General features: G+C 37.4%; 1 protein-coding gene and 2 long non-coding RNA genes across 6 annotated transcripts; 2 read left to right on the top strand and 1 right to left on the bottom strand.

Annotated features, from left to right (window-relative positions):
• The first annotated feature begins 45457 nt into the window (after nucleotides 1-45457).
• On the top strand, nucleotides 45458-117477 carry LOC144092129 (uncharacterized). Of its 2 annotated transcripts, none has more exons than XR_013305982.1 (9): nucleotides 45458-45517; nucleotides 45596-45658; nucleotides 48782-48854; nucleotides 85842-85928; nucleotides 86000-86083; nucleotides 104492-104686; nucleotides 107657-107851; nucleotides 113578-113644; nucleotides 117206-117477. It is a non-coding gene; the product is annotated as an uncharacterized LOC144092129 (long non-coding RNA). The 2 variants fall into 2 exon arrangements; XR_013305984.1 differs by lacking the exon at nucleotides 117206-117477 and adding an exon at nucleotides 114576-114687.
• On the bottom strand, nucleotides 65249-275613 carry ntrk3b (neurotrophic tyrosine kinase, receptor, type 3b). Of its 3 annotated transcripts, none has more exons than XM_077624911.1 (17): nucleotides 275354-275613; nucleotides 233978-234052; nucleotides 228764-228835; nucleotides 177487-177555; nucleotides 161411-161565; nucleotides 159871-160013; nucleotides 157746-157887; nucleotides 149982-150287; nucleotides 148518-148532; nucleotides 146892-146947; nucleotides 144437-144539; nucleotides 103005-103193; nucleotides 92311-92441; nucleotides 88685-88857; nucleotides 84898-85141; nucleotides 69150-69308; nucleotides 65249-66280 (listed from the first exon to the last, which is right to left on the bottom strand). In XM_077624911.1, the coding sequence occupies exons 2-17, from the start codon at nucleotides 234004-234006 to the stop codon at nucleotides 66095-66097; spliced, it is 2172 nt and encodes a 723-aa protein (XP_077481037.1). In that variant the 5' UTR covers nucleotides 234007-234052; nucleotides 275354-275613; the 3' UTR covers nucleotides 65249-66094. The 3 variants fall into 3 exon arrangements, with proteins under 3 accessions (XP_077481037.1, XP_077481020.1, XP_077481029.1); XM_077624894.1 differs by lacking the exon at nucleotides 275354-275613 and adding an exon at nucleotides 268784-269377; XM_077624903.1 differs by lacking the exons at nucleotides 148518-148532; nucleotides 275354-275613 and adding an exon at nucleotides 268784-269377.
• LOC144092140 (uncharacterized) lies at nucleotides 159887-165995 on the top strand. The gene is made up of 4 exons (XR_013305985.1): nucleotides 159887-160007; nucleotides 161439-161598; nucleotides 162069-162163; nucleotides 165803-165995. It is a non-coding gene; the product is annotated as an uncharacterized LOC144092140 (long non-coding RNA).
• Nucleotides 275614-288358: the final 12745 nt, after the last annotated feature.

Genomic DNA, 288358 nt, shown 5'->3' with positions numbered 1-288358 from the left:
TTTTTTGCAGAAAAAAAGCCTTACTATACTATGTCGTTTTTTGCAGAAAAAAAGCCTAACTATACTATGTCGTTTTTTTGCAGAAAAAAGCCTTACTATACTATGTCGTTTTTTAAGAAAAAAGCCTTACTATACTATGTCGTTTTTTGCAGAAAAAAAGCCTTACTATACTATGTCGTTTTTTGCAGAAAAAAGCCTTACTATACTATGTAGTTTTTTAAGAAAAAAACCTTACTATACTATGTCGTTTTTTGCAGAAAAAAGCCTTACTAAACTATGTCGTTTTTTGCAGAAAAAAGCCTTACCTTACTATGTCGTTTTTTGCAGAAAAAAAAGCCTTACTATACTATGTCGTTTTTGCAGAAAAAAAGCCTTACTATACTATGTCGTTTTTTGCAGAAAAAAAGCCTTACTATACTATGTCGTTTTTTGCAGAAAAAAAGCTTTACTATACTATGTCGTTTTTAATTTAAAAAAGCCTTACTATACCATGTCGTTTTTTAATAAAAAAGCCTTACTATACTATGTCGTTTTTTGCAGAAAAAAGCCTTACTATACTATGTCGTTTTTTTCTGAAAAAAGCCTTACTATACTATGTCGTTTTTTAAGAAAAAATAGCCTTACTATACTATGTCGTTTTTTTGCAGAAAAAAAGCCTTACTATACTATGTCGTTTTTTGCAGAAAAAAAACTTACCTTACTATGTCGTTTTTTGCAGAAAAAAGCCTCACTATACTTTGTCGTTTTTTGCAGAAAAAAAGCCTTACCATACTATGTCGTTTTTTTTAAGAAAAAAGCCTTACTATACTATGCCGTTTTTAATTTAAAAAAGCCTTACTATACCATGTCGTTTTTTAATAAAAAAGCCTTACTATACTATGTCGTTTTTTTGCAGAAAAAAAGCCTTACTATACTATGTCGTTTTTAATTTAAAAAAGCCTTACTATACCAGGTCGTTTTTTTATAAAAAAGCCTTACTATACTATGTCGTTTTTTGCAGAAAAAAGCCTTACTATACTATGTCGTTTTTTGCAGAAAAAAAGCCTTACTATACTATGTCATTTTATAAGAAAAAAGCCTTGCTATACTATGTGTTTTTTTGCAGAAAAAAAGCCTTACTATACTATGTGTTTTTTTGCAGAAAAAAAGCCTTACTATACTATGTCGTTTTTTAAGAAAAAAAGCCTTACTATACTATGTCGTTTTTTGCAGAAAAAAAGCCTTACTATACTATGTTGTTTTTTGCAGAAAAAAGCCTTACCTTACTATGTCGTTTTTTGCAGAAAAAAAGCCTTACTATACTATGTCGTTTTTTTAAGAAAAAAGCCTTACTATACTATGTCGTTTTTTTAAGAAAAAAGCCTTACTATACTATGTCGTTTTTAATTTAAAAAAGCCTTACTATACCATGTCGTTTTTTAATAAAAAAGCCTTACTATACTATGTCGTTTTTTGCAGAAAAAAAGCCTTACTATACTATGTCGTTTTTAATTTAAAAAAGCCTTACTATACCATGTCGTTTTTTAATAAAAAAGCCTTACTATACTATGTCGTTTTTTGCAGAAAAAAGCCTTACTATACTAAGTCGTTTTTTGCAGAAAAAAAGCTTTACTATACTATGTCGTTTTATAAGAAAAAAGCCTTACTATACTATGTCGTTTTTTGCAGAAAAAAAGCCTTACTATACTATGTCATTTTTTGCAAAAAAAAAGCCTTACTATACTATGTCGTTTTTTAAGAAAAAAGCCTTACTATACTATGTCGTTTTTTAAGAAAAAAGCCTTACTATACTGTGCCATTTTTAATTTAAAAAAGCCTTACTATACCATGTTGTTTTTTAATAAAAAAGCCTTACTATACTATGTCGTTTTTTGCAGAAAAAAAGCCTTACTATACTATGTCGTTTTTTGCAGAAAAAAGCCTTACTATACTATGTCGTTTTTTTAAGAAAAAAGCCTTACTATACTATGTCGTTTTTAATTTAAAAAAGCCTTACTATACCATGTCGTTTTTTAATAAAAAAGCATTACTATACTATGTCGTTTTTTGCAGAAAAAAAGCCTTACTATACTATGTCGTTTTTAATTTAAAAAAGCCTTACTATACCATGTCGTTTTTTAATAAAAAAGCCTTACTATACTATGTCGTTTTTTGCAGAAAAAAGCCTTACTATACTATGTCGTTTTTTTGCAGAAAAAAAGCCTTACTATACTATGTCGTTTTATAAGAAAAAAGCCTTACTATACTATGTGTTTTTTTGCAGAAAAAAAGCCTTACTATACTATGTGTTTTTTTGCAGAAAAAAAGCCTTACTATACTATGTCGTTTTTTGCAGAAAAAAAGCCTTACTATACTATGTCGTTTTTTGCAGAAAAAAGCCTTACCTTACCATGTCGTTTTTTGCAGAAAAAAAGCCTGACTATACTATGTCGTTTTTTTAAGAAAAAAGCCTTACTATACTATGTCGTTTTTAATTTTAAAAAGCCTTACTATACCATGTTGTTTTTTAATAAAAAAGCCTTACTATACTATGTCGTTTTTTGCAGAAAAAAGCCTTACTATACTATGTCGTTTTTTGCAGAAAAAAGCCTTACTATACTATGTCGTTTTATAAGAAAAAAGCCTTACTATACTATGTCGTTTTTTGGAGAAAAAAAGCCTTACTATACTATGTCGTTTTTTGCAGAAAAAAAGCCTTACTATGCTATGCCGTTTTTTAAGAAAAAAGCCTTACTATACTATGTCTTTTTTTAAGAAAAAAGCCTTACTATACTATGTGGTTTTTTGCAGAAAAAAAGCCTTACTATACTATGTGTTTTTTTGCAGAAAAAAAGCCTTACTATACTATGTCGTTTTTTGCAGAAAAAAAGCCTTATTATACTATGTCGTTTTTTGCAGAAAAAAGCCTTACCTTACTATGTCGTTTTTTGCAGAAAAAAAGCCTTACTATACTATGTCGTTTTTTTAAGAAAAAAGCCTTACTATACTATGTCGTTTTTAATTTAAAAAAGCCTTACTATACCATGTTGTTTTTAATAAAAAAGCCTTACTATACTATGTCATTTTTTGCAGAAAAAAGCCTTACTATACTATGTCGTTTTTTGCAGAAAAAAAGCCTTACTATACTAAGTCGTTTTTTGCAGAAAAAAAGCTTTACTATACTATGTCGTTTTATAAGAAAAAAGCCTTACTATACTATGTCGTTTTTTGCAGAAAAAAAGCCTTACTATACTATGTCATTTTTTGCAAAAAAAAAGCCTTACTATACTATGTCGTTTTTTAAGAAAAAAGCCTTACTATACTATGTCGTTTTTTAAGAAAAAAGCCTTACTATACTGTGCCATTTTTAATTTAAAAAAGCCTTACTATACCATGTTGTTTTTTAATAAAAAAGCCTTACTATACTATGTCGTTTTTTGCAGAAAAAAAGCCTTACTATACTATGTCGTTTTTTGCAGAAAAAAGCCTTACTATACTATGTCGTTTTTTTAAGAAAAAAGCCTTACTATACTATGTCGTTTTTAATTTAAAAAAGCCTTACTATACCATGTCGTTTTTTAATAAAAAAACATTACTATACTATGTCGTTTTTTGCAGAAAAAAAGCCTTACTATACTATGTCGTTTTTAATTTAAAAAAGCCTTACTATACCATGTCGTTTTTTAATAAAAAAGCCTTACTATACTATGTCGTTTTTTGCAGAAAAAAGCCTTACTATACTATGTCGTTTTTTGCAGAAAAAAAGCCTTACTATACTATGTCGTTTTATAAGAAAAAAGCCTTACTATACTATGTGTTTTTTTGCAGAAAAAAAGCCTTACTATACTATGTGTTTTTTTGCAGAAAAAAAGCCTTACTATACTATGTCGTTTTTTGCAGAAAAAAAGCCTTACTATACTATGTCGTTTTTTGCAGAAAAAAGCCTTACCTTACCATGTCGTTTTTTGCAGAAAAAAAGCCTGACTATACTATGTCGTTTTTTTAAGAAAAAAGCCTTACTATACTATGTCGTTTTTAATTTTAAAAAGCCTTACTATACCATGTTGTTTTTTAATAAAAAAGCCTTACTATACTATGTCGTTTTTTGCAGAAAAAAAGCCTTACTATACTATGTCGTTTTTTGCAGAAAAAAGCCTTACTATACTATGTCGTTTTATAAGAAAAAAGCCTTACTATACTATGTCGTTTTTTGGAGAAAAAAAGCCTTACTATACTATGTCGTTTTTTGCAGAAAAAAAGCCTTACTATGCTATGCCGTTTTTTAAGAAAAAAGCCTTACTATACTATGTCTTTTTTTAAGAAAAAAGCCTTACTATACTATGTGGTTTTTTGCAGAAAAAAAGCCTTACTATACTATGTGTTTTTTTGCAGAAAAAAAGCCTTACTATACTATGTCGTTTTTTGCAGAAAAAAAGCCTTATTATACTATGTCGTTTTTTGCAGAAAAAAGCCTTACCTTACTATGTCGTTTTTTTTAAGAAAAAAGCCTTACTATACTATGTCGTTTTTAATTTAAAAAAGCCTTACTATACCATGTTGTTTTTAATAAAAAAGCCTTACTATACTATGTCATTTTTTGCAGAAAAAAGCCTTACTATACTATGTCGTTTTTTGCAGAAAAAAAGCCTTACTATACTATGTCGATTTTAATTTTAAAAAGCCTTACTATACCATGTTGTTTTTTAATAAAAAAGCCTTACTATACTATGTCGTTTTTGCAGAAAAAAGCCTTACTATACTATGTCGTTTTTTGCAGAAAAAAAGCCTTACTATACTATGTCGTTTTATAAGAAAAAAGCCTTACTATACTATGTCATTTTTTGCAGAAAAAAAGCCTTACTATACTATGTCGTTTTTTGCAGAAAAAAAGCCTTACTATGCTATGCCGTTTTTTAAGAAAAAAGCCTTACTATACTATGTCGTTTTTTTAAGAAAAAAGCCTTACTATACTATGTGTTTTTTTGCAGAAAAAAAGCCTTACTATACTATGTGTTTTTTTGCAGAAAAAAAGCCTTACTATACTATGTCGTTTTTTGCAGAAAAAAAGCCTTACTATACTATGTCGTTTTTTGCAGAAAAAAGCCTTACCTTACTATGTCGTTTTTTGCAGAAAAAAAGCCTTACTATACTATGTCGTTTTTTTTAAGAAAAAAGCCTTACTATACTATGTCGTTTTTAATTTAAAAAAGCCTTACTATACCATGTTGTTTTTTAATAAAAAAGCCTTACTATACTATGTCGTTTTTTGCAGAAAAAAGCCTTACTATACTATGTCGTTTTTTGCAGAATAAAAGCCTTACTATACTATGTCGTTTTATAAGAAAAAAGCCTTACTATACTATGTCGTTTTTTGCAGAAAAAAAGCCTTACTATACTATGTCGTTTTTTTGCAGAAAAAAAGCCTTACTATACTATGTCGTTTTTAAAGAAAAAAGCTTTACTATACTATGTCGTTTTTTAAGAAAAAAGCCTTACTATACTATGTGTTTTTTTGCAGAAAAAAGCCTTACTATACTATGTTTTTTTGCAGAAAAAAAGCCTTACTATACTATGTCGTTTTTTGCAGAAAAAAGCCTTACTATACTATGTCGTTTTTTAAGAAAAAAAGCCTTACTATACTATGTCGTTTTTTGCAGAAAAAAAGCCTTACTATACTATGTCGTTTTTAATTTAAAAAAGCCTTACTATACCATGTCGTTTTTTAATAAAAAAGCCTTACTATACTATGTCGTTTTTTGCAGAAAAAAGCCTTACTATACTATGTCGTTTTTTTGCAGAAAAAAAGCCTTACTATACTATGTCGTTTTATAAGAAAAAAGCCTTACTATACTATGTGTTTTTTTGCAGAAAAAAAGCCTTACTATACTATGTGTTTTTTTGCAGAAAAAAAGCCTTACTATACTATGTCGTTTTTTGCAGAAAAAAGCCTTACTATACTATGTCGTTTTTTAAGAAAAAAAGCCTTACTATACTATGTCGTTTTTTTGCAGAAAAAAAGCCTTACTATACTATGTCGTTTTTTGCAGAAAAAAGCCTTACTATACTATGTCGTTTTTTTGCAGAAAAAAAGCCTTACTATACTATGTCGTTTTTTTAAGAAAAAAGCCTTACTATACTATGTCGTTTTTAATTTAAAAAAGCCTTACTATACCATGTTGTTTTTTAATAAAAAAGCCTTACTATACTATGTCGTTTTTTGCAGAAAAAAAGCCTTACTATACTATGTCGTTTTTTGCAGAAAAAAAGCCTTACTATACTATGTCGTTTTTTAAGAAAAAAGCCTTACTATACTGTGTCGTTTTTTGCAGAAAAAAAACCTTACTATACTATGTTGTTTTTTGCAGAAAAAAGCCTTACTATACTATGTCGTTTTTTTCAGAAAAAAAGCCTTACTATACTATGTCGTTTTTAATTTAAAAAAGCCTTACTATACCATGTCGTTTTTTAATAAAAAAGCCTTACTATACTATGTCGTTTTTTGCAGAAAAAAGCCTTACTATACTATGTCGTTTTTTGCAGAAAAAAAGCCTTACTATACTATGTCGTTTTTTAATAAAAAAGCCTTACTATACTATGTCGTTTTTTAAGAAAAAAGCCTTACTATACTATGTCGTTTTTTAAGAAAAAAGCCTTACTATACTATGTCGTTTTATGCAGAAAAAAACCTTACCTTACTATGTCGTTTTTTTGCAGAAAAAAAGCCTTACTATACTATGTCGTTTTTTGCAGAAAAAAGCCTTACTATACTATGTCGTTTTTTGCAGAAAAAAAGCCTTATTATACTATGTCGTTTTTTGCAGAAAAAAAAGCCTTACTATACTATGTCGTTTTTAATTTAAAAAAGCCTTACTATACCATGTCGTTTTTTAATAAAAAAGCCTTACTATACTATGTCGTTTTTTGCAGAAAAAAGCCTTACTATACTATGTCGTTTTTTTGCAGAAAAAAAGCCTTACTATACTATGTCGTTTTATAAGAAAAAAGCCTTACTATACTATGTGTTTTTTTGCAGAAAAAAAGCCTTACTATACTATGTGTTTTTTTGCAGAAAAAAAGCCTTACTATATTATGTCGTTTTTTGCAGAAAAAAACCTTACTATACTATGTCGTTTTTTAAGAAAAAAAGCCTTACTATACTATGTCGTTTTTTGCAGAAAAAAAGCCTTACTATACTATGTCGTTTTTTGCAGAAAAAAGCCTTACCTTACTATGTCGTTTTTTGCAGAAAAAAAGCCTTACTATAATATGTCGTTTTTTTAAGAAAAAAGCCTTACTATACTATGTCGTTTTTAATTTAAAAAAGCCTTAATATACCATGTTGTTTTTTAAGAAAAAAGCCTTACTATACTATGTCGTTTTTTGCAGAAAAAAGCCTTACTATACTATGTTGTTTTTTGCAGAAAAAAGCCTTACTATACTATGTCTTTTTTTCAGAAAAAAAGCCTTACTATACTATGTCGTTTTTAATTTAAAAAAGCCTTACTATACCATGTCGTTTTTTAATAAAAAAGCCTTACTATACTATGTCGTTTTTTGCAGAAAAAAGCCTTACTATACTATGTCGTTTTTTAAGAAAAAAAGCCTTACTATACTATGTCGTTTTTTGCAGAAAAAAAGCCTTACTATACTATGTCGTTTTTTGCAGAAAAAAGCCTTACCTTACTATGTCGTTTTTTGCAGAAAAAAAGCCTTACTATACTATGTCGTTTTTTTAAGAAAAAAGCCTTACTATACTATGTCGTTTTTAATTTAAAAAAGCCTTAATATACCATGTTGTTTTTTAATAAAAAAGCCTTACTATACTATGTCGTTTTTTGCAGAAAAAAGCCTTACTATACTATGTCGTTTTTTGCAGAAAAAAAGCCTTACTATACTATGTCGTTTTTTAAGAAAAAAGCCTTACTATACTATGTCGTTTTTTGCAGAAAAAAAACCTTACTATACTATGTTGTTTTTTGCAGAAAAAAGCCTTACTATACTATGTCTTTTTTTCAGAAAAAAAGCCTTACTATACTATGTCGTTTTTAATTTAAAAAAGCCTTACTATACCATGTCGTTTTTTAATAAAAAAGCCTTACTATACTATGTCGTTTTTTGCAGAAAAAAGCCTTACTATACTATGTCGTTTTTTGCAGAAAAAAAGCCTTACTATACTATGTCGTTTTATAAGAAAAAAGCCTTACTATACTATGTCGTTTTTTGCAGAAAAAAAGCCTTACTATACTATGTCGTTTTTTGCAGAAAAAAAGCCTTACTATACTATGTCGTTTTTTAAGAAAAAAGCCTTACTATACTATGTTGTTTTTTAAGAAAAAAGCCTTACTATACTATGTCGTTTTTTAAGAAAAAAGCCTTACTATACTATGTCGTTTTTTGCAGAAAAAAACCTTACCTTACTATGTCGTTTTTTTGCAGAAAAAAAGCCTTACTATACTATGTCGTTTTTTTTGCAGAAAAAAGCCTTACTATACTATGTCGTTTTTTGCAAAAAAAAGCCTTATTATACTATGTCGTTTTTGGCAGAAAAAAAAGCCTTACTATACTATGTCGTTTTTAATTTAAAAAAGCCTTACTATACCATGTCGTTTTTTAATAAAAAAGCCTTACTATACTATGTCGTTTTTTGCAGAAAAAAGCCTTACTATACTAAGTCGTTTTTTGCAGAAAAAAAGCCTTACTATACTATGTCGTTTTATAAGAAAAAAGCCTTACTATACTATGTAGTTTTTTGCAGAAAAAAAGCCTTACTATACTATGTCGTTTTTTGCAGAAAAAAAGCCTTACTATACTATGTCGTTTTTTTGCAGAAAAAAGCCTTACTATACTATGTCGTTTTTGCAGAAAAAAAGCCTTACTATACTATGTCGTTTTTTGCAGAAAAAAGCCTTACCTTACTATGTCGTTTTTTGCAGAAAAAAAGCCTTACTATACTTTGTCGTTTTTTGCAGAAAAAAAGGCTTACTATACTATGTCGTTTTTTTAAGAAAAAAGCCTTACTATACTATGTCGTTTTTAATTTAAAAAAGCCTTACTATACCATGTCGTTTTTTAATAAAAAAGCCTTACTATACTATGTCGTTTTTTGCAGAAAAAAGCCTTACTATACTATGTCGTTTTTTGCAGAAAAAAAGCTTTACTATACTATGTCGTTTTATAAGAAAAAAGCCTTACTATACTATGTCGTTTTTTGCAGAAAAAAAGCCTTACTATACTATGTCGTTTTTTGCAGAAAAAAAGCCTTACTATACTATGTCGTTTTTTAAGAAAAAAGCCTTACTATACTATGTCGTTTTTTAAGAAAAAAGCCTTACTATACTATGTCGTTTTTAATTTAAAAAAGCCTTACTATACCATGTTGTTTTTTAATAAAAAAGCCTTACTATACTATGTCGTTTTTTGCAGAAAAAAGCCTTACTATACTATGTCGTTTTTTGCAGAAAAAAAGCCTTACTATACTATGTCGTTTTTTAAGAAAAAAGCCTTACTATACTATGTCTTTTTTTGCAGAAAAAAACCCTTACTATACTATGTTGTTTTTTGCAGAAAAAAGCCTTACTATACTATGTCGTTTTTTTCAGAAAAAAAGCCTTACTATACTATGTCGTTTTTAATTTAAAAAAGCCTTACTATACCATGTCGTTTTTTAATAAAAAAGCCTTACTATACTATGTCGTTTTTTTGCAGAAAAAAGCCTTACTATATTATGTCGTTTTTTGCAGAAAAAAAGCCTTACTATACTATGTCGTTTTATAAGAAAAAAGCCTTACTATACTATGTCGTTTTTTGCAGAAAAAAAGCCTTACTATACTATGTCGTTTTTTGCAGAAAAAAAGCCTTACTATACTATGTCGTTTTTTAAGAAAAAAGCCTTACTATACTATGTCGTTTTTTAAGAAAAAAGCCTTACTATACTATGTCGTTTTTAATTTAAAAAAGCCTTACTATACCATGTTGTTTTTTAATAAAAAAGCCTTACTATACTATGTCGTTTTTTGCAGAAAAAAGCCTTACTATACTATGTCGTTTTTTGCAGAAAAAAAGCCTTACTATACTATGTCGTTTTTGAAGAAAAAAGCCTTACTATACTATGTCGTTTTTTGCAGAAAAAAACCCTTACTATACTATGTTGTTTTTTGCAGAAAAAAGCCTTACTATACTATGTCGTTTTTTTCAGAAAAAAAGCCTTACTATACTATGTCGTTTTTAATTTTAAAAAGCCTTACTATACCATGTCGTTTTTTAATAAAAAAGCCTTACTATACTATGTCGTTTTTTGCAGAAAAAAGCCTTACTATACTAAGTCGTTTTTTGAAGAAAAAAAGCCTTACTATACTATGTCGTTTTGTAAGAAAAAAGCCTTACTATACTATGTGTTTTTTTGCAGAAAAAAAGCCTTACTATACTATGTCGTTTTTTGCAGAAAAAAAGCCTTACTATACTATGTCGTTTTTTTGCAGAAAAAAGCCTTACTATACTATGTCGTTTTTTAAGAAAAAAAGCCTTACTATACTATGTCGTTTTTGCAGAAAAAAAGCCTTACTATACTATGTCGTTTTTTGCAGAAAAAAGCCTTACCTTACTATGTCGTTTTTTGCAGAAAAAAAGCCTTACTATACTTTGTCGTTTTTTGCAGAAAAAAAGGCTTACTATACTATGTCGTTTTTTAAGAAAAAAGCCTTACTATACTATGTCGTTTTTAATTTAAAAAAGCCTTACTATACCATGTCGTTTTTTAATAAAAAAGCCTTACTATACTATGTCGTTTTTTGCAGAAAAAAGCCTTACTATACTATGTCGTTTTTTTGCAGAAAAAAAGCCTTACTATACTATGTCGTTTTATAAGAAAAAAGCCTTACTATACTATGTCGTTTTTTGCAGAAAAAAAGCCTTACTATACTATGTCGTTTTTTGCAGAAAAAAAGCCTTACTATACTATGTCGTTTTTTAAGAAAAAAGCCTTACTATACTATGTCGTTTTTTAAGAAAAAAGCCTTACTATACTATGTCGTTTTTTGCAGAAAAAAACCTTACCTTACTATGTCGTTTTTTTGCAGAAAAAAAGCCTTACTATACTATGTCGTTTTTTGCAGAAAAAAGCCTTACTATACTATGTCGTTTTTTGCAGAAAAAAAGCCTTACTATACTATGTCGTTTTTTAAGAAAAAAGCCTTACTATACTATGTCGTTTTTTGCAGAAAAAAACCCTTACTATACTATGTTGTTTTTTGCAGAAAAAAGCCTTACTATACTATGTCGTTTTTTTCAGAAAAAAAGCCTTACTATACTATGTCGTTTTTAATTTAAAAAAGCCTTACTATACCATGTCGTTTTTTAATAAAAAAGCCTTACTATACTATGTCGTTTTTTTGCAGAAAAAAGCCTTACTATACTATGTCGTTTTTTGCAGAAAAAAAGCCTTACTATACTATGTCGTTTTATAAGAAAAAAGCCTTACTATACTTTGTCGTTTTTTGCAGAAAAAAAGCCTTACTATACTATGTCGTTTTTTGCAGAAAAAAAGCCTTACTATACTATGTCGTTTTTTAAGAAAAAAGCCTTACTATACTATGTCGTTTTTTAAGAAAAAAGCCTTACTATACTATGTCGTTTTTGAAGAAAAAAGCCTTACTATACTATGTCGTTTTTTTGCAGAAAAAAAGCCTTACTATACTAGGTTGTTTTTTGCAGAAAAAAACATTACTATACTATGTCGTTTTTTGCAAAAAAAAAGCCTTATTATACTATGTCGTTTTTGGCAGAAAAAAAGCCTTACTATACTATGTCGTTTTTAATTTAAAAAAGCCTTACTATACCATGTCGTTTTTTAATAAAAAAGCCTTACTATACTATGTCGTTTTTTGCAGAAAAAAGCCTTACTATACTATGTCGTTTTTTGCAGAAAAAAAGCCTTACTATACTATGTCGTTTTATAAGAAAAAAGCCTTACTATACTATGTGGTTTTTTGCAGAAAAAAGCCTTACTATACTATGTCGTTTTTTGCAGAAAAAAAGCCTTATTATACTATGTCGTTTTTTTGCAGAAAAAAGCCTTACTATACTATGTCGTTTTTTAAGAAAAAAAGCCTTACTATACTATGTCGTTTTTGCAGAAAAAAAGCCTTACTATACTATGTCGTTTTTTGCAGAAAAAAGCCTTACCTTACTATGTCGTTTTTTGCAGAAAAAAAGCCTTACTATACTTTGTCGTTTTTTGCAGAAAAAAAGCCTTACTATACTATGTCGTTTTTTTTAAAAAAAGCCTTACTATACTATGTCGTTTTTAATTTAAAAAAGCCTTACTATACCATGTCGTTTTTTAATAAAAAAGCCTTACTATACTATGTCGTTTTTTGCAGAAAAAAGCCTGACTATACTATGTCGTTTTTTTCAGAAAAAAAGCCTAACTATACTATGTCGTTTTTAATTTAAAAAAGCCTTACTATACCATGTCGTTTTTTAATAAAAAAGCCTTACTATACTATGTCGTTTTTTGCAGAAAAAAGCCTTACTATACTATGTTGTTTTTTGCAGAAAAAAGCCTTACTACACTATGTCGTTTTTTGCGGAAAAAAAGCCTTACTATACTATGTCGTTTTATAAGAAAAAAGCCTTACTATACTATGTCGTTTTTTGCAGAAAAAAAGCCTTACTATACTATGTCGTTTTTGCAGAAAAAAGACTTACTATACTATGTCGTTTTTTAAGAAAAAAAAGCCTTACTATACTATGTCGTTTTTTGCAGAAAAAAAGCCTTACTATACTATGTCGTTTTTTGCAGAAAAAAGCCTTACCTTACTATGTCGTTTTTTTAAGAAAAAAGCCTTACTATACTATGTCGTTTTTAATTTAAAAAAGCCTTACTATACTATGTCGTTTTTTAAGAAAAAAGCCTTACTATACAATGTCGTTTTTTGCAGAAAAAAACCTTACCTTACTATGTCGTTTTTTTGCAGAAAAAAAGCCTTACTATACTATGTCGTTTTTTGCAGAAAAAAGCCTTACTATACTATGTCGTTTTTAATTTAAAAAAGCCTTACTATACCATGTCGTTTTTTAATAAAAAAGCCTTACTATACTATGTCGTTTTTTGCAGAAAAAAGCCTTACTATACTATGTCGTTTTTTTGCAGAAAAAAAGCCTTACTATACTATGTCGTTTTATAAGAAAAAAGCCTTACTATACTATGTGGTTTTTTGCAGAAAAAAAGCCTTATTATACTATGTGTTTTTTGCAGAAAAAAAGCCTTACTATACTATGTCGTTTTTTGCAGAAAAAAGCCTTACTATACTATGTCGTTTTTAAGAAAAAAAGCCTTACTATACTATGTCGTTTTTTGCAGAAAAAAGCCTTACTATACTATGTCGTTTTTTGCAGAAAAAAGCCTTACTATACTAAGTCGTTTTTTTAAGAAAAAAGCCTTACTATACTATGTCGTTTTTAATTTAAAAAAGCCTTACTATACCATGTTGTTTTTTAATAAAAAAGCCTTACTATACTATGTCGTTTTTTGCAGAAAAAAGCCTTACTATACTATGTCGTTTTTTGCAGAAAAAAAGCCTTACTATACTATGTCGTTTTTGAAGAAAAAAGCCTTACTATACTATGTCGTTTTTTTGCAGAAAAAAAGCCTTACTATACTAGGTTGTTTTTTGCAGAAAAAAACCTTACTATACTATGTCGTTTTTTGCAAAAAAAAAGCCTTATTATACTATGTCGTTTTTGGCAGAAAAAAAGCCTTACTATACTATGTCGTTTTTAATTTAAAAAAGCCTTACTATACCATGTCGTTTTTTAATAAAAAAGCCTTACTATACTATGTCGTTTTTTGCAGAAAAAAGCCTTACTATACTATGTCGTTTTTTGCAGAAAAAAAGCCTTACTATACTATGTCGTTTTATAAGAAAAAAGCCTTACTATACTATGTGGTTTTTTGCAGAAAAAAAGCCTTACTATACTATGTCGTTTTTTCCAGAAAAAAAGCCTTATTATACTATGTCGTTTTTTTGCAGAAAAAAGCCTTACTATACTATGTCGTTTTTTAAGAAAAAAAGCCTTACTATACTATGTCGTTTTTGCAGAAAAAAAGCCTTACTATACTATGTCGTTTTTTGCAGAAAAAAGCCTTACCTTACTATGTCGTTTTTTGCAGAAAAAAAGCCTTACTATACTTTGTCGTTTTTTGCAGAAAAAAAGCCTTACTATACTATGTCGTTTTTTAAAAAAAAAAGCCTTACTATACTATGTCGTTTTTAATTTAAAAAAGCCTTACTATACCATGTCGTTTTTTAATAAAAAAGCCTTACTATACTATGTCGTTTTTTGCAGAAAAAAGCCTTACTATACTATGTCGTTTTTTTCAGAAAAAAAGCCTAACTATACTATGTCGTTTTTAATTTAAAAAAGCCTTACTATACCATGTCGTTTTTTAATAAAAAAGCCTTACTATACTATGTCGTTTTTTGCAGAAAAAAGCCTTACTATACTATGTTGTTTTTTGCAGAAAAAAGCCTTACTACACTATGTCGTTTTTTGCGGAAAAAAAGCCTTACTATACTATGTCGTTTTATAAGAAAAAAGCCTTACTATACTATGTGGTTTTTTGCAGAAAAAAAGCCTTACTATACTATGTCGTTTTTGCAGAAAAAAGCCTTACTATACTATGTCGTTTTTTAAGAAAAAAAAGCCTTACTATACTATGTCGTTTTTTGCAGAAAAAAAGCCTTACTATACTATGTCGTTTTTTGCAGAAAAAAGCCTTACCTTACTATGTCGTTTTTTTAAGAAAAAAGCCTTACTATACTATGTCGTTTTTAATTTAAAAAAGCCTTACTATACCATGTCGTTTTTTAATAAAAAAGCCTTACTATACTATGTCGTTTTTTGCAGAAAAAAGCCTTACTATACTATGTCGTTTTTAATTTTAAAAAAGCCTTACTATACCATGTCGTTTTTTAATAAAAAAGCCTTACTATACTATGTTGTTTTTTGCAGAAAAAAGCCTTACTATACTATGTCGTTTTTTGCAGAAAAAAAGCCTTACTATACTATGTCGTTTTTTGCAGAAAAAAGCCTTACTATACTATGTCGTTTTTTAAGAAAAAAAGCCTTACTATACTATGTCGTTTTTTGCAGAAAAAAAGCCTTACTATACTATGTCGTTTTTTGCAGAAAAAAGCCTTACATTACCATGTCGTTTTTTGCAGAAAAAAAGCCTTACTATACTATGTCGTTTTTTTAAGAAAAAAGCCTTACTATACTATGTCGTTTTTTTAAGAAAAAAGCCTTACTATACTATGTCGTTTTTAATTTAAAAAAGCCTTACTAAACCATGTCGTTTTTTAATAAAAAAGCCTTACAATACTATGTCATTTTTTGCGGAAAAAAAGCCTTACTATACTATGTCGTTTTTAATTTAAAAAAGCCTTACTATACCATGTCGTTTTTTAATAAAAAGCCTTACTATACTATGTCGTTTTTTTGCAGAAAAAAGCCTTACTATACTATGTCGTTTTTTGCAGAAAAAATGCCTTACTATACTATGTCGTTTTATAAGAAAAAAGCCTTACTATACTATGTGTTTTTTTGCAGAAAAAAAGCCTTACTATACTATGTGTTTTTTTGCAGAAAAAAAGCCTTACTATACTATGTCGTTTTTGCAGAAAAAAGCCTTACTATACTATGTCGTTTTTTAAGAAAAAAAGCCTTACTGTACTATGTCGTTTTTTTGCAGAAAAAAAGCCTTACTATACTATGTCGTTTTTTGCAGAAAAAAGCCTTACCTTACTATGTCGTTTTTTGCAGAAAAAAAAGCCTTACTATACTATGTCGTTTTTTTAAGAAAAAAGCCTTACTATACTATGTCGTTTTTAATTTAAAAAAGCCTTACTATACCATGTTGTTTTTTAATAAAAAAGCCTTACTATACTATGTCGTTTTTTGCAGAAAAAAGCCTTACTATGCTGTGTCGTTTTTTGCAGAAAAAAAGCCTTACTATACTATGTCGTTTTTTAAGAAAAAAGCCTTACTATACTATGTCGTTTTTTGCAGAAAAAAAACCTTACTATACTATGTTGTTTTTTGCAGAAAAAAAGCCTTACTATACTATGTCGTTTTTTTCAGAAAAAAAGCCTTACTATACCATGTCGTTTTTTAATAAAAAAGCCTTACTATACTATGTCGTTTTTTTGCAGAAAAAAGCCTTATTATACTATGTCGTTTTTTTGCAGAAAAAAGCCTTATTATACTATGTCGTTTTTAATTTTAAAAAGCCTTATTATACTATGTCGTTTTTAATTTTAAAAAGCCTTACTATACCATGTCGTTTTTTAATAAAAAGCCTTACTATACTATGTCGTTTTTTTTGCAGAAAAAAGCCTTACTATACTATGTCGTTTTTTAAGAAAAAAAGCCTTACTATACTATGTCGTTTTTGCAGAAAAAAAGCCTTACTATACTATGTCGTTTTTTGCAGAAAAAAGCCTTACATTACTATGTTGTTTTTTGCAGAAAAAAAAGCCTTACTATACTTTGTCGTTTTTTGCAGAAAAAAAGGCTTACTATACTATGTCGTTTTTTAAGAAAAAAGCCTTACTATACTATGTCGTTTTTAATTTAAAAAAGCCTTACTATACCATGTCGTTTTTTAATAAAAAAGCCTTACTATACTATGTCGTTTTTTGCAGAAAAAAGCCTTACTATACTATGTCGTTTTTTTGCAGAAAAAAAGCCTTACTATACTATGTCGTTTTATAAGAAAAAAGCCTTACTATACTATGTCGTTTTTTGCAGAAAAAAACCCTTACTATACTATGTTGTTTTTTGCAGAAAAAAAGCCTTACTATACTATGTCGTTTTTTAAGAAAAAAGCCTTACTATACTATGTCGTTTTTTTTAGAAAAAAAAGCCTTACTATACTATGTCGTTTTTAATTTAAAAAAGCCTTACTATACCATGTCGTTTTTTAATAAAAAAGCCTTACTATACTATGTCGTTTTTTTGCAGAAAAAAGCCTTACTATACTATGTCGTTTTTTGCAGAAAAAAAGCCTTACTATACTATGTCGTTTTATAAGAAAAAAGCCTTACTATACTTTGTCGTTTTTTGCAGAAAAAAAGCCTTACTATACTATGTCGTTTTTTGCAGAAAAAAAGCCTTACTATACTATGTCGTTTTTTAAGAAAAAAGCCTTACTATACTATGTCGATTTTTAAGAAAAAAGCCTTACTATACTATGTCGTTTTTAATTTAAAAAAGCCTTACTATACCATGTTGTTTTTTAATAAAAAAGCCTTACTATACTATGTCGTTTTTTGCAGAAAAAAGCCTTACCTTACTATGTCGTTTTTTTGCAGAAAAAAAGCCTTACTATACTATGTCGTTTTTTGCAGAAAAAAGCCTTACTATACTATGTCGTTTTTTGCAGAAAAAAAGCCTTATTATACTATGTCGTTTTTTGCAGAAAAAAAAGCCTTACTATACTATGTCGTTTTTAATTTAAAAAAGCCTTACTATACCATGTCGTTTTTTAATAAAAAAGCCTTACTATACTATGTCGTTTTTTGCAGAAAAAAGCCTTACTATACTATGTCGTTTTTTTGCAGAAAAAAAGCCTTACTATACTATGTCGTTTTATAAGAAAAAAGCCTTACTATACTATGTGGTTTTTTGCAGAAAAAAAGCCTTACTATACTATGTGTTTTTTTGCAGAAAAAAAGCCTTACTATACTATGTCGTTTTTTGCAGAAAAAAGCCTTACTATACTATGTCGTTTTTTAAGAAAAAAAGCCTTACTATACTATGTCGTTTTTTGCAGAAAAAATGCCTTACTATACTATGTCGTTTTTTGCAGAAAAAAGCCTTACCTTACTATGTCGTTTTTTGCAGAAAAAAAGCCTTACTATACTATGTCGTTTTTTTAAGAAAAAAGCCTTACTATACTATGTCGTTTTTAATTTTAAAAAGCCTTACTATACCATGTCGTTTTTTAATAAAAAAGCCTTACTATACTATGTCGTTTTTTGCAGAAAAAAAGCCTTACTATACTATGTCGTTTTTTGCAGAAAAAAAGCCTTACTATACTATGTCGTTTTATAAGAAAAAAGCCTTACTATACTATGTCGTTTTTTGCAGAAAAAAAGCCTTACTATACTATGTCGTTTTTTGCAGAAAAAAAGCCTTACTATACTATGTCGTTTTTTAAGAAAAAAGCCTTACTATACTATGTCGTTTTTTAAGAAAAAAGCCTTACTATACTATGTCGTTTTTTCCAGAAAAAAACCTTACCTTACTATGTCGTTTTTTTGCAGAAAAAAAGCCTTACTATACTATGTTGTTTTTTGCAGAAAAAAGCCTTACTATACTATGTCGTTTTTTGCAAAAAAAAGCCTTATTATACTATGTCGTTTTTGGCAGAAAAAAAAGCCTTACTATACTATGTCGTTTTTAATTTAAAAAAGCCTTACTATACCATGTCGTTTTTTAATAAAAAAAGCCTTACTATACTATGTCGTTTTTTGCAGAAAAAAGCCTTACTATACTATGTCGTTTTTTGCAGAAAAAAAGCCTTACTATACTATGTCGTTTTATAAGAAAAAAGCCTTACTATACTATGTGGTTTTTTGCAGAAAAAAAGCCTTACTATACTATGTCGTTTTTTGCAGAAAAAAGCCTTATTATACTATGTCGTTTTTTTGCAGAAAAAAGCCTTACTATACTATGTCGTTTTTAAGAAAAAAAGCCTTACTATACTATGTCGTTTTTGCAGAAAAAAAGCCTTACTATACTATGTCGTTTTTTGCAGAAAAAAGCCTTACCTTACTATGTCGTTTTTTGCAGAAAAAAAGCCTTACTATACTTTGTCGTTTTTTGCAGAAAAAAAGCCTTGCTATACTATGTCGTTTTTTTAAGAAAAAAGCCTTACTATACTATGTCGTTTTTAATTTAAAAAAGCCTTACTATACCATGCCGTTTTTTAATAAAAAAGCCTTACTATACTATGTCGTTTTTTGCAGAAAAAAGCCTTACTATACTATGTCGTTTTTTTCAGAAAAAAAGCCTTACTATACTATGTCGTTTTTAATTTAAAAAAGCCTTACTATACCATGTCTTTTTTTAATAAAAAAGCCTTACTATACTATGTCGTTTTTTGCAGAAAAAAGCCTTACTATACTATGTTGTTTTTTGCAGAAAAAAGCCTTACTATACTATGTCGTTTTTTGCGGAAAAAAAGCCTTACTATACTATGTCGTTTTATAAGAAAAAAGCCTTACTATACTATGTGGTTTTTTGCAGAAAAAAAGCCTTACTATACTATGTCGTTTTTGCAGAAAAAAGCCTTACTATACTATGTCGTTTTTTAAGAAAAAAAAGCCTTACTATACTATGTCGTTTTTTGCAGAAAAAAAGCCTTACTATACTATGTCGTTTTTTGCAGAAAAAAGCCTTACCTTACTATTTCGTTTTTTTACAAAAAAAGCCTTACTATACTATGTCGTTTTTAATTTAAAAAAGCCTTACTATACCATGTCGTTTTTTAATAAAAAAGCCTTACTATACTATGTCGTTTTTTAAGAAAAAAGCCTTACTATACTATGTCGTTTTTTGCAGAAAAAAACCTTACCTTACTATGTCGTTTTTTTGCAGAAAAAAAGCCTTACTATACTATGTCGTTTTTTGCAGAAAAAAGCCTTACTATACTATGTCGTTTTTTGCAGAAAAAAAGCCTTATTATACTATGTCGTTTTTTGCAGAAAAAAAAGCCTTACTATACTATGTCGTTTTTAATTTAAAAAAGCCTTACTATACCATGTCGTTTTTTAATAAAAAAGCCTTACTATACTATGTCGTTTTTTGCAGAAAAAAGCCTTACTATACTATGTCGTTTTTTTGCAGAAAAAAAGCCTTACTATACTATGTCGTTTTATAAGAAAAAAGCCTTACTATACTATGTGTTTTTTTGCAGAAAAAAAGCCTTACTATACTATGTGTTTTTTGCAGAAAAAAGCCTTACTATACTATGTCGTTTTTTGCAGAAAAAAGCCTTACTATACTATGTCGTTTTTTAAGAAAAAAAGCCTTACTATACTATGTCGTTTTTTGCAGAAAAAATGCCTTACTATACTATGTCGTTTTTTGCAGAAAAAAGCCTTACCTTACTATGTCGTTTTTTTGCAGAAAAAAAGCCTTACTATACTATGTTGTTTTTTGCAGAAAAAAGCCTTACTATACTATGTCGTTTTTTGCAAAAAAAAGCCTTATTATACTATGTCGTTTTTGGCAGAAAAAAAAGCCTTACTATACTATGTCGTTTTTAATTTAAGAAAGCCTTACTATACCATGTCGTTTTTTAATAAAAAAGCCTTACTATACTATGTCGTTTTTTGCAGAAAAAAGCCTTACTATACTATGTCGTTTTTTGCAGAAAAAAAGCCTTACTATACTATGTCGTTTTATAAGAAAAAAGCCTTACTATACTATGTGGTTTTTTGCAGAAAAAAAGCCTTACTATACTATGTCGTTTTTTGCAGAAAAAAAGCCTTATTATACTATGTCGTTTTTTTGCAGAAAAAAGCCTTACTATACTATGTCGTTTTTTAAGAAAAAAAGCCTTACTATACTATGTCGTTTTTGCAGAAAAAAAGCCTTACTATACTATGTCGTTTTTTGCAGAAAAAAGCCTTACCTTACTATGTCGTTTTTTGCAGAAAAAAAGCCTTACTATACTTTGTCGTTTTTTGCAGAAAAAAAGCCTTACTATACTATGTCGTTTTTTTAAGAAAAAAGCCTTACTATACTATGTCGTTTTTAATTTAAAAAAGCCTTACTATACCATGCCGTTTTTTAATTAAAAAGCCTTACTATACTATGTCGTTTTTTGCAGAAAAAAGCCTTACTATACTATGTCGTTTTTTTCAGAAAAAAAGCCTTACTATACTATGTCGTTTTTAATTTTAAAAAGCCTTACTATACCATGTCTTTTTTTAATAAAAAAGCCTTACTATACTATGTCGTTTTTTGCAGAAAAAAGCCTTACTATACTATGTTGTTTTTTGCAGAAAAAAGCCTTACTATACTATGTCGTTTTTTGCGGAAAAAAAGCCTTACTATACTATGTCGTTTTATAAGAAAAAAGCCTTACTATACTATGTGGTTTTTTGCAGAAAAAAAGCCTTACTATACTATGTCGTTTTTGCAGAAAAAAGCCTTACTATACTATGTCCTTTTTTAAGAAAAAAAGCCTTACTATACTATGTCGTTTTTTGCAGAAAAAAAGCCTTACTATACTATGTCGTTTTTTGCAGAAAAAAGCCTTACCTTACTATTTTGTTTTTTTAAGAAAAAAGCCTTACTATACTATGTCGTTTTTAATTTAAAAAAGCCTTACTATACCATGTCGTTTTTTAATAAAAAAGCCTTACTATACTATGTCGTTTTTTGCAGAAAAAAAGCCTTACTATACTATGTCGTTTTTAATTTTAAAAAAGCCTTACTATACCATGTCGTTTTTTAATAAAAAAAGCCTTACTATACTATGTTGTTTTTTGCAGAAAAAAGCCTTACTATACTATGTCGTTTTTTGCAGAAAAAAAGCCTTACTATACTATGTCGTTTTTTGCAGAAAAAAAGCCTTACTATACTATGTCGTTTTTTAAGAAAAAAAGCCTTACTATACTATGTCGTTTTTTGCAGAAAAAAAGCCTTACTATACCATGTCGTTTTTTGCAGAAAAAAGCCTTACCTTACTATGTCGTTTTTTGCAGAAAAAAAGCCTTACTATACTATGTCGTTTTTTTAAGAAAAAAGCCTTACTATACTATGTCGTTTTTTTAAGAAAAAAGCCTTACTATACTATGTCGTTTTTAATTTAAAAAAGCCTTACTATACCATGTCGTTTTTTAATAAAAAAGCCTTACAATACTATGTCGTTTTTTGCAGAAAAAAAGCCTTATTATACTATGTCGTTTTTTTGCAGAAAAAAGCCTTACTATACTATGTCGTTTTTTAAGAAAAAAAGCCTTACTATACTATGTCGTTTTTGCAGAAAAAAAGCCTTACTATACTATGTCGTTTTTTGCAGAAAAAAGCCTTACCTTACTATGTCGTTTTTTGCAGAAAAAAAGCCTTACTATACTTTGTCGTTTTTTGCAGAAAAAAAGCCTTACTATACTATGTCGTTTTTTTAAGAAAAAAGCCTTACTATACTATGTCGTTTTTAATTTAAAAAAGCCTTACTATACCATGCCGTTTTTTAATTAAAAAGCCTTACTATACTATGTCGTTTTTTGCAGAAAAAAGCCTTACTATACTATGTCGTTTTTTTCAGAAAAAAAGCCTTACTATACTATGTCGTTTTTAATTTAAAAAAGCCTTACTATACCATGTCTTTTTTTAATAAAAAAGCCTTACTATACTATGTCGTTTTTTGCAGAAAAAAGCCTTACTATACTATGTTGTTTTTTGCAGAAAAAAGCCTTACTATACTATGTCGTTTTTTGCGGAAAAAAAGCCTTACTATACTATGTCGTTTTATAAGAAAAAAGCCTTACTATACTATGTGGTTTTTTGCAGAAAAAAAGCCTTACTATACTATGTCGTTTTTGCAGAAAAAAGCCTTACTATACTATGTCGTTTTTTAAGAAAAAAAGCCTTACTATACTATGTCGTTTTTTGCAGAAAAAAAGCCTTACTATACTATGTCGTTTTTTGCAGAAAAAAGCCTTACCTTACTATTTCGTTTTTTTAAGAAAAAAGCCTTACTATACTATGTCGTTTTTAATTTAAAAAAGCCTTACTATACCATGTCGTTTTTTAATAAAAAAGCCTTACTATACTATGTCGTTTTTTGCAGAAAAAAAGCCTTACTATACTATGTCGTTTTTAATTTTAAAAAAGCCTTACTATACCATGTCGTTTTTTAATAAAAAAAGCCTTACTATACTATGTTGTTTTTTGCAGAAAAAAGCCTTACTATACTATGTCGTTTTTTGCAGAAAAAAAGCCTTACTATACTATGTCGTTTTTTGCAGAAAAAAAGCCTTACTATACTATGTCGTTTTTTAAGAAAAAAAGCCTTACTATACTATGTCGTTTTTTGCAGAAAAAAAGCCTTACTATACCATGTCGTTTTTTGCAGAAAAAAGCCTTACCTTACTATGTCGTTTTTTGCAGAAAAAAAGCCTTACTATACTATGTCGTTTTTTTAAGAAAAAAGCCTTACTATACTATGTCGTTTTTAATTTAAAAAAGCCTTACTATACCATGTCGTTTTTTAATAAAAAAGCCTTACAATACTATGTCGTTTTTTGCAGAAAAAAAGCCTTACTATACTATGTCGTTTTTAATTTTAAAAAGCCTTACTATACCATGTCGTTTTTTTAATAAAAAGCCTTACTATACTATGTCGTTTTTTTGCAGAAAAAAGCCTTACTATACTATGTCGTTTTTTGCAGAAAAAATGCCTTACTATACTATGTCGTTTTATAAGAAAAAAGCCTTACTATACTATGTGTTTTTTTGCAGAAAAAAAGCCTTACTATACTATGTGTTTTTTTGCAGAAAAAAAAGCCTTACTATACAATGTCGTTTTTGCAGAAAAAAGCCTTACTATACTATGTCGTTTTTTAAGAAAAAAAGCCTTACTATACTATGTCGTTTTTTTGCAGAAAAAAAGCCTTACTATACTATGTTGTTTTTTGCAGAAAAAAGCCTTACCTTACTATGTCGTTTTTTGCAGAAAAAAAGCCTTACTATACTATGTCGTTTTTTTAAGAAAAAAGCCTTACTATACTATGTCGTTTTTAATTTTAAAAAGCCTTACTATACCATGTTGTTTTTTAATAAAAAAAGCCTTACTATACTATGTCGTTTTTTGCAGAAAAAAGCCTTACTATGCTATGTCGTTTTTTGCAGAAAAAAAGCCTTACTATACTATGTCGTTTTTTAAGAAAAAAGCCTTACTATACTATGTCGTTTTTTGCAGAAAAAAAAACTTACTATACTATGTTGTTTTTTGCAGAAAAAAAGCCTTACTATACTATGTCGTTTTTTTCAGAAAAAAAGCCTTACTATACTATGTCGTTTTTAATTTAAAAAAGCCTTACTATACCATGTCGTTTTTTAATAAAAAAGCCTTACTATACTATGTCGTTTTTTGCAGAAAAAAGCCTTACTATACTATGTCGTTTTTTGTAGAAAAAAAGCCTTATTATACTATGTCGTTTTATAAGAAAAAAGCCTTACTATACTATGTCGTTTTTTGCAGAAAAAAATCCTTACTATACTATGTCGTTTTTTGCAGAAAAAAAGCCTTACTATACTATGTCGTTTTTTAAGAAAAAAGCCTTACTATACTATGTCGTTTTTTAAGAAAAAAGCCTTACTATACTATGTCGTTTTTAATTTAAAAAAGCCTTACTATACCATGTCGTTTTTTAATAAAAAAGCCTTACTATACTATGTCGTTTTTTGCAGAAAAAAGCCTTACTATACTATGTTGTTTTTTGCAGAAAAAAATCCTTACTATACTATGTCGTTTTATAAGAAAAAAGCCTTACTATACTATGTGGTTTTCTGCAGAAAAAAAGCCTTACTATACTTTGTCGTTTTTTGCAGAAAAAAAGCCTTACTATACTATGTCGTTTTTTGCAGAAAAAAGCCTTACCTTACTATGTCGTTTTTTGCAGAAAAAAAGCCTTACTATACTATGTCGTTTTTTTAAGAAAAAAGCCTTACTATACTATGTCGTTTTTAATTTTAAAAAGCCTTACTATACTATGTCGTTTTATAAGAAAAAAGCCTTACTATACTGTCGTTTTTTTGCAGAAAAAAAGCCTTACTATACTATGTCGTTTTTTAAGAAATAAAGCCTTACTATACTATGTCGTTTTTTACGAAAACAGCCTTACTTTACTATGTTATTTTTGAAGAAAAAAGACTTACTATAATATGTTGTTTTTTGAAGAAAAAAGCCTTACTATACTATGTCGTTTTATACGAAAAAAAGCCTTACTATACTATGTCGTTTTTTACGAAAACAGCCTTACTATGTTGTTTTATGAAGAAAAAAGCCTTACTATACTATGTTGTTTTTTGAAGAAAAAAAGCCTTACTATACTATGTCGTTTTTATGAAAAATAAGCCTTACTATACATGGTCATATTTTTCAAAAAAAGCCTTACTATACATGGTCAGTTTTTTGAAGAAAAAAGCCTTACTATACTATGTCGTTTTTTACGAAAAAAGCCTTACTATGTTGTTTATGAAGAAAAAAGCCTTACTATACTGTGTCGTTTTTTTCGAAAACAGCCTTACTATGTTGTTTTATGAAGAAAAAAGCCTTACTATACTATGTTGTTTTTGAAGAAAAAAAGCCTTACTATACTATGTCGTTTTTTACGAAAAATAAGCCTTACTATACATGGTCATATTTTTCAAAAAAAGCCTTACTATACATGGTCAGTTTTTTGAAGAAAAAAGCCTTACTATACTATGTCGTTTTTTTTACAAAAAAAACCTTACTATACTGTCGTTTTTTAAAGAAAAAAAGCCTCACTATACTATGTCGTTTTTTAAGAAATAAAGCTTTACTATACTATGTCGTTTTTTAAAGAAAAAAAGCCTTACTATACTATGTCGATTTTTGCAGAAAAAAGCCTTACTATACTATGTCGTTTTTGGCAGAAAAAAAGCCTTATTATACTATGTCGTTTTTTGCAGAAAAAAGCCTTACTATACTATGTCGTTTTTAATTTAAAAAAGCCTTACTATACCATGTCGTTTTTTAATAAAAAAGCCTTACTATACTATGTCGTTTTTTGCAGAAAAAAGCCTTACTATACTATGTGGTTTTTTGCAGAAAAAAAGCCTTACTATACTATGTCGTTTTTTGCAGAAAAAAAGCCTTACTATACTATGTCGTTTTTTTGCAGAAAAAAGCCTTACTATACTATGTCGTTTTTTAAGAAAAAAAGCCTTACTATACTATGTCGTTTTTGCAGAAAAAAAGCCTTACTATACTATGTCGTTTTTTGCAGAAAAAAGCCTTACCTTACTATGTCGTTTTTTGCAGAAAAAAAGCCTTACTATACTTTGTCGTTTTTTGCAGAAAAAAAGCCTTACTATACTATGTCGTTTTTTGCAGAAAAAAGCCTTACCTTACTATGTCGTTTTTTGCAGAAAAAAAGCCTTACTATACTATGTCGTTTTTTTAAGAAAAAAGCCTTACTATACTATGTCATATTTAATTTAAAAAAGCCTTACTATACCATGTTGTTTTTTAATAAAAAAGCCTTACTATACTATGTCGATTTTTGCAGAAAAAAGCCTTACTATACTATGTCGTTTTTTGCAGAAAAAAAGCCTTACTATACTATGTCGTTTTTTAAGAAAAAAGCCTTACTATACTATGTCGTTTTTTGCAGAAAAAAAACCTTACTATACTATGTTGTTTTTTGCAGAAAAAAGCCTTACTATACTATGTTGTTTTTTTCAGAAAAAAAGCCTTACTATACTATGTCGTTTTTAATTTAAAAAAGCCTTACTATACCATGTCGTTTTTTAATAAAAAAGCCTTACTATACTATGTCGTTTTTTGCAGAAAAAAGCCTTACTATACTATGTCGATTTTTGCAGAAAAAAAGCCTCACTATACTATGTCGTTTTATAAGAAAAAAGCCTTACTATACTATGTCGTTTTTTTAAGAAAAAAGCCTTACTATACTATGTCGTTTTTTGCAGAAAAAAAACCTTACTATATTATGTTGTTTTTTGCAGAAAAAAGCCTTACTATACTATGTCATTTTTTGCAGAAAAAAAGCCTTACTATACTATGTCGTTTTTTGCAGAAAAAAAGCCTTACTATACTATGTCGTTTTTTAAGAAAAAAGCCTTACTATACTATGTCGTTTTTTAAGAAAAAAGCCTTACTATACTATGTCGTTTTTTTAAGAAAAAAGCCTTACTATACTATGTCGTTTTTAATTTTAAAAAGCCTTACTATACCATGTTGTTTTTTAATAAAAAAGCCTTACTATACTATGTCGTTTTTTGCAGAAAAAAGCCTTACTATACTATGTCGTTTTTTGCAGAAAAAAAGCCTTACTATACTATGTCGTTTTATAAGAAAAAAGCCTTACTATACTGTCGTTTTTTGCAGAAAAAAAGCCTTACTTTACTATGTCGTTTTTTAAGAAATAAAGCCTTACTATACTATGTCGTTTTTTACGAAAACAGCCTTACTTTATTATGTTGTTTTTGAAGAAAAAAGCCTTACTATAATATGTTGTTTTCTGAAGAAAAAAGCCTTACTATACTATGTCGTTTTATACGAAAAAAAGCCTTACTATACTATGTCGTTTTTTACGAAAACAGCCTTACTATGTTGTTTATGAAGAAAAAAGCCTTACTATACTGTGTCGTTTTTTTCGAAAACAGCCTTACTATGTTGTTTTATGAAGAAAAAAGCCTTACTATACTATGTTGTTTTTGAAGAAAAAAGCCTTACTATACTATGTTGTTTTTTGAAGAAAAAAAGCCTTACTATACTATGTCGTTTTTTACGAAAAATAAGCCTTACTATACATGGTCATATTTTTCAAAAAAACCTTACTATACATGGTCATTTTTTTGAAGAAAAAAGCCTTACTATACTATGTCGTTTTTACGAAAAAAAGCCTTACTTTACTATGTCGTTTTTTTTACAAAAAAAACCTTACTATACTATGTCGTTTTTTAAAGAAAAAAAGCCTCACTATACTATGTCGTTTTTTAAGAAATAAAGCTTTACTATACTATGTCGTTTTTTATAGAAAAAAAGCCTTACTATACTATGTCGTTTTTTAAGAAATAAAGTCTTACTATACTATGTCGTTTTTTACGAAAACAGCCTTACTATGTTGTTTTTGAAGAAAAAAGCCTTACTATAATATGTTGTTTTTTGAAGAAAAAAGCCTTACTATACTATGTCGTTTTTTACGAAAAAAACCTTACTATACATGGTCATATTTTTCAAAAAAAGCCTTACTATACATGGTCAGTTTTTTTGAAGAAAAAAGCCTTACTATACTATGTCGTTTTTTACGAAAAAAAAGCCTTACTATACTATGTCGTTTTTTACGAAAAAAAGCCTTACTATACTATGTCGTTTTTTAAGAAATAAAGCCTTACTAAACTATGTCGTTTTTTACGAAAACAGCCTTACTATGTTGTTTTATGAAGAAAAAAGCCTTACTATACTATGTTGTTTTTGAAGAAAAAAGCCTTACTATACTATGTTGTTTTTTGAAGAAAAAAAGCCTTACTATACTATGTCGTTTTTATGAAAAATAAGCCTTACTATACATGGTCATATTTTTCAAAAAAAGCCTTACTATACATGGTCAGTTTTTTGAAGAAAAACGCCTTACTATACTATGTCGTTTTTTTACGAAAATTAGCCTTACTATACTATGTCGTTTTTTACGAAAACAGCCTTACTATGTTGTTTTATGAAGAAAAAAGCCTTACTATACTATGTCGTTTTTTACGAAAAAAAGCCTTACTATACTATGTCGTTTTTTTAAGAAATAAAGCTTTACTATACTATGTCGTTTTTTAAAGAAAAAAAGCCTTACTATACTATGTCGTTTTTTATAAAAAAAAGCCTTACTATACATGGTCATATTTTTCAAAAAAAGCCTTACTATACATGGTCAGTTTTTTGAAGAAAAAAGCCTTACTATACTATGTCGTTTTTTACAAAAAAAGGCCTTACTATACTATGTCGTTTTTTACGAAAACAGCCTTACTATGTTGTTTTATGAAGAAAAAAGCCTTACTATACTATGTCGTTTTTTACGAAAAAAAGCCTTACTATACTATGTCGTTTTTTAAGAAATAAAGCTTTACTATACTATGTCGTTTTTTAAAGAAAAAAAGCCTTACTATACTATGTCGTTTTTTACGAAAACAGCCTTACTTTACTATGTTGTTTTTGAAGAAAAAAGCCTTACTATAATATGTTGTTTTTTGAAGAAAAAAGCCTTACGATGTCGTTTTATACGAAAAAAAGCCTTACTATACATGGTCATATTTTTCAAAAAAAGCCTTACTATACATGGTCAGTTTTTTTGAAGAAAAAAGCCTTACTATACTATGTCGTTTTTTACGAAAAAAAGCCTTACTATACTATGTCGTTTTTTTACGAAAAAAAGCCTTACTATACTATTTCGTTTTTTAAGAAAAAAAGCCTTACTATACTATGTTGTTTTTTGAAGAAAAAAACCTTACTATACTATGTTGTTTTTTACGAAAAATAGCCTTACTATACATGGGCACTTTTTTAAATGAAAAGTCTAAACTATATACCTGGTCTTTTTTTTATCTCTTACAATACAGTTTTATGTTTCTTTTGTGTTTTTTTAAACAAAAAAAGCCTTACAATACATGTTTACTTTTGAACAAATAAAAGCCTAACTATACAAAATAGAACAACTTTTTACACTTTAACGTACCTTTACTCAAACACTGGCAAAAAAACCTCCCAAAAACGAAAGCTGCAACGACTCCAACGCGTTAGCCTATTAGCCGTTAGCCGTGACCTTTGACAAAATTTGAAAAGTGGAACACCCGCTAAAGTATGTTAGCTGGCCAGAGACTTGCACAAACAACAACAGGCCAAATAAAGCTGGACTACTTTTAAATCTGGACACGGCACCCCCGCTTAAAATTCAGTCTTTCTAGGTAAATAGGCCAAACCTTTGGGGTCTTCATTATGGGATGTCGAAAGGTGCTCGTTTTCGAATGCTCAACTTTACGCGATTCGTTCTGGCAATGAACGAGTAAAGGATTCAATTATTCAAGGATTTTGATTGGAACTTTAGCGGTACAAAGGAATATATTTACATCGTATTTTTTAGCCAAAGGAAAACGAGGCATCCAGACATGATTTCAGACATTTTCCTCTTTTTTTCATCCAGATGTACTGCAGACAGACGCGTGGCTTCTTTTTTTTGCTGAAGAGCTTCCCAAAGGATCAGTTTGGCGTCAGATGTGGAGACTTGTGAGTGTACATTTTGTGTTTGCTTCTTTTTTTTTTTGAAAGCTCCAGGAAAGATTTGTTTGGTTGGCTTAGCAAACTTTGGAAAAGTTAGTTGAGATTTCAATGTCAGCGTTCAATCTTTTGCTTTCAAAAAGACTTCATCACATAACAATAGTGTTAAAAAAATACTAAACAAAACAAAAAAAAATCACAATCACATACAAAATCTTAAACACAACAAGGTTAACCCCTTTTCTGTTTTTTATATATATTTTTTTATTTGTAACATACATATTATGATATAACATCATAAAGTCTTTTGTGGTAATATTATGCTATGATACCTAACGTATTGACATAATAAAATTGTATATTATTGCGGAAACTTTTTCCTTGTATTATATTGTAACATTAAAAAAATGTTCATAATCTTACGTAATAACATAAATCTTATAACTACAATGTAAAAACAGTCGTTGGATATCGAAAAGTTATCACTTTTGTAATAAAGACAGTAATCCCTCGAATATTGCGGCTTCACTATATATATATATATATATATATATATATATATATATATATACACATATATATATATATATATAAATTAAATTCTTTTTGCAAGTTCATAAACTAGAACTCAGCACTGAAGTAAAAAAATGGTTAAAAAAACATTTTTTTCATAAAATTCATAAAATCCGCATTGAAACTTGCAAGCGTGAGCCACGCCCCTGTATTCCGCTTGTTATTAGAACTCAGCACTGAAGTTATAAAAAAAAGTTTAAAAAAAATGTACAAAATTTTAAAAAATGTAAAAGAATGTAAAAAAAAGTTTAAAAAATGTTTAAAAAAAACATTAAAAAAAAAATTCATAAATATGTGAAAATCCACGCTGAAACCCGCAAGTGAAAGCCACTCCCCTGTCCTCCGCTTGTTACTACTAAAGTAAAAAACTAAAAAAATGTAAAAAAAATGTTTAAAAAAAAAGTACAAAAATGTAAAAAAATAGTTAAAAAAAGGGAAAAAATGAAAAAAATGTTTAAAAATAGTAAAAAAAATGTAAAAACGTAAACAAATGGTAAAAAAAAAGTTTTGAAAAATGCTTTAAAAAACAAGTTCATAAAAATGTGAAAATCCGCGCTGAAACCCGCAAGCGGAAGCCACTCCCCCGTCCTCTGCTTGTTACTAGAACTCAGCACTGAAATTAAAAAAAAAAAGGGGTAAACTAGGGGTGACCCTACTTTGCGGTTTTTCGTTCATCACGGCCATGTCTGTCCACATTAACCGCGATAATTGAGGGATTACTGTAGAAACCATCACGCGAGGAGACGCCCCCCCAAATTTTTTAAAAATCGGTCAACTCCGGATCATAACATGTGTGTTCGCTTGAACTGCCACTTTTGTTTGGGACGCGTGCCACCGCGAGTCAACTTTGAAGTGAATAAGTGCAGACTTTTGAAATCAAAGGCACCCACCAATGTCGCGAGCATCTGGAAAGAGCAGATGCTCCTGCCACTAATTTGCTGGGCTCCTTAATGCTTTCTGCTCACTGCAAACATCTGGCAGGATTTTGGAACATCTCACCTGCCGTAACCTCGCCAATTAGACCTCCTTGAGTGTCTGATGCTATCCATCGGAAAAAAAGAAGAAAAAAACCATCAGCAACACAGAAAACCATATTTTTCGGAGTATAAGTCGCACTAGCCAAACAATACACAATTAAGAAGAAAACAATATATAAGTGCCTGCACTTCATCACACAATTTAAGAAATTCTGGTTTTGCGGCGCCCTTGTCGAACCTTATGACCTATTCATTTATGTCTAAAATTTATTTTCTTGTGTCTGTATTCTCACCCTCTTGAAACCCTAACCCTGACCCAAACCCTAACCCTAACCCTAACCCCAACCCCTAACCCTAACCCTAACCCCTAACCCCTAACCCCTAACCCCTAACCCTAACCCTAACCCTAACCCAAAGATTTTTTAACTAAAAACATAGAAAAAAATGGGTTAAAAATGACAATGATTGATTTAAAAGAGAGAAAATCAGGAAATTTAATATACATCTATACTCTTCATTTTAATTTGATCCTAAAACAGAAAGTCGGCACTCATTATTTACTTTCTCGGGCCGCACAAAATGATGCGGTGGGCCAGATTTGGCCCCCGGGCCGCCACTTTGACACATGTTCCTTACATCAATTATCACCACGCCATATTTTTCTTTTAATTATACATTTTTAAAATAGTGAGCTTCCTGTGTAGCAGAAGGCAAAGCAATTGTACCCTGAATTATGCAGTTTAACGGCTAGCAATGTAGCGCTATTACACAGACCCTGCGGGGTGATCAGGCCTCTCAGGTTATTGATTACAACCCCTCCCGCGTTCCCCCCACCAAATCTCTCTAAAGCAGATTGCCAACAATCAAGATTTATCACTGGCTATCTACTATTATTATCCGAGCAAGGACGCTACCGGGGAGCCTTTTTGTTGGATTTGTCATGGCCGAGGACATAATAAGCCTCACTCTAGTGCTTAAAATGATTGCGCCGGACAATTTGTGCAGAACACGGATTGATCGTTAACTCAAAACGCGGAGGAGGAGGCCACCGAATTTACAACGCCGGCTTAAAAAGTGGCGTATTAGTTGGGAGAATGCTCTTGATCGGCCCTCAAGTGGAACAACAAGTTGACGGTCGATCACGCGGGGAGTCAGAAGACTTCAAATTTAATAACGGGAATATGGTTTGTAATAGGGGAGAAGGGGATTTTTTTTTTGGGTGCACTCGCTTTAACTCGAACGCGAGAAAAAAATGGGGGGATATTGAAGGGAAAAATGGCTACATTGATTTAGTAAAGTTAGTTAAGTCATTTTGAGGTAAGAGCAATTATGTATTTGTTCATTGGCCCCTCCCACTCAAGAAAGATTGGATGTCCAATGGTAGTCAATGAGTTAAATATACATATTTAGGGTTAAAAAAGAATGGGGAAATGAAGAAAATATAGTGTTATTATAACAAATTGGCAATATTTTGTGTTTTTTTTTATCTTATACTGTGAAGCAAAAAATGGGTTTAAAATAGGAATGTTAATTTTATTATTGTGAAAAAGTTATGACAAGATTTTTTTTTTAAAAACAGACAAATATGAGGGCAAATTTTCCTAACAGATTACTGATATTTTGTGTTTTTTGTTTTATACTGTGAAGCAAAAATGGGATTAAAATAGGAATGTTAATTTTATTATTGTGAAATAGAGTTATTAAAAGATTTTTTTTAAATCAGACAAATATAAGGAAATTTTCCTAACAAATCACCAATATTTTGTTTTTTTTGTGTTACACTGTGGAGCAAAAATGGGATTAAAATAGGAATGTTAATTTTATTATTGTGAACCAACGTTATTACAAGAACTTTTTTTTAAAACTGAAAAATATAAGGCAATTTTCTTAACAAATTACCCATATTTTGTGTTTTTTTGTCTTACACTGTGGAGCAAAAAAATGGTATTAAAATAGGAATATTAATTTTATTATTGTGAAATAAAGTTGTGGTATTACAAGATTTTTTTTTAAACCACACAAATATAAGGCCAATAATTCCTAAGCTATTGAAAATCATAATACATATTAAACAAAAGTGAATAAGCAAAGGGAAAGAACTTATTATGTTGACTACTCATATATTTATTATATATTACTTATTTATTTGTCTATTTATTTGTGCACTTTTTGGTGAAAGCTTTAAATCTCATTCTATAATGACAACAAAAGCATTCAATTCTATTCCATTCAATTCGCAAAACAAAATAAAAGCACACTGCAAAAAATAATTTAAAAAATCTGACCTTCAACTAACACAATAAAACCCATAAAAATTGCTACATTTTAGCAGCTGCCACATCTCAGTCATTTTTTCCCAAAACGTACCCAAGGATTGGTCATCGGCCGGCAGTTGCGTTTACTTCGTGCGTCCTTGGACTCCGCCAAAGACTATTGGACGTTGGGAAAGTATTGTTTACGCTCATTAGTCTGTAACGTGTAATCAAGATGTATTAAGGTCCCCGACATGCAGTAATGATGTTACCCTCCTCCTTGGCGCTTGTAATCCCCTTCTAATGCCGCCAGTATCATTTATTCCCCAAAGACCCTCGGCTGAGGTAATTGCATGTACAAGGTTGATGTGTTGCGTCTACGAGGGCCAATCAAATTTGAGACAAAAATCAAGCTTGCAGGAGAAAAAACGGTTCGGCAAAGTCACGGCAAAAGTCCGTCGCTAGGCTAATGGGTGAAAATAGTGATAATAATAATAACCAAGCATTTGACTCTTTCACTTCTATTGACAGTTATAGACATTAAATCCATTTCAATTGTAAAGGTTGGTATTGAGGATTCATTCATTCATTTTTTGAACTGGGGGTGCTGGAGCCTATCCCAGCTGACTTCAGGCCAGAGGCGGAGGACACCCTGAATTGGTGGCCAGCCAATCGCAGAGCACAACAAGACAAACAACCAATCACTCATAGCTAGGGGTAATTTAGAGTGTCCAATCAGACTACCATGCATGTTTTTGGAATGTGGGAGGAAACTGGAGTACCTGGAGAAAATCCACACGAGCCCGGGGAGAACATCCAAAGTCCACACAGGAGGTCCAACTTGGATTCGAACCCAAGACCCCAGAACTGTGAGGCTGATGCGTTAACCACTCGGGCGCCGGGCCGCCTGAAAAAGACGTCAATCGTTCTAGATAGATAAATAATATCATTTTTAAATCTCATTATATACTTGTATAATGACAATAAAAGCATTCAATTCAATTCAATTCAATTCAACTCTATTCAACTCTATTCAACTCTATTCAACTCTATTCAACTCTATTCAACTCTATTCAATTCTATTCTACTCTATTCTACTCTATTCTACTCTATTCTACTCTATTCTACTCTATTCTACTCTATTCTACTCTATTCTACTCTATTCTACTCTATTCTACTCTATTCTACTCTATTCTACTCTATTCTACTCTATTCTACTCTATTCTACTCTATTCTACTCAATTCAATTCAATTCAATTCAATTCAATTCAATTCAATTCAATTCAATTCAATTCAATTCAATTCAATTCAATACAATTCAATACAATTCATATACATACATAACATACATATACATACATATACATACATATACACACATACATAAATCATACATCCACATACATACTTCAAGCTTCAAGCTTTTTTTGTTTATTACCAAAAATATTCACTTGCCCTAAAAGAGTTTAAGCATTTATTGTTGTTGTTAAGGAGGAAAAATAAAATGTCAAAATAATTACCTTTTCACATGAACTGTTCATTCAAATTTTCTTTTTCAAAATGGCAATTTTTTTAATGGATGTAATTTTTTCGGGTGACAAATTAACATTCTATTTCTGATTTTTAGATCAAATGGTTTAAAAAAAATCAAATACCAATCTTAAATGGCTAAAAAGCACTTTATATATATATCAAACATGTATGGAAATCACATAACTATATTTTAACCATTGAAAAATGTGTTGTTCACAAAAAATGTCAACATTCCCATGCTTTGTTTTCATGCAATTTCCTTTTCCATCTCCCCATACAACACAAAACAAGATTTTACGCATACATTTTTAGCTCTACACCCCCCCACCCATCTTTTTTTCTTTTTTTTAATACAAAAGAAAACACTTGCACTCATGTCCAGGTCCAAGTGAGCGTCTGTCCTCTCATCGTCAACTTGTGAGACACTTTCCTGGAACATCGAACAAAGCTCCCATTGCCTTTGTTCACGTCTATATATATTTAACATCCCCCATTTTAGGACAAGTCTTTCATTTGCTTTGATGAATATTGCATGAAACCTGCCTGGAGAGAGGCTGACCTTCAACAGACGCCTCACATTTGATGCGGCGTCGTTTCGGTCCCGTGGGCGCCACTGAAGATGAACACACACAAAAAAAAAAACCGACGATAGCGCTGATTTTGGAAAAAAGACGAGGCCTACGCCGCCACGGTGGTATTTCACAAGCCACTCGAATTGCCCTTTCTGCTTGTTGCCTTTTGGGGAGCTGTCAGATTTGGACCATCGTACTGGACGCTTGTGATAAAGGTTAATCTGCAAGTGTCAGGTAGTGTAATGAGTGCAATATGCACCCAAACACTCCCTTTTACAGAATGGTTATGATTAATGCTCCTTTTTGCTTGTGGGAGGGACAACGCTAGAACCCAATGACATTTTTGTTTTGTCTTCAGACTGAACTTCATTATATACTATTTACATACATATAGTTACATTCAACCATTCATTTTCTGAACCGCTTTATCCACATTAGGGGGGTGCTGGAGCCTATCCCAGCTGACTTCAGGCCAAAGGCGGGGACACCCTGAATCGGTGGCCAGCCAATCGCAGGGCATGAAGAGACAAACAACCATTCACGCTCACAATCAAACCTAAGGGCAATTTAGAATGTCCAACCAGCCTAGCATCCATGTTTTGGGACATGGGAGGAGTACCCGGAGAAAACCCACGCAGGCCCAGGGAGAACATGCAATTTCCAGGTCACAGGTGGACCGACCTGGATTCAAACCCAGGACCCCAGAGCTGTGAGGCCGATGCACTAACCACTCAATCCCCCGGGCCACCCTACATACATACATACATATACATACATACATATACATATATACATATATATATATATATATATATATATATATATATATATATATATATATATATATATATATATATATATATATATATATATATATATATATATATGTATATATATGTACACAAGAAGACAAAGGAAAACCAATCATAGCTAGGGGCAATTTAAAGTGTTCAACCAGTCTATTCTGCATATTTTAGGGGTGTGGGAGGAAACCGGAGTACCCAGAGAAAACCCATGCAAGCCTGGGGAGAACAATCAAACTCCACACAGTGAGAGCTGACCTGGGATCCAACCCTCAAGTCCAAAACTGTGAGGCAGACGCACCAACCACTCGGTTATCGGGCCGGCCATATATACACAATACGTATAAAGACATATATATACATATATACATATACATATATACATATACATATACATATATACATATACATATACATATATACATGTATACATATACATATATAAATATACATATATACATATACATATATACATATACATATATACATATACATATATATATATATATATATATATATATATACATATATACATATACATATATACATATACATATATACATATACATATATACATATACATATATACATATACACATACACATGTATATATGTATATACATATACACATATACACATGTATATATGTATATACACATTTATATGTATGTACATATATATATATATATATATATATATATATATATATATATATATATATATATATATATATATAGATATATATATATATATATATATATACATATATAGTACACTTATATACAAGTAAGTAATATAACAACTTTTAAGTTGATATTTTATGACTTTTTCTCCCCATATTGTGTTGTTTACATGGTTTTGGTCAAAAGGCACTAAGAAACAAATATAATTTGAAAACATTTCAATCTTGACGGAAAGAAAACAGCAACAACGTCAAAGTTAAACTGGTCATTCCTACCGATGGACGTTCAACCCAGTGCGCTTCAGATCACAATTCGACTTATTTACATCTTCTTCCCACGGGAAAATGGCCGATCACGGCAAGACGAGGCCGTTTTTATTCTTGAAAACACATTTCAAAAAGCATCTTAGGGAAAAATGTACCGCCACGCCATCATACGCACACGTTCAAGTGTTGTTTGTGTGACCGTTAGCGAGATTGCAACTGGCTTGTTGAAGTCATTCAAAGCACAACCATGGCCAATTTCCAAGGGAACGGATAATCAGCATTGGAGCTAAGGCTCTCTATACATTTATCTTGGACATTCCGTGATTGGATTGGATTGGCCGGGCGTGTGGCCGTGCCTACAGATGGGCGTCATCAACATCCCGGCTGACAAAAGTCATCGACTTGCGCTTTGAATTCTAATTAAACAAGACAAACACTATTTGCGGCCTGGCTTTGTGTGGATGGGCTCCAGATGATTGGTTGGAATAAGTGATGTGGAGGATAGCATTCGTGTCTTTTTCACCAATTTAGACTTGGACGTTGGGGGCGGGGCTTAACAGCGTGATGGACAGAGGACACGCCCTCAATATTTCAAGTCTTGACTGCCATTGGTGGCTAATTGGCATAATTGAAAAACCACCATTTAAAAAAAAGACTAGGTACCTACTTATGTTGACTACTTATTTATTTAATAATTGTTGATTATTTACTTATTATTTGACATTATTTATTTATTATTTAACATTATTAATTGACATTATTTATTGATTATTTATTTATGATTTGATATTATTTATTGATTATTTATTTATTCATTATTTACCATAATTATTTACTGATTATTTATTTATGCACTTGAATTGAATGCTTTTATTTTCATTATACAAATATGAGATTTAATCCTTAGTTATGTAATACTTGTTGATTATTTATTTATTATTTTACATGATTATTTATTTATTATTTATTTAACATGATTATTTACTGATTATTTATTTATGCACTTGAATTGAATGCTTTCATTGTCATTATACAAATATGAGATTTCACCACATAGCAACAACAGACAAATTAATAATCAATAAATAGGAAATAAATGAAGCTTTAAATCTCATTATATTTATAATTGAATTCAATATTACAATAAATGCAGGAAAATATTTAAAATGCATTGAAATGTAATGTAATTTTAAACAACTTGTGCAAATAAGCGTATCTGCAAAACAATTATTTTGAAACCAGGGAAACCAGTTTAATCATTTATATTAAATCTGTCTATTTTTATTTATTTTTTAATGAAAAATTGATGCAAACAATAGATTGCCCCCACAATTTGATCCCAACCTGAATGTTTGAATTTCATTTACATAAGAAAAAGACAACACATACTAAATGAAGATATACAGATTATAGCTAAATGCTAATTTCCATCTATAGCCCTTTGGGCAGGTTGAAAAATTTCCATTTTAGTTCATAATCATAAATGTCTTCTATGCAGTCCAAGAAATAATCGGTGAAAAGAAGCATAAAAGAATAGTAAACATGGGCAAAGGTAAAGGTAAGTTGTGTTTTTCCTGCCGTGCCATTAGCGAGCAGTGGCCAAAACGCTCTGTAAACATGGCTTCATCGTAATGGCTGAGTGTTAGATGAATCAAAGTGAAGCGGAGAGCCATTAAATGGGGGCCAGGCAAAGCGCCGCTGAATCAATGTGCTTGTCACATGGCCGGCCCCGGGGGTCCGCAGACTTTTTTAATCTAATTAGCCCGACGTCGCCGCTTTGGCGTCTCCTGTCCGTCAAGCGTTCGGCAAGGTCAAGCTCACCTTCACAGGTCTGAAGGAAACACGGTTGCTGTTCATTGATTGGACCATCTATGTTTTATTTTCTGTGGATGCTAGTTTTTTTCTCTCCTAATTTTTTTAATCAAATACAATACACGATTTTAGATAATAATACAAAATAATATAAGGGGTTGTTTACGTGACAACAAGGTAAAAACGTAAAATGTGAGTCGCAGTTGAAACAGTTGGCGACGCTAAAGTGACTTTTTGGTGTCGTTTGACTTCCGTACTCCGAACCAGTAGGTGGCGATAATGCGACAATAAATGTTTGACTATGCCTATTTAAAATAATGATTAAATACAGTATATTAATAAGGATTTTTTGAAATAAATTCATTGAAAAGACACAGGCGACCCAGTAAAGCAAGTGGTTAGCTCGACGGCCTCGCAGTTTGGAGATCGAGAGTTCAATCCCAGGTTTGGATCTTCCTGTGTGGAGTTTGCATGTTCTCCCCGGGCTTGCATGGGTTTTCTTCAGGTACTCCAGTTTCCTCCCACATCCCAAAACTTGAATACTAGGCTAGTTGTACACTCAAAATTGTCCCTAGCATTACCATGAATGATTCTTTGTCTTCTTGTACCCTGCGATTGGCTAGCCAATAGTTGGCTAGGATAGGCTCCAGCACCCCCTGAGAATAAGTGGCATGAAAAATGAATGAATGAATGAATGAATAAAAACATGTAATGATGGTAGCACTGCTAGGCCGGAAAAAAAATTGCACAAATATAAATGATTTCTGTTTCCCAACCTCTTCATCTGTATTTTTTATTATATGATTATTATTTTTTGCTGCAGGTAGCAGCATTACCGTTCCAGTTGGACGATAGCAACGCGAGTTACTCCCTACAGTAGTGGCAATTTAGCTGTGTTTGGCTGTTTCATGTGGCAGAAAATGGCTCCTCGCGGTCTCCGTTTTATGACGCTGCAGGCAGGCGATACATTATTTTCTACTTGTACTTACCAATTACAGAACACATGTGACTAATGGGATGATAAAATGTTAATGTTGGTAAAAATGAAAAAATAAAAAAATACTAAGAGTTAATTCTGAGGAAGAAATGGGTCAAATCTTTGTGTAATTTATTCATTTATTCCTAAAATATTTTCCATTAACATCAGATATTAAAGCATTTTTACTTTACAGTTGTTGTTTTTTTAAAGATCTATTTTATAGATTTATTTTGTTGATTTTGGGGGATTTTGTATAATAGTGGAGGACCCCCCCCCCATTTTTTATTGCATTAAAATATACACAGATACAAAAAAATGGACAATTTGCACAAGTTACATTTTCTTTTCTTACATTGTATTATTATGCTGGTTTTTAGTAATAATGCTATCATGTTTTCCTTTTTACATTCCACGATTTTTTTGTAAAAATTATTAAAATCGATTTTATTATTACTTTTAGCTATTAATATTTTTTAACACATTTAGTGTGCCTTGAAGCAATTCCTGAAAACATTTTTTTCCTTTATTTGATATTTTTTTCAGTCCAATTCAGTTTGACATGTTCATTTTGTTGTTGTTAAACGGCCATTTTGTTTTTGTTAAAAGGCTATTTTATAGTTGTTAAAGGCCATTTTGTATTTGAAATGAGTTTGGATTTGGTCCAAAATGAGTCAAAAATGAGGGAAAATTGTAAATAAAATAAAATATAATTTTAAAAGGTGCCAGAGAATTCAACAAATCGCAAATGGCTTCACAATGCCAAAGCAATGCCAATGCTAGGCTATTTTATTTTTTTTAAAGGCTATTTTGTATTTGAAATGAGTTTGGATTTTTTTTCTATCCAAAATGAGTCAAAAATGAGTGAAAATTGCAAAACAAAAAAACAAAAAAAGCTTTTAAAAGCTCCCAGAAAATTCGCAAAAGTCGCAAATGCGGAGTTTGGCACCTCTTCTTAAAAATCAATAGGACAGAGCTATTTAATTTTGTTCAAACGCGTCCCCCAATATACCATCATCGCTCACTCTGCGATTAAAAGATCGACATTTACAAAAGCTGCCTGTTGCTTAATTTAAAACATGATTTACATACAATTACAAAATCAATAGAATAGCAAAACCTTCGTCAATAGCCGCCCATAATTTAACTTTTTTGGTCCAAAAATCGGCCCAAATCAGACCAATCTAATTAACACAGTGCAAGAACCAGATGAACAGATGCATTTCTTACTGTTCAAAGCATGAATGGCAGTTAGGAACGAAGAGAACTTAATTCTCTGGGTTCGCAGATCAGGCAGCGACCACCTCCGACCTGAGGGCGGCAATCCAAATTGATTTCGGAGTGGGTGATCAACACTCTCCAAAATCAAGGAAGCCCTCCTGAGCACTTATCTGCTGTACGGGTCGGTGAGCTGTAACCTACTGCCCACCTCGACCAAGTTGCCAAGCCTATTTTTATTAGCCAAGGTCCAGTGTCGCCCCCAGAAATTTTTCTGAGTAGAAATTTTGTGCTATCAAACACAATAAAAGCCAGAATTTCTATTACTAATTCTACTAAAATCGAACGTTATACTGGTGAGTGGGGTGGCCGACAAATATTTATGGGTACCCTGGCAACCCCCTGATTTCCTTAACAGGCAATGATAGAGAACATAAAAACAGATTATTTGCTTTAAAAAGTAGAGTGTTATCTCATCTCATTTTCTGAACTGCTTTATCCTCACTGGAGTCGCTGGGGGTGCTGGAGCCTATCACAGCTGACTTTGGGCCAGAGGCAGGGGATAACCCTGAATTGGTGGCCAGCCAATCACAGGGCATGAGGAAACAAACAACCATTGACGCTCATACTCATATCTAGAGGCAATTTTAGAGTGTCCAATGCATGTCTTTGGAATGTGGGAGGAAACCGGAGTACCCGGAGAAAACCCAGAGGGAGAGCATGCAAACCTGGATTTGAACCTAGGACCCCCACTGTAAGGCCGAGGTGCCAAATCCGTCTAATTTTAGTATACTATTAAACACATTTTAGTACTATTAAATAACTAGTGGTACTTATTTGTTACTTTGTTAATAGATGGCGAATTTGAACAAATAAACATGTTTTTCCAATCCAATATCCTGTTTTTGGTGTTTTTTTCTCAGAGGGTTGGAATGAATTAATTTGTTTTTGGTTCATTTCTATGAGAATCGTTTGTTTGAGTTACGAGAAAATCGACATACGAGCTCAGTCCCGGAACACATTAAGCTCATATCTCAAGGTACCACTGTTATTAAACCAGTTGAAAACCACTCCTAGCTAGTCACATGCTCAATTTCTACACCTCTAATGCTAATCCTTCCACGACTAGGACTCCAAAAACCACAAAAAAAAAAAACCCTACATATTTCTGATTTTAATTTTTAACCTGTATCGTGGCTATCATCGCTAACTTGAAACAGTAGCCACAATACCAAGTACGATGCATGTTGCATAATCCATTTTCCAAAGCCATGTTTGGGGTCCTCATGAAATTGTCATGTCACCCAATCGATATCTCCACCTTCCCATTTCCTGTCCCTTTCTATATGCGTAGCACTTTGCTATCCCGCCATCCCCACCACCTGGTAATAACTGCGTGAAATAAATATGACGGTCTGTGAAATATTGAAAAGCTTTTTAGCTGTCCACTGGACCCACCTGTGAGCTTTAGCGGCTTTGCCGATCCTAGCGGGGTGGCTAATGGCGCTAAAGTAGTCTCCCTAAAATGAACACAGACGCACACGGAATTTTGAGCGAGCACGTGTCGGAATTGACTGGAATCGTACGCTAACTTGGATGGGAAGGATGTGTTCGTGCAGAATTTGCCAGTAATGGTTTACCACAAGAGGCCTTGTCTGTCTGACTTCATCATCCTTCTATTCGCCGATAAAGAAGGTATTTTCTTTTATTTTAAGGCGTCGTAAAATGTTTTTTGTTGTTGTAGTTTTGAGGATTTATTAGACTTCAAGATTCGCAAGAAGGAACTTATTTCAGAGCCATTGGGTCGGATTTTATTGAAGTCTTATTGAGACGTAAAACAATTTTGAAGTGTAATAATGAATGGCGATGAATATTAGGGCCTTAAAACAATCAGAGCATACCTGTCAACAAATTTTATATGTTCTTTGATCATTTCAAATTGTGTACGCCGTATGACAACTTTTGTACGGGGAAAAAATGTTTAAAAAAGTAAGTTTTTTTTGTAAAACCTATCTCGTCTTCTCCATTTCGGCTCTAATCCGGATTGTCTCGGTCACTGGTAGCAGACGAAAACGTCATCGTCGACTATTAATATTGTCATGCTTTTAGCATGATATGCGCTTTTTTACTATATAAATATAGCGCGTCAGCAAGAAATGTATCTAGACAGTCAAATTGTCAGTGTCAAACAGCGACATCTAACGAATCTTGAATTTAGTGCATACACAAGACGCACCAACGTATTGGGCGCTATGTCCACTTTTGGGAACATTTTAGACTTTTAAGTGCGCCCTATGTTTTTTTTTTAAATTGTCTCATAAGGCAAATTGCAATCTTTAATAAGGGGAGCGATAGGCCGAGATTGACAGTTAAGCCAGAGTGTTATTTTCTGAAATTGAAGAACAATTATAATCATTTCTGCAAAAAAAAATTACTTGAGCAGTATATATTTTGAGGTGATGATGAATTGTCTATAAAGCAATAATCAAAACTTTAATATTGTTCGTACTTTTATGTTTCTCGCCATAAATACTGATCACAACGTAAACACAAATTTACATCATACTAAACCAAAAATCTACATAGTCTGCCTGTGCATATTTTCCTGCCCGAATTTAGGTTATTTTACACATAAATCCAAATTTGAACATGATTAACAGACCAGCAACTTTGTGGCTTTTCTCTTTCAGAATTTGCTTCCCAAGAGACCCTCGCCTGAATTTTCTCGGTCATACTTCATACGCCAGATGCCCTTTCTGCATCGCTATTGTAAGAATTCTGCACGGTGGAGTACGTGAACATATTTCGCTCCTCACCGCGGCACCGCCACACCAGACACTAAATCTCAGGCGGCCTGTCAAACAGACGTCGGTGGCTATGTTAGCGGGGTTATAAACAAACATGACATTTTAATCACATTGGCATATTGCTGATTGCTAATGCGACGCCGGGGCGCGGATTTAACACCGCCACGTTCCGCTGGAGCAGTACACAAACCCCAGTGTGACTCTCGCTAGGTTGATAATATGTAAATAAAATGTGCGGGATATTTATAGACCTCCAACTCAAATAAAATGGACGCCCATCGCCGTCCATGGTGGTAAATTAGCCAAATTTGGTGCATATTAAAGCAACAGGACGAACCCAAGAGGAGTTCGTGTTTCAAGTTGCAAGGCACGAACTCGTCAGAACTGGCTGCTAATGATAGACAAGCAAATGGCTGTAGGGAAAACAGATGAAAGACATTTATCTAAGACAATTATTTCCTTTTAAGTTCATTTTTTTCCTCCAACAAACGACGGCCTAATTAATTGTGAGCCCCAACCCGTAATCGTTGTCGGCCCCTTTTTGTCGAGATTGTTTGAAACAGTCCCTGGACAAGCATGGCTTATCATGATGGGGCAGTGGGGGCGCCGGAGCTGAAAATAATTCATTATGATTCCATAAAATGCTGTCTAAAACTTTTGAGTTTTTATATTAATGAACGTTGTGAGTGAAACATCCATATTTTATTAAGTTTTTTGGGAAATAGAAGATTGATTTGACATGTCTGTCTCAATATGAACAAGAGCTGCAATGATTAATTGATTAAATCAAGTAATTTGGTTAGAAAAAAATGCTTCAAATTATTTTTTTTATGCTTTGATTAATTCTTTAATAAGAGTTGCGCTTCAATGGTTTGTTTTGAATTAGCTGTGTTTTGCGTTATTGATTTGGGTGAATACGCTGCCCCCTGCTGGCAACAATTAACATCGCATAACTCATCAACCAAGACTGCATTTTGTGGATGCACCTGCGAGCAACGTGAATGAGCACAGAGACTTTCGGTACGAAATATAACGCAATAATCATATAAAACAACGTTTATCTATTCTATATCAATGTCTCTTTTCGATGTTTTATAGGACAAAGAAGTGCGTCTTTATGTAGAACTGCGATCGTCGAGTTAGTACTTATCAAGAGCTCTGGTAAGCAAAGCATGTTATTAAGTTTCAATGCTATATTGTGTTCTATTGTATTATTTTACTATCTTATAAATTGTGATTAGGAAGTTAGTAGTAACTATGATGTTGGGAATATTTTCGAACGGGTTATACTCTTGATCGTGTGAAAATATCATACTAATTAGCAATTAGCACCAAGCTAGCGCTAGTCTCGAGTGGCTGATCGCTACAATGTAGAACACAGTTAGTTCATGTATTACTTCTACTTCAACGGGTACATTGTGAATGCTAAATGCGAAGCTAGTAAAGAGCATGTGCTAATGACAAGTTGTATAATTCATTCATTTTCTGAATCGATCATCCTCACAACGGTCGCGGGGGGTGCTGGAGCCTATCCCAGCTGACCTCGAGTACTAGGCCAATCGCAGGGCATGAGGTAACGGACAACCATTCATGCTCCTAGTAATAATAGTGACAATATAAAGGACAACTAGCTTAGCATGCATGTTTTTGGGATGTGGGATCGAACCCACGACCCCAGAACTGTGAGGCCGGTACTTGGACGTTTCGTCGAAAGACGTTTGGTCCCCGGTCACCGGGTTGTTACTGTTGAAACCAGCTCTCAAAATTATAATCATGAGAGAGTGAGTTTAATATCTAAATATCTAATATCAAAATATCAACAGTAGACTGTCATAATTTGACAGCGAGCGAACCCGGCGACCAAACGTCCGGTCCACCAAACGTCCGGTCGACCAAACGTCCGGTCGACCAAACGTCCGGTCGACCAAACGTCCGGTCGACCAAACGTCCGGTCGACCAAACGTCCGGTCGACCAAACGTCCGGGGACCAAACGTTGGGTGGCCAAAGGTCTTTCGACGAAACGTCCGGTCACGGTGAGGCCAAGTCACTCGCCCACCGCTGTATAATTAATATTTTGTTTGCATTATAATTTTAATGTGTCAGTGAGCCAATAGGTTAAAAGCACCATACAAATTCAAGTCAATTTGTGTTTAATTCATTTTTTGAGAGGTATGAACTTTTAAATAAATAAGTTTGATTGTTTGCTAACCTATATACACAGTATTTGTGATATAGACATTGTATAGCCTGTATTGGTTGTACTGTACATAAAATGAATGCCCACACAAGATGTTTCTCAGAGCACAAATCTGTCGAGTTTGAAGCTATATATTCAGGTATTTTATTTTGTATCGCCATTTAATGCTCTTTTGAAATTTCTCGGCTCCAATTTTGCATGCAGGTGAGCGTCAATGTTATTGCAGGCATAAACACTTGGTTTAAAATTATTCTACATGTTTTTTAATCCAATAACCTAAGTCATCCAAATGATCAAAAATTAATGTTACGTAAATCAATAAATATGACCTTTCTCCTAAATAAACAAAATATTCTTACTCCCATCCTTTAAATTCAACTGAACCCTTAAAAATGTATTCCTCTTCTTCTCCAGCGAGCTCTCCGGAACGACATCAGCCCTCCGCTCTTCTTCCCACAGCTTATCATTTTTCTTTTCTAATACATTCTTATCTCCAATGCATGGCTTCGCTTTCTCATCGTCCCCCCAAACCCCCCCACCCCATTTTGCCCACATGATCACTCGGAGTCCAGAGAGTCCAAGCGTTGCGTGGCTAAGTAGCTTATTATTACACCCCTTTTCTAAAGTGAACATGAATTGTACTCGGGCTCTGTCGCTTAGACACTTAAGATAAGAGAGAAACGTGTAAAGAACACTCGCATGTGACGTTACCTTACCGTTTAAGTCTTCCATTTTAAATAGGAATCAGAGGACTTTTTTTCCTTTAAACTGGAAAATCACACTCTAAGATGGAGTAATGGTGGAATTGGCTTCAGGCCGATTTTCGCTACGGTAAGTATTAGCAAATGACGGCTTGTGAATGAATGCAACGACGCTCGACTGAACAATGAAAAGAATATGAGGAGCTTAATAATTCACCTTGGAGTAGTAAATTAATTGTACAACAGTTGCTTTTTAAATTAGTTTGTCACTAGTTTACAACTAGTTGATGTCCAATCAATTTGAACTGGGAGGGAGGCATGTTCAACATTCGCTGCCAGTCCTCCCACTTCATATGGTTTGGAGCACAGTCAATGAAAACCAATGAGTTGACAACAGCTTAATGCAAAAATACCCTCAATCACTGAAAATGAAATTTACCCAATTTCTGGTGGAAAAATAAAATTCAGTCTTGGTATTTTTGCAATTTTTGCCGCTGAAACGCGAGAAATTATAAAATTCAACGATTTTGGAGGCAATTTTAAGAGTACGGCCTATACGTATAATATGTGAGAACATACGGTAATTCCAGATATAGTCTAGCCGTCAATCGCAAAGCAAAACATTGTCGTGATGAACTCGAATAAAAACGGATAGATGGATCTGAACACTGAACGTAACCGAAGTGACGATTGAGAGAACGCAGGTGTCGCCTAGTGAGTCTCCTTCCTCTCACTCTTCTCTTCTTCCCCCCCGGTGATGTATTTTTCCAACAGGGAGAAAATAGAGTCAAGCATTCGAAAGAAATAATAAAAAAAAGAAGGATGCGAGGACAGTGAGGCGTCTTGCCACAATTTGAGCTCTCGGGGCAAAAGCGTTGGTTTTCTTGAAGGGTCGTTTGACTCTTCCCCAATGGTTCAGTTTTGCCTTTAAGCACTCTGACAGTGAGAAATCCTCGGCCGACCGTAAAGTCGGCATTAAAAAGATCCATCATCTAGGCGGCATCGCAGACCTCAGGCCGGCACCACTGTCCAATAATACAGTCTGCTTTCTCCAATTTCTCATGACACACAGCCAGATGGCCACCGTAAACAACACACACGCACATGCATACACACACATTGTTTTGTTTTTGTACCGATTGATCATCTGATCCTGCGACAAATGTTCCCAACTTTTCCTCATTTATTCCAGCCATTGTTGTTTTTGCTCCAAGTAAAAACAATCTCAAAATAGACGTTCTCTTTTCTGGTCGTGATAATTAGAGATGGATTTGTACATGGAAACAATCATGCAACGTTTTGGTTTTCGATCTGTTTGACTGATTGTTAAGGGTATATAATAAAACCACATTTTAACTAATTTTTATTTTTTTATTTTTTTTTAGCTCACATTCACTAACGGCTGGATTGTTCCATAATATTTCGGGATAGACCACCACTTCAGTCTGCAAAATACCCGTAAGTACGTCATGAACACCAGCACGCCACATAAATAATAAACCCGGTCCTGGCCTCTGAAGGACCCAGTTTGCGGGCATAAGGGTTGGGTAAGGGGAGAGTATAATACAAACATAAAATGGTGCGTAGAGTTCACACCATCACAAGGAGCCAACAAGGTAAGTGGTGATTAAAGTCCCACCATCAAAATTTGTACACACTAATTAAATGATAGAATCTTGTAAGAGTATTCAAAAACAAACTATCAAGAGTGAAAGTGTACGGAAAAAAAAATCTGTAACTTTGGGGATCAACTTTCTTTAAAAAACGATAACGTAACAGAAGGACAGGATCCAGGGAATGACAACAGTATGCAGACGAGTAGACTCGTTGTGTTTATCACGTCATGTGTTGGAATACAAAATTGAGATTGAAAAACAACATGGAGTAAACCTACCGTATTTTCACGACTATAAAGGCACACATAAAAGTCTTAAATTTTCTCCAAAATAGACGGGGTGCCTTATAATCCAGTGCGCTTTATATATGGACCAATACTAAAATTGTTATCACGATAAAATAAAATAAATCAGTCGACAGGGTACACCATCCTCTACAGCTCTCAGAACTACGGCAAGCAGCCCCCGACTCTACTATTTTCCCCGTAGAAAAAAGTACTGCGCAGTGACTGCTGGGATATATAGTTCTTTTGTCAATATACCCAATGGATTGTGGCCTGGACATCGACATCAACACAGCTTTACGAAGCATGGAAGACAGAGTTGGAATAGTTACGCTAGCTACTAGCTAGCTACTATTTGCGAATGGATTGTGGCCTGGCCATCGACATCAACACAGCTTTATGAAGCATGGAAGACAGCGTTGGAATAGTTACGCTAGCTACTAGCTAGCTACTATTTGCGAATGGATTGTGGCCGCCTGGACGAACGTATAGAACTCAGGGTTTTCGATGACTCATTTGGACAATTGTTCAATTCGGACACAAAAAATGAGGACTTTGATGGATTTGTGGGTGATGATGACATGATTAAATTGTAAAATGGCTAAATAAAGTACAACCGAACTAAGTTTTGATTCCGTTGCCTTTTTAAAAACGTGTTTTTAGTGTGTGGGTGTAGCGTGTATGTTTTGCCATGCCTGGCTGCGTCTATAAAAACGGTGCGTCCTTTGTGTGTGTAAAATACAGAAATAGCATAGCTCGTTACTGACACTGCGGCTAAAAATACGATGCGCCGTATAGTCGTGAAAATACGGTAGGTTTTTTTGGTTCCAATGTCATGGGAATGCTAATCATCTAACACCAAGTTTAAAAGCACAAAAGAACTGTCTTGGATGGTATAGTACTTTTTGCTTTTTGATTCAGTATTACAAGAGTTTACATTAATGCTCAAGCTAATACAAAATGTTTTTTGCTCTGTTACCTAGAAAACACAAGCCTTTGTTTGTTTTACTCCGTGTCCCTGTGTGCCAGTTTCATTTTTACAGCTTGGCTGCCTTGCACACCCCCTCACTTGCACTACTCATAAACCCGAACTAACATGAACAACTAGCTCCATTGCCTAGAAATGCTTCCTTAGTTTTCCCACCAATTGCCTTTCTTATACACGCTCACTAACTCCATGCACGAAGATGTTTTGAATAAACCATTTTCAGATTAGCGCAGCTAGGAAAAAACTTGCGGGACAGACTGCCCCGTTTCACGTCAAACGTTATCGCAGACAGGCAGACCAATGCGGGCCTTCGGTAGTGATGCATCAGCACGCCTGGCAAGGTCAAGCACTTCCTTTCACTCTTTCTCACACAAGCTCTTACTCTCTTTCTCTCTCTTTCTCTGTCGAGCAAATTTGTCTGCAAAAAGCGAGATGAAATGTCAAGTGCAGAGCGACGGCCTGGGAACGACACATTCTAATTAACTTCCTCTGGTGGAGATTTTCCCACTTCCTTTCTGCCTCCTGCTCGCGTGTGAATCTTTCATCTGCAGCTCGGAGGAGCTAGCATGCTCGCAGCAAAGGACAGAGCCATGCCCGTCAAGAGAAATAAAAAGGTCAGAAAATAAAGAGTCTGGCCCCAATTGACGGAGCTCCTTGTGGGGACTTAAAAACAGCGTGAAAGTAGATAGCGGCACTTCAGAATTTTTACCGCAAGAACCATGTTTTGCCATGATGGGATTTTGTGATAAATGGCCGTCGACGATATCTCGATGACCAAATTGTCTCACGCTTAGATGTTTAAGGAGAATTCACAAAAAGCGTCAGTGCCCACTTATCACAAGCTCACGGAAGAGGACAAGTGGGTGAAATAAAAGAGACGAGTTTATTTATAGAAGCGTGTTCCATTCAATCACATCAACATCTGGCGGGATTTGTCCCAGGGACATCTTGGCGTCAGTCACCGTACGCTTTGCTACGACAGGCATGCCTTGAGATACGAGCTTAATGTGTTCCGGGACTAAGCTTGTATGTCGATTTACTCGTATCAAAAATCAATGTTTCCCATAGAAATGAACTAAATACAAATTCATTCGTTCCCACCCTCTGAAAAAAAAACAGGATATTACAATGGAACAAGCATATTTTTATTGGTTCTTACTCAATATCTGCTAACAGAGTAACAAATAACTAGTGGTTATGATGTTCAATAATAAAATGAGACATTCAATACAACGCGGAGTTCACAAATGGGAGAGAGACTTAACAGATGCACTCGTAACGTAACAAACTTTAAATTTAACTTAAATGAACTTAGATTCCTATGTACACACACTTAAAAAAAGTTTTCATCTGATGTTACACTAAATTTAAACCTTCTTGTGCAATCACCAAGGCAAAGAGGTTAATTTATTCCACCTTAGCTTTCAAGGCTAACTTCCTGCTTCTCCATATGTATATACTGGCGAGCCAGCTCAGCCACGCTTACACTACTCATGTTTTTCCATTATTCCGTGCTTAATATCGATTGTCATCATAGGCCTTTTCATCGCACTAACCTTCATTGCACCGGCTTGCTTTGGACCCATTGTATTTCCCTTAATTCTGCACTGACTAACGCAAAAAAAACCACGGAAAAAAATGCAATGCTCCGCCCAGTGCTCGTAGGGATCTTTGTACAAGGGAGATGCGAGGTAAATATTTGTATCGTATCTCAAATTCCTTGTATGTCGGGGCACTCTTATGTCAAGGTATTACTGTGTTTACTCCGTTTCATTCAGCGTCATAAGTGTAGTTCAATATTTTTGTGGACCACAAGTAATTTATTAGACGCTGAAATTGTATAACACTGTCTGCCCATCTGGCAGGTGTGAAGAGAGTACCAAAAATAGTCTACTTAAAATAAAGTTCTGTTACATTGTTCAAATTATTAAATATCTCAAATTACTCATTCAAAATTAGATATTCATTCATTTTCTGAGCCGCTTATACTTACAAAGGTCACGAGGTGAGGTCCTAGTCTAATGCCTGAGGCAACTCATCTGGCTCTACTCCAAGCCCGGAAGACTGGGTTCTGTATCTTGTCACGAATACTTATGCAAGGCCACCAGGGCGGGGAATCAAACACATAACCTGGTGAACGACAACTCTACTCTTCCTTCAAAAGAGGCGAACTTAAGACAAGAAATACGGTGTGAAAATCTGCTCATCGCCATCCTTGGGGTATTTTGACAAAAGTGTTTGACAGACACGATTACTTGAGAATTGTTTAAATCCTGGAGAGGCAAAACAGCAAATTATTACCTGCCAACTTCATAAAAAGCGAAAGGGTGCTATGATGTTGGAACATCAATGAAAAGATTTCATCAGCCACGTCTGCGGGAACCAAAAGGGAATGCTATTTGAGTTTCTCGGGTGGGGTTTTTGCCTCGCCCTTGCATCAAAGATGACAAATTGGGCAGATGCTTGCGCCTCTGCATGATAAGGAGGTTGATAGGAAAATAGTAGTCTCAGTAAATTAACGATTAGGTGTGTGACGGGATGACTTAATAAGGCAGTGTGTCAATGAGTGGTTTGTCTGTGGGTGTCAGTCAGGCACATAGTCAGTAATCTGGAAGGTTGTTGTCGTAGACAAAATGCGATCAAAAGGAAATGTCCAGTGGAGCACTGCAGTGGTAAGATGCATTTGCAGTTAGTGCATGTTTCTTCGTTTTTGCTACTCTGCCTACAGCTATCGCCGCTAGCTATCCCCCTGGAGTGAAAATAGGAGCCGGGTGTGTGAGGTTTCAACCGCTGACTGACTGCACTGCATCTCACAGCAGCAGCGGGAGCCAGAGTCGGATCTTTGTGTGGTAATTTCCTAAGTCCAGCTAAACATGGCCAAAGCCGACGAAGCATTCCAGGGCAGAAAGTAACGGACTGGCGGGGTTCAACAATAGGGCCTGAATCGACGTTACCTTCATTGCCAACATTCCTCATCCCAAAAAATCTAAATCGGTTATAACTCTCTTTGGGTTATCGGCAAGATCTGATAGGCCTCCTGGAAGAATATATTTGCTTGCAGCGGATCTGAGGCACTCCAACAATAGCTTGCTTCTCTAGGTGAAACAAAGTTTCTAAGCGAATGCTCTCGACAAAGAAAGAACAGATGGACTATATGCTCTTTTGAACACTCTCTCTCTACTGCAGCTATGAAGACTGGTTTCGAGGCACCACTGAGAGCAGTACCACATACAGTTAGTTCAAGGCATACTGACAGTATCATTTGCCATGCATCATTCTGATAGAAGCATCAACTATTGGGAGTTCGTGCCAACAGTTTCCCAACACCTAAAAAGACCACCTGAAAACCCTAGAAGTACAAAATCAGACATAAGACCCTGAAAGGCATTGCTGTTGACTGTAAAACCTGTTCTATGCTGTGCTGGAATCAAACCAATTCACTCGAGGAAGAGGGGATGGCCAGGGGACAGGCGAGACAATTCAGGATCAATGCAACGGTGTGCAATCCAGTAGATCAAGGGTGTCAGACTCGGGTTGGTTCGCGGGCCGCGTTAATGTCAACTCGATTTCACGTGGGCCGGACCATTTTAGATATAATATTTAGATTTTTTTAAATAAATGGATTAAATGAACTGGATTAAAGGCCCTGAATATTCAGTTTTTATAGATCTAAAACAATGTTTATTTTAGCTTTTTTATATATTTTTAGATTTTAGAAAATGATTTTTGAACTAAAAACACAGAAAAAAATGGATTAAAAAATTACAATTATTGATTTAAAAGGGGGAAAATCAGGAAATTTGCCATGCATCATTCTGATAGATGTATAATATACATCTATACTTTTCATTTTAATTTGATCCTAAAACAGAAAGTCCGCGCTCATGATTTACTTTCCCCGGGCCACACAAAATGATGCGGCGGGCCAGATTTGGCCCACGGGCCGCCACTTTGACACGTGGAGTAGATGGTTCTTTCGATTCATACAGTATCTCAGAAATACCATGTGCGATGATTTTTGTTAAGATTTTCCCTTCAAAGTAACACATTTGTACTCCCTATTAAAACCAGGAATATGGAGGTGAAAATTGTGAATCACGGGGCGGCTTATACGCGAGAAATTGTAAAATTCACCGATTTTTAAGGCAATTTTTAGGCTATGTTTTATGGATTAGGATTAGAAATGTTTTAGTTTGTGATTACTAATGAGTTAGACCAGAGTTGGTCAACCAATTCTGCAAATGGATTTAATTCCAAACGATCTTGACACAGTTTAACCAATGTGTATTTTTTTGCCAAATAAGCAGCACCTGACTGCAATCAACTGATTACATAAAAAGACAGTCGAGTGATGAAAAGGTGTCCTGCTAATCGATTAGAATTAAATTTGCACCCACTGCGGCCCTTTGTGGAATTGATCTGGCACTTATGAGTGAGACAGTGGGCGGGTGGGTCAATCAGTGAGTTTGTCAGTGATTTAGTTATTCAGAGGGTCTTTGAGTGAGTTTGTCAGTGATTTCGTTATTCAGATGGTCTTTGAGTGAGTGTCAGTCACAGAAAAAAAACTGTCTTTTGCCTAGCCTTGACCTTACATCAAGAGCCACCCTGAAGACAATAATGCAACATAGCGGCTAGCAGGTTATTAGCGTATTTAGCCATGCGGCGGTAATTAGGATACACGTTAGCCTTGTGTGCTAATTAAGTTTTTGTGGTTTAACATCATTGCCCCGCATTTAACACAGGAATGAATGAATGTTAATTGAGTATTCATTATCCTATTCGTCTCATATTAATGTGTAATTCATCCTCTCTTTAGCAAAATGCTAACATAAAACATTCCTCTTTGGCAAAGGCTCTGACTGAAATTGATGCTGCCCTCTTCTCTCACTATATTGATAAAGCCCTTCCTATCTCGCTCATTGAAATAGGTTGCTATCGGTAAAGGTCAAATCACTCCATAAGACCAATTTAAGGGCTGAAACGTAGTCAATCAAAAAGACGGGAAACGTGGTAAGCATGGCGAAAGAAGGCTTGTCAACACAAAATGTTGATGGATGTTTCACATGGACCATTCTGTAAAAATGTACTCAGACACACACTCGATAATATCTAGTTATTCTGCGACCACACGACAGGAAGACTAATTGACCTAGGAAATACAATAAGCTTCACAATTTGACCATTAAGTGACTCAGTAAAACTTGGCGTCAATCAAAAAGTGGGTTCGTCAGAGAGAAGTCAATGGGTTAGTAAAGATGGCATTCTGGCTGTTAGAGAGGTGGCTAGTTTTCGAGTAGCCGATTAGTGGAAATGCACGTTTAATAAGTGGGTCAAATTATGTTATTAGTCTTTAATTGAGTGTGTAGGTGAATGGGTTGGATAGTAGGTTAGTTGGTAGTCAATCCATGATTGTGTAATTGGATGGATGGATAGCGCCAGTGTAATTTTTTTTGTAAATCAGGGCCTTGCTTCAATTTATAGGACTCATGTAAAGCCAGGGTTTGTTTGTATGTGTACTTTTGCGGATCATCTCAGTTATAAGCATTTAAGTAGCTGTTGTTGAAAGTTAGCTGTAGGTGAGGAAGGTGCTTATGCCTGTCGCTGGCTGGCAAAAGTGAGCTCAAAATGTCTTTATCAGCCACACAGGAAATGTTCAAGGATTAGGAGTTGAGAATAGGATTGCTGTAATCGTACGGAAGCCAACTGCATGTCAAATTTTTAAACCGGGAAGCCTACAAATTGAATAGAAAAGAAGCCAAGCCACATGACTGGATGCGGGCGGGCCAATCACGGCACAGCACAGAGGGAGAGGGTGTGATGCGAAAGTGCTCTACAGCAAGCTATGAATAAAAATGACAGTGTGTGTGTGAGTGTGTGCATTTGTTTGTGATCGTTGTGCGTCCAGAGAGAGCCGGGTGACGAGGGTCAAACGGTACTCATGCGTTGTGAGTCTAGGAGATGTCCACTTGATTAAAAGTCGCTCTGATGGCTAACAGAGCAGAACGTCTCTGCTTTGTAGCCGAAGTGCACACGCTGTGGCAAACTCTGCATGGCTGAATGTTCCACTTGGGACTCTGCATTTGAACCTAACACAGACAACATAAGATTCTGACCTTTACTGAAACCAAAACATAACATCATTTTTAAAAGCATAGCTTTGCCATCATAACTAAAGCCTACACTAGAATGCTGACCCAAATCTTACACAACTGTTAACCGAAGTGTAAATTCCAATCCCGGTTTTACTTTTCATTGTTACCAAAGAAAGCCTTGATTTTGCTGTTTTTAAGGAGTTGCTTTGAGATGTTACATATACTCAGCAGTGTCACAAAGTTCAGGAAACTCAAAGATGGGGCATTTATCAAGGCTTCCTCCATTATACGTGCAATAGTTTGAAAATGCCTCCTAAAAAAGCACTAATACAGTACCGCTAGCCAATGTTCCCTCTAATTTTTCATATATCTGCATACAGACAACCTACCTGAGCACACTGCCATCAGCAGGTATGTTTTTACTACCCATAAATGATCTAGCCATAACATTTAATTATTAATATTCATACATAAAACATCTTACTAAATGGCACTCATATTTGCACAAATCCGACTTACCTTATTTTCACGTCTGTCCTTGAGGTAGTCTGGATTTCATTTAGTCCATATTTTTCCATCGGAAAACTTGCATGTTTTTCAGAGCAGATCTTTCTCACTCGAAAAAAAAAGATGTCCCCCAGTTTCAACACTTCTTCTATTTGCACATACAACGAAAATCATTCCAACTTAAAATATGCATAGTTCTTTTTAACGCTGGTTTGGGGAGTCAACTGTGCCAAATCTGGCCCGCCGCATCATTTTGTGTGGCCCGGGAAAGTAAATCATGAGTGCCGACTTTCTGTTTTAGGATCAAATTCAAATGAAGAGTATAGATTTATATTAAATTTCCTGATTTTCCCCCTTTTAAATCAATAATTGTAATTTTTTAATCATTTTTCTGTGATTTTAGCTCAAAAATCATTTCGTAAAATCTAAAAATATGTTTAAAAAAAAGCTAAAATAAACATTGTTTTAGATCTATAAAAAACTGAATATTCAGGGATTTTAATCCAGGTCTTTTAATACATTTATATAAAAAAATCTAAATATTATATCTAAAATGGTCCGGCCCACGTGAAATTAAGTTGACGTTAAAGCGGCCCGCGAACCAACCCGAGTCTGACACCCTTGACTTAACACATTCACGTTAGCTGAGTTAGCTTTAGCCTCATGCGCAAGTACTGTCAATGCCGTGATTGGCTGCCTAGCGTATTTTCAGGGCGTTCACTGGATAGGTTTTCTTATGTGCGGAGTGTGTGAACAGGGCACAATTACGCAGTTGTGCAGCTTAGAGGGAACGTTGCCGCTAGCCCTTCTTCAATTGGTTGCTCGGTCCTAGACCACGACAGAACGTATTGCCATTTGGGTATCTTTACGATACTCCCACCCCTCCTAATTCATTCTCTTAACCCCCCACCACAACCCCCCAACACACACCCTGTATTAAATTAATGGTTATGTCGAAGGCAGACTGTGCAGCCCTCAAGTGACGTAGTAGCTGTGTAATAATGAGCCGTAAAACACTGCAGAAATGAAGTCAATGCTTGTGTGTATGTGCTAAACTTTTTTATTATTTTTCCAAAAATTATTGTCCTTACTTATTCATGCTCTTTTGATGGATGGACTTTTCAATTTCATTGTATTTTACAATGACAGCAAAGGCTATTCTATTCTCTTTTATTTTATGTGTAGTGTGACAAGGTCTATTTACACCTGTCACTAGCTGCTTTCTGATGCCATCCAAGTTCCCGTTGGAAAAACAGTGAAATTGACTGTTTTGCACAATTTGTACTCTCTGTTATTTATAGTGTGACAACATTGTACACCCGTCCACAGTGTCTTTTTCTTCAATTGCTCTATGACTTCATATAAAATAAGAAGTGCAAAACCAGCACAGTAGCCTGTCAAAATAAGCTTGAACGTGACAGCAAAATGTTGAACTATGTAAATAGGCCCCGTAGACAACCAGGCCACAGAGCTGTTACTTTGCCCTCATTGCTTATTCAACAATCTCATTGTCTAGCGCAGTGGTTCTTAACCTTGTTGCAGCTATCGAACCCCACCACTTTCATATGCGCATTTACCAAACCCTACTTTAGTGTAAAGTTTTTTCAAATGTACGATATTTAAATTCCTCTTAGGACTGATTAGCCAAACAATGATGGTCAAGCGGGCATGTTATCATGTATAGACATGACCACTTTAGTTCGATCGAACCGAGGTTAAGCAACACTGGTCTAGCACTTCAGCATTATCAAAAAACAGGGATGTACCAAGTCGTGCCCGCAGGCCAACTTTTTTTAAATTGTCCACAGCAAATTATGAAAATATTGTTGAATATGGCCTATACAACATGCTGTTACACTTTTCAGCTATCTTTGTTGTCATTTTCTTGACATTTCTGCTGGCCCTGGACATTTTTTGTTTTGCCAATTTAGTTTTAGTTATGTAAATATATATGACTATACCTGTGGAATTTAGTTGTTTACAGAGTTTAACTTGTTCACTGTCATTTATAGTCCAAAATCCAATTCAACTAGAATGACTAGTATCAAGTGAGCATGTTTTAACAGCTAATTAGTTAATACTTAAATTGTCCACAATTAGTCAAAAATACGATGATTTTGGAATTAGGAATAATATGCAGTTAGTCATATTTTGGAATTAGGAATAGTATGCAGTTAATGTCATATTTTGGAATTAGGAATAATATGCAGTTAATGTCATATATTGTCTATTCAAAATAATTTAGGATCGACAGTTACTGCGTGGTGGGAGTTATTATTGTTACGCAACCCCTAAAAGCAGTGTGGCCTATCAAAATAAAACACATACCGTATTTTCACGACTATAAGGCGCACTTAAGTCTTAAATTTTCTCCAAAATCGACAGGCCGCCTTATAATCCAGTGTGCCTTATATATGGGAAAAAAGTGTCATTCATTGAGGGTGCGCCTTATAATGTGGTGCGCCTTATAGTCGTGAAAATACGGTAAATACACATACATTGAAAACAAACAAACATTTTTTTGTTTTTTTAATAATTTTTTTACACGATTTCAATCATTTGGCACCTCACTGCCATAGATCAAGAGCCCACCTCTTTTTCAAACGCTAGTTTTTTTAAATTCCAGAATTGAAACATAAAACTGTAACCCCTTCTTAAACCCTTACATAAACTACAGATCCAAATTTGAAAAACAATGGTTTGAAACCCCATTTTTCCTTGACCATTTGCAACTCGGAAGCGTTCATCAACTCTGCAGGCGTTGTTTTGTGTTTTCAACAAGCTAATCATTTGTTGTGTTGACGTGTCCATCGGTTCACACCCATGACGACAAAGTGGACACTTGAGACAAAACCAAAATCCCACCGCACATACGCACGTACACACACAGGCGCAGTAAGTAATTGTGAATCAATAAACAATTCCAGTAGTGTATCATAACACGGTGCTAAGTGACCTCAAATCCCTGGCCACCAAAGCACGTCTCCATTTTCAAGCTAATGGAGACCTCGGTCACACGATCCAGTACTGACAGCCTCGGGAGACTCCACCGAGTCTTCCATGCTGGAATTTATCACCAGGAATATGTGAAGTCATCTACTTTTAGCTCTTTGACGTTTAATAACATTGAATAAAATGCAACGACCCTGATCAAAACATAAAAGCTAAGTAAAAGCATAGTGTAAAAGCCTATTTTGTTCCCCGAGGAAATGCTAACACTAGCAACTCAAACCTTGATTTAAAACCACAGAAAAAACTAAACATTATTCAGAGCGTTACCAATGGCTTGACTAGCTCATTTTAAATGCTAATCCTAAAATGAAACTACATTACTAATGCTAACGTAAAAGCTAGGTTAGCGATTTGAGGCCTAAGGACACATGTTCGACCTTAGCGCATTTGGTATGAGCCTATTTTAAACCAGGAAATGATGAGCGAAGAAGGTAACAAAAAGTCATCCATTGGGAAATTATACTCAATTAGCTAACAGCCAACATGCTTTCATTTTACTATATCTATTTAATTTTATTATATGTGTTGAAGTGCGCTATGTGCTAACCAATTTGCTAGGAACCAGGAATACCTGTTAGATCATAGGTGAAACTCTACTCCAAATTGATTGGGTACATTGTGGAAATCCAAGTTGTATCAAATAATATTGTAAAATCAATGGGGAGCTTGTTAAAATGATGTCGGTTACCTTGAATGTTTCAGCCAGTTTGCAAAATCCGTTTTTTAAGGTCAGTTTCAGAAGTGGACGCCCTTGAAATAAATGATAAAACTGACTAAACATTTCATGAGTTATATATTTTATATTCATTTATTTGCTCACTCACTAATTTAATGCTTTACATTTGGATTCATTGTAAATTGTCCTGTCATTCAAAATTAGGTGGTAATTTCAAGTTAAATTGAAAGGCAATGGGCCTTAAATTTCAAATTAATCCAAGTTAATTTGAATTTAATAACCTAACGAGTAAATTTAGGACATCAATTAAAAATGTGATTATTTTCACTTAATATAAATTATGTACGCACATTTATCTTTGAATGCATCCTTAAAACAAAACATTTAATCATAGCTATTAAAGAGCCTGAGTGGTTAGCGCATCTGCCTCACAGTTATGAGATCAAGGGTTCAATTCCCTGCGGGTTCCGACCTTCCTGTGTGGAGTTTGTATGTTCTCCCAGTGCCTGCGTGGGGTTTCTCCGGGTACGCCGGTTTCCTCCCACATCGCAAAAATAAGCAAGCTAGGCTAATTGTACACTAAACTGCCCCCCAGGTATGTGTTTGAGCGTCTCATTGGGGGTGTCCAAGTTGGCTCCAGCACCCCCGCAATCCTTGTGAGGATAAGCGGTACAGAGTTATTCAAGATGACAATAATTACAAATAGGCTCTGATACCAAAATCAAAAGGCTTTTTATTTTTGTTTTGTTTTGAGCTATACCCTTAAACACAATTATTCAATATATTAAAAAGCAGTTACTACCATTGTGCCTAATTAAATCACTGCTCACATTAAAAACTAAAGCTGCAATGTGTAACTTTTCATTTTCCTCATTTGGACCTAAAAGCCAGTCGCATTTTGTAATGCAAAAAGTCTGTCCTTTGAAGACATGAAGAAATTAAATATATTAATTATTATTGGACAATTGGGACTCAAGTCATTTTTAAAGCAAGTATCATCATTTGAATTCAATAGATGTGGCAGTGTGTGTTCGTGTCATAATTCGAAGTTTTTTTGTTTTTCTCCCCAATCATATTTTAGCATCTTTCGTTTAAAAAAAGTATTTTTTTTAAAACAATGAAAAACCATCATCGTGTAATTGACACGTCTTTAAAACACAGGACAAAATGAGGGGCAAAAGGAGCTCATCTGATTGTTTTTAAGACATTTTCTTAAAGAGAGAGTCACATTAATACAAAGAGCTATGATGGAATACCAGTACCTTAATATACCGCAGCTGTTATACCACATTTTTATATTCTGTAACATGAGTACATGGTCAGAAGAAGCCAACGTTTGCTTTACTTGAGAGGAAAAAAAATAAAATACTGTTCTGTTAGTCCGTTAAAAGAAAAAAAAAATCACAATGGAAGCATTTTACCCTGCAAATGATCACAACCTGTGACAGAATGTCTTTGATGGGCACCACAAGGGAATACACAAAAAGTTTCTGGGGTGTAGATGTCCTCCCGCCTTTACGCTGGACCCCCCAAAAATTTCCCTCGAAAGCCAAAAGTCCAAACATCATGAAATCCCAAAACTTCGTCACTCAGTATGTTAACATGGCATATTCTGAGTTGACTAACATTTCATTAGAGATTAAAATGTAGTGTTGATTGAGGGTGACGCAGTGAATAAAATTGTGAGCAAATTCCATCTAGAGAAATAGTAACTAAGAAAGTTGACATTTTACAAGAATGGGAAAAAAACGATTAATTTTGATAGTCACTTTAAAAACTTGCACTGATATTATGGTAATCCTCAAATATATTAAGTTTAAAAGCAAATTAAATGATTTCTATTTATTTATTAAAAAGTTTGTTCACTAAAAAAGTCACAATTGCTGTTTTTAGAGTTTTCCTTAAGAGTTTTGCTACTTCTAATGGGTCTTAGCCCTTTTCTAATGTTAATAGCTGATGTTCATTGTATAAGAAAAGTTTTTTTTAACGTGAAAGAACTCTTTAAAAATAAATTAATTATAAAGCAGCACCATCCAACAATACACTTTGGGTTGACATTTTGAAAAATACCGTATTTTCTCGCATATACACTACATTTGTCGCTAAAAAAAATGACTGAATCGAGGGTACGGCTTATATGCGCACAAATTAGACTTGACATGCACGAAACTGCAAGCTGACAAAGACGAAACGCCATAACGCAAGACAATGCGGCCGATACGGTCATTGAAAAAAGTATCTTGCCTAAAATGTGAAAAAACTCACTTGTACCTGCCATTGGTCACTCAGGGCGCCGCCATCTTACCTAGGGATGACAAACTAGAACACTACGGACACACTTCCTGGAAATCCAGCAGACGGTCCTTACGATTCATACAGTATCTCAGAAATACCACGTGCAATGATTTTTCATAAGATTTTTCCTTCAAAGTAACACATTTGTACTCCCTATTAAAACCATGAATATGGAGGTGAAAATTCTGAATCAGGGGGCGGCTTATACGAGAGAAATTGTAAAATTCAACGATTTTAAGGCAATTTTAAGAGTACGGCTTATAGACAGAGGCGGCTAATATGTGAGAAAATACGGTAATTAAATGTTTTTACCAATTGGCATATCTTGTCAGGGCTGCTTAAAAGTGGATACATTAACAAATAAAAGAAGATTCTCTTAATATCATCATCTTTTCCAGTTACAAATTTGTAATGAATTTATTTTTTACAGCGGCTCGCTAGACTAAAATGAGCATGTAAACATGCTGAGTGACAAAACACACCGTGATAACTTTCTATCGATTAACTGAGGCAGAAGAAGCTCTTTTCATCAACTTGTCATCACTCCAAAGGCCACGAACGCAACGACAAGTGTAACATGATGATGATGAAAAGAAATAAAGAAAATAAGCAAAGGGCAAGTGGCATTTTTTCCTGGTGAGATCGCAGACATAAAATATTTTCCCGTTGAAGGTTGGCATTTAGGAGAAGGTGTAGCAGGAAAAAGACTTTGTTGGATTGGACGGCGTCACGTAATATTCCCACTTCGGAAACAGGCTAAAGCAACGACCTTGGGAAGAAAAAAAACGGGAACATTTTCCAGCTCGGCCTGAAGTTGACTAATTAAGCGCTTATCTGGTTTGTTCAGTCCCGGTGGAGTTAGTTATCGGTTGCCTCGTGGGGTGGCTAATGTTTGCAAGCGGCTAATTTCCCGGTGACAGACTCGCGCTATTCTAAAAATGAATTTTAGCTTGTAAAGCAAGGGCTGCGGCCCAGTTTTTATTAGCCCGCAGAAATGATTAAAAAATATCATTGAATAGGGCCCGCTAAAAGAAATTTGAATTTCTTAGCTTTAATACTAGATAGGAGTGCCACTATTATTTCCAATCAATGTAGCAAACTATAAAATCAGTCTTTTGTTTTACATATCTAAATTGACATATTCTTCTGCCTGGTCCAGCCATAAGAATAGATAATGAGAGATACCCACGGATATTGGCAAAAAGTTTCTGCATTCAGACCAAAGGTAAATCGTCGCGCAAAATCGCCTCACTTGTTGCCAAATCCAGTTTTGTGTTCACACAGACATTACGTTGCCGACAGTCAAAGTCAAATCATTTCCAGTTCACATCTAAAAAATAATGACATTAACCTCCTAAGACCGATTGCGAGGCATCAATTTTTATTTTCTCTTTGATATTTAGGCTAATTGGGACCTGATGAGTCTAAAAACAGAGAATTATCTTTTTACATGATGTACCGCATTTTGCCGTTTAATATATATATTAAATGATTTTTTTTTGAGCCTCCCGTTTGTGCGCCATTTAATATACCCCTGCCGTTTAATATACCCAGGTATATACCCAGGTATATTAAACGGCAACTCAGCTTTTTTGGCAAGATTTGTATGGCGTTCATGGGGGCATAATTATAGATACTTAAGTTCATTAAAATTCCAAGTCAGACTTTATTTAGCAGTAAGTAGTTTTTACCCAAGCAGTAAGTAGTTTTAGTCTGCAAAACGCTGATGCACCCTGTCACGGCAAAAAGAGTGCGTAGTGGATCGTACCTTCCCGTTTGTGCGCCATTTAATATACCACTGCCGTTTAATATACCAGGGTATACTAAATGGGGGGTATATTAAACAGAAAAATACGGTAGCTTCTGAGAAAAAATATGTCCACATCATAAGTGACCGCCAGGCCTCTTGTCGTCCAAAATTTAACATTGTAGTCTTGTGGCAACCAAAAATGGGATGTCCCCACGTGGACGCTAGGCTATCTTATTTACGTATTTTTTTAATAATAAGTAGTTTGACGTAAATTTGGACCTAAGAGTGACATCCAACTGGGGCGAAAACCCGGATTATGTGGTAATGCAACTCAGGAGAACTCCCTGCACTGACAATCAATGTTTTGAGAATCACTCCACTCCTAAAACTACAATCCCTTTTTCCATAAACGCGCTGTGTTCACGCTTTAGCCTGGTTCCGAGTTATATCGAGCCCGTTTCTTGACAGTGGTGGGTTTTCCTCTCCAACATGATAGCGAGCGCCTCCGCTATCTCCAGGCAAGAAAGCACACAAGCAAAGAAAGAGAACCTTGAATTATTAACGTCTAAAGTTTCTTCTGTGAGTTTCCTTGCGAGGGGGAAAGCATCTGCAACCAAAAATAGCGAAGTTGGTTTAAAAAAAAAAATAGAAGCTGTTTTTCCTGTCTTAAAATGACAGCGCATTTGCGTGTGGGCCACAAGAACGCCGTATTCCAAGCGAGCGGAACGGGGGGGGGAGGCGTTACGCCAGCGTCTTCTTCGCAGCTTTAATGGACACCAATTGTCTCTCTGTTAGCCACGTGGATCACAGTCAGAAAAAAAGGAATGGAAAACAAAAGTTGGCAAAAAATAAGTTAACATAACTTTTTGACACATAGAACTTTACAATATGTACATTCTCTTTTTGTTTTTTCCTTTTTAAATTAAAATAGATTTATCAGTTTTTGTCTGATTGGTCCTCTCCCGTCACTGAGCGTTATCTGAATCACTTTCCAGCCAATCAGAGTGCAAAGTAAGGCTTCCATCCTTTTCAAAAAGTCTCGACAGTTTTGGTCGGCGGCGTCTCTCGGGCAAGGCGGGCCGTGCCCTGTCAGGACCTCGACAAAAAAACAACCCAAAACAAAACCAAAAAAAAAAGAAATAAATACAAAATATATGTAACATATCTAGATATATTCCGAAAACCAAACGCCAAGGTGGATTCTAACTCTTCTTATCAAACTGTTGCCCTTTTTTAGTCATCAATCTCAATGTTTATTTTTTTCGAGGAAAAAAAGAAACGTCTTCGAACCTGTACAGCGAGTAAACAAAATGTAAAAGTGCGTATTTTTTGTTGTTGTTTTTTTTGTGATTTTTAGGTTGTATCCACTATATCCAAAAGTGTTGCAGGCACTTAAGTCCTTCCCGAACATTGTAGTAGGTTTTCCTCGACGGTGACGCAGGGGCCTCGGTTTGGCGAGTCCCGCACTAAGTGGGTCTCTAGCCCAGGATGTCTAGGTAGACGGGCGTGGCCTTCCCCATGGCGAATAGGACCTTCTGGATGTCCTTGATGTTGAGTCGCTGTTGCGGTTCTCGCTGCCAGCAGCCTAGCATGATGTCGTAGACCTCCTTGGGGCAAACGCGAGGCCGGTCCAGAACGCGGCCCTGCGTGATGCAGTCAATGACCTGTAGGGTGGAAAAACCAAATAGGATTTGGACATGTACAAAACATGATGTACTGAAGTAAATTTCCAATGAGGTTCAAATCAGTTGATTTGAATTGAACTGTAATTTGGGGGTAACTTCATCATCATTCGTGGAAATCATTTGGGGTTATAGTACGAAATTAGGACGATGGGGTGGACTACGGAAAATCTTTAGGGTCACTGAAAAAAATATCTGGCTTTGTTCTTGGGATTTTGGTTCATTGGCAGTCATAATTTGGACTTCAATCTCAGAATTCCGAGAAGTTTGATCAATTGAAGTTAATTTAGATTATTCTGAGATTAAATTCAGAATCTTGGCCACCGTTTCTTTTCTTCAATGGGCCAGTGGCCCTAATCTTATTCTGTTGAACACACAACAAATAGTAAGGAATTATATATAGTACCATATTTTCCGCACTATATAAGGCGCACTGGATCATAAGGCGCACCGCCAATGAAAGGCCTATTTTAAAATTTGTTTGTATAAAGGCTTACCGGATTATAAAACACAGTAGTAGTTGTGGATTGTGTTTTATATCCACTAGATGGAATTGTGCTAAAGGGAATTTCATATAATGATTAACCAATAGTGATCCATATAAGGTGCATTGAGTTATAAGGCGATTGATCATAAGGCTTTTGAGAAAATTCTTTTAGCTGTACCGCAAAGTGTGGAAAATACGGCATACTAAGTGTAACGTTTAATGATTAGTATTACAATATAGTTGGAGTAAATTAGAGTGTATGGACTTGTAATTGGGATGTAGGAAATTGTACCAGAGAAGCTTTATTGATTTAATCATTGTAATTATCAAGTAGTTTTTAAATGGTGTTTTTATTACTATGTATTGTGGCATAATTTAAGTGAATCAGATTCTATCTAAAGTAGTTTTAATACAAGTGTATCATATCAGGAAAAGCTTTGTATGAACTATAACTCATTGGGAATTACTATTTGGAATAGCAAGTATGAGTGAATCATATTGTACAGATTTACAACGATTTCTGCAGTATTGTAAGTGAATCATATGGTAATTGGATTGAATTGCAAAGCAATTGGGGTCAATATTTCCACAGCAATTGCAGAAAATGATGTCACGTGTGAATCGTATCATAGCCGTTTGGATCGGTTACATTTATTTGCCATTGAAATGAATCCTGTCATATTTAGACTGAATCGTGTCATAATAGGGTTAGACAATTTTCTAATGCCTCATAACCGCCGTAAACCGTATCATTATTGAAATGAATGCTAGAATTCAAAAACACTGCCAATGATTTGTCCAGCATCAAAAGGGGCGTTAAACATATGATACCTCAATAATAATGAGTGGATCTGCTTTCAGTCATTTTGCTCTTTTGATGAGATATGCATGCTGGTCAAACATTTGGAGACACTCTCTCCTCTGACTGATTAGTGAGTTTCTAAAGATAATTAGTCCCACTCAGTGGAAATGTTTGCCTCGTGGTTTGATTTACAGCAGCTTAAAAGCACCACTGTTTTGAAAACACTTCTACTGACTACTCGACTGGATCAGCTATCTGCCCAAATCCGATATTCCAAAAATAGTCGCATCGGGCATCGATGCCGATACTTAGTATTGGATTGGGAGATCACGACAATAGACCTACACACAGAGCAATATTTACTACTGTAAACACTGCGCCAATTTGCATCGTTTTCTGCTGGTGGATGTCTCATTGTCATGAATTGTGTGAAAGACTGACATTTTGCGAATGTGTTCAACTTACATTAAAGAAAAAAAATTAATATGAAAAAGAGAAACCCGGAATAAGCATTAAACCTCATGTTAAACATCATCTTTTTGACATTTAAACAATGAAACGAATCAATTTTTTTGGATTGATTTCAATAGTAAATTGGTGTGAATCAGATCTCATTACAACTGGAGAAAATTGTAATTTGTCATTGAAGTATATGATATTGCGTTGTTAATAGCTTTATCGGTATTGTGTGGTTGTGAGTGAGATGTTTCTCGGCAATGGAGATTCACAAATGAGGAATGAGACTGATGTCTTTGTTTTGTTATGTCAAAAAATTAAAAGTATTGTTTTGCTAAAACATTACATTCATTATCCAAGGTTGTTGACGCCTGGTTCATTAAGAGAAAGTCACAGGGATTGTCTCCATTTTAATGAATATGCGGCGGATCTTCACAGAAAATGGATATAGCGGTGTTTATTGTGAGGGAGGCTTCTTAAGACCTTGCTAACGGGATGAGTGATTGTTTCTTTTGTTCAACTTGTTCTCCAATTAGCTGCGTGACTAATTGTTGTTTTGACACTCTTGCCTTTTCGTGGGACCTGTATTTTCGTGCAATACGATTCTGGATTGTGTCTCCATTTCAAGTTAAAATTTAAGGTTCTTTTTGTAAGTAGTCAACCATTGCAACTTCCACAGAGGGAACATTTACTGTAACACACAAACGGTGTTCATTTCAAACAAAGCTAACGTCGTATTATAATTTGTGCTTATTTGATGATCATTATAGTGGAGCAATGACAAATGCTTTTTGATTAAAAACATAGTGGACTCAAATGCAACACCAAATCAGTAGCATTGTCTTTCAAGACTGACCATAAGGTTTTTGTGATGTCTTATTATAAATATGTGCTGACATTAAATCAAAAACTAAAATTTAAGCAGGTATGAGGACAATGGTGTCAAATTTTTGACAAATAATCAAAAGGAATTGTTTGTAAAACTTCATAAATGTGGAAATTAAGGTAAGGAAAAATCGTCTCAAGATGAATCTAGAAGAATCGTCTCAAGATGAATCCAGAAGAAAATGCAACTGCATTTAAATACAATAAGAAAAACTGCTTACCTCGTTGTTACCCAGTTGAAACCAAGGCTGCTTTCCGTAGGTAAAGATCTCCCACAAAATGACGCCGAAACTCCACACGTCACTTTCTGTGGAGAACTTCCTATACATGATGCTTTCCGGGGGCATCCAACGGATGGGTAGCATGGTGTGTCCTCCGACCTGATCACAATAGAGACAGTTCTAGAGAATCAACGCCAAAACACATCACACTGACATCAACACTCATTCATCAATGCAACTCCTGGGCGTCAGGGGATTAAGTGTCATTGCGTATAAATGATACCGCCTGTTTAACATCTCATGAATGTCTGCTACCATCGCCACTGGATGGCGAGGAATCATCCGCCACCTGTTCCATACCGCTGTTGGGTATTAAAAACACCTTAGTCGTCAGAAGCGAGGAACCTTCCGTAAGCTCTCAGAGGTAGTCTTCTGATTAGGAGCTACTGAATAGCCGCTGCTTGTGTTGATGCAAATGTTTAAAGTCTGTTTACGGTACATCCGTGCGCTATATGGTAGGGCATGGAAGCATTTATACGACATAACACTTAAAGCTATAGTGCAGAGGAATTGCTTTGAATGGCTACAAAGGCAGGCCCATGTGAAATTAAGTTACTGTAAATCCTATGAAAATGGGTATTAAACCAGGAAGTAATCCATGAGTCCATTATCTCACCATTCGTACACCTATTGATCTGTGAATTTGCATTCATCCGTGTATCAGGTTATCTATTTTTCCTTCTGCTTATCCATGCATCTAAACATCTACAATTTAACCACTCTTTATTCAGTCATATATACCGTTTTAGTCATCTGTCTGGTGACTTCTTTGGTGTAATAGGTTTCCTCACAAAGGTAGCAAGGGTGCTAGAGTTTAACGCAGATGACTGGGCAGGAGGCCGTCTGCCTGACCATCTTGACCATCTAGCCATCTTCTGTCTATCCATCTGTAGAGCTGTCCTGTTAACCTGAGCATATATTTTCTAGCCATCAAACTAAAGATGCATCTGTCTGGTTGTATAGTAATTCATCCATTTTTAGGATCTGCCAGATGATCATTTGGCAGATCTTTCCATCCATTTGTTTTCCATCGCTTTCCTTTATCATTTTGCAGATTCCTTATTGTATTGTATGCATTGCTATGTCTTTTCATTCGTTTTTCTTTATCTTGTATTCAATTATTTACCGTATTATTTCGCATATTAGCCGCCTCCGCGTATAAGCCGCACCCTTAAAATTGGCTTAAAATCGTTGCACTTTACAATTTCCCTCGTATAAGCCGCCCCCTGATTCACAATTTTCCCCTCCATATTCATGATTTTAATAGGGAATACAAATTTGTTACTTTGAAAGGGAATCTTAAGAAAAATTATTTCTAAGATTTGAAAGAAAACGTATGCTGGATTGCACTTTCCAAAAGGGTGTTGCCTGCACATAGACAAATTCAAAAAGGAAGTCACGTGAGCAGTACAACCAGGAAGTGTGTCCGTAGCGGTCTAGTTTTCACAAAGTCTACGGTAAACTACGGTAAGATTGTGGTCCTGAGCGAGCAATGGCAGGCACAAGTAAGTTTTTTTTTCCAGTTTTATGCAAAATACGGATTATTTTTTTCTTTCATTCATAGATGTCAAAATAAATTTAGTTTAGCGTTTTATCTGTTTATATTTTCTCTATTTTGAAATATATGTCCGTTGCGTTATGGCGTTTTTTCTGTCACCTTGCAGTTTCGTGCATGTCAAGTCTAATTTGTGCGCATAAAAGCCCTACCTCATTTTTTTGCGACAAATACGGCACATCTGTGAGAAAATACGGTATATCTCATCATTGAAATACTACCTTCTACCTGCCAATCCCCACATTTGTCCATCAATAGACTCTTAGCTCTGCAACCTCCTGCACAAAACCGAATTATGAATACATAAATGTTCAAACTGGGTTCAGATCTATAAAGACACGGTATGAACACCTCAACCTGCTGCAACGGTAACAGGCAGAATAAAAGCGTAAGGCAGAGAAAGTATGTGCAAGCTGTGATCTCTTTAATGGCTTCTAAGGCAGCCGAACATGAAATGAAGTCTCCGTCAATGTAAATCCTCTGAGGCTGGATATTAATCGATCAAACAATCATCCATACATCATCTCGCCCCTCAGGTTCCATTTGCAGGCAAGGGTTTTAAAAATCTATTTCCCTCTTTTTCCTGCCCGCGTGCTGCTGTTTTAATCACAGCGGCGATGAGCTGGACAAGACGAATGTGGAAAGCGCAGCGTAGTATTGTGCAGTTCAGCTTGACGCGCAAAGACAATATTAATCACCGAGATCACAGAGATTATGGCGGGGTCTCATACCAGGGGGGTCAAATTACACTATTGACAGATCATATAAATAACACGTGGCGTCAAGCCTAGCGGTGGAGGGACAATTTATCCTTGCTGTTAGTATACACTGATTTAGCAAAGAGCTTTGGTTCCACTCTTAAGAGAACTGTTGGACGGTTCAAAAATTTCCAATCAATGGAGGTCTTGACTTTAGTATTTTGTTGCGTCTGCAGCTTTGCAATCTGATCCTGCAGAATTTACGCGAAATGGCCACAACCCCTCTCAAAGTTACTTGACTCTACTACAAAGTGTTTTGAAATCATAGACCTATAGTATGGATAGAAAGTCCAGGAGGGCAATTTGTTGTTGTTTGTGAAATGGTGCAACCCGGAATGGTAAGGTACACCAAAAATTCTAGACACGATCAATTACTTGACATAACTCATAGGGATAATACTAAGTAGAAGCAATTGATACAGCGTAACTGTAATAACATTCTCGCATACACTACGTTTTTGCCGCTAAAAAAATGTTGACTGAATCAAGGGTACGGCTTATATGCGCACAAATTAGACTTAACATACACGAAACTGCAAGGTGACAGACGAAAATTAAATCATTTATTTCAAAATAGAGAAAAGATAAACAGATAAAACCCTTAACATTTATTTTGACGTCTATGAATCAAATTCAAGAAAAAATCAAAAAACGTATCTTGCATAAAACGTGAAAAAAAGCTGCCATTGCTCGCTCAGGGTGCCGCCATCTTGCCTAAGGATGACAAACGAGAGCTACGGACACCGTTCCTTGTTGTACTGATCACGTGACTTCCTTTTTTAATTTGTCTACGTGCAGGCAACACCCTTTTAGAAATGTGCAATCCAGCAGACGATCCTTTCGATTTATACAATATCTCAGAAATTCTACGTGCGATGATTTTTCTTAAGATTTTCCCTTCAAAGTAACACATTTGTACTCCCAATTAAAACCATGAATATGGAGGTGAAAATTCTAAATCAGGGGGCGCCTTATACGAGACAAATTGTCAAATTCAACGATTTTAATGCAATTTTAAAGGTACGGCTTATACGCGGAGGCGGCTTATATGCGAGAAAATACGGTAACTGTCACCCTATGAGCTCAAACTCTGTTCCAAAAAACGCTGTTGTCTAATATACTGCAAATTTTCTGCACCTAATCCTGCGAACACTAATCTTATATTTAGCAACCTCAAACTCTTTGAACCGTGACATTACAATTTTTAATCCCATTCATGCACGCCAAGGCCAACCTAAACTCTAAACCCTACTATCACTACACCTTATTTGTTGATCTCCTATCCCACTCCCTCTCCAACAGAGCTATCCATCTGTGCATCCATCTATTCATGCATTAAATCATTTGACCATCTGTTCAACATCATTTCTTTCATCCCATTCCTCAATCCGTCTTGATATCCCATCATCCCAGACACTTTAAAACTTTCTATCCATCCATATTCACACGGTTTGTCTGCAGTTCATACATTTGTCCAACCATCCATTCATCTAAGTTCATTACTCCAACCGAGACTGTTACGATCCGCTGAGGCCGAACCAAGTTTGGACCCCGAAGCAGATGAATCAAACTAAGGAGGCATTTTGCAATATTAATCAAAGTCGAAAAACCCATGCGAATACTAAAAGGAAGTCACAAAAAGAGACTGTGACCAAAGCTCGGGGGGGGGGGGGTTCTACAAAACCAGAGGCTAACTAGGGCAATGGCGGAGTGCCGCAAAAGTACGAGTCCAGAACAAACAGACAAAACAGTGAACAATAAAGGGCACGGGATTTCAAATTGCCAATATCGCAGCATCCCTCTCTTTCCTCACCTGTGTTTTTGCTTTGAAAAAAATGTCAAGGCACTCCACCGGCTGAAAATCTTCTAATTTAAAAATATATCGCCTATATTAACAATATAAAGTTGTTCACATCAAAGTTTTATCAACAGGAATCATATAAACCCCCAAAACAATTCCAAAATCTTCCAGCATTTTTACAAAGACCTAATGTCACCAACTTCCGGTTCAGGTAATGTAAAAATAAGTAATGTAAGGTTTTTAATCTCACAATTTAATGACTTTTACTCCCAATAGTTCTTAAATCTCCTAATCGAGTGAAAAGCAATGTTGTGGTCACAGACTACTTCGCCAAAAGTTGATGTCCTTGAAACCAAACAACTTCCATTTCATGTAATGTAAAAACAGAACTTTTAATAACATTACAACTTTTTTTACCCCCCAATATTAATTCAATCTCCTAGAATAAGTTTTGTGGTCACCGACTTAACGTCAACAAAAGTTGAAGCCCGTGAAACAACTTTCCGTTTCACCTTGCAAAAAAGCCACAAAATACCCTTAAATTTCAACATTTTACCATTTTGAATCTTGTAATAGTACAATCTATGATATGAGGTTCGTCCTATTTCAATAGTTTGATTTTACTCTTGTAACGTCAACAAAAGTTGAAGCCCGTGAAACAGCTTTCCGTTTCACCTTGCAAAAAATAAGCCACAAAATACCCTTAAATTTCAACATTTTACCATTTTGAATCTTGTAATAGTACAATCAATGATATAATGTTCGTCCTATTTCAATAGTTCGATTTTACTCTCGTAACATGATTTTTCTCTTAGAATATTACAATTTATCGCATAACTGAGCATCGCTCACGGCACAGTGGTTGGGAAACAATGCTCTACTGAAGAGATGGGTCGCAGGGAACTCCACCCACCGCCACACACCTGGGCTCTAGAATGCAAAAGACAACCCCAACAGCAGGCGAATATGACTGAGACTTTCAGTCATTCACAAATACATCTTTCTGACTAACTGTCCTTACATTCATCTATCCATCCATGAACCTTTCTGCTTACGTATTCATTCGTCTGCTTGTCATTCATTGGTTCATCCATTCGCCTATGGAGTGAGTCCCCTATCCATCATCCATCCACCCACACTCAGCCATCCTTCCAGCCATAATACAACTATTCGCCCACCCATAAATCCACACTGGTGTATATCAGCTGTTAATTCACCCACGGATCAATTGGCCTTCATTTTAATTAGGCGCAAAACTCAACTCCATTCTGTATGATGAGTCACGTTTCCTACACAAAGCAATCAGAGGAAAACATTGCCGTCTTTGCTAATTGCCTCCTTTGCTTTAAAAGGCAAACACGGTCTTCTGGTGTCAGCTTGACATGGCGTCTGGAGATCTTCGATGCTTTTAAAAGAAGAGGCAGATTTGACAAGCTGCCAAACAAGCAGCTCCTTCTTTCCCCAGGCGTTGATGTGCAACGTCCTCCAAAATCCAGCACTTCGTCAACTTTAACTTGCTGACTTGACGTCTCTCATTTGCCTTTTCGTCTGTCCTTCACGCTCAACTTTAAAGCAGCTGTTCATCAGCCAGCGCACATCTGGACAAGTGGTCCGCAAAAAAATATTAATCATTTTTGAAATCTGCTTGTACAGAACCGCACAGGTTAAGCCTTCTTTACATTTTACGCAAATGGATATCGACACACCTTGCCTGGAGGTCCACTTAACGAAAAGCTTTCAAGTCCACGTAAACGCTGACTCCGAATCAAAAGCTCAGTCCGTTGGGTTTCAGATATTCCTCATGTTTCAGCAAAACAAATCAAGCCCATCATTTTCCAATTCTCTTCTCGACCAGGTGACGTCTAACCACATTTGGTAGTCACACCAAGTAACAGACCTAATGACTGATAGTTTCTGGATTTTGCAAGCATCTCACGCATTTATCTGAAGGTCCAGCCAGGGATTTACTGAGCTTTATTTCTCAGCTCCAATTTTCTTGACAGTAACCCATTCAAACACATTTGCACCTGAACGCCACCACGCAACAAAATCTGTCTGCCACTAATCCTGCCAGGGGTTAAGTGTCGCATTTAGCGCATCCCAGGGTAGAAAAACATTTTCTTCTGCCTTTTTCTCACTGATTTTGCAGTTACACTGCAACATACCCAGAGGGGGTCTTAGGTGTTAGTTGCATCGCATAGACAGAGTGATAGCGGGTGGTGGGGTTGTCGGGCGGGATACGCTTTACCTCTAAAAGCTGTCAGCTCACTACCGAGATGTTTCCAAACACAAAAATATAATACGCCCACGCTGGGACAGTTGGCAGTGTTAATTCCGAAGTCATTCAACAACAATTAGACTGACGTCTGGTACAATTGGATTAGCCACATTTTGTTCAATACCGCATGGCATTAGTCCCTCAGGAGGGCAAAGTGGGAGGCAAGGCAGTTGCTTTCCCAGCTCGGGTTGCAGGTCACCAAGAAAATGATTGCAGATACAGTATGACTGGTTGAAAGTACTGGATTTCTTATGGTCTGGACCAGGGGTGGTCAACTCCGGTCCTCAAGAGCCGCTATCCGGTCTGTTTTCCATGTCTCCCTCCACCAACACACCTGAATCAAATAATCAGGATCGGTATCAAGCTTCTGGACAGATTGCTGATGAGTTGATCATTTGATTCAGGTGTGCTAGAGGAGGGAGATGTGGAAAACATACTGGATAGCGGCTCTCGAAGACCGGAGTTGGCCACCCAACTCATTTCAAATAGCTATCAAGATCTTCCTTCTTTCTAGACTCTAGAAATAAGGAAGATCTTGATAGCTATCTGAAATGTTTTTTGTGATACTGCGCATTGAAAGGAAGACAGAAAGTCGGCACTCATGATTTACTTTCCCGGGCCACACAAAATGATGCGGTGGGCCAGATTTGGCCCCTGGGCCGCCACTTTGACACATGTGGTCTAAAGTCTATAAATAGTGATTACTAATGTAGCCGTACTGATTAGTCTTGATTTAACGGACACTTTTAGGGCCCTTTTCTCTCATCTCAGACAAATTGAACTTGGATATATTAACTTCATCTTAGTTTGTCTGGACTTCAACTCAATTAATCAACGCTGTTTTAATATAGAATTTAAGAGGTCTCGACATAAGTGACATTCCTTTACAAATTAGTTTCTGATAGGCTAAAAACTTGGTGTTATATCATCAATCCATGCTTCTACTGACAGTTTTGACCTTGAATTAGCCTTTCAAAAATGTGTACGCAGGCAGTGATGCTCAGAGAAACTGCTGAATGCACATTGGCATGATAGCGGTAGTACATAGCGCTTTTGATATTTCTGCACCCACAAGTATGCAAGCAGACTGAGCAAATACAGCCTTTATCTGCACTCAGCAGCACTGCAACCCAAGAAGCCTAATGGACATCAGAGTTCTCGAAAAAGTCAACTACGGCGCTGGGAGAGCAGATATAGTAGCGTGGGGGGAGTAGGAAGACCGTACACTCCGAGATGGTTATCAGAGGTCCTCCTTCAAGACGTCGAAGGCCTTCTTGGGCTCCCCGCGGTGGCCTGCTGAGCACCCATCGACAAGTCCCGAACGTTCCCGGTAATCTAGCCTCCCATTGCGCTCGCTATGCCGTTAATCCAATCACTCCCCTGCTACCCGAAGACATACAGAGCACTAATCCAGTTTACGCGGGGTACAAATAAGAATAATTCATGGCTTTTCACACGCTCAACCTTGCCAGCTTCGATGTGGCGGATAGTAACGAGAGAAATTACAGCAATTATGTTATTTTTACTACACGCCTCGACTCTCAAGGTGATGGGTGCGCACAGTCCCGTCGAGTTTTGAGGTTAGTAGTTTCGCTGAGACGTTAGTATGAATCCAATGAGCTGCGTAGAACACAATCGTGGAAAATACTTGGTAGAAATACTGCCTGATTTTAGTTTAAACTCCAAAAATTCAAAATCCATCCCGTTTAATCAAGGTCAGCCAAAGAAAACAAACTATTACAATTAAAAATACACATTATGAAAAGAAGTGAGCAGAAAATATTTCATTGACGAAGACATAACAACCAAAAGTTATTAGTTATGTTTAGAAATGAAATATGTCCACAGTAAGTGCAAATTAAAAACTTTAATTGGTTGCTATCTTCATAGTTGGCGAGAAGCTTGCCATAAAGAACGGCAAATCTTATCTAAAAACAAACAAACATTGGATCCGTACAAGATAGTAATTAGTCTGCATAAAGAATTAGCATCTAATCTTCAATAATTAACAAATATTCAATTATTAAGTCACTTCAGTTACTCAAGATGCAATATGTTGTCGGCTCTTATTCGTTTTTTGTGTGTTTTACAGCCTTTCTATCTTTTTTTAATTACATTTTGATATTTCTTAATACATTCCCATATACTTCGCATTGTACTTTGTGCTTTTTATTTTGTTGCTACTGTCCTGCTACTGTAACCAAGGAAATTTCCCGAATACGGGATGAAATAAAGTTCTAATCTAATCTTTCAACACCCCCTGCAACTCTTGTGATAATCAGTACGCATTATGAATGAATAACTGCTATACTATATTGCTCATACTATACTATAACCATGGTAAAAATGTGCAATAATTGTACATCTCATCAGATTGACCCCATAAAACCTAGTGACGCCCCTGGCGTCAATTATTTTGCATCCTTGCGATAGATTTTTCTTTTTTAATGACATGCCAACCTGCGTATTTGGAATATCCTAAGAGGCGTTAGGTTGGATCTGGAATGCATATTTGAATCAGAGCAACGCTAGCCAGAGTCAAAGTATGTACAATTTGAGTCAAATAAGGAAAAATCCAGACCTCTGAATGTCATTTTTCAGGTCAAAAAAAGAACATTTCATTCCAGGTCCCAAAACATTGCATTCCAGGTCAAAAAGAACATTTCTCTAAATGTAAAACGAAAAAAAAAAGGCAGACTGTGTGTAAATCGTGTTTTCCTTCGTGTGCTGCAGCGGTAATAAATATAACCTGCGCGCTCATTAGCACAAAGGCTGCTGCTCGATAAATAATGCAGAGGAAGAAGTGCCTGTTTGATCCTTGAAGGGGGAAAAAACCAGGGGGACCGTTTGTCTTCAAAGCAGAGCAGGTAGAGGAAACGAGAGGAACGCTTCATGAAAGTCCTTGAAACCAGCACAACAGCACAAATCCAGCACTTGTTACTCATAGCAATGTTTCCAAAAGCCCACCCCCTGCAGATTCTGCCTTTAAATCTCATTGGTGCCATTACAGTCCTAAAAAATGTGTTGTTAATTAGATAGAATAATCCTTACGATGAGCGGTTAGCGCCTCGGCCTCACAGTTCTGAGATTGAGGGTTCAAACCCAGGGTCGGTCCACCTGTGTGGGATTTGCATGTTCTCCCCAGGTTTGCGTGGGTTTACTCCGGGTACTCCGGTTTCCTCCCACATCCACAAAACGTCATGCTAGGCTAACTGGTTGAAGACTCTAAATTGCCCCTAGCTATGATTGGTTGTCCATCTCACTTTGAGCCAAATGATTGGCCGACCACCGATTCAGGGTGTCCCCTGCCTGGTGCCTGTTGTTAGCTGGGATTGGCTACATCACCCCCGCAACCCTTGTGAGTTGTGAATGAATACATGCTTCACAATTAATCGTATAAAAAGATCAAACTTTTAAAACATCGTGCTAGGCTAACTGGTTGACAATTCTAAATTGCCCCTAGCTATGATTGGTTGTCCATCTCACTTTGAGCCAAATGATTGGCCGACCACCGATTCAGGGTGTCACCTGCCTAGTGCCGGTTGTTAGCTGGGATTGGCTCCAGCACCCCTGCAAACCTTGTGAGTTGTGAATGAATATGTGCTTCACAATTAATCGTATAAAAAGATCAAAATTTTCAATGCTTTATGACTTGCTTTCTAACACATTATCATAATTAAGAGTCCATTCATTATCCGTACCGCTTATCCTCACAAGGATTGCGGGTGATGCTGGAGTTTAGCGGTTTGATTTATCTTAACCACTCGGCAACCTTGCCCATCCGAGAAAATTTTAAAACAAACACCTGTCAAAAATGCTGCACTTTCTTGACATCCATATGAATACAAAAAAGGAACATGCTTTGTTTTGCTAAATGCAAAAGGCACCTTTTTGTAGAAACAAACAGACAAAAAAACATGTTCTCCCAGCTGTATATATTGTCCGTGACGCATGATTGACTGGCGACTAACCTGAGGTGTTGTCTGGCACGCTAACAGACAAACTGGGATAGGCTCCAGCTTCTCATGATCCTGAACACAATAAGTCGCTTGGAAAACTGGTGTTTTTCCCCATTGCTCTCTGCTTACATTCCTTGAAACAGCCTTATACATTTACTGCTTAAAAAAACAGACAAAAAAATCCTCCAACAAAAACCATCTCGCTAAATGGAGGCAACCCTCAAGCAAACGTCCGGAGGTAACAAGCAGGGTGATTTTTTTTCCGTTTCCCTTGGGCAACACTGCGCAAGACCCTACATATATTTCCCCTCTGTGTCGTGATGTGTAATTTTACTCTAGCCATCATTTTAAAGTGATTTCTCTTAAGGACAAATACCTGAAATATTTTTAGAGAATTAATTGGTGTATGAAAGAGGCAGCTCACTTTGATACCGATTTGCCACCCATGGGATAAACTGTTCAATCATATTTGAAAACACAATTGCAAAATTGCAGTCTTTACAAATACAAAATTGCCCTATTGTGTATGGAAAGTGCTTCATTTGATATAAAAAAACAGACTTTCTAAGACTGACCACAAATCTATCAAACGAAAATAGTAGTTTGTCAACGTACATTCATGAATAGGCCATTGAAGGATTGGAATTAAGTGGGTAAAAAAAATGTTGGCTGATGTAGGCTAGTTAGCTATAGGCTATAGTTAACAAGCTAAGACATTTTCAAGAGTGACATCTAAATTATTGAATCGCACCTCTTTTAATTTTACATTTAATATTAAAATACCACTGCAAACGAGATATAAACAATAGATAATAGTGATTCTATTTCATTTGTATATTCTACACCAGGTGGCCGAGTGTTTAGCACATCGGCCTCACAGTTCTAGGTTCGATTCCAGGTCGGTCCTCACTGTGTGGAGTTAGCATGTTCTCCCCGGGCTTGCGTGGGTTTTCTCCAGGTGCTCCGGAACTCCTCCCACATCCCAAAAACATGCAGGCTACTTTAGCTTGAACACTCTAAATTGCCCGTAGCTATCATTGGTTGTCCTTCTCCTTGTGTCCTGTAATTGGCTGGCCTCCGATTCAGGTTGACCTACCACCTAAGTTAGCTGGAATAGGCTCCAGCACCCCTTGTCACCCTTGTGAGGATAAGCAGTTCAGAAAATAAATGAATGACTGCTACACCACAAGCAAATCGTGGTGTTATTGTAAAACTTATCAGATGGAAACTTGACAGATTCTAATCCAAAACCAACGCTATCATGATTATGCAGCATTTTTTGATACACACCATTTAGGAACAGAACTGCTGAGCTGTAAAAGATATAAAATATTAGACTTTTACCACACGGAATATTGTTGAGTTCGCGTCACTGTGTAACATACACACACACACACACACAAGCGAACACAAGGATCTTATCTGACGCTTAGAAGTCACGGAGGCCTCTGTGACTGACTCAAAATAGTACATGCGTGTCAACAACACAATCCTTTCGACTATTCCAAGTAGCGCTTGTTGTTTCTGTGTATTCATGGATACTTTGTGAATGCTAAAATAGACCAACACTATAATTTAAGGCATTCAGTTTTATTGACCGTTTCTGACCCAGTGTCAATATTTACTGAAAATTTTAGCCTGATTCCCTTCTTTCCGTTTATAAACTTTTCCGATGAAAGCCAACTCACACAAACATTCAATCTTGCACAAACAGTATAAAATTATAGACATAATAAATGGAATTTGCAGTAAAAGACTTTCAATGAAGAAAATAAGCTGCTTCGTCCCTATCTGTAGGCTTTAAGTTCCTTTTTTTAAGAGGAATATTTGTCTCTCCCTAAAAAGACAAAACAAAACAAAATTATTCCTCAAAGAAAATCAACCTTTCAAGTATTCGTTGTCACAGTTTCAGAGAAGAAAAGTAAAAATGTAAATGCTTTGGTCAGGCATAATTTCAAATTAAATGCATTGTTCGTGGTCAGTAAATCGTCGAGTGAAAGGTGTTCAGCGGTCATGTTTTGATTAGAATCAATGACAAAAGTTGTTCACATAGAAAATGTCGATACGGTATATGTAAATTGGAGCAGTTAAGTGTATGGTGTTGGGAAGCAAACGGGGAAACTGCAGCAGCCACAAAATCATACTTGGACTTGAGCTTGTTATAACACTGGAGTTCAATCAGCACCATTTGAAGGTTGCTTGGTGCTCTTTCCACAGGAACTGCAAATGGATTACCGGGAGTTTAAATCTACATTCCTGGACTTCAAAGTCTGAAAATTGCAGGGTAAACTTCTTGTTGGGTTCGCTGATTTATACGGATGGCGGCAATATGGCTGGACAGAAATAAATGGAATAGAAATTGTACCTTCCAACTTTCTTAAAAGTTTTGGATTTCCACCTTCAGTTCGACACATGAATTTATAGTATTTCTTTTGCCAATTATTGTGTGTTCACTGTATACCAGCAGGCTAGTTTGACATTTCCACCATCTTGGTACCAAAAAATCCAAAGTTCATCCTAAACTTTACCTCCTGCATCCCCAGAAAACACTAATTCCAAATCCTAAATCCTATTTATTTGACCAATCTCTGGTCCTGAAACCTAAAATGTGAACCCCAAATTCAAATGCCTATATTAAGAACCTAAAACTGTCTTCTTGTCTTCGATCTGAACCTTATCTAAGCCCAAAGGGATTTAAGCACAAACCCCAAATACCAACAAATGAATCACAAACTACACTTCTACCATCCATTTCACAGATGGCACATTTACAAACTATTTCTCGGGTCATGCCAATATTGCCTTACAGGTAATTGCTTTCTATACATAACTTGCATGAAGTCAAATTCATTTTTTTTGTTAGCTTTTCTTATACAGAGAACCTCGATTTGAGCGAATGTGCTCATTCAACATACATGATAGTCTTTCTCCAATTCCCGAATGCAGTATGCGCGTACGTGTGCCGAATCACCAAACGACTTGATAAATTATTCAAGCGGGTAAAAAATTTCCGCAATAAATCCCCATGTGAATGGGGTAAAAGAAACCGACATGGAGAGAGGAAAAAAGAGGATTAGTAGCCGTAAGGCCAAATGCAGGTCTCACTTTCCAGTGGGGTGCTGTTTTTTTGGGTTATTTTTGCGACATCCGTACACATTGGTATAGGTTTTGAAGAAATCGTATACTATAATTTATTAGTTGACGCACTAATCGATAGCAGGAACACTTTTCGTTCCAGTGTAGCAATTGGAGATATTGTTGTGGTCATTGATATTTAAGGGTTCTCCAATGGCACATATATGCCGGATTTTCTCACATATAAGCCGTATTTGTCGCTCAAAAAAATTATGACTGAATCGAAGGTACGGCTTAAAGCAGCACCATCTAAGAATACACTTTGAATGACATTTTGAAAAATACCGTATTTTCTCGCATATACACTACATTTGTCGCAAAAAAAATGACTGAATCGAGGGTACGGCTTATATGCGCACAAATTAGACTTAACATGCACGAAACTGCAAGGTGACGAAGATGAAACGCCATAACGCAAGATAATGCGGCTGATACGGTCATTTATTTCTAAATAGAGAAAAGATAAACAGATAAAATGCTAAACGAATTTATTTTGACGTCTATGAATGGCATTTTTTTATCGTGCATAAAACGTGAAAAAACTTTTCTTAAGATTTCCCTTCAAAGTAAGACATTTGTACTCCCTATTAAAACCATGAATATGAAGGTGAAAATTGTGAATCAGGGCGGCTTATATGAGAGAAATTGTAAAATTCAACGATTTTAAGGGTACGGCTTATACGCGGAGGCGGCTAATATGCGAGAATATACGGTAGTTCTGGACTTCAAAAATCTGCTAGAGAAAATTCCTATTAAAAACTGACTCATTAGTTTTCGGAACTTACGATTTTTGGGAGTATGTGCGCACTCGATTTAGTCAAGCTGTACATTTAGCTTACATTTTCATATGTTCAAATATATAATTTTTCACTGTAACGCTGTTAGCATTAGCCACTGTGCTGGGGGGAAAAATACTCCTTTAGTTATTAGGAATGAATTAAACTAGGTCAAACCAGTAATAAAGCTCCCCTTGGGTCATCATAATGAGCACAAACAAGCCCAGGAGGCTACTGGAGGAATGCTTACTGCGTTGGGACGACATGTTCGGAATTGCAATGACAATACATTCTCGTACACGGCACGTCCCTGCAGACCAGGAGAGACTGGACGGGGAAATATTTGCACAGTCGACACCGAAGACGGCAAACAGAGGCCTTGGTTACCAGACTGCATTTTCAAAAAAAGTGGCCGAGCCATAATAGGCATTTTGAACACTTGATTCGGGTTTTCTTGAGGTTGCGTGACGGGAGAAGAGAAACGTTACCGAGTTATTACGACAAAATATAAATTTAAAGACAGAACTAAAATGTGGCACTAAAAACACAGATGTTGGTAGAAATGACAATAAAAGCATTCAATTCAATAAACATTCTCACCTTTCGGTTGAAGCACGGCTGCATCTAAAAAAAACACTTGCCAGAAAGTTCTCATTTAATTTTTTGGCACACAGAAGCCACTTGTTTTGAAAGTTTTCAGATTCATGCTGAAATCCTTCCCTTCACAAACAAATACTCTGCCTCTATTTGCTCCCAAAATACCGATGAGAATCTCTACCGAAAAAATCCACTGAATGCACCACTCAAGGTCTTTTGACTCACCCTGCAGAAACTAAATAAATAAAAAAACATCAATGCACCAAAGGATCACAAGAAGTATTGTTTATCATCATACCTTACAGAAAATAGCCCTGAAATATAAGCCACATGCTTTTTATCACTTAACAAAACTATACGGCCTTTCCCATATTTTACAAAAACTAAATCCATGTGCATGACACAACCTAAACCATCATGTAAAATCCCACGAACAACCTTAATATGGCTCCCATGGCCTTGATATGACATACATAAACTCAAACCTTTAGTATGCTACCTATCATTCCATTCATTTTAATATACCACACATAAAGTTAATATACTGTACCACATGTAACTTCACACAAAACCTAAAACCGGTTTTCCATCAAAAACCCATAATATGCCACATGTACTATATAGTTTATATACATCTGTATCAATTATTTTATCTCACTGACTGCTGACACTTTAATAGTCCAGCAGCAGTTGTCTTAGATTTTTACTCCACATATAAAGCCAGCATGAGAAAACCGTCTTCAAGAAATTATACTATTTCACGACGGCAGAAATTCTAGGGAAGGGTGAAACGTCCAGGAGTTGCGAAGGAAGAATCTGACGGACTCACCCTGTAGTAGTCGCTGCTGTAGATGTCCCTTGACATGCCGAAGTCGCCGATCTTGACCAGGAGGCCGTTGCCTACCAGGCAGTTGCGGGTGGCCAGGTCCCTGTGGACGAAGTGCTGCGAGGCCAGGTAGACCATGCCCGACGCAATCTGAGCGGCGATGTGTAGCATCTGGGAGAGGCCCAGTTCGCCGTTGGACTGTAACGGCTGACCGTCTACGAGGATCATGGCGTCTGGGCCGTGGGCTCTGTATTGATGACAACATTACTCTGGTTAAGAAAAGCAATTACGGAATAGTCTTTAGAATATCTGGAGTTTATTTGTGGCGTTTGATTAAATGTTGGACAGAGAGCATAAACGTACTATAAACTCCTTTTGAAGGTTTTAGCTAGTCATCAACTTCATATATTTTCCAAACCGCTTATCCTCACAAGGGTTGCCGGCATGCTGGAGTCTAGACCAGCTAACTAAGGCCACCAGGCAATGGACACCCTGAATTGGTGGTCAGCCAATCACACACTCGATACCTAGCGGCAATTTAGAGTGTTCGACTAGGTAGTCTAGCCTAGCATTCATGTTTTGGGATGCGGCCATAAAATCGGAATACCTGAAGAAAACCAACACAAGCCCGGGGAGAACCCGAAAACTCCACTCAGTGAAGACCGACCTGGGACCGAACCCTCGACCCCAGAACTGTGAGGCTGTCGACCTGAACAACGGGCACCAAGCCACTTAAATTCGACTTGTACTTAAACTCATTGTGTCGTATGCTTTTTTGATATAATTTTTCGTACTTTTTACTTTAAATGCAGCTAATAAAACAGACACGCGTGTTACACCATTTCTCGTTTTGTATCCCCGAATGTCAGAATGATGAAGCAACGTGATTCAGAGGCAAGCAAACGGCAGCAAGTAAATATTTTGTCTTCATTTGATTCATTTTTTAGCAACAACAGCTGTATTTGCACCGCCAAGCGTGACAACACACTGCAGTGTCGTGGAGACGGAGGGATACAACAGAGCAGCATTCAGGGGTAAGACACGTCCAAAGGGTAAGCATGAGTTTGTTTATTCAGTTTCATTTCTAACCAGAGCAATTTTGTAGATGGAGGGCAACGAGAAAGCACTGCAGTACAGTGGGGACTGCAGAATATTACTTGATAGGATCTGGAGCAGTCATCGCGAGATGGTAAGCTAACAATAGCGTTTGTGTTTGTCATATCTAGCTTTGGCAATTTTACTTGCAAGGACAACAACAAAAGCTCTGCACAAAAGTAAAACACGTAAGAATGCAAGAAAGAAGGCTTGCATGTCAATTAGCTGAATGGTGATAGAAAACAGCCAGAAATAAAAGATTCCAGCACACTACTCTAATCTGATTAGAATCCATTAAGGTTCCTCATCTTTTATTTCAATGACAAATTTCTGCATCTAAGGTGACAAAGTCTGCTCTAATTGTCCAAATAAACTCTGTCTTCACTCCTGCCATCAACTCAATCACCGGAATCATTTCAAGGTTCACAAACATTAAGAGGAATGATGAAGCTTGCCTAATGATAAAGTTGAAATCGTTGCTGTTATCAACTCTTATGTTTGAAACATTTGGTGATTTGTCTGATATGTCAGCTTTAACACTCAAGACAAAATGTGCCCTTGACAAATTCTTTTGACCAAGACTTTTAGGTTAATAAACTTTAAGTCTCTGCATTAAATCCGCATTTAAGACGATCTACACCATACACTATACCTAGCTTCCTATTCCCATTATAAACATTTTACAGTCATACCTCGACTTACTTATTTATTAATGTCTTAAAATAAATAAAGCATAGGAAAATGTGCCATGCGCCATGCGTCATTTGGAGACTTGAGAGAGTTTCTAATCATGACCTTCACCCCCTTAGGAGTTGTTTGGCGGTTCTACGACTGTCGAGAGCAGATTAAGAACTCATTTACATTTTTTTTTTACATTTATGGGTGACGGTGGTGACTCCCACCTCCCAAACCTGTTTTTATGAAGTCCCCGCTGTCCTCGTCACCTTTTCCTCGCTGTGATTACAAGATGAAGGCAGCACACGGGGACACACAAACACACAAACACGCGCACACTCGGGCTGTCATTCCTTTTCCATCTGTCACATTTAGGCCAATTAAATGTTTTGTACTCCGAGAGCGAGGCTAATAATGTATCTCAAATGCGAGAAGACGAGGCGAGGTTTTGCCGTCTTGCCATGTGTGTCACGCACGAGTGATTTTTATATCGTTAAATTAAATAAAAACATATTTTTAGACAACCGTCTTGTCTTATTAAAAGCGCTTTGCTCTGTTTGAAATGTAGTCGCCGAGTGACAATTTGACTAACGCTTAAAAAAAAATAGACATGGATCCATCTAGTTTACCGCCGTTCCATGGATAAATCTGCATTACTGTTTTTGCCTGTAGGGGGCATGATTCGAATAATTTAGCCCGTTTTTGTTCCCAATTGATGACTATTATTTAGGTCGGGTTCCACTAAAGTACGTATAGCTAGTTGTATATAACCAGCATAACACTACGGATAAATCCGCATTACTCTTTTTGCCTGCAGGGGGCATGATTCAAATAATTTAGCTCCTTTTTGTTCCCAATTGATGACTATTATTTAGGTGGGGTTCCACTCAAGTACATATGGCTAGTTGTATACAACCAGCATAACACCATGGATAAATCCGCATTACTCTTTTTGCCTGCAGGGGGCATGATTCGAATAATTTAGCCCGTTTTTGTTCCCAATTGATGACTATTATGGTGGGGTTCCACTAAAGTACGTATGGCTAGTTGTATACAACCAGCATAACACCATGGATAAAGCTGCATTATTCTTGTTGCCTGCAGGGGGCATGATTCGAATAATTTAGCTCCTTTTTGTTCCCAATTGATGACTATTATGTGGGGTTCCACTAAAGTACGTATGGCTAGTTGTATACAACCAGCATAACACCATGGATAAATCTGCATTACTCTTTTTGCCTGCAGGGGGCATGATTCAAATAATTTAGCTCCTTTTTTTCCCAATTGATGACTATTATTTAGGTGGGGTTTCACTAAAGTAAGTATGGCTAGTTGTATACAACCAGCATAACACAGCACTGGGTAAAAATGGATTTTTGCATGGATTATTATAAAAAAAACAGTCGTATTTGACAAGATAATGACACAGTATTGTTTTAAACACTTGAAAGTCAGCAAATTGAGGTCCAGTGTCATCCTTAAACTCTTCGGTTACAATCGATTTGAAGTTCCACTGCTCTATCTGAGATGATAAACTCTGACAATCTGTATTATGTTGAAATCTGACAATCTGGCAGATGAACCGGTAAGAAATCATTGCTTTGGTCTTCACAATCTTCACTTATGCTCAAGAGCAAAGCCTGTGTGTATTCGAAATCCGATCAATAGTCGACAAAGACGACGTGTCATAAAGTAGGACGAGACTGTGTACACATTCTCTGCTGGCGGAAATCCTCGGGCGTGAATAATGATGACACAGTTTCAGGCTAGATAGATGTGGATGATTGCCTTTGCAGTGGACAAACTGAATGAACACACATGAAGCAAGATGGAATCAATGCTAACTTAAGAGTGCGCCGCGCTAGAAATCGCAGAGAATTTTAATGAGACTTGTCTTCACAGCTTAAGCTCCCCACATATCATGTCACATAAAAGACCAGGGGTGCTGTGGGGCTTTATTATTAGGACTTTTAGATTCATTTTGTTGACTTTCATCGAATGTCGCAGTAGAGGAACTTACCTGAGGAACTTGTTGAGGTCTCCGTGCTTCATGTACTCAAAGACCATGATGAGGGGGTCCCCATCAACGCATACCCCGTAGAACTTGACGATGTGGTCGTGCTGGAGGTTGGTTAGCAGCTCAGCCTCACGTTGGAAGTCCTTCCGAGCCGATAGGTTGGGATCCTTCAGTGTCTGGAGGAGTTTAAAAAGAATAAACGTTGAAATCAGAACGGCAGGATAAGGACATGTAGCCAATCCTGAGAGAAAACATTTCCTTGGTTTTCTCCCAGAGAGTTTTTCGACATACAGATAAGAAAAGATAAGACACTGTCACTTTTCGAAACTAATTACCAGCTTGCTGTCGTAAATTTGGCAGCAGGAAAAAACTGAGCTGAAGAAACAAGACCAAAAAAAAGATAGAGTAGACCAGGACAGGTTTGGGTTGATTTGAATCATTTTGTAATTTGCAGTTTGAGTATGATATAAACTTAAGTATTGAACTTTTGAAGCTTTGCTTTTTTTGTCCTAAATTTAATTTATTAAAACAATAATCAACCAAATTTGCAAATCAGCCTCTCCAGCTAACTTCCAATGAGCTAACTTGCAATGTTAGCTATAATTTTAGCCATGCTACATGCCCAGATGTGCTGTGGAAATTTGTTCTTCTTTCTGCATATTTTTCCTTGTTCACAGTGACAGTTGTCATATAACTGTTGAATACCGTATTTTCTCGCATATTAGCCGCCTCCGCGTATAAGCCGCACTTGTAAAATTGCCTTAAAATTGTTGAATTTGACAATTTCTCTCATATAAGCCGGCCCCTGATTCACAATTGTTTCTTGAATTTCATTCATAGACGTCAACATAAATTTTGTTTAGCATTTTATCTGTTTATCTTTTCTCTATTTTGAAATAAATGACCATATCGGCCGCATTGTCTTGCGTTATGGCGTTTCGTCTTTGTCACCTTGCAGATACATGTATGTCAAGTCTAATTTGTGCGCATATAAGCCGTACCCTTGATTCAGTCATCATTTTTTGAGGGACAAATAAGCGAGAAAATACGGTATGTACATTCTGCAACTGTGATTAATTAATGTCATTTATTTTCCCTGTTATAGTCCGTGGTACTCGATTTGAAGAACAAATGAAAAGCCTTTGAATTATTTATAGGATGTATATTTGCTCATGGCGAGGATGCCATGAATTTTATTTCAATGGCGTATTCTTTTATTTTTTTACCCCTCTGTATTTATCCTCTACAAGGTGGAGGTTATCATTAATAACTTACAAGATGTGTTTTTCTGCTTGTTTGAACAAGCCTGCTCGGCAACAGAGAGGAAAAGGGGGAGTAAAAAAAATCAAAATCAATAAATCACCCGGCATAAAATCCCCCTGATTGTTGTTTAGCTTCGGTCAAAAAAAAATTGCTTTTCCACAAGTGAGGCCGTGAGTAAAAATGAATGGCGCTATCATTACTTGGTGCTAGCATCAGCTGGGCGTAACTCTGAACACCCCCACCTCCAAATCTCAGAGGCTCCTTGCTTTTTGAGAGATGCAGGTGCAGTGGTAATAATAAAGATGATTGAGTCTGGAGGTCTGCCTTTCAGAGTCCATCACACGTGAAATAAAGATGAGAAAAACATTTAAAAAAAACATGGCTTTTCGTGGCCTCGGCTCATGCGAGTCAAAGAGACCTTGGGATGGAAATGCCTTGTGAAGACGGTAGGGAAATGTACGCGGAGAGTAGGTAAAACGGCAATAAAATTCTATTACCAAATCAAAGTGCGCTCTTAAGGAAATGCGTCTGGACTGGGCACGCCTCCAAAACAATAACGGCGAGTGCTCAAGAGCTACGATAAATCGAGGCAAAAGCGCCACGGTGAATTTTTCCCTCATTGTTGACCTTAAAAAACTCATCCAAAAATAACCTTGCGTGCTCACACCACGCGGCACGCAAAACGGCGGCCGCTCATCATCTCGCCTCGTCAAGGTCAAGGTGTTTTTGTCTTCTTTAATCGGGTTTGCTGAGTCGGCACGCTTTAATGCGGTGTCACCCTGATTCACATTCGGCTGCGGGGAGCTGCCAAGGACAATTTAGCGACAAGTACCGTGAAGTCGCTGAGAGACTGTTGCCACCCAGGACAAACGCCTCTTTAAGCTTCTCAAATGAGCGATCACTCGCGTCCGTGTCTCTCGTCTTCGTCCAGGGAGGAAGTCCAGGCGGGAGAGGGGGGAAATGACTCGGAAAACAACCGGTCGCGTGGCAGAATGGCAAAACTTGCTGACTACTACCATGCAGGTGTTGTAGGCTTTGCTGTTAACATTTTCTGTTTAAGAAACGTGGATGGCGGTGCGGTTATGAGTTAGCATCTCCGCCTCTTTGTTCTAAAATTGAGGTTTCAGTGTCTCTCAGTCCAAATTGACTAGACTTCTATTGCCATTCTTTGCGATGAAGCATGCCCATTTTGATGCCTGCCATCCCAGATAAAATAGATTTGATTTTTATTGTTATCCAAGGCAGCAATGACATACCTGTCAACTAATATGTTTTTCCGTATTTTATCATTTCAAATTGTGTACGCCGTATAACAACTTTTGTACGGGAATTTTTAAGTAAGTTTTCTGTTAACCGATCTCAATTTAGCCATTTCGGCTCTAATCTGGATCGTCTTGGTCACTGATAGCAGACCAAAACGTCATTGTCGACTGCTAATATTGTCGTGCTTTAAGCATGATATGCGCAGGCTCATTCCCGTTTCACAGGTCCGCCTTTTCACTATAGAAATATAGCGCGTCAGCAAGCAATGTACACAGACAGTCAAGATGTCGGCGTCATAGCATACAAAAGGCGCACCGACTGATTGGGCACCCCTTCCACTTTGGGGAAAACTTTTAAGTGCGCCCTATGTGAGTAAATATGTGCCGCGTTGCATTTGTATGGTTTATTATCGCTCAATAAGGGAAATTGCAATCATTAATAAGGGGAGCAATTAGCCAAGGTTGACAGTTATGTTTATTTACTTTTCATATTTGACATGTGGTGAATCCCCGATAGTTAATACGCGCAGTGGCGAGGTATTACTGTCCTTCAATTATTGTACAAGTTAATGACATTGTTTAGTTTTTTGTGATATTGATCTCGTCTTCCCCATTTCGGCTCTATTCCAGATCGTCTCGGTCACTATATATAAACAGCGACATCTACAGAATCTTAAATTTAGTGCATACATAAGGCGCACCGACTGATTGAGCACCCAGTCTACAAATTTTAGACTTTTAAGTGCGCCCTATGTGAGTAAATTAGGTTAGGTTCGAACTTTATTTCATCTCGTAATCGGGAAATGTCTTGGTTGCAGTAGCAAGACAGACACAAGACACACAAGACATTGTAAACCTAGTTAAAAAAACTTGAGCCACACACAGAAAGTCCACAAGGTGGGGACCTTCTGCAGACTGAGATTGCAGTTACCACAAAGTCCCTCAGTAGTCTGGAGGTGTCGGGTTGCATTTGTACGGTTTATTATCACTTAATGAGAATTGCAATCATTAATAAGGGGAGCGATTAGCCGAGGTTGACTGGTATGCAATGAGCTAACGCTAAGCATTTCATGCAAACACACACAAAAAGACGATAATCTGTACCTTAACCGCCACCAGCATCTTGTCCTTGGTGGGACACAGGTTGTAACACTCGGCCAGAAATACTTTTCCAAAAGCTCCTTCGCCAAGTTCCCGTTTAAGGATGATGTCTCTCCGCTTAATATGTTGCACCACTAGCATGTCGAGAGAGAGGAAGGAAAAAACAGATTAGAATGTTTTAACATGGAAGCAGCATCATTACATTACACTCAATATGTACCACGTATTATCACAAAAATACGTTATGAAAACCCGCAAGCATAAAGACCAGAAATAATGAGAAGCAGCAGAAAAAGTAAACAGAATGCAATCAGGAGAAGCTTTATGCTAATTGCGTGCTACGTTTGAAGCAAAGCGCTTCGATGATTGGACCGCATAAGCTAAATGCTAACATAAAAAAACACGTACATGGGTATATTCTGCCATTTTAATTCCAGTCATTTCTGCTAATTTCATGCTAAGTGATGAGGAACTAATCACTTAGTTATTTGGAGCCTAAACGCAAACTGATAAAGATGACTGTTGAACAACGGAAATTATTTTTGCCATTTAGCTCTTCTTCAGTGACGTTTAGCAGGAATTAAAGACATAAAACATACTTGGCTCATACATTCAATTCCAGACAACATTTTTACCAATGAATTATTTGACCAAATTAAATGGCAATTCGATTTCATATTTTAAAATGCTTATATGCATATAAACTCATTACAATGCTAACGCGGCTAACACATGGACGGTAGAAACAATTTTGTCCGATTGAAGATTCTTTTAATCCTGCTTTGATTCCCTGACAATTTGAATATTGAAATAAAGCTGCCAGGCAGCATATCTCCTCATTTTATTGGCGGAATTGGGATGCCACAAGGAGACATTTTATAATTAGGGCCAGAGTGTAAAAATGAGATTTTTCTCAAAAAGAAAAAGGCTGAAAGGGTTGGGAGGAGAAACAACTGTGTTAGTATGAGTAAAAATATCTTCTATATAAGATTATATAACACTTGGACTCAAATTGGCTTTTTTTTTTAACAAGAAACACGAGTTTTATTAAAGACTACAGTCTCTTTGATGTTTAAAAAATGGATTCCGTTATTTGAACACTGTAAAAAATGTCATATTCACACATACATGTATTCTTAGTAATTTTAATACTTGTCATGCTTAGGAAAAACAAGTGTAAGATGTATTAAAGTCTTAGTATATAATATACAATCACAATATAATATAATATATTGAAGTCTTAGTATATAATATACAATTACAATATAATATAATATATTGAAGTCTTAGTATATAATATACAATAACAATATAATATAATATATTGAAGTCTTAGTATATAATATACAATTACAGCATATAAACAAATCGTATACAGTTTAAAAAATCTGTAAATATAATTACCTATTATTGCTTGAACATATTTTTTTATATTTACAGATTTTTCAAACAGTATATGATTTGTTTATATGCTGTAATTGTATATTATATACTAAGACTTCAATACTTAGTATATTATTGCCTGTTATTGCTTAAACATTATTTTTTTATATTTACAGATTTTTTAAACAGTACATGAGTTTTAAAATCTGTAAATATAAAAAAAAGAATGTTTAAGCAATAATATTCATTTTTTTTCATATTTACAGATTTTTTAAACAGTATACGAGAGTTTTAAAATCTGTAAATATAAAAGAAATGAATGTTTAAGCAATAATAGGCAATACAATAATATAAAAAGTATATTATTGCCTATTATTGCTTAAACATTCATTTTTTTATATTTACAGATTGTTAAACAGTATAAGATTTGTTTAAATGCTGTAATTCCATTCAGTTGACTTGGTCGCGTACATAAAAAAAAAAATCATGCAATACTCATATGTCCCTAAAAGAATATATTGACTTTAAATTTCAATAGTCTCTTATTTACTTAAAACATAGAATCTATACATTCCTCTGATTTATATGTACTATGTGCTAGTTTACCCAAAAAGTTGTTTTTTGTTCAAAATTCAAGTACACGTGCATGTTCAAAAAAGTTTGTCATATGACTCGCTAAAAAAGCAAACATACGTAAAATGACCATTTTTGGATTATAAAAAAATAGGAAGAAAAAAGGCTGGTTGACCTTGCATGTTTGTCATATAACAATATTTAGACTGGTCGCCAGCTGTTAAATGTCACAACTTTCCATCCTGCTGACAACTTTTATTATACACGACGAACGTAATATCCCAGAGGAATTCTTTTAATCACATTCATCACATGGTGGATTTCTGAGTCAACTTCCAAAATCCCTAACCCTCCCCCCATCTGTGCACTGTTTGAGACCGCTGACTCACACTTTGGCTTAATCTCATGTGTCAATCATTGAAAAGATACTAGTGAGAATCTAGTCAAAGACGAATATGCCCGAGGTGAAATCTTGTCACTTGTCACCTAAGTTGATGCACAGTTGTTGGCGTTACAGTTTTACACCCCGTTAAAAAGACTTGGCCCTTTTTGAGGCCTAAAGCCAGTGAGCTAGCTAGCCAAACACCGCCCTATTTTCATCTTTTCTTGACTTATATTCCTACTGTTTTGTATTACTACCCATTTACCTTTTCCCCAAATTAGTTAACATGTTTGTTCAGTTCTTGTAAATGAGGCAGTGTTTTTCTTGAAGGAGCTAGTATGGCATTTTTATCTTATATTACTTTATTTGTTCATGGAGAAAGTACTTCCAACTGTGCCATCAATAACTATTATAATCCTCTACATCACATGTGTCAAAGTGGCGGCCCAGGGGCCAAATCTGGCCCGCTGCATCATTTTGTGTGACCCGGGAAAGTAAATCATGAGTGCCGACTTTCTGTTTTAGGATCAAATTACAATAAAGAGTATAGATGTATATTAAATTTCCTGATTTTCCCCCTTTTTAAATCAATAATTGTAATTTTTTAATCATTTTTTTCTGTGTTTTTAGTTCAAAAATCATTTTGTAAAATCTAAAAATATATTTTTAAAAAGCTAAAATAAACATTGTTTTAGATCTATAAAAACTGAATATTTAGGGCTTTTAATCCAGTTCTTTTAATCCATTTATAAAAAAATATCTAAATAATATATCTAAAAAGGTCCGGCCCACGTGAAATCAAGTTGACGTTAACGCGGCCTGCGAACCAACCCGAGTCTGACACCCTTGACTTAACACATTCACGTTAGCTGACCTAGCTTTAGCCTCAAGCGCAAGTACTGCCAATGCATGCTAGCTGTGAATTTGTGTATCTATCCCATTATTGTGAAAAGATTGGGCTCGCTTAGAGTTCAGGAATTTCAAACAAAAAACAAAACAATGTCATTAACTCGTACAATAATTGAAGGACAGTAATAACGCGCCACTGCGCGTATTAACTATCGGGGATATTCACCATATCGTATATCTCAAATATGAAAAGTAAATAAACATACCTGTCAACCTTGGGTAATTGCTTCCCTTATTAATGATTGCAATTCCCCTTATTGAGCGATAATAAACCATACAAATGCAACGCGGCACATATTTACTCACATTTTGTATGCACTAAATTCTAAACGTATGATGCCGACATCTTGACTGTCTGTGTACATTGCTTGCTGACACGCTATATTTCTATAGTGAAAAGGCAGACCTGTGAAACGGGAATTAGCCTGCGCATATCATGCTTGTGTTCATCACTTGTGTTCTAGACCGTCAACAACTGCAGCTGTTACAAAGTGCTGCACCTAGAATATATGTAAAAAATATATATCTAAAATAAGCTTCCATGGACTTTGAAAAACACCCCAACAGAACTTATGCTCCGCCTTTTGCACCTGTATCTGAGGAGTGCTGTGTAAAAACCCACTTCCATTGTGAATCGTCCCGAGCCACGCTTGCCGATGGATGCACTTGGCTCGGGAAACCGAGGTGTCGGCGAGCTCGGGGATGAGAATTATTCATGATTATCGAGCGCAGTAACTAGCGAGTCGCTCATGTTTGAGCAGCTAAATGGGCTCTCAGTCAGAGAGCGGAACGCTAGTGTCACTTTGCTTCCTTGCGGCACAGCCATTTTGGCCACTGACTCTGGCACCCCTTCAAAGCCATTTGCAACGGCATCCCGAGCAGAGCTGTCGTACTGACAAATGGAAAAATCGGGGTGCTGGGAAATGTTGCGCGCTCTTCTTATCAAATATGAATTATCCAGTCATTCCCTCAACATGTTGACCATAATTCTTTGTCCCAATTAATAGCTTGATTTAGCCAATCGCTTAGCGGCTGGCGGATTTAAATATTGAATCGTGACTGTCACGTTGTCTTGGCGGCACGTAGCCAAACCGAAATGACAAATGAAGCCCCGCATAGCTATGTGGGTGGAATGCTAAGAAATTAGATGATTGTCCAACGCTGGCGAAGATGAGAGTAATTGTCTGCGGCAGCGTGGTGTGTAGGTGGATAGCTGCATTGCATCGCTGCAAAAGGCCCGGGTTTAAATCCAGCTATGATCCAAAGTTCTTAAGTGTTCTCATTGACTTCACAGCTTGGTTCATTGAGTAAATTGTCTTTGATATGAACAAAAACTGTGACCGGACGTTTCGTCAAAAGACGTTTGGTCCCCGGACGTTTGGTCCCCGGACGTTTGGTCGACCGGACGTTTGGTCACCGGGTTCGCTCGCTGTCAAATTATGAGAGAGAGAGTGACAGAGAGTTTACTGTTGAAAGCGAGCAACCAGGTAATCTCTTGCTCTCAAAATTATAATCATGAGAGACCGTTCTACCAAACGTCCAGTCGACGCCCCGTCCGTTCTACCAAACGTCCGGGGACCAAACGTCCGGGGACCAAACGTCCGGGGACCAAGCGTCCGGGGACCAAACGTCCGGGGACCAAACGTCCGGGGACCAAACGTCCGGGGACCAAACGTCTTCTGACGAAACGTCCAAGTGCCAACAAAAACACGTATGTTGGGTTTGTCAAAGACTTCAAGTTCGAGGTAGAAAAACAAAAGCCATCAAACGATCTTCGCTGTTTACAAAAATCATTCAGAGAATGTTTGGTGCACCGAAGAAACAAAATTGTCTCGAATTTAAATCAGAGCGTTAGCTTACAGTGACAGTTTTACAAACAGTGTCTTTGATGTCAAAAAAGACATTTGGTTCATTTTAAGTTGGTTCAAGACAGATGATGATGACTTGTCTGAAGACTGCATTATTTTAAAGGTTTAAAAACGTCAGGCTGAAGGGGCAGATTTAATAGAATTATTTTTACCAAGACAATTTGTCAAAGACTCTTCGATGTCTTGAAGCTTTTTTTCCAGGTACTCTGGTTTCCCCCACATCTCAAAAACATGGATTGGCTGGTTGAACACTTGTCTCCTTCTGCCCTGTGATTGGCTGGCCACCAATTCAGGGTGCCCCTGCCTGGTTCCCGTAGTTGACTGGGATAGGCTCCAGCAAGCGACTCGAAGCTGTGATGTACTTTTTTAACCTTCACTTTCCTCTGCTGCCAGAGTGGCACGCTGAAACGCGGGACCCAGATTAAATCTCTCTCCCGCTATTGACGCCACCGCACATGAATTCATTTGTCCCAGCTTGACCCGAAGGCCCCGATGTGGGGGGAACATTCTCCTCACCAGAGATTTACTCAGTTAAGTCAGGCCGCCAGAGCCTTTGTTGTGCACCTGCGATGGTCCATGTCTTTGTTATGTAGCCACCCATTCTATTTCCCCAGAGTGTCTTGTTCGTGGTCACATGGCGCTTTTTTCCCCCTTACGCCTGTCAATCAACCACAAAGCCACGTGTTGGTACAAAAGCCGAAACAGACGACGACATCTAACACTTTGTGTCAGAACAGAATCATAAATGTATGTAGGGTTTGCGCTTATGCAAATAGTTTTTAAGAAATTATGGCGAGCCGGCAAGCTACCTATGGACATATCAACCTGTGTTTGACGTTTAAAACAACTGTACTTAGTTCTGAACAATCCAATGAGGCCTTCAAGATGAGAATCAGGCATGCGTCACATGATAAAATTGCGTCTGTCGAAATTTTTTTGACAAACAAAATAAGTGAATAATTATGTACTTCTCAAAAAATATCATACAATCTATTGAAAACAGCTGTTCACATTATTGCCTGCATGTAAATGTAAACGCAGTGTTTATTTTAATAATAATGTGATGACTACATCTGAAATATGTATTGCGTCCCCCCCAACAACCCAATTCATTTCAGGAGACCCCCTTAGGACTGCTTTTGGTGACGAATATGAGTGTAGGAAGAAGAAATGCGGAGTGAGCCTGTCTTGACGGTATCACTAATAACCTCATGAGGACAGTAACAATGCTAATCTAAACTAACTCGCGCTTTTTTTCGTTGTGTGAAGCTATTGTTCATATTGAGCTGGTGGGACATAACAAATCTGTAATTAAAAAAGCAATCCGAGCGATTAAACAAAGCCACTTGCTGTGAGACAGCGGATCCCGGCGAGATAGCAATCTGTCATTAGGCTAAAGAATTGTCCTTTGCCTTTCCGGCTTTATCTCGCTAATGCGGCCGACGGAATTGGCCTTTTTTGCCGAACGCTCAGCGGATTAAAAATTAAACTCGGAAAAAGCTCCCAACGAAACATCCCAATCAGCCTCATCTCCACTGTTTACGCCGCTTCTCTTACGTGACCAATCCAATTGCCGCTTTTCTAACAACTCGGGCCAACACAAGTGGCATTTGCGACTCCAATGGTTCATCTGAAGTTCGAATGCAACTACACTTGTGTTGCCCATAATTTAATTTTTATTCAGACTGACAGATAGAAAGAAAATGCATCCCAATCACATGCTAGCGTGATGACTTGGGATAATTAGCCATAGGGGTAGAAGCGGATTAGCAATTTTGCACGCACTTGATCACACAACTCACAAACTCATACATGTCAACTTATATGTTTTTGTCGTACTTTATAAGTTTTTTTGATCATTTCAAATTGTGTAGGCCGTATAACAATTTTTGACCAGGATTTTTTTAAGTACGTTTTTTTTGTAAAACCGATCTTTAGACACATTTTGTATCATCTGGGTCACTGGTAGCAGATGAAAACGACATAATCGACTGCTAATATTGTCATGGTTTAAGCATGATATGCGCACGCAATTCCCCTTTCGCACCTCCGCCTTTTCACTATATAAATATAGCGTGTCAGCAAGCAATGTACCCAGACATTCAAGCTGCCAATGTCATACTGCGACATGTACAGAATCTTGAATTGAGTGCATACTGATTGGGCACCTCGTCCACTTTGTAGAAAATTTTAGACTTTTACGTGCGCCCTATGTGAGTAAATATGTTTTTATAATTTTTTTTATCGCTTATTAAGGGAAATTGCAATCATTAATAAGGAGAGCAATTGGCCGAGGTTGACAGGTAGCCAAACTTCTGCTTTTGCAGCGCCCTTGTCGGAAAAAAATGAAATTAATTTCGTAAGTTATGAATGAGCTACAAAGAACCAGGCAGAACAACACTGCGGACCAGACTAGCGGGCCACTTCCAGCCTCCACATTTGACACCACTGTACGAAAGTATGAATATTCTAACCCAGGCTGGGGTGACGGGAAGATGAAACACTCATGAATAAACAATTTCTAGTGAGGGGGAGTTAAAAAAAATATATTAAAAAAATCACAGGCATCAGCAACGTTCTTTTTATCCCACCACATCGTTTTCAGTTTGAGATGGCCGACTGGTCCTAACCATCACATCAACGATTGACATGTGTGTGTGAATGTGTGTGTGTGAAGGGGAAACCAGCAACAGCATATTTCCTCGAATACGAGGCTTTCAACATAATGAACGAATACATTATGGATCGGTTGCCAGCCATCGATAACGCCGCTCCACTGTATCTGAGCCGAAAGCTCTTTTCCAGACAATAGAGGGGGACCCGCGAGACCCCCAGAGAAACAATCGGCACCCGGAGAAAAGCGAATTGCCGCAGTCGCTGACCCGCAGAGACGGGGAAGGAGCGCACTAGCAGTCCGCCCACATCCGCACTCTCATTCACGGGTTGACAGTGCCTGGCAAGCACCTACACACAAGCACGCGGGTAAAAACATGGCGATAAGCACATGCATTTCCTTTCCCGGCGTGTGCGTCCTGAGGGTAGGCAACGCATTCGTATTCAGCACAGGCGCAAACATTTGGGAGCCATTTTGTTTTGCTGGCCGATGAATGGAAAAGCGATGACCATTACGACCTTGCGATGAGTTGGGCTATAGAATGCCATGTACTTTCAGACCAAATGGGAAATATAAAGTGGTTATGCGCTCATTTTTTAAAGGAGTTGTGGAGTCGAGAAAGGAGTAAACAACATTGATGAATTAATAGGATAAAAATATGTTTTAAAAGTTAGGAACATAGTGCCTGAGCTTTATTGTGACTTGTGATTATCAATATTTTTTAATGAGTTATCCTTATGACTGCCTATTAAACACCCAAAATGCACTAATACACAACCACCACGAATTTGTGTTATGATTAGATTTTTTCCGTTATTTTCAGATTTAAAAAACCTTTTATGAGAAAAGTCAACAAATGAGAGAAAAGCAGAACATTTTGCTATGCAAATTACTGTTCCAATATACTAAAACATGATCCATGATTCGAAAAAATCCTCTAAAAACATCATCACATTTACTGTATCCATTATTTTATTTTGAAACTGTCGCAGTAGTATTGCGTCCTGCTTGACAATTTCCCTACACTTTGCTGGATTTCAATATTTTCCATAATGCTCGTGGCTATGCGCAAAAAGCTGCAAGATTTCAGAATTGTTTCGAATATATAGCAAACCGCACAATATTCCGAGACCACAGGTCGCAAATCGCAACAGGGTTGCCTAGTTTGTATTCACAACAGCCCAGAACTCAGCTCACAACAAACTTTTTCGTTTTAGTCTGAACCAAACAGTCCAGGTGTGAATAAACCCTTACAAAAACTTCCCATTGCGGGGAATCGATCTACAACCTCTGGGTTGGGCTAAAACGACTTAACCACTGAGCCATGGAGAAAACCGATAACTATTTTATTTGATTATTTTTCAATTTTATAGCAAAAAGGATCCAAAAAATACAAGTAATCAACCCTTAACAAAACCCTGGCAGTCAGAGACGCTTTAATATTCACCACAGGCGGAAAAATATGGGAGCCATTTTCTTAACCCAGCCACTGCCGCAATGTGATTGGTTTAGGATCCTAATATCCTGCTAGCTTTCTATTTCTGAGACCTACCGATGGTACAAATGTAACTCTCGCCAAACGACTTGCTGGTTGGTGCAGGTGGAAGTTTCACTGGTGTGTCATTTATTCATTAGCTGGCAATCAGACGCTGCGTGCCTAGCATGTGATGTCATAAATCAGCCCGCGATCGGCCATTAACAATTCATACCATTCATAATACATAAGCCCTCATTTATTTATCACCTCTAAATGGGATTTCCTTCCGCCCGCCTCCCGTCCCGGCTGGAGAACCAACGAGTGTCGCCGTCTGACCGACGGCCATTTTGGTAGCCAGCCAAGAAAATTGTAGACAAACACGCCCACGCTTTGTTTGTCAAGTTTCTCAAAAGGAGCTCGACAGCGCGGCGGCTAATTAGACCTTAAAGTGATCTCGCGTCTGACATATTTTCGTCTGGGTTGATTCTATATGAAGAATGTCGCCAGATGCTAACGCCACGTGGCTCGGCAGAATGGATGACAGCGCATGATGGTGAAGGCCTCGAGGGTCTCAGCGTGTCTCGTTGTAAAGATAAACAGTAAATTAACGTACAGGTGCACCTAGGGGCATGACTGGAATCTCTGTTTTTGGTATTTTTCCAAGACGTGGGCGATGGAAGTTGTTAGAAACTGTAATTTTCTGATGGCAATAAGTCCAGAGCGAAAAAACACAAAATATAAAAAGTGTGCACACACTTGGAAATAATGGAGAAAGTACTAGAGCCACACTGATAAATATGGAAAAAAATTATTGCCTTTTGATTTATCGGCTCAGGTAAGGTTGTGTGTTACCGTATTTTCTCGCATATAAGCTGTATTTCTCGCATATAAGCCGCATTTCTCGCATACAAGCCGCACCTCTCGCATATAAGCCGCACCTCTCGCATATAAGCCGCACCTCTCGCATATAAGCCGCACCTCTCGCATATAAGCCGCACTTCTCGCATATAAGCCGCACTATTTGCATATAAGCCGTATTTCTCGCATAGAAGCCGTATTTCTCGCATATAAGCCGTATTTCTCGCATATAAGCCGTATTTCTCGGATATAAGCCGTATTTCTCGCTAAAAAAAGGACGACTGAATCGAGGGTACGGCTTATATGCGCACAAATTAGACTTGATATGCACGTAAAACGTAAAAAAATAATAATTTGTGCCTGCCATTGCTCGCTAAGGGCGCCGCTATCTGACCTAGGATGACAAACTAGACCGATACGGACACACTTTCTAGTTGTACTGATCACCTGACTTCCTTTTTGAATTTTTCTACGTGCAGGCAACATTTTAGAAATGTGCAATCCAGCAATTGATTTATACAGTATTTCAGAAATACCACGTGCCATGATTTTTCTTAAGATTTTCCCTTTAAAGTTTTGAAAGTCATTTTGGAAAATACTTAATAAACACACGTATCATATCAATTTACTCACAAGTGGCGGGTTTGTTGCAGTTGTGTCCGTGCCGGAAATACTGCGGGTTCTCCACCACCGGAATGCGCGTCATCCCGATGACGACGGCATCCGGTCCCGCATCCAACGTGCATGGCGTTATAATCCCGTGGTTGACGTGGTGAAGAGGGCTGGCCGAGTCTTCTTCGCCACTGATCACGGCTACCGGCCCTGAAATCAAATATGCGATTTTTCAAGACACTGGATTCAACTACCGCATTTTTCCGAATATAACTTGCAGCTGATTAGAAGTTGCACCAACCAAATAATGTGTAGCGAAGAGGGAAAAAAGTAAATATAAGTTGCATTTTAGGGAAGGCAATTTTTGATTTGATCAGAAACCAAGATCAAACATTCATTAAAGTAATCGTAAAATGGACAGCAACAGGCTAAATGGGCACCTGTTAATGTAACATTTACAGTCTTTTTTAAATAAAATACCCTAAAAACAAAACAACATAAAAAACATGGAAGTTGCACTTGAATATTAGTTACAGGCTGGGCAAATTATGGAAAAAGTGCGACTTATAGTCCGGAAAATAAGGGTAAATCCCAAAGAGAATCCATATTATTGGTAAAAAGGTAGCTTAAAAATATATCTACCCCCAAATCTTGAAAAAAATGCACATTTTATATCCGCTGTAAATATTTAGAGTATACGTTGAGCAGGCACACATACAGGAAGTCAACAGCAGCAAAGCGGCGACAGTCAATCCGTTTACCCACAATGCAGAGGGCCTCCATCACAAGGCGGCAAATAGCTAATCAAAAGCCAGCGAGACCCAATAATAGACCTCATCGCTTGGGGATGGGGGAAAGGGAGGTGGGATGTTACGCCAAAGCCGCAATTTATTCGGGGCAACTGTTGCTGTGGTTGCTGCTTTCATTTTGAAGCACTCATTTTTTTTTATTGGGGATTCAAACTATGCATCCGTGTAGACAAATTGCCAGATACAACGCTTGGATTGCTTTTCCAGTCTTTCAATGGACTAAATTTGCTCCAAAAGGCTTTCTAATTAGCAATGCAAATACACATCTTGTTGACCTAGATAACTACCTATGTATTCATTATACCTGTGTCGTACTGACTGCCTTTTTTTGCTTGTTTATGGCATATAAATGAAAAAAAAAATTGATGTGTCACGTTTGGGCAAAGAAATCGGAATTGACCTATAGTGTCAATAGAAATGACATATCTAGCAAAGAATAGACAATAAAGAGGAACATTTACTGTATTTTTCACTGTGAGTACAGTATTTAAAGTATTTACATTTTTACACAATAGAGGAATATTTACTGTATTTTTCAAACCAGAAGTCGCATAAGCTGAATAATGAACAATAAAGAGCAAAAAAAACTAAATAAAAAAAAAAAATATATATATATATATGTGGTAGGCTATTTTTTTATCTTATCAAAGACCAGATACATTAAATTAACAATAGTAAAAACCTTTGTTTTTTTGCCAGGGAGAAGAATGGATGCTCATTAAATGGACCACAAGAAGGAGAATTGCTCATGTGCTCCACCTTCAGGTTCGGAGGATAACAACAGTGCTGATTTTACAGTGTAATCAGTATCAAAGAAGACAAAGGACTTGGAATAAAACTCCCATTTACCCGTTTTTGGGGATTAATATCAAGCAGAGAGGAACTATTTTCACTGTGAGTACAGTATTTAAAGTATTTACATTTTTACACAATAAAGAGGAATATTTACTGTATTTTTCAAACCAGAAGTCGCATAAGCTGAATAATGAACAATAAAGAGCAAAACAAAAAACAAAAAATTAAAAATATATAAGTGGGAGGCTATTTTTTTATCTTATCAAAGACCAGATACGTTAAAGTAACAATAGTCAAATGGAGAAAAACGGGCTAAATAGGTTAACACAACAGTTTTTTAGATAAATATAACTAAAATTAAAAACATAATAGGCTGTTGTGGTCAGAAAAATAGATAAAAAAACTGGTCATATTGGAGTATTAGTCACAACCCCAGCCAAACAATGAAAAAAAGTGTAACTTATAGTCCGGAAAATACAATATACACAAGTCGCATTTTTGATTTTTATCAAAGCCCAAGAACCAAAATATAACCAACAATAGTAACAATCATAAAACGGAGAACAACAGGCAGTTTTTTGGATAACTATCGTCTAAAAAAGTCCCAAATTAAGAACAAACAACAAAGAAAAGTGTGACTTATAGTCCGCAAAAACAATATACATAAGTCGCATTTTTCATTTTCACCAGAGCCCAAGAACCAAAATATAACCAACAACATTAACAATCCTAAAACGGAGAACAACAGGCTTAACATAACATTTTTTTGGATAACTATCATCTAAAAACAACCTCACTATGCTGCCTATTTTCCATTTCTCTTTCACTTGACGTTTATTTGTATTAAAAAGAGATGGCCCCGACCTCATTTTACTTGAGCTCAGTGGCATCTCTAAGAAAAAAAAGGAACAAAAAGATGATATTTTTGAGCTTTCCATCTCCTCTGGGATGCCCCAAACCTCCACTGAGCAGGCGCTTATTGGAAAGCGTACAAAAAGATAAAACTGCAGAGTGCACAACAAACAACCCTGGCTTTAAACATCTTTTGCACACAATTATGAAGGAAGTCCACAACGTAGCAAAGGCAAAAAATATATATATAAAAAAACACCTAAACCGTACCTGCAATGAATGTATCTCTTTAATAGAGCACATGAAATGGAATGAAAGAGCATCTGATCAGCCTCCCGAGGCGAATCGATGATGGCGGCGCTCCAAAACTACACATCCACGCACGCACACAAATAAACACGCACACAGCGGTGTTCTGCCAAGGAAAAAAAACATGAAATTGAACCTCTCGGATTTGAGAACAATGGAAAAATCTTTTTTTTCTTCTCTTAGGCGAGTGAAGAAAAAGCCAGGCCGCCTCATAAGTCTATATAGTAAGTCCAATATCCCGACAGTCCTTCTTCGCCAATGCCAAGATGATAAAAAATAATCCAGGTGCACAATTCCAATTATGAAGTCTTTTGTGCCAAGATGGACTATTGGTGTTTATACTGGAACCCTGAAGTCAGATTGACAAACTTGAAATATTATTTTTTTTTTTTATGCGAACATAAAGCACCTGAATGCAAGTGTGATTTAGGGGTCAATTGAAAGGAAACTAGTAAAGCACAGTAATAACTTGACATACGAGCGGTCCTAACATACGAGAAATTTGAGAAAAATTCAGAGCAAATTTTAGCTCGGATACGAGACAAATTTGAGATACGAGCATACAAGAAATTTGAGATACGAGCATACAAGAAATTTGAGATAAGAGCATACAAGAAATTTGAGATAAGAGCATACAAGAAATTTGAGATAAGAGCATACAAGAAATTTGAGATAAGAGCATACGAGAAATTTGAGATACAAAGCAAATTCGGTGCATTTTTTTTTGCCCTGAGATACGAGGCAAATATGAGATACGAGGAAAATATGCAGGAAATTTTTGCCCTGAGATACGAGCATACGAGAAATTTGAGATAGGAGGAAAATTCCGACCCAATTTTTGCCCTGAGATACGAGACAAATTTGAGATACGAGCCTATGAGGAATTTGAGATATGAGCATAGAGAAATTTGAGATACGAGCATACGAGAAATTTGAGATACGAGGAAAATTCAGAGCCAATTTTTACCCTGAGATACGAGACAAATTTGAGATACGAGCCTACGAGAAATTTCAGATGGTAGGCAAATGATCCGCGTAAATTTTTGCCCTGAGATACAAGACAAATTTGAGATATAAGGAAAATTCGCAGGAAATTTTTGCCCTGACATACGAGCGTACTAGAAATTTGAGATAGGAGGAAATTTCCGAGCCAATTTTTGCCCCGATATACAAGCATACGAGAAATTTGAGATACGAGGAAAATTCAGAGCAAATTTTTGCCCTGATATAGAAGCATGGCCGGTGCAATGAAGCGTAACAAGCTCGGTCCCAGAACACATTAAGCTCGTATCTCACAGTATTACTGTATTCCATTCCCGTTTTTGTTAGTTTAGCACCCCTTGAACTTTTTGCACCACTAACTTAGATCAGCATCAGCTTCCCTAGCAAATTGGCGTTAATGTTAAACTCTGACGGCAGCGAGGCGCCAGATTGCTGCGTCATGTTTAAAGATGAGCTGCTAGCCCGCCTTGCTAATACATTTTCCTTTGCGCCGTCCTTTCATTTGTCTTCGGGAATGATGCCACTCCGACAAAGATCCCTCAAGACTTGTCGGCAGATGGCGGACTCCGGGCGCCATTCGTCAATGTTCCCTCGCCCACGACGCCCGGCGGCCATCGCGGCTAGCGGCATTTTCTTCTCCAAAAGTGTTTTATGTTTATGTAAGACGCCTTCCTTTAGGTGCATTAGCTAATTTGCCCCGATCGATTGATCAGGGTTGACATGGACATCATTTTTTTTTAGATGCCGGTGTAAATCACTGCTGACAAACCCCGCCCGAATTCAAAATAGTCTTTCATCACGGCGCTGACGGCGCATCGCTGAGATCGATTGCCAAGCTCACAGTTGAGGCAATTTTGTGCTGCCACTGGGACAATCCTCTAAGAAAACCTTTGTTTTTTTTGCCAGGGAGAACAATGGATGCTCATTAAATGGACCACAAGAAGGAGAATTGCTCATGTGCACCACCTTCAGGTTTGGAGGATAACAACAGGGCTAATCTTACAGTATAATCAGTATCAAAGAAGACAAAGGACTTGGACTAAAACTCCTGTTAACTTGTTTTTTGGGATGAATATCAAGCGGAGAGGAACTATTTTCACTGTGAGTACAGTATTTAAAGTATTTACATTTTTATGTATATATAAATTATATTTAGATATTAATACGTTAAAGTGTTTTGACATGCTGTATACACTTTTTGATAATCTTGTACTTCTCTAGAGGCGCGAAAACATTGTGGTAGAAATAATGGGGGTGATCCTACTTTGTGGTTTTCGTTTATCGCGGCCATGTTTGGTCTACATTAACCGCGATATTTGAGGGATTACTGTAAAACTGTTTTCATAAGCAGCGATAGTACAGTACAGCTAAAAAAAGACTATTCTTTTTAAACCTTTAAATCTTTCCTCAGATATTTTTTGCATATTCATAAGAGAGAAACTTCCAATTTTTGAATTTAGCAAAGGGTAAGAAAAGGAAATAATTTTAAATAAAATTAACGAATTCTATGAAGGTTCCATTTTGGAGGAAAAAAATCATTTAAACTGCAATAAGAAAAACAGAAAACATAAAATAAAAAGAAGGCATGAGTAATAAAAGCATGAATAATTAATGATAAATTCAATTCAATTAAGTGTGGCCTAGATTTTGCCTTGGGAATTTTTTTTATTTTTTAATAATTCGTTAAAAAAAATGGGTTGGTTACGACATTGTCTTCTTGGCCTTACTTGGCACAGCTGTTCAAGCTCTTTACATGACATTTCGAAACTCAAGCAGCGAACAATTAATTCTGCCTCTCACTTCACTACATTATTGATAGGTACCAAGAATAAAAGTACACATGAATAGAAACTTGAACCCACTTGAGCAATCCACCATAATGCTGAAAATAATTCTCCCTCGACAAATCAATGGACAGCTGCGTTTCTAAGTCTGAAGCTTTCTGTGCTCGAGTAAATACATTTGAAATCATGCCAAAATGTCGGGCTTGTGCTAGAAATGCGAGACTCAAATTCATTTCTTCACTCTTTGCGGAGGATTGGACATAAAGTGGCCGTAAAGCACAAGTATTTTACAAGATTTTGAACCAAACCTGCTAACAAAAAACTCTGATTAATGCAGCCGGCATAAAATTGGGATGAAAAATGGACAGTTTAGCCTCAGTGGAGCTCTATTAAGTGACATTTCTTTTTCACATTTCATTGGTTTAGATTCAGAAAATTTGAAAGATAACGCCAATAAAAAAAGTGAACTACTATATCTTTTTTTAATAGCATTCTTTAAGTTTTACTCCCACTTCTATTTTTTAATGCCATTTATTAAAATGGGCGGCCCAGTGGGAGAGTGGTTAGCACGTCGGCCTCACAGTTTTGGGGTCGAGGGTTCGATACCATGTTGGTCTTCGCTGTGGGAAGTTTGTATGTTCTTCCCAGGCTTGCGTGGGTTTTCTCCAGGTACTCCAGTTTCCTCCCGCATGTGAAAAAGTGGTTAGCACGCTAGTCTTGTAGTTCTGAGATCGAGGATTCAAGTTCCGGTGGTTCCGATCTTCTTGTTTGGGGCTTGGATGTTTTCTCCAGGTTCGTGTGGGGTTTCTACGGGTACTCCAGTTTCCTCCCGCATGTGTAAAAGTGGTTAGCACATTAGCCTTGCAGTTCTGAGATCGAGGGTTCAAGTCCCGGTGGTTCCGATCTTCTTGTTTGGGGCATGGATGCTTTCCCCAGGTTCGTGTGGGGTTTCTACGGGTACTCTGGTTTCATAGCTGGTTGAACACTCTAAATTGCCCCTTGCTAGGGGTGATTTGTGTTTTGTCTCATTGTGCCCTGCGATTGGCTGGTCAACGATTCAAGGTGTTACAATCTTCTTGTTTGGGGCTTGCATGTTCTCCCCAGATTCGTGTGGGGTTTCTACGGGTACTCCGGTTTCCTCCCACATCTCTAAAACATGCATGCTAGGCTAGCTAGTTGAACACTCTAAATTGCCCCTAGCTAGGAGTGATTTGTTGTTTGTCTCATTGTGCCCTGCGATTGGCTGGTCACCGATTCAGGGGGTCTTAAGTCAGCTGGGATAGGCTCCAGCACCCCCCACAATCCTTGTGAGGATAAGCGGTTTGGAAAATGCATGAATGACTCAATGAAAATGACTGTACAGTTGCGTCTCTGATTCCGAAATGGACATTGAATGTCATTTTTGGACACACAACCAACCACTTCCAACCCCAAAAAATGGAAAGAAAAAATCCCTGCGGTCTGGAATACATTTTGTCGAGTGCAATTGCTTCCGTTCCACTTCCTTGTGGTAATTATCAAAAAGCTTCTCTTTCAAAGGTAGTTAATTAGGCCTGGATTTAACTGGAGGACAAGAACAAGAGAAGACAGGAAGGAAAACTCACAGAGAGGCTTCTGGTTAATGACGGACAGGAGTCCAATTAAGTTCACATCTAGCGGAGTTGTAGAAAAATATGGAGGGTTTGATCATCGTGGGGCCTCATCAAAGAAATATTCACCCCCCCGTGAACAATACAACTCGGTGACAATGTCAAAACTACGGGTGGGAATCAAAGTAAACATTTGGGCTTAATCATCTTTTTAACATGTCTATAGGACTGTTTACATTGTTAGCAGGAATGTTGCATTGCAAAACACAGCTGTGTATATAAACAATTAATCTTTACTGTAAAAGAAAATAAGAATCCAAATGTTAAAAGCTAAATCATCATTAAATTATGGTTAAAAACTTTGATACAGCGTATTATACTATTGTTCAAATACCCAATTGTATGAAAATATATTTCTTTCCATTTCCTATTTTTGGTTGTTCTTAACTGGCCTGTTGAGTTTAATGGGACATTTACATATTTTTGTATTTGTGTTTCTCTTTTTATTCCTTAATTGGGTCTATGAGATTTTAATGTAAAGCATTTGGAATAAGGTTATGTTGAATTGTGCTCCACAAATATAGCTTGCCTAATAAAATATATATATATGAATATCGCCAACTATAACTTAAAAGAGGGGTGTCAAACAAAGCCGTCAATGTCACTGAAAGATGAGCATCCACAGCCAGTTTAAGTGAATTTGACACTACTAACTTAGCTCAAACATGCTATAAAAATTCATTTTCCTTATTATTAACCCCACTAATCATTCAAAAAAAGCCTCAGAACAGATAAGCAAATTTTCCAATCAAAATGACAGTTAAAACAAAAGTCAAATATTACATTTAAACATTTTTCATTCAACTTGGTGAACTGGCAAGTTTATTAGTAAAATCATTGTCACTGTATAATGATGTTCTGTTGTTTGTTTACATGCGTGTACGTTTACTCAGCTGCCGATCACGATTCCACTCCAATGGAAAATCTGCATTTCTTATTCATTTTAATGTATAAATGAATCATTTTCTCATCTTTTTACTCTGACCGACTGCAGTGTACAATCTACACGGCTTGGCCATGAAAGGGTTACACTAGTAGCGCAATTAGGGCACTTAATTACCAGATGCCACCACTGTGTGAAGATGCCCGCTGGTTACGCGTTAGCCTTTTCACCTCTCGGAGAATGAAAATAACTAAGCTGACACATGGTGTCACTCAACATCCCCATGCAACGGACCACCCCCGCGTGTCCTTTCCGGTTTATGCTGCTGACCTACTACTACAGGACAGCTTATATTTATTGTCCTGCGCAATGTAGACTATTGGAGATTTACGATCCGTGCTTTCCCGCAGCATTACGGCGCCACAAGAGGGAGGGATGGAGGAAAGACACAATTTTGAGGATGTCCCGTATCCATAGATCTGCCCAAAAAAGTGTGTTTTCTGATTTGTAAAGAAAACAATTCCTTATTCCCACAAGGGTCGTGGGGCTACTGGAGTGCATCAACCTTGTTCCTCACAAAATAATAAAACAAAAGAATTGTGTGGTGCTTGAAAGAAGATTGACGAGTCCAGAAATCTGTGACTAATTGTGGTTTTCACCTTTTCTTAACCAAACTGATTTAAAAAAAAAGACTTCTAAATATTGAATATTAGCTCCCCCTTTCAGGGCATTTTTTCATGTTTTCTAGGACCACAACAGAGGTGGTAAGTTCCTAATTCGTGAGTCTTCGACACTCATTCGTCCCCCATATGTTTGAGTGTGCATAACATAATTTTAACTTGTTACGTTGTGTGAATACGTCCGTGTATGTATATTTACTCAGCTGCCTCTCACGATTCCACTGCAATGGAAAACCTTTGCATTTCTTATTCATTTTAATGTATGGATAAATAATTTTCTCATCTTTTGCATACAAATATTTCAATAGTTACATTACTATACATTTGTCATTTTTAAATGGTGTAGGGCACAGGTGTCAAAGTGGCGGCCCGCGGGCCAAATCTGCCCCCCCGCATCATTGTGTGGCCCGAGAAAGTAAATGATGAGTGCCAACTTTCTGTTTTATGATGAAATTCAAATGAAGATTGTAGATTATTCCCTGTGTTTCCTCATTTTAAATCAATAATTGCAAACAATTTGTACTAATTTAAATGTCCAAAAATGATCTATCGATTAGCACGATCGAGAAAGCTGTCAATTTATTAATCGATTAATTTTGGCAGCCTAGTTGGAAGACATAACGGCCCTCCAGATGTAATTGAAACTACCACGTGGCCCGCGAAAAAAAATGAGTTTGACACCCCTGGTGTAGGGGCAATATTAAAGATTGTGTAACGAATTACGCTAATTCAAATATGCTTCTACTTACAAAATGACTTCTGTGACCAAGGCATTTTGTAAGTAGACGTATCATTGTATGTGAAATCCAACAAGCCGAAAGCAAATCGACATAAAAGTGGCGCCAGTTTGCATTCTCCTCCTCACAGTGAAAAGTTATTACGGAAACTCCATTGTGACATCGCACACCAACCCATTTGGATCATATAAAGACATGCACACATACCCGTCAGTGCACAAGACTTCATTCACCGTCTCGCCGCTCGAATTGGCGACGATTCCCTCGGCGCCAACTTGCATGTAAATATCGCTTACATTAACGCGGAGGCTTGACACCCGTGTGTTAGAATGCTAAACGTCAGAGCGAAGGGATGAACAGTGCCGTCGGTCAACGGCGAGGGAGAGGAAAAAGACGGGATAATGTCCGCGTTATACGAGGTGGCATTGAACGCTCTCAAAAGAGGCAGCGGCAGAACATCCACACAGTGGCGCGTATAAATATTTATGGCTGACTGACTGACAGCTACTGCATTGTGCTCCCAGGAGACAACATGTTTGCACATTGCGCAGGCAACACAAACACACACGTACCCGACACACGGCGCAGACGTGAGCAGAGCGCAAACTAGCGTGGAAGATTACGATTTTGACCAACAACCCTTCGGATCTCACAAGCCGCATGAACCAGATTAGGGAGGATGTTAAATCCTACGCCGCGAGCGGCAAAAATTTGCCACTGAAGTCACAGGAATCAAAATCCAAACTTCAAACAGGCATCAACAACACCCAATATACTCCCACATTAGAAAAAATAAATAAACTCCCGTATATTCACGACTATAAGGCCCACTTAAAAGTATTAAATTTTCTCCAAAATAGACAGGGCACTTAATAATCCAGTGTGCTTCATCTATGGAAAATAAATTAAAATGTGTCATTCATTGAGGGTGCGCCTTATAATGCAGTGCGCCTTATAGTCGTGAAAATACGGTAGTTAAATTCCCTTGTTTTCAGTGTAAATCGAATAGAAATGAATAAATTTTACGAACTTGCTTCCTGGTGAAGAGCAAAAATGGATTAAAACTTTTGTACTTTTTTTGTCTTATTTTACAGAGAGAAGGACTATAAATTGTGGCTCAGTGAAGTCCAAACTGCGGAATTCAGTAATGCACCCCGTGAGGTGAGTGGGTCCGTTAAATGGCATGCGAAAATGCACAATTTGAAAATGTTTCATTTGTTAACTAGTAATACCGTATTCTTATTTCTCCAAATTGTGTTAAATATTCGATACCAACATGGTATCGAACCTTCGACCCCAATATTTGTTTAAAATACCAATCAGAAACACTGCAAACTAAAGTGAAAGCGGGCGGACCTGCTTGACGTGCTTCCTATTTCTCTAGTGGCGTGTCTGCGACCAATTTGATTGGCTCAGCCCGAGTGAGAGAGCCCATAGGAAGGAAGCGAGGCAAACACGTGGAGGTCAATCTAATTGTAATTATACATCCGAGAGCCACACACCAACATAAATCACCCTTCACACCGCTCTGCCTCGTTGCCTTCACTCAAGTTCGTTACGCTCAACCGGAGAGCCAACGGGAACAGAAACACAAGCTTTCATGGTGGTAGAAGTCGATCCAAGTGACCACCTGAATGACATTTCATTCACCCCTCCCGGTCAAATGGATTGGACGTCTCGAACCATCGATGGTGGCAAGTTAGATCATTTTTTTCAGCCAAAAATAAAATGGTCCGGCTTACATTCGCACTCAACTTCAACTGACGAGGCCAGCCAAACTCCGCCCCCCAATCATAACGTGGACAGGTACAGGCTGGGAGGCGCAGTTTGGCTGCCCTTAGTCCGTTAAGGTTGAATGCGAATGAACCGGAGGGCGTTCATCGCAGCATACCAGACGAGACCACGCAGAAAAACAAGTTATATAGCAATATAGTAATATAACATGTCCTTACGATTCCATATTCCATATCCACGGATGCAGTAGTCAAAGTTCACGGATGGTGCACATTATTGATCGATCGAGAGTGAAATAAGTATTCCGAAGAACGCAAACAAGGATAAAAGCAGAAGCAGAACTGGATTGTGTTTTCAGGCAAAACACGTGGGAGGTACTACAGCAGAGAGCACCTATCAATCAACGTGCTGGGCCGATGTGGCATTTAGGGCTCGTGGCCAACACGGAGGGGAATATACATCAGGAGGAGGTGACTTCTATGTGCTGTATAACACAGCAAGGGCACACAAGTGGTGATAACAGGATATATTTATACCTACGGATACCCGGCCGTGATTGACGGGGGCATATTTATACCTTGGGTCGTTCTTTTAGAACTCCATCAGAAAGACTTTCGGGCTAGACTGCGGAGCCCAATGGCGGTGATTTGATCGGCGATTAAATGCAGACCAGTTCCTTCCCCGGGCGTCCATTCGTGACGCGACTGCGACATGCGGCAGGGGGCAGACGGCCGACAAGCTCTTCAATATGGAAGGCAAACATTCACGCAAAAGGCAAAACCATGCATATATACCGCATTTTCCGCACTGTAAGCCTTCGGTGCGCCTTATAATCCGATGCGCCTTGTATATGGATCAATATTGGTTAATCATTGTATGAAATCCTCTTTATCACAGCTCCATCTAGTGCAACGGTGTCAAACCCGGGTTGGTTCGCGGGTCGCATTAACGTCAACTGGAGTTCATATGGGCCGGACCATTATCGATATAATACATAAACATTTTTTTTTTTAATCGGATTAAAAGAACTGGATCAAAAGAACTGGATCAAAAGCCCTAAGTATTCAGTTTGTCTAGATGTAAAACAATGTTTATTTGAGCTTTTTTTCCTTAGTAAGGGAAATCATTTGTTTTTCAAAACAAAATATATTTTTTTAAAATAGAAAATATTTTATATATTTATTTTCAGATTTGACAAAAAACTTATTGAACTAAAAACAAAGATTTGATTAAAAAAATCTCAATCATTGATTTAAAAAGGGGAAAATCAGAAAATATAATATACATCTATAATCTTCATTTGAATTTGATGCTAAAACAGTCAGCACTCATGATTTACTTTCTCGGGCCGCACAAAATGATGCGGCGGGCCAGATTTGGCCCTCAGGCCGCCACTTTGACACCTGTGATCTAGTGGATGTATAACAATCCCGTACTATCACTACCACCAAAATTACTACTACTACTGCGTCTTATAATCCAGTGCGCCTTATATATGAAACAAATTTTAAGACATTCCATTCATTGAGGGACTCGAGTGCGGTTTATAGTGTGGAAAATAGGGGATAGTTTTTTTCCACATTTTTTGTTTTAGAAAAACAGTTTTTAATCAGTGCCTATAAAAACGGAACCCCACTCACCCCATTAAACCTGATTCAGGGGGACCCCCAAAATCATTTTTTTAAAATTCTCGGTATCTATTTGATACAATAAGTCAAAAGACATTGGCAACACACAACTAGAGCTACAATGTGATGTAATACCCCATGTCCAGAATTGGACAAATATATGAAGAGGCATTTTGAGTGCATTTAAAAGGTTCACGCTTGGACATTTATTCCGTAGATTTAAATAATTTCGGCCATTTCTTTACATTCTTGGGTTAATTGGTCCATTCAAACAACAGCTAACAAAAAAACATGAGTGAAAATAATGGAAGCTCCCCCCCTTAATGGTCAACTCGCCTGCATCTCTGAACCTTCCTGACCTCCGAGTAACCCACGCAGTAAAATTTTCCGACCCAGAACGCTGATTTGGAAGTAAAGCAAAAGAGGCGCAGTAATGGGTAATACGTACGCGTAAATACGCATTCGTTAGAAGCGGAATGGGAGTCCAAAAAGAGAGGCGAAATAAAAAGAATGCAATGTACACGCTTCTGAACAAATTGGTTTGATCCATTCGAACGCTTCATCCGTCTCAAACACTGGCGGAGATGTCAACTGAAAGCAAGAGGCTTTTCAAACGCAAACATCACAACATCTACCAAGGGTGACTCCGGTGGGCGCCGTTTTGGTTAAAAAAAATGCGACGAGCCGCCGCCAGCTGTCAATCAGTGTCATGTCCTCCGGGGGCCGTCTGCTAAATTTAACTTTGTCTGGAGCCAAACATAAACACTGAGGACCACAGAGTGGTGCTTAAAGAAATCTCAAAAGTGGTAGAGAAAAATAATGCGGGTTGTCTAATATGCCTCATGAAAACAAGGCGAAGCTGGCAACTAATGTAGCCAATCTCCCCAACGTCCCCCGTTCCATCCCCGCCTATCACCACCCAAAGTAAGAGTGCCAGAATAAATGAACGGCAATAATTTGAATGGGGACATCAATGAAGCGAGGACATGCTGGGAAAACACCGTAAATGGGCGTCAGACCACTCCCAAAATGAGCCACCAGTCAAAAGTTTTTACTCATTGAGATTAGGGAACATTAAAGTGTAGCGGTTCTAAAATATTTTGTTGGTGGAGGATACTAAAAAACGAAAACTCTTAGTTCCGGTGATAAAAAATATACTTTTTGTGGTATAACATGTCCGTTCAATATGCGGCTCGCGGGCCGGAAGTGGTTCGCAGGCTTGCTATTTCTAGCTCATTCATACTGTACTACAGAATTACATTCATTTTTTTTTCGACAAGTTTGCCACAAAACAAAATTTTTGTGAGTTGTGTAATCAAGTGCGCGCAGTTTGCCTAATTTCCTCTCTGCACATGTGTAGGTTTGTTGCCAGATGCAATTGCAAGATTTGCAGTGAGAAACCAAAAAGTCTGGACCAAAGAAAACGAACTATGGACTTTCCTGGTGTTAATACGCCTTAAGATACGTGAAATCTCCAACTTCTGGCAGGGGGTAAGCAGAAAATTTTAATTCCAACAACTTGCATTTAGTCATTCCAATGAAAATTAAGATTAAATTACAGTTAAATCAACCCAACACAACTGGTACCCGGACATTTTGTCGACGGACATTTCGTCGCCGGACATTTCGTCGACGGACCTAACCCTAACCTTAACCACTATCCCCTAACCCTAATTCTAACCACTAATCTTACGAATATTCCGTCAACGAACTGTCCGGCGACAAAGTGTCCGGTGACGAAGTGTCTGTCGACGAAACGTCCGGTCACAAACACAACCACATGATCTGACAAAACCAGCGATGCAATTCCCATGCAACCAGACAACGTCTCGCTTTCACTAAGCAACCACGGTTTTGCCCAAATAAACCAGAAATTTTGCAATTCATCTCCAACGCAGCCATGGTATATAAATACAAATATAGACAAAACCACAAATACAAACAAACCACCTCGCAACATTAGCCGTCAATCAACAGGTTTGACCCTACTGACTCTTTTAACAACATGCGCTTGAACTCCTTTCATTCCTTGAACTAAACTGCCGACAAGCCTTGTCATTTTGTCTCATAACCGATCGCAATTATGACGGCAGGATCAAAGATACGCACAAAAGAGCCTTTTTTCCACCCACATTGGGGGAGACAAAACACCAAACGAGGCTTCCTCTCTCTGTTTGCACTGATGAAGGCCTCGCGGGCACAGCCTGCTGATTGACAGAATGGGAATACACCTCATTTTTTTCCCATGGAGGAGAAAAGAGAGGCTTCTTCTTCTTCTACTTCTTCACACAAGACAGTGTGTACTATTAACCAGAGGCTTCCCTCCCGCTTACACCGGATTAGCCACATTACGGATTCTCTTTCAGTTTTTTGTTTATGGTGGGGGGTGCTGGAAGCAGTCAGCCAAGCGACAATTATACACCACGACACAGCGGGACAAGCACTTCATTTAAATAACACACTCTTTAAAGACTTTATCTGCTAATGCGCAAATACATCAGATGCTGAGTTCTTGTTGATCTCTGATTAGCCTGAGTCAATTCACTTGGTGATGTTGACTTTTGAATGGAAATCAGATCTGTTGCTTTATTTTTTTGACAAGAATCTCTATTGACCAGTAGACTGTGGGGGCCCAAATTTATTAGGTACAGTAATACCTTGAGATAAGAGCTTAATGCGGTCTGGGACTGAGCTCGTATGTCGATTTACTCGTATCTCAAATCAACTTTTCCCATAGAAACGAACTCGGAGAGATAGAGACACTATTTTTCTCTGGGCTTTTTAAAAGGAGCTGATCTAGGATTGTTTACTTTTGTCTCCCCTTCAAAATATTACAAAAATGAAGCACAAAAATTTCCTCAGAATAGGATAACACACAAACACTTTTCTTCGCACTACCCTTCATTGCACCTGCTGGCTTTGGACCATTATTTTTTCCTTAATTCTGCACTAATGCAAAAAACACGGAAAAAATGCAACGCTCCGCCCAGTGCTCGTAGATCGATCTTTACACGAGGGAGATGCAGCGATAAAGACAGTGCCCATGCTGATCTCATAAGCACCCTCTCGCGTCTCGGCCACCTGGCTGTCTTGTGTGCTCGTATCTCAAGGCAAATATCTGCTCAGAATTTTACTCTGATCTCAAATTGCTCGTACGTTGGGGCACTCGTATGTCAAGGTATTACTCTATATCGAATTTAAGACAAATCAAAGGTTGCAAGGGCCGGTTTGAAATTTTTCCACTTCATTTGTTGAGCAGAGAAAACGGTAAATTAAAGTAATGAGTTGTCAAACAAAATAATCCAGAAGTATAACGATACATTTTATATGCATACATTGTGACAACACCCGACTGGCGACCAGGTTAGGGTGTAGTGTGTCAGCTGGGATAGTCTACGGCACCTGTGTCAAAGTGGCAGCCCGGGGGCCAAATCTGGCCCGCTGCATCATTTTGTGTGGCCCGGGAAAGTAAATCATGAGTGCCGACTTTCTGTTTTAGGATCAAATTCAAATGAAGAGTATAGATGTATATTAAATTTCCGGATTTTCCCCCTTTTAAATCAATAATTGTAATTTTTTAATCATTTTTTTCTGTTTTTAGTTGAAAAATCATTTTGTTAAATCTAAAAATATATAAAAAAGCTAAAATAAACATTGTTTTAGATCTATTAAAAAACTGAATATTCAGCGATTTTTAATCCAGGATTATAAAAAAAAAATTAATATTATATCTAAAATGGTCCGGCCCACGTGAAATCAAGTTGACGTTAAAGCGGTCCGTGAACCAACCCGAGTCTGACACCCCTGGTCTACGGCAACCCTTACAAAAATGTGCGGTACGGAAGATGAATGGAAAAAAAATATGTTGAGTCATTTTATTGCTGCGGGGATTATGCTCGAGTTTGATGTCGAGATTTTTCTTGGCTCTGTAAATGCCACAACATCCTCCATTTTGGTTTATCGGAATTGTCTGATCTCATGCTTGGACGGGTCCTTCATCAAAGACAACATCTGTTAGCACAACAAATGTCACATCTCGACCGTCAAAAGACAAAAGCGCGACTTTAAAAGATGACGGCAGACGCGGGACTCTTATCTGACAATTCATTCGCCAGCTCTTGGGAGAATACCCACAATGCATTTTGTCCTACTGGAATATGCAAAAGATAAACATTCACTCCACTGAGCATTAATCATTGATTAAAACATGTTTTCCACCCTTTTTTTACACGGCGGAAATTGGATTGTGCCCCGTGGCACGTGCGGCAGGATCAGATTGCTGAGTTACGCTAGCTTGCTAGCGCCATCTTATCTTGGCCGCAGAACAGGTCCAAAAAAACATATTGCGGCAAGCGTTTGTTCCATGTGAAAGCCTTCCAAAAAACATAAAAAAAATCAGGGAGAAAAAAAGCCTTCGCGCTAACAGAATTCATTTGAGATAGCTTGATGCCTGCCTACTTCACAAACTCACTTTCTCTCTCGCACGCTGTCACACACAAACCTCCCTCCTCTCTCACACACACTCTCTCACACTCGCCACACATCACAGATCGGTGCATAGCAATCGTACCGAAGCAAGCTTTCTCACATGACCCAGAAAGTGTCTATCGCCGCCGAGACGCTCTTAAATCAGAGCGCAATTCCCCTCAGTGTTGGTTAAATCAAGTGTGAGTTCCCTTCTTACCCCCTCACACATAGATATATTTGATGTATACACATGTAACTCTCAACGATATGCCACACTGGTGTACATCATGCATGTGACATGATGTTAATTTACATCAACCTTATGTATTTATGTGAATGCGCCACGTTGCTAGTGCGTTAGCTGCTTAGCACCGTGACCGGACGTTTCGTCGAAAGACGTTTGGTCGACCGGACGTTTGGTCGACCGGACGTTTGGTCGAACGGACGTTTGGTCGAACGGACGTTTGGTAGAACGGACGTTTGGTAGAACGGACGTTTGGTTGCCGGGTTCGCTCGCTGTCAAATTATGACAGAGTTTACTGTTGATATTCTGATATTAGATATTTAGATATTAAACTCACTTTCTCTCTCATGATTATAATTTTGAGAGCTGGTTTCAACAGTAACAACCCGGCGACCAAACGTCCGGTCGACCAAACGTCCGTTCGACCAAACGTCCGTTCGACCAAACGTCCGTTCGACCAAACGTCCGTTCGACCAAACGTCCGTTCGACCAAACGTCCGGTCAACCAAACGTCCGTTCTACCAAACGTCCGTTCGACCAAACGTCCGTTCGACCAAACGTCCGGTCGACCAAACGTCCGGTCGACCAAACGTCCGGTCGACCAAACGTCCGGTCGACCAAACGTCCGGTCGACCAAACGTCCGGTCGACCAAACGTCTGTTCTACCAAACGTCCGGTCACGGTATTTATGTGAATGCACTACGTCGCTAGTCCGTTAGCTGCTCAGCACGGAGGCCAAACAACTTATTTTACAGCACCGAAGACATGTTGAACTTCTATTTTGCAAGTCAAATAATGTGATTTTCTGGAAAGCAAAGCCAAAACACTCCGGTGGGAACATGAGTTCTTTTGGTTTTCGTTATAAATGCACCCCTGGCTAGCAGGGTTTCTTAATGGCTAATAATAACAGACGGCTAAGAAGTAAAATGATTGAGATGAATTTTAACAGAGTCCTTTAAGAGCTTTTACTGCATTAACAGCAGACAGCCGCGAGTGAGTTTTATGATTGGATACAATAAAATACAAGCTTTTGTGTGTTAAATATGCCCTTTTAAAATACATGACAATCTGCATACAGAATGAATATAGTTAATAAAAAATGGAGACCCCAAAGCAAAATATTTTAGTCACGAGATAAAGAAGGGTTGTCTATCATGAGTAGACCCAGACAAGTCTCAAAATGCAGAAAATCACAGGTCGACCATTTCGAAAAGGCAACATTTTTATGAAATATTAATATAACCAGCCTAAAGTGGTGCAAACTGGTAATTTTGTGTCTTAAGTGGAATTACAAAGCCTTGAGAAACCAAATCTGCAAAGACTCAGATGGACTCATTCTAATTTGTCATTTTAAAGGTCAATTTGGCAATTTTAAGCAGCCCTAATTTTAAACATATACAATAATTCATACATTATTCCAAACCGCTTATCTCACAAGGGTTGTCAGGGGTGCTGGAGCTGATCCAAGCTAACAGGGTACACCAGTCAGCCCCAGTTTTAAAGGTACAGTACTGCTCTGAAATTTTAGCAAAACAAGGAAAAAATGCCTTTCTCTGTTTATCACTCACTCTCGTCTGTATTTCAAACTTTAATTCCATAACTACACCAATAATTTAAATTCCCCACCATACAACACTTCCGCCTTACGATCACAACTCCGGAACGGATCGATTTCGTAACTCGGGGGTCCACTGCATTAGCACTTGACGACCCAGACGCACCATCGCAATGGCATCTACTTATTACCGCATCATAGTCAGGTCGTCGCTGCTTCTTATTGCAGTTTTGAACCCGTAGTGCGGGCACACATACACACTACACACTGGTACTCATTACCTAGTGTCACAGAGACCGGGGGGATAAAAAAATGCGGTGACCCACGAGACTGTGACCTGTAAAATTGACATAATCTGCTGCCTTTGAGGAGCCAGTAATGACCTCTCATCACCGTGTGACACACTCTCCGTCTTCATTTCACACCCTCTTAGAGCAGCACAGATGGCCTTGGCATTTCGCTAACAGCATCCCAAGTCTTTCGCCAGCCACCATTCAGCTCCCATGCACCGCAAATTATTGGAAAATGCAAGAAGAGATTGCGCAAAGGCAGTCATCCCAACACCCCACAAGAGCAATTTTTACGTTAGCGCACCAGGGTCAGGGGCTGGTAACGTCCAGTATATCCTTGAGACTTTGCTCGTGCATCCCGTTATGATCATGAACACGCCAGATTTGCTATTAAATGGTTACAAGGGGACTGTTTTTTTTCAAATCTTTGCACAGTTCACCAGAGGATAAGACATGGAATTTGGCTCAAAACAGTCGACTTCCCGTTTGATTTGAGGCATTCCACCTGCTGTCCTCTGGCAGGCGCTACAGAGCCATGACAGCCAAGACAAACAGGATCAAGGACAGTTTCTTCCCAAGAGCCATCACCACACTCAACTCGAGTTCTGCACCTCAGAAGATCTAATCAAGACTTATCTTGTACTTAAACTCCATTGGCTGCTAACCACTTTAGTCACTTTTGTACTTAGGTACTTATGTGACCACTTATTCAGGTTGACTACTACTTATCTATCTATACGATCCTTCCTCCCATCCGCTGTCAGGCTCTTTAACAAAAGAAATGGCTGAATGTTAAGACCAACCGTATGTATAAATGTGCATCTATGTGTATGTATGTTTATATATATGTATGTATGTATATGTATGTATATGTATGTATATATATGTATGTATATATATGTATGTATATATATATATATATGTATGTATATATATATGTGTATGTATGTGTGTGTGTGTATGTATGTATATGTGTATGTGTATATGTGTGTGTATATATATATATATATATATATATATATATATATATATATATATATATATGCTACTGTTACAGTAGCAAAAGGGTGAGAATACAGACACTGGAAAAGACAATTTTGACATAAATACATAGCTAATAAATAAGTTAATGAATAAATAAATATGCCTGTTGCTGAAAAAAATAAAAAAAATTAAAGTCATTTTAGACATAAATAAATTGCAAATAAATACGTTAATAAATAAATAAATATGCGTGTTGCTGAAAGAATTTTTGTAAAGACATTTTAGACATAAATAAATAGCTAATAAATAAGTTCATAAATAAATATGCATGTTGCTGAAAAAAACAGTTTTTTTTCCCAGCAGCACGCATATTTATTTATTTATTAACTTATTTATTAGATATTTATTTACGTCTAAAATGTATTTTCTTGTGTCTGTATTCTCACCCTCTTGCTACTGTGACAGTGAAATTTCCCTAATATGGTTATCTAATCTATTATGTTAACTAATTATTTATTGATTATTTATTTTTATTATTATCTATTTATTATTATAAAAGCATTCAATTCAATTTCAGATGAAAAATCTTTTTTGTTGAGTATTCAACAATTACACGACCCTAAAAAGTCGCCCCCCTTAGTGTAACTTGTGCCATAGTTCAAACTTGGATATGTTTTGTTAGTCTAAAATTACTGTTGTCTATTTTCAACAGGATCTAAAAGTTAACCAAGACTTTTCTCCCTCTTTTTTTATGCATGGTGGCATGCTAATGTGCATTTTCATGGATTAACACTCAGGTTAATAAGGTGAGACAAGGGCTATGTAAGAACAAAAAAAAACCCAACAAAACACGACACAGGCGGCCAGCTGGGAAGGTTGGCCACGGCTGTCAATGCCGTCCTGAACTTTAATTCATTCAAATGAATTTTCTTTTTAATTGTTTTATCCTTGGTGCACCGTAACTCTATTAGCCAGCGTGGCACAGGAGAGATGAGATGCAATAAATATAGCGAGACGAAACGTGGGTTGAAAAGTGCACAGTGGGGCCCAGTGGGAAAGGGAAGAAAAAAAAAACACGGAGATGAATGAAGCAGATTGGAGTTGATAGGACGTGTGCGTGTCGCAGGCTTTTATGTTGTAATAAGTCCTCACACACCACAATCACACTCTAGTATACAACTATTGCATAATTGCTCCTGTTTAGAACAAAAACAAGTCTGTCTTGAAGGGGTAGGGAACCTGTGGGTAGGGAACCTGTGGCTCATGAGCCGTACAAGGCTCTTTTGATGGGTGCATATGGCTCTGCTAACCTGTAAGCTCAAATGTGGAACCCTCTGGTGAGAAAGCTGAGTACCAATAGGAGTGTCGCGTTGTACAAACGTGCTCTCATTGATACTCATTGATTAGCAATAGCATAAATAGCATAATAATGTTATTAAAAAAATTTAGAGACATGTTGTACTTTAAAAAGACAAAAAAACACATTCATGTATTTTTTTTACTGAATAAATGGCTCTCAAGAAATAAAATTTTAAAATATATATGTCCAAAAGGTTCCTGACCCTTGGTCTATCTAAAGCAGGGGGAGGAAACCTGTGGCTCACGAGCCATCCATGGCTCTTTTGATGGGTGCATATGGCTCTGCTAACCTGTAAGATCAAATGTGGAACCCTCTGGTGAGAGAGCTGAGTACCAATAGGAGTGTCGCGTTGTAAAAGCGTACTCTCATTGATACTCTTTGATTAGCAATAGCATAATAATGCTATTAAAAGAATTTAGAGACATTTTGTACTTTAAAAGTGTTCATAGGATAAAAAAGCACTTTTTTACGGAATAAATGGCCCTCAAGGAATAACATTTTAAAATATGCATGTCTAAAAGGTTCCTGACCCTTGGCCTATCTAAGGTAGGGGAAAGGAACCTACGGCTTGGGAGCCACCTGTGGCTCTTTGATGGGTACATATGTCTGTGAGCTAAAATATGGAAACGGCTGGTGAACCAATAGGAGCGTCATGTTGGCACTGAGGGGCCGACACTTAACTCTAGCGCCACTTTCATCATCATTAGACTCTGATTTACTTTCCCGGGCCACACAAAATGATGCGGCGGGCCAGATTTGGCCCCCGGGCCGCTACTTTGACACCTGTGCCCTAACTGCATTTTTTTAATGACAATATTACCCTACATACCACAAAAAAACCAACCTTATCGACTACACAACCATCAGTATAGACTGGAATTTACCACCTGAACCGACCAAGTGACCAATTAGATATTCCTACTTAGCGTGGAACAATTTCAAACAGTTTCCGGGCAAATAAAAACGTAAGTTCCGTCGTGGCGTTATGCGTGGAACGGCAATTCATCAGGTATGACTCGACAGGGCTTTAATCAAGATAAGGTAAAAGTTCTGAAAGTTGCTCTGCACGATTTTTGCTGCCTCACTGCGCCGCGCCAGACAGCCTTGAGGGGGCGACGGCCTCTTAAATGGAATCGGATTTCTCTCATTACAGTTGTTACTTTTTGACGACACTGTGGAGGGTCGGTAGACGGCCATTACTGTTAACCGTGATGCGGCCTCAGCGAATTTGAGAGCGCATGCCGAGACACGACGGCTACTAATAGCCGCACTTCACCTTTGAGGGAATTTGAGTGGTTAGTGCGTCAGCACCACAGTTCTGAAATCGAGAGTTCGATCCCAAGTCTGGATCATCCCGTGGGGAGTTTGCATGTACTCCCCGGGCTTTCTCCGACTATTCGGGGTTCCCTCCCCCATCCAAAAATCATGCATGCTAGGCTAGGCTAGCTGGTTGAACACTCTGAATTGCCCCTAGGTAATAGCGCGAGGGTGAATAATTGTTCGTCTCTAGGCTGCAGTACCACCCACGACCCTTAGGAGGCTAAGCGATACAGAAAATGAATGGATCTCCTAAATGTACATTTGACTTATCAAAAATATATACTTTCATTTTAGAAAAGAATATTCAGCGCCACTCAGTTGAGTAATTTAAACCTCTCCGACAATATTTCTTAACGTAAACTAGATGGCTTAGCAGTTACTGCAATTATGTCTTTTGTAAACAAGTCAGGGACATTTTTGCCATTATTTTGTTTTCTGTAATTCTTTTTTGTTTCCGGCCCCATACTAACACAATGTTATTTTATTTATTCCATTAAGTTTGGCCATTTTGATAGGGCTATATCAAACAAAAATAAAATAATTTTTCGTGTTGCCGGGGAAGTAAATTATTTTGGAGGACATTTGCTTAGTTGTACTTGAGAACGCACTTTAAATTTCTGTCAACTTAAAAACCTGGGAAAGACACCAAGATAGACATCATTCATTTTAGACATTAATAAATAATTTCCTTATAATTTTCTCTCATTTTTGTGTGTTTCCTCACATATTTCATACAAAATTTGGACACATTGACCAATTTTAAAGGTTTAGTTGGTAGTTGTGTGAGGACCGTGGAACGAATTAGAGAATTTACATATAAAGTACACTTCTACTTACAAAATTTTCAAGTTACAAAAAAAGTTCTGGAACCAATTAATTTCGTAAGTAGAGGTACGACCTTATTTTGCAATGACTTTTTATTGTAAATCGTCGCTTTCATCGAAAAGAGAAAACTTTCAATGAATATAAAATGGCTCGGTCACGATGGCTAATGATCTTAGCGCCGTTGGTATTAACTCATTTTGACAAAAGGGCAAGTCCTCGCCCCTCTGATTATGATTGGCTGCTGAACTTCTGGAAGGTACAATACACACAATATATTCTTGAAAAGTGGGTATCTGTATCCCTCAGTCTTTTTCTATCTATAGCTTTATCTAGCCATCTTAAGGTGTAGTGGTTCATTCGTCTGACTTTGGTGGGCCAGCTTGGGATCGATTCCCACTCAGTGGCAGAATGATTGTGCCTGCAAATGCTTCTGTCTCTATGTGCGATTGAGTAGCAACCAGTTAAGGGTGTGGTCTGCCTTTTTGCCTGAAAATCAGTAAGGATAGACTCCAGCACCCCAAGATAAGCACTGTTGAATATGAACGAATGGATATATACGATAATAATGGATACGTATGATTGTCTGTGTGTGTTTCATAATGACAGAAAGGGCATGAACATGAGGAACTTTACGTTTGTTATGTAATTTGAGAGCTTGCTTGAAAATACAGATTCAAAATAATAATTTCTGAAAGCTGTATTCAACCCCCATAACCTCTTTTTTCATGGTATGATTGTCCCGTTCCATCATTAAAACGCAAAATTAACGCTGGAAGCAATGTTATCTTCACGGCAGCACCCAGTGGATTCTGTTAAGAAGCACAACGCCACCCAGCCCTAATAATATATTTTTGTATACAGTGGTACCTCGAGATACGAGCTTAATTCATTACGGTACTGAGCTCGTATGTCAATTTTCTCGTAACTTAAATGAACGTTTCCCATAGAAATGAACTAAAAACAAATAAATTCGTTGCAACCCTCTGAAAAAACACCAAAAACAGGATATTGGATTGGAAAAACATTTTTATTTGTTCCAATTCGCCATCTATTAGCAAAGTAACAAATAACTAACGGTTTAATAGTACTAAAATGTGTTTAATAGTACTAAAATTAGACGGATTTCGCGGATGGGAAAGAGAGAGAGAGTGGGGAGGAGGCATTTTGCATGGCAACGTGCTCGTAACATAACATAAACAAATGTAAATGAACTTGGATTACGATGCAGACACACTCAAAAATAAATTTAATCTAACCTTACACTAAACTTAATTCTAATTTTGTTTTAAATTTTCATACCTTTCTTCTCCCGGGTTGTCTCTATTTGCAACCTATCGAGGGTTGTTTGCGTTTGTCTTCCCTTCAAAATATTCCCAAAATGATGCACACAAATGTCCTCACAATAGGATAACGCATGACCATTTGCCAACGAGAAGTAGTCTATACTCCTCTCGTATTAGCGATCGCCTCGCCATTCGCACTGACTAACGGGAAAAAAAAACACTGAAAAAATGCAACGCTCCGGCCAGTGCTCGTAGAGACATTTATACGAGGGACTTGCGGCGAGATAATGTTCTCATAAGTATGCTCGTATATCAAAATTTATCTCGTATCTCAAGGTAAATATTTGCTCGAAATTTGGCCCGTATCTCAAATTGCTTGTATGTCAGGGCACTCATATGTCAAGGTATTACTGTATATTGTAAATATACCGCCATACGCACTGACTAACGGGGGGAAAAAAACTCTTTCGCAATGCGAGTTCAAAGACGGCTTACCGCCTAAACCATTTGTTACACCCACAGCAACGAATTGTCGACTAACACCAACGTTTCATCCATTTATCTTTTTACCCCTTCAAGATGTGTCTATCTGTCTAGACATCTAGTCATCATACTGATTGTTTCTTTCATCTCGTTAATTAAAGGCCACCCATTCAATGATGATAAAACTGAATGTCTAAGTACTATCCAGAAACATTGTTTGTGAAAAAAAAGCAAGTATGATTATCTTTGTGAGCATAATCTTCCGAAAGCTACGCATTCACTTTTACTTTTTTATATTATCACTCTTGGCTGCCATTATTATCTTTGCCAGGGAAGCTATGTGGCATTGTCGCCTATCTTTACCATCATCATTATCATGTTGTTATCAGGCTGCTCGCTTACGCTCAACTTGCTTCGGGCAGATGCGCATCTTTCCTCTACAACAAGCCACGCTGATACTAAGCGACTTCGGATATTCTTTTGAAAATCCTCAAAATAAATACAAGTGCAGTGATCCCTCATTTTCCGTGGTTAATACTAAATTCTGAAAGATCGATGTAAAACGTATTTATTTACGTTTATGTGCAAGTATATAGCGGGGATATGATGCTTCATTTGCAGGTAAAAAAACAAAAAAAACTAAATGTCTAAAAAGAGAAGTAAAAGGGTGGGCGGGGCTAAAATCTTTGTCGCCAATCGGCAGCAAGAGATAGATTCACTCATTTGTTTCATGGGTTGTCAATCGGTAGACAAGATAAAGCCAGTCTTATTGGTGATCCCGTCCGTCAATCATCTTATTATTTGACCGTAATGGAGAGCGAGGGTGCTCATTGGACCTCGTGTCAAACCCCCTGCGAGGAACCAATCATGCACCTTTGGGTATGTACAAATCCTCTGGGTCAGGTTTGCCTTGGTGCGAAAATGTTGCGCATCTCAAAATGTAAAAATAGGCCGTCTAATTTTTTTGATGCACAATTTTTCCAAACCCACCATGGACTGAAACCACAAAACGTGAACGAACAAGTAGTGAAGAATTACTGTACTTCCTGTATCTACTACACTAAGATTTGAGTTTGACCAGGACTGTCATAAAACATTAACTTAATTTTTAGGCGTTGAGAAATGATTTTTTGGGTTGGTTCTAGTTGTCAGAGGTTAGTTCAAATTTTGTTTATTGGAGAAAATGTGTGTGGGTTTTTTTGCGATAGTTAACCCGCCTTGAGATACTTTGGAAGAAAAAAAAGCGTGGAAGTCAAAGAATGAAGAACTGCAAGCAGAACTCCATAGAAAGAGTGTGTAATGTTGGCTTGGAAGGTCACAAAAGCTGTGCTGTGAAATGAGCACTAGGAGACTACTGCCTTGCTGTCAGTTTTGCTGTCTCAGCATCCTGAGAGACTGCATGTGTGTGTGTCTTTGTGTGTGTGTGTGTTTGTGTGCAAGTACTTTGCTGGTTGGATGCGTTGAACTCACTGCTGCAGCTGGTTATTCCGATAGCTGCTGCAGATCCTTCAACTATTCTCCTCACCAAATTATCATCACTCTTCGACGAGTTCGCACGTCAAGCCACTACTAGCCCAGGGTTGGCGAACACGTGGCTCTCAAGCTGCGCGCGGCTCCGGGCCGCAAGAGGCTGCTGATAAGAACATCATGGGCACTGTCTCTCTCCCCGCAACTCCCTCGTGTGATGTCTCTGTGGTCACAACTCCCTCGTGTAATGTCTCTACGAGCACTGGGCGGAGCATTGCAATTTTTTCAGTGTTTTTTTTTCTGTCAGTCATTGCGAATGGCGGAGCGATCGCTAATACGAGAGGAGTACATACTACTTCTCGTTGGCAAGTGGTCGTGCGTTATCCTATTGTGATGACATTTGTGTGCATCATTTTGGGAATATTTTGAAGGGAAGACAAAAGCAAACAACCCTCGAAAGGTTGCATCTGAAAGTCAGGGTGGAGGCGGGGCCAATAGAGCCAACCTGGGAGAAGAAAGGTATCAAAATTTAAAACAAAATTAGAATTAAGTTTAGTGTAAAGTTAGATTAAACTTATTTTATAGTGTCTGTATCGTAATCCAAGTTCATTTAAATTAGTTTGCTATGTTACGAGCGGGTTGCCGTGCAAAAAGTTTCTCTGTCCCCTCCGCGAAATCCATCTAATTTTAGTACTATTAAACACATTTTAGTACTATTAAACCACTACTTATTTGTTACTTCGTTAAAAGATGGCGAATTAGAACAAATAAAAATGTTTTTCCAATCCAATACCCTTTTTTTGGTGTTTTTTCCGAGGGTTGGAACAAATTCATTTGTTTTTAGTTAATTTCTATGGGAAACGTTCGTTTGAGTTACGAGAAAATTAACATACAAACTCAGTCCCGGAAGGCATCAAGCTCGTATCTCGAGGTACCACTGTACAGTGGTAGTACCTCTACATACGAAATGCAAAAAAAGCACTGTACTTTCTACTCCCTGCCAAATGAACGGAGAAAGTCATTTTGGTCTGCCGTGGCTGTGATCTTCACACTCGGCTGCCAACTAATCCAGTGAGAGTTGGGAGTTTATGGCTTTATTAAGCCAGCAGAAGAACCACATACATAAAGCGCTAAAAGCAGAGACGCAGTACGGAAGGCTCTAAAACAGATTCCCACAATGCCCAGACTGCGCCTAAAAATTCTACCCATAAAGGTTACGAACAGAATTAGCGAGGAGGAAAGCCTCGACAGAGTCCAGACATGAATACGATTTACCGAAGCGTGAACATTTCAAGAAAGCATTTTACGAGGCCTCGCCAAATCAAAAGGGGAATTGCTCTATACCAGTGGTGTCCAAATTGAGGCTCATGGGCCGGCTGCGGTCCGCCACAGAGTTTTTATCGACCCGCTGCTAATTATGAAAGACCTTAAATTGAGTGTGTTGCATTTTTCAGCTTTAATAATAGATGGATTTAGTCAATTAAGCAGTGATTTTTTTGTTATTTTATAGGAGGAAATTGTAGAATTTGAGTATTTTGGGTATCATAATGCAATGTCATGTTTTGCACACTTGGTTGGGATTTTCTTGATTTGTTTTCATTGTATAAATAGAAGGAAGAAAAAAAATTGGACACCCATACAAACGCTGAAGTTTAAGTTGTTAATCGATTTTTAAAAAAATGGTAAGAAAGATATTTTCTGAGAACCACTTAAGTCTCATCATCATCATTTGTTCGTAAGGACTGAAGTATTGGCCAGAAACATGAACTGAGGTGACTTTTGACATCTCTTTTAGTCTTCTGAGGTGACATAATAGCTTCAAAATCAATAGGGTCTTGCCCCGAACAAAGATATACAAATCCCTGAAAAATAGAGAAGACTGTTTGGCTGATGCCATTTCAAATCAATTGGGTCTTGCCCTAACGTAGACATCTAATCCCTCAAAAAAATGGACACTGATTATATGGTTTATATTTCTACTAAAATCAATAGAGTCTTACACTGACAAATACGTCATACCTGACTGAAGTTGATCTAAAGCACAAGTGTCAAAGTGACGGCCCGGGGGCCAAATCTAGCCCGCCGCATCATTTTGTGTGGCCCGGGAAAGTAAATCATGAGTGCCGACTTTCTGTTTTAGGATCAAATTAAAATGAAGAGTATAGATGTATATTAAATTTCCTGATTTTCCCCTTTTTAAATCAATAATTGTAATTTTTTAATCCATTTTTTCTGTGCTTTTAGTTCAAAAATCATTTTGTAAAATCTAAAAATATATTTAAAAAAAGCTAAAATAAACATTGTTTTAGATCTATAAAAAAACTGAATATTCAGGGCTTTTAATCCAGTTATTTTAATCCAATTATTAAAAAAGCTAAATAATATATCTAAAATGGTCCGCGCCATGTGAAATCAAGTTGACGTTAAAGCGGCCCACGAACCAACCAGAGTCTCACACCCTTGATCTAAACGTTAATATTTTTGAAAAGCAATAGGATTTTAACTTAACCAAAACCTACGTATGAGCCCACCAAACCTTAAGACTCTAGTCTACATCAATGTTTCCCAACCTTTTTTGATCTGCGGCACACTTTTTTGCATTGAAAAAATCTCAAGGGAAAATCTTTTCATTTAAAACCATGTCGCCTATATTAATAATAGTCATTCTCATCAGAGTTTTATCAGCAGGAATCCCATAAACCTCCAAAATTGTTCCAAAATCAATTTTTTCACACTGACTTCATGTCACCAAAAGTTGATGTCTGCGAATCCTGAACAACTTCCGGTTCGAGTGATGCAAAAATAAGTCATGTAAAGTTTTTAATCGCATAATTTTATGACTCTTCTCCAAATATGTCTTAAATTATGCCCAAAAAAATGTGCTCACAGATTTTACGTCGGCAAAAGTTGATGCCCTAGAAACCAAACAACTTCCGGTTCATGAAAATAAGCAACAAAATGACTGTTTCACAATCTTGTAATAGTATAATCTATAATTTAACGTTCATCATATTTTGGTTTTCACCTTGTAATAGCTCAATTTTAATCTCGTTATATTCATATTAATATTTCTCTCTGAATATTACATTGTGCGACTTCGCGTTGTGCTTGGGAAACACTGGTCTACATGACCATAATACAAATATTAATACCTGCATTTTTCAGTTTGACTGTCTGATATCCTTCAAAATCAAGCATCCTAGTAAAGCAAAGACATATTGTTCCAGACACTACATGGAATTCCATTGCCTTCAACCTTCACAACAAACAGGATCTCAACCTGAAGTTGGCAATAAATCCCGGCTAGATTTGAAGGAGGGAGGGGCTTAGCCTTCGTAATCACCAAAAGCTGGATTCCGCCTGCAGACTTTCACAGGTCATAAAGTCCAAATATGACTACTACTTCAGCTTGATGGTTTACCTTTTCACCGTTAAGAGTTACGCAAACTGCTGTCTGATTTTTATTTTTTTTAGCATAATAAAACTTAGCTTCAAAGTCAAAATGACCCAAAAAGAAAAGCCAAATACTTATTTTTATAACTGTTTTCATTTAATTTTCCATCTTTCACGCATCCGTGTAAGGGTTGGCCAGCCTATTTTTTGATCTATACGGCAGGTGACATTGAAGGAATCTGTCAAGTGCCCCACGTAACGATGCGTCTATTTTTGATAGCCTGATTGTTTGTTGTTTCTGAGCTCCTGCAAGAAAAATACTTTTTTTTTTTTTTCGTGTTTGTTGCCTACGTCATTGCCCTTGAGATTGTCAACTCGTATATTCATCATAAAGCATTCGCCGTCGTCATGGCTCAAAAATAAAACGAACGCCATCAAAATCGGTATTTGTTGAGACGCCGAGGTTTGCGTTAAGATGCCTTTTCAAACCGTGTTTATTTTGTTATTTGAACATACTTTAAAGCTAGAGTATATGGATAATAATACTAATTTCATGACAGTACAATACCTATTTTTTGGAGAATAAAAATATATATTTTAGTGTTGCAAATTCTGCTGCAATTTAGTTCAAGTGCTTTCAACAAAATTTTAATACAAAATGTACACGAGACAATCAGCTATTCTTTAAACAATAAAAACAAAAAATTGTTGATTTTTTGGGGGAAAAACGTTGCTTCAGCATTTTAGACAGACTAGAAACCATTCTTAAAAAAAAGAACTAAAAATACTGATCGATGCTTTCTCTATTTTGATTTAATCACACTCGACCAAAACCTAAATTGATCCAGATCGATATATTGTTATACAATGCTAAATATGACAAAAGATACCTAACACAGTAGTGAGAAACTGAATCACGAATACAACTGTGAGAAAAATAAACATGAATTACAGTCCCAGTTATCATCCCAACTGTCCTGGCAGTTACGATAAGCTCCCTTCTCGCGCAAAACAAATAAACGACAAAGACCTCTCTGGAAAAAACAGGCATATGGAATACTATCACATCATCTATGTTACTCTCAAAAGTTACTTATGTTAACTGCCACACTGCAAAAGAGAAATAACGTATTGATCCGAGTATAAGACGATGTTTTTTGCTTTGGAATAAGACTGTAAAAGTGTCGGTCGTCTTAAAATTGCGGTCTAGTCTTTGATGGTTAATTGAATTGAATGGCTTTATTGTCATTTTACAAGTATAATTTGATCACCATAAAGTGCACACACAAATAAGTAATAATTAAATAGTCAACATGAATAAGGGGTCAGGTCAAAAATGTGACTTAAGTGATTAGGAATTTTAGTGCAAGTACAACATAAGTAATTAGTCTCGATTAGGTCCTCCGAGGTGCCGAACTCGAGTTAATAGTTTTGCAATTTTGTGGTTTTATCACGGTAGATCAGTTAATTTAAATCACATGTGTCAAAGTGGCGGCCCCGGGGTCCAAATCTGGCCCGTCACATCATTTTGTGTGGCCCGGGAAAGTAAATCATGAGTGCCGACTTTTTGTTTTAGGATCAAATTAAAATGAAGAGTATAGATGTATATTAAATTTCCTGATTTTCCGCCTTTTAAATCAATAATTGTAATTTTTTAATCATTTTTTTCTGTGTTAGTTCAAAAATCATTTTGTAAAATCTAAAAATATATAAAAAAGCTAAAATAAACATTGTTTTAGATCTATAAAAAACTGAATTTACAGGGCTTTTAATCCAGTTCTTTTAATCAATTTATCAAAAAAAAATCTAAATATATCTAAAATGGTCCAGCCCACGTGAAATCAAGTTGACGTTAAAGCGGCCCGCGAACCAACCCGAGTCTGACACCCTTGATTTAAAAAAAAAAAACAGAAGCCATTTATTTACAAATGTGATTGCACTTGAGTTTACATATTTAAATATTCAGATATTAAAATGGCTTGTTTTTTTGGCATTATTTGTATAAGAAAAAATAACACGTTTTTCCTCTCAAATATATTGTTAAAATCATTAGTTTCAGATATACTGTCATTATCTTGTGTATAAAATTGGAATCAAAAATGGTGATCAAAAAGTATTTATTTCAAATTCGAGTCTTGAAAAATAAGGGGTCGTCTTATATTCGGGTATATCAAGAAAATGTTGACTCATTGCCAGTGTCAAAGGTCAGCAACACACTTTCAGGAAAAATATAGTTGCTAAAATTGCTCCTTTCGCTATCGTAGCTAGCCGCCACGTACACGATATAACTAAAAATAACGGCAAAAAAGTATCCCAGTCAAAACAGCGCTCGGTGAAAGATCTCCCGTGCAAGCGTGTTCATTATTGGCTAAACGCCGTCTCTCCGAATAGCGAAGTAAACATGTTTTTCTTTTAAGCGCCTCCCATGGGGATGCCGCTAAATGGCTGTGGAAGACGGAAAAATAAATCTTTTTCTTGACTTCCATATGTCGCTTGGATACCCTGGCACTGGCTTTTTAAAAAGCAACTATATTAAGCTATTGTGGAGCTCTCCTGAACTATTGATGGCAACGTCTTAAAAGGGCAGACGCTGGCAAAAACAGGAGAAGTGCATTCGCCACTTTACTCGCCTTTTAACCAGAGGCTTTACACAAGTACGCGGTGACCACTTAGCTATTAGCCGACCCGCCGCTGATGTCTCACCGCGAGAGGTCAAGGCAAAAAAAAAAATCTAGCGAAAAATAGCCGGCCTGTCCACGCCATTGGGAACACGGATGTTCCAGGGAAAAAAATAAAATAAAAAACAGCTCATGCAACTTTAACAGCGGCTCAATAAATCATGGAAACCTATGGTGAGCCAACGTGGGCGTTCGAGACCAAGCCTGGAAGCAAATAGTGAAAATTAATGTGTACAGTGGTACCTCAAGATACGAGCTGAATTCGTTCCGGGACTGAGCTCGTATGTCGATTTACTCGTAACTCAAATGAACGTTTCCCATAGAAATGAACTAAAATCAAATTAATTGGTTCCAACCCTCTGAAAAAAACACCCAAAACAGAATGTTGGATTGGAAAAACATTTTTATCTGTTCTAATACGCCATCTATTAACAAAGAAACAAATAACTAGTGGTTTAATACTACTAAAATGTGTTAAAATTAGACGGATTTCGCGGAAGGGAGAGGGGGGGTACTTTTTGCATGGCAACACGCTCGTAACATAACATAAACAAATTTATATTGGATTGGATTGGATAACTTTATTCATCCCGAACTTGGATTACGATGCAGACACAAAGATAAATTTAATCTAACCTTACACTACACTTAATTCTAATTTAGTTTTAAATTTTGATACCTTTCTTCTCCCGGGTTGGCTCTATTGGCCCCGCCTCCACCCTGGCTTTCAGATGCAACCTATGGAGGGTTGTCTGCTTTTGTATTCCCTTCAAAATATTCCCAAAATGATGCACACAAATGTCCTCACAATAAGATACCGCACCCACTTGGCAACGAGACGTAGTATATGCGCCATTCGCACTGAGTAACGGGGAAAAAACCCACTGAAAAAATGCAACGCTCCGCCCAGTGCTCGTAGAGACATTACAAAGAGGGAGTTGCAGGGAGAGAGACAGTGGCCATGATGTTCTTATGAGCAGCCTCTCGCGTCAGCTGTATGCTCTTATACCAAAATTTGTCTCGTATCTCAAGATAAATATATGCCCGAAATTGTACTCGTATCTCAAATTGTTTGTATGTCGGGGCACTCGTAGGTCGAGGTACCACTGTATTGGCAAACGCAAACGTCATGAATGCCTAGTTAGATTGTAAAACCCGTAAATATATCGCGGAGGAGATTCCTAAAACATTTAAATGTCATTCCCTAATGGCAATCCGGCTTCAAAACATTAACCTTATAAAAATGCAGATTTCAGCAACTCGTGTTCAAGTGGTCCAACTTTTTCGATGGAAAAACTCAGCTGATCTCTTCTTCTCTTTATGCTAGCATACCTCGACTTCCTCCAAGCTTCCAAATCATGACTAAATTGCCTCGAAGATTGAATGCTTGATTGCCTATATGTGCCAAGCTTCGTTCTAAAGTCAAAGGGGACATGCTATAGCTAGCGCTATCAAAAATCGCAATTACGACCTTTTTATTTCATTGTTTATCAAATGTTTACCCGATCGTGTATTTTCCATTAATAAAAACAAATTAAATGCATCCAAGAATAACACTCAAACACATCAGCATCTAACAAAAATAGAGCATTTTGTTCAACTCTAACAAAAAGGTGCATATTTAAAAAGGAAAGGTAATTATAAAATTATTAAAAAATAGAGAGCATCTATTAAAATAAGCAAATAGAAATCTGAGGTTGTTTTTTTTTTTTTTTTTTTTTTTTTTTTTTTTTAATGGGACGCCTCTCCCGAAACCACCTGCTGATAATCAAAGAGATATGTATACGCACAAAAATATTAATGAGGTACTAAAACAGCATAGCTGTATTTGGCGAACACGAGGCTACACAAACATGATTATTAAAGATTAATAAGGTACCTAAGCAAGAAAAAAAATGTTGTAAAGTCTATTATTGTAATTGTTTACATGTAAAGTGACTTGATGTGTTGCCGTGTCAGTTCAGGTCGCGTTGCCCGGCAGCAGAGCTCACATTGGCCAGTTGGGGCCAAACGAGGTAGTGATGCAATAAATATGTGTGTGTGTGTGTATATGTGTGTGTGTGTGTGTGTGTGTGTGTGTGTGTGTGTGTGTGTCTGTGTGTGTCTGTGTGTGCAGAGGGTCTGGTCAGGTAAAGTAGTGGAGAGGAGGGTAAGCCATCCTGACACACGTCTGGATCACAGAGGTTAGCCGACCAACCGCCGCAGGCTAACATCCTTGTAAGTGCAACCACATAGGTTTGTGTTTATCATTGTGTGTGTGTGTGTTGGTGTATAGTTGTGTGCTTCAATGCATGTCAGCATGCCTCGCCTTTGCATTAAAAGATGGCTTCATTCGATTAAAGAGGAAAGAAACAACAACAAAAAAGATGTTAGAGAGGAAAAATAAGTCATTTATGCAAGTACCTTATTTTGCTGTTTAATATATCCCCCATTTAATATACCTGGGTATACGTATATATTTCTGGGGGACTATTCCACGACAACGCACTCGTAACGCAACAAACAAATTTAAATTAACTTGGATTAATATATACAGACACACTCAAACATACGTTTAATGTAACTTTACACAAAACTGAATTTGTGATTTACCAAATTTTACAAAAATAAAAGTGAAGCTAAATTAATTCATAGCGTGCTATTGACAGTGAGAGTTGTCCAATTCGGCTATTAAGTCAACTTTTTGGGACAAATATAAACTTGTCCGGCCCACATGAGATCGAGTTGGAATTTATCTGAGTTGAACACCCCTGATCTAGATATGTGGCAAACTAGAACAAGGAAAAAATAGAAACATTTGGTATCAGAAGTGAACGGCCATCTTCCATCATTGACTTCATCATGCCACGCTGCCTCAGCCTTTTTTTTTTTGCTCCTCCATAATTTAAACTCTGTAGTGAAAACGTGGGCCAGAAATAGCGGCGCTATCATCTTCTCCGTATGTTAACATCCTGAAGCTGCCAGCGGCCATTGTGGAGGGGGCGCGGGGCCATCGGAATTACCCAAAAATGCAGCACAGTGTGACTGACAGACACTCAAAGACTGCTCTTTGATGGTCGCTCGTAAATGACCTGAAAATTGTTTTTATTTCCCAAACTGAGAAGGGTCGGACTCAATTTAGAATTGCCCCATTGAGAGGTGCCAAGCAAGACGATGGATGACAGATTCTGTCTTATTTTGGACATTTGTAGCAAACTGGAGCTGAACCTGAACCAAAAACGGTGACAGTAGAGTCAAGAATTTGTTCTCGAGTCTTGCAGCTGCTCTTTAAGTGACACTATCTATAGCAGGGGTGGGTAAACCGGTCCTTAAAACCGCTTTAATCTCATTTCGTTTTAAGCCAAAAAGACAAAGTCGTTACCAGAAGTCATGTAATGGAAGGTAAGCTTTTTCATCCAAGTCTTCCAATGAGTCTCGGCCATGTTTTCCTTTGAGTCATATGAAAAATAATTGTTTGCCTCTGCATAGCTGAAACCAATGAGACGAAGGAAGGTAAGGATAGGAGAATCCTTACCTTCCTTCGTCTCATTGGTTTCAACTCTGCAGAGGCAAACAATTATTTTAGCGAGGTTTAATTGATTTCAACTATGCAGAGGCAAACAATTATTTTGCAATTTTTGTAAAAATTGTTTGCCTCTGCATAGTTGAAACCAATGAGACGAAGGAAGGTAAGGATAGGAGAATCCTTACCTTCCTTCGTCTCATTGGTTTCAAATATGCAGAGGCAAACAATTATTTTAGCGAGATTTAATTGATTTCAACTATGCAGAGGCAAACAATTATTTTAGCGAGGTTTAATTGATTTCAACTATGCAGAGGCAAACAGTTATTTTAGCGAGGTATAAATGATTTAAACTATGCAGAGGCAAACAATTATTTTGCCTCTGCATAGTTGAAACCAATGAGACGAAGGAAGGTAAGGATAGGAGAATCCTTACCTTCCTTCGTCTCATTGGTTTCAACTATGCAGAGGCAAACAATTATTTTAGTGAGGTTTAATTGATTTCAACTATGCAGAGGCAAACAATTATATTTGCGAGATTTAATTGATTTCATCTATTCAGAGGCAAACAATTATTTTGTAATTTTTGGAATAAATGTTGGCCTCTGCATAGTTGAAACCAATGAGACGAAGGAAGGTAAGGATAGGAGAATCCTTACCTTCCTTCGTCTCATTGGTTTCAACTATGCAGAGGCAAACCATTTTTTTTGAGACGAAGGATGGTAAGGATAGGAGAATCCTTACCTCCCTTCGTCTCATTGGTTTCAACTATGCCGAGGCAAACAATTATTTTTCTCAGACAAGATTCTATCACTAAGCCAAGTCACCCTTATTTATTTTACATAGTTTGGCTCCGGCTGTGACTAATCTTTTTTTTTTTTAAATATTTTTTTGACACTGCCTATTATATATGTTGTATTTTTAGCCTATACATATCTGAAAAAACTCATTAACAGATGCCTATTCATCCGTTGTATCCATTTTTTTACTACTTTTCCTCTATGTATGTTCTTGGTTTCTGATAAAATAATGTTTCCTCTTCATAGTATATTCTGTGGCTGGTGCGACTTATATACCGAAAAATACGATAATTGATGTATGGGAAAACTCATGGGACTTAAATGGCATGCGTCTGCTTGAAAGTAATCCTGTATGAAGCTTTAGCCAATGCAATGGTGTCGATAAAAGCGCTGCACACAGGCCCTCTCTATTTACCATATGTTCAAACATATGGCTGTCCATACGTGCACTTGGCATTAAGAGACCCAAGGCAACAGTTCAATAATTCACCTTGTTCATCGTCCAACATCTTGGGAGTTGGGAAAGAAACTGTCCACCTCGATTGGAGATCTTTTGCGTCGGTGGGTAAAATACTTAAGGGGTAGTACCTAAAAAGCTCTTCTATGGATGAACCCTGGGGGTAGATAAGATCTATTCGTCGTTCCTGGGGACTCTGGGTGATGCGGAAGTCTCTTGGTTGACATGCCTAAGCAATATCGCAAGGTTATCGTAGTTTTCTGCATTTGAAAACCCTGGCGGTTATACCCTTTTTTAAGAAAGTACAGTGGTACCTCGACATACGAGCAATTTGAGATACGAGTAAAATTTCGGGCAAATACAAGACAAATTTTGATATACGAGCAGACAGCGGACGCGAGAGGCTGCCCGTAAGAACATCATGGCCACTGTCTCTCAGGTTGCAACTTCCTCTTTGTAATGTCTCTGCGAGCACAGGGCGGAGCGTTGCATTTTTCCCAGTGTTTTTTTCCCGTTAGTCAGTGCGAATGGCGGAGCGATCGCTAATACGAGAGGAGTATACACTACTACTTCTCGTTGGCAAGTGGTCGTGCGTTGTCCTATGGTGAGAACATTTTGGGAATATTTTGAAGGGAATACAAAAGCAAACAACCCTCGATAGGGTGCGTCTGAAAGTCAGGGTGGAGGCGGGGCCAATGGTACTTGGACATTTCGTCGAAAGACGTTTGGTCCCCGGACGTTTGGTCGACCGGACGTTTGGTAGAACGGACGTTTTGCAGAACGGACGTTTGGTCGCCGGGTTGTTACTGTTGAAACCAGCTCCCAAAATTATAATCCTGAGAGAGAGTGAGTTTAATATTTAAATATCTAATATCAAAATATCAACAGTAAACTGTCATAATTTGACAGCGAGAGAACCCGGCGACCAAACGTCCGTTCTACCAAACGTCTGTTCTACCAAACGTCCGTTTTACCAAACGTCCGTTCTACCAAACGTCCAGGGACCAAACGTCCGGGGACCAAACGTCTTTCGACGAAACGTCCGGTCACGAGGGCCAATAGAGCTAACCCGGGAGAAGAAAGGTATCTAAATGTCAAACAAAATTAGAATTAAGTTTAGTGTTAGGTTCGATTAAACATATTTTTGAGTGAATCTGCATCGTAATCCAAGTTCATTTAAATGTCTTCATGCTATGTTACGATAGCGTTGCCGTGCAAAAATGGATTTGACATCTACGCCGTCAGGAGCAAGCAACGATTCACAATGAAGACACTATATATGAAAAGCTTGCTTTTATCTTCACAAGCACCGCAGCTCAATTGTTTTGAGAAGAACACACAAAGAGAAAGAAAATGCTATCATTTTTACTGACACGTTACATCTGCCACATGTCCGCACTCCCCTGCAGACAAACATCTCTTTTAAAGCCTCGGTCCATTCAAGACGTATTGATCCAAGCCGCAAGGACACTATGATTCTTTCTCACACATACATACAGAAAATATATGCTTAAAAAAGCCTCGCTACTACACAGACACACAAACATGTTTACGCACACAAGGAAAAATACACGTGTGGTCTTTGAGGAGAACAGCGTGACTACCTGATAGATGCCAGGTGTCCAAATCCCATTGGTCACGGGACGAATTGTAGTTTTGGTTTTCACAAGAGGGCGTTTTTTTTTTGAACAACCGATTTTCCAATTGACAACTATTTTGGTAGTCAATCATTTGGAAACGTTGTTCATATAAAAATGATACAAATTCTTTATTTTTAAGAGTCTTTTACATTTTGAGTTTTAAAAAGTAGCAAAAGTAGCAGAAAACTAAGTAGTTCGTTTTAATTTTTAGCTTTAATCCATCCGTATTTTCTATTTTTTCATTTTCTTCAATCATTACCGTATTTTGCTGTTAATATACCCCCCATTTAATATACCCGGGTATATTAAATGGCAGGAGTATATTAAATGGTGCACAAACCGGAGGTTCAAAAAAGCAAAAATCATTTAATATACCCGGGTATATTAAACGGCAAAATACGTTAAATATGCGATAAAGAAAGTTTAAATGCGTTTTTGACGGAATTTTTAATTTAAAATTTTGTTTAAAAAACGAAACAATCTGTAAATATTTCTGATGTTGTTAATCTCTCAGAAATTATTATTTAAATTTTAATTTTACTAGGAACATGAAGTCACCGATTGCTTTTGTGGGGCACATTAACATGAAGTGGAGGATCGGATTTCTAAATTGGACACCTCGGTTTTATTGGGTGAATTTGAGCCACTACACGTTGGACGTCGTGACCAAACATGACAGACCTAAGAAATCATATATCAAAAACAGTGAACCACTCTCTGCCCCATGTTCACCGACCCGTTACAAAGAAATAAAATGTCACTCGGTAGTCTTGTCAAAGAAAAAGTTGGCAGTTCAGTCCACTCAGTCGCATTGTCAGTATTCACAACCCAACCATTTGCTTACAGTTCTAGGTAGCGTTGTGATCACAATGTTGTTTGTCTGACAGCCAGACTTTAAGATGATTGGCAAAGAAGTTCAGAGACAGGAGTTCACATATGCTAATTGCTATCGAGTTCCAGGTATGTGAGGCACTTTGCCTAAATCCAGTCTTTCTGAAGGGAACTACACAGTCACCTCTAGAACCAGCTATTGTTGATCTGTGGTTTTTTCGTGTGCGGTCGATTGGTCGCCGGTCTTTTGGTCGCCGGTCTTTTGGTCGCGGTCTTTTGGTCGCGGTCTTTTGGTCGCCCCGGCCCCGACCGCGAGAACGGGCGGCCAAAAGACTGGCGACCAAAAGACCGATGACCAAAAGACCGGCGACCAAAAGACCGGCGACCAATCGACCGTGTACCGTTTTTTAAAATACAAATTCCTGCATTTGACCTAGCCACACTAATTTCTTAGCACTCTCACCAGAATCGAACGCTCTTACTAGCTGGAAGAGGCTAACGGGAAACTGCATTCTTTTCATGGGGACAAAGAAAACGTTTTAGCTCAAAATTCTTCCACGCACTTCATTTTCTGTCCGTGTAAGCATGCGACTTTTGCCTTCGCATACAATCTTGTCTTCCGTGACGGCTCATTAGCCGCCAGGACTCATCCTTGATTGGAGCCAGCTCTGGGCCAGCGTGATAATTGCCATCTTCTAAATAATTACAGCCCCAGAGTTTCTTAGCGAGGTAAGTAATGAACTAATTCAGCAAAGTAGATCATTGTGGCTAGTGTGCAGCTAATGCTACATATGTTACATATGAACACGCACTAAAAGAAGTATATTCTGTGACGTTGCACATTGTTAAAACAATGAAAGTCAGTTAGATGACTTTCCCATTTCTACACTGCGATGGCGGTTGATGTTCCTCAGCTATTTACCATGAATTCCAGCTGACGAATGAGCAGAGGGTTCACTGTGGATCACTGGCATGAGCCATGACCGTCCCATTAAAAATGCTAATTACATACCTTTCATGCCAAACTTGGAGCGCCGTCCATATTTGTTGATGAGCACGAAAAGGACGAGGAGGAGGACACAGGCGAAGCCTGCCAAGCCCACGGCGATGGTGACCTGTACCAAAGAAAGAAAAATGCACCCATGTTAGATTTCGGTTTTTCAATAGACAGTAATACCTTGACATATGAGTGCCCCAACATACAAGCAATTTGAGATATGGGGCAAATTTCGAGCAAATATTTACCTTGAGATACGAGATACATTTTGATATGCATACTTATGAGAACATCATCTCGCCGCAATTCCCTTGTGTAAATGTCTCTACGAATACGTTGCATATTTTCAGTGTTTTTTTTCCGTTAGTGCGAATGGCGAAGCCTGTTTGCTAATACGAGAGGAGTATATACTACTTCTCGTTGGCAAGTGGTCGTGCATTATCGTATCTTGAGGACATTTGTGTGTATCATTTTGGGAATATTTTGAAGGGAAGACAAAAGCATCTGAAAGTCAGGGTGGAGGCGGGGCAAATAGAGCCAACCCAGGAGAAGAAAGGTATCAAAATTTAAATCAAAATTTGAATTAAGTTCAGTGTAAGGTTAGATTAAATTTATTTATTGAGTGTGTCTGTATCGTAATCCAAGTTCATTTAAATTTGTTTATGTTGTGTTACGAGCGCGTTGCCGTGCAAAAAGTCTCTCCCCAAAATCCGTCAAATTTAAGTACTGATAAACATCATAACCACTAGTTATTTGTTACTCTGTTAATAGATGGCGAATTAGAACAAATAAAAATGTTTTTACAATCCAGTATCCTGTTTGTTGGTGTTTATTTTCAGAGGGTTGGAAGGAATTAATTTGTTTTTAGTTAATTCCTATGGGAAACGTTCATTTGAGATACGAGTAAATCGACATACGAGCTCAGTCCCAGAACGCATTAAGCTTGTATCTCAAGGCACCACTGTAGACCGGTGTCTAAAAGCTCCACATAGATGAATTATTATAACTTGAATGTGTTCGTCATTGTCCCCTTAAACGATTTCTGTCATCCTGCATTTTATTGGATTTGATTTGTATTTCGGTTATTATTATTAGGTTAGTGTCTTTTTTATTGATTCTTTTTTTTAATTGATTGAGGTGTCCAGTCATTAATTTCCGGATGAAATTGTTTTCGGACGATAAATAAATTGATTTCATCTATTTATTCAAGCTATGCTCTTATTAGAATATATTATTTATGTTTCGTGCTACGATAATTCAATTATGTTTTTGTCATGCGATTTTGACATTTTCAGATGAGCACAGCAAATAAGAAAAATCATATTACACGTAATTGAATTGGGAGAAAGTAAGTGCCTCTCGGTTGCCATGGCGACACATTTTGGGCCTCAGTCAAACAAACTAAGTGCGACTATCAAATGAAAAATAAGCTCAAGGGAAGGAAGTAATGTTGCATGAATGCTTTTTGGTGACATAAACATGTGATTTTTTTCCACAAAAACAGTTTTTAAAATTCGTATTTTTTCCAGGCTCAGGGTGGACAAGTGGTTAGCCTGCCCGCCTCGCAGTTCTGAGATCAAGGACTCAATCCCTGTTGGATTCGGAACTGTGCCTGCGTGGGTTTTCTCCGGGTATTCTAGTTTCCTCTCCTGAATGAACACTGCAAATTGCCCGTAAGTACGAATGTGTGTGTGCACGTGGTTGCTAGTCGCCATGTGCCCTGTGATTGGCTAGCAACTAATTTAGGGTGTAGCACACTTTCTGACCCTAGGCTCCAGCACCCCCACAAGGCTGAGCGGCCTGGGTAATGAATGAACAAATGCATTTTTACAGCCAGAAGGTTGTTTTGTGAATCCGTTATGACTATTACCCCCAAAAAATGCAAATTTTAAGCAATCATTTAAACCACAGGTGTCAAAGTGGCGGCCCGGGGGCCAAATCTGGCCCGCCGCATCATTTTGTGTGGCCCGGGAAAGTAAATCATCAGTGGTGACTTTCTGTTTTAGGATCAAATTAAAATGATAGATATAGATGTATATTAAATTTCCCGATTTTCCTCCTTTTAAATGGATAATTGCTATTTTTTTAATCCATATTTTCTTTGTTTTTAGTTCAAAAACCATTTTGTAAAATCTAAAAATATATAAAAATATTTTCAATTTTCCACTTTAATAAGGCACATAATGATTAAAGGAGATTTTCCCATACTAAGAACAAAAGCATTGTTTTAGATCTATAAAAAACTGAATATTCAGGGCTTTTGATCTAGTTCTTTTAATCCATTTATAAAAAAAAAACAACTAAATACTATCTAAAATGGTCTGCCCCACATGAAATCAAGTTGACGTTAAAGCGGCCCGCGAACCAACCCGAGTCTGACACCCTTGATTAAACTGTTTCCCTTAAAATAAATGTTTTTTTGGTGTGTAGCTTAGCAACATTATGAAAATATACGGTGGTCTTAGCTCACCCCGAACGTGTCTTCATCTGGACGGCCGGAATCGGAGTCTGTTGGCGCAGAGGGTGCTGCAACATAGAAACACATCAAGTATTAAGAATGGCGTTTTCAGTCAGATTAGATTGCTGCATGCTGGGATTAGGACACCACTATATGAAAAATAATTAAAAACAAAACAAAACAACAACAAAAAACATGTACAAACAGAAACAATGCTGCAAAATAGGGTTGTTTCTTCTTCTTCCCCTTCATCCAAACCTATAGTCGAACAATTGAGTCAAGCTTGACGTTGCAAATATGTAAGGAAAGGTTACAGTAGTAGTAGTAGTAGGTCCGTATTGCGTTGATTAGCTATAGCCGTATAGTTGTGATAGTAAGAGAAAAAGGAATAGGGTGGATGGTGGCAAGTTCATGGTTCGGCAGTTTGGCTTGAGAAAAGGGCACAAATTTGAAATTGGACATCGCGGAATTGGAATGCCTCAACCTGGCATCCAAATATATTATCTGGCAACCTCTAAGGCAAGGGTGTCAGACTCGGGTTGGTTCGCGGGCCGCTTTAACGTGAACTTGATTTCACGTGGGCCGGACTATTTTAGATATAATATTTAGATTTTTTTTATAAATGGATTAAAAGAACTGGATCAAAATCCCTGAATATTGTTTTTTTTAATAGATATAAAACAATGTTTATTTGAGCTTTTTTTCTTAGTAAGGGAAAATAATTTATTTAATCATTTGTTTTTAATTGCAAAGGAAACCAAATTTTTCTTTAATTATGTTCCATATTAAAGTGGAAAACAGAAAATATTTTTATATATTTTTAGATTTTACAAAATGATTTTTAAACTAAAAACACAGAAAAAAATTGATTAAAAAAATTACAATTATTGATTTAAAAGGGGGAAAATCAGGAAATTTAATATACATCCATAATCTTCATTTTAATTTGATCCTAAAACAGAAAGTTGGCACTCATGATTTACTTTCCCGGGCCACACAAAATAATGCGGCGGGCCAGATTTGGCCCCCGGGCCGCCACTTTGACACATGTGCTCTTAGGAGTGTCTAACCGTGGTTCTGCCAACCCCACCGCTAATTTGGACTGATAAACTTTTAAACTATTGTTCACATTTGTTGTAATGACTATAAAAAATAAAATACCATATTTTCACGACTATAAGGCGCACCGCATTATAAGGCGCACCGTCAATGAATGACACATTTTATTTTTTTTCCCATATATCAAGCACATTGGATTATAAGGCGCCCTGTCTATTTTAGAGAAAATTTAAGACTTTTAAGTGTGCCTTATAGTCGTGAAAATACGGTACTATAGTGGTGGTAAAATCTAATTGCCTCCCATTGTGGATTGTGGATAGGAAATTGAGCAAATTGCAGTAGAGGACACAACACACAAAATTCTGTTCTTGTGGCTCCCTTGTCGTAAAAAATAAAAGCATTTAATGATGTAAGTACAGCATTTCTCCATTTTATGCAAGTGCAAGTGTATGTTTGTATCAAAGCCACACCTAAGCAAACATAAAAAAGACAAAAAAAAACACTACTACTACTACTACTACTACTACTACAAAAAAGGCAAATCTAAGCAGGCTGCAATGCAAAAATCCAAATACTCACCATGCTCCACTACATCTGCAAAGGAGAAAACAAAGAGCGTCACGCCACGTGTGATAAACCGACCCGAGGATATTAACCTTGGATTATTGACCACGGGGAGCAATTTGCCAGCTTTTTGTGCGGGTTGCCACCCCCATCCTACTCCGGAAAAATCTACCTGAGGTGAACTGTGCGTGAACCTTGGTGAAGCTCACCAATGGGGAGATACGACTCGTCAAAACATCAACCTTGTGAGGCGACATTTTTAATAAAACAATAAAGCCCAAAGCACATTTGAATTTTAAAATATGGCGGTCATTGGCTACTCTGATTGTTTGTAAGAAAGTTCCCCCTTAAAGTCTTTTCAAAAGGTTAATTAGACATTAATGTTAGGTTAATTGAATTAAAAAAGGGTATTTTCGGTGAGGCTTGGTGTAAAAAAAATGCACGTTATGGTAATTGCCGGTATTTAATTATTTTGACATAACTATTTTACATGTGTTTTTGTAAACATCAAATGGAGGGGTATTGATTTCAGGGTTGGAGTTTTTATTTTTTATTGTTTTTGAATTCATATTCGATGATTGACAAGCTTAAGATTCTCCCTTTTCATTTTAGTTAAGGACACACCCAACAAAAAGTGGCTTATAATATGCAAACCAGCTCTCGATTCATTAAAAATAATTTTAAAAAATGATTGTTGAAAGATTTGGTGGAATTTAAAATTGCATTATTTATCTTCAATATGAATAATGACTAATATTCTACAGATTTTCAGAACCTTCACCCCACCAAAAAAGCAATACTTTGTGGTGAATATTGAAAAATAAAATGTAAGGACAAACATTCTAATTTTTCATTGGTGTTCGGAATAATTACAGAAATCCCTGGAATATCGTGGACAAAGGACTTGGACTAAAACTCCCATTTACCAGTTTTTGGGGGATTTATATCAAGCGGAGAGGAACTATTTTCACTGTGAGTACAATATATATATTTACATTTTTAAATATATACATTACATTTAGATGTATTTGACGAAGTTGGATGGATCGCATACCTTTCAACGTATTTTTAAGTTTTTCCCGTATTTTATACATTTTTGGATCATTTCAAATTGTGTACGCCGTATAACAATTTTCGTACGGGATTTTTTCAAGTACGTTTTTTATAAAACTGATCTCGTTTTACCCATTTTGGCCCTAATCCGGATCGTCTCGGTCCTTGGTAACAGCCGAAAACGTCATTGTTATACAGCGACATCTACAGAATCTTGAATTTAGTGCATACAAAAGGTGCACGACTGATTGGCCACCCCGTCCACTTTGGAGAAAATTTTAGACTTTTAAGTGCGCCCTATGTGAGTAAATAAGTGCCGCGTTGCATTGGTACGTTTTTTTAGCGCTTAATAAGGAGAATTGCAATCATTAATAAGGGCAGCAATTGGCTGAGGTTGACAGATATGGGATTGAGATCTGGACCTACCTTCATCGTCAATGCCGGGCGCCATGAGGAAATGGCCGTAGACGGTTTTGGTGACGGTCCCGAGCGAGTTGCTGGCCTCCAGGGTGTAGTTTCCGTTGTTGATATGCGTGGGATTCTGGAAGGTCAGGCAGCCCTCCAAGTAGTCCTGGTAGAAGTCCATCTCGGTGCGGATGTACTTGTTGTGTAAGATCTCTTTGTTCTTGTGGAACCAGCGCAATTTCGGGTGCGGGTAGCCTCGCACGGTGAACTCGATGCAGGTGTCGTGACGTTGCTCGGGTTCGGCCAGGAGAAGAATTACAGGGGGAACTGCGGAAAAGAACGGGGATTGCTCTTGAATTTAGTTAGTGCAGAATGGCGGAACTTGCTCGCCAATACGAGAGGAGTATATATCATACTTCTCGTTGGCAAGTGGTCGTGCGTTATCCTATTGTGAGGACATTTGTGTGCATCATTTTGGGAATATTTTGAAGGGAAGATAAAAGCAAACAACCCTCGATAGGTTGCGTCTGAAAGTCAGGGTGGAGGCGGGGCCAATAGAGCCAACCCGAGAGAAGAAAGGTATCAAAATGTCAAACAAAATTAGAATTAAATTTAGTGTAAGGTTAGATTAAACTTATTTTTCAGTGTGTCTGCGTCGTGATCCAAGGACATTTAAATATGTTTATGTTTTGTTACGAGCGCGTTGCCGTGCAAAAAGTCTCCCCTCCGCAAAATCTGTCTAATTTTAGTACTATTAAACACATTTTAATACTATTAAACCACTAGTTATTTGTTACTTTGTTAATAGATGGCGAATTAGAACAAATAAAAATGTTTTTCCAATCCAATATCCTGTTTTTGGTGTTTTTTTCAGAGGGTTGGAACAAATTAATTTGTTTTGAGTTCATTTCTATGGGAAACATTAATTTGAGTTACGAGTAAATCGACATACGAGCTCAGTCCCGGAACGAATGAAGCTCGTATCTCGAGGTACAACTGTATTTCAAAAATAATTTGCCAGATTGGATTTTTTTATGCTGTTTCTGATGTAAGGTGTGGCTCTTTGACTCTCACAATCTAGAATTTTTGTTTTTTTGTGCCAAACTATTCCATTTAAGTGAAAATTTTGCACCTAAATTTCCAATAATATAATCAACAAGTTGTGCCACAAGTCAAAGAAAACTAAAGATATTTTTAACCTGTCAAAAGTAAAAATGCTATGCTTTTGGTATTGTTAAATTTGGGGAACAAAAAGAAGCCAAGAAACAAAAACACCCACAATTCCTTTCAATGCGGACATTTTTTTTCCTATTTCAACTTTCAGGAAAAGGCACAACATTGGCTAATCGAGTATTTCTGCGTTTTTGCTGCACGCCTGCGCTTCAATGTAAGAATTGATTGATCCCTAAATGAATAATGAAAATCCCAACTGTCAGTTCCAGCGCATGGTCGCCGCCTGCAATTGTGCGGTGATGGGTCGTCAAAGGCAAACAATAGCGAGCGATTTATCTTCTCTTTAATTTTTTTATCTGAAAGCTGTCATTTGGCGAAATGACTTGAGCGCCGAGCGCCCGACAAAAGTGACAATTAAGAAACGGTTTCTCCAACGACTCAACGGCAAGTCACGGGTACGTGCAAAGTTATCTTGTTGACAGACAGTTAGCGACCGATCCATTTTCTCCTCCGTGAAGCTGTCGCACGCCGTCAGCCATTCCGGTGCTTCGTTCCGATGTGTTAACGTGCTTTTCTTTGAACGGCCGACACGGGTTGTTATCACTTGTTTCTCGTCATCGAATGGCCAATTTTCTGCCGGCTGTTGGAATTTGTTTTTAAAGTGTTTATTACGCTACAAAACGAATCAATATTTGAGGGGTTTTTTTTTCGACTGGGGTAAACCGGTTTATTGGAAATGAGGCTCGGCAATCTCTGTCTGAAAATAATTAGCATGATTAGAAAATATAAAAGTAGTATTAATTAAAAAATATTTTTGCAGAATTTTAAAAGTTATTATGTTGACTACTTATTTATTTATTGATTATTTATTATTATTTGTTGATGTATCTGTTGTTGTTATTTGTGCACTTCTCTACTTATTTATGTTGACTACTTATGTAAGTAGTCACATAATAATATAGTTTAATTAACTGGATTAAATACTTATTTATTGCTTATTTATTTATTATTCATTGTTATTTTTTATTGATTATTTGTGTACTTTCCTACTTATTTATGTTGACGACTTATGTAAGTAGTCACATAATTATTTAGTTTAATTAAGTTTATTAAATACTTATTGATTATTTATTTATTATTCATTGTTATTATTTATTGACTATTTGTTTGTTGTTGTTATTTGTGCACTTATTTATGATGACAACTTATGTAAGTAGTCACAAAATTATTTAGTTTAATTAAGTTTATTAAGTACTTATTTATTGATTATTTATTTATTTTTCATTGTTATTATTTATTGATTATTTGTTTGTTTGTTGTTGTTATTTGTGCACTTTACTACTAATGTTAACTATTTATGTAAGTAGTCACATAATTAAATAGTTTAATTAAGTTTATTAAATAGTAATTGATTTATTTATTACACATTATTATTTATTGATTAATTGTTATTTGTGCACTTGCCTACTTATTTATGTTGACTACTTGTGTAAGTAGTCACATAATTATATAGTTTAATTAAGTTTATTAAGTACTTATTTATTGATTATTTATTTATTATTCATTATTATTATTTATTGATTATTTATTTTTTATTTATTATTATTATTTATTGATTATTTGTTTGTTTGTTGTTGTTATTTGTGCACTTCGTGGTGAAGTTGTATAATTCAATTCAATTTTATTCATTCATTTTCTGTACACAAGGATCGCGGGGGGTGCTAGAGCCTATCCCAGCTGATTCTAGGTACCATATGGGGAACATCCTGACTTGTTAGCCAGCCAATCGCATATTTTAAAATTTATTTTCGAGAAATATTCACATTTACTAGATTGTTTTAATATAAGCAAAAAAATTAATGATTTATGCATTCTGTTGATCGTGTGCAAAAAAAATGAAACTTCCCAATGAATGGTAATAGATTTTTTTTCATTAAAAATGAAACAATGGGAGCTCCAATTATTTCAACTCTATAATTAAAGTGAGAAAAACGTCTCATTGATCCCTCAGCGGCGCTGGAATACCTACGATATTCCCAACAATAGCCTAAATCGCAATATACGCCCGCTGTAAAAAGTCATCCATTTGAACACGGATTGAACACTAATTCGCCCCGTCAATCAGCCGACACCATCGCGGCGGAGATACTTTTTCTGACATTTCGTCAGACAATAGCCTCGCACCGCCGAGGAAATGTAATTACCAGCAGAGCGCGTGGTGAAAAATTAATACGTTAATTTACGGCACCGGCAGATAGCGTCAACAAGAACAAACGATAATGCAATCCCAGCATCCGGTACACGGTCGATTGGTCGCCGGTCTTTTGGTCGCCGATCTTTTGGTCGCCGATCTTTTGGTCGCCCAGAAGGTTATTGATAATTACCATTTAAATGGTTGCTCAAATTCCCTAAATACAAACTGCGAATGACTATTTAGTCATACTTAATGCCCTAGTAATTATTAGGCTATAGAAATGCTCCAAATTTCTCGGACTTTCATTGTTTTTTGTTGGAGAACTTGTATAGCGAAGGCAAAAGTCGTATGCTACACGGACAGAAAATGAAGTGCGTGGAAGAATTTTGAGCTAAAACGTTTTCTTTGTCCCCATGAAAAGAATCCAGTTTCCCGTTAGCCTCTTCCAGCTAGTAAGAGTGTTCGATTCAGGTGAGAGTGCTAAGAAATGTGTGGCTAGGTCAAATGCAGGAATTTGTATTAAAAAAAAAACGGTACACGGTCGATTGGTCGCCGGTCTGTTGGTCGCCAATCTTTTGGTCGTCCGGAAGGTAAGTGATAATTACCATTTAAATCATTGCTCAAATACAAACTGTGAATTATTATTTAGTCATACTTAATGCCCTAGTAATTATTAGGCTAAAGAAAAGCTCCAAATTTCTCGGACTTGTATTGTTTTTTGTTGGAGAACTTGTTAAGACCCTGACTGACGTAGCTTCTTAAAGGGACAACGCATGTACATACAAACTCTTATACACTCACATGTCAGCTCAGCGAAACTGCTCATGGCCATTGTTGGCTTTTATTGATGCGTAGACCGTGTTGTTTTACCTTGTTTTGTCGCCAGTCTTTTGGTCGTCGGTCTTTTGGTCGCCGGTCTTTTGGTCGCCGGTCTTTTGGTCGCCCGTTGTCGCGTTCGGGGCGACCAAAAGACCGGCGACCAAAAGACCGCGACCAAAAGACCGGCGACCAAAAGACCGGCGACCACAAGACCGCGACCAAAAGACCGGCAACCAAAAGACGGCGACCAAAAGACCGGCGACCAAAAGACCGGCGACCAATCGACCGCACACGCAGCATCCTACGGGGCAAACCCCCAGACCCCCCCGCCAAAGCCCCCCACCCCCGGAGGATCCGCGATTCAGGCACTGGTGACCGGTCCCGGTCCCAAAACGCGAGAACGTGTCCCGAGCCAGCTGGCTTCTATTTCCTCGGGGGTAGTAGCCTTACGTAAGAGGCGAGGATGGCGGGATAAGGTCTCCATGGCAACCGCATCGCTTCAGCGCGGCCGCGTTACGCGCTTGATTTCGGATTTTTTTTTTTTTGTTGCAGGCGACGTCCTTGTTAATCAGATCCGTCAGCTACACTTGTGTCGCAATTGTGCAACACCTCATTACATCCTAAAATGTACCTGCTTGGTTTTGGGCTGTTTGCTGGAACGGATTTTTCGTATTTTAGTGTCATCAAAGCAGCCATTTTGGGGCGACGTGCGGATGCCAGCCAAGTGGCTCGGTGGGAATTTGACTGAATGTGATTATAATGAGGCCACGCCGGTTTGTGAAACATGGAGTGATTTACACACACCGGCTGGTGTTTGATCACATTTACAGCTGTCCATGTAACCCATTCGCAAATGGATCGTAAACATGGTCATGCCTCTGCGGAGAAACTGCGGGGTCGAAAAGGACTGTGGGATGTAAAAGAGATCATATTCTAACAAATGATTTTAAAAGGTAAATGCGATTTTTTTTTGGTAGCCGTATTTTGCCTGAAAGTAAGACTCACTTTTATGACCCATGCTGTTTAATTATGGATTTTAACAGACTGGTGAGCTGCTCATGTTAGTTGTTAATTTCCCACAAAGCAATTTTGAAACTTGAGGGTTTTAGTCCAGTGTGGGTTATCTGGGAAAATGTTTTTTTTTTGTGAAATTTGGCGGGAGCAATTTAATGTGTTAAAATGAAGCGGAATTAAAAAAGTTTTTGTTAGTTTGAAATTGTTATAAACTGATTTGAAATTGCATGTATTCTACAAGCGAGAAACTCTAAATTCCTGAAAATTATATGATATTATTCTTTCAATGTTTGAATTTAATCTTATATTTTGGCATTATTGAAGTAGCCATTTTGAAAGATCAGGTTAGCCAATCTTTTTTTCATTTAATTAAAAATATTTGTATTATATAATATATATGTATATATGTGTGTATGTGTGTGCGTATACGTGGGAATGTGTGTGTATACATGTGTATATGCGTGTATATGTGTATATGTGTATGTGCATATACGTGTGTACATGTGTACGTGTGTATTTGTGTGTGCGTATACATGTGTATATATACATGTATGTGTATATATATATACTTATATATATACACATATATATATATATATATATATATATACATATATACATATATACATATATACACATATATATATATATATATATATATATATATATATATATATATATATATATATATATATATATATATATATATATATGCACACACACATGCAGACATCTATACATATAATTAAATAAATAATTAATAATAATTTTAAATAAATATATATATTTTTTAAGCATGTTGGCATGTCACACACAATAATAACTAACATGAAACATTACTGTTTCCAAATTTTGTGATTTGTTGTTCTCAAATTCTCTTGCCTATCCCTAAAAACAACATTTTACATTAGCTGTATTTTAGAAAGTGACTGCATATCACCAAAAATAAAGCAACAATTTCACCACTGCACTAAATCTCCATTTTTGAAGCCTGAATAGTGAAGTGGGAGACCTTGGACAAACATGCTTTGAGCTTCTGTCACCTAAAGAGGCATTTGGACAATATTAAAGATGACATATTACTATTGAGCAGCATGCCACATGGATTTTGCTAATGGATGCGTGCATATTTGCAATTTTAAAAGCAAAAAAACTCCCGCCTCAGGGAGGTCATAAAAATCTATTTCCACTCCAGTGAAAATCACATTGGCAGGCTGTCATCAACCTGTAGGAGGAGCTCATTCAAATACAGGAAAATTCAAGCCTCTGGTCTAAAAGACAGCATCCTCCATTATAAAGTTTAAAAAAAAGTCAATAAATGTATTTAGCTCCAATTAGCCAAGTTCACGCTAACCTTAACACTTCCAAGTTCTAGTTATCGACTAAACCTGTCAGCCTTATTGTCGCAGTCAGTTTAGCTTAATGCCGACAGACCACCATTTTTGGCCCAAAATGTTAGCTTACTTGCAATGGCACTGTAACCTAAGTAAATTGGACATCTATCATTGTCAATAGCAGTTAATTTTGCGTTTTTGTTTTTATAGTTCCATTTTAGGCTACTTAATAGTCACGCCGGTAAATTTAGGATCATTTCCGATTTATTTTAAGTGTCTTTTTTGGATGCTTTTTGTTTGTTTCTTGTTTTTTGCTGATTTTTGGTGACTTCCTATTGGTTTAGGGACATTTTCAAGGTTCCTAATAACTCATTGGCTGCTAATGTGCTGTTTTAATGGCTGGTGGGCGAATGAACCAATGGGATTGCAGATAGGAGATTAAGGAAAGTGCAGTACTAGTCCACGCAATTGATCACACAACTCACAAATTTCTGGTTTTGCGGTGCCCATGTTGAAAAAAAAAAAAAATCACGCGGGCCAGATCGAACTCGTGGCGGGCCATTTAGGGCCCACGGGCCACACCATTGACACCCCTAATATAGGTCAATGTTAGGCATTCGTTCACATTTTTGGGTTAATCATGTAGAGCAAATGTGTCAAAGTGGCGGCCCGGGGGCCAAATCTGGCCCGCCACATCATTTTGTGTGGCCCGGGAAAGTAAATCATGAGTGCCGACTTTCTGTTTTAGGATAAAATTCAAATGAAGAGTATAGATGTATATTAATTTTTCTGATTTTCCCCCTTTTAAAACAATAATTGTCATTTTTTAATCCATTTTTTCTGTTTTAGTTCAAAAATCATTTTGTAAAATCTAAAAATATATATAAAAAAGCTAAAATAAACATTGTTTTAGATCTATAAAAAAAACTGAATATTCAGGGCTGTTAATCCAGTTCTTTTAATCCATTTATCAAAAAAAAATCTAAATATTATATCTAAAATGGTCCGGCCCACGTGAAATCAAGTTGACGTTAAAGCGGCCCGCGAACCAACCCGCGTCTGACACCCCTGATGTAGAGGGTCACTCTCACTGTGAACCTTTTTAGTTTAATAAAAACCCACATAAGGTGGCGGCATAAATGTTAAACAAAAACATGTATAAAGTGACATTTAAACGCCCTGAGGAAAGTGGTTGTCGTAGTGACGGAAAACATAAAGAAATGGGCTCGGGGTCGGGTTAAAATAACTTACATTGCACGTTGAGCTGGATGGACGAGTTGGTCATGCCCACCATGTTCTCGGCGATGCACGTCAGCTGGAAATTGTTGTCCTCCCGGCTGATGTTGGACAGCGTCAGGTTGAGAGAGTGGATGTCTGGCCAGTACACATTGGACTGAACACACGCAAGATGGAACATAGGTCACTTTCCTTTTGCATATAGTAATACCTCGACATACGAGCAATTTGAGATACGAGTAAAATTTCGGGCAAATATTTATCTGGAGATATGAGACACATTTTGATATACGAACATACAACAGACGCGAGAGGCTGCTGATAAGAACATCATGGCCACTGTCTTTCCCGTCGCAACTCCTTAGTGTAATGTCTCTACGAGCACTGGGCAGAGCATTGCATTTTTTCGTTAGTCAGTGCGAATGGCGGAGCGATCGCTAATACGAGAGGAGTATATACTACTTCTCGTTGGCAAGTGGTTGTGAGGACATTTGTGTGCATCATTTTCGGAATATTTTGAAGGGAAGACAAAAGTAAACAACCCTCGATAGGCTCCTGTAGCTGAAAGTTAGGGTGGAGGCGGGGCCAATAGAGCCAACCCGGGAGAAGAAAAGTATAAAAATGTAAAACAAAATTAGAATTAAGTTCAGTGTAAGGTTAGATTGAACATTTTTTTAGTGTCTGCATCATAATCCAAGTTCATTTAAATTTGTTTGTTATGTTACAAGCGTGTTGCCGTGCAAAAAGTCTCTCTAATTGCATAATGACAATAAAAGCATTCAATTCAATTCAAAAATATTTTAAAATAATCTTTCTCCACCCAATTTTCTATTTTTTTTTGGCTTAAAGCCAGAAAAATGGGAATTAAATCAATGTTGTATTATGATGTATTATGTTGACTACTTATTTATTTATTACTTGTTGATTATTTGTTATTTATTTGTCAGTTTGTTTGTTGCTGTTATTTGTGCACTTTGCATTGAAGCTTTAAATCTCATTACAAATCAAAAAAGCATTCAATTCAATGTCTAATTTATCAATTTAGAATCTAAAGTAGTCTTTCATGTACCTACACTTCATTACTAGCCAATGACCCATCTATTACTTAGTCCATCAACACATGACTATACCATATCAATCTACTACTATATAGTTTTCCACCCAAAGTAATAAACCTGGTGATTAGGGTGGGAGAACCCAAATAATTGTGGTCAGGAGGCTCATGGGTTACAGCATGTTAGAGGCAGGGGTCCCTCAGGCTTTTTCTAACCTCATGCTAATTAAAGGGAGAGCGCTAATTAATGACCATGAGACTTTACACACATACACAGTGGGTGTGTATTTTTTAAAGCCATTAGTCAAGGTGCGGAGAACAGTTTTTTCTTAGAATGCCTGTCCTTGAAGTACTCCGGTGGAATAAATACTGGATGGCGCAGACCAGGGGTGTTGAAACTTTAGTTTTTTTCTTTTAAATATCGGATTTGGTCTCGGGGCGGGCCGGTGGTTGAGTGGTTAGCTAGTCGGCCTCACATTTCTAGGGTTCTGGGTTCAAATCCAGGTTTGCATGTTCTTCCCGGGGCTGCGTGGGTTTTCTCCGGGTACTCCGGTTTCCACCCACATTCCAAAAACATGCATGGTAGGCTGATTGGACACTACATTTCCCCTAGCTATGAGTGATTGGTTGTTTGTCTTGTTGTGCCCTGCGATTGGCTGGCCACCAATTCGGGGTTACGTATCCGAAGTCAGCTGGGATAGGCTCCATTCTCATTCTCCTCATTCTCATTCTCCTCATTCTCATTCTCCTCATTCTCATTCTCCTCATTCTCATTCTCCTCATTCTCATTCTCCTCATTCTCATTTCTTATTCTCATTCTCATTCTTATTCTTATTAGTATTGGTATTAGTAGTATAAGTATTATTATTATTAGTAGTAGTATAAGTATTAGTATTATCATTATTATATTATCAAATGTTTTCAGCTCAAATGGTGCTTTTCATTCAAATTCACATATAATTTCTCATTTACTAGCTCAATTTTCCCTCCGTAACACTTTCACTTTCTGTTTTAAATCAAAATCAGCAAAACATCTTATAAAAAAAAAAAAAAAAAAAAAAAAGAATCAGCATCGTTTGTGTGTACCAGGTGTGTGTTGATGGAGCGAAGGTCGGTGACAGTCCAGTCCACTTCAGGCAGAGGCGTTCCGGATCCATTACAGCTCACTGTCACGTTGTCGCCTTCCATCACTAACACGCTGCTGTGGCTCACGCTGATCTCTGGCAAGTCTACACGCACACACAATCGCATGCAGACGGCGTGTTCCTATTAATACGCAGCCACAGCCGCCTCTGTTGACACATTTTCACACCGAATCAATTATTCGCTTTTCGTTAATGGAATAAAATTAGCACGGCGACTATGAGTCACCGTGACGCCACCCGACCCTCGACTTCCCCTCCTTCATCCGTCTTCATCCTCGTTCACTTATGTTTTTGTTTTCTGGTTTTTTTTTGCCACCATCGCTCTCGGGTCAGCTTTTCTCATGTGAGATTTATCGTACTGCCGATGTATTAAGTTAAGTTACCTGGAGCTATTTTATTTTGCCTTCATGGTCACCTTCTATCAAACGGAGTCACCACCACGAGTCATTGCGTGGTTGATATACAAAAAATCTTGCCCTCTCCAGTTAAAAGTTAACAAAAATATTAACGTTAATTCTACGATCTATTGAGGCGGCAACAAATCAAAAAGGGTTAATTCACATTTTCTCCCACAATTAGACATATCTTAGTACATCTGTTAATTGTTTTAGGCTATAGTTATCTGGAAAAAATATGTTAAAAGATGCCTATGTTCTCCATTTACTATTCTTACTTTTACGTATGCTTGTTCTTGGTTTCTGAATTAAATTTCCTACCCAAAAATGTGATATATAAAGCTTTTTTTTCCTCATTGTCTATTCTTTGGCTGGTGATACTTAACTACCACATTTTCTCGCATATAAGCCGCCTCCGCGTATAAGCCATACCCTTAAAATTGCATTTATTCACAATTTTCACCTCTATATTCATGGTTTTAATAGGAGTACAAATGTGTTACTTTGAAGGGAAAATCTTAAGAAAAATCATCGCACGTGGACGAATTAAAAAAGAAAGTCATGTGAGCAGTACAACCAGGAAATGTGTCCGTAGCGGTCTAGTTTGTCATCCCTGGGTAAGATGGCGGCGCCCTGACCGACCAATGTCAGTTTTATGCAAGATACGTTTTTTTCAGTTTCATTCAGACGCCGAAATACATTTTGTTTAGAGTTTTTATCTGTTTATCTTTTCTCTATTTTAATATAAATAACCGTATCGGCCGCATTGTCTTGCGTAATGGTGTTTTGTCTTTGTCACCTTGCAGTTTCGTGCATGTCAAGTCTAATTTGTGCGCATATAAGCCTTGATTCAGTCATCATTTTTTGGAGTTACAAATACGGCTTATATGCGAGAAAATACGGTCAACATTTTTTCTCTTCATTGTCTATTCTCCGGCTGGTGGTATTAAACTCACATTTTACATTCTGGATTGGTGTCGGGCTGTTATATCAATGCAAAATGGGTGTTTAGATTCAATTCAAAATAGCAATTATTATTTAAAAAAAAAGCGTAAATCTAAAAGGTAAATCTCTACTTGTACTCACCACAATTCTCGATGTACATGTGTTGCAGAGTCATCTGGGAGGCTCCATTCCTGCAGTAGATCTTCTGCGTGTGAAGGTTGGCCTCGCCTCGCTCTTGCCACAGCTGGAGCCAGCGAATTTTGCAGGCACACTCGAACATCATGTCGTCCAGTCGCCTGTGACCGGTACACACAGACTATTTTTAAAAGGTACAAGACAATGAAACTCAAATACATTTGTTCTGGTCGTTCTGGTGAGGATTAGCACAGCCGACTCGGCTCTTTCCACTCTACTTCTGTAACCTCTGAACGTAATAACGAGTGGAGTACATTAGAAACTATATGCAGCACTCGCATTCAAGGTGGCATCAGTAGGTTTCTTTACAGAAGGCCTCTTAAAATGCTCCTTTAAACCGAAATAGTTGAAGTGCATCACTGAGAAATATGTAATTACGTCTGTAACTGCTTTCCTCTACAATGCCAAGTATAGTAATCTTCTATTCAATTGGACATCTAGCGCGGTCAATGGAAGATAAGCATTTACTGACAGTCCTCCAATTTTACATTAATTGCATGTCTTTCATTTTAAACGAATTAAATTAAAGGACAACCATTCACGCTCACATTCAGCAATTTACGGTACAATTACCTTCGTTAACATTCATGTTTTTGGAATGTAGAAGAACCTGGAGAAAACCCACGCAAGCCCGAGGAGAACATGCAAACTCCACGCAGTGAGGACCCACCTGGGGATCGAACCGACGACCTAAGAACTGTGAGTTTGACACACTAACCACTAGGACCGTCTTTCCTGTATCAACATCTCTAACTAAAAACTGTGCATTTTACTGTAAATCCAACAATTTTCCTGTACAGTAATACCTTGACATACGAGTGCCCCAACATACGAAAAAATTTGAGATTTGAGGAAAATTCTGAGCACATTTTTGCCTTGAGATACGAGCATACCAGATGGTTCCCAATGTGGTCGTTCCGGTACGAGAGTACGCGAGAGGCTGCTTATTAGAACAACATCGCTCTTTCTTTCTCACCGCATCTAACTCGCGTAAAGATATCTACGAGCACCAGGCCGTACAGGTTGCATTTTTTTTTACTAGCAATAGCGTGACCGAGTCGCTAATCTGTGAAAAAGCCAAGAATCTTGGACTTGGAAGCAAAGCAAGCATCTGAAAAAGACACCAGCGAGTCGTGGCTGGTTCGATAATTTTAAAAAAACGAACACTGAGGCATGGAGAAGTGTACACAGTCGATTGGTCGCCGGTCTTTTGGTCGCCCGGAAGGTAAGTGATAATTACCATTTAAATCGTTGCTCAAATTCCCTAAATACAAACTGCGAATTACTATTTAGTCATACCTAATGCCCTAGTAATTATTAGGCTAAAGAAAAGCTCCAAATTTCCCAGACTTTTGTTTTTTGTTGGAGAACTTGTTAAGACCCTGACTGACGTAGCTTCTTTAAAGGGACGGCGAATGTACATACAAACTCATACACTCACACATCAGCTCAGTGAAACTGCTCATGGCCATTGTTGGCTTTTATTGATGCGTAGACCCTCTTGTTTTACCTTGTTTTGTCGCCGGTCTTTTGGTCGCCCGTTGTCACGGTCGGGGCGACCAAAAGACCGCGACCAAAAGACCGGCGACCAAAAGACCGGCGACCAATCGACCGCACACGTGGAGAAGCCAGGAAGTTCTGATTCGAAAGCCACGGTGGAATACATGACCATCTCTGCCTCGGTTATCGCACAAGAAGGTTTAAATTTAGTGTAACGTCATTTAAAGCGTATTTTTAAGTGTGTATACTATACATACACACTTAAATACATTTAAACATATTACTAAATATGTTCATTTAAGTTAAATTTAAAGTTTATGTTATGTTACGAGCACGCTACCGTCTGTCTGTACTGAATAATGTCACATTTTAGTATTGAAGATCATAACGTCTAGATAGGTATAGGTTACTTTGTGAATAGGTGGTGCATAAGAACAAATAAAAATGTTTTTCCATTGTAATATCCTGTTTTTGGTGTTTTTTTCCAGAGGGTTGGAACAAATTAATTTGTATTTAGTTCATTTCTATGGGAAACTATGATTTGGGATACGAGTAAATTGACATATGAGCTCAATCCTGGAATGCATTAAGCTCGTATCTCAAGGTATTACTGTACTTTCTGACATTGCCACGGCTTTGCCACGCTTTGAGTGACAGGTGTATATAGTCCTCATTTTTGTTCTTTATTTTATTGTTCTTAAAATATTATGTTGCAAGCCGCAATGTTATGACACGGCGGTCCTCCGAGTGCAATTATTACAGTGGTTTGGCGCGCCAGCAGCAATAATAAAATGACAAAGAGCCTTTCACGGGATCCTCTGCTAGGAATTGATGTATTCCCTGGTTATTTCCCGTATGAATGACAATCCAGATTCACTCAAGCGCCCCTGCCAAACTAGCTGTCACACAGCAGACTGCCAGTTTATATACGGAATGCTCACGAGATGAAAGGTGTAGCGTGGTGCGACCTTCAAAAGTCATTTGTTAACTTCTGTGGTTAACAAAGCGCACAATGTGGCCAAGACTGTCCAATTCGACTCGAGAGCGATGGCACTTTCTATCAACCAGGACAATGTTAGTCGGAACCAAATCCTTTAAATTTACACTCAACTGACTGTCTGTCGACTCCCATACAGAAAAGTCATCAATATGACTTTCTATCCCAGAAAGATTTTTTTTAATAAAATCACTGACACCTACGATGATAAAAACGTCTCGCCACATTCACAATGTGCCGTCATTTTGGCACTATAAATCGCACCCTGCAGCAAGAAAATTATTCGGCCATGTAAAGCCCCCCACTACAGACCACGGTCGTCCTCCACGTATTACGGGATATTTATACGAAACGACGTCCAACTCATTGGCCTGTAAAAGTCCCTAATTAGCGGCACTGGGCTGTAAGCCGTTCAAAGAGGCGGAAAATAGATGCTTATAAAATTGAAAATTACGGTATATGTAGGCTTGCGTATTAACAGTGTTAAAACGTTAAAAAAATAGGTTACATGAAGACAATGGCTAATGCATATAAATCAATTAACAAACAATAAAAAATAAGGGGCAGGGCTCTGATTTAAAAATAAAAAATATATATAATTGTTACTAAATACCACATCACATCCTCTGTAAATATTACATAGTCATACCTCTACTTACAAATGCCTCAAGGTACGGAAGTTTCAGATGACGAAGTTTTTTATACGCAAATGAGTGACTCGGGATACGAAAAAGATCCAAGTTACGAAATCCCCCAAAAATATAAATGAATTTCCTTACCCATTATTTTATTTTGAATTCCCCTTATTAAGTGATTAAAAACTGTACAAATGCAAGGTGTCACATTTCCACATACACACATAGGGCACACGTAAAAGTCTAAAATGTACTACAAAGTGGACGACTTTCAGCCCTGGTAGGATGGGCTCTTGCCACCATCTGGCGGACAATCATCTATAACGGCCGCGGAGGGAGATCTTTTAGCCACACAGGGTACATTTTCATATGCTTCATTTATTTTAAGACATTAATAAATCATTGCCTTATAATTTTCTCTCATTATTGTGTGTTTCCTCACATCTTTCATACAAAATTGGGACATTTTGACAAATTTTAAAGGGTTTAGTTGGTAGTTGCGTGAGGACCGTGGAACGAATTAGAGAATTTACATATAAAGTACACATCTACTTACGACATTTTCAAGTTACGAAAAATGTCTCGGAACCAATTAATTTTGTAAGTAGAGGTACGACTGTATAGTAAAAACAGGTAATGGAAGAAAATGGAAAAAATACAAAGTAAGGACAGTGGAACGAATTAGAGAATTTACATATAAAGCACACCTCTACTTACGAAATTTTTAAGTTACGAAAAAAGTCTCGGAACCAATTAATTTGTAAGTAGAGGTACGACTGTATAGTAAAAACAGGTAATGGAAGAAAATGGAAAAATACAAACTAAAAGAATTTCCTAGTGCTCTATTCTTGTAAACTAGCACAAAAACAATCATGGACGTGCACCAAAACGTGATGTGCTCCCCCACAAGTCCATGAAAGAAGTGCAAAGTTCTAGTGTTCCTAGCATCCGTCTCAGGTTCCATTAACAGGCGGGCAGGTGTCATTAGGCTCTTTGCTGAATACATTTCACAACATTCCTCTTCTGCCACGCTCCTGCGCATTCCCTGTCCAATTTCCACGTAGCGATTGGCCAATTTTGTCAGGATGAATGTCCATCCAAACGTCCTTGGCAAGGGTCAATAAGCGTCAGGGAAAAAAAAGCATGAATAATGTATGCGATGGTGATATACAGTCTATATGAAGTAATGAGAATAGATTCCCGCAGGTGGATCCGACTGCTTCGTAGCGACGAGGACTGAACCTTCTTGGCCGGACCATTATTCACTGATGAAGTTGAACTCTCAGGAATGACTTCTTCTAAATGAGATGGCTATTTGTTCCTGTGCCGGAATCACTCAACCGATTCTTGCAAATGTAAGAGAGAAGGCGGAGCTTGGCACGAGAAATAATTGACGGTAATTTGCATGGGTAATGTTCAGAGTTTGGGCGGCCCGGTGGATGAGTTGTTAGCGCGTCGGCCTCACAGTTCGGGGGTCTTGGGTTCAAATCCAGGTTGGTTTAACTGTGTGGAGTTTGCATGTTCTTCCCAGGGCTGTGTGGGTTTTCTCTGGGTACTCCGGTTTCTTCCCACATTGCAAAAATATGCATGGTAGGCTGGTTGGACACTCTAAATTGTTCCTAGTGTGAATGGTTGTCCTTCGTGTCCTTGTGCCCTGTGATTGGCTGGCCACCGATTCAGCCCATAGTTAGCTGGGATAGGCTCCAGCACCCCCCGCGACCCTTGGGAGATAAGCAGTACTGAAAATTAAGGAAATAATTCTAGAAAAAGACAACAAGCTTATGACAGCATTTTACGTTTACAGCTGAATTGGCCAATCATAAGATTAATATCACATCAAAGTCAGCTGGGATAGTCTCAGGCACCCCCTACGATCCCTGTGAGGATAAGGCAGTTCAGAAAATGAATGAATATTCAGACTTGGTGGTCGAAAGCTCGTTTGGAGTCCACAAATTTAACCAAATGTAATAGCTTAAAAGTACAATATACATTTATTACACCTTCCAAAAAAAACAATCAAAATCTTAACGATAGCTTATAATGTTTCCTGTAAAACAAAATCTGCATGGACAGTGAGTGTTGTTAGATTATAAATTACATTTAAAAAAATCGCCACCTTTTGAGATCAGGTTTACTAATTTCTCAATTCTCACTCGCTACATTAGTTTTAGCTTAATGTACCTTTCAGGCATGCGTTAATGAGATTTTTTTCATGTCTAACAAATTTAATTCATGATGGACTTTAACCAGTGTTCAGGTTTATTGAAAAATATATTTTTATTTTTGTGTGGGTCTCTCGTGACAAACTAGATTGCGAATAAGAAATCCAATGGAATCACGTTATTGGCGTTTCCCATCATCGGATAGCTTAGTGAACCATGAGGCATCAGAGCAGGGCAGAGAAGCTCCGCCCACATCCCTCAACCACCTTGCATTCCACTCTAATCATGCTAATTGCTAATAAGAATTACCACTCTTATACATTAGCCACTATCCCTCTGGAAACGGTCCATTAGCGTGAACGCGCTACAATAAAAAGCTAAGCTCAAGAGGAAGATCAGTCACCCAACACGCAGTTAAGTACGTCACAGAATTGTATTTCAAGTCATGGTTGACAAATCCAGATGTTTTTGCATATTCATGAAGGACGGCAATCGTCGGTTTTATGGCGCCCGTTTAGAAGGATGCTAGCCAGGAAAGCCGAAAGAAACAATCAGAGATCTTTTGTGGAGCCAATACTTACCGTATTTTCTCACATATAAGCCTAAAAATATGTTGACTGAATCAAAGGTGCGGCTTATATGCACATAAATTAGACTTGACATGCACGAAACTGGTACACGGTCGATTGGCCGTCGGTCTTTTGGTCGCCGGTCTTTTGGTCGCCCGGAAGGTTATTGATAATTACTATTTAAATCGTTAGTCAAATTCCCTAAATACAAACTGCAAATGACTATTTAGTCCTACTTAATGCCCTAGTAATTATTAGGCTAAAGAAAAGTTCCAAATTTCCCAGACTTTTATTGTTTTTTGTTGGAGAACTTGTTAAGATCCTGACTGACGTCGCTTCTTAAAGGGACAACGCATGTACATACAAACTCTTATACACTCACATGTCGGCTCATTGAAACTGCTCATGGCCATTGTTGGCTTTTATTGATGCGTAGACCATGTTGTTTTACCTTGTTTTGTCGCCGTCTTTTGGTCGTCGGTCTTTTGGTTGCCGGTCTTTTGGTCGCCCGTTGTCGCGGTCCGGGCGACCAAAAGACCACGACCAAAAGACCGGCCACCAAAAAAACGGCGACCAATCGACCGCACACGCACGAAACTGCAAGGTGACAAAGACGAAACGCCAGAACGCAAGACAATGCGGCAGATACGGTCATTTATTGCAAAATGGAGAAAAGATAAACAGATAAAATTCTAAATAAAATTTATTTTGATGTCTATGAATGAAATTCAAGAAAAAAAATTAACCGGAACTTGCATAAAACGTGAAAAAAACTCACTTGTGCCTGCCTTTGCTCATTTAGGGCGCAGCCATCTTACCGTATTTAAACGTGATCTGACTGGCCAGACACGAGTAGCCTTGGTACGCGTGTTCGTAGTGTTTACCATGTCAGAACATACAAATAGTTGTTAAGGCTTGTGAAGGTCTTGCGGTCGATCATTTTAATATCAGCCTTGATAACTGCGTAACGTGTATCTCATGCTATTATTGCACCCAGAGACCTGGTGAAAACTAGACCGCTTTGAATTGCGAATCAGCGGGAATCTTAGACGATTGAAATCGTAAAATTCAATGGTTTAAAGGCAATTTTAAGGGTCCGCGGAGACGGTCAATATGCAGAGAAATATAGTAACTCTTGAGGTTCAGATGCAATATTGTAAAGAGATGAAAGTATAAGTTTAGCGACACAATTAGGAGGTACACCAACAAAAGTGCGGTATTTAAAAATACCCAAGTTTTGTTAAGAAGTTTTCCAAATTTCGAGAAAGATGGAGCATCAACATTTTTTCGAATCGTTAAAAATTCTATTGATACCAAGCCTCATTCAACTGTTATTCAAAGCCATTCACAAATATGGCATCTTTCTTCAACACAATGTTTCAGGTCTTTTAATTTGAAAAAAAAAAAAACAAGGTGAAGATCAAATTCTCTTTGAGTACAATACGAGAAGGCGATGTATATAAGTTGAAGGTTGAAAACTATTTTTGAGTTTTTAACGCTGTACGACACAAGGCGTTTTGATTAAGAAGGCTGTAAACGAATAACTGGAAAGCCTTCAAATTCCCTGAAGCTGCACTGGCACTCAAATAAAGACACTATTTGAGCGTTTTGTCACGTTCGTTCTGGTGTTGCCAATTGGTTGGCTGTCAAATGCAAACATCTCTATTTGAGAAGACAAAGAAGGATAGATGGCTGAAGAAAATGACATCCAAAAGCTTTGAGATGGGTGAAGAAATGAAATCGAAAAGCTTTGAGGCAGGGAACTCAAATTACATATAGAATATATTCAATATATTGTTAGTGTTTCAAACAATAAATGGTCTATTGAAAAGGATTGAAGGAGAACAACTGACATTTTGGGGAAAAAGAACTTGTGTAATACAGTGGAACCTCGACATGCGAGTACCCCGACATACGAGCAATTTAAGATAAGAGTAAAATTTTGAGCAGATATTTATCTTGAGATACGAGACAAATTTTGATATACGAGCAGACAGCGGACGCGAGAGAGATTAGTCAGTGCGAATGGCGGAGCGATCGCTAATACGAGAGGAGTATATAGTACTTCTTGTTGGCAAGTGGTTGTGCGTTATCCTATTGTGAGGATATTTGTGTGCATCATTTTGGGAATATTTTGAAGGGAAGACAAAAGCAAACAACCCTCGATAGGTTGCATCCTGAAAGTCAGGGTGGAGGTGGGGCAAATAGAGCCAACCCGGGAGAAGAAAGGTATCAAAATTTAAAACAAAATTAGAATTAAGATTAGTGCAAGGTTAGATTAAATTTATTTTTGAGTGTGTCTGCATCGTAATCCAAGTTCATTTAAATTTGTTTATGTTATGTTACGAGCACGTTGCCATGCAAAAAGTCCCCCCCCTCCTCTCCGCGAAATCCGTCTAATTTTAGTACTATTAAACCACTAGTTATTTGTCACTTTGTGAATAGATGGCGAATTAGAACAAATAAAAATGTTTTTCCAATCCATTATCCTGTTTTTGGTATTTTTTTCAAAGGGTTGGAACGAACGAATTAATTTGTTTTTAGTTCATTTCTATGGGAAACGTTCGTTTGAGTTACGAGTAAATTAACATACGAGCTCAGTCCCGGAAATAGAGCCAACCCGGGAGAAGAACGGTATCAAAATATAAAACAAAATTAGAATTAAGCTTAGTGTAAACTTAGATTATTTTTTTGTGTCCGTCTGCATTGTAATCCAAGTTTGTTTTTTAATCACAACACTCTTGGCCTCAATTAATAAAAATACATTCCTGTTTAGCATCATGCTAGCTAACAAATGGGCAGATCGAAAAAAAAAATGTTAAGTGTTTCTAAAATGCAGTTCGAGTCCAGGTGAAACTGTTCACTTGGTTGAGAAACAAACTAATGTGCTACAACAGGCTGAAAACCCTGTGACCAGTCACATGTGATCACACTAGAAAAACACCATTTACTGGTGTTGGAATAATGATTCAAACCTTTCAAATCTTACAACTTGCAAGGAGGTGCCTTGTGACGTCGTCTCAGTCCACAAAGCATTCTGAATTGCAGTAACTGAATCATTGTATTTAATCGCGACATTCTTTCCGAACACCCAAAACAATGGTGTGAGGAATTGCATAATATTTTCATTATAAGGTAAACAAAGTAGTATTATAATGTAAACAAAGCCGTATTTTCAAATCTGCTGCTGGAGTCTCGTCATAACAGTCTCATTGGGTCCTGCCGGAGAAGTGTCCGAAACAATGTGTCCTCGAGCTTTGGCCTTGAGGAGACGATGATGTGGAGGAAAAATGTCCATGTTCCCATGACTGTTTATAGCCTTACTACTTATTAAAGCTAAATTCCAACACAGTGAGACTAACAACCATACAACTCAAAACAAGGGACAATTTTTGGATCATGCAATGGCCAATTCTGTTTTGAAAATAGCAACTTTATACGCAGTGGCAATTTTTTTCTGTTACAATTCCGTTCCATATTTCAGTAAATTGATTCCAGCCCGTGTGTGTCTTTTAACTCGATTTACACACTCCCCTTTTTTTTCGTCTAATTCTCACTCTGTCGACTTTGATGGTTTTCCACCGGCCCGCTTCATTCCCGCTAATAGTTTACCTCCGGTTGCCACCAAGCGCTAATAAAACCCCGGGTTTCACGTCGTGTAATTTACCTGTCACGCAGCCTTTTAGGAGACCTGCTTAATTTATTATAATCCTGGTGGCAGAGATTACAGGTTGGATTCATTCATGTTTGGCTGCGTAGTCAAAGAAAAATCAATTTCACAGCGTGAGGGAGAGCGAGAGAGTCATGTTTGACTTAGCATCTAAAGAAGAAGTGCTAACAGAATAAAAGGATTCGCCGCTGCCGGGCACAGAATATTCCCTCTTTTGCGAGCACAAGGCTGCTTGAAATAATCCCCGATCATCCCCTCCCGATGGAAGCCACTGCGGCACGCCTCCGCCATCTTTTTTTTTTTTTTTTGTAAACCTAAGGGCACGCAGACAAAGAGGCAGAGGCGATGATGTCGTTGTATAGGGGCCATTTCAATGCAGATGTCGCTGATAGGTGACATGGTGTCTCATTGGAAAACATGCAATGGTTGTCCTATTGTAGCATTTTTAAGACGCGGGGCTAGAAATGCATTTGTCTGCACTGTTTTCATCTTTAACGTGCTCAAATGAATTGGCATGTCTGTAACATTCATTTGTATGAACCGCTTTATGCTCACTAGAGTCACGGGGGGTGCTGGAGCATATCCCAGCTGACTTCAGGGTCAGAGGCAGGGGATAGCCTGAATCGGTGGCTAGCCAATCGCAGGGCACGAGTAGACGGAAAATGATTCATGCTCACAGTTGCACCTAAGGGCAATTTAGAGTGTGCAATAAGCCTACCATGCATGTTTTTGGAATGTGGGGGGAAAGCGGAGTACCCGGAGAAAACCCACGCAGGTCCAGGGAGAACATGCAAACGCCACACAGTTGGACTGACCTGGATTTGAACCCAGGACCCCAGAGCTGTGAGGCCGACGTGTTAACCACTCAAGCCGCCACATTTTTAGAACCACTTAAGTTCACAAGAGTCCAGAGGGTGCTGAAGCCTATCCCAGCCAACTACGGCCACACCCTGAATCGGTGGCCAGCCAATTGCAGGGCATGAAGAGACAAACAACCATTCACGCTCACTCATACCTAGGAGCAATTTAGAGTGTCCAATCAGCCGACCATGCATGTTTTTGGAATGTGGGTGGAAACCAGAGTACCCGGAGAAACCCACGCAGGTCCAGGGAGAACATGCAAACGCCACACAGGTGGACTGACCTGGATTTGAACCCAGTACCCCAGGACTGTGAGGCCGACGCGCTAACCACTGAAGTCGCCATGCCGCCATTCATTCATTTTTAGAATCGTTTAAGTTCACAAGAGTCCAGAGGGTGCTGAAGCCTATCCCAGCCAACTATGGCCACACCCTGAATCGGTGGCCGGCCAATCATCTACAAGGAGACGGACAACCATTTACCCTCACACTCTTAGCTAGGAGCAATTTAGGGTGTCCAATCAGCCTACCATCCATGGTTTTGGAATGTGGGTGGAAACCAGAGTACCTGGAGAAAACCCACGCAAGAGAACATGCAAACTCCACACAGGTGGACTGACCTGGATTTGAACCCTCGACCCCAGAGCTGTGAGGCCGACGTGCTAACCACTCAAGCCGCCACAATTTTAGAACCGCTTAAGTTCACAACATCCAAATTGTTGCTAAGGTTTGCGAAGGTCTTGTGGTCAATCATTAAAATATCAGCCTTGATAACTGCGTAATGTGTATCTCATGCTATTATTGCACCCAGAGACCCGGTGAAAACCCACGCAGGAGAACATGCAAACTCCACACAGGTGGACTGATCTGGATTTGAACCCTGAACCCCAGAGCTGTGAGGCCGACGTGCTAACCACTCAAGCCGCCACAATTTTAGAACCGCTTAAGTTCACAAGAGTCCAGAGGGAGCCGAACCCTATCCCAGCAAACTATGGCCACACCCCGGTGGCCGGCCAATCACCTACAAGAAGACGGACAACCATTCACGCTCACACTCATAGCTAGCGGCAATTTAGAGTTTTCAACCGGCCTACCACGCACATTTTGGGAGAAAACCAGAATACCCTGAGAAAACCCAAGCAAGCCCGTGGCTTACCCTTTCATACCTCCACCATAATATGTCAAATGCGCTGATCCAAGTCCCGTATTCATAAAGCAAATTAAGGTTCAGTGTCTGGCCCAAGGACACTCGACAGCAGACAGATGTTCCGCTTTTTAATTGCCGTGCCTTTAACTTTACCTTTACGGTGTTCCTCATTGCTCAAAAAGCTCGCCAGAATATCTGGGTCAGAGCATTGGGTTAATTTCTTATGCTACCGCAGACTCAGGGACCCTGCGGCATAGACCAACCCCCCCCCCCCCCCAACCTTGCTGCAAATTATTTGAGAATTTAAGAAGAACTGCTTTACCCTGACTGACACCTCACACATGAAAGGATGAGGCTATAAAAAAAATAAAAATGCTCGCCTCTCATTTGCAGTCCCCCCGCAATGGCGCCGCTCATGTACGGACAACAAAGGCGCCATTTGTATGCATCCGAGTCAGCCGCCATGGAGGAAGCGCACATCCGAGCCCGTCGTGCTCGCCGAGATGGAACGAGGGATTTGGTTGTGGGGAGGCTGAGCTTTGCCCCTACTTGTTATTTCCCGCGTCTTGCCGCCCATAACAGAAAATACCTGCTTAACTGATGAACTCTCTTCTTAGCGGTCTGTGAACTACACAAGCATTGCGAATGGGGAGAGCTTTACAACTAACGGCATTGATCAGTAAAGTCTTCGAAGAATGCTCGGGGGCGGGGCAATGAAATATTTGAAGGTAGCAAGACGAAAAAAGCAGAGTTTAAAGAATGGCTCACGAAGATGGGTCAAATTCGAGAGTACAGTGGTACCTCGACATACGAGTGCCCTGACATACGAGCAATTTGAGATACGAGTAACATTTTGAGGAAATATTTATCTTGAGATACGAGACAAATTTTGATGTACAAGCAGACGGCGGACACGAGAGGCTGCTCATAAGAACATTATGGCCACTGTCTCTCTCGCCGCAACTCCCTCGTGTAATGTCTCTACGAGCACTGGGCGGAGCATTGCATTTTTTCAGTGTTTTTTCCCCGTTAGTCAGTGCGAATGGCGGAGCAATCGCTAATACGAGAGGAGTATAGACTACTTCTTGATGGCAAGTGGCCGTGCGTTATCCTAATTGTGAAGACATTTGTGTGCATCATTTTGGGAATATTTTGAAGGGAAGACAAAAGCAAACAACCCTCGATAGGTTGCATCTGAAAGCCAGGGTGGAGGCGGGGCAAATAGAGCCAACCCGGGAGAAGAAAGGTATCAACATTTCAAACAAAATTGAATTAAATTTAGTATAAGGTTAGATTAAACTTATTTTTGAGTGTCTGCATCGTAATCCAAGTTCATTTAAATTTGTTTATGTTATGTTACGAGCGCGTTGCCGTGCAAAAAGTCTCCCCTCCGCGAAATCCGTCTAATTTTAGAACTATTAAACACATTTTAGTAATATTAAACCAATATTTATTTGTTACTTTGTTAATTGATGGTGAATTAGAACAAATAAAAATGTTTTTCCAATTCAATATCCTGTTTTGGGTGTATTTTCAGAGGGTTGGAACAAATTCATTAGTTTTTAGTTCATTTCTATGGGAAACGTTCGTTTGATTTACGAGGAAATCGACATACGAGCTCAGTCCCGGAACGCATTAAGCTCGTATCTCGAGGTACCACTGTATTGTGAGTTGTTATGAGGACGTAGTGTCAACTTTTATTGCTTGATATGCACTATTTTATGGTGATTCTGTTCTCATGGAAGTAAGTCATGAATAGAGTGGCCTTCAGGTCACGACAATGGCGGCTGGTATGCTTACACAAAATAGCAACCCTAGTCGAGGAAGCAAAAATGAAATAAAATACGAATTTTACAAAAGATCCTTTTAACAAATGCTATTTCTTTCAATGAGTTTCGAAAATGCTGCCATTTTGGAAGTTGTTAAGTTTACACAAAGCCAGTCATTGATTAGGATTCTCTGTAATTCTCATTTTGAATGAGAAATGCCAACATTAAAAAAGCTAGCAAATCAAGAAACAGTTACTTTCTGGATTTGTTCGGTTTTGATACTGTTTTATCTGGCACAGAAGCACATGATATATTTATTAACCTACTGGAAATCCATCTAGCAATGAATTATCTGTAAAGTTTTTCCTCACAAGGGTTGTAGAACTGGTTTTGAGCCATTCATATACGCAACGAAGACTTCAATGCATTTTTGCAGTGCTGCAAAGCTAACTATTGTAGATAATCACTGTTTTACAGCACCGATTCTTAATAATGCTAATCATTTGATACCTGCTAGCCGTTGGTTTGCTCCCGTACAATAATGGGAAAGCAAATCAAACCCTGTCCTGTATTCTGATATATAAAATATGCTCAATAATATCACGCTAGCAGTTGCTATTCATGAGTCCGAGTCACGGTTGCCAGATAGTCAGTTTGATTTCGTTCCCACATGCAAAACGGGAAGCCAACATCGAATGTAGCAAAACACCATTCGTAATTATCTACTAAAAAAAATCTAAAATGTCATCAAATGACCTGGCGGAAGTAACCAAGCGTGTTAAATTAGCACTTACAATAGTCCAAGTGGACAGCTGGTCAGACTGCAAAAGTACAAACAATTGAAATAAAGTTTGTACTTTTCCCAAACAGGAACAAAGCGGCACTGACATGACGATAGAGTAACACCAGCAGGGGGTCCTGCTGGCTATTTGAATCCCCCGCAAAGGCCCACGGGGACAAAGAAAGAAATTGAAGTAATAGAATTACAGGTGAGTGCTTCGGTTTTGGTTGGCAAGAGCTAATTCGGGGCTATTGAAAAGTGGAGTGTTTATTTGATGGATTGTTATTTTGGTTAACAACAGCACACTGAAATCCTTTCCATGAAGTACAATGTCAACAGCCTTTGATTTTTACATTTGAAGAAGTGCAATTTTATCTCTCGTAAGTAAAGTTGTGCACTGCTAGGCACGGACATCCCCATTATGTTTAACAATAATAATAGTAAACCCAAGATGCACCTGGCAACACAACAAGAAAGCTTACGGCGTACTGCGGAAGCTTGTAATAAGGGTTCAAATAATGTGCCAACAAAAATTGTCTGTTTCGGTTAAAAGCAGTATCTTTTGTTTTCTTTGTGACGGTTTAAATGACACGATACATTAATCGACAAGTGGCTTGTCTATGGGCCTACAACAAGAACGCTTACTGCGTACTGTGCGAGCTAGTAACAAGGGTTCAAATAATGCGCCAAAAATGGTCTTGCCTGAAAGCCCAAGTCTGTTTCGGTTAACAACACCATTTTTTGTTTTCTTTATGACAGTTCAAATGTTCGATACATTAATCGACAAGTACCCTGTCTATGGGCTTACATCCAAAACGCCTACTACGTACTGTGCGAGCTAGTAACAAATAATGCGCCAAAAAATTATCTTGCCTGAAAGCCCAAGTCTGTTTCAGTTGACAACACCATTTTTTGTGACGGTTCAAATTAGACAATACATTAATCGACAAGTACCTTGTCTATGGGCCTACAACAGGGGTCTCAAACCGGTCCTCAAAGGGCCGCAGCGGGTGCAGGTTTTCATTCCAACCCAACAAGCGGACACCTTTTGCAAGTGTAATCAGTTGATTGCAGCCAGGTGCTACTTATTTTAGAAGACCCTGTTTGGTTAAGATGTCGACACTGGATCGGTTGAAACAAAAACCAGGACCCACTGCGTCCCTTTGCGGAATCGGTTTGAGACACCTGGCCTACAACAAGAACGCTTACTGTGCGACCTAGTAACAAGGGTTCAAATAATTCACAAAAAATATCTTGCCTGAAAGCACAAGTCCGTTTCGGTTAACAGCACCATCTTTTGTTTTCCTTATGACGCTTCAAATGATACGAAACAGTCAACAAATAGCTTGTCTATAAGCCTAGCGAGGCGTACCATCTTACTTACAATCGTCTATTTAAAACCATTTTTCTATATACGACAGTGATGCCAACATGAGAAGGCATGGCATGAGACTACGCAGCAAGTTTGAACAGTCTCTCCAAATTAAAGAGGAACAGATTTAAAGCACGACTCTAAGACTTTGCATTTCTTATTCATTATTGGTCTACAGGAAGCGGGAGGCACCTGACATAGCGAGAGGTTGATGGGTGTAATGAAGCGTAAATTACTCATCACAGCATTTCCTGTACATGTTTGATCACCCAAATATGCATAAATAGCATGAGAGCGGGTTATTTGGGGTGGGTCATGATCCGAACACCCTGTTATTTTATCCACTGCGCAGTAATTGAATCAACAAATTGGCTTGTAAGATCAGCGTGCAAACTGCAGGTTCACTCTTTGGATACCCACCCGACACAAATACACGAGATAGTCAGTATAACAAAGGCGCAAATTCAAGAAAGAAGGCAAACAAAAACAACAATGTGCACAGTGGAGCATTAATAAATGGCTGCTAATAAGATCCAAACGACCAAGAAAGATTCACTCACAGCTCGATGAGTTGAAGGTGCTTGAAAAGTTGCCATGACAGAGTCGTGAGAGGATTCTTTGACAGGTTTCTACAAAGGAGAAAAGACAGTGAGACAATAATTAGATATGCTACATTCACTGGCAACACAAAAAAACATGTTAAATAACGTCGCCATATCCATTCATTTTCAACATCGCCTATCCTTATTAGAGTTTATCCTAGTGGTAAGGCGGACCACAACCTAGACCGGTCTCCGGTCAAACGTAGGGGACACCGAGACAGTCACTCGATCACTCCGCCGCTGAATGGGAATCGATCCCACGCTGCCCGCACACAAGTCAGGCGAATGAACCCCGACACCATTAGATTGATTAGTTTTTGTTCCACTTTTTTTTATTGAGTTGCTATTGAACAGACGTAGGACTACACCTTTGAATTTTAATGACCACATTCTTTGACCATTCATTCATTCATTCGTTCATTTTCTGAGCCGCTTTATCCTCACAAAGGTGGGGTGCTGGAGCCTATCCCAGCTGAATTTTCGGTGACATCCAGAAACGGTGGCCAACCAATCGCAAGGCACGAGTAGACGGAAAACGATTCGTGCTCACACTCGTCGCTAGGGGCAATTTACAGTGTCCAATTAGCCTACCATGCATGTCTTTGGAATGTGGGGAGAAACTGGAGTACCCAGAGAAAACCCACGTAGGCCCAGGGAGAACATGCAAACTCCACACAGGTGGACCGACCTGAATTTGAACCCAGGTCCCCAGAACTGTGAGGCCGACCAACTCGTTTAAATTTTCTGTTAGCAACAGTTGAATCAGATTGATGGTTGCCAGGGCCAGAAAGATGTATTTTCATTCTGGCAGTAGCTGGCAGTAACCTTTTGCGACCTGTTTTCCAACCAACCTATGAGTCCATCTGTATGGATCTATAAGTGCTATTTGTCAACAAGGAGGACAAAGACTGACTTGAGAAGAAGCTAAGAGGGGTCAGGTGCACATAAAGTTGAAGGGTGACCTCAGACAGAGACCGAAGAGGCGCCAATGCAGATGTAGGCATACTTATTAACGTTACTTATGTGATACACAGTTTGCCTTTTCTACTATTCTCGTGTTGTGAAGATTAACTCGTTTATTGAACAGAGCACTCAGAGTAAGTACCTAATTAACCCAAACGCTATTTGCAGGCCAGCCCACCAATATTGACCCAATGGCTTGGCGCTTTTTGTATGGGGCGCCATGGTGAATAAGAGTAAAGAGACCTAGACTGACGATAAAATCCATGTTTACTCATTACTTGGCTTTCACCTTGATGTTAAAATACATGTTTTAAAAATGTATTTACCAATATGGCCAAGATGTGGATAAATAGTTGGGCTTTTTAGTGGTTAATTTGGACCTGAAAGCATGGAACACAAGTATTGAAGATGAAACCAAAGGTTTTAGGTTTGGTGAAATGTTTATCTCATGCTATTATTGCACTCAGAGACTTGGTGAAAACTAGACCGCTACGTGCACACTTCCTAGTTGTACCGCTCACGTGACATCCTTTTTGAATTTGTCTATGTGCAGGCAACACCCTTTCGGGATGTGCAATCAAGCAGACGATCCTTTCGATTAATAGAGTATCTCCAAAATACCACGAGCGATGATTTTTTTTGTCATCCAAAAGCATCAGGTTCTCATCAAAATAGACTAATTTATTTTTTCTAATTGAATAATATGATATTTTGCATTTACAAGGACAGGCATATTAACTTCCTTATGATATTGACCCTAATAATGTGCTTTTGATTCATACAGTATCTCAGAACTACCACATCCAATGTTTTTTTTAAGATGTTCCCTTCAAAGTAACACATTTGTACTCCCTATTAAAACCGTGAATATGGAGGTGAAAATTGTGAATCAGGGGGCGGCTTATACGAGAGAAATTTTAAAATGCAATGATTTTTAAGGCAATTTTAAGGGTATGGCTTATACGCGGATGCGGGAAAATACGGTAAGTAAAAGTTTTTCCCTGCAAAGTACACATTTATACTCCCTATTAAAACCGTGAATATGGAGGTGAAAATTCTCAATCAGGGGGCGGCTTATACGAGAGTAATTTTTTCAAATTCAGCGATTTTAAGGCAATTTTAAGGGTTCGGCTTATACGCAGAGGCGGCTAATATGCGAGAAAATACGGTACTCCTGCCACACAAACATAGACAAGCACAATGCACTAGCTAAGCAAAAACTACGGTTGAGGAGACTTAATAGTGGACCAGACACGGGCGTTGTAAAGTCAAAATATCGTCACAACCTGTGGACTCCCCCCTCTACTGCACCAAAAAAATCAGATCAAAGTTCCAACCTTGAACGGGGTGCCGGAGAGCACTCCCACCGAGGCGCTTGCAGTACCATTTGTATTCATGTCAACTTATTTTGCCAACCTTGTTACGTATTTGTTTCCGCACAATCCAATTGCGCATTTGCTCTTTTGAGGTCATTTTAATCGTTTTGCCTTGCTCTTGAATTACATTTCCACTCTCTCTCTCTTTCCATTTGCTGTATGATATCAATCTGCAACAAAATAAGAGCCCTCGGGGAGAATAGCATCTGCAGGCTTCCGGATTAGAGAATGGAAATAAGGACTATTGATAGAGAAGAGCGCCAACTCGGACAACTCAATAAAAGAAAGTTGAAGGCTTTTTAAGTGGAATAATTCAATCCGCTGGGATGCCTCCGGCCATTAGGGGGAACGATGCGGAATCGGGGGTGGGGTGGGCAAGGCGCAAGCAGCCATGGGAGCGCAATGTGTTTAAAAATGAATGTGGGGCATCTGTCCATGTGCTCGTCTAGATTTATGGCATCCAGGAGAGCGTGTTAGCATTAGGTCATAAAGCGCAGCAACAAATCCCATTATTAGCCCAGATGGCGGTGCACCGTTAAACACATGCAACTTGGAAATACAGCGTGGCACACAAATCCCGATTTTGCATCTCTAAACTAGTGACATTAGTTGGCCTAGATTAATTCCATGGTTTGACTGTCTTTTGATGCTTTAAATCTTGTTATTCGTTGGTTTGCATCTTTTTTAAGACAGATTCTGTGCTTTAGCGGTTTGAGTCTTCTTAGGATTTATTGTGATAGTCCTCTGCAGGTTTTTAGCTACCGTATTTTTTTGCATATTGACCACCGTAGCCTTTAAAATCGTTGAATTTTACGATTTCTCTCGTATAAGCCGCCCCCTGATTCACAATTTTCACCTCCATATTCATGGTGTTAGTAGGGAGTACAAATGTGTTACTTTGAAGGTAAAATCTTAAGTAAAATCATCGCACGTGGTATTTCTGAGATACTGTATGAATCGAAAGGATCGTCTTCTGGATTGGACATTCCTAAAGGGTGTTCCCTGCAAATAGACAAATTCAAAGAGGAGGTCACGTGAGCAGTACAACCAGGAAGTCTGTCCGTAGCGGTCTCGTTTGTCTTCCCTAGGTAATATGGCGGCGCCCTGAGCGAGCAATGGCAGTTTTTGCTCACATTTTATACAAGATACGGTTTATTTTTTTCTTTAATTTCATTCATAGACGTCAAAATAAATTTTGTTTAGCGTTTTATCTGGTTATCTTTTCTTTATTTTGAAATAAATGACCGAATCAGCCGCATTGTCTTGCTTTATGGCATTTTGGCTTTGTCACCTTGCAGTTTTGTGTATGTCAAGTCTAATTTGTGCGCATATAAGCCGTACCCTTGATTCAGACATCATTTTTTTTAGCTACAAATATGGCGTACATGCGAGAAAATACAGTACTTCTATCATATCATTCAAGTTTTGTTTGGATTGGATTGCCTTCTATGGAGTCAAGTACTGCAGTTTGGAGGTTCTTCAATGGCTTGTGTCTTGTTTTATGGCTCACATCTCCATTTCAAAGTCTTTATGGGTCATCTCTTATGAGTTGTGTCGTTTTTGCTTTGTATTTTTTATGTATACACAAATACGACTCTTATTATTCCGTTTGGCCTCTCAAGTTGTTCACGTAGACGTGCATCTTCTCTGATTCTCATTTTCTTTGGTACTACTTATCTACATTTTTAATGTTTTATCGTTTACATCTGGGGTTTGTGCCACTTTATATTTGCAAATTCTTCTCGGGATTCCGTTAGTGTTGTCATTTACCTTTTGTGTGCTTTGTTATGGTTTACATCTAAGCTAGCTATGTGTTAGCGTCATCTTCTAAAGTTCATGTGTTGAATGGTTTGAAATCCTTTTATCCTGAATTTTTTTTTGGTGTGTATTTTAATATTATGTCCTGTAACTCACTTTTACGAAATTAAACTAGTAAACCAAAAATCACTGTTGTGAAACGTTAACAAAAAATCTGTCAGGTTTTGTTATGCTTTCGCACATAACTTTCAAGATTGATGCACGTTTGACAACAATATTTTTGGGAACTGTTTTTGGGAGCATCTGACAATATTGCAAAAATAACAATCATATTTTTGCCTTTTTAAATATGGTTACAACAACAAAAGACGCACGACATCAAACTGCAGTAGGGTGCCCAACTTTTTTTGTTTTGTTTTTACACTGCTGAACTTCAATGCACGAGTCAAGAAAGCAGCTAGCTGCCATGCTACGCTAATTAGCCGAGACTGTGGAAGCTGGCGCTGTGTCCCGGCGGAACAGTTGCCAAACAGAATTTCTAAACAGGCACAGTAGAAGCATAAGTGCAAACAGCAGGTTGAGTTTAGCATTCACTTTGTGAGCCCCCGACAAAGTCGTCAATATTAACACCTAGCTGCAGCTGTTGGTATAACGGTTTTTATTTTAACACCAACTACTCGTAAACACGTTATTCCTCTCTCACGAGTGCAGTATCTCTCACCTAATTGTCGTCCACTATTCACAAATTCACTTTCCGAAGCTTTCTCTGTGGAAACTAAAAAAATATATATAGAAAATCTAATATATTTTTCTTTTTTTTGCTCTTTGTAATGCCCACAGATGCCATACAATATGCCACCATAACTCTGGCTAATTAGAATCGTCTTTATTGGACACTCTAGTATAACAACAAACAACAAAGATGCCACTATAAGTAAAGTCGTTAAGGGTGAAATAAATAAGAGCAAAAAAGCTACAGTGTTCAGCCTTGAAAAGAATAGGGTGGTGGTAAGCTAATGCTTGCTAATAATTTGGATTATTCTCCTATTATTTATTATGTTGGTGGTGGAAGTGAGTATCGAGTGCAGATTTTTGCATCTTTTTAAAAAGCAAAGTGCATTTTTTTGTAAAATTTAATGATTGGTAGTTTCAAAGAGATTAATTTAAAGTGTTTAGTCATCAATATTTGAGTTTAGCACGGGTGTCATTTATTTATTGAATGCTTTGTACAAGTACAATGAGATTTAAAGCTTGAATACAACAACAAAGAGACAGACAAATATAATTAATAAATAGGTAACTCATAAATAGGTAACTCATAAATAGGTAACTCATAAATAGGTAACTCATAAATAGGTAACTCAAAGAAGCTACTCGTAAAGAAGCTACTCGTAAAGAAGCTGCTCGTAAAGAAGCTGCTCGTAAATAAGCAGCTCGTAAATAAGCAGCTCGTAAATAAGCAGCTCCTAAATAAGCAGCTCCTAAATAAGCAGCTCCTAAATAAGCAACTCCTAAATAAGCAACTCCTAAATAGGCAACTCCTAAATAGGCAACTCCTAAATAAGCAACTCCTAAATAAGTAACTCCTAAATAAGTAACTCAAATAAGTAACTCATAAATAAGTAACTCATAAATCAGTAACTAATAAATAAGCGGCCTTGTTCCGTCGGAAGTCTAGGATGAATAAGTAAAATTTGAGTGAAATAAAAATATTCTGTATTCTAGATTAAAGGGCCTTTAATTGAAAAAAAACTATAATTAGATAAGATGTAAATTCATCATTTTAATTTGAATTTTTTTAATGGGTATAAACATACATTTTAGCTGTTTACAATAAAAGCAGATTTGCTTTTTTAATAAAATCTGACAAAAATCATTGTATAGGAAAAAAATCGGGCCGCCATGTAAAAAAAATGTTTTTTTCCCGTTGAAGATTTTTTTCTGGACTTTCTGTACCCACATTTATGTCGCCAACCACTTGTCGCTTTTTCTTCTAAATTGATTCAATTTCCCTGCTCATATTTTCAATTCAATAATCAAAGTTCACCCTTTGAACTCGTCCTCGGTCAACTCCTATCTTTCGGCAATCTGGTAATGCTAACGAATCCACCGCTGATTTGTTTATATATTTACTAATTGATTTAGACCCTCTATTTCCAAGCCCCTCGAGCATCCCCCCAATCCAATTTTCAGTTGACATTTCTTATGGAGATGCAAGGGATGACCTTTGAAGACACCAAGCTTCCTGACGGAGTCGCGAAGAAGGAGGAAGGGCTAAAAAAACATTTCAACAAAACGCAACACATCACACATGGCCATGTGCCCAGAGCGTCTCATCAGTTAATTGAAATCGTACGCAGACAACTAATGGACCGGTTACATCTCGACTATTTTTGGTAAATACTAGCGACAGCGTTAATTACTCCGCATCTGGTTTGTGGCGTGGGTAAGACAATTGATACAAATCCATTGGGAGAGGAGTGGGCGTTAGAGATGAAAGCGCGTGGACATTTTAGATCGAGATTGGAGTCGATATCGTGTAGCGCGTAAAGTGGGCTTCGGAGAGGGCAGAAAACGGCAAACAAAAATGCGGAAAGTGCCGAAAAATTGACTGATGTCAGAAACCGTTAAAGAAAAAAAAATGGAATTATGCTAAAAAGAATGCACGCCATTGGAAAGATTAGAATGATAATATTCATTGTCAAAGACCAGTTGAAGACAAACCAGAAAATGTGAGTCGTAAGAAATGATGCAAACAGAAAAAAGTTCATCCACGATAATAGAAAGTCTAGAATAGATAAACGTCAAAAGAAGAAAAAAATAATCATTTTTATCCACCAAGGGGCCCAATTTTTCCTTTACAAAGTAACAAGGACTTAGAATTAAATATTAAAACCAAACCTGGCATCAAAAGATAAACAGGAACTTGAAACATGACATGGCAACATAGCATGACTCAAACAAAGCAGACGGACCGGCAATGACACACAGGTTTAAACGGTCAGACAAGGGATGATTACAATATATACCCATCAAACCAATTGAAAATAAAATGATGAGTGCATATTATTTCTAATAATAATTTAAAAATAAAATAAAAAAATAGGGTGGTGAAATTAAAGACAATAAAATAAAATGTAAAATTAAAAAAAGAATAAAAAATTAATGTAAAATTTAAAAAAAAGAAAAAAATGTAAAATGTCAAACAAACAAAAAAAATGTAAAATTAAAAAAAAAAGTAAAATTAAAAGGTCTAATTATGAATTATACTCAATTGTTTTTTATTAAAGCTCCGTAAATAGTATCCAGTTTAATATTATTGTTTCGCAGTCAAGTTTTACCAATATTTTGATCAACGGTATGATCATATATAGGTCTAATAAAAAGTTAAATGTATTTCAGTCCAGGTAAAAGTGTTCAAAAGTGTATCGGGAAAAAAACGTACTCTACAACAGAACGGCTTCGTGAAATGAGAGTTGGTGTAAATGGCCAAATGCAAGTTCCAAACGTCAGACAGCTGATAATTCCCACATCTTATTTCATGCTTTTCAAGCCGAGAATCTCACGGCCCACTGGAGCAACACGCCGCCATCTCTATTTGGGCCTGACCACGCGATGCGTGCTGCCCTGATGAGCATGCTAATAGACTACTATACCTGTGCAGTATGTGTCACAGCCACCAAAATACCACTTTTTAATACATTTGGGAAGAACAATTCAGTGATCCGACACAGAAAAGCAAGTCGTCAAACTCGGATTGGTTTGCGGTTTACGTTCGTGCCATCTTGATGCGGTCCGTCCGGCCATTTTTTTATTTTGGCCCAAAAAGTTCAGTTACTGGTTGGAAATTCATTGATTCATTCATTTTCTGAACTGCTTTATCCTCACTAGGGTCGCGGGGGTGCTGGAGCCTCTCCCAGCTGGTGGCCAATTGGTGGCCAGCCAATCGCAGGGCACAAGAAGACAAACGACCAATCACAATCATACCCAGGGGCAATTTAGAGTGTCCAATCAGCCTACCAAGCATGTTTTTGGAATGTGGGAGGAAACCGGAGTACCCAGGGAAAACCCACACAGGCCCAGGGAGAACAAACTCCACACAGGTGGACCAACCTGGATTCGAACCCAGGACCCAAGAGCTGTGAGGCCGACGCGCTAACCACCCAATCGCTGGACAGCCCTGGTTGTAAATTAAGGTATAAAAATATCAGAATTTAAATTGAGACCCACATTTTGGGACGTGGAAGTTACATGTTTTTTGTACGACATGACCCAAATCTATGGACACCATTTGTTGGGGTAAGTTATTATTATTATTTGTTACGTTTTGGGTGCGGCGTGGAACGTAGATGGAGTAGGAACCAAATGCAGGGACGCAATCAAGAACGTGGACTGGAACGTGGATCTAACAAAACCTTAATAACTAAGGCAGGCATCTTGAAAAAAATAAGGACTTAGAATTAAATAACAAAACCAAACCTGGCATCGAAAGATAAACGAGGAACTTGAAACATGACATGGCAACCTAGCATGACACAAACAAAGCAGACGAACCGGCAATGACTCACAAACACACGGGTTTAACCAGACAGACAAGGGATGATTACAAAGTACACACACCTGATCATATGAGGGAAGGAAAACCATGAAGGACACAATAGGCGAATAGCATACAACCCATCCCAAAACCCCAACTACACAATTATTTTTAACTACCAAAAATATTTATGATGCAAAATTTAAAAGATGACTCAAGGCAACATCTTCACAGTCACTTTCAGTACTTTCAGATTTTTCTCCATTTTTTTGACTCAACAAATCCATATTAAATGATTAAAAAAAAATCAAAGACAATCCACTGTATTGGGACACGATTATACTTGCGTGATCAATAATTAATCGTGCAAAAAATACTGGAAACTCGTTTTCCCAGGTGTCGGCCGGCAGAATTATGAGGCTACGGGCCGAGTGTGCGCATTCGTTGCATTGGACGCCAACTTCAAAGAGCAGCTCCTCATTAGGATCGATCTCGTCGTGAGGATAGGTAAAGAGATCTGATTGGTCCGTAAGGCGTTTGCTCTCGGAGGACCGGCAATAAAAATAGTCAATGTTTTCATCGAATGGAAAATGCGCTAATCGGATGACGACTAGATTTTCAAGATCCTCATCCTCATCCTCGACTTCGGCGTCCTTGAAAGGCCGCGGCTTTGGCGAACAACACCGTAGACACGAGGGAAAAACTCTGATGAAAGGAAGGGAAAATAAAAGTACAGGCAAACCCCCACGTGAAAGCGCAATACCTTGTTTTTAAAGTCTCGTTCTCACCTCAGGGGGTGCTTTTCGGATTTTGATAGATTGGACTTCACCGAGCTACAACCTTTTCTTTTCAAAATAAACCCCAAAAGTGTGCAAGACACGTTGGACTGTTTATTTTAATCGCTGTGGCAGCCAGCTTTTGTTTTTTTGTTTTTTGTTCCCCAAGAAAATCAATTGTTTTCATAAAAAAAACAGTTCATACGGGTTGTGTACGGAACAATGGGTAATACGTGTCGTGTTGGAAATTGCTTCAACTCCAAGCATCAACTTTTGTACATTTTTAGTCAAACCAATCTCGTTTTACCCATTTTATTGAGTACGTTTTTTGTCAAACCGATCTCGTTTTACCCATTTTATTAAGTATGTTTTTTGTCAAACAGATCTTGTTTTACCCATTATGTTTTTTGGTCATTTCAAATTGTGTACGCCGTATAAAAACTTTTGTACAGGATTTTTTAAGTACATTTTTGGTCAAACCGATCTCGTTTTACCCGTTTTATTAAGTACGTTTTTGTCAAACCGATATCGTTTTACCCATTACGTTTTTTGGTCATTTCAAATTGTGTACGCCGTATAACAACTTTTGTACGGGATTTTTTTAAGTACGTTTTTTTGTCAAACCGATCTCTTTTTACCCATTTTTTAAGTACGTTTTTTTTGTAACGTAAACAATTAATTCAACTCCAAGCATGAATTTACTTTTAGCTCTTTCATACCTGTCAACTTATACAGGTTTTCCCGTATTTTATAAGTTTTTTTGATTATTTCAAAATTGTGTACGCCATATAACAACCTTTGTACGGGATTTTTTTAAGTAAGTTTTTTGTCAAACCGATCTCGTTTTACCCATTTTTTTAAGTACGTTTTTTGGAACGTAAACAATTGCAAGCATGAATTTACTTTTAACTCTTTCATACCTGTCAACTTTAAAGGTTTTCCCGTATTTTATATGTTTTTTGATCATTTCAAATTAGTATGCCGTATAACAACTTTTGTACAGCATTTTTTTTAAGTATGTTTTTTGTCAAACCGATCTCGTTTGACCCATTTCGGCTCTAATCCGGATCGTCTCGTTCACTGGTAGCAGACAAAAATGTCATCGTTGACTGCTAATATTGTCATGCTTTAAGACTGATATGCACCTTCCGCCTTTTCACGATATAAATATAGTTAAGCTGTCAGCATCATACAACAACATCAACAGAATCTTGAATTTTGTGCATACAGAAGGCGCACTGACTGATTGGGCGCTATGTCCACTTTGGAGAAAATGTTAGACTTTTAAGTATGCCCTATGTGAGTAAATATGTGCCACGTTGCATTTGTACAGTTTATTATCACTTAATAAGGGGAATTGCAATCATTAATAAGCGGAGCAATTGGCCGAGGTTGACAGGTATGCTCTTTCAGTGCCATTGACAATGTCCAATCATGTAGTGTCCAATCATTCTTCTGCTGTGAGCTGAAATGAGTACATGTACATTTGATACTCAGTGATTGGATGTCTATCAGTGATAAAAATGTATTTCAAGATTTGGCATCGTGAATGGGATTCAAAGAGTTGACTAATATACGTAAAGAAATTTGAAAATACGATTGGGTAAAAAATTCAGAAAATCACATTGAAAAATACAGTTTTAATTTAAAAAAAGCATAATTATATTAGAATATAATAGTCAAAATTTAATTTAAAAAAAAAAGTCATTTTTCATCAATTCTAGCTTATGATCATTTATAATATTCATTTATTTCTATAGCCAGCGGAAGGTGCACTGATTTTTTCGCCTGCCCTCGGACGACCAGTCTAGGGTGACGTTTGCTTTCCGAGTTAAGCTCCAGCACCCCGACACCCTGACAAGTATAATCAAGGTTTTAAAATGAATGAATGTCTATTGTCGTCTGAGTTAAGAATTTTTTTCTCATCTATACATCATTTTCCTATTTTTCTCTTTGTATTTTTCAATGCTACATTCTCGATTATTATTCTTTTCTATCATTATCGTCATTCACATATGTATTTCTTTCATGTATACATTTGTTAAATGTAAAGCCGAGTCCAGAGACCTATTTTAAGGAGCGAGAAAAACAAAACGCCGTTCAAAGACGGCAGAAAAAAACACATGGCGAAAGGCTCTGATGTTAACGAGCGGCGAGCCGCCTAATGAAAACTGTTGTCAGTCTAATGAGAGACACGAGCGGTCGCCGCCAGGCTCCCAACCTTTATCCACAGTTCTGAATGCATTTGCTCATCGGACCACGGTTAGATGCTACCACGAGCCGCAACCGCCTCCACTGTCGCTCCTTTCTGAAATTGCCTCGAGCGTGAATCAATAACAGTGTCGGACTTGATTAAAACGCCAATAAGGACCCCCGCCAGGATTTTGCCCACCGGACAACCGCTGTACAGCGACCGATTTGTTTTGTTTTTGTTTTTTTTGTTGTTGTTTTTTTGCGGAGTAGCGAGCCAGTTGGTGGAGCGTGATGATTGCGTTTGCATGTGGCCTTTAAATTCATCCTGAAGGAAAACAACACAATCCTACAGGTCGCAAATACAAAGATACCCTGAAAACATCGGAAATAAACATGGTGGCAATGTCACTCGGCGCGTAATAGTTGTCAGGGTACTGAGGGTATACTTCCTCGCTAGAATTAACAGAAACTATCTTTTCTAATACTACCCGTATTTGAACACTTCAAATGGTTTCTAAACAAATGCAGCCTGCTTGCGGTTATCAAATGAGAGCGAAAAATTAGAGATTTTTTTTGTTTGTTTATGATTTTGAAAGGAATTCGAACGCCCCTGACAAAAGCCTGAGTTTAAAAACCAAATCCCTTTTAATCCTTTTAACTACTGTATTTTCTCGCATATTGACTGTCTCCACGGATAAGAACTCTTAAAATTGCCTTAAAATCGTTGAATTTGACAATTTCTCTCGTATAAGCCGCCCCCTGATTCACAATTTTCCCCTCCAAATTCATGGTTTTAATAGGGAGTACAAATGTGTTACTTTGAAGGAAAAATCATAAGAAAATTGCCTTAAAATCGTTGCATTTTACAATTTCTCTCGTATAAGCCGCCCCCTGATTCACAATCTTCACCTCCATATTCATGGTTTTAATAGGGAGTACAAATGTGTTACTTTGAAGGAAAAATCATAAGAAAAATCATCGCACTTAGTTTTTCTGAGATACTGTATGAATCGAAAGGATCGACTGCTGGATTCCACATTGCGAAAGGGTGTTGCCTGCATGTAGACGAATTAAAAAAGGAAGTCATGTGAGCAGTACAACCAGGAAGTGTGTCCGCAGCGGTCTAGTTTGTCATCCCTAGGTAAGATGGCGGCGCCCTGAGCGAGCAATGGCAGGCACAAGTTGTTTTTTTTATGTTTTATGCAAGATACGGCTTATTTTTTTCTTGAATTTCATTCATAGACGTCTAAATAAATTTTATTTAGCATTTTATCTGTTTATCTTTTCTCTATTTGGATATAAATGACCGTATCGTCCGCATTGTCTTGCATTATGGAGTTTCGGCAGTTTCGTGCATGTTAAGTCTAATTTGTGCGCATATAAGCCGTACCCTTGATTCAAACTTCATTTTTTTTGGCTACAAATACGGCGTGTATGCAAGAAAATACAGTAAAAGAATGAATATAATCATGGTTAGAATAGAATAGCATATTGTTAAAGTCTTTCACACCATGGTTGGTACAAAAAAGCCAATACAAAAAAAAGAATTGATATTTTGCATTGATATTTTGCATAGACATTTAGCGCTTTAGAATTTCATTTTTTTCTTGAATTTCATTCATAGACGTCAAAAAAAAAAGTTTATCGTTTTATCTGTTTAACTTACTCTATTTTGAAACAAATGACCGTATTCTCCGCATTATTTTTGCATTATGGCGTTTCGTCTTTGTGACCCTGCAGTTGCGTGCATGTCTAGTCTAATTTGTGCGCATATAAGCCGTACTCTTGATTCAGTCATCATTTTTTTAGCGACAAATACGGCTTATGTGAGAAATTCCGGTATTTACATTTTTTTGTTTTAAACATACACCAGCTTGCATACCACTGCGATATCACCAACACGCCTCTGTGCAGATTTACGCCGCACATCACACCAGATTTGTGCCAGTCACAACATGACCCCGGGAACCCACTGTGCCAGCGTGCACACAAAACCAGTCCCGAGGACGGGATTTAACACTGCTCCGGTTAATTAAAACAGGACGTCTGTGGAGTGTGCCACACACATTGTTCCCAGCTGCGACGAGTAAACATGGATGTCGAATTGCGAAGCAAAACCCAGACGGGAGTGATGGATGTCATACGTAATTCAAAAGTGTGTACGGCGTGCACCGAAGACTCGTTGTAGAAATTAATTCTTTGAACACATTATTGTCATAGTCATTATTTCACAGTGGAGATACTAAACATGTTTTAATTAACTCGCATATCAATCCATTATATCCGAGGGGAAGACGAGTAAATTACATCCGTTTAACACGTTTTAGTCATGTCAAATTGAGGTTTAAGTTCCCGCCCCCTTTCTTATTTACTGCCCAATTCAATGCATGAGTTTTTAATTATGGGAATCCATTTGGGGTATTTTCGGACTATAAGTCGCACTTGATTATAAGCCGCACCAGCCAATGATTACAGAATGAAAAGGGAAAATTATATTCAAGTCGCAGTGGAGTATAAGTCACATTGTTTGGAGGACATTTTTTAAATTTTATAAGAAACCAAGAAAAAAACATACTTTTAAGTCTTATATAACAATCGAACAATGGAGAGGTCCTAACCCCCTCCAAAAAATAAAATAAATAAATAAAAACAACACAAGTCACAAGCCAAATTGTGAACAAAGTGCGACTTATAGTCCGGGTTATACGGTACAAAATGGTGGAGTATGGTGGAGTATTTTCTAATGCAAATCTACATGTAGTTCCATAAAAAAATATATTTTTCAGTCTTATTTAGCAAATTTCCACATTATTTTTGGAGGGCATTTCTTAAATTGTGAACAAAGTGCGACTTATAGTCCGGGTTATACGGTACAAAATGGTGGATTTCTGACCATGTCATTTTTAGAGTATTTTCTAATGCAAATCTACGTGTAGTACCATAAAAAATATATTTTTCTGTCTTATTTAGCAACTTTCCACATTATTTTTTGGAGGGCATTTTTTAATTTTATCAAAAACCAAGAAGAAACATAGTTTTAAGTCTTAAATAACAATAGTACAATGGAGAGGTCGTAACCCCCTCCAAAAATTAAAATGAATAAAAATAACACTAGTCGCAGGCCAAACCAAAGTATGAACAAAGTGCGACTTATAGTCCGGGTTATACTGTACACAATGGTGGATTTCCTACCAAGTCATTTTTAGAGTATTTTCTATTACAATTCTACTTGTAGTTCCATTAAAAACATATTTTTCAGTCTTATCTAGCAACTATCCACAAAATGGTGGATTTCCTACCAAGCAATTTTAGAGTATTTTCTAATGCAAATCTGCTTGTAGTTCCATAAAAAACATTTTTCAGTCTTATTTACCAACTTTCCACATTGTCACCAGCACACATTCAAGCTTCTAAATAAACACCTGACTTATAAAACACGATGATGTATAAATTATTACCAAATAAAGCATCTCAAATATTGACCAAATAACGCCAGTACGTCAGTAAACAATGATTTCCTCTACTTTCTGACCAAGTTAACCTGTTTTGTACGAAGAAAAAAAGGCAATACGCCCAAATGTCACACAATCAGACAACTGGGGAGAGAGAGAAAAATAAATAAATAAATAAAAAATCTTTCTTTTGATGCCTCCGCAGCCCGGACATAAAGAGCCTGTGAGGTTTGTTCATTTCATGAATTGTTTACAGCTTTGACAGACGCGCTCTCTTTCTCTCTCAGTCTGTCTGTCTTGTTTTATTGTGTGACGGTGAGATGAATACATGCTCTCGCTGCTGAGGGGCTGCGGTGAAAATGTAATTCCAGCATGGCATCGGCGTCGTGCCTTTATTAATTTTACAAGGCTGCAGCGTCATTTAGCCTCATCTCTCATGTGTTGGTTGCCGGGGCAACCAAAGCCCAATCGTTTTAATGAAAAACGCCAAAGCCTGACGGTAAATAAGATGTTTCTCGTCATCTTTTCGGTCTTTGTACCTTTTAAAAGGAAGTCTTCTAACACCGGGAGACAATTTTACAAGGAAATCCTTACATCCACCTGTTTTTGTCTTGTTGAATTGCACTGCAACATCTAAAATTCATCCATTTTTTTCAGACAATGTTTTCAGCAGCCAGCAGCCCAAAAGATCATCAACTGCCCCTACCTACCCTGTCCAGCATCCACAAATCCCGGATCTTAGAAGGTTAGAGAGTATTATAAAAGACAACACAATGGAAATAAAAGCATTCAATTCAATTCGGTCCAATTCACACTGTTCCAACTTCAAAATGTTCTAAAACTTTCCATCTCACTGTCGTTGAGACTGAGTTTGAATCCCGCTGATATTGATTTACTATATATATTTGAAACTGAAACATCCCACTAGCGCACATTCTACCAATTAAATAAACGGTAGACTCTCGTCAAAGAATATTCATGCTTCATGAGAGTCATAGGGGTGCTCAAACCCATGCCAGTTAATATCGGTCAGTTGAAGGGGTACACCCAGAATCGGTTACCAGCTAATCAAGTAAACACTACAGATAATTTGGGGTGTCCATACAGTCTTAAGATTGGACTACAGCATACCTGTCAATCTCGGCCAATTGCTCTCCTTATTAATGATTGCAATTCCCCTTTTTAAGTGATAATAACAATAACAAAGTACAAATGCAACGCGGCACATGTGAACTCACATAGGGCGCACGTAAAAGCCTAAAAATGTTTCCAAAGTGGACGGTTTTCTGATGTGCTATATTTATATAGTGAAAGGGTGGACGGGGGAAAGGGGAATGCGCATGCCCATACCATGCTTGAAACATGACGATATTAGCAGTCGGCGATGACTTTTTCGTCTGCTACCAGTGACCGAAACGATCCGGATTGGAACCGAAATGGGTAAAACGAGATCGGTTTTACTAGCAATGTATTTAAAACAAACAAACAATTGTTTTCCCTTACAAAAGTTGATATACTGCGTAAACAATTTGGAATAAAAACATAAAATACGGAAATAACGTTCCAATACGTTGTGGCTCAGTCAAGTCCAATCTATCAAATTCAGTAACATATCGTTGGGGTTGATAGTGTGACTTTTACAAGTTAAATATACGGGAAAAAAATAGAGTTGAAATTACGTAACGGAAGTCCAATTTGCTTAAAACTGAGTCTAACTAGGTAACTTGATGTTTTAATATTTCCACGAAAATGTAAATGCAGTTTCTCTTTCTGAAATTGACAAAGTAATTCATCGGAAATTGTGTATGGACGACGATATCGAACGTTCGTTAGCTGCCATTCCGCCCACTTCTAATGGATTCGACTTCTATCGCCCTCAATGGAAGCCAATGAGGTAACGAAGGGGAAACAATAGTGACCGTTGCCGTTTTTATAACAACCAGGCGCATCGACGATTTCCATTTCATTAGAAACGGGTGGGGGGAAAAAAAACAAACGAATGTGAAGGGTTTCTCCTTGACAGGCCTCAAGGACATGCAAGTGTTTCATTGGCCTCACTTATAGGCTGCGCCGCCATGCAAATTTATGGAAATGCAGGTAAGGTCGCTGGAATGAAGATTTACCATGCAGGCATCTTCACATAATGCCTTGTTATCTTCAAGCGATGGTCCGCCACCCACGTCGTGACAGCATAGGCGGCGGCGTAACAAAGACATATGAGGGCTTTCGGGTTAGCGTTGGGGGAGGGCCCAGGCAGGTGGGTTAAAAGGTGATGGACGAGTGACGGGATGAAATAAAACGTCCAAGCTTTTCGTCATGGGGAGGAGCAGATACGGAAGACTGGGTTCAATTGATTCGTTTTAAGTCTCAACATGCTAACGTGCTAACTAGACCTCACGCGGAGCAGTTAATTTACTGGCCGCCATCAACTGCCCCCTACCTACCCTGTCAATTACAGCAATGGCGGCCAGCACCCTCGACAGCCACTTGAAGTGAACTGGAAGTCCGTCGTTGTCAATGAGTTGATTTTGCATCACTTCCTTGACATTTTGGGGTACTTTCAAGTCACTTCCTGTAAATTTTGGATCATTTGCAATTGTTTTGGGGAATTTCCAGCCTGCTTCCTGTTCATGGGTCGCTTTTTGTGGATTTTTTTAGGGGTGTACGGGCTACTTTCTGTTGGTTTAGGTGCATTTTTTAAGGTTTCTTGTTCTTGCCTTTGACAAAAGGGTGAAAGAACAAATGGGATTGTGGGTATGAAATTGAGCAAAGCTTAGTAGTACACGCACTCCATCACACAATTCACAAAATTCGGGTTTCACGGCACCCGTGTCCAAAAATATATTAGCATTTAATTCTGCATGGACAGTAGTAAAGTACATGTTAAAAGAGTCTGTGAGTCAGAACAATCCGTGGGCCAGATCAGACTCCCTAGTGGGCTGTATGTAGCCCGCGGACCGCATGTTTAAGTGTGTTTATTTTATTTATTTTTCTGTCCTCAAACGGCTAATTGTTTTACAGTAGCGCTAGGCGTAAAAATACAACCCAGAGAGTCAGCCATGTTGGTTTAAGGAGAACATTTGGACTCATTTGCCTCCATTTTTTTCGATACGTGTATAATGGATTTGGTAATTTGATGACAGATGGTTTCAGGATTGTTTGCACGCAAAAAACGAAAAAACAACAACAAAATCTAAAGCGAGCTCAAAGCCAAACACGAGTCCGGACAATAAAATAGTACAATAAAATGAACACCTGTTCGGCAGACTGGCATCAAAATATCATGTTTTTTTTTTTATGACCATTGGTGGAGTCGTTTTTAAATGATGCTAACAAATGTAGCTATAAACAAAACATTCAAACGGGGTAATGATCTTACACTGAGGGAGTCGTTTTGGGAAAATTCATAGTGGAAAAAAAAATCAAACAGGTTAAGCAACTACTAAAAAAAAATAAAGAAATGGATTGTCGTCATAATAAAAATGGATGAAAAGGACGCTCAATTCAGAATATGGAAAAATAGCTTTGGCTGAGCGATTCCGTCTCGTTACCAGCTTGAGTTTGTCGCTGAGGGATTTGCAAAGAACGCACTTGACATCATCAAAGACCTTCGAAAATTAATCTACAGGTGTGTTTTCTTTAGAGGGCGGTCTTTTAACTCAATGACGAGAAGATGGAAAGAAGTAGGGGTTCATTTGCCTTAGTTTTTTGCATTTTTCTTTTAAATAAATTAAATAAGTCAATCAATAAATACATAAATTAAAAAAACTAATTTATATATGAAACGGCAGTAAAGTTTTGGTGATTGGCATCCTTTTTAAAATCAATTACGGCAAATTGAATTGCATGTTTTTATTGTCATTATACATGTATAATGCCGTTTGAAGCTTCACCATGAAGTGCAAAAATGAATAAATAATCAATAGATAATAAATAATCAAAAAATAGGTAATAAATAACTAGGTAGTCAACATAAGTGGTCAACAATATGAATAATTAGTCAACATAGATAAGTAGTCAACATGATTAAGTGAATACAGTTACACAAATGCGTCTAGGTATGAAAACATTTCCTATATCCGTTATTTTATTTTGAAATTTTCACAGATGCACTGCTTCTTTTTGTGTGTTCACACTTTTCCTACAAAATTGAGATATTTTGATGAATTCTTAAGGGTTCCGTTGATAGTTTTGTGGGGACAGTGGAACGAATTAGAGTATTTACATGTAAAGTACTGTTCTACTTACAAAATTTTTAACTTACGAAAAAGGGTCTGGAACCAATTAATTTCATAAGTAGGGGTTTTTGTATTTTATAAAATGGTAATTAAACAGGAAAAATAATGCATGTGATTTGTGTTTTTTTTAAACGAGGTTTAAAAAAAGTAAATAAATGCGATTAACCGAAAGGTTGGCAATTCATCAAAAGCTGTCATTTTGATCAAAAAATGTTTTTAAATTTAATGATAGTGTCTTCAGTATATTCGTGACTTCGAAGAAAGTCCTTTTTCTGTGCCATGTTATGATAGAAGGGCGACAAATCTCGCGGGAAAGGGAAAACTGGTGTGGTCGCTTTCCAAAAAACAATTAAACTTGAACAAAAACACACTGTTTCAAAGTACAGAGCAGTATACAACAAACCTGGAATTTGCCCTATTTATCTTCTAGAACCATGTCAAAGTGGCGGCCCAGGGGCCAAATCTGGCCCGCCGCATCATTTTGTGTGGCCCGGGAAAGTAAACCATGAGTAAATGTAAATGATGAGTGTCGACTTTCTGTTTTAGGATCAAATTAAAATGAAGAGTATAGATGTATATTAAATGTCCTGATTTTCCCCCTTTTAAATCAATAATTGTCATTTTTTAATCATTTTTTTCTGTGTATTTAGTTCAAAAATCATTTTGTAAAATCTGAAAATATATTTTAAAAAAGCTAAAATAAACATTGTTTTAGATCTATAAAAACTGAATATTCAGGGATTTTAATCCAGTTCTTTTAATCCATTTACAAAAAAAAATCTAAATATTATATCTAAAATGGTCCGGCCCACGTGAAATCGAGTTGACGTTAAAGCGGCCCGCGAACCAACCCGAGTCTGACACTCTTGATCTAGAACCCAAAATTGCGCTCATTGTTTGTTATTTTGCCTCATCATGACAGTAATGCTAACAAATTTCATCTGGGACTGATTTTTTACAAACATTCCAGCGGGGCCTTTTAAGTAAATTTTGATGTTACTTGCTTTGACGTGTATTTTGAAAGGTAATTATTTCCGCATTGTATTAGGAAGCGTCATGGGAATTTGTTTTGTTTTTGTTTTTTTCTTATTTTTTTACTGGAAGTAAAGCAACGACATGTATTGTAAACAACAGCTTGCAAATCAAAGCCCGGCCTTTTGCGCCCCGTCGGAATCCCCGACAACGGCGACGGGGGTGCAGGTTGCGAGGCAGCGGCGGTCGCCTCCCAGCCGTCGAGGTGTTGAGACTAGAACAACACCTGCTCAGCTCGGGCCCGGACGACCGCCCTCGCCGCACGCCGCTTTTCCGGCGTTCCCGCCGTTCGTCCCCGCCCGGGTTTGACGAGAGTAAGCGGGGCCGACTGGCACAGTTAAACTGGCACCGAGCCTTGGCACTCCTTGCCAGGGCGGCGTCGCGCGAAACCACCTTGACCCCCACCGGGCCTGCCAGCTCATCATTGTCAGCGCCGCCCCAGACAGGGACGGGGGGGGGGCAATCAGAACCGGACTTGGCAGCCCGAAAGGTGACGCTAGATCGGGATGTCACTCAACATGTCGCGGTGAGTCAAACACTTGTCAGCACTAATGAAAGCTTCCTTGTAGTACAACCAAACGATGTACACCCCTCACAATCTCCACTTGAGCACAACTACGGGTACTACTACTTGGGTAAAAATAAATATTCATTTTTTTCCGGAACGCTTATCGTCACAGGGGTTGCGGAAGTGCTGGAGAATATCAACTGTTGGGCAGTACTAGGCGGAGGACGCCCTGAATTGGTTACTAGCCAATCATAGGGCACGATAAGACAACCATTCGAGCATACGCTCACACCTACGGATAAAATCAATTATTCCAGCATGTATTTTTTTTTAACGCGGGAAAGTCGGAATCGGCTTGGGATTGAACTCCCGATCTGAGAAAATGCTAACCACTCGATCACCGTACTGTCTAAATAAATAAATGTATGCATACCATTTGAATATTAAAATGCACTTAAACCCTGCTATACAATATAGTAAGGTTTAAGTTCATTTTAACTTTTACTTACCGCATTTTTTCGCCTCCGCGTATAAGCCGCACCCTTAAAATTGCCTTAAAAAGTTGAATTTATAAAATTCCTCGCGTATAAGCCGCCCCCCAATTCACAATGTTCACCTCTATATTCATGGTTTTAATAGGGAGTACAAACGTGTTACTTTGAAGGGGAATCTTGAGAAAAATCATCGCACGTGGTATTTCTCAGATACTGTATGAATCGAAAGGATTGTGTGCTGGATTGCACATTCCGAAAGGGTGTTGCCTTCACGTAGACAAAATAAAAAAGGAAGTCACGTGAGCAGTACAACCAGGAATTATGTCCGTAGCGGTCTCGTTTGTCATCCCTAGGTAAGATGGTGGCGCCCTGAGCGAGCAATGGCAGGCACAAGTGAGTTTTATCTGTTTATCTTCTCTCTATTTTGAAATAAATGACCGTATTGCCCACATTGTCTTGCAGTTTCGTGCATGTCAAATCTAATTTGTGCGCATATAAGCCGTACCCTGGGTTTAGTTTCACTTGTTTGAGTGACAAAAAGTATTTACAAAACGACATCAGTTTTATGCTTTTTTTTAACTCAGTTTTGCACAATCTATAAATATGTTATGTTATGGCCAGCATCAGTCTACTCTCTGCAATAATTAGCATTTGTTAATACTACATTTTGGAATTTCCTGGCCTATTATACCATTGGGGGTGAGCTCTGACCTTGTGTGGCTGTGTGGGTTTTCTCCAGGTGCACAATCCCAAAAACAGTCACAGTAAACTCTAAATTGTCCCTAGGTATGCATGTGAGTGTGATTGGTTGTTGCGATTGGCTAGCAAGCAATTCACGGTGTGACTGGGATAGGCTCCAGCACCCCCAGTAAGTGGTAGGGAAAATAAATGAATAGAAATATACATATTTGGTTAGTTATAATGTATAATGAGTTGCTTAAGGTTGCGTAAGCAAAAAATATTTTTTTGTTTTACTTTATTTTAATTTGTAATTCAGTTTGCTGCATGACAAACATTTAAACTTTTTATTTTTGCACACGCACTTGACTCTTGAATAAAAGTGATATTTTCACTGAGGCCACTTTTTATTGACCGAAAGGAAAGTTTGCAAGGCAAATATTTGAAGGGAATTGATTTTAAAATGTCCACCGCAGGCTAGTCCGTGTTTTAAACGTTGCTATGACATGATTTAATTAAAGCACAATCGTCTTTCTTAAACTCCTCCAGACTTAATTGGATCATTAGCATGGAGGGAATTTAATTACAAGCAAGAGAGAGCTGCTCCATATTAAATACGCAAGCATATGAAGAAAGTCGGAATGTCAGAGTTTAATGTGACGACAGCAAATTGTGTTATGTCAGTGCTCGGGTAATTATTTTTTTTTTTAGGTACAGACACGCTAAAAGACAAAATCGTTTTTTTCCATTAGGGAATTCATTTTTTTTTAAAATACAGACACGTTAAAAGACAAAATACTTTTTTTTTGCATTAGAAAATTATTTTTTTAATTTAAGTACAGACACGTTAAAAGACTAAATACTTTTTTGCATTAGTGAATTGGGCTGTACTATATTTGTACACATTGTACATATTTAAATCCAATACATTTATCTAAAGAAAACAAGTTGACTTCAGTCAACAATTAAAATGTGTTGATGTATTAATTATTGTGTTAATACTAAATGTAAATTAATTATAGACTTATGTTTATTATCGAGTCTGACCACTTGTGCTTTTTTTAAGGCAAATTATCTGAAAAAACGTATGTTAAAAGAAGCTAAATTATCTTGTTGTTCTTCATTTTACCACTGCAGTCATACCTCTACTTATGAATTCCTTCAGGTACGAAATTTTCAGGTTACAAAATTTTCAGGTTACGCAATTTTCAGGTTACGCAATTTTCAGCTTACGAAATTTTCAGGTTACAAAATTTTCTGGTTACGAATTTTTTTACTCCCCGCTGTATAAAATAATGTCTCATTTTATAATTAAACATCATAACCACTAGTTATTTGTTACTCTTACTAGATGGTGAATTACAACAAATAAAAATATATCTATTGTAATATCCTGTTTTTTGGTGTTTTTTCAGAGGGTTGGAACAAATTTATTTCTTTTTAGTTCATTTCTATGGAAAACGTTGATTTGAGATAAGAGTAAATCGACATACGAGCTCAGTCCCGGAACGTATTAAGCTCATATCTCAAGGTATGACTGTATAGACTTTTGTTTACCACGCTTACCAATAATTACTTATTATGTTTTTTTAAAAGGCTTTTGTTGTCTGAAAAACTCTTATGCAAACAGAGGCTAAATTAGCTTATTGTTCTCCATTTTAGAATTTTTCTTATAACATATGTTTGCTTTTGGTTTCTGATTAAATAAAAACTTGCCCTGCCAAAAATACTACATATATTTTTCTCTTCATTCTGTATCCTTTGCCTGGTGCGGCTTATACGCAGGTGCGGCTTATAAGCGGGTGCGCCTTATATGCAGGTGCGACCTATAGTCCGAAAAATATGATAAGCAAATGAGCTTAATGAAGCTAATTTTACCATTATTAAGAAAAGCTACAGAACATTAATTATTAATTCATACAGTGTAGAAGAAGAACTCCTTTTCTGGGAGATATTACGGCGCACGGCCAAAACGAAACAGTACAAGCATTCAGACTCGAGAGCTAATTGTACTTTTGGTTTCCTTTTTATGATGAGCTGATTTTTAAAAAGCTATATGCTAATGTTGGCTAAGTACACTCAAGGTGACATTTCTGCAAGGGTCCTTTCGCTGATTATCACACGATTGCGTGCGCCGCAAGATGTGATTGCTAACGTCACTTCAGACAATCGTTGCGGTCTCGGAACGTCTCTCCTGCCACCTCGGCTGAAATTAAAATGCTATTTTTTTATGAAAAACAACAGCAAAGGTCGGTGCATTTGTTGGCGTGGGTGTTCTATAAATAATCCACTTTCAATTATGGGTGTTTTTAAGTTTTACTTCCGACTGTAATTAAGCTTATTTGTCATAAAATGGCGCAAACTATTGCCAAGATGACAACACAATATCATATTAGACTTTCAATAAACTAGAACATAAAAATAACTGCACACAATTCTGTATAAGATGGGAAAAAATTAAATGAGTCATGAACAAGAAAACTGTAATTGCCGATTATTTCCAAGCTATTCGTGAATATTGTGGATGTGAGCTTGACTATATTTTTATTTACTTTTGAAACACCAAGGACAGTTTGGCCTTTAGCAATGTGTATGCTTGTTTGTGGCACTCAAAGGCTCCTACGATTAAGGTAAGTATTAGCCTTGAACCTAGCGTATGTTTTCGGAATGACAAATGGACATAACTATGCATCGAAAATAATTAATTTAAAATAATGAATACAAATCAAGAACGTTTAACATTTGTTTCTTAAGAATCTTGTAAACACTGCGTCAGTCTAGCATACACAACTCGAGCCTTCAATAAACTAAGCAAAAAAACATTTGGAAGCAATTATGTTTTTTTATTTATTTTATTTTAGCTTTTCTAAAGCACTAACTGCCTATGCAAAATATCAATATTTTTTTGTATTGGCTTTTTTTGTAACAACCATGGTGTGAAATACTTTAACAATATGCTATTCTACACTAACCATCGTTATATTAATTTATTTACTGTATTTTCTCGCATATACGCCGTATTTGTAGCTAAAAAAATAGTTTGAATTAAGGGTACGGCTTATATGCGCACAAATTCGACTTAACATGCACGAAACTGCACGGTGACAAAGACGGAACGCCATAACGCAAGACAATGCGGCCGATGGGGTCGTTTTTTAAAATTGAGAAAAGATAAACAGATAAAATGCTAAACAAAATGTATTTTGACATCTATGAATGGAATTCAAGAAACTAAATAAACCATATTTTGCATAAAACGCAAAAAAACTAACTTGTGCCTGCGATTGCTCACTCAGGGCGCCACCATCTTACCTAAGGATGACAAACTAGTCCGCTAAGGACACACTTACTGGTCGTACTGCTCACATGACTTCCTTTTTTTAATTCGGCCACGTGCAGGCAACACCCTTTCAGAATTTGCAATCCAGCAAACGATTTATACGGTATCTCAGAAATACCACGTGCAATGATTTTTCTTAAGATTTTCCCTTCAAAGTAACACATTTATACTCCCTATTAAAACCATGAATTTGGAGGCGAAAGTTGTGAATCAGGGGGCGGCTTATACGAGAGAAATTGTAAAATCTGACGATTGTATAGATGTATATTAAATTTCCTGATTTTCCCCTTTTTTAAATGAATAATGGTATTTTTTTAATCCATTTTTTCTGTGTTTTTAGTTCAAAAATCATTTTGTAAAATCTAAATATATATATAAAAAAAGATAACATAAACATTGCTTTAGATCTATAAAAAAATGAATATTCAGGGCTTTTGATCTGTTTATAAAAAAAATCTAAATCAGGAGTGCCGACTTTCTGTTTAAGGATCAAGTTAAAATAATGAGTATAGATGTATATTAAATTTCCAGATTTTCCCCCTTTTAAATAAAAAATTGTAATTTTTTAATCATTTTTTTCTGTTTTTAGTTCAAAAATCATTTTGTAAAATCTAAAAATATATTTAAAAAAAGCTAAAATAAACATTGTTTTAGATCTATAAAAACTGAATATTTAGGGATTTTAATCCAGTTCTTTTAATCCATTTATAAAATAAAAAAAATCTAAATATTATATCTAAAAAAACAAACAAAATCTTAATATTATATCTGAAAAAACAAAAAAAATCTAAATATTATATCTAAAAAAAACAAAAAAATTCTAAATATTATATCTAAAATGGTCCGGCCCACATGAAATCGAGTTGACGTTAACGCGGCCCGCAAACCAACCCGAGTCTGACACCCCTGCGACTACACCATCGAGTCGCTTCCTCGATCATACACTCTTGTAAATGTCAAAATAATTCCGATTACCCTGCTATAAACAAGTCATAATGTTGACTCAAATTTGACTTTTTCATCCTTGTCCCTAGGACAAAAAAAACAGCGTTTGGTGTGGAAGATTAGCCAAGCACTCTTCCACCATGCAGCCTGCCAAAGCACCCTCTTTCAAATGACTGCACTCGGCCTATTCTATCCATCTCTGTCACTAAGAAAGCAGCCCACAAGCGCTTGCGGCACCCCGTGGCAACATTGCGTCAGGGGCCGAAAGGCTCCATTGGTAAGGAAGGACGAGCAAACGACCTCTCTTCCTCCCTCACTAGATAGCAAAGTCGGCGGCTAAAGGCGAGGCAGCGCTTCCTTTTACACAAATACGCGTGAGGGTTCCCCACCGCGACTGGCAGCGCCGGTGTCATGGCACTGTGTACACAGAACTGCACGGCTTCTGTCATTGTAACAAGATTGACCTGCGAGAAGTGGGCCACCAGGCAACCAAACGACTGTGAAAAATCCAATTAAGGCGAACGAGCGGTTGCAGTGAAAATGGGAAAACTTGTCCCAATTAACAGTACGTGCTGTAAAATGTCAGTTTTCCGAAATGCTAAGAATGCAACGTGACTCAGACGCTAAAGTGGTGCCTCACAGAAAAGCTCCTTTACAAGAAATCCCAAGACGTTTTGCTCTCAAACATATGCACCGCGGTCCTGACTTGGCCCATAAGGGGGTCCGATCCGGCCCATGGGGGTTGTTTTTCGTACTGTACAGACAAAACAAATCAAATGCTTTTGTCTTTTCCTATTCACATTCTTTTTTTCGACCCCTGCAGTCAAACACAAATCACCATCAATGGCACGTCAAAGAGTCATCAATGAGTCTCAATGAGTCTCAATGAGTCATCAATGAGTCATCAATGAGTCATCAAAGAGTCATCAAAGAACCTTAAAACCAACAGCGAGTAACCTGCAAATTCCCCAAAATCATCAGAATGCAAACAACTAACAGCAAGTAGCTCAGAAATTCCCAACAAATCAATTGGAAATTGTTAGGGTTATCATTATTATATATTTGCTTGCAATGAAGAACGCTTTGCTTTATTTAGGAATATTAATCATTATATATATTTGCTTGCAATGAAGAACACTTTGCTTTATTTAGTTATCGACATTAAAACAGTCATTTTAATACATGTCTTGCTTAAGTAATGCTCGCTCCTAAGTTAACCGAAACAACTTGAAAGTCACTCCCCTTTGCAGCTGAACAAAACTATTGTTCACACCGAGCTTTCCCGAAATTTGGAGCTTTTCTTTAGCCTAATAATTACTAGAGCATTAAGTATGACTAAATAGTAATTCACAGTTTGTATTTAGGGAATTTGAGCAACGATTTAAATGGTAATTATCAATAACCTTCCGGGCGACCAAAAGACCGGCGACCAAAAGACCGGCGACCAAAAGACCGGCGACCAATCGACCGTGTACCATTTTTTTGGGCCAAAAATAAACTGGCCGACCCACAAGATCTAGTTAGCATAAATTTGACCCGCAAACCAATCAGAGTTTGACACCCCTGCCCTAAAGAGTTCCTATTATGTGCTTTGCTGAGAGTCACCCAAATCGCACCGGCACCCCGAGCCACGGTAAACACTCAAGAGCATCAAACCGGACGACGGCGCGAGGCAAAAGCGGAAAAATCGGACGTGTCGGCAGAGTCTATTGCTCATAACGCTAAGCCTGACACATGGAGTCCCTCTAGCCCAAAGAGACGACTCTTCAGATTAACAGAAGCCCCCCACCCCGTCATTGGCGCAGATCGCATCAACCACCTGCTGTCCACCGAGACCTCCACGGCCACCAGGATTAAGCTGTCCAATTACGGATGTTACCGACATTATTGCTACACCGCCTAGCATTTGCTACATTGTCCAGCTTCCTAAACTAACCGTTTAAATGAGATAATTACAGAACTATTTTACACTAACATCTTATTTGTATTTTTCTTTCTAATATCTCATGTTACTTCAAAAACCCAATAATTCTTAATGTCACTTCAGCCAGTATTTCATCCCTGCACATTTTTTAATGTCAGCCCAAATGCTATTACAAAGCACTTTAGTGCCTTCCTCAGAAATTTATAGTCGGACATCAAAATGGCTACTTTTATGCTAGTACTTTTCATTCGGCACCACCAACGAAGCAAGAAAGCGGGTAAAAATCAAGATGTTTAACCCTTTAAGTGACACTATTGTGCATCAGACACATATGGACCTCACTTTGAGGTCTATCGGAATGAATGAAAATGAAAATACAGTGGTACCTCGACATAGGAGTGCCCTGACATACGAGCAATTTGAGATACGAGTAAAATTTCGGGAAACTTTATTTCTACGAGCACTTTGCGTTTTTTCAGTGTTTTTTTTCCCCGTTAGTCAGTGTGAATGGCGGAGCGATCGCTAATACGAGAGGAGTATATACTACTTCTCGTTGGAAAGTGGCCGTGCGTTATCCTATTGTGAAGACATTTTTGTGCATCATTTTGGGAATATTTTGAAGGGAATACAAAAGCAAACAACCCTCGATAGGTTGCATCTGAAAGTCAGGGTGGAGGCGGGGCCAATAGAGCCAACCCGGGAGAAGAAAGGTATAAAAATTTAAAACAAAATTAGAATTAAGTTTAGTGTAAGGTTAGATTAAACTTATTTTTGAGTGTGTCTGCATCGTAATCCAAGTTGATTTAAATTTGTTTGTTATGTTACGAGCGCGTTGCCATGCAAAAATTCCCTATTAAACACATTTTAGTAATATTAAACCACTAGTTATTTGTTACTTAGTTCATAGATGGTGAATTAGAACAAATAAAAATGTTTTTCCAATCCAATATCCTGTTTTGGGTGTTTTTTCACAGGGTTGGAACGAACCACCAATGTCAGGCAATAAGTAAACAAAGTCCCCTAAAAAGGTTTAATCTGCCCCAATTTTCTGTCAGCACATTTTTTTAACATTACTTTTCATCGCACAGGAATACAAGGCCTCAGGCATTAATACATCGAAAACTGGAAATGCAGGCATTAACTTGAAAACCATATTTCGGGTCAGTACTGTCTTTACGCAATAGCAAAAACAGCTCATCCACGATCTGGGAAAGGATATTTAAAGATCAATTTTAAAGCTGTGCAACATCAAACCTGATATACTAACTTTGAAGGCAAGAAATGTGTGGATCTGCTCTAACACCCCATTTTTGTCAGTAGCTTTAAATGCAGAACAGCGATGCGGAAGGAAAGAAAATGGAATTCACACTACAGGTGAAGAAAAGCCATGCAATTTTGCCCATGGCTAATTCATAAGGTGTCGGAGCAGACCCCTTTGTCTTTGTGTATGACATCCACTTTTTCCTCTGTTACTTCCGATCTTCCATCAAAGTCAGATTACCATATTTTCTCGCCTCCGCATATAAGCCGCACCCTTAAATGGCCTTAAAATCGTTGGATTTTACGATTTCTCGCGTATAAGCCGCCCCCTGATTCACAATTTTCACCTCCATATTCATGCACATTCCAAAAGGGTCTTCCTGCATGTAGACACATTCAAAAAGGAAGTCAGGTGAGCAGTACAACCAGGAAGTGTGTTCGTAGCGTTCTAGTTTGTCATCCCGAGGTAAGATGGCGGCGCCCTGAGCGAGCAATGGCAGGCACAAGTTAGTTTTTTCACATTTTATGCGAGACACGGTTTATTTTTTTCCTTGAATTATATTCATAGTCGTGAAAATAAACTGTTTAGCGTTTTATCTGTTTATCTTTTCTCTATTTTGAAATAAATGACCGTATCGGCCGCATTGTCTTGCGTAATGGCGTTTTGTCAAGTCTAATTTGTGCGCATATAAGCCTTACCCTCGATTGAGTCATCATTTTTTTGCAACAAACACGGTGTATATACGGGAAAATATGCTAATTCATAAGGTGTCGGAGCAGACCCCTTCAATTCCTCTTTTGTCTTAGTGTATGACACCCAGTTTTTCCTCTGTTACATCGGATCTTCCATCAAAGTCAGATTACCATATTTTCTCGCATATTAGTCGCCTGCGCGTATAAACCGCACCCTTAAAATTGTTGAATTATACAATTTCTCTCGTATAAGCCGCCCCCTGATTCACAATTTTCAGTCTAGTTTGTCATCCCTAGGTAAAATGGCGGCACCTTGAGCGAGCAATGGCAGGCACAAGTGAGTTTTTTCACATTTTATGCGAGATATGGTTTAATTTTTTCCCTTGAATTCTATTCATAGACATAAAAATTAATTGTCTTTAGCGTTTATCTGTTTATCTTTTTTCTATTTTGAAATAAACTACCGTATCGGCCGTATTGTCTTGCGTAATGGCGTTTTGTCAAGTCTAATTTGTGCGCATATAAGCCTTAGCCACGATTCAGTCATCATTTTTTTAGCGACAAATATGGCGTATATGCGAGAAAATACACTAATTCATAAGGTGTCGGAGCAGACCCCTTCAATTCCTCTTTTGTCTTTGTGTATGACACCCAGTTTTTCCTCTGTTCCTCCCGATCTTCCATCAAAGTCAGATTAGTTGTCAAGTGGCGATCCATCAACAAAATTTACAGCCCGGCATACAATCCACTCTGACAGCACATTGACTGAGCTAGAGAGCGACTAACCACTCGAGCTTTACGCCATAAGTGGCAAAACCACAAAATGGAGTTCAGGTTTGTGTGGTCCACATCCACTCTCTGACCGCAAAGAAGCCGCAAAAACAAAGTGTATGGTCAACTATGAGTCACCGGCATTTTATCGGCGCAATAAGGGACTACACTAATAACAATATGACATCCTTTCCGCTCTCACTCTAAGTGAAGTAAATTGTGGGTCTTAAATGGCCGCTAATGCATGTAGCCTGTTCTCATGTGCCCCTAGTTTTAACCAATATGTTTTTTCAGAAAACCCCAAATTATCCATTAGCGTACCCTTACAAAGCGTGGTCACTTTGACATTCTGCAGCCCCGCCTTGTCTCTACATCGATTTCCTGGTCTTTAAAAGATTCTTGTTAAATTTGTGGCTGGCAAACCACTTAATGCAATACGTGCAGGCGGCCGATGATGTCATATCGATATTGTATTAAAACGGACAAAATAGGAAGTATAATACACAGGCACTTTGAATGAAGACTCCACGACCCAAGTTTTTTATTTTATTTTTTTGTTTGACTTGCGGAGCATTAAGATTATGGACGCTCAAAAAAAATATTTTGTATTTTTAGACTATTTTTCAGAGACTATTGAAAATCTGCCAATGTTTACTTATCACTTTACATCTGCATAAGTGTTCGTTTTTCTATTCCTATATTTTATACTCTGAATTTCGAGGACATCATGTATAAAGTTGAATCTAGTCTAGTCTAACCTAGTCTAGTCTAGTCTAGTCTAGTCTAGTCTAGTCTAGTCTAGTCTAGTCTAGTCTAGTCTAGTCTAGTCTAGTCTAGTCTAGTCTAGTCTAATCTAGTCTAATCTAGTCTAATCTAGTCTAATCTAGTCTAGTCTAGTCTAGTCTAATCTAGTCTAGTCTAGTCTAGTCTAGTCTAATCTAATCTAGTCTAGTCTAATCTAGTCTAATCTAGTCTAATCTAGTCTAATCTAGTCTAATCTAGTCTAATCTAGTCTAATCTAGTCTAATCTAGTCTAATCTAGACTAATCTAGACTAATCTAGTCTAATCTAATCTAGTCTAATCTAACCTAACCTAGTCTAATCTAATCTAGTCTAATCTAATCTAAAATCCCCCAGCCCACGCAATGTCCTTACTTTACGTGCAAACACAGGGCGTATAAACACCATTTTCTGAACCGCTTTATCCTCACTAGGGTCGCGGGGGTGCTGGATCCTATCACGAGGCGGGGGACACCCTGAATTGGTGGGCAGCCAATTACAGGGCACAAAGAGACAAACAACCATTCACGCTCATACCTAAGGGCAATTTAGAGTGTCCAATCAGCCTACCATGCATTTCTTTGGAATGTGGGAGGACACCGGAGTACCCGGAGAAAACCCACGCAGGCCCGGGAAGAACATGCAAACTCCACACAGGTGGACGAACCTGGATTTTAACCGAAAACCCCCACTGTGTGGCCGCCGCATATACAGACCTGCAATGTTTTTTTCTGAACAAAACCCCATAGAGTAAGAGGGGCTTTAATTTATCTGACTATTTTTCCCTTGTTGAACACACAGCAAAATTGTCACTGGCCCCTCCCCCGCCTGAGGATGAGTCATTTCTGATAAATACACACATGCTGCAACGGATATTGAATAGAACTGGCTCCGCCTTTTTTCTACATCTTGACAAACTCAAACGTTTACTCCATAAATGTAAAGACGTCGCTTTCCCGTGAATTACCGAGCTAATATTGAGCCCGGGAAATGTCTTCAAATGTTTTGCATTTTTAACTGAAATATTTATGGTATCGGTTAGAAATATTCATGATTCTGCTCTCCTGTGAATCGTTCAACAAATTGTTTTGTCACTAAAAATGGCTTTTTTTTCTTGACAAATAAGGAAGCTAACCCAACTTGAAGGTTTTGTAGCTCTGTAAATCACTGAAGTAAGTAATATTTAGTGTTTAAGCAGTTTTTATGAACTGCTATATTGCATTTTTCTTGCAAAATAGTCATTTTCTGTATATTCATGATGTTTTTATTGAAGAATTGCTATGCCGATCTATATTTAGTTGGATTTTTTCTTGATTAATGCTAATAAATAGCTACAAAGTACAGCTGGGTTTTGCATCATATCTGGCAATACAACTCACAGGTCACGATTTGATCAAAATATTAGATTTTTTAGACGATTATTGCAATTTTTGTATATTACATTGGAAACTACAAAACAAAATGAACCTGAACATTTATATCAATTTATTCCTGAAACCTCATTCAACACTGAAGTAAACGTTTTATGTTTTAACAACGTTTGGCCTTCATCGTGTCATTTTCTCAGTTATTAGTGGAGGCCAGCTTTATGATTCTAAATATGAAAAGAAAACCATTTTAAAAGCTGTCTAGTACTAAATATAGGATTTTCCATCGGACTTAAGCAGGGAAACAGCACCTGCATGCATCCATACATGATTACTACTGCTGATGACTAGTGGATGGGAGTGGAAGTGCAGTCACCTACATTTTGTTTCGACCAAAAACACATAGATCGATCGAGTCAGACGGTTTTATAATCAAAATGAGAATCGTGCAATGTAATAGTGCAATATATCTATCTCTACAGTGGTACCTTGAGATACGAGCTTAATGCGTACCGGGACTGAGCTCGTATGTCGATTTACTTGTAACTCAAATGAACATCTCCCATAGAAATCAACTAAAAACAGATTAATTCGTTCCAACCCTCTGAAAAAACACCCAAAACAGGATATTGGATTGGAAAAACATTTTGATTTGTTCTAATTCGCCATCTATTAACAAAGTGACAAATAACTAGTGGTTTAATAGTACTAAAATCCACTTTTTGCATGGCAAAGCGCTCGTAACAAACAAATTTAAATGAACTTGGATTACGATGCAGACACACTAAATAATAAGTTTAATCTAACCTTGCACTAAACTTAATTCTAATTTTGTTTTAAATTTTTCATACCTCTCTTCTCCTGGCTCAATTGGCCCCGCCTCCACCCTGAATTTCACATGCAACCTATCGAGAGTTGTTTGCTTTTGTATTCCCTTCAAAATATTCCCAAAATGATGCACACAAATGTCCTCCCAATAGGATAACGCACGACCACTTGCCAACGAAAAGTAGTATATACTCCTCTCGTATTAGCGAACAAGCTCCGCCATTCGCACTGACTAACGGGGGGAAAAAAACAGAAAAAATGCAATGCTCCGCCCAGTGGTCGTAGAGACATTACACGAGGGAGTTGCGACCAGAAAGACAGTGGCCATGATGTTCTTATGAGCACCTTCTCACGTCCGCTGTCCACTCATATATCAAAATTTGTCTCGTATCTCAAGATAAATATTTGCTCCAAATTTTACTCGTATCTCAAATTTCTCGTAAGTCAAGGTACCACTGTACTACAAACTAAGATGTGACATCTATGTTATGTCCACCACATTTCTCTTGACAACCTTCCCACAAAGATACATCCTTTGAGTAAAAGAAGCACTAGTTTAAAGCATTTCCAGCCAAAGGACATCTCGAAAATGCATGGTCGACTATTCATCGGCTTGTTTGCCAAAAATGTGACCTTTTTACGTAATCCGACCACTTTGAAACCAAAAACTCCTTGAGGACAATGGCCAGTAAAAATGGTGTTGTTCTGTTTCTCAAGTCACTATTTCCTGTGTTGCGCCGCATAATTCATCCTTGAATCATCAGCAATTTAGTTGACATCACTCGCACACTTCATGCCTGCTGCGTGGGTGCGATGGCGAAAAAAGCCGTCGTTTGCTCGGCTGGGTGAAGGTTACGTGGACCTGCTTTTCCTCCCACAGACTACTGGCCTGCCGCCTCGCTCTCTCAAGGCTGACGCCATGTGACCGATGGAAATAGACCATGGGGGGTGAAGGGTACTTCTAGATCTCCCCCGGACTGTTCCGAGCGCGGCGTTGACGGCATTTTTCACCAAACGGTGCCTCCTACGACAAGGGTGTCAAACTCGGGTTGGTTCGCGGGCCGCGTTAACGTCAACTCGATTTCATGTGGGTCGGACCATTTTAGATATGATATTTAGATTTTTTTAGTTTTTTTTAGATATAATATTTAGTTTTTTTTTGTTTTTTCAGATATAATATTTAGATTTTTTTTGTTTTTTTAGATATAATATTTAGATTTTTTTTATAAACGGATTAAAAGAACTGGATTAAAAACCCTAAATATTCAGGGTTTTTTATAGATCTAAAACAATGTTTATTTTAGCTTTTTTATATATTTTTAGATTTTACAAAAAATGATTTTTGAACTAAAAACAGAAAAAAATGATGAAAAAATTACAATTTTTGATTTAAAAAGGGGAAAATCAGGAAATTTAATATACATCTATGCTCTTTTATTTTAATTTGATCCTAAAACAGAAAGTCGGCACTCATGATTTACTTTCCCGGGCCACACAAAACTATGCAACGGGCCAGATTTGGCCCCCGGGCCGCCACTTTGCCACATGTGCCCTAAATATTCAGTTTTTTTATAGATATAAAACTGTTTATTTGAACTTTTTTCTTCTGAGGAAGGGAAAACATCTAATAATCATTTGTTTTTCATTTCAAATGGAAACATTTTTTTAAATTATATTCAATATTAAAGTGGAAAAACGAAAATATTTTTATATATTTATTTTTAGATTTCACAAAATGCTTTTTGACCTAAAAACACCAAAAGAAAAAAAGGATAAAAAAATTGCAATTATTGATTTAAAAAGGGAAAAATCAGGAAATATAATATACATCTATACTCTTCATTTGAATTTGATCCTAAAACAGAAAGTTGGCACTCATGATTTACTTACTCGGGCCGCACAAAATGATGCGGCGGGCCAGATTTGGCCCCCGGGCCGCCACTTTGACACGTCTCCTACGACATACGTAATTATTTCCATGAGCGGGTGAACGAAATTCGCCAAGAGGAGCAGAGCGCCCGACACTTTTAGCCGTGATAATGCGTGATTGTCCTTCTCGTTGTCAGCACGCCACGGGTATTATTTGACCTCAGATCATAAGCCGCCAGCTAACCCGGCATTCGGTTCAGACTATTTCGTATCCCGCCTCGCTTTATGAATCCGTCCGTGGCTCGTATTTGCATTGCTGTGGAATTTGAATGCGTGTGATTAATCTGAGGGTAAACACAAACAGGGCGCGTTATCTTTTGGGGGTGATACGCGGTGTACAAGGTGAAATGGTCTGGTGACGAGCAGGGAAACTGGATCGCTGGGAGTGAATCAGAGTCCAGGCTGTTGTCCCTGTCATTAGAGATTAGCTCTAGCCGTGTTTCCACCAAGTACAGTACAAGTGGAGTACTACTACTACTACTACTACTACATGTGTTGCGATAGGCCTGAGCAGATACTTGTTTAAGGGGATGGATGTAAGGCTTATGCGTTTTTAAATCCTGCCAAAATATAGACCCAAATTGAGAATTTCTTCTGAAGTCTATGGGAAAGTTACCGACACAAAATGGAGGGTGAAAGAGAACCCATATCTGTCAACGTCGGCCTGTTGCTCCGCTTATTAATGATTGCAATTCCCCTTGTTAAGCCATAAAAAAACCTACAAATGCAACGTGGCACATATTTACTCACATCGGGTGCATTTAAAAGTAAAAAAAATGTTCCCAAAGTGGACGGGGTGCCTGATCAGTCAGTGCGCCTTTTGTATGTACTAAATTCAAGATTCTGTAGATGTCGCTGTATGACGCTGACAATTTGACTGTCTGGGTACATGGCTTGCTGACACGCTGTATTTATATGGTGAAAAGGCATGCGCATATTATGCTTAAAGCATGACAATATTAGCAATTGACGATGACGTTTTCGTCTGCTACCAGTGACCGAGCAATCCGGGTTAGAGCCGAAATGGGTAAAACGAGATCAGTTTTACAAAAAAGTACTATAAAAAATCCCGTACAAAAGTTGTTATACGGTGTACACAATTTGAATGAATCAAAAACGTATAAAATACGTGAAAAACATAAATTGACAGGTATGAGATCCATTAATTTCTATTCACACCTGAAAAGTCCATAGTTAGCTTTCTTTGGTCCGCATGAAAATAGAACAAGGGAAATCTTATTGACAATTGTATAAAATCATTTTTTTAAAATGATCCTTATATTTTCTGTTTATATTATCAAATCCGTCAGTAAAACGTACATTACTCCTATTGCATTTAAATACAATAAACAAATTACACTATTATTAAAATGCCTTGCTTGTTTTTCCTCCCTGACTGACCTATGAGACACACTCGACCTGGTGCATTCTCTATTCCTCAAGGGTCGCGGGGGGTGCTGGAGCTAATCGCAGCCGAGGGACAGCCCAAATTGGTGGAACACCAATCGCAGGGCACAAAGAGACGGACAATCGTTCACCCTCACACTCATACCTAGCGACAAATTAGGGTACAAATATCTTAGCACACGTGTCAAAGTGGCGGCCCGGGGGCCAAATCTGGCCCGCCGCATCATTTTGTGTGGCCCGGGAAAGTCAATCATGAGTGCCGTCTTTCTGTTTTAGGATCAAATTAAAATGAAGAGTATAGATGTATATTAAATTTCCTGACTTTCCTCCTTTTAAATCAATCATTGTCATTTTTTTATCCATTTTTTCTGTGTTTTTAGTTCAAAAATCATTTTGTAAAATCTAAAAATATATAAAAAAAGCTAAAATAAACAATGTTTTAGATCTATAAAAAAACTGAATATTCAGGGATTTTAATCCAGTTCTTTTAATACATTTATAAATTAAAAAAATCTAAATATTATATCTAAAATGGTCCGGCCCACATGAAATCGAGTTGACGTTAACGCGGCCCGAGAACCCTAGACACCCCTGGCTTGCATACTTGTTTTTGGGATGTGGGAGGAAACTGGAGTACCCAAAGTAAACCCACGTAAGCCCGGGGAGAACATGCAAACTCCACATAGAAGAGACCCTGAACTGGGAGCCCAAAATATGGGTAATCAACCTCTCTGCTCTAAAAAGAAAAATTCTAAAAATGTCTAAAGAACACAGGAAAAAAAAAATGATGTTTTACCCAACTAGTACTTCCGTAGCCGCTGCACACCGCTGCAAATGCGCAACCCGCGTGTAGGAGGAACTCCTCCGGTTAGACGCTAAATAGAACGAGAGGAGATAAGCAGCTGCTCTGCATTTCTTGGAGGAAGGAAAAGTCACGTCAATAACGCCCGCGCAAACAAAAACATTTAACGAAGCCCACGATGGCCTATTGGCCCGCCCAAGCTTCCCGCTACGCATCCGCACAAAAGCCGCGTTCATATATACAGTTCAATATAAAGTTTTAGCAATCAGTGGATCGAAATGTGGTGTGTGTGTGTGTGGGTGTGTCACTTGGGAGAGGCGTAGTGGTATGGTATTTTCTCGCATATTAGCCGCCGCCTCGTATAAGCCGCACACTTAAAATTGCTTTAAAATCGTTGAATTTTACGATTTCTCGCGTATAAGCCGCCCCCGGATTCACAATTTTCATCTCCATGTTCATGGTTTTAATAGGGAGTACAAATGTGTTACTTTGAAGGAAAAATCTTGAGAAAAATTATCGCATGAGGTATTTTTGAGATACTGTATAAATCAATTGCTGGATTGCACATTCCGAAAGGGTGTTGCCTGCACGTAGACAAATTCAAAAAGGAAGTCATGTGGGCAGTACAACCAGGAAGTGGGTCTGTAGCGGTCTAGTTTGTCATCCCTAGGTAAGATGGCGGCGCCCTGAGCGAGCAATGGCAGGCACATGAGTTTTTTTTACCTTTTATGCAAGATACGGTTTATTTTTTTCTTGAATTTCATTCATAGACGTCAAAATAAATGTTGTTTAGCATTTTATCTGTTTATTTTTTCTGAATTTTGATATAAATGACCATATTGGCCGCATAGTCTTGCATTATGGCGTTTCGTCTTTGTCACCTTGCAGTTTCGTGCATGTCAAGTCTAATTTATGCGCATATAAGCCGTACCCTTGATTCAAACGTAATTTTTTTAGCTACAAATATGGCATATATGCGAGAAAATACAGTAAATGAATGAATATAATCATGGTTTGAGTAGACTAGCACATTGTTAAAGTATTTCACACCATGGATGGTACAAAAATTAATTAAATTCTTAATTGTGCGCATATAAGCCGCACCCTTGATTCAGTCACGTTTAATGCAAGTTACGATTTTTTCTTAAATTTCATTCATAGACGTCAAAATAAATTGTGTTTAGCGTTTTATTTGTTTATCCTTTCTCTATTTAGAAATAAAATGACCCTATCAGCCGCATTGTCTTGTGTTATGGCGCATGTCAAGTCTAATTTGTGCACATATAAGCCGCACCCTAGAATCAGTCATCATATTTTGAACGGCAATTACAGCATATACGCGAGAAAATACGGTAATAGTGCTAGAAAGTATTTATTTGATTTACTTGATGGATTAATCCTGATGCAATTGCACTGATATCCAAACACGAACGTCAGAGATCCCATAAACATGAAACGCAACGTGATTTTGGACGTTTTGTATTGTTGAGTCACGCAGGTACGGTGGCGATATCGTTGATGCGCGATAATAGCGAGCGGTTAACGTGCGAAAGTAATTTTCATGCTGCTGAACAATGTCTTTTTGTATCAGCGCAGTTGAAATGTCAGGCCTTTTGTGTTGCCGCTATGATAAAGGTGGACGGTTTTTAATAACGACAATAGAATACGAGACTTTATCTTCAATCTGACGACGGAAAAGTCCATTTTCTTTTTTTGCCAAATCCGAGAACATTATTTCCACAACAGAAAATTCAAAGGATTCAAGGAATACTTCCACTTTCATCTGTTAAACAGGATAGCATTAAAAAAGATAGATTTTTATTTTATTTTTTAACTGTTGTCAGAGATAGACAATAGTCCAATTTATTTTGACTGAGGGCTCGCAGCACTTGATTTTACACAGATTTAATATTTATAACCATCAATATAGCTTTGAATGTTTATAATCAACAAAATATTACAATTTCTAAATATTTACACACAGAATAAAGATTTTTTTTTACCAGCGACAGAAAAACAGTCCAAAAAAAAATCACACCCAAGCTAGCATTATCCATCAAATTGTATTTGTTCTTTTTTTTACATAAATGTATTCTACTAAACAAAATTCTAAAATTAAACACATTAGCTTACTTAAATTTCAATATGTTTTCAGGTCGGGGTCTGTTTAAGTAACTAGCTTCCTCTAATGTTAAAAATGAGAAGTGGAAAAAAAATATAGGTTGAATTTAAGCTTCTTGTGCGGTCCATATTCAGTGATATTTTCATAATTTCCTGAAGGCCAATTCAAAATGGGAAGCGGGCCGCAGTTTGGACACCCTTATTCGTAATAATTCAACAGTAATTAGCCTTTGAGTTTATTTTGTTCAAAAATCGTAGTCATAACTTTTAGTGTTGCAGCAAATCATATTTTTATACCAAAACAATACACGACAGGTGGCGATATTTTGTTGTCATAAATCCACAGTGGTACCTCGAGATACGAGCTTAATTCGTTCCGGGCTGAGCTCGTATGTCGATTTTCTCAGTTTCCCATAGAAATGAACTAAAAACAAATTAATTGGTTCCAACCCTCTGAAAAACCGCCAAAAACAGGATATTGGATTAGAAAAACATTTTTATTTGTTCTAATTCGCCATCTATTAACAAAGTAACACATAACTAGTGGTTTAATAGTACTAAAATGTGTTTAATAGTACTAAAATTAAACGGATTTTGCAGAGGAGACTTTTTGCACGGCAACGCGCTCGTAACATAAACAAATTTAAATGAAGCTTGTATGTCGAGGTACCACTGTATAATGTATTTATTTTTTTCAGATTTTTATTTTATCAGTAATAGCTAGCAGGTATCTTGCGTCAAATACAACAGAGTTCATTGAAGTTACATTTTTTGGTGTTTTCTCTCCTATGTATAATAAACTCAAGAGTGCGGTAAAAGTACGTTTGGACAGCGTGACTCACTAGCGCGTCGTAAAAGTTGCTTTGAAAGTTTGTGCATCTGCCCCCGATATGCAAACATGAGTTTGGAATCCCAACACACGGACGGTGACAGCTGCAGTAATGACTTGTTCATGAAATGCCCCTAAGCGTGCGCACTCATTTATTTTGGCTCAACACCGATTCTAACCTCTGCTCAACTCAAACGCCGTCACGCTTGCGCACCCTCAGGCCAGGTTAGCAGGAGCAATTTACAACACAAACTTGGCGGTTTATGATTGCAAGTTCAAGCCGAGAAAAGGAGAAATTCTGCCGGCTTACATTTAGGGACGTCAGTAACGTACTAAATTATTCGGTAATGAGTGTGACATTGACTATATACGAAGTACTTCTTAATTATTCAGGCAAGCATGTTTGTTATAATCTAACTATAACGACTATTTCAGGTAAGCATCCATTTGACTTTCATTACTGTTAGCTGTGACTCTTTCCAACGTTTGTGACTATCGCAATATGAAAAACCCACATTTTTTATTTGGCACAAGTACTCCCAACAACTAAAACTATAGTGAGGCAAATACAAAATACTTGACCGTATTTTCTCGCATATTAGCCGCTTCCGCGTATAAGCCGTACCCGTAAAATTGCCTTAAAATGGTTGAATTTTACAATTTCCCTTGTATAAGCCACAGCCTTAAAATAGCCTTAAAATCATTGAATTTTACAATTTCCCTCGTATAAGCCTCACCCTTAAAACTGCCTTAAAATCGTTGAATTTTACAATTTCCCTCGTATAAGCCGCACCCTTAAAATTGCCTTAAAATCATTGAATTTTACAATTTCCCTCGTATAAGCCGCACCCTTAAAATTGCCTTAAAATCATTGAATTTTACAATTTCCCTCGTATAAGCCGCACCCTTAAAACTGCCTTAAAATCGTTGAATTTTACAATTTCTCTCGTAAAGGCCACACCCTTAAAATTGCCTTAAAATTGTTGAATTTTACCATTTTCCTCGTATAAGCCGCACCCTTAAAATTGCCATAAAATCATTGAATTTTACATTTTCTCTCGTATAAGCCGCCCCCTGATTCACAATTTCCGCCTCCATATTCATGGTTTTAATAGGGAGTACAAATGTCATTGCACATGGTTTTTCTGAGATACTGTATCAATCGAAAGGATCGTCTGCTGGATTGCACATTCCGAAAGGGTGCTGCCTGTACGTAGACAAATTCAAAAAGGAAGTCACGTGAGCAGTACAACCAGGAAGTGTGTCCTTAGCGATCTAGTTTGTCATCCCTGGGTAAGATGGCCGCACCCTGCGCGAGCAATGGCAGGCACAAGTGAGTTTATTACGTTTTATGCAAGATACGGTTGTTTTTTCTTGAACTTCATTCATAAACGTCAAAATACATTTTGTTTAACGTTTTATCTTCCTTGCAGTTTCATTCATGTCAAGTCTAATTTATGCGCATATAAGCCGTACCCTCGATTCAGTCATCATTTTTTTAGCAACAATTAGAAAGCCTTCCATCAAGCTTTTATAACCATAAACAATTTGTGGTTTGGCACTTGCATATTCATGCTAACGCTCATATAGTAGCACCACTTTAGCCCGTCTCGAACACGGCGAGACATCTGCCAGAGTCCTGACAAGGTAAACAAAGAAGCATTTCACTTATAATTAAAGGTGTTCTCGAGCTGGCCAGCTGACCCGAGAATAAAAGTGACATTTAACAATAAGAAAATGTTGCCTGGTGTATTTTAATGAGGCACTCTCCCCGCGTCCGACCGCCCAATGGAGACTGACCTTTCCTGCTCCACCGTGACAACACTCCCTTCACATTCATTCTCTCTCTCGGCCGCATTAGAATAAAGAATCGCCCACCATCTAGCCATCTGACCTTTAATTTGACACAGGCGGGACCAAAAAAAAAAAAAAAAAACGGGCCGAAGGAGTGGCGAAGAAGAGCGAAAAGCCAGAGAGGCTTCGTCAAAACACCTTTTTTTGCTTCTAAAACTTCAATGAGGGAATGACAAAATAACGTGAACAGGTAAATATGAACATCCTCAGTTAATTAAGTCCAACATTAAGAAATGAATTGGACATTATTGGCCATTTTAGGCTACTCACAAGTCACTTATTCTAAATTTTCGATCATTTCATATTGATTTTCCGGGATTCTTTTTGTTCGTTTGTCAGTTCCTACTAATTTTTGGGCATTTCCATGTGACATCCTGTCATTTTTGTGGCAAAAGGATTATTATTAACTCATTGGCTGCCATGAAATGTGCTGTTCTGACGCCAGGGGGCGCAGTAGTTTACGTACTAGATCACACAACTTCCAAAATTCTGATTTTGTGGCGTCCTTGTCAATGAAATAAAAGCCTTTAATTATTTACGTACACTATAAATGAGTTGCCCGTCAGCCAAAAAAAACACTATGGGCCAGATCAGACCCCTATTGGGCCACTTCCGGCCCCTCAAGCCGCACGTTTGACACCAGAGGCTATTTTTTTTGACCAAATACAATCTGATCTTCTTCAAAATATGTTTTGCATCATTACTAACTTTAAATGTAATACAAATTAAAATATATCTGTGTCCTTAAGTCTTTCTGCTGGCCTGTTTAATACGACATAAAACCAGAAATTTTAGCTTTTAGTCTTAGTGTGTCACCCCAAGAGTTGATTTTGGCCACTCCCCCTATGAAAAAAGTGGCAGTCCACCTTGTGGACTTCCTGTGTGTGGCTCCATTTTTTTACCTAGGTCTACAATGTCTTGTGTGTCTTGTGTCTGTGTTGCTACTGCAACCAAGAAATTTCCCGAATATGGGATGAAATAAAGTTCTAACCTAAAACATTTGAGTAATTACAACCAAAAACATTTCAGTATCCATTGATTAAAACTAAATTAACCGATTTGAAAATGACTAAAACAAGACAAAAAGCTATTTTTCTCCCCAAGAGTTCAGTAATCCCTCAAATATGGCCACCAGAAGTCAAAGGACTTGGACTAAAACTCCCATTATACTTACATATTAATACATTACAGTCTTTTGACATGCTTATATAGCTGTAAAATTTAATAAAAATACACTTTTTGATAAGTCTACTTGTATTTTTTGTATCGGGGCATTGTGGTAGTTATAATGGGGGTGATCCTACTTTGCGGTTTTTCGTTTATGGCGGCCATGTCTAGTCTACATTAACCACAATATTCGAGGAATTACTATAAGCCTCAAACAAACAGGCTTGTCTAAAACAAGTGTGGAAATAGCCAAAGCACGGAATCAAACTGGCGGCACATTTAGAAATGAATGAGCATGTCAAAGCAATTAAAGAAATTAAAAAAATCAATTAAACTCGAAATGAACTCGTGCTATAATTTCCGGGTTGCTCGGCTGGACGGATCCGACTGTTTACCGTGCGCACCCACAGTCGACTTTAATCATCGGCGTCGAGAATAAACAACAGCGCGTCGTACAGTGTTGACGTCTCACTTGAAGACGTGATCAAATATTTAGGCGGCGTCTGAGGCGCGCGGCGAGCGCGGCCCCGTACCTCAATTAAAATCCCCCTTAAACAAGTCAGTCGGTGGACGGTTAAACTTGTCTCATTTAGGCAGCGCTTGAAATGAAGCTCTCTCTTGCGTCCTTGGGATGATTCCACTTTGGTTTAAAGCCATTATTGTAAAGCAAACTCATTAAGAAGGCAAGCACTTTAGAGAACAGTTCAATTAGAAAATTAAATATAGCTTAGCTCAACATAATAAATAAGTAGTAGTCAACATGACTACTACTTACGAACTGAGTCGACTACTTACGAACTGAGTCGACTACTTACGAACTGAGTCGACTACTTACGAACTGAGTCGACTACTTACGAACTGAGTCGACTACTTACGAACTGAGTCGACTACTTACGAACTGAGTCGACTACTTACGAACTGAGTCGACTACTTACGAACTGAGTCGACTACTTACGAACTGAGTCGACTACTTACGAACTGAGTCGACTACTTACGAACTGAGTCGACTACTTACGAACTGAGTCGACTACTTACGAACTGAGTCGACTACTTACGAACTGAGTCGACTACTTACGAACTGAGTCGACTACTTACGAACTGAGTCGACTACTTACGAACTGAGTCGACTACTTACGAACTGAGTCGACTACTTACGAACTGAGTCGACTACTTACAAACTATGTGGACTACTTACAAACTATGTGGACTACTTACAAACTATGTGGACTACTTACAAACTATGTGGACTACTTACAAACTATGTGGACTACTTACAAACTATGTGGACTACTTACGAACTATGTGGACTACTTACGAACTATGTGGACTACTTACAAACTATGTGGACTACTTACAAACTATGTGGACTACTTACAAACTATGTGGACTACTTACAAACTATGTGGACTACTTACGAACTATGTGGACTACTTACGAACTATGTGGACTACTTACGAACTATGTGGACTACTTACGAACTATGTGGACTACTTACGAACTATGTGGACTACTTACGAACTATGTGGACTACTTACGAACTATGTGGACTACTTACGAACTATGGACTACTTACGAACTATGTGGACTACTTACGAACTATGTGGACTACTTACGAACTATGTGGACTACTTACGAACTATGTGGACTACTTACGAACTATGTGGACTACTTACGAACTATGTGGACTACTTACGAACTATGTGGACTACTTACGAACTATGTGGACTACTTACGAACTATGTGGACTACTTACGAACTATGTGGACTACTTACGAACTATGTGGACTACTTACGAACTATGTGGACTACTTACGAACTATGTGGACTACTTACGAACTATGTGGACTACTTACGAACTATGTGGACTACTTACGAAGTATGTGGACTACTTACGAACTATGTGGACTACTTACGAACTATGTGGACTACTTACAAACGATGTGGACTACTTACAAACGATGTCGACTACTTACAAACGATGTCGACTACTTACAAACGATGTCGACTACTTACAAACGATGTCGACTACTTACAAACGATGTCGACTACTTACAAACGATGTCGACTACTTACGAAGTATGTCAACTACTTACAAACCATGTCGACTACTTACGAAGTATGTCGACTACTTACAAACTATGTCGACTACTTACAAATGATGTCGACTACTTACGAATGATGTTGACTACTTACGAATGATGTCGACTACTTACGAACTATGTCGAGTACTTACAAACTATGTCAACTACTTACGAACTATGTCAACTACTTACCAACTATGTCAACTACTTACGAATTATGTTGACCTAGGGAAGGACAACGGTGTTTTATTTTGAAAAGAAAAAGGCATTTTCATTTCGTATCAGTGCAAAAATTCCTTGCTAGCACGTCGGATTACCTACGACATTTTAAACGAAGCCAATCTTGTCGTCGCTGCAGGCAACGGCCAACCACAGAGCGCCGTTAAAAGCATGGAATGTACATTGTTTACAATTCTGCCTTAATGCAACATGGCAGTGTGCCAAAATAAAATGGGGGAGAAAAAAATGTGGCGTGGATTCAACTTGGCATCGTCTTTACGTGTTTTAATCTCAAGGTTATACGTTCTAGGAAGAAAAAAAAATCTAACTGTCGTCTTTGAAGTCAAATACTATTACCTTCTAAATGGTTAGCTGCTAGGTGACGGCAAGGATGATGATTTCAAGCATTATTAATTATTACGTGTCAGGGCGACCTCAATGATGTCCCAAACAGAGGGTCTGCTAGTGTTTTGGTCTCGGGGGAGGGGCACGCTTCATCACAAGTTGAGGCCAAACTGGACGCAATCGCGGTGTCAGAACGGCTAATTAAACTCATTTATTTTATTTACTCTGTGCTAGCCTTCATTTCATTTGTCATGTGCAACGTTATTTAATGCTACGCTGCCTTTTAGAATGAAAACAGGCAATTACATATTTTGTTAAAGATTATGTAGCACAATGTGGGCAAAACTTGAAAGAAATACTTCCACTTTCATTGGAATTTGGTGGTTTACATTTTTAAATCACTATTATTTTATATTAATTGCATATTTTTTCTTAAAGAATACATCATTGACTACCACTGACCATTGATTAATCCTGAAATAAGGATATTGTAATGTATGCAATTATTTTTGGGTTTAAAACATTAAAAAATACATGTAAATCGGCAGTTAATTATAGACCACATGCAATGTAATCGTTTGAAAGCAATGTAGATATTTATATGAACTCATTTTTCAGAAAATGTCCATGAAAATAACAAAATACTGAAATTTTACGCTTTCCTAAAATGATTGGAAATAATGCAGAGGCTTTTTCTAATTGACGACTTCCACCTAGTGTTAAATATGAGAAATGCAACAGAATTTAGGCTTTACCTAATATTCTTTTGTGGGCCATATTCAAAAAATATTTTAATAATTTGCTGCAGGCCAATAAAATATATATTTTTTAAAAACTGTATTAAGTCTCGGATGGCCCACATGCCATAGATTGGTCTCCCATGCGGGCCAATAACTTTTTTCAAAACTGTACAAGGTCTCGGTTGGCCCACCTGCCATAGATTGGATGGCCATGCGGGCCAATATTTTTTTTTTTAACTATTAGGTCTCGGGTGGCCCACGTGCCATGGATTGGACGCCCATGCGGGCCCAAATTTTTTTTTTTTTTAAACTGTATTAGGCCTTGGTTGGCCCACATGCCATAGATTGGACACCCATGCTCTAACATTAACAACCAGTATAGGAACTTTTCTTTCATTATATTTTCTACATGTACGCACTAGATTTCCAATCCATTTTGACTCGGAGAAAGAACGAATATAATTTGTAAGCGCTAGACTCCAATAAAATAAGAACATATGGCTCACACAACATCAGGTATGATTAACCTACACAATCATCGTAACTGTGATTGAGTAAACAATAATAGTCCATAATTCTTAGTAGTGCTTATTAGCTGGAGCCGCTTGCCAGAAGCCTCGGATAAATTTCATTCAAATTTGTTTGGGCCGAAAGTAATGCCAGAAAATAAAAGTGGAGGGAGGATTAATATGTTTCATTAAACGCTGATGAGTTTGATTAAGGCTTCTGATCGCCCACGCAGATAAAATGGATGGATACCCTGACACGGGTAGACAAATAGTGCAGGCTAAGACTTGGCCATGAGATCGCCACGTAAATCTGACGGGTCAGTCGAGTCTCACGTTGCTGCCTTTAATTTAATGTTGCCATTACAAGTTATTTCCTCCAAAGTTGCCCCCAGTAAACACACTCTTTACAACGGCAGGGCTGAGGGGAGCTCAAATGGAGCATAGACCGCTAATGCGATTTGGTGTTACACCCTGGACGCAAGAAAAAACAGTCGATCACGGAACTGACACGCTTAGAAACGCCACAAATCCATGTTGTTTTTATCCGTTTCAAATATCAATTCAATTCTTTGACGCCACTAACTTTTAATGGAAAGTTTGGAACGAATCGGGATAAAGAAAAAGAAAAAAAGACAATTGAAGTTCAATCTTCAAGGGTTCGTTTTACCACGCACTTATTTTCCTGGCAACATCAAAGACAAAATCCAGTCTGATTTTAACATCAAAGACAATTTGACGGAAACATTACCTTAATGATGAACAATTTCATGTTTTGGAAACCAGTTTTACTATTCAATCAAATAATATGACTTCTTTTAACAACAACTTACAAGTAAACGTGTCTTGTGGTCTTTGATGATTCAGTGTTTGCAAAGCATCAAAGACCAAAAGACACGTCTACTTCTAAGTTGTTGTTAAAAGAAGTCATATTATTTGATTGATAAGTAAAACTGGTTTCGAAAACATGAAATTGTTCATCATGATTGTGAGAAGAACACATTTTTGTAATATACATATAGAAAACCTGTCAACTCGTACGGTTCGCCTGCATTTTCTTATTACAATCTTTTTAACGGACAAATTAAAATCTATGGGAAAACACTAAAGTAAAATAAATAAATAAACATTTATATTATAGCATCCTCAAGAACAACACCATGTTTTCTATGGTTTACTTGCTACATTGTAAGCCTTCGTACTCTCTCAACTCGTCCCTCTCTCTATTTCGTCAATCACACGGTGCATTTAAGGACATGATGTAAAACTCAACACTCCATACCCACACAATTCTCCATGATAAATGAGTCTCTACTTACATTGAAGAAACCACTTCTGGAACCAATTCATTTCTTTAGTAGAAATTCTACCGTATTTCTATTCCAACATCAATGACCTCAAAGATTCCAAGACCCCAACAAAGACGTATTGACGTTTGTTCTCAAGGCAGGCATTGTTGAGATTCCCCTAGTACGTACTTTTGCACTCTCTCCGGTATTGTGAGAAAGTAATACCAAGAACTCCTTCACCGGACTGTCTTTCTACGGATGTCATTTCATCAGCGAGCGCAAAATCCAAGAGGTTTGGCTAAAAAGACTGCGACCAAGTTCCTCGGGGCGTGCTTACGCCTGGAAAATAACAGCGCGATAACAGCCTGTCATACACTAACACGTCAGCCTTTTGTTAGAGAAATTACTTTGCTCTTCGCCAGCGTGCCGCCCGGCCCGGCCGGACAAATTGTCCATTTAGAGAGCGGCGGTTAAATGGAAGCACGTCGCCTCCTTGGTCGTCTTCGGCGTGTTGAGGCCGTGCAGATAGGAATCCAATTATCCAAGGCAAATAATGGATGTCTCATTTAGGAGAGGCGCCGTTCGGCAACAATAATGCCCCCACACGTTCCCCTCCGCAAACCTCCCCGCCACACAAAGCCATTCTTTATCAATATCATCATCTCAATGTATTAGCTTTCCGTGCTGTAAGGAATACAGCAGATGGGAGCTAATTTTGACGCTAAAGGGCTACATTTGATTTTTGAAATGGGGAGATTAGTTAGCTAATTTGGAGATCTGGTCAAAAGAAAATAAACAAATAAACGGAAATGAAAGCGACGCTTGGTTGCAACCAATGTTTACAGTTCTTCCATTCTTGGATGCTAAAGGGCTACATTTGATTTTTTTGTAACGGGCGGATTAGATAGCTAATTTGGAGAGCAGGTTAAAACAAAACAAATATAGATCGAAATAAAAGCTTGGATGCAACCAATGCGTAAAACTTCATCCATTTTTTTGACGCGAAAGGGCTACATTTGATTTTTGAAACATGCAAATTAGCTAGCTAAAGGCCTACATTAGATTTTTGAAACGGGCGGATTAGCTCGCTAATTTGGAGAGCAAGTTAAAACAAAACAAATATAGATCGAAATAAAAGCTTGGATGCAACCAATGCGTACTAGTTCATCAATTTTTTGAGACGAAAGGGCTATATTTGATTTTTGAAACATGCTAATTAGCTAGCTGAAGGCCTACGTTTGATTTTTGAAACAGGGAGATTAGTTAGCTAATTTGGAGAGCAGGTTAAAACAAAACAACAATAGACCGAAATAAAAACTTGGATGCAACCAATGCATAATAGTTCATCCATTTTTTTAACGCGAAAGGGCTACATTTGAATTTTGAAACATGCAAATTAGCTAGCTAAAGGCCTAGATTTGATTTTTGAAACGGTGAGATTAGCTCGCTAATTTGGAGAGCAGGTTAAAACAAAACAAAAATAGACCAAAATAAAATCTTGGATGCAACCAATGCATAATAGTTCATCCATTTTTTGATGCAAAAGGGCTACACAGATTTTTAAAACAGGCTAATTAGCTAGCTAAAGGCCTACATCTGATTTTTGAAACGGGCAGAGTAGTTTGCTAATTTGCAGAGCAGGTTAAAACAAAACAAAAATAGACCAAACAAAAAGCTTGCATGCAACCAATGCATAATAGTTCATCCATTCTTTTAAAAATAAACTAAATAATATTAACATTAAATAAAAATTAATAAATTGGAATATACCAAGTGACTTTAAACAGATGTTAGTGAATGCCTTGTATGGTTTGCTAGCTAATCGCAAGCACAAAGACACATTTTCACCCATTAACACTTGAGCATTGATTCACTAAATAGTTGATACCTCGTAATGATGTACAATAATCACGCAGTGATTTAATGTGGAGATGAAAACAAATATATTAGAAAAATATGTTTGGTATGCCTGAGTGAGAGCCGTAATTTGCTGGCTTTTGGTGTAACGGGATATTGAGAGGACATTTACTCACATGTAGCGTAGGTGGGGATTCTGAGCGAAGGCTCGCGCCTGAATCACCTTCAGGTTGCAATTCATGATGGTGCTGGAACAAATAAGGGGAGAGAATGTGTGTCAAAGTGTGAAGAAAGCACAAAAAAAAGCTCCGGCGTGGGAGGAAACCACTATTGTTTCCAGTCCTTTTCATTTCCTTTTTGGCTGGTGTGTACGGTTTGGAATTATGTAACACAGCCTTCCCGAAAAGATGTGTTGGAAACGGATAAAATGTCCAAATTGAATTCACGGCAGTGTACGTTTAATTTTTGTGTGTAAACACACGTTATCATTTTTTACGTAAACATATGTCAACGGCAATTTCAAGACTGAACCAAAGCTGGAAGGTGTTTCTATGAATACCAGAGACAATATCCAGTCTTTAAAAACCTAACATTTATATAACTAAATCCGTAAACATCAATATAAAACATTTTAGTGTCTTTTTAAATCATCGAATTTGACTTTGCCTACATTTAAGATCCTTTTTGACTCTCAATAATGATTTTTTGAAAGATTTTATTACATTATTTTCAAGAAGAAACCTGCCATGCTATTATGACGACAGTGGTACCTCGACATACGAGTGCCCCGACATACGAGCAATTTGAGATACGAGTAAATTTTCGGGAAAATATTTATCTTGAGATATGAAACAAATTTTGATATACGAGCATACAGTGGACACAATAGGCTGCTCACAACATCATGGCCACTGTCTCTCTCCCCGCAACTCCCTCGTGTAATGTCTCTACGAGCACTGGGCGGAGCGTAGCATTTTTTTTCCGCTAGACCACGTGTCAAAGTGGTGGCCCGAGGGCCAAATCTGGCCCGCCGCATCATTTTGTGTGGCCCGGGAAAGTAAATCATGAGTGCCGACTTTCTGTCTTAGGATCAAATTAAAATGAAGAGTGTAGATGTATATTAAATGTCCTGATTTTCCCCTTTTTAAATCAATAATTGTAATTTTTTAATATTTTTTTTCTGTTTTTAGTTCAAAAATCATTTTGTAAAATCTAAAAATATATTTTAAAAAAAGCTAAAATAAACATGTTTTAAATCTATAAAAAACTGAATATTCAGGGCTTTGAATCCAGTTCTTTTAATCCATTTATTAAAAAAAAATCTAAATATTATATCTAAAATGGTCCCGCCCACGTGAAATCAAGTTGACGTTAAAGCGGCCCGCGAACCAACCCGAGTCTGACACCCTTGCGTGAGAATGACGGATGGATCGCTAATACGAGAGGAGTATATACTACTTCTCGTTGGCAAGTGGTCGTGCGTTATCCTATTGTGAGGATATTTGTGTGCGTCATTTTTGGAATATTTTGAAGGGAAGACAAAATCAAACAACCCTCCATAGGTTGCATCTGAAAGTCAGGGTGGAGGCGGGGCCAATGGAGCCAGCCTGAGAGAAGAAAGGTATCAAAATTTAAAATAAAATAAGAATTAAGTTTAATGCAAGGTTAGATTCAACTTATTTTTGAGTGTCTGCATCATAATCCAAGTTCATTTAAATTTACTTATGTTATGTTACCAGTGCATTGCCATGCAAAAATCCCCCCCCCCCTCTCTGCCCGTCTCCCTCCTTGAAATCCGAATTAAGCTCGTATCTCGAGGTACCACTGTATCAAGACAAAGAAAAAAATCATGTTTAATAATACTTTCTGCACCCAGATTTTTGTCTTCAGTCAATATGTTTGTATTCATCAAATACAAGTCATCGAATTCAACATCCCACCCTCGCAAACAAAGCAAAAAGTCATTTTCCATCTCCCTGGGGAGGATATTAAGTCGCAATCAGTGGTATAGTCTGAAAGTAGTACTTGAAAAAGAATCCTTCCCTTCAAATGACTTCATTCCCCAAAAAAATGAAGTTGTGTCTCGTACAGATGAAAATGGTGTGGCGAGTTCATTCTGTCACGCTCTTGCTCACTAGCAGGAGAATCCACTGCAGCGAGTCCAAACAGTTCTGCCTCATCTAAATCCAATTTTAATTCCAAATTTAACTTGGCTCAGCTCGCAGGCACCCCGCAGCTTCAATTGCAATGCTGTAATCAAAGATGTCTCTCGCTGACATCATCACCGTGCGCCTCCTAACAATAGAGTGTGCTATTTAAACTCAAATTATCTTCCCATCACGTCTCTGTGGGGTTTTCGCTGAGACGCCAGCCAATTACGAGATATCGTTATGAGTGACGGTTGAGATTGGGCCATCAACCTGATGTCGGAAAGTTTCAGCAATATCAAAGAGGAGTTGGGGTCATCAATGTCGTATTTTTTTGTATGAACCAACAGATCAAAATGGATTGGACGTCCAGGCCAGCGCTGAATTAAATGATAAATTGCATTTGTGTATTTGTAAACATAAAACAATACAATCTTCAATGACTTTTCTTAAGTGTGTCTTTGATGAGCAGCGATAGTTTAACAAAGCTGCAAAACCCATACTTGTAAACAAATGTTATTTAGAATTTGACTTTTGAATTTAAACAAATAATTCAATCCAATCACATTTTTGCGAATTTTTAAACAGTTCCATGACAGACCTAAATAGTAAAAATGCACCAGGTGCCAAAAAGCATTTTGACGTTAGCAACATGTTAATGAAAAGTAAAGTTGCTGTTTGAATGTAAACAAAAGACAGGTTTGAACAAAACATTTTACTGGACCACATTTTGGCTTTTTAACTCCAAAAATATTTGATTTTTTAAGGAAAATATATTCATAATAAGCATGAGTTAGCGCAGAATGCTAATATTTATATATTTGAATGAAAAATGGTCTCCACAACATTAGAAAATAATGCAAAAGGAAACAGGAGATTCAGCTATAATCCTTATAAAGCGTGATTTATGGATGGACGCGTGTATGTTAATATTCTCTCGCTACGTTTGTCCAAACCGTGCAACATACAGAATTGATTTTTTTTATGATAGCCAGAAACGACTGTTGGATCCTAATAGATGAGTGATTAAATTTTTTCACCTTGTATATAATCTTTTGCAAGCATAAATCCTCCCAGTATCGGGCAACCAAAGGGTTATTCTTTGACCATACTTCAATTTTTCCACAACCAACTGTATTTTTTTTAAAACAATTTAAACCACCAAGTCTTTATCAAGTATGAAATTAGTTCACGGTCGACAATTCGTGTGATCAATGGATTTTAACTGGAAAAAAAAAGTTGGACTCCTAAGTATATAATGAGTTGCGGCATACAAAAGCAGCCGCCATCATCACCATCATGAACATTGTAATGTTATAACACTCTAGTGGATATTTTATTTTAATCTATTTCCAATTAAAGCATCAACAGAAACATGCACAGCAGCTCTTTCATTAGCGCACCGCTCTCCTGCATATTTAACAACACGCCGTTTTTCATGAATGATTGCGTCTCATATCGTCGTTATTGAAATATGCAATAATGAGCGTCAAAGCGGGCTACGGGACTGTTACGGGACCGCCGCGCGGACCCCCTCGCCAATCGCCACTCGACTCCACCCCCTCCCACGCGGAGTTTGCGGTAATGAGAAAAATGCTAATTTGCTGCTGGAGATATTACACTTGGCCTCCCTGATGAGGGATCAGCGGGATCAAGGGAGCGAGGCCAGCTCAGACTTTAGAAAGGCTAGGAGGGGGGAAAAAGAGGAAGGGGAGGTCAGCAGGTAGCCATTGAGAAGAGGGAATCGGTGAAGTGTTTTTCTTTGGTAATAGCAGGCAAACAAGTTAGACACAAAGAGCCAGTCAGTCGTAGGGCACACAGAGAGACAAACAACCATCCGCACAATTACATCACACTTGTCAATATACAGGTTTTTCCCATATTAAATAGGTTTTTTGATCATTTCAAATTGTGCGCCGTATAACAACTTTTGTAGGGGATTTTTTTAAGTACGTATTTTCACGACTATAAGGCGCACTTAAGTCTTAAATTTTCTCCAAAATAGACAGGGCGCCTTATAATCCAGTGTGCTTTATATGTGGAAAAATGTGTCATTCATTGAGGGTGCGCCTTATAATGCGGTGCGCCTTATATTCGTGAAAATGCGGTACGTTTTTTGTAAAACCGATCTCGTTTTAGCCATTTTGGCTCTAATCTGGATCGTCTCGGTCACTGGTAGCAGACGAAAACGTCATCGTCAATTGCTAATGTTGTCATGCTTTGAGTCAGTCACTTCCACCTTTTCACGATATAAATATAGCATGTCAGCAAGCAATGTACCCAGACAGTCAAGCGGTCAGCGTGATACAATGACATCTACAGAATCTTGAATTTAGTGCATACAAAAGGCGCACCGACTGATTGGGTGCCACGTCTACTTTGGAGAAAATATTAGACTTTTAAGTGTGCCCTATGTGAGGAAATATGTACCGTGTAGCATTTGTACGGTTTCTTATCACTTAAGGGGAATTGCAATCATTAATAAGGGGAGAAATTGGCTGAGGTTGACAGATATGTTTTCGTCTTCTACCAGTGACCGATATAATCCAGATTAGAGCCGAAATGGGTAAAACAAGATCGGTTTTACAATAAATGCACTTTAAAAAAATCCTGTACAAAAGTGGTTATCCAGCATACACAATTTAAAATGACCAAAAACTTATAAAATAGGGGAAAACGTATAAATTGACAGGTATGGGTATGACGTCCAATCCATTTGGAGTGGGAGGGGCCAATGAACCTTCACTACTGAATTTAAAGGTTGCCTATTTGAGGAAAACATTCTGAAATGCTTTGACACTCGTGTTTTTTAAAGAAAAATTAAATTGTGATGAAAAGATAATGAATTAAAATACAAATGATTGACCTCGATTTAAGATTTTGTAATGCTAATATGACTTCATGTTGCCTCTCTTGCTGCCATCGACGGCAATAAACATCCAACCACATGCTTCAGTTCATCCTTCTGCTGTAAATATAAATGACTTATCACTAATCCAGTCAATTTGAGCTGGGAAGGTTGGCAGCGATTGAACGAATTCCCTCTCACGCTCCCAATTCAAGTAGATTGGATGACTATCACCTCATTGGCAGCCAATGAGGTAAAAAGCTCTCTTGGCTTCCTGCCGGCGTTGAGATTAATCGTAAAAAAAATATATGTATATTATATATTTATGGACATGTCATCACTCAGCTCCATTCCCCATTCTTCCCCCTTCTCATCTATCTTTTAATGCCACTCACAGTCTTTGCAGTCCAGTGTAGAGCGCCATGTCCACATCCCGGAGGGTCTGCAATCCTGTCCAGTTCTCGATGTGTCTGCAAAGAAAGGAGACAATGATCATGTTAGACATGAGAAGTTGTCAACACTAAAACCAATTGAATCCGTTTATGAGGCTCTTAAAATATTGGACTGAAAACCAAAAAACGCAAAACCACTGTCAGATATTTAAAAAAAACAAACGGCTAAACTGGGACGATACTGTCGCCACCTTAGTTTACAAAATCTTCCATCACATAGCTCCTCCTCCACTGTGTATTATTTTTTTGCATTAGTCAGTGCAGAATTAAGAGAAATACAATAAATCCAAAACAAGCCAGTGCAATGAAGAATAGGCGTATGATAAAATCGATGTGAAACACGAAATCATAGAAAAATATGAGTAGTGTACGCGTGACTGAGATTGCTCGCCAATACGTATGGAGAAGCAGGTAGTCCGCCGACTCCCAAGATTTTGCACAAAAAAATTCCAACATATCGAGAAGGGCTGGCTCTAGAGGTGACTGTGTAGTTCCCTTCAAAAAGAGTGCTAAATTAGCCAAAGCAGCTTCTCTGTTCATAGAAACTCAATAGCAATTAGCATACGTCAACTCCCATCTCTGAAACTCTTGGCTAATCATCTTAAAGCCTGGCTGTCAGACGAACAAAATTGCGATCACAACGCTGTCTAAAACTGTGCTAATTATGTGTATGTTTCATCCTTTACCTTCAAGCTGCACAAAGGACTAAAGATGGACTACAATCTTAGATATTTATATAAAGTAATCCCTCGAATATCACGGTTAATGTAAAACAAACATGGCCACGACAATTGCAAATTTGTGAAGTAGCGTCACCCCTAGTAAAAAAATAAAAATTTTTTTTTTTTTTTTTTTTACTTCAGCGCTGAGTCCTAGTAGCAAGAGTGGCTTTCAGTTTCAAGTTTCAGTGTGGATTTTTACATTTTTATGAGCTTTAAAAAAAAATTAAACTTAAAAAATAAATTTAAAAAAACATTTTAAAAAATTAAATATATATAAATAAATATATATATTTTTGAAGTTCATAAAATGTGAAAATCCACCCTGAAACGCTTGCTACTAGGACTTAGCACTAAAGTTAAAAACAAATAAAATATAAATAATTAATAGCAAAAAAAATTGCAAAGTAGCGAATTTGCGCTAAGTGAATTGGATAACTTTATTCATCCCGTGGTCGGGAATAGGAAAGGCATTTTAGACATAAATAGATAGGTAATAAGTTAATAAATACATGAATAAATATATAAATAAATAAGCGTGTCTCTGAAGTATATATATATATACACATACGTGTACATACACACACACATTAGCACATATATACATACATACACAGATGTACATGCATGCATATGTCGCGATAATCGAGGGATTACTGTATATATGTTCAGTAACATGAATATAAATATGAGTTATCCCTTATTAAATAAATTTAAAGTCCGAGAACAAAATAAACAGAGAAGCCACGTACAAAAGGAAAATAATGAGCGCTTTAAAAATCCAGAAACATTTGATTTTGGAATTATCGGAAAATCCCGCGTCGGCATTAATCGGATTGGAGTGGACTGCGCCTGATGAGGTTTTCCTCGCCAAAACAATGAGGACAAACAAAAGAAAGAGCTTCCACGTTGATGGAAAATGAGCAATAATCAAGCAGACCGGTTGAAATAGATGAAAGCGAAGAGGAAAAGGGACACAAAGGCACAATTGCTTTGTTTTGACGGTAACTAGCGAGAAGTAAACTGATGAAAGGCTTTATTTCAGTCGTCTATATCTTTGATCACTTTCTATACCTTTCTCTCCTTGACGCGTTTTTGAATGCACGATTAAAAATAATAAAATTCCATGGCTTGCAAAGAGTGAATTAGCATGAAAAAATAAAATCAACTTAAGTGTCATTTTCACTTACCAGTCTATTGTTGTTTTTAATGTTAATTTTATTCATTTAATAATATTGTATGCAATCATAAATTATCTTTGTCATGATATAAAGATACCCCTGAGAATTAAATATTAGCTATTTGCATTGTATATTTGTTTCCATTTTCAATCATTATTGTATTAGTTTTATTTAATATATATATTGGCCTATTATTGTATTAGGTTTATATAATAATTATGAAAACAAATAACAAATATCAATATCTTATTAGTTTTATATCATGATTATTAATGAATATGAATATACAATACAATGATTTATGGATTTTCATTATTAGTCTTTATCACATTAGTTTTTTATGATGAATAATAATGCAAACAAATAGCTTATTAAGTATTTTTAATGAACCAAAACTAGTCACTCACCCTATAAAAGGGCTAGAGGTTTTAATATATCTTTTTTAGTTAAAATCATATAGGAAAAATAATCAAATTTTGAGAGCTAAATATAGATCAAAAATGTTGGCTATTAAAAATTTTTTTTTTTTAAAAATCAACTTTTGAGAGCTAAATATAGACTAAATGTTTGCTATTAAAATTATATATTTTTTTAAAAAATCAACTTTTGAGAGCTAAATATAGACAAAAAATAGTTGCTATTAAAAATATATTTTAAAAAATCAACTTTTGAGAGCTAAATATAGATTAAAAATGTTTGCTATTAAAAATATATTTTTAAAAAAATCAACTTTTTAGAGCTAAATATAGACTAAAAATGTTTGCTATTAAAAAATATTTTAAAAAACAACTTTTGAGAGCTGAATATAGATTTAAAAAAATTGTATTAAAAATATAGATTTAAAAAAAAGCAACTTTTGAGAGCTAAACAGAGATTAAAAATGTTTGCTATTAAAAAATATATTTCAAAAAAAACTTTTGAGAGCTAAATATAGATTCAAAATATTTGCTATTAAAACTGACACCTAATGGAAATGATAAACCTTTTTGTCTTGGAGTCGCAGGATATTTATTTATGTTGAGATGTCTTTTTTTTCGCAGCGACACCCTGAAAGGTATAAAAAAAGTCACATCGAGCATCCGTGTGACTCCACTGCACTGCATTGTGGGACGCGGTACACTGTCATTTGGCAATCATTCAATTGAATCCAATTCCACTACGGCCAAGCGCCATTACTGCCAGATAGCACGACTTTATCATCAGGGAGGGGGGTACATTGGGACATATCCTTGACATTTGAAAGCGAATGGAAAATAAATTTCTCCGACCGACATAACGCCGTTCAAAGTCTGTAGCACACATTTGAAAAAAAATAAAAATAAAACAGAGGATTAAGAATTATGGCGTTTCACAAATCTGACTTTTTTTAAGCGCAGATCTGTAGCCCTCATCACGCTTCACATATTTCCCCGGATTTTGTAAGATTGACAAGCGGTGGGCTAGAACTCGCTGTTTGGCGGATTTCTTCACAGTGGGCAACTTGACTCAACTTTATTTGGAGACAACTTTAACAACAACGGCAGCTGAGCATATTCAATACAAAGAGAATTCAAATAATATCGATTGTCATCATTTGCCTTTTCTTCATTGCACTGGCTTACTTTGCACCCATTGTGTTTCCCTTAATTCTGCACTGTTCAACGCATTAAAAAAAAACACGGAAACTATATTTCCCAAACTGCTTCTTCACTTCCTTTCCACATTCTTCATTAGTCTGCACCCTACATCATGGGGGTCCACCAAACCGGTCTTCAAGGACCACAGGTTTTCATTTCAACCGATGATAGGTTACTTTTTCACATACCTGTCAACTTATACACAGTGGTACCTCTACATACGAGCAGCTCTACATACGAGATGCTCAAGATACGAGGAAAATTTCTAGCAAGTAATTAGCTCTAGATACGAGGAAAATTTCTAGCAAGTAATTAGCTCTAGATACGAGGAAAATTTCTAGCAAGTAATTAGCTCTAGATACGAGAAAAATTTCTAGCAAGTAATTAGCTCTAGATACGAGAAAAATTTCAAGATGCGAGAAAGCCCGGTCGACCAAACGTCCGGTCGACCAAACGTCCGGTCGACCAAACGTCCGGTCGACCAAACGTCCGGTCGACCAAACGTCCGGTCGACCAAACGTCCGGTCGACCAAACGTCCGGTCGACCAAACGTCCGGTCGACCAAACGTCCGGTCGACCAAACGTCCGGTCGACCAAACGTCCGGTCGACCAAACGTCCGGTCGACCAAACGTCCGTTCGACCAAACGTCCGTTCGACCAAACGTCCGTTCGACCAAACGTCCGTTCGACCAAACGTCCGTTCGACCAAACGTCCATTCGACCAAACGACCGTTCGACCTAACGACCGTTCGACCTAACGACCGTTCGACCTAACGACCGTTCGACCTAACGACCGTTCGACCTAACGACCGTTCGACCTAACGACCGTTCGACCAAATGTCCGGGGACCAAACGTCTTTTGACAAAACGTCCGAGTACCGTATGAGACAACTCCGTTAAAAACTCTCTGCTAAACACTTCCAGGTACGAGTTCTCACGAGACATGCCGAAAGTCTAGTAGCAGTTAATCAAATGCCATTTATAAGAAACTCACTCTTTAATCTCACTTAAAACCAGTCATATTTCCACCAACGAAAAACGAGAAAAAACCGAGGCTAATCTATTACCAACACAAAAAGCTAATACTCATCTTGTAAAAGCATTTTTGCTTACCCTTTAACGTCAACATTCTTTGGTCGAAGGACACTGCCCAGCTGAGCGAGAAAATAACGAGTATTTTATTTCAGTCTTCATCGGTGAGCAGGCACACCAGAGACAACTATATGAATAAAAACATTTAAAGTCCATTTTTTTTAAAAATAATGTCCCATTAAAGGCTCTTTTATTTTATCCCCCGCCGGGGTACATTTAGCTTTGTTTACTGCAAAAGAGATATGGTGGGAATATTCAAGACGCAAACATAAACACAGACCTTAAACTCTTTAGCTTGTGACCCCAGAGGAGGTGAGCACCAAGTTTAGACTTTTAATTGCTAATTTTGCATCGGGGAGCCTCAAATGGCATTAAAGGGCCGGTGTGACATGAAGGTAACCTAGTTCGTTAGCACACGCGTACATACACACACACTGGAATTTAATAGCGGTGTTTACGATATATAAATGAAAACAAATTGGAACAGTTATCTGGAAGGATATCATCTTTGTAGCAAATCACAACACCGATAGCCAGAGATGCAGGCAAATGGACTGGAGTCTTAGGGATTTGGACTCTTAAATCGTAGTCAAACATTTCTTAACATGGACTTTAAGAAAGAAGCGGATTCGCTTCGACTGGGAGGGTTCCAGACTCAAGACCGGAGTACCTGGAGAACATGGAAATTCCACACAGGAAGACCGGTGTATGAGAGTGAAATGTTGATCTTAAAATCGTGAGGCAGACTTGTGAACCAATTATCCACTGTCCCACTGATTTTTTTTTTTATCGCCACAGTGAAACTGTGACTTTGGCTCAAAAATGTGTCACTTGAACGTACTTGACAAAATCGTGACTTGGCATAAAATGACAAAACGTCGTGACTCAACTCGACAGGAAATACTTTGAGACTCAGAACAAATGACTTGCAAGTGTCTGTTTATAGTATGCACCAAATAGGCCTCAATCCATATCAAAATAAACACTTCCATCATAAATAGTGTTAGATTTAAAAAAAATGGCTAAAATGATAAATCGAGCCAGCAAAAACATCCATAAAAATATCTATTATCACAGTTTGCAGAATCGCTAGCCTTGTGCATTGAAACACATTAGCTTAGTCCTCTTAGTGTACAGCAGGGGTAGGGAACCTACGGCTCGGGAGCCACATGTGGCTCTTTTGATGGGTGCATCTGGCTCTCCGCTAACCTGTGAGCTAAAACATGGAAACCATATACTACATCTAGAGCTGCTTTAATCTTCATTTTTTTTGCATTAGATTCTTCTGGAATGCACATTCATTTACTAGCAACTGCACAAGAATGTCAAAAGTAGTTTTTTCTACTTTAAAAGTGGTGAAATTACTAAAAACATAGGCACCCATTTACATGTATTTTGACTTTAAAATTCGGAGTATGGCTCTCAAGGAATAACATTAGAAAATATGAATTGTTTATGGCTCTCTTCGTCAAAAAGGTTCCCGACCCCTGGTGTACAGTAATACCTTGACATACGAGTGCCCCGACATACAAGGAATTTGAGATACAAGTAAAATTCCGAGCAAATATTTACCTTGAGATACAAGACACATTTTTAGAGACGAGCATTTGAGACAGCCAGCACTGGGCGGAGGATTGCATTATTGCAAAACCACTGTCAGATATTTTAAAATAACAAACGGCTAAACTGGGATAATACTGTTGCCACCTTAGTTTACAAAATCTTCCATCACATAGCTCCTCCTCCACTGCAAGAATTATGGGAAACACAATGGGTCCAAAGCAAGCCGGTACAATGAAGGGTAGTGCGAAGAAAAGGTGTATGATGACAATCGATATGAAGCACAAAATAATCGGAAAACTGACTGAGCTGGCTCGCCAATACGGATGGAAAAGCAGGAAGTTCGCCAAAAATCGCAGTGGAATAAATGAACCTCTTTGCCTTGGTTACTGCGCAAGGTTTACATTTAGTGTAACGTAAGATTAAAACTTTTTTAAGTGTGTCTGTATAGGAATCTAAGTTCATTTAGGTTAAATGTAAAGTTTATGTTACGCTACAAGCGCATCCGTCAAGTGACTTGTATAAAATTATGCCTCATTTTATTATTTAACATCATAAACACTAATTATTTGTTACTCTGTTAGTAGATGGTGAATTACAACCAATAAAAATATATTTTCCATTGTAATATCCTGTTTTTTGGTGTTTTTTTTCAGAGGGTGGGAACAAATTAATTTGTATTTAGTTCATTTCTATGGGAAACGTTGATTTGAGATACGAGTAAATTGACATACGAGCTCAGTTCCGGAACGCATTAAGTTCATATGTCGAGGTACCACTGTATTCCCCCCACGGAAAACTTTATTAACAAGCACATTGTTTAGGAGTCCATGTCCATCCCCCAATGGTAAGGCTTTGGAAAAAAATAATAATAATTCTATAGACAAAGTGATTAGCTTCCTTACAAACGTGCATGGCATTTAGTGAGAGCAACTTTGTCATTAATGTGATTCCCTTGTGCAAAAAGCCTGCACTTAGTCACATGCTGCTTTTGTTACCATGGCAACATTCCCACAGTGTGCACAGCAATGAGCAACACCGTGTTCTTTCTCGCTACCACATCTTAAATAGATACTTGTGTAACTAACGTGATCTTCCGGAAGCTAATATTGTAACTCGACAGAAGACATTGTATTAAACTAACCAAAGTCTCACATTAAAAAAAGCATCACAATTTTATTTTTTTAAAACAATGTATTGCTTTTCAAATACGGATTTGGTTGTGTATTTTATTTTTAGTTATAACGTATGGGAAGAATGAACTTTTCTTGTAAATATTGTTTGGTTAATCAGCCATTATCTATACTGCTTGAGGGTCGCGGGGGTGCTGTGGCCAGTCACAGAACACCCATTCACGCTCTCACTTATTCCGTCAACTTGATTTCACGTGGGCCGGACCATTTTAGATATAATATTTAGATTTTTTTATTATTATAAATGGATTAAAAGAACTGGATTAAAAGCCCTGAATATTCAGTTTTTTATAGATCTAAAACAATGTTTATTTGAGCTTTTTTATATATATTTTTAGATTTTACAAAAGGATTTTTGAACTAAAAACACAGAAAAAAATTATTAAAAAATTACAACTATTGGTTTAAAAGGTGGAAAAACAGGAAATTGAATATACATCTATACTCTTCATTTTAATTTGATCCTAAAACAGAAAGTCGGCACTCATGTTTTACTTTCCCGGGCCACACAAAATGATGCGGCGGGCCAGATTTGGCCCCCGGACCGCCACTTTGACACACGTGATTTAGAGTGTACAACCAGGCTAACATGCATGTTTTTCAGTTGTGGGAGGAAACCAGAGTACCCAGAAAAAAACCCACGCAGGCACGGGGTGAACACGCAAACTTCGGACAAGGTTAGAACCCACTGGGGATTGAACCCCCGAGCTCAAAACTGTGAGCCACAGTGCCACCCATCTTGGATATGTCTTTGTTAATTTACAGTATATATTAATTTAAGTATGTACCAAACAAACCAAATAAAAAGACGCTATTAATATTATCAGAACCTGCTTGTAATCATGCACATATTGGCAAATGTTGTATTAATATGAATATTTTAATCAGGTTTACAACATGCTTAAATAATTTGTGACATCAAATTGTTCTTAAAGGGAATTTATCTTGGAAATTACATGAGGTTATGGTACAGAAAATGTCCGTAACGCACCATTTTCTCTCATCACACGCTGAAAAAAACCATTCTGCAGTATTCACTAGTGCTGCCTCAGGTAAAGATAAATTCTATTCGAAGCTAACGGCAATTGGAAAAGAGCGCTATAGTGCGCTCTTTGAAGTATAGCACAACATCATCCCCCACCAACATTACCAAATGTTCTCATTTCTAAAAGCATGTATCCTCAAGTAACACCAACATTCTGAATCTTAATTCAAACGAAGCCAGCAAGAAAACGGCAGTAAAGTAAAGACTGCGGCATATTACGCAAAACCTCGCCGAAGGGCATGCTTACCATTAGCATCCCATCCAGCTAACATTAGCTCGTGTCTCTTTCGTTTTCTCATATATCTTCAAAAGTCAAAATAAGAAATGCGACATTGGAATAAAGATGGAGAGAAGAAAGAAAAGAAGAATTTAAGCAAAACCGGGAACGGTGTTGTTTTATATTCATTATAAAATCCAAAGCCAACGCAAAATGACGCCCGAATGAACACGAAGGCATGTTTATTAATGACGTTTCAAATCTCGTATCCTCAAATGCCTCGGTAAAGCGGCCATATTATCCGAGAGGAGACTGAGATTTTATTTTTCTTGGTGAAGGTATTCACTTTTCATGAGAAACACTTCGATGTAAATATTTCATTCCTTCCGGCGGTTTAATTTGGGAGCACATTTTTTGCTGAATTTGTCAGGGAATATATTCACCCCCCCAAATGCGAGAGACTGCCAGAACACCATCGTGAAATATTGATGGAATAGAGCGATATGAAAACAATATGTGATATAAATATATAATTTAAAGCATTCTTCTCTCCGCCTCCATTTTCTGTCAACAAAGCAACACATTGACGCAGGCAGGCGATGGCTCCCCGCGGACTACAATCTGATTGCGCTGATTGCTAGCGTAGCGCTGAATATATTTTGGGGATTAGCGACTTGTTAAAAAAAAAAGTCCAAGACATTAAAAATGAAATATGCACATGATTGACAGACACTGTGATTCTGTTATAATTCCCTATATCCCAAAACTATTTGACAAAAGTGCCATTTTTGTTTTGTTTTCAAACAGAGAGTGAAGTTATGCTAGTCAACAAGCGCAGCGCCAGGCTAACATTAGCATATGTTTATTTTTTTTATTTATCTATGCCATTTGGGGTCATTTATCCTTAAATTTAAGAAGTTTGTTTTGGAATACAGAGAAAAACATGATGTATGATTTTATGTCTCACAAAGTAAAAGCACGCTTTGCTGAAAAACAGCAACTGCTAATGTTAGCATGTGCGTTTATTTTTTTGTTTACCATTTGTGGCCATGTATCGTCAAACAATACAATTTTGGGAATACTGAGTAACATCCAAATGCTGCAAGATATTAAGTATCATAAGGATAAAAACATACTATGCTAATGAACAGCAACTGCTAATGTTAGCATGTGCGTTTAAATTATTTTTTGTTCACCATTTGTGGCCATGTATCTTGTATTTTGGGAATACCTAATAACATCAAAATGCTGCACGATATTAAGTATCATAATGATAAAGCATACTATGCTAATAAACAGAAACTGCTAATGTTAGCATATGCGTTTGTTTGTTTTTTGTTCACCATTTGTGTCCATGTATCGTTAAACAATACAATTTTATCCAAGCGTGGAATGGGAATACTGAGAAACATCAAAATGCTGCAAGATATTAAGTATCATAAGGATAAAGCATACTATGCTAATGAACAGAAACTGCTAATGTTAGCATTTACTTGCAAATGTCAATAACTAAAAGAGTAGTTAAGAGTTGGCATTGTTTTTTTATAAAGAGATATCTTTATAAAGATCTAGGTTACTCAGTCTCATGTTTTTGACATTTTTATCCCAGTTTCCCAGAAGGGTCGCAGGGGTGCTGGAGACAATCCCAGGTAACAATGGGCAGTATACAGCGTACACCATAAATTGGTGGCCGGCCAATCGCAGGGCACAAGAAGACAAACAACTACGATCATCCTAGGGGCGATTTAGAGCATGTGTCAAAGTGGCGGCCCGGGGGCCAAATCTGGCCCATCGCATCATTGTGTGTGGCCCGGGAAAGTAAATTATGAGTGCCGACTTGCTGTTTTAGGATCAAATTAAAATGAAGAGTATAGATGTATATTAATTTTCCTGATTATCCCCCTTTTAAATCAATCATTGTAATTTTTTAATCCATTTTTTCTGTGTTTTTAGTTCAAAAATCATTTTGTAAAATCTAAAATATGTTAAAAAAGCAAAAATAAACATTGTTTTAGATCTATAAAAAAACTGAATATTCAGGGCTTTTAATCCAGTCCTTTTAATCCATTTATAAAAATAAAAAAATCTAAATATTATATCTAAAAGTGGCCCATGTGAAATGGGGTTGACCTTAAAGCGGCCCGCGAACCAACCCGAGTCTGACACCCTTGATTTAGAGTGTTCAACCAGCCTACCGTGCATGTTTATGGGACATGGGGGGAAAAAAATAATGTACCCAGAGAAAACCCATACACACAGGGGGAGAACATGCAAACTCCACACAGCTTGCTTACCCCTCATCCACCACTCCAGCCAAATGTCATCATAAGCCAAAATTCAAATTGTGTATTCTCAAATGTTAATAATTTTCAAGAGTAGACTGATGCTGGAAACAAAAGAAAACAAATATAAAGTGGAAACTGCGCTGCGTCAAAGTGCAGTGTCCAGAAGAGTCAATCTCGCCAGTTGGAAAGGCTGCGTGTATAGATTTTGTTCCCTGCTCTACGAACATATGCATGGTTTATAGCCTTCTGCCTTATGAGCCTATGATTGGCTGAAGCCTGAACCGGGTGGCAAAAATGCTGGAGGAGAACACCCTGTGCGCAAACAGTAACAGATTCCACCCCAACGAGGGCCATCTGTTTTGTTGCGGTGGCCCCGGGCTGTGCAATATGATGCCACTACCACGTACAGACTATTATTAATGAATTAAATTCACAAAGATGGACAAATACGAGTCATCTGACAACAGATTAAATGCAGCAATATTGTTTTTCTTATTCATATCCATTAAGAATGTGTAACAAGTGACTTATAGGAAACATTTAAAATTGGAAAAGGTCAGTCACGCAAGATAAAAATGGACACTGTTTGCTTAATATGCAAATTGAGGGACATAAAATGATCAATACTGACCAAAGGGTCAGATTTGGTGCAAGAAATCAGTGCAAGTCACATTTTTGGGCGAAACTCGCCACTGTTAAAGGGAATGGATAAAGCCTGCTAATTGGTAAGAAATGAGTTGTCAGTATTTCAATAGCTAAAGCAGCACATGACACATTTTTTCAGTTTTCTGACCATAAAAAATGGACACAATGTTTGCTTTATATGCAAATTGAGTGACATAAAAGGGTCAATACTGACCAAAGGGTCAGATTTGGTGCAAGAAATCAGTGCAAGTCACATTTTTGGGTGAAACTCGCCACTGTTAAAGGGAATGGATAAAGCCTGCTAATTGGTAAGAAATGAGTTGCCAGTATTTCAATAGCTAAAACAGCATATCACACACTTTTTTTCAGTTTTCTGACCATGAAAAACAAAACATGCAAATTGAATGACATAAAAGGGTCAATACTGACCAAAGGGTCAGATTTGGTGCAAGAAATCAGTGCAAGTGACAATTTGGGGCGAAACTCGCCGTTGTTAAAGGGAATGGATAAAGCCTGCTAATTGGTAAGAAATGAGTTGTCAGTATTTCAATAGCTAAAGCAGCACATGACACGTTTTTTTCAGTTTTGACCATAAAAAACAACAAAACCTTGTCTAATATTAAACTACCTCCCGTATATGGTTTCAATCAATCTTGTACAAATAAGATATCTGCGTTTTGTGACTGTTCAGACCAGAATAGAGGGATCCAGTTTCAATATTAATGGGATTTTAAAAAATTAAATAAATCTGAACAAGGTTTAATTTCTGGTTCTCCGTGTTATGATTCACTTGTAGGCTGATGAATAATTTTAACCAGACTAACCAATCACTAACCACTATTGACCAATTGACTCGCAAAGATTTCCAACGAATGCCTTAACCAAACAACTACCTGACTTTAATCCCATACATTTATGAACACAAAATGGATGATCTAGCATTGCTTTTGTAGGAAACAAAGGTATTTAAACAAAAGCAGCAGCAGTTGAGGGAACCCTTTCCAAGGCTTGAATGGAACAAACAAACCTGTGGCTTCAACGAAATAAATTCTGAGCTTTTTACTCTTTGATTGTACCCATGCTTTTCTTTTCTGCTGTCGCCGTGATTTATGACTGTATTTGGATGATGTACAATGCGGCCGCCGCCGACTTAATGGGGAAATGTTTAATAAAAAACAATGTCTCTGGCGTGCTCCCCGGGATATTGATCTCGCCTCGCCGAGGTTGGGCCAAACAGTCCAGTGGAGGGACGTGGCGGGTCCAAGTAGCACTCCGTTAGATTAAAGCATGCGTCTGACATCAATCAGTTAGCTTTGTTTTTTCGTTTTTTTGTTGTTGCTGCTTCTTTGCTTCCCCTCCCACGGCAGCCGTTTGTGTTTTCCGGCAGCGTTTTGCGCTTACGGCACAACACAAAGGATAGCATTAACCCCCATCTTGGGTGTACCAGTGGAGTCTTTTAAAACGGATCTCCGGGCCTTTAGTAAATTATTTAATGTTATTTTTTAGTGAAAGAGTCGGTGGTTTGGAGCTAACTTTAAATAGAAATACATTTCATCCTGCCGAGAACGATTAGAAAAATGCTCCTTATCCTGCCAGGGTGGATTAAAAATGCAGTTGAATTATTTGTTTTTGTTGTGCCTCTTAATTGTACTCAAGTGTGGATCTGTTGATCAAAAGTTACGTGTGCGGTCGATTGGTCGCCGGTCTTTTGGTCGCCGTCTTTTGGTCGCATTTGTACGGTTTATTATCACTTAATAAGGGCAATTGCAATCAATAATAATGTATGCAGGTATGATTATGCCCACGCATTACTTTAAATTAAGAGGAAAGGTGGAGCATTTAGGAAGTTGGATCCACTAAACTGAAACTTTTCCTAACCACAGACGTTCCAGTGGTGGTTTTGTCATAAGCAAACAAAACAAATTCATTCCGAAAATGGAACGTGCACGACAATTGTACTGTGGCTCTACAAACAAAGAAAACTCAATTGACCCGATCAATCATTGGTAATGCGAAGAAAAGACTTTGGGGGACACTGAATTTGATTGCAGTCTTAAAGTGGCAGGCAACATTCAAATGAGTATCGTATTAAAAATGATCGTGTGGGATAGCAGCACTGTGCAAACGGTAAATGAAGATAAATGACGAGGAGAGGAAAATGATGGATGGACAGTCTAATCAGGCAGACGAGCTAACACTGTGAATAAATGTAGTTTAAAAAATATATATTAATTACTGTTTTTTGGCAAGAGTCAAAAGTAGTCTTTTATCAACTTCAACAAATACTTCGAAAGTATTGTTAACGTAAAGTGTGATCGGCTAACGTGGAAAAATATAAAATATGAATTTTTATAAAACAAACTAAAAGTATCTATTTGAAAATGAGGACTAAAACATGGAGAAAAAATAATAATAAAAATAATATATATATATTTTTTTATTTCTCCATGTTTTAGTCCTCATTTATATATATATGACCAAGAAATAATGCTGTTTTCGTAGAATATATATATATATATATATATATATATATATATATATATATATATATATATATATATATATATATGTGTGTGTTTTTTTTTTCCTCCATGTTTTAGTCCTCATTTTTTATATATATATATATATATATATATATATATATATATATATATATATATATATATATATATATATATATATATATATATATATATATATATATATATATATATATATATATATATATATATATATATATATATATATATATATATATATATATATATATATATATATATATATATATATATATATATATATATATATATATATATATATATATTCCACGAAAACACAGCATTATTTCTTGGTCAGATTGGGGTAAATATAAACGTTTAAATGAAAAGTTCATAAACATCCACCAGAAAGTCAGCCGATGTACTTTTTCATATTTTTTAAACAAAATTAGATTTCAGACAGTGAGGGCAACAACTTCCTCCTGTTGACAGTGTGTAAGAGCAAAAGGCGACGGATTAAAGCAGCCACGCGGGGAGCCGCAACGCCGCTGTTTTTATATCCTACACTTGAAAAAGTTCACTCGGGGTTCCGGAAGATGGATTATCACGTGCTTTTAATCAGGCCACGACATCCAAACTAAAAAAAATTCTACAGATAAAACTATTGTATTCATGAAAAATTTGAATTTCCTAAAATTTGTCAAAATAATAGTTTTTGTTCCGTGTCATGTTAATATTTTGCCACAAGTATTGTAAGTATTTAGATTAGAAATTAAAAATTCCATCCGTTTCAACCTTGAAGGGCAAAATACGTTAAAATCGTAAACATTATATTGGGGTCGATAAATTGTGACAATACCCAAAAGATGCACTTAATGACAAATAAATACGCAGGACTACCGAATATTCTCGCATATTAGCCTCCTCTATGTATAAGCCGCACCCTTAAAATGGCCTTAAAATCATTGAATTTTACGATTTCTCGCGTATAAGCCGCCTCCGTGTAAAAGCCGCACCCTTAAAATGGCCGTAAAATCATTTAATTTTACGATTTCTCGCGTATAAGCCGCCTCCATGTATAAGCCACACCCTTAAAATGGCCTTAAAATTGTTGAATTTTACGATTTCTCGCGTATAAGCCGCCTCTGTGAATAAGCCGCACCGTTAAAATGGCCTTAAAATTGTTGAATTTTACGATTTCTCGCGTATAAGCCGCCTCTGTGTATAAACTGCACCCTTAAAATGGCCTTAAAAATCATATAATTTTACGATTTCTCGCGTATAAGCCGCCTCCGTGTATAAGCCGCACCCTTAAAATGGCCTTAAACCGTCGAATTTTACGATTTCTCGCGTATAAGCCGCCCCCGATTCACAATTTTCACCTCCATATTCATGGTTTTAATAGGGGGAACAAATGTGCAGTAAAATCAGTTATATTTTGAATTGCATTAAATAGTTGAATCGATTACAATGAACTATGACATCAAATTAAAAACAAATAATTGCATTTATAATCAATTAAATGTGTTCATGACAATCTATAAAACTGAATAATTTGTTGTTGTTTTTAATCATAAATGCTCATTGGGCCGTTTGCAACTCACTCTGCCAATCTCTGATGTTTAATTAATTAGTGAAGAAAATGGCATATGAAGTCTTCTCTCAAATAAATAGTTTGTTTTTGGGCAGCCATGTCAAATGTTGTTTCATTAAGACGGCTAAATTGAATTAGATTGACTCCAGAGGGAAGGATCTGTCAAATTCATTGTTAAATGTTCCACTGTGGCCAACAGTTTAACATGGAAGACCCTCCAGGTGCCAAATAGGAGCCGTCATTTGGGATTCCACAAAAATGGAGAAAATGTCATTTTTGTGGCCAATAAATATAGTATCACATCTCCTTGTTAAAGTCATTTATCTATTAAAGAAATGATTAAAATTGGTGACAAAATAGTCCGAAAAATTGTTTAATTTTGTTGGTTTTACTAAATATTTACTGAAAAATGTCATGTACAAATCAGAATAAAAACTAAAGAAAATATGGTGTTGGAAAGTAACTTTTTTAGAAAAAAAATACTTAATTGTTGATTATTTATTTAATAAGTATTTTTTCTCTAAAAAAAGTTACATTCCAAGACCATTTATCATTAGTTTTTATTCTGATTTGTATATTAAAATTGTCAGTACATATTTTGTAAAACCAACAAAATTAAACCATTTGTTGGACTATTTTGTCACCAATTTTAATCATTTTTTAATAGATAAATACTTTAACAAGGAGATGTGATACTATATTTATTGGCCACGAGGATGACATTTTCGTGGAACCCCAAATGACCGCTCCTGATTGGTTGGATTGGATTGGATAACTTTTATTCATCCCGTATTCGGGAAATTATTATTATAATTACAATAAATATTACAATTATTATTGATCATTTATGTTTGTTTGTTGTCATTTGTGCACTTTCCTACTTATTTATGTTGTGACTACCTATTATATTAGACTACTGATTTATTTATTTGTTATTATTTATTGATTATTTATTTATTTGGTGTTGTTTTTTTGTGCATTTAATGGTGAAGCTTTAAATCTCATACTCGTATTATGACAATATAAGCTTTCAATTCAAAACATATTGATCACAAGTGTCCAATTTTAACGTTAATAAGATTCCACCACTCTGTAAATGACTTAAACATTGCACTACATCCAATCTTTAATTACTATTATAACTACAACTGTCTATTCTGCTTTTTTCAGGCAATCATCGCAGCTTCTTTTGAACTTTTGGAAGCGGCCCAATTCCACGTTTGTTTGTTTTATTTATTCAAACGATCCTATTTGTGCCGCTAACAGCTCTGAGGAATGCCCTGTTAAAATAATAATTTCTTCCTATTGTCTTCCAAAACAACCTATCCATAAAAGAACAAGGTGCAAAAGTAAACATTTTTTGACGCATTTTAAAAAGGGAAGACACCCCCGTGACCGTACGCTGCATGATTCACGAGCCCTGCTTTTCCCCCGCCGTCAGCACTTCTCGTACGTCGACTTCCCGTCGAGTGTCATAGCGTTTAATCAAATAAGTGATCCGCAAAATGGCGGAATGGCAACCAGAGACGCCGTAGCGCATGCAAATGCGCTATGGACCTTTAGCACTGGTGTTCGTAAAATCTAGACCATTATTGGACTGATCGACTTGAAACTTCCCATCTGGTGGCAACGTGGTTAAAAAAAGCATACTGGCAGTCAACCAAGATGAAAATCGTGGTCTTCACCATAACTTTTGCCCACAAGAATCCGATTTTAAGGCGTATTCAGCCCAGTTCTGTTTGGTCCAGACCAAACCTAACAATTCGGTGTGAATACAAAGTGACGAAACCAAACATAACTCGCAGGAGAGGTGGTTTGGGTTCGCTTCCGAGCCGAATGTAGTGCGGTTGACGTCATTTAGCAACATACCTGCACCGTTGCTAGACTGTTTCTGGACCTTAGAGAAATATGAATCGATAGAAACCGATCCAAACCACAAGTATAGGCGGGTGAGTTCGCTTCCGAGCCGATTGTAGTGCGGTTCACTTCATTTGGGAAAGAACCAGCACCGTTGCTATACCTTGGGTGGCCAAGTCCGGTCCTGAAGAGCCTCTGTTCAGTCTGTTTTCCATATCTCCCTCCTGTACCACACCCAAATGAAATGATTAACTCATCAGTAAGATGTCCAGAAGCTTGATACCGATCCAGATTATTTGATTCAGGTGTGTTGGTGAAGGGAGATATGGAAAACCGACCGGATAGGGGCTCTCGAGGACCGGACTTGGCCACCCCTGCCATAAAGAAATATGAATCGATACAAACCGATCCAAACCACAAGCAGAGGCGGTCTGGGTTCGCTTTATTTTGGAAAGCAACAGCACCGTTTTTAGACCTTAAAGAAATATGAATCAATAGAAACCGATCCAAACCACAAGCAGAGACGGTCTGGGTTCACTTCCGAGCCGACTATAGTCCGGTTCACTTCATTTGGGAACGCAACAGCACCGTTGCTAGACCTTAAAGAAACATGAATCGAAACTAACCGATCCAAACCACAAGCATTGGTGGTCTCGGTTCACTTCCGAGCCGAATTTAGTGCAGTTCGCTTTATTTTGGAAAGCAACAGCACTGTTTCTAGACCTTAAAGAAATATGAATCAATAGAAACCGATCCAAACCACAAGCAGAGACGGTCTGGGTTCACTTCCGAGCCGACTATAGTCCGGTTCACTTCATTTGGGAACGCAACAGCACCATTGCTAGACCTTAAAGAAACATGAATCGAAACTAACCGATCCAAACCACAAGCATTGGTGGTCTCGGTTCACTTCCGAGCCGAATTTAGTGCAGTTCGCTTTATTTTGGAAAGCAACAGCACTGTTTCTAGACCTTAAAGAAATATGAATCGATAAAAACCGATTCAAAACACAAGCAGAGGTGGTCTGAGTTCGCTTCCGAGCCGACTACAGTCCGGTTCGCTTCATTTGGGAACACAACAGCACCGTTTCTAGACCTTAAAGAAACATGAATCGAAACTAACCAATCCAAACCACAAGCATTGGTGGTCTCGGTTCACTTCCGAGCCGAATTGAGTGCAGTTCGCTTTATCTTGTAACGCAACAGCGCTGTTTCTAGACCTTAAAGAAATCTCAATCGATACAAACCGATCCAGATCACAACCAATAAGATGCAGTTTACGGTATGTCAGCACAGTCACATCTAAAATAAAAAACCCAGCTACTCCCACTCATCACAACTCGGACGTGACTTTGAAAGGCCACCCCGCCGGTCCAAGCACAGATCACAAGAACGAGAATTAAACATTCAGCTCACGTCCTTCCGTCCAATTTCAGGATACGATAAATCCGCAGCAGAGTAGCCGCGTCTACGGCGGAATTCAATTAGGTAAGAAAAGAGGAGAGGATCACGGCAATATTAGACGGCCGTCCCGGTAATGAAGCTCTGCGTTCCCGCGGCGCCACGAGATCGATTTGACTTGCGAGCGCAAGAGTTCAGCCGTCTTTTTCTTTTTTTAAAGCGCGGCGCCTCAAAAAGCAAGACTGTCACCGCTTTGTCGGCGGACAAAGCATTCCGTAAGATCTGGCAGATATGTCGGCTTTCCCATTAATGGGTCTTTTCACACAGCTGCCAGGATATGACGGATTCTAACAAGATCACCTCTAACCCGTCTCTTGTAGTTCCGTAGTCGCTTTTAAAAAGGACAGAAGGGAGTTCAAATCTTCAATCATTTCATCTCACGATTAGATTAAAGTTCCGCGTGAGGGTCTGATACGTTCGGCGTGGCGAGAGAGGGTTTGGACACGCCTAATATAGAACGGGCGGGAATAGCGTAATTGCCTTTGTGAGCGCCATTAAGATCCGCCGTGCAGATAAACCGGCGTACGACAAAGATGGCGACACAAAGTCATTATAGCCGCGTTGAACTTGTCCGTCTCGTGTTCATCCGTCATGGATTTGACATCTTTCGGCATTTCGAATTGCGTTTAAATCTATTCAAAATAATGCCGCCAAACAGCAATGAGTCAGCTGGCGTTTCATTTCCAGCCTTTTTAAGATATGTTGGAAATGTCTGACATTCCAAAACCGGTGACGTTATTAAATATTCATTTTTAATGGCTTCGCACGTTCAATAAGAATTACTCAAATGTTGCACACATAAAAAAATAACAGATAGAATTGTAACCCTCATTTTCTGGACACAGTTATGCGCAGTTTTGGGCAGTCGTCACCTGCCACCTGACCCCATAAACTTTTTGTGACATAACAATCGGTTGATTTACCGAAAAAAAATTTCCGTCTTTTATTATTTCTTCCAAATAGTCTTCCAGTAATCACCGTTCAGTTAACAATAAGAACTTCCACTGTAACTAACCAATTTCATTGCATTAAGATAAGATTCTTCAGACAAAAATATCATACGTCGATATCGTAAAAGACCACCACAATACGATTTGATACATTATAACGTGCACATTTAACGCAATTATTCCAATTCACGATGAGAAAAATAAAAACAGACAATCGTCAGAGATGTAAAAATGTTAATATCATAATTATTGTATTATATAATTACTGCATTCTCACCCTCTTACTACTGTGACAATGAAATTTCCCGAATACAAGATGAATAAAGTTATCTAATGTAATCTAATGTAATGTAATCTAATCTAATGCAATCTAATCTAATGTAATGTAATCTAATCTAATCTAATCTAATGTATTCTAATCTAATCTAATGTATTCTAATGTAATTTAATGTAATTTAATGTAATTTAATGTAATTTAATGTAATCTAATGTAATTTAATGTAATCTAATGTAATCTAATGTAATCTAATGTAATCTAATGTAATCTAATGTAATGTAATCTAATCTAATGCAATCTAATGTATTCTAATGTAATTTAATGTAATTTAATGTAATTTAATGTAATTTAATGTAATTTAATGTAATTTAATGTAATTTAATGTAATTTAATGTAATTTAATGTAATTTAATGTAATCTAATGTAATCTAATGTAATCTAATGTAATCTAATGTAATCTAATGTAATCTAATGTAATCTAATGTAATCTAATCTAATGTAATCTAATCTAATCTAATCTAATGTAATCTAATGTAATCTAATCTAATGTAATGTAATCTAATATAATGTAATCTAATCTAATGTAATCTAATCTAATCTAATCTAATCTAATGTAATCTAATCTAATGTGTCATTGTTTTCAATTTGTGACATTTTGGTTTAGTGATGCTAAATCATGATTTTAACTTAGACGGAACTTGTTTCTCATTTCCTGAATTTAGATACGTTAAATGAATATATAGTCCTCATTCTAATCCAGTTCTTACTCTCGACTCTAAAGGAGTCGTCAATCAAATATTTTGTTGAGAACACCCCCCCACCCCATTCAAGATGCATCCTGATGAAGTCGAGGTTGATATTTTTCCAAGAGTGTTAATTTAATAGAGCAAATCCGATTTACACCCCCGTCAGGTGACAAAGAAAAGGTCAAGCGGGATCATGTGTCTGCGCCTGTGAGACGGATCTCCATCTGCGCGCTAATTAGTATTACTGTGTTGAATATTGGTGGAATTAGCACCTGCAGCGGGGGAACGAAACTCACAGGGAGGCTTTAGCCGCTGTGATATTTACCAGGCGCCAAAATGACAGTGTGTTTACACTCAACGGTCATGACATTAGGGAAACCGTTTAATAAGAACCAATTTGAGACGTGTAAACAACAACCACAAGTGGAGTCATTTGAAAAAAAAATCCCTCGTATTGATCTTCATATTGCTATTTGGTATGTTCTCGTGTAAGGTATAATTGACGAATTTAGCAAACCGCTTTTAACGAATCTTCAGTGGAAACGTTTTGTTTGCAAAGGTGTCAATCATGTGAGGGTTTTCAGACAAATAGGGGTGCCGGTTCCACAACACCAAAAGTGAGCAGACTTTGTTTACATTCAAAATGTTTTACGGTATTTACGAAGGATAAACGAGCCGAGCACAAAGACTACTGTTGTGGTTAGTGGCTAACCGCTACATGCTAACACAAAAAATTGTATTAAACTTTGCAATTCTGATGTGATGTTGACTATGGAAAACTACTTATAGGTGTCTCACATCTTTGCAATGATGCTTTGATCACAACCATTAATATTGTTTTGGCAGCTTTTCCTTCTCACTACATTCGCATGTTCTTGTATATCAACTGCCCCTACTTACCCTGTCCAGCATCTACAAATCCCAATGCCTAGGAAGGGCAGCGATCGTCATAAAAGATAACAGACACCCCAGCTTCCACCACTTCAATCTGCTGCCCTGTGGCAGGCGTTACAGGACCATAATAGCCAAGACAAACAAACTCAAGGACACTCACTTCCCAAGAGCCATCACCATACCTAAATCAAGACTTACTGCTAACCACTTTAGTCACTTTGTACCACTTATTGAGGTGACTACTTATCTATGTTGACTACTACTTAGTTATTGAATATTTAACATTACTATATATTGATTATCTATCTGTTTGTTAGTTTGTTATTGAGTCCTTTGACTCAGCGAATGATGCGCTCTCAACAACTTGGCACTGAACGTCTCCAAAACCATGGAACTCATCCTGGACTTCCGAATGAACAAGGTCTCTCAAGTTTCCTGATCGGACTTGGACAACTTATTTATTGATGATTTATCTAGTTATTGATTATTTATTTGCCTGTTTGTTTGTTGTATTTGTGCACTTCATGTTGAAGCTTTAAATCTCATTACACTTGTATAGTGACAATACAAAGCAAGTACAATCACAGGATTGTACTATATGTGGGTGTGTGCGGTGACCTCAGTCTCAGACTGCAGAAGGTCCCTACCTTGTGGACTTTCTGTTTGTGGCTCCAGTTTTTTTTACCTAGGTCTACAATGTCTTCTTTGTCTGTCTTGCTACTGCAACCAAGAAGTTTCCCGAATACGGCATGAAATAAAGTTCTAACCTAACCTAACCTATATGTTAGTAATTAAAGTTTTTTAGTACTTTAGTTCTTCCTTTAAGCATCCAAACAAAACAAGCTAAAAGCAGCCCAAACTAATTTTACATCCAGTACAAACAACATTGTGATAGAACGCCGTCATATTTTCTCACAAAACAAATGATTAAAACCAAAAGTTAAACATAAGAACACCCAAGTCCATAAAGAAAGCCACACAAGTATCGCATGTACGGTGTAGCGACACATTTCCCAGATAAAAGCAGTTTCCAGTTTCCATTTTCTGCATCTCTGTCAACAATTGCGACATGCTTGATCTAATAAGCCATCTGATGTGTGCCAAGCAAACAATCAGTCATGATCAATCGAGCCTCTGGAGGAAAATACAGTTGGAAATTGACAGTCAACACTGCGAGGGAGGGAAGGTGAAGCGGGACGGGCACCTGTAATTATCCTTCCCAATTCCGTGCCGTCCTTTCATCCCCTTGTCGGGGAGGGAGGGCCAATCCCGTTTGCCCCCCCCCCCGAGATCCTTTGATAAAATCTCGATATAAACGGCGTCAAATGATAGAAAAAGCCGACTGTGTGACAAAAAGACCATGTTGGACCCTCAGAGCTGGAAAACTAATGCCATGCACGCCATAAAACCAAAAATATAGTCATATATAAAAATATAGGAATTATGAAGCTAAATCAATGAAATGGGTGACAAATGGCTGAGCGTGAAAATAAAATCATTGACTCATTCCAGCTAAGAAAATAAACAATTTCTAAGTGGTTATGCATGTAAATAAAAGATTATTTTATTTTATTGAATTTTATTTTTTGCCAAAATGTTCCTTATTTCCATTTTTGCTATTTATTAATTTTTACAAATTTGGTGTGGGGGTATTTTTTTTCAACTACTTTTTTTAAAATCTTATAATCTTTTTCATTTTATTGAATTTTTGGCCAACATATTACTTATTTTAATTTTTGCTATTTATTTATTTCAAAAATTTTGGGGTGGGGGTATTTTTTTTTTCAACTATGTATTTTTTTAAAAGTTTTATCATCTTTTTCATTGTCATTGACAGTGATAGCCATCCAATCATGTTGCTTGGAATAAAGCTTTTTTGTAAAAAAAAATTAAACAAAATTGCCCAAAAAATATTTTAAAATTAAAAAATATTCCCCTATATTAACCCTATTGTTAACTAACTTGCTAAGTTGACACTTAAGACTTCATTGAAAAAATATTAAACATTAGCGATTACAATTCAAGACAATGTTAAAAATTAAATCAAAATGAATGAAAACTGAAAAACCATTACGAATTTGACCCCCATCCCATAATATTTACCTCATTACATTCCATTTCTAGTTATAGATGCCCGACACAATTAAACTAGGAAGACTAGCCGCTAATGCTAATTAGCACCCCCTGTCCAATCCACAGCCAAACGCCACCAAATTACATCACTGACCCTAGAGCCTTTGAAAAAAAAATGATTTTTAAGATTATACTGACTGGATAGTTTGTTTTTAAACTCTTTTTTATGTAGCTGATATCCTTCATCCCTCAGGAAATGTCAAGAGAAATCTCCTGGAAGGCCACGGCGAGGACTTTTCTAATCTAGTCTCAAACAGCAACAGCCTTCAGTATTCTGAATGGCGTCTTTTGACCACGGAATGGGCGCGGGTCGGGGGCGGGGGCGGCGTTGGACAAGGTGCCTCATTAGTATGCTTCTTTTCGGAGCTGGGGCAGCACGCAGATGCGCCGGCGGCGGAGGCGCTGGTGCTCGGGGGCGGGGCGGGGGGTAGTTGGGTGGCTGGCATAGGCCGACACGCAGCCGGCATCTCAATGAAGGCGTTGGCGCCCCCTCCTAATTCTCAGATGGCGAGCCGTGACCCAGTTTTCTAGCAAGACAGGTTCATGCAAACTTGATGATGCGCTCGCAGCGCCCGAGGTGAGCCGTGCAATATGGAGGCAGGACGGCAGGAGGCCGGGGTGGAGGGGGCGGGGCAAATGGGGCAAGGGCGGGTAATGCATGGTACGAGGTGGGTGCGATATGCGCCTTTTTTTTTTTACTTGTGTGTTCCTCATTAAAATTCTCGGGCGTGACTTTTCAGGTTAACGCTTTGAATTTGTTGAATAAAATGGATTCTCTGTTTTGATTGGTTCAGTGAATGAATGGGTGATATATTCATGGTACATAAAATAACATCTATTTTTTCCAGTTTTAATTATTTGTTATTTTAGTTCAAATATACATGATTCATTTTTTCACCAATAAAAAGAAAATATACAGTATGTATATATAATTTTTCCAATTTTAATTATTTGTTATTTTAGTTCAAATATACATGATTCATTTTTTTTCACCAATAAACAGAAAATATATACTGTATATATATAATTTTTCCAATTTTAATTATTTGTTATTTTAGTTCAAATATACATGATTCATTTTTTCACCAATAAACAGAAGATATATACTGTGTATATATATCTAATTTTTGCAATTTTAATTATTTGTTATTTTAGTTCAAATATATATGATTCATTTTTTCACCAATAAACAGAAAATATATTATATATATATATATATATATATAATTTTTCCACTGTTATTTTTTTTTTTTTTTTCAAATGTACATTATTCACTTTTTCGCTAATAAACAGAAAATATATACTGTGTTTTTCAGCGCAACATTTTTGGGAAGCTAAACAAAAAAAATACATATTTATATATAGAAGTCAAACTTGATTATTACTCGCAGGCGCAGTCACACTATGAAAAACACCGTAACTTATAGTCCGTAAAATACGGAATGTGAATGGACAGAAACGTTTGCGTGTGTGTAGTATTTTTTAACATTTTATACAAATTAATTCAATTTAACTAACAATTTTAAGAGGAAATGATGTCATATATCCAGAAAGCTTCAAATCAAATGTGGGCCTTTGAGCCTAAACTTTGATGCCTCCAGATTTTCGTGTCCAAATCCCAATTTTAAGGAGAATGTGAGGATAACTCCATTAGTTCATCTCCGTTCTATGATTAATTGATGAAGCTCAATGTGATATTAATCCAAAATGGCAACCATCAAAAATCCCACATGAAAGTCTGCTAGGCACATTTTTCAAGCTATTTTAGTCGTCTGGCCGGCAAGGTAGACACTTTGTTTCATCGGGTTTCTTGCTACTTCTCATCACAATCACGACGACCTCTTAAGGCTTTAAAGTCGAGTTTTTGCTATTTTGGGCAGTCATCAACTGCCACCTGACCCCATGAACTTTTTGTGACATAACAGATGGTTGATTTACCGATTTTTTTTTTAAATTTCTTCCTAATAGTCTTCCAGTAATCACCGTTCAGTCAACAATAAGAACTTCCACTGTAACCAACCAATTTCATTGCATTGTGATAAGATTCTTCAGACAACAATATCACACTTGCCGATATCATAAAAGACCACCACAATACGATTTGATACAATAATCTAATTCAATCTAATGCAATCTAATCTAATGTAATGTAATGAAATCTAATGTAATGTAATGAAATCTAATGTAATGTAATGAAATCTAATGTAATGTAATGAAATCTAATGTAATGTAATGAAATCTAATGTAATGTAATGAAATCTAATGTAATGTAATGAAATCTAATGTAATGTAATGAAATCTAATGTAATGTAATGAAATCTAATGTAATGAAATCTAATGTAATGAAATCTAATGAAATGTAATGAAATCTAATGTAATGTAATGTAATCTAATGTAATGTAATGAAATGTAATGAAATGTAATGAAATGTAATGAAATGTAATGAAATGTAATGAAATGTAATGAAATGTAATGAAATGTAATGAAATGTAATGTAATGTATTGAAATGAAATGTAATGTAATGAAATGTAATCTAATCTAATGGAATTGTGGCAGATTAACTCATTGACTGCTATCAATGGTGACAAACGTCCAATCCAATACGATTGCTGCCAAACCGATGTCATTTTCTCATTTTCTGAACCATATAATCCTCACTAGGGTCGCGGGGGTGCTGGAGCCTATCCCATCTGACTTTGGGCACCAAGGTCGCCTTGAATGAGTTAAATTTACAAATATGAAATTATCTTTCAAGTCAATATTATCTGATCGTGAAATTGCCGACTTAAACACCCCAAGATAAAAATCTCTGATAACCCATCATTGAAAAAGATGATTCATATGTTCGGCACAAACGCCGGCGTGACGAACCACGGACGGCGCCCCGCGTAAATGCGGCAAACATATTGATTAGGATAATGATCATATCACATCACGGGTGGCGAGCTTTCAAAGAGGGAGGGGCAAAACCATAGACAATGGCGCGTCTCCGTAATCGACTCGGGCTCTCTGAACGCATAATGACATTAAATGGCGCTTAAATATCCCGTCCCACGCTTTCTGACGAGCTAATTAAGCGTATTATGATCCTCCGGCAATCTATCATTCTTCAGACTTTTTCTGGCACAAACTTTTGTCTTTATTAAGACATTTGGATCACGGCCCAAAAAGCGCTGAATTCAGATGTGAGCGATTGGCACTGGTTCCGATCCAAGATTCAATAATTAGATTAAGTAAACAGATGTTGCTTTTGTCGTTTAGTTATGAGAAAGTGCGCTATTCTTGTAGAATTTTCCATGTAAGAGGGAGGAGCCAAATCATTTGTTTCCTGGACGAGTTTGCATTGGGAAAACATTTTTTGTTTTTTTAACAGATTGGCCAGATTTTAGCATACTTTTTTGGCTACCAGACGAGAGCTATCGCTAACGCTAGCTTCAGGCCAAAACGCATCAATCCGAAATCCTATATTTTCATCATATTTAGTCTTCGGGTGTGTCGGTTCAGAAAGCCTTTTTCCTTGAACCCAATTCAAGTATTCCGATTTTGTGCTAGTTGGCAGTCCGGCACGTGCTGACCCACATAATTTTATTATTTCCAAAAGAGGAAAAATAAGAGACATAAATAATCCCAGTTTACTTAAAGATTCCTTATTACATTACATTTTATATGTATTCATAGAACCCACGCACAGATGCATATTGTCACTTTGCTTTAAGTCTCAGCCATGAGATTAGCATACTATGCTACGCTAATTTGGGCCAACAGAAAGAAAACGGGGCATTATAAATCATAATTTTTTTACGACTGGCCTCAAGCCCAAAAGGAGAGTTCAAGCGCTAACGGTAATGTGCACTCCCGTCCTCTAAATTCCGATTTGGGAGACTTAAGAGTTCTTTTTGAAAACTTTTATGACCCATAACGGATTGGAACTAAATACAAACGTGACCTAAATCAGATTTGAAATAGTCCACTTCTCTGCAACTTCAGTCGTTCCGACCGTCCCCCCCCAAAAAAATTCCAACACAAAGCTCCTCCTCCACTGCAATATTTTGTAAAATACATTCCAACACATCAACAAGGGCTGGCTCTAGAGGTGACTGTGTAGCTCCCTTCGAAAAGAGTGCTAAATTAGCCAAAGCATCTTCTCTGTTCATAACTAGAAGTCAATACCAATTAACATACCTGAACTCCTGTCTCTGAACCTCTTGGCCAATCATCTTAAAGCCCTGATGTTAGACTAACAAAATTGTGATCACAACGCTGTCTAAAACTGTGCTACGCCTGTGTATGTCTAGTAAGTGTCATCGTTTACCTTCAACCTACACAAGGGAGTAAGGATGGAAATTAGCCCTCGGCTACAATCTTACAGATTTACATATATACAGTGGTACCTCGACATACGAGTGCCCCGACATATGAGGAATTTGAGATACGGGTAAAATTTCGGGCAAATATTTATCTTGAGATAAGAGACTAATTTTGATATACCAGCATACAGCAGACACGAGAGGCTGCTCATAAGAACATCATGGCTACTGTCTTTCTGGTCACAACTCCCTCGTGTAATGTCTCTCCGAGCACTGGGCGGAGCCTTGCATTTTTTCAGTGTTTTTTTGTTCCCATTAGTCAGTGCGAATGGTGGAGCGATCGCTAATACGAGAGGAGTATATATTACTTCTCGTTAGCAAGTGGTCGTGCGTTATCCTATTGTGAGGACATTTGTCTGCATCATTTTGGGAATATTTTGAAGGAAAGACAAAAGCAAACAACCCTCGATAGGTTGCATCTGAAAGTCAGGGTGGAGGCGGGGCCAATAGAGCCAACCCGAGAGAAGAAAGGTAACAACATTTAAAACAAAATTAGAATTAAGTTTAGTGTAAGGTTAGATTAAACTTATCCTGATTTATATCCTGTTTTTGGTGTTTTTTCAGAGGGTTGGAACGAATTAATTTGTTTTTAGTTCATTTCTATGGGAAACGTTCGCTCGAGTTACGAGTAAGTCGACATACGAGCTCAGTCCCGGAACGAATTAAGCTCATATCTCGAGGTTCCACTGTATATGTTCATTAACATGAATATAAATGTTCATTAATATGTGCTGTCCCTTATTAAAAGATCAAACTAATCTCATTCTGACCATCAAGAAAATGCCTCACTAGTTGTATCAATGCTTAAATATAGAAATAGGCTGACGTAACCTAATTCCTCTCGTGTATCTTTCAACCGTCTAACGGAAAAATGATCCTGTCAGGCAACAAAAACAAACAGACCATATCAAGACAACTTTTATGTCCCGTTTCATTAGCAGCTAAGAAACTATTATTGTTCCGTGTCTTGAAATGAGGGGAGAAAGAAAGTGTATAAACTGTAAAAGCTTCAAAGAAAAGTAGGAATAATGGAAACAATAATCAAAGCCAAAGAGTTGAAAACATTACGACATGAATGTCCAAATAAAAGTGCAATTTTAGCTTTCCAGACGCATTAAACAAAGCTAATAGCTCGTCATCGCCCGCAAATCGTCGCTCGTTGTTATCGTAAAAGAAAATACGAAACAAACCTCTGCACGACTATTTTGCAAGTTGCACACTTGATGATGTCATCTTAATGATGTGTGTGACTACAGATAAATCCCAGTGGCGTGATTATGGGATGCTGCATGATATTATGTTTTTTTGGGGGGGGTTCTCTTTATGGCTACTTTTCCAACTGGGTATAAAATAAATTGATGCGAGCTCTTTAAACGAGTTTAGTGCATCAGCGGAGCGCTGTGACAAGAAAATGGCGGTGACGATGAGGATGAAGGATTCAGAAATTGGTCTTCATCAAACACTGTCATAGACAGGTTGGCTTTACCCGGGTTTCAAAAACAATTGGCGTGGGAAACAGGTTTTCCTGGTGAAGATCCTAAAACGTAATTAGCCAAACTTATTATATTTGATAAATGAACTGTATTTTTTGTACATGTGATACAAATTTATGACAAATTAAAATTTGGTCCTATGGTTCAGTTCCAGGCTCAGAGAATTTCCATTTGCTGTCAATTATTTAGTGGTTTGGGTTTAAAATGGATTAAATTGTTAAATCAGGCTTCTTAAACAACCAAAAAACAAAAATATGTACCAAATGCCAAATACGAATTTGAGTCATGTCTATTTAAAGACTTTTGTTAGCATCACCCATAACATTTTTTAACAGAACAGTCATACCTCAACTTACGAATGTCTGTTTCAAGTTACAATTTTTTTTATATGCAAATGAGTGACTCGCGATACGAAAAAGATCCAAGTTACGAAATCTCCCAGAAAGTGAATGCATTTTTTTGTATCCATTATTTTATTTTGAATTCCCCTTATTAAGCGATTAAAAACCACAAATGCAAAGTGGCACATTTCCACACACACACATAGGGCACACGTAAAAGTCTAAAATGTACTACAAAGTGTATGGCTTTCGGCCCAAGTAGAACGGGCTCTCGCCGCCATCTGGCAGACAAACACGAGTATTACATCTAAAACGGCCACGGAGGGAGATATTTCAGCGGCACAGGGCACATTTTCATGTGCTTTATTTATTTTTAGACATTAAAAAATCATTTACTTATCATGTTCTCTCATTTTGTGTGTTTCCTCAGATCTTTCATACAAAATTGGGACACTGACCAATTTTAAAGGGTTTAGTTGGTAGTTGTGTGAGGACCGTGGAACGAATGAGAGAATTTACATATGAAGTACACCTCTACTTACGAAATTTTCAAGTTGGGAGTTGTATGAGGACCGTGGAACGAATTAGAAGAATTTACATATAAAGTACACCTCTACTTAGGAAATTTCTAAGTTGGTAGTTGAGTGAGGACCGTGGAACAAATGAGAGAATTTACATATAAAGTACACCTCTACTTACAAAATTTTCAAATTGGTAGTTGTGTGAGTACCGTGGAACCAATTACAGAATTTACATATAAAGTACACCTCTACTTCCGAAATTTTCAAGTTAGAAAAAAAGTCTTGGAACCAATTAATTTTGTAAGTAGAGTTACGACTGTATGTCAACACAAATGGGAAGTCAGAGGAGGAATTGAAATATTTCTTCTACGGCGCTCTAGCAATGCACCCAAATTGAATTTCATGCCACTACGAGATGATCATTAAGGCCATTTTTACCCCAAATTGGGGCATATTTTCACCCATTATGAAGAAAGTGCCACATTGCTAAAGCACCTACGCAACGGAAAAAAAAATCCCCCGGGCTTACAAGAGGTGTTAATTAGAAAGTGCGAATAAACAACACTTAACCGCAACCTGTCTGACACGTCAGCGTCAAGCTGAAAATTGTGTTTCTTTATCTTGAAGTGCGACAGCCGACCGAGCCTTATCTCCTCCACTTCAGGGGAAAAAAAGGAAAAGGCCGACTGCCGCTAAGCAAAAAAAAAAATTATCTACTAGACTTTCCACTTTTTCTTTTCGACGGCCTGTTGGCAAAAAAAAAACGCCATCTTCACAGAGAGGGTCGAGGACGACTTGTTCCGGGGGCACGCGCTAACGGCAGCCATGTTTGTCTTCTGGCTGACGAGATGGAAACTTGCCTTTGGATGACTATAATTTCATTTATTCATATTTTTCAGCACAGTCAAATTTAGACTATTGAAATAATGGGGCAAACTACGTGTAAATTTGGGGGAGGTACGCTTAGGTTTTTTTCACCCAGTCCAAGGAATAAATAGAATTTGTAAACTGACCAATTTAAAGCAGGAAGAATCCATAATTAATATAGTGTATAATTATTGCATATTTAACTACCACCATGATTTTTTAAATTTTTCATAATACAGTGGTACCTCTACTTACGAAATTAATTGGTTGCAAGACTTTTTTAGAAACTTGAAAATTTCGTAAGTAGAGGTGTACTTTATATGTAAATTCTCTAATTCGTTCCACGGTCCTCACACAACTACCAACTTGAAAATTTTGTAAGTAGAGGTGTACTTTATATGTAAATTCTCTAATTCGTTCCACGGTCTTCACACAACTACCAATTTGAAAATTTCGTAAGTAGAGGTGTACTTTATATGTAAAATTCTCTAATTCATTCCACGGTCATTTGTAGTTTTTATATCGCTTAATAAAGATGTATATGTATATAGATGTATATTACATATCCTGATTTTCCCCTTTTTAAATCAATAACTGCATTTTTTAATCCATGTTTTTGGCTATTTATTTCAAAAATCATTTTGTAAAATCTAAAAATTAATCTATAAAAATATTTTCTGTGTTCCACTTTGTTATTGAACATAATTAAAGAAAATTGTTTCCTTTTGAAATGAAAAACAAATTATTAAACATTGTTTTAGATCTATAAAGTATTTAGGGCTTTTGATCCCGTTCTTTTAATCAAATTTAAAAAAATATCTAAATAAACCTAAAATATGGCGTTGACGTTAATGCGGCCCGCGGACTAACCCGAGTTTAACACCCTTGTTCTAAACCACAAAAAAAAGGTTAAAAAATGCTAATTCTAATGAGTTTTGCCCCTTTAAATTTTTTGAAGTATAAAACAAGCAAGCCAACATTCCGTTGCAAGCGGGTTGGACAACAGGCAATAAACGACGCCAACAGGTTACCCCATGAATTAATCATGACGTGCCGCACGGGGTCACGGTAATCACCGAGGGTGCCGGCGCTTTCATGTCCTCTGCGTTCTGTTTTTTTTTTTTTTTTTTACCTTTTAATACGATTAGGGAAGATAGAGAGAGACGCAGGGGAAAAAAAGAGGAAGAGGATGCAGGGTACCCTCTAGTGGCGCACAGTAAATGAAATGGTGAATAAAAAAAAAGGTTAAATGAGAACGCAGAAGAGGAATGTGGGTGTCGTTTTTATGCGTGGGAATTCCTTCCGGAGCGACTTCGTATGGAAATGAGGGAGCCCCCCGCGGGGCTTTTGCGTTGTGCTTTCACTCACGACAACCCGCTATGAACTAGCGTGAATGCTTGTGTTTCTTTAAAAATAAAACAAATTAAAAAAAATAAAAAGCTAGGCTTAGAAGTTTGTTGAAAAATAATTTTCGGAAATTTTGAGGAAGGAAAATTGCCATTTAAACTTCAACTTTAACATGTTGGCTCAGGTGAATTACACAAAATTATACAAAGTCAAATAAAAAAAATTAAATAAAATAAAAATGGCAGCCTCCTGCATCATAACAATAAGTGGAACTCAAAGAAAATGTCAAAATATATAGTATATAAATTGCTTTGTTCTATTTCGGTTAATATAAAGTTTCATATTTTTCAATTAGGTTAAAACAAAAATAATTGATAGAAAATTCATTTGAATTATTTTTAATATTTTTAATATGGTGTGATCGTAAAATCAAGCCTGATCTCGTTGTTGGGTTTTTTAAGTTATTTTTATTTAAGTATTAAATTATGAGCCGCCATTGACAGTGATTGACTTCTAATCTATTTATCAGATTAGCGGAATAACTTGATTTCTTTTTTTTTTTTTAAACATATTTGCAATCTTTGTTTTTGTTGCGCAAAGTTCCAAGAAAAAGAAAAAAAAATCCCCACTTCATTGTAACCACATTTATAGCTCTAATTAAAAAAAATTAAAACCCCAAAAAATATTTGCAATCTTTGTTTTTGTTCCAAGAAAAACCAAAACATATGATTTTTCCCCCGCTTCATTGTAACCACATTTATGGCTATAACTTAAAAAATATATTTTTAAAATTTAAAACCCTCCAAAAAATTTGCAATCTTTGTTTTTGTTGCACTAAATTCCCCCCCAAAAATTAAATGGTAACCACATTTATGCATATAAATGTTGAAAAATATATTTGAAAATGTAAAACCACCCGAAAAAATTTGCATGGATTTCCGAGATCGGGATTTATTATTCGGACACGTGCCAAAATATATAATTGGTACATCCCTAATTTTATCCCCTACCTCTGATTGGCCATTGGTTGCGTCGGTGCAAGTGTTTACAATCTGACTCCGCCTGGCTATTGCCAAGTGGGCGTGTCCAAATCACCAAGTGGGCTTATTACATATTAAGGTACCCCATCGCAGCAAACTTCAACCCACAAAAAAAATGAAATCTGACACAAGGTCACCTTTCAAGCCAGATTTTTCAATCCCAAAAAAAACCACATTCTCGAATGCAACATTAGACTTTCCCAAATGAACCTCATATTTAAACACCACAAGTTTAACCACGCAAATGTCTTAAAAACTCTAACTGCCCATTTAATTTAAACAATATCACCTGTGAGGGCATTTTAACTCAAAACCCCGCACAATTTCCCACACAACGCAACACCACAAGTGTTATTTATCACTTTTAGCGCAAAACATTGCTAGTTTCCAAGATGGAAATCTCCGACCCGAGTTCGACGTCTACCCGCGGCCACCCCCCCAAAAAAAAGCTGCATCCGGCACATTTCCCCGCACGCCATGTCACTAACAAGTGTTTTTTTTTTGCCGCTAACCCGCATTCGGATCTGTCTCAAGTTCACGCAAAGGTGGGGTGTTCCCTAAGGAGGGCGGTGGTGGGTCGTGATACGGAACGGCTTGACCTCACTGCGCCATTTATTTCTGTTCCATTTGGCGCAATCTGTCGGAGCGGTTGGACGCGGACGCAACATCCTCCTCCTCCTCCTCCAGAAAAAAAAAAAAAAACGGATGAAGACGATTCTGATGAAGAGGTCTGCGGGGGTGCAACTTTTAGGACGCCCTCCCCTTTACCGCGCGAATGAATCGCCCCCCAAAAAAGTGAGGTGTACTCACATGGACGTGATGTTTTTGAACAAGTCGGCTATGTCCACGGCGCCGCTGACGTTCCCCCCGGCGCCGTCCTGGACGGCCAAGAGCGGGAAGAAACGTCCGCTGTCCGACTTATTGCAAAAGATCTCGGTGGGCGAGCAGCTGCACGTCGGGGGGCAGTCCAGCATGGAGCTCAGGTGGTCCCGAAAGAGGAGACTGAGGAGCAGGAGGACCGAGAAAAGCCGCCAGCCTCGGCAAATCCGCGGCGGGTCCGGGCATAGATCCATGATGGAAATCACCAGAAGAAGAAAAGAAAAGAAAAAAGAAGAAGAAGAAGAAGAAGACGAGGTCCTGGGTGTCCTTCCTTAAGAGAACAGAGGATGCTCTGTTGGCCGTGTCCTTGCCTCCTCGCATATAAATATCGATATACGCGGGTATTTTTATCCACACGGACGAAAGGGGGGAGAAGAAGAGTGGTTGGGAAAGCAAATTGAAAATGAAAAAAAAAAAGGAGTCATAAAGTGGAAGAAATCTCCAGGCAAACGTGCATGGTGGCGCACCGTCCACGATGCTGCTCTCTCCTCCGCGAGATGCTGGAGCAGGACTGAGTGGACGGATGGAGAGATGAGCGGGGAGGAGGAGGGAAAGAGGGGCTCGCATGGGGGGATGGCGGGGGAGAGAGAGAGAGAGAGAGAGAGAGAGAGAGAGAGAGGCATCGAATGAGAAGTTGGGGGCGGCAGAGTCCCTCCTACTGGCTGCTGTCGTACTGACACCTGCAGAAGCTGCATGCAGTCAAGTGTGATTACAGCACGGGGGCGCGCACCAGTGTGCGCACGCGGGGGGAACGGCGTCGGAGCGATGGGTAGGGTTTTCGTTGAAGACGGGGATATGCTTAGGAGATCGTGTTAAGTCGAGGATAGTAATGAAATGACATCGTTTTAATGATTTGTTTTGGAGGTTTGAAGGGATTTTCTGCATTTGGGGTTCAGTTGGTGGGAGGTGGAATGCTAATGCTAAGGCTAACGAGGAAATGTTTTAAGGGAGATTCTGTATGTGTAGGATTTGGAGAGGAATACTGAAATGCCGGAAAAACGGAAATGGAAATGTTGGGTGAGGTAATATTTTCTTAGGAAAGTTTGATTTAAATCGTCAAAATGAAATTGGTCAGATCACTGTTGGGAGCTCGAGATATGAGCTTAATTCGTTCCGGGATTGAGCTCGTATGTCGATGTACTTGTAACTCAAATGAATGTTTCCCATACAAATGAACTAAAAATGAATTAATTTGTTCCAACTCTGAAAAAAAAAACCTAAAACAGGATATTGGATTGGAAAAATATTTGTATTTGTTCTAATTCGCCATCTATTAACAAGGTAACAAATGACTAGTGGTTTAATAGTACTGAAATGTGTTTAATAGTACTAAAATTAGACGGATTTTGCGGAGGGAAGACTTTTTGCATGGCAACGCGCTCGTAACATAACATAAACAAATTTAAATGAACTTGGATTACAATGCAGACACTCAAAAATAAGTTTCATCTAACCTTGCACTAAACGTAATTCTAATTTTGTGTTAAATTTTGATACCTTTCTTCTCCCGGGTTGGCTCTATTTGCCCCGCCTCCACCCTGACTTTCAGATGCAACCTATCGAGGGTTGTTTGCTTTTGTCTTCCCTTCAAAATATTCCCAAAATGATGCACACAAATGTTCTCACAATAGGATAACGCACGACCACTTGCCAACGAGAAATAGTATATACTCCTCTCGTATTAGCGATCGCTCCGCCATTTGCACTGACTAACGGGAAAAAAACACAGAAAAAATGCAATGCTCCGCCCAGTGCTCGTAGAGACATTACACGAGGGAGTTGCCACCAGAAAAGATAAATATTTGCCCCAAATTTTACTCATATCTCAAATTGCTTGTATGTTGAGGTACCACTGTACGCATTTTTATTGAGAGCAGTTGCTAGCAATGTATATTTTCAATAAGAAAAAAAACATATTTCAACATATCACAACTTAAAAATAATACGCTTTATGTTTCAACATGCTAATTTTCACATTTGAAATTGATATGTTAAGCTAATGCTAATCACACACCAAGAAGATACGGACAACCAAGAAACAGATTTTTAACAGAGTAAAGCCACAAAAAAAATCTACACCCGCATAATTGAAGTCATCCACTTAAAATCGCTTGTCACTGCTGAACGCTAATCGCTAATGCTAAAACAGTACAAACGACGAAGCAGTTAGCATTATTCTCTCTTAACTCAGCTGTATTTCGATAGCATTTTTCAAAACAAAAACTACGATTACAAAAAAGCATTAGCTAACCAAAATAAAATGTGATCTTGGAAGCAGTTATGACCAAAAATAAGACCAATTTGTACAATAACCTGAACGCTAATGCTAATTTCCATTATGCTAACAAACTGCTCAACACCATGATATACTTTCATCCCACCAAAACGACTCTTCCCGTTATATTTCCATCTAAAAACACTTCAAACGACAACAGCAAACATTAACAATTCCAAAGGTCAAGCTGCAATTAACGACCAAACCGACGCTAGCTTTTACGCGTAGCGTCCAACATCTGCGTCGATAAGTAGAAATCTAGAGGATTACGATGAGAGATTGAGAAGAAAGCGCCACGCCGCCAGATTACCATCAAAGACCGGCATCAGATTAGACGCCATGACGCCGCGGCGCCATTGTCTTCGGCGTGTAACGCCGTTTAAACACTCCGTCGTCTTTTATTTTCTGCCTTCGACTCGGCGACTATTAAAAAGTCCGGCCAATAAAAAGGCGGAAAAATATGACGGAGTCGAAAGTGAGCCGAGCCAAGTATCCACTCTGCATGTTTGACTTTATTGTTGACTTTATTATTTTATGCCTTCCATTACGCACCGCTTTCACGCATCAGGCGGGAGCAAACAATCCGTAAACGGTTAACTTTCCCCCGGCGCCAAGGTCGCATGTGCTATACGGTACCCCGGCATTCATAAATAATGTGTTCGGAGCATAAAAGAGTGTATTAAAAAAGGAAATAAAATGTTCTTTTATTCCACAGAGTTCCTGCTAAATTTTCACAATGCCCCAACAGTGCAAGGGACGAATTACAGCATCGTCAATATTGGGATTTTATGCAGAGATCTCCGAAACTGAAGCAGAAAACATAGCGCTAATATAGCGACGTGCCTTTTACACGTAGCCCAACAAAACGAGTATTAATGGGCACAACGTAGTGAGTCTTGATGGAGAGAAGTTGAAAAATTAGTGCATCTGAATGGACTATTGTTTTACCATAGAATCCTGCCTGTTCCTTAACTTCCATCCCATCATCGGTTTCAACTATGCAGAGGCAAACCATTATATTCTTTTCAACTATTACAATTTCCATAGTTATCGATCAATGTAAATCTTAAACATTCACTTTGTTTTAGCAATTTTTCTGCTAAAAACCGTGATATGATTTCATACACCATAATGACCGTTCTCATTATCCATCATCGGTTTCAACTATGCAGAGGCAAACAATTATATATATTTTAACTATTACAATTTCCATAGTTATGAATCAATGTAAATCTTAAACATTCACTTTTTTAGCATTTTTCTGCTAAACACCGTATATGATTTCATCCACCAAAATGAGTGTTCCCATTATCCATCATCGGTTTCAACTATGCAGAGGCAAACCATTATATATTTTTTAACTATTACAATTTACATAGTTATGAATCAATGTAAATCTTAAACATTCACTTTTTTAGAATTTTTTTGCTAAACACCGTGATATGATTTCATACACCAAAATGACTGTTCCCATTATCCATCATTGGTTTCAACTATGCACAGGCAAACCATTATATATTTTTTTAACTATTACCATTTACATAGTTATGAATCAATGTAAATCTTAAACATTCACTTTTTTAGCAATTTTTCTGCTAAACACCATGATGTGATTTGATAGACCAAAATGACTGTTCCCATTATCCATCATCTGTTTCAACTATGCAGAGGCAAACCATTATATTTTTTTCAACTATTACAACTTCCATAGTTATTCATCAGTTGAATCTTAATCATTCACTTTTTTTAATACCCTGTTGATATCCAATCATTTAGTGTGTAAAAAAACTGTAATAGATTATATATATATTTTTTTAAATAAAAAAAAAATCGGTTTTCAATCACAAAGCGCAATGATAGCACAGTACCAAACATTTTTTTAATTGTTTTTATCATGACCAATATCTTCCCCTTTAGCGAAAAAGCACTGAACAGGCATTTGTTTCCATGCCAACTGTTGCAACTAATCAACCAATCAGGAACAATGTCCATTTAAACCAAGTGGAAAAGCCATTCACTCCAGGTCAAGCAAGGCAAAACAACCCCGCTGTCAAAACAAATATTACGAAACACCCATTAGTTGACTCACAGTCACTAAGATCACAAATCTAAATGATCCCACCAAAAGCCTTCAGAACATCGACAAAATAAAAATAAGGTTAAGAAACTCATGTCAGCTCACTCGAACACTTTTTGCAGTCGGCGCTGAAAATTGTAGCAATTCTCCAAACAACTCTCTCTTTCAGTCCTGAGGGCATTTTCAAAACATTGCTCCGCTTGCCACGGATTTAATTTTATTACAAATCCGAATAGCACATGTTCAAGAGCTTCACCGAGTCCAATCTCAAAGCCGCAAAGAAGTGAACAAATACAGTGGTACCTCAACATACGAGTGCCCCGACATACGAGAAATTTGAGATAAGAGTAAAATTTTGAGCTGATATTTATCTTGAGATACGAGACAAATTTTGATATACGAGCGGACAGCGGACGAGAGATGCTGCTCATAAGAACATCATGGCCACTGGCTCTCTTCCCGCAACTCCCTCGTGTAATGTCTCTGGTCGCAACTCCCTCTTTGTAATGTCTCTGCGAGCACTGGGCGGAGCGTTGCATTTTTTTTCAGTGTTTTTTTCCCGTTAGTCAGTGCAAATGGCGTATATACTACTTCTCGTTGGCAAGTGGTCGTGCGTTATCCTATTGTGGGGACATTTGTGTGCATCATTTTGGGAATATTTTGAAGGGAATACAAACTCAAACAACCCTCGATATTGACTGAAAGTCAGCATGGAGGCGGGGCAAAAAGAGCCAACCCGGGAGAAGAAAGGTATCAAAATGTCAAACAAAATTAGCATTAAGTTTAGTGTAAGGTTCGATTAAACTTATTTTTGAATGTGTCTGCATCGTAATCCAAGTTCATTTAAATTTGTTTAGGTTATGTTACGAGCGCGTTGCCGTGCAAAAGGTTTCTCTTTCCCCTCCGCTCGATCCGTCTAATTTTAGTACTATTAAACACATTTTAGTATACTATTAAACCACCAGTTATGTGTTACTTTGTTAATAGATGGCGAATTAGAACAAATAAAAATATTTTTCCAATCCAATATCTTGTTTTTGGTGTTTTTTCAGAGGGTTGGAACGAATTAATTAGTTTTTACTTCATTTCAATGGGAAACGTTCGTTTGAGTTACGAAAAAAAAATCGACATACAAGCTCAGTCCCGGAACGAATTAAGCTCGTATCTCGAGGTACCACTGTATAACTTGTAAAATTGACATACCTCAGAAAAAAGTGTTGCTCCCAACACCCCGAAATCTGAATGCTGACATAAAAATTCAAACCACTCACTGCCAAGATAGCACCTATCAATGTAATATCACACATCTCTTATACCTACACGATGATATCATGTATGAGCCACAAAAATAAATCTACTTTAACCCACTGTCTATTCCACAGGTTAATCAAGGGTTTTTACTCACTGCCATCACGTGGTACTATAAATAGGCATTCTAAAAAAATATTAAAACATGAATATTACATACGGGAAATGGAAAAGTTGAGAACTGAGAATAGAAACGTTGAATCTTGGAATAATGACGTCTAAACACACACTTGAGACCCTAAATTCACACAATGGATCATTTCAGTTCACCCCCGCAAACCTAATCATGCAAAATAAATCAAATCATTTCATCAAGTGCATATTATTAACTTTACAGCTGCAGCTATTAGCCAATTAGTTCAATTCATTGGATAACTCAAAATGTGTGGCAGAAATATTTTAGGACAAAGAAACAAGTGATCATATGTATAATTTCACTTATTTTGGCAGCCGGGTGGCACAATCAAGAGTATTATACTCAATAAATAAAATTTAATTCCAGCAAAATGATTTTTTTTTCGATTCAAATGACTATTGAAAAATATAAAAATGTATGTGTGTGTATGTGTGTATGTGTATGTATGTATCTGTGTGTGTGTGTGTGTATGTGTGTGTGTGTGTATGTGTGTGTGTGTATGTGTGTATGTATGTGTGTATGTATGTATGTGTATGTGTGTATGTATGTGCATTTGTGCATTTGTGTATATGTGTATTTGTGTAAACGTGTATACGTGTAAATGTGCATATGTGTAAATGTGAAAATGTGTATATGTGTGTGTGTATATATATATGTATATGTGTGTATAAATATGTATATATATAGATCATTGAAATGACTTACCACTTGTTGATGTTCTTTGCTTTGCAGCGAGTGTCGACTACTGCTAGCTTCCAAACAGTTGCGGCTGCCAGGTTATTTTTGCCAATCAAATGTGAAATTCTGGCACATTTGGTCCGGAACAGGTCGCCCTGGAATTGCCCTTAATGAATCACTGGGTCTGGCACTTTGATGAAGAGCCTGACAAGTGAAATGCAGCCATCCAGTAGCCCTTTGTGGTGACCTTAGGGCAGACATGGTAAAGAGTCAGATGTCATCTTGCTTGCTTCTCATCTAATGAGCTGATTGAACACATCTGCTAGGTTTGGAGAAAAAAAAAATCACTCCAACTCAGCCTTCCAAAATAAAACATCCTTTTGAGCTCACTGTCAAATAGCCAATGAGTTAAAAACAAAACAATGTTAGAAAAATCTTATATTGAATCGAATTGAATGACATGCTTTTATTGTCATTATACAACTCTAATGAGATTTAAAGCTTCACTACAAAGTGCAGAAATAACAACAACAAACAAACAGACAAATAATCACTAAATAAATGCTACACAAGTACCAATACTAGATAAATATTTAAAATAAAATAAAAATAGAGTGGTGTGTGGTTTGATTTGTGATGTGATTTAAAATCTAGCCTGATAACTTCATTTTCAGAAGATCGGAATCAGGTCAAAATCATCGGGTTTTCAAAACGAATTTACTCATCTGAAAGTATTAACTAATTTGCTGCCATTGACAGTGAAAGATGTCCAATTTTAACCAAGAGGACTTGCCAAACTGGATTGGACACCTATTGCTGTCAAAGGCAATGAAACACATTCACTCAATGTCACACTACAATTAAAATGGTTTTGATGTCTATAAATGTCAATGAAAATGTTCATTTGTTCATTTTTAATACCGCTTACTCTCAATGAAAGCATTATGGGCTACAAATAGCAAAATAATCCTGACGTATATTGCAAAAAATAACATATGCAGTACAATACTTTATATTCGATAAAATAAAAGTCAACAAAATCACAATCGAGAGAGCTAAATTTGTCGCATTCCATTATTTAACATCTAAAAATAATCCAGAGGCATATTCTAAAAACAAATACATATGCATTTTATACTTTATATATTCACGATTGCATTAGTGAAACAAACAAAGACCATAAAAGTCAATAAAATTACTATCAAGAGAGCTCAATTCATCACATTGGCGTTTGTTTGTTGATTTTTTTTTTAAATATTTAACCATAACTTGTACGCAAAACAGATTTTCTTATATCCCTTTAATATTGGACAACTTCGTTTAAAACGCGGGAAAAAAAATACATATTTATTATTTGTCCCCTCCTTGATACAATCGAACCCTCGACCCCAAAACTGCAAGCCTGACGCACTAACCACTCCACACCGGGCCATTCTAAGGCAAAACAAAAACAACAATACAGACAATCAAACAAAAAAAGGCTAATAATCCAAACACAATATCCACAAAATCAAAAAGTCCAGCACCATCACCCCCATTGAAAAATACTCCATGTATTTTTGAACATATTATAACATGAATTTTCCCAGTCAATTCTCTCACCACTACACGTTGATGAAGGAACACGGGGGTTGCCGGGGACTAATTAGGCCGAAGCGGCATGGTGTCTTGCCTTCAAACAGACTTGGGAAGAGGACATGGTCTCAGATGCGCTACGCTGGAGAAAACACGTGCACATTGCTTGGATTCCCCCCAAAACAAACTGCAGCACACTTGCTTTGGCGCACAAGACTGGCTCTAAACACCCACAAGTCCACAAAAAAGTCCACAGTAAAGTTTCAAATAGCGCAAATCATTAAATCACATTCCCTAAAATTGTCCTCTCTCAGTGTGTATGTGCCGTGTGTATTTACTGTATTTTCTCGCATATAAGCCGTAGCCTTAAAATGGCCTTAAAATTGTCCAATTTTACAATTTCTCGCGTATAAGCCGCCCCCTTGTTCACAATTTTCACGTCCATATTCATGGTTTTAATAGGGAGTACAAATGTGTTACTTTGAAGGGAAAATCTTGAGAAAAATCATTGCACGTGGTATTTCTGAGATTCTATATGAATCGAAAGGATCGTCTGCTGGATTGCAAAGGGTGTTGCTTGCACGTAGACAAATTAAAAAAGGAAGTCACGTGAGCAGTACAACCAGGAAGTGTGTCCGTAGCGGTCTAGTTTGTCATCCCGAGGTAAGATGGCGGCGCCCTGAATGTGCACAAGTGAGTTTTTTTCACGTTTATGCAAGATACGTTTAATTTTTCTTCTTGAATTTCATTCATAGATGTCAAAATAAACTTTGTTTAGCGATTTATCGATTTATCTTTTCTCTATTTTTAAATAAATGACCGTATCGGCCGCATTTTTTAGCGTCATGGCGTTTCGTCTTTGTCACCTTGCAGTTCCGTGCATGTCAAGTCTAATTTGTGCGCATATAAGCCTTGATTAAGTCAGCATTTTTTCCAGTTACAAATACGGCTTATATGCGAGAAAATACGATAAGTTACAGTTTTCATGACGTGGTGGGCCGGACCGAATTCAATTCGACACTTGAGTGATAGCGGATTCTTGATTGAATAAAAGTATTGACTTCTGAATAGATCCTTTTCTCAATTGGTGCAGGTGCTGACCCCCAAAAAACTAGCAAACAAGCTATTTGAGAAAGACAATGACGGCGAGACCGCAGTGCTTAGAATGTGATGTTTTAGAGCAGCGGCGGGACCGCTCTTTTATTGCACGGGGAGCCTCGGAGGCGCATTAGTTTCAAATTTTCTGACAGGGAGAGGGGGTGCCGGGGTGCCGGGGTGCCGGGCTCCCGGCGGGGCCCCCGTGCCACTGCCCAAATTGAAATAAATCGCCATGTTAGCACGAAGAGCGTTCGGCCGGCTAAACTCTCATGCCGGATGGCCGGCAGTTTGGCCCTGAGTTTTTTTTTCGTGTTGTTTCATTAGATAAAGCCGACAAAGACTAACGGTAAATAGATTAGCGCTTGCTACAAGCTTAAGCCAAATGTACTACAGGGTGAATAAGGTGAAAACATGATGGTTCATTCGTCAAAGCTGGCATGAAAAAATGATTTGTTGACATTAACGTATAACTATTGTATGCCTAAATAAGTATTTTGAAATAATAGATGAATATATACTATTTATTTTACTATGTAAATCAGTTCAAATCGAAATTATGTTATTATTATTACTGTTAGATGAAAAAATATTGGAACATTTTAATGATTATGACTATTTATTTTACTATGCAAATCAGCTCACATCGAAATTATGTCAGAATTATTACTGTTACATGAAAAAATATAGGAACATTTCAATAATTATAACTATTTTCCTATGTAAATCAGCTCACATCAGAATTATGTCTTAATTATTACTGTTAGATGAAAAAATATGGGAACATTTCAATAACTATAAGTATTTATTTTACTATGTAAATCAGCTCACATTGAAATATGTCAGAATTATTACTGTTAGATGAAAAAATAACCTACAAATCATCCCAAATGTACGCGAACATTGATAATCCAAAAATATAGAACGTCAACAAAAATTACGTTAAAATATGAATGCGTTGCTTATGTATTTCCCTTAATAGAGTGACTTTTTAGGGTGATATAAAAATACTTTAACGAGAAAAAAAACGACTCAAAAAAAGATTTGTTGACATTAACTTATAACTATTATATGCCTAAAGTATTTTGAAATAATAGAAAAAATATGGAAACATTTCAATAACTATAACTATATATCTTACTATATAAATCAGCTCACATTCAAATTATGTCAGAATTATTACTGTTAGATGAAAAAATAACCTACAAATCATCCCAAATGTACGCAAACATTGATAATCCCCCAAAATCAACAAAAATTGCGTTAAAATATGAATGTGTCCCTTATGTATGCATATGTATTTCCCTTAATGGAGTGACTTTTTAGGGTGATATAAAAAAAAATTAAAGAACAACAAAAACTTGACTCAATAAAGACATCACAATTTGAGTCATAAAAAAAAAAAAGATGGATGGATGGACAAACATATTATTTTACATTTTTCCTGAATAGAAATTGAAAACAACCAATGAGTTAAATGAGAGATGAAACGCTCCAAATTAAAAGTTTCCATTTCCACAGGCCCGAATATGCCTGCGGGGCGGGCGAAGTATCTGTGAAATGTCGAGAAACGAAGATGAAAATTAAATTTGGCAACGCTAAGGGCTACAATAAGGAGATTTGTGACAGGAAGAGGCTAGAGATGAAGACAGACATGCCGCAAATGAAATCCATCCACGACACTACTGACTGTATATAGCAGCTAGACTTTTGTGCGTTTGCGTGTCGCTGCAATTCACAACGCCCCAATCCTATGCTCAATTAGTCCAGTTTTATTGCACGCTGTCATCTGGAATGGAGCTGGAGGAAAGAAACACACTATAGTACTGTAGTACACTTTACTGTACTGCATTTTGCTTTACTGTAATGCACTGTACTTCACTGTACTGTACTGCAATGTACCCAAAATTGGCAGAGAAGTAAACACAAATAAAAAAAAACAAATGCCCACAATGTACTGTAATAGGCTGCACTGTACTGCATTTTACTGCACTGTACTGCAATGTACCATACTGTACTGCAATATACTGCAATGTACCGTACTGTACTGCAATGTGCTGTACTGTACTGCAATCTACCGCACTGTACTGCAATCTACCGTACTTTACTGTACTGTGCAGAACTGCAATGTACCTTACTGTACTGTACTGCAATGTATCCTATTGTGCTGTACTGCAATGTACCATACTGTACTGTATACTGCAATGTACCGTACTGTACTGTATACTGCAATGTACCATACTGTACTGTACTGCAATGTGCTGTACTGTACTACAATCTACCGTACTGTACTTTACTACATACATTTTACTGTACTGTATTGTACGATACTGCACTGCACTGTATTGTACTATACTGCACTGCACTGTACTGGGCAGAACTGCAATGTACCTTACTGTACTGTACTGCAATGTATCCTATTGTGCTGTACTGCAATGTACTGTATACTGCAATGTGCCATACTGTACTCTACTGCAATGTACTGTACTGTACTATACTGCATTTTACTGTACTGTATTGTACTATACTGCACTGCACTGTACTGTGCAGAACTACAATGTTCCTTACTGTACTGTACTGCAATGTATCATATTGTGCTATACTGCAATGTGCCATACTGTACTGTACTGCAATGTACCGTACTGTACTGCAATGTACCGTACTGTACTGCAATGTACTGTACTATACTGCATTTTATTGTAGTGTATTGTACTATACTGCACTGTACTGTACTGTACTGCGCTGTACCTTACTGTACTATACTGCAATGTACCGTACTGTACTATACTGCAATGTGCTGTACTGTACTGCAATGTACCATATTGTACTGTGCTACATTTTACTGTACTGTATTGTACTATACTGCACTGGACTGTACTTTACTGTGCACAACTGCAATGAACCTTACTGTACTGTACTGCAATGTATCATATTGTGCTATACTGCAATGTACCGTACTGTAGTGTATACTGCCATGTGCCATACTGTACTGTATACTGTAATGTACCGTACTCTACTGTACTGCAATGTAGCATACTGTACTGTGCTGCAATGTACTGTACTGTACTGTGCTGTATTTTACTGTACTGTATTGTACTATACTGCACTGTACTGTACTGCACTGAACTGCAATGTACCTTACTGTACTATACTGCAATATATCGTACTGTACTATTAAGCTCGTATTTCAAGGTATTACTGTATTGTCCCTCTACAGTAAGGACGGGGATCATTAGCGCCGTGTCGCGGCGTACAAGATGGACATCCTATGCGCTTGTGCCAGCATCATCATCATCATCATCATCATCCAATCATCCAGCTGCCATATGATGGGTTGCCAAACTCTTTTGTTCATTGTCAAGCCAAATTTGCGGCCAAGAAGCACTTTTAGTGGATAATATTCTTATCATCTACAGCTACACATCCCTAGATAAACATCTTGTGTTATCTATCAATTATTCAGCATCTGTTTTGGAAAATTCAGTTTTGGAATAACATGAGATTTTATTTCACTCTTTATGATGACCTAAAACTCGAGTTTGAATCATTAAAAAAAAGCCATTTGAAAATGAAAGGCAGGAAGCAAATGAGGAATTAAAATGTTGAACAGTGATTCCTGGACTCTTGGGTTTAATCTGTTACTTTGTATTTAGGGATGGCAGTAAATGAAATTTCCCGAATATGGGATGAATAAAGTTATCCAATCCAACCCAATCCAAATGGAGCTTTTCCCAGTTGACTTCGGGCCAATGGCGTGGGTCATTCTGAATTGGTGACCAGCCAATCGCAGGGCACGAGAAGACAAACAACCATTCATGTTCACAATCATAGCTAGGGGCAATTTAGAGTGTCCAATCAGCCTACCATGCATGTTTTTGGAATGTGGGAGGAAACCAGAGTACCCGGAGAAATCCCATGCAAATTTCAAACAGGTGGACCGACCTGGATTTGAACCCAGGTCCCCCGACCTGTGAGGCCGAGGTGCTAACCACTCGCCCACCGGGCCACCCCGGATAAGGAAGTTGATTTTTTGGGGACTTTTTCGTAACCTGAAAATTTCATACCTAGGGGTATTCGTAAGTAGAGGTATGACTGTATTTGTATGACAATAAAAGCATTCAATTTAAATTGATAATCAACAAACATTATTTGTTCTAATTCGCCATCTATTAACAATGTAACAAGTAACTAGTGGTTTAATAGTACTAAAATGTGTTTAATAGTACTAAAATTAGACGGATTTCGCGGAGGGGAGAGAGAGAGACTTTTTGCACGGCAACACGCTGGTAACATAACATAAACAAATTTAAATGAACTTGGAATATGATGCAGACACACTCAAAAATAAGTTTAATCTAACCTTATACTACACCTTACACCTTACACATTGGTTCGCGGGCCGCGTTAACGTCAACTCGATTTCATGTGGGTGGGCCGGACCATTTTAGATATAATATTTAGATTTTTTATATAAATGGATTAAAAGAACTGGATTAAAAGCCCTGAATATTCAGTTTTTTATAGATCTAAAACAATTTTTATTTTAACTTTTTTTTAAATATATTTTTAGAGTTTAGAAAATGATTTTTGAACTAAAAACACAAAAAAATGGATTAAAAAATTACAATTATTGATTTAAAAGGGGAAAAAATCAGGAAATTTAATATATATCTATACTCTTCATTTTAATTTGATCCTAAAACAGAAAGTCGAAGCTCATGATTGACTTTCCCGGGCCACACAAAATGATGCGGCGGGCCAGATTTGGCCCCCGGGCCGCCACTTTGACACATGTGCCTTATACCCACACATACATACAATAAACGTAATACAATAACTCATTGGCTTCAATTGACGATGATAGATGTCCAATCATGTGCCTCTTTTCCTCCTTCTGTTGTGAATTGAAATGAGTTTTTAACCTCAATTTTAATCTCGTCATATTACGATTTCACATTTTCCCATTTCAACATTAAAATGTATGACTTCTGGTCATTTCCCGCGGCAGGCTTGACCATTGCACTCGGCACTAGACAACGGATGGATAGAAATGTACACCACACACATTCCCTGCGACCACTCGTGTCCACCAATTACCCATCGGGTCACCGGGGTGCAGAGTTGTCAGGAAGTGTCGTGCTGCAGTGTTTGGAGGACAATAGTGGGGGGAAAAGTGTGTGTGTGTGTGTGTGTGTATGTTAGCAGCAATTTTTATTGTGTAGCGCTGATAAGCAACTGGACAGTTTGGGAGCCAGCTAGCGGGAAGCAATGCGACACAAGCTGGAGAGCCACTCTAAATGTCCTTGAGAAAATAAGAGAGTACAACGCCATTTGTGTTGTGTCGCCGCAGAATCAAGGTAAAGTGGGGAATGTTTCCCGGCCTGAATGGCTTCCGCTCACTTAGAGAAGTTGTGCCACCGCACAGCTGCGTTCGCTCGTGACCGCCAATTCCAAAAGCGTTCCAGCGGGGTCTCGGTGAGGCTCTAGTGAGGCCGTGACAGTGCCAAGGAATATCAAAACAGGCCAATACTGAGGGGGTGGGGGGATTGCTTTGGCTCATTTAGAGGAGTTGCACTCACCTCGAAGTATCCGGTTTTATTTCAGTTGGTACATTGTGGCCACAGGAGTATAGTGCCATTTTTTTATACTTTTGTCAACATGCTGAAATGGCAAATTCAAAAAATAAAATGTAAGTATTGTAAGAGAAGATAACAGCAAGGTTTAATTGAAAGTTTGGGATTTTCTACTAAAATGTGGATGCCTTAGATCACATGTGTCAAAGTGGCGGCCCCGGGGCCAAATCTGGCCCGCCGCATCATTTTGTGTGGCCCGGGAAAGTAAACTATGAGTGCCGACTTTCTGTTTTAGGATCAAATTAAAATGAAGAGTATAGATGTATATTAAATTTCCTGATTTTCCCCCTTTTAAATCAATAATTGTAATTTTTTAATCTATTTTTTCTGTGTTTTTAGTTCAAAAATCATTTTGTAAAATCTAAAAATATATTTTTAAAAAAGCTAAAATAAACATTGTTTTAGATCTATAAAAACTGAATATTCAAGGATTTTAATCCAGTTCTTTTAAGCCATTTATAAAAAATAAAAAATAAATCGAAATATTATATCTAAAATGGTCCGGTTAAAGCGGCCCGCGAACCAACCCGAGTCTGACACCCCTGCCTTAGATTTATCAAAAGATCGGTTATCAATTTATTTGAAAATGTTTTCATATTCAATCCGTTTTATTTAAATGTTTTTGGACCTAAAAGCTGTCCTGAAATTCTTTCTTCTGAGCTTGTAATTATCTTGGTCAGGCTGAACCTAAAATTATATTTGTTGGATTTGTGGTAATATATATGATTCACTGACATATTTTTTAATTATATTCTTTCCATCTCAAACTAAAATAGAGAGGGCAGTAAGGATTATTGATTTTAGACTTTCAAAAAAGGGGAACGTTATTCTGTTTTCTCAATATTTCTTTGAGAACTACAGAAATTAAAATGTGATTTTTTTACAAATGTGCCTTAGCAAAAACTCCACTGCTTTAATCCAAAAAAATTGTAAAAATCACATATTCTGATCTCATTTTTAATCACAACTACAGTTATTCCTCAAATATTGCGGTTAATGTAGACCAAACATGTCCGGGAAAATTGAAAATTTGCAAAGTAGGTTCACCCCTATAATAACTACATTTTTTCCTTCAGTGCTAAGTCCTAGTAGCAGGAGTGGCTACCGCTTACGAGTTTCAGAGTGGATTTTCATATTTTTATGAATTAAAAAAAATAAAATAATTAATAGCAGGAAAAAAAAATCACCAAGAAGTGAATTCGCGCTAAGTGAAGTCGCAATAATCAAGGGAAGATCCTGATCCACATACCTCTTTAAGTCAAAACAAACAGTTATTCCGTTGCTCCTGGACAGGGAAATCAGTCACAAGTCGTCCCCAGTGATTTGAACGGTCGCTCCTTGGTAGTACAGTTGAATGGAAACCTGAAAGACAGTTCTTGGGCGATTAACCGGGAAGATTCCCGTCGTTGCCGTGTCACCTTCAATGCACTTCTGACAGATGTGAGCAAGAAATGACGGGTCCGCCTGCTTTCCCCGTAACGAGAAGTCCGTCATCTCAAAACCGCCACGTTATGTCTAAATCCTGCCAGTCTGAAGCGACACTCCATCTTGTCTCCGTCAATAACGCAAGAGTACCCATCAATAGGCGGGCTTAAGAGCACTAAAAAATTAGGAAAACTGTTATTACTTTATTATGGCTCTCTTTACTCACTGCATTACGGTTCAGCCACCTTAATTTTGGTGACTCCAGAACCCCCGCGACCCTTGTGAGGATAAATGGTTCAGATACCGAATGAAAACAAGGATTTCCGATAAGAGATTTTTTAAGACTCCATAGATTACGTGTCAAAGTGGCGGCCCGGGGGCCAAATCTGGCCCGCCGCATCATTTTGTGTGGCCCGGGAAAGTAAATCATGAGTGCCGACTTTCTGTTTTAGGATCTAATTAAAATGAAGAGTATAGATGTATATTAAATTTCCTGATTTTCCCTCTTTTAAATCAATAATTGTAATTTTTTAATCCATTTTTTTCTGTGTTTTTAGTTCAAAAATCATTTTATAAAATCTAAAAATATATTTAAAAAGCTAAAATAAACATTGTTTTAGATCTATAAAAAACTGAATATTCAGGGCTTTTAATTCAGTTGTTTTAATCCATTTATATTTAAAAAATCTAAATATTATATCTAAAATGGTCCGGCCCACATGAAATCGAGTTGACGTTAAGCGGCCCGCGAACCAACCCGAGTCTGACACCCTTGCCTTAGAGCACAGGTGTCAAAGTGGCGGCCTGGGGGCCAAATCCGGCCCCGCCGCCTCATTTTGTGCGGTCCGGGAAAGTAAATCATGAGTGCCGACTTTCTGTTTTAGGATCAAATTAAAATGAGAGTATAGATGTATATTACATTTCCTGATTTTCCCCCTTTTAAATCAATAATTGTCATTTTTTAATCCATTTTTTCTGTGTTTTTAGTTCAAAAATCATTTTGTAAAATCTAAAAATATATTTAAAAAAATCTAAAATGAACATTGTTTTAGATCTATAAAAAACTGAATATTCAGGGCTTTTAATCCAGTTCTTATAATCCATGTATTAAAAAAAATCTAAATATTATATCTAAAATGATCCGGCCCACATGAGATCTGGTCACCATGAGTGTGTCCCGCCAACCAAACTGGGTTTGACACCCCTGCCATAGATGAAGCACATTTGAGAAACGTTAGCGTGAACAAACTAGCAAACTGTTATGTATACTGCTAAAATCGATCACAGTTTTTAATCACCTCAACACAGCAGATCACAACAAGCCCTCTGCAGTTTGCCTTTGGGCTAAAATCCATTTTTTAGCGCCACCAGGCATCAACAGAAAGCATTAAAAATGTATACGTGGCTCTTCTTCTGTACACAATTTGATGGCATCAAAATAATGGCGAAAACCTTGTAGGCTGCAACATTTGTTTTAAATTTGATCTTCAGTCTTTTCATCACGTTTTACGACTCCCACTGGCTTTGAAGGCTCAAAGCTTAAATGCTCACCTGCCAGTTGGGAAAAAAAGCCCTTCTGAAGTCAAAGTTGAAATACACTACAAGAGAAAGAGATCAGGAGAGTAACAACAGTATAAAAAAAAATAACACTACCAACAACAATGACATTGAGATTTTGAGCTAAACTGGGCCGAAAACTTATGAAATTAAAGGAAGCATGTAGTTTTAAACAATATGCAGTACAGTGGTACCTCGAGATATGAGCTTAATTCGTTCCAGGACTGAGCTCGTATGTCGATTTACTCGTAAGTCAAATGAACGTTTCCCATAGAAATGAACTAAAAACAAATACATTTGTTCCAACACTCTGAAAAAAAAAAAAAAAACAGGATATAGGATTGGAAAAACATTTTTTTATTCTAATTTGCCATCTATTAACAAAGTAACAAGTAACTAGTGGTTTAATAGTACTAAAATGTGTTTAATAGTACTAAAATTAGACGGATTTCGTGGAGGGGAGACTTTTTGCATGGCAACGCGCTCGTATGTCGGGGCACTCTTATGTCAAGGTACCACTGTATGCGGAAAAAAATCAGAATAAGATAAGGGTTTCATGAAAGTAATTAAGTTTTGGGGGATTTCCGAACTTGGATCTTGTTTTCGTATATTGGAGCGCTCATTTGCATAAGTATTTCGTAACCTGAAAATTTCATAACCTGAAAATTTCGTATGTAGAGGCATTCATAAGTAGAGGTACTGCTGTACCAACTTTAAAAAAAAAAAAAAAAAAAATTCTTCGCTTTTCTTTAATTTTGGGGTATTATTTGTGTATCTCTTTTTTACATATAATGACTCCGCCTCATCAAAGTTCTTACACCTAGCGTTAGCGCATTGACAAATTACCTTTCCATTATGATGGCAAAAGCAATCAAAGAATTTATATCTGACTTTATGACCCATTCCTACTTTATTGTAAAAGTCTGTTCGTACTTAGACTTTCATGCTTTAATCTTTAAGACACACAACCCAGCTGTATTTATAGAGCACTTAAAGACAACAACAACAACTGTAACAATATACATAAAGATTGAGCATGAATAGAACGGAGACCCATCATTGTCTTTCCATCGTACGGATGCAATGAAACTAGGCTTATGAAAACATAAAATACAATCATATAATAATAAAGGCATGCATATACTACTAGCAAAATCAATATTCTTATAACTCGAGGGTTTCGCGATACCCTTGACGGGGGTCTTTTGCGATGGGAGCGGCGTGGATGATTGGTATGGTGAGGTTTGTGTTGCCGTGAAAGCCCACCCGGCCCCCCACTCTTAAAAAAAAAATGTCAGACGGTGAGGGAAAACAAAGCCTCATAAGTCATGTTGAGATTCGTGTGTGGCTTCGATATTTCATGTTTAAAAGAACACAATTGCTCACAACACAGACATTTTGCCCCCCCTGATATTGGAGCAAAGTCGGGGGGCCCACCAAAGTCATTTTCAGTCATTGTTGGGGGAGTGAGCATATTTCATCCTGACCTGTTCAATCTTGCCGCAATTTCATCTTGGAGCAACGCTCAGGCGAGTTGTTGAACAACACAACATGTTATGCCTGTCAATTCAAGATGGATGCGTGCCATCAAGGCTTACATTGTCAACAAACCCATTTCATTTATTGTGTCTACATTACTCTTTGAATAAATGATTTCCTGGAAATGCTTGCTATGTAAATTCTACTTTTGTTGGGTCATGATGTAGGTTGGACAAAACCGTTGAAAGGAAAGCTCGGCAACAAGGTT

Source organism: Stigmatopora argus, chromosome 2 (assembly GCF_051989625.1).
Source record: "Stigmatopora argus isolate UIUO_Sarg chromosome 2, RoL_Sarg_1.0, whole genome shotgun sequence".
NCBI classification, from domain to species: Eukaryota; Metazoa; Chordata; class Actinopteri; order Syngnathiformes; family Syngnathidae; genus Stigmatopora; species Stigmatopora argus.
Note: the sequence above shows the minus strand (reverse complement) of the source record. Positions and strands in the feature narration are given on the sequence as shown.

Bases quoted from the DNA above. Each gene is read 5' to 3' on its own strand.
- ntrk3b (XM_077624894.1), bottom strand. From the start codon at position 269,046: ATGGATCTATGCCCGGACCCGCCGCGGATTTGCCGAGGCTGGCGGCTT. The intron at 234,053-268,783 runs GTGAGTACACCT...CTTTCTTTGCAG, and splicing joins TTCAAAAACATCACGTCCAT to ACACATCGAGAACTGGACAG. The intron at 157,888-159,870 runs GTACACACAAAC...GCGTGTGTTCAG, and splicing joins GCTCCATCAACACACACCTG to TCCAATGTGTACTGGCCAGA.